The 288358-nt window shown below is 36.9% G+C and overlaps 1 protein-coding gene and 1 long non-coding RNA gene across 3 annotated transcripts; one reads left to right on the top strand and one right to left on the bottom strand.

Moving 5' to 3' along the window:
- The first annotated feature begins 125029 nt into the window (after positions 1-125029).
- LOC124528125 (uncharacterized) lies at positions 125030-223834 on the top strand. The gene is made up of 3 exons (XR_006966097.1): positions 125030-125161; positions 187516-187605; positions 223646-223834. It is a non-coding gene; the product is annotated as an uncharacterized LOC124528125 (long non-coding RNA).
- On the bottom strand, positions 195508-287833 carry IBTK (inhibitor of Bruton tyrosine kinase). Of its 2 annotated transcripts, none has more exons than XM_047101499.1 (28): positions 287706-287833; positions 277669-278368; positions 272120-272216; positions 270670-270794; positions 263943-264053; positions 262661-262831; positions 258838-258955; positions 258574-258754; positions 256235-256358; positions 253809-253986; positions 250622-250799; positions 248795-249394; positions 247520-247606; positions 246388-246470; positions 246265-246302; positions 245710-245806; positions 237622-237723; positions 234455-234572; positions 231699-231759; positions 231017-231138; positions 229599-229711; positions 225193-225341; positions 223671-223834; positions 222192-222284; positions 221526-221669; positions 208623-208772; positions 197805-197937; positions 195508-196994 (listed from the first exon to the last, which is right to left on the bottom strand). In XM_047101499.1, the coding sequence occupies exons 2-28, from the start codon at positions 277987-277989 to the stop codon at positions 196863-196865; spliced, it is 3990 nt and encodes a 1329-aa protein (XP_046957455.1). In that variant the 5' UTR covers positions 277990-278368; positions 287706-287833; the 3' UTR covers positions 195508-196862. The 2 variants fall into 2 exon arrangements, with proteins under 2 accessions (XP_046957455.1, XP_046957456.1); XM_047101500.1 differs by having other exon boundaries at positions 250622-250796.
- Between the last annotated feature and the right edge of the window lie 525 nt (positions 287834-288358).

Raw genomic sequence — 288358 nt, 5'->3', positions numbered from 1 at the left:
AAGCGAGCTAAGCCTGCCCCCCCTGCCGCCGTGCACCTTGCCTTCCCACCCCAACTAATACGCCAGATCCCCAGCATCACAAGCCTGGCAGTGTGCAAGTAGCCCAGACGGGCCACGCCACCCCACAGTGAATCCCGCCCCTAGGAGAGGGGAAGAGAAGGCACACACCAGTCTGACTGTGGCCCCAGCGGTGGGCTGGGGGCAGACATCAGGTCGGACTGCGGCCCCGCCCACCAACTCCAGTTATACACCACAGCACAGGGGAAGTGCCCTGCAGGCCCTCACCACACCAGGGACTATCCAAAATGACCAAGCGGAAGAATTCCCCTCAGAAGAATCTCCAGGAAATAACAACAGCTAATGAGCTGATCAAAAAGGATTTAAATAATATAACAGAAAGTGAATTTAGAATAATAGTCATAAAATTAATCGCTGGGCTGGAAAACAGCATACAGGACAGCAGAGAATCTCTTGCTACAGACATCAGGGGACTAAGGAACAGTCACGAGGAGCTGAAAAACGCTTTAAAGGAAATGGAAAACAAAATGCAAACCACCACGGCTCGGATGGAAGAGGCAGAGGAGAGAATAGGTGAACTAGAAGATAAAGTTATGGAAAAAGAGGAAGCTGAGAAAAAGAGAGATAAAAAAATCCAGGAGTATGAGGGGAAAATTAGAGAACTAAGTGATACACTAAAAAGAAATAATCTACGCATAACTGGTATCCCAGAGGAGGAAGAGAGAGGGAAAGGTGCTGAAGGGGTACTTGAAGAAATCATAGCTGAGAACTTCCCTGAACTGGGGAAGGAAAAAGGCATTGAAATCCAAGAGGCACAGAGAACTCCCTTCAGACGTAACTTGAATCGATCTTCTGCACGACATATCATAGTGAAACTGGCAAAATACAAGGATAAAGAGAAAATTCTGAAAGCAGCAAGGGGTAAACGTGCCCTCACATATAAAGGGAGACCTATAAGACTCGTGACTGATCTCTCTTTTGAAACTTGGCAGGCCAGAAAGAATTGGCACGAGATTTTCAGGGTGCTAGACAGCAAAAATATGCAGCCGAGAATCCTTTATCCAGCAAGTCTGTCATTTAGAATAGAAGGAGAGATAAAGGTCTTCCCAAACAAACAAAAACTGAAGGAATTTGTCACCACTAAACCAGCCCTACAAGAGATCCTAAGGGGGACCCTGTGAGACAAAGTACCAGAGACATCACTACAAGCATAAAACATACAGACATCACAATGACTCTAAACCCGTATCTTTCTATAATAACACTGAATGTAAATGGATTAAATGCGCCAACCAAAAGACATAGGGTATCAGAATGGATAAAAAAACAAGACCCATCTATTTGCTGTCTACAAGAGACTCATTTTAGACCTGAGGACACCTTTAGATTCAGAGTGAGGGGATGGAGAACTATTTATCATGCTACTGGAAGCCAGAAGAAAGCTGGAGTAGCCATACTTATATCAGACAAACTAGACTTTAAATTAAAGGCTGTAACAAGAGATGAAGAAGGACATTATATAATAGTTACAGGGTCTATCCATCAGGAAGAGCTAACAATTATAAATGTCTATGCACCGAATACCGGAGCCCCCAAATATATAAAACAATTACTCATAAACAGAAGCAACCTTATTGATAAGAATGTGGTAATTGCTGGGGACTTTAACACCCCACTTACAGAAATGGATAGATCATCTAGACACACGGTCAATAAAGAAACAAGGGCCCTGAATGAGACACTGGATCAGATGGACTTGACAGATATATTTAGAACTCTGCATCCCAAAGCAACAGAATATACTTTCTTCTCGAGTGCACATGGAACATTCTCCAAGATAGATCATATACTGGGTCACAAAACAGCCCTTCATAAGTTTACAAGAATTGAAATTATACCATGCATACTTTCAGACCACAATGCTATGAAGCTTGAAATCAACCACAGGAAAAAGTCTGGAAAACCTCCAAAAGCGTGGAGGTTAAAGAACACCCTACTAACGAATGAGTGGGTCAACCAGGCAATTAGAGAAGAAATCAAAAAATATATGGAAACAAACGAAAATGAAAATACAACAATCCAAACGCTTTGGGACGCAGCGAAGGCAGTCCTGAGAGGAAAATACATTGCAATCCAGGCCTATCTCAAGAAACAAGAAAAATCCCAAATACAAAATCTAACAGCACACCTAAAGGAAATAGAAGCAGAACAGCAAAGGCAGCCTAAACCCAGCAGAAGAAGAGAAATAATAAAGATCAGAGCAGAAATAAACAATATAGAATCTAAAAAAACTGTAGAGCAGATCAACGAAACCAAAAGTTGGTTTTTTGAAAAAATAAACAAAATTGACAAACCTCTAGCCAGGCTTCTCAAAAAGAAAAGGGAGATGACCCAAATAGATAAAATCATGAATGAAAATGGAATGATTACAACCAATCCCTCAGAGATACAAACAATTATCAGGGAATACTATGAAAAATTATATGCCAACAAATTGGACAACCTGGAAGAAATGGACAAATTCCTGAACACCCACACTCTTCCAAAACTCAATCAGGAGGAAAGAGAAAGCTTGAACAGACCCATAACCAGCGAAGAAATTGAATCGGTTATCAAAAATCTCCCAACAAATAAGAGTCCAGGACCAGATGGCTTCCCAGGGGAGTTCTACCAGACGTTTAAAGCAGAGATAATACCTATCCTTCTCAAGCTATTCCAAGAAATAGAAAGGGAAGGAAAACTTCCAGACTCATTCTATGAAGCCAGTATTACTTTGATTCCTAAACCAGACAGAGACCCAGTAAAAAAAGAGAACTACAGGCCAATATCCCTGATGAATATGGATGCCAAAATTCTCAATAAGATACTAGCAAATCGAATTCAACAGCATATAAAAAGAATTATTCACCATGATCAAGTGGGATTCATTCCTGGGATGCAGGGCTGGTTCAACATTCGCAAATCAATCAACGTGATACATCACATTAACAAAAAAAAAGAGAAGAACCATATGATCCTATCAATCGATGCAGAAAAGACCTTTGACAAAATCCAGCACCCTTTCTTAATAAAAACCCTTGAGAAAGTCGGGATAGAAGGAACATACTTAAAGATCATAAAAGCCATTTATGAAAAGCCCACAGCTAACATCATCCTCAACAGGGAAAAACTGAGAGCTTTTTCCCTGAGATCAGGAACACGACAGGGATGCCCACTCTCACCGTTGCTGTTTAACATAGTGCTGGAAGTTCTAGCATCAGCAATCAGACAACAAAAGGAAATCAAAGGCATCCAAATTGGCAAAGATGAAGTCAAGCTTTCGCTTTTTGCAGATGACATGATATTATACATGGAAAATCCGATAGACTCCACCAAAAGTCTGCTAGAACTGATACATGAATTCAGCAAAGTTGCAGGATACAAAATCAATGTACAGAAATCAGTTGCATTCTTATACACTAACAATGAAGCAACAGAAAGACAAATAAAGAAACTGATCCCATTCACAATTGCACCAAGAAGCATAAAATACCTAGGAATAAATCTAACCAAAGATGTAAAGGATCTATATGCTGAAAACTATAGAAAGCTTATGAAGGTAATTGAAGAAGATTTAAAGAAATGGAAAGACATTCCCTGCTCATGGATTGGAAAAATAAATATTGTCAAAATGTCAATACTACCCAAAGCTATCTACACATTCAATGCAATCCCAATCAAAATTGCACCAGCATTCTTCTCGAAACTAGAACAAGCAATCCTAAAATTCATATGGAACCACAAAAGGCCCCGAATAGCCAAAGGAATTTTGAAGAAGAAGACCAAAGCAGGAGGCATCACAATCCCAGACTTCAGCCTCTACTACAAAGCTGTCATCATCAAGACAGCATGGTATTGGCACAAAAACAGACACACAGACCAATGGAATAGAATAGAAACCCCAGAACTAGACCCACAAACATATGGCCAACTCATCTTTGACAAAGCAGGAAAGAACATCCAATGGAAAAAAGACAGCCTCTTTAACAAATGGTGCTGGGAGAACTGGACAGCAACATGCAGAAGGTTGAAACTAGACCACTTTCTCACACCATTTACAAAAATAAACTCAAAATGGATAAAGGACCTAAATGTGAGACAGGAAACCATCAGAACCTTAGAGGAGAAAGCAGGAAAAGACCTCTCTGACCTCAGCCGTAGCAATCTCTTACTCGACACATCCCCAAAGGCAAGGGAATTAAAAGCAAAAGTGAATTACTGGGACCTTATGAAGATAAAAAGCTTCTGCACAGCAAAGGAAACAACCAACAAAACTAAAAGGCAACCAACGGAATGGGAAAAGATATTTGCAAATGACATATCGGACAAAGGGCTAGTATCTAAAATCTATAAAGAGCTCACCAAACTCCACACCCGAGAAACAAATAACCCAGTGAAGAAATGGGCAGAAAACATGAATAGACACTTCTCTAAAGAAGACATCCAGATGGCCAACAGGCACATGAAAAGATGTTCAGCGTCGCTCCTTATCAGGGAAATACAAATCAAAACCACACTCAGGTATCACCTCACGCCAGTCAGAGTGGCCAAAATGAACAAATCAGGAGACTCTAGATGCTGGAGAGGATGTGGAGAAACGGGAACCCTCTTGCACTGTTGGTGGGAATGCAAATTGGTGCAGCCGCTCTGGAAAGCAGTGTGGAGGTTCCTCAGAAAATTAAAAATAGACCTACCCTATGACCCAGCAATAGCACTGCTAGGAATTTACCCAAGGGATACAGGAGTACTGATGCATAGGGGCACTTGTACCCCAATGTTTATAGCAGCACTCTCAACAATAGCCAAATTATGGAAAGAGCCTAAATGTCCATCAACTGATGAATGGATAAAGAAATTGTGGTTTATATACACAATGGAATACTACGTGGCAATGAGAAAAAATGAAATATGGCCTTTTGTAGCAACGTGGATGGAACTGGAGAGTGTGATGCTAAGTGAAATAAGCCATACAGAGAAAGACAGATACCATATGGTTTCACTCTTATGTGGATCCTGAGAAACTTAACAGGAACCCATGGGGGAGGGGAAGGAAAAAAAAAAAAAAAAAAGGACGTTAGAGTGGGAGAGAGCCAAAGCATAAGAGACTGTTAAAAACTGAGAACAAACTGAGGGTTGATGGGGGGTGGGAGGGAGGGGCGGGTGGGTGATGGGTATTGAGGAGGGCACCTTTTGGGATGAGCACTGGGTGTTGTATGGAAACCAATTTGTCAATAAACTTCATATAAAAAAAAATAAAAATAAATAAAATAAAAAAAAAGAAAACTACTTTCAAGAGCACAGAGTTTTTTTAAATGTTTTTCTTTATTTTTTTTTAGAGAGAGAGAGAGAGAGAGAGAGAGAGAGAGAGAGCTCACTTGCACATGTGAGCCAGGGAGGAGCGGAGAGACAGGGAGAGAAAATCCCAAGCAGACTCCGTTCTGTCAGTGCAGAGCTTGAACCAAACTATGAGATCATGTCCTGAGCCAAATCAAGAGTCAGATGCTTAACTGATTTAGCCACCCAGGTGCCCCATGAGAACAAAGTTGTTTGTTGTTTTTTTGGTTTTTTTTTTTTTTAAGTTTTATGTTTTGGGAGAGAGAGCATGAGCGGGGGAGGAGCAGAGAGAGAGGAGACAGAGGATCTGAAGTGGTCTCTGTGCTGACAGCAGACAGTAGCAAGCCCAATCAATACAGGGCTCGAACCCATGAACTGTGAGATCATGACCTGAGCCAAAGTCAGATGCTCAACCGACTGAGCCACACAGGAGCCCCTGAGCACAAAGTTTTTATGTAGTCCTACAATATTATTTTTTGGTTTGGCTTTAACCAAATTGTGGAAGGAGTCCAAATGTCCATCAATAGATGAATAGATAAAGAAGATGTGGTATGTATACACAATAGAATATTACTCAGAAAATAGAATGAAATTTTGCCATTTGTAACAACATGGATGGATCTAGAGAGTATAATGCTAAGCAAAATAAGTCAGTCAAAACCCTATGATTTCACTCATATGTGGAATTTAAGAAACCAAAGGAAGAAAAAAAGACAAACCAAAAAACGAACTCTTAACTGTAAAGAACAAATTGATGATTACCAGAGCGGGGAGGGCGGAGTGGGGTATGGGTGAAATAGGTGAGGGAGATAAGTACACTTAACTGACGAGCCCTGAGTAACATATAGAATTGTTGAATCACTATATTGTATGTCTGAAACTAATATAACACTGTATGTTAACTACACTGGATTTAAAATTATTTGGCTTTAAAAACACCATTATTTGATTTTTCTAAAATGTAAAGACATTAGTAAATGTAAATGTCCATCAAGAGCTCTTAAATAAACCCTTCTGTCAGAGAATAGGAACTATCTCTTTAAAAATCTCTGAAAGGATTCTTGGCTGCCACTGCCATGTGCTCTGCCAAAGTTTGACCTTTCTAAAGTAGTAATTGGATATGTATATGTGCAATTTTTATATATGTGCATAAGTGTGTGTGTGTGTGTGTGTGTGTGTATGTTTGTACCTACTTGGATGTATATGTTATAAATATATGTATCACAGAATGCTTGTATCACAAAATACCATTTCCTGTTTTCCAATCTGACCTGTGCAGTCTGGCAAATCATTTGAATGTTTATTTTGCCTCAAAATTTTCTCTCAGTGCCTTCATTACTTTTCTTTTTCTTTTAACTGTACAGCCATATTTCCTAAGAGACCTACTACTTCTGAGTTTCCTAGTTACAGCTTTATAGATTGCTAGGAGTTCTATAGCCTTTTATTACTATGAGATTGAGTTCTGACTTTATGACTCACTTTCTGGAAGTCAATTTTCTCAACCCAGAGTCCATTTAATTTCACTGGCCATGATAATTTTGAAATAAAGTCATATATGTCCATAGATAATACTTTAGAAACTATTATCAGCTTGGTTTTACATTGAATTCCATTTTACTGTTCATATTGGGCTTTATAATATTTACTTTCTTTAAATGCAATATTAGCGGGAAAATAAAATTTTATTTTTTGTAGTAAACTTTTCATAGAGGGTGCGGGAATATGTGTAAATAAACACTGCTACTGTTAAGCCTTATAGGTTTTAGTCTGCCTTATTTCTATAAGTCATTGAGTAACTATGTGTGGTTGAAAAACAGGAACTAGACTACGTGATTCCCCTCTGAAGCAACCATTTAGAGATGTGCATTATGATAGTGCTCTGTGACTGCCTACTCTTGACCTTAACTTCTAACTGCCCTCCCACTCCTAATACTTTCATTATGCTTCCTGAAGCCCTCAGCCCCTGGCCCTGCTACTAAACTCACTCCACCTTCTTGCCTTAATTGAAGCCTCACTCTACCCTGAGACACTCACTACTTCGCCATAAGTCTCCCCAAATGGAGAATGTGGTGGTCTACACCCACAGTGTCTCAGAATGAGGAAGTAGAGCTCAGGTTCTCTGCATCTAGTGGTGCTTCACACCAATCATGTAAAATCCCCTTCTCCTTAAAGGTCCATGTTTTCCAGCCACACCATATTCCACCCTTCCTTGTAATCAGAGTACCTGTGGATTCCCCAGACAATTCCCCGATATTTACTAAACCACTTTAGCACCCAACTATGGTCTTCCCTTTCATGCCACTTTCACGGTCATTCTGGGTGATATCCTGTCCATGCAGTGTCCAAGTTTCATAATTTCCTGACCTCATCTTCATTACCACCTTCTCCACTTCAGCCATTCTCTGTTATGACAGACCTGTATTGTGGCATCACTGCTTCACCTCTGAAAACCTGAATTCAGCTATCTCATTTTTTATCATAACCTCACTTAGCAATACTTCAATACCATGTTCTTCATATTCATTAAGTTTTCCAAACACCTGATGGCTTCACTTTTTCTCTATGTGCACTTTTCTGTCTTCCCTTCTTTCCCTATCCATCTAGGAATCCAAAGTTTATTAAATCAACATATTCTTGCCAATATTCTCAATAACATTAACGTACTGTTTTTCCAATTGTTCTGAACTAGCAAAACCCCAATCCTGGACCAATCCATGTGTCTACCACATCTATATTTAAAGCTGAATAAAATCATAAAAACACATCCATTGATGCCAATGGAAAGTAATGTCTTCATCTCCAACAAGATCCTCAGTGCTGCCTGGCAATCCTTTCATGCTATTTCAATCAAGTCTGTCTATCTCATTCTCCATAGTGGATTGCAAATCTCTGCTCTCCTAGAACCACCTATACTACCACATCAACCCTCACTGTCAGCACATACCCTTATCTCCTGCTTCACAGAGAAAATAGAAGCTATCATTCAAGAGATTTTTGAGCTTCCTGCCCCAAACCGTGTACATTTATTTGAATTTGTCCCTGTCCTTCTACTTTCCCTACTGCCTCAGTAGATGAGATATCCATTCGCCCACTTAAGTCTGATGCTTCTACCTAAATACAGGATCCCATTCTTCTCACACACTCAGAAACTTGCTACTTTAATCTTTTACTTAATCTTTCCCTATTATTAGTTCTTTCCCACCAGCATTAAATATTTTCAAGGTTTTCAAAATTAATATTTTTTCTTCATTGACCTCACACTCTTCTCCAATTTAATGCAATATCAGAGGGTTCTTTGCCTTTCTCCATTCCATATTTGTACAGAGAATTCTAATTTCTAACTATAGTAGCAGTATACTTAATAGTGTGCTCTATCTTACAATATATAAAATTGATTCAAATTACTACAACCTCATTACCAAAAAGAAAATTACCATGTGAAGTTCAATATTTCTTTGCAACTATTCTTTTTTTTTTTAATTTTTTTTTTAACATTTATTCATCTTTGAGAGACAGAGAGTGAGACAGAGCATGAGCGGGGAAGGGGTAGAGAGAAGGAGACACGGAATCCGAAACAGGCTCCAGGCTCTGAGCTGTCAGCACAGAGCCCGACGCGGGGCTTGAACTCACCAACTGCGAGATCATGACCCAAGCTGAAGTCGGACGCTCAACCGACTGAGCCACCCAAGCGCCCCGACAACTATTCTTTTTTATTCTCAAATTAGCATACAGTGTAGTCTTGTCTTCAGAAGTAGAACCCAATGATTCATCACTTACATGAAGTGCCCTCCTTAATGCTCATAACCCATTAATCCACCTCCCATCCATTTACCCCCATCAACCCTCAGTTTGTTCTCTGTATTTAAGAGTCTCTTTTTGTCTTTAGAATATAATTACAAGTGTACAGTCAGAGTACTAGGTTCAAAGTTATTTTAATCAATTCTTTTTATGTGTATGGTTATCATTTTGACAAAAAAACTAATTTATTTCTGTTTGTCTTTAGTTTTAGGGTTTATTTTCTTCATTTTTTAAAAAGTTTATTTTACTCTTTGTGTATACACAAACTTCTACATAGTTCAAATTAAAAAGTAAATTCAAAGAAGTCTCATTTGCACCCTATCCATTCCATCCCATTCCCACCCACCCCTGATGGGTAATCATTTTCACTAAGTTCTGGTACATCAATACTGCATTTCTTTTTTTTTAATTATGTATCTTTATTCTTTTCTCACCCATTTTTCTTCACAAATGCTACCATGTCATTATGCACACTTCTTGTGCTTACTTTTTTTACTTAACAATACATCCTGGCTCAGGTCTGTAACGTTATTTTATGTTATATTTACTCTGTGTATTAATTATATTTACTATGTTTCTCTATGTGATATTTCTTCATTTTTTACTACTTCTTTTGGTATTTTAGAAGGATTTTTCTTTTCTTATAACTAATGCTTATAACTTTTTTAAAAAAATTTTTTAATATTTATTTATTTTTTAATGTTTATTTATTTTTTGAGAGAGAGAGAGAAAGAGAGACAGAGCACAAGTGGGGGAAGAGTAGAGAGAGAGAGGGAGATGCAGAATCTGAAACAGGCTCCAGGCTCTGAGCTGTCAGCACAGCGCCCGAGCGGGGCTTGAACTCATGGACCGTGAGATCATGACCTGAGCTGAAGCCAGACGCTCAACCGACTGAGCCACCCAGGTGCCCCAATAACTTTTCTAATGTCTTTTGTAAAAAATAGTCCACTTTTCCCTGAGGCTTCTATTTGGTTTGTCAACTTTAAATGACATATTTTGACTGCACATATTATCTGTACAGCAGTGAGTTTATTTTACTCTCTAACTTTTCTCCCCACTTCCCCTATCATTTTTATGAGGAGTTGGTTTATTTCTATTTTGTTAGAACATGTCATTCTTACATAATTTTCCTCTACCCTTTGTTTTAATCATAGATCCACATTGAAATATAGTCAATATATACTGTCAATCCAGGTCAATATTCTTGATCAACATAGATACAAAAATTCTCAACAAGATAATACCAAAGTGAATTCAAGAGTACATTAAAAGGATCAAGTGGGATTTACTCCAGGGATACAAAATTGGTTCAACATTCACCAATTTATTAATGTGATATACCATGTTAATGAAGTGAAGGATAAAAACCATGTCATCATCTCAACAGATTCAGAAAGACTTTTGACAAAATCCAAGAACATTCATGATGAAAACTCTTAACAAAGTGAGCATAGAGGCAATGTACCTCGACATAATACAGTTCATATTTGACTAGCCCATATATAACATACTTAATAGTGAAAAGCTGAAAACTTTCTCTAAGATCAGGAACAAGACAAGGATTCCCTCTCTTGTTACTTTTATTCAACATAGTATTGTAAATCCTAGCTAGAGCAGTGAGGCAATAAAAAGAAATAAAAAGCAACCAAATAGGAAAGGGAAAGAAATAAAACTGCTCTATTTGTAGATGATATGATATTACATATAGAAAACCCTAAAAACTCCACCAAAAAACTGTTAGAACTAATAAACAAATTCTATAGAGATACAAGATACAAAATCAATATACAAAAATCAGTTGTGTTTCTATACACTAATAATTAACTATCAGAAATAAGTATAAAAATAATCCCATTTACAATTGCATCAAAAAGAATAAAATACCTAGGAATAAATTTAACCAAGGAGTAAAAGACTTGTACACTGAAAACTATACAATATGATGAAATAAATAAAGCCAAAGAAATGGAAAATACTCTGTGCTTATGGACTGATAGAATTAATATTGTTGTAATGTCCATATTAATGCAAAGCAACCTACAAATTGAATGCAATCTCTATCAAAATACCACTGGCATTTTTTACAGAAATAGAAAAAACAACCTTAAGATGTGTATGGAACCAAAAAAGACCCTGAATAGTCAAGGCAATCTTGAGAAGGAACAAAGCTTGAGGCATCATATTGCCTGATTTCAAACTATATTACAAAACCATAGTAATCAAAACAGTATGATATTGGCATAAAAACAGTAACACAGATCAGTGGAACAGAAAGCCCATAAAAAACTCATGCATATATGGTCAATTAATTTATGAAAAAAGAGACAAGAATTTACAATCAAGAAGGGACAGTCTCTTCAGTAAATGGTATTAGGAAAACCGAAAAGCCACATGCAATGATTGAAGTAAAAATGAGTGAATGGTAGCCACAGAAAGAAACTGGACCCCTACTTTATGCCATACATAAAAATCTATTCAAAATGATTAAACACTTGTATGTAAGACTTAAAACCATTAAAACTCCTAGGAGAAAATGTAGGGGATAGGTTCCTTGATATGTCTTTACAGTGACTTTTTGGATTTGATACCAAGAGCAAAGGTAAAAAAAATAAGAATAACAATCAACAAGTAGCACTACGTCAAACTAAGAACTTCCTGCACAGCAAAGTAAACCATCAACAAAATGAAAAGGTAACCTATGGAATGGGAGAAAATATTTTTAAATCATATATCTGATAAGGGGTTAATATCCAAAATATATAAAGAATTCATACAACACAATAGCAAAAAACAATCAAACAAACAAAACCAATTAAAAAAAAAAAAGGCAGAGGAACTGAATAGACATTTTCCCAAAGAGCACATACAAATGGCCAACAGCTATATGAAAAAGTGTCCAACATCACTAATCATCAGGAAAAGGCAAATCAAAACCACAGTAAGATTTCATCTCACAACTGTTAGAATGACTGTCATCAAAAGACAAGAGTTGTTGGTGATGATATGGAGAAAAGGGAACCCTTGTACACTTGGAAATGTTGCTTGGGGCAACAATTAAAAAATAGGCAGAAAAAGAAATTGAAGTTTCTTCAAAAATTAAAGAATGAACTGCCATGGGGGTGCCTGGGTAGCTCAGTCAATTGACTATTAATTGATTGCGGCTCAGGTCATGATCCCAGTGTCATGGGATCGAGCACCGTGTGGGACTCTGCACTGACCATGGAGCCTGCTTGGGATTTTCTCTTTCTCCCTCTGCCCTTCTCCCTGCCTCTCATGCACTCTCCCTCTCTAACATAAATTAAAAAAAAAAAAAATGGAACTACCATGTGATCTAGCAATTCTGGATATATATTCAAAGGAAATGAAATCACTATATCAAAGAGATACCTGTACCCCCAGGCTCATTGCAGCATTATTTACAACAGCCAAGGTATGGAAACCACCTAGGTATCCATCAAAAGATTAATGGATTAAGAGAATGTGATATCTGTGTGCATGTGTACAATAATATGTAATGTTATTCACCCATAAAAAATAAAGAAATATTATTTGCACCAATGTAGATATACCTAAAAGGTATTATGCTAAGTGAAATAAACCAAACAGAGAAAGACATAGTGAATCATCTCACTTATATGTGGAATTTAAAACAAACAAAAAACTCATAGAGACAGAGAACAGATTGGTGGTTGCCAAGGGCAGAAGGTTGGGGAGGACAAAAATAGGTAAAGGTGGTCAAAAGGTAAGAACAGTTATAAAATAAATATTGGGGCACCTAGGTGGCTCAGTTATAAAATAAATATTAAGCATCCGACCTGGTTCAGGTGGTTCAGTTTCATAATCTTGCGGTTCATGGGTTCGAGCCCCATGTCGGGCTCTGTGCTGACAGTGCAGAACCTGGAGTCTGCTTCAGATTCTGTGTCTCCCTCTCTGTCTGACCCTCCCCCACTCACACTCTGTCTCTCTTTCGCTCTCTTTCTCTCTCTCTCTCAAAAATAAACATTAAAAAATAAAATAGGGGCATCTGAGTGGCTCAATCAGTTAAGCATCCGACTTCAGCTCAGGTCATGATCTCGCGGTCCATGAGTTCGAGCCCCGCGTCGGGTTCTGTGCGGACAGCTCAGAGCCTGGAGCCTGTTTCAGATTCTGTGTCTCCCTCTCTCTCTCTGCCCCTCCCCCACTCACACTCTGTCTCTCTGTCTCTGAGAAATGAATAAACCTTAAAAAAATTAAAATAAAATAAAATAAATAAAAATAAAACAAATAAGTCCTGGGTATACAGTGTATAGCATGGTGACTATATTTAACAATACTATATTGTATATTTGAAAGTTGCAAAGAGAGTAGATCTTAAAAGTTCTTATTACAAGGAAAGAAGTGACTATGTGAGATGATGAATATTAACTAAACTTATTGTAGTGATCATTAACAACATATACATATATCCAAACAGTATGTTGTATACCTTAAGTGAATATAATGATATATGTCAATTATATCTCAGTAAAACTAGAAAAAAATCAATCCAATTAGAAAATAAGAATAAGAAATAAAAGCTAAGGATAGATGAAATTCTTGAAGGTTTGTGCCTGTGGGTAAAAGGACTTAAGGGTAGAAGAGAGGAGAAGTAAAGAACTAATATTTCCATTATAAACTTTTAGGAAATATTTGACTTCATAAAAAATGAGTATGTGTTTGATTTAAAATAATTAAAATAGATTTTTCTCCATCTGGTATTTATATTAGTGAGTGGAGTAAGATAGAGATCTAACAGCATAGTTTTCCAACTGCCTGTCCAGTTGTGACTAGGCCAATTTTAATTACAGAGAAAAGAGTTTTTTCTTTCTTTCTCCCTTTCTCACGTTATTATTATTTCACGGAGCACCAAGAAACAAAAAAATATAGACTTCTACACATACTCAGTTCTTCTTTTTCTTCAAGGTCAATGCCATACCCTTAGATAATTTATACCTGCTTTTATTCAGGTCATATATGGGATGATCAGATAGGTCAGAAACATCAGGTGCAATATCAGAACTGACTGTTTAGAGGATGGACACATTAAGAACATTTGTTTCAGATAGGTGTTTCCTAAAAGTCTCCAGTACTCTCTATTAAATGTATATTAAAATAGTCTAGCACGGAAATAGCCAATAAGCACATGCAAAAATATTCTACATCACTAGAGGGAAATGGAATTAAAACCACAATGAGATACACTACACATCCACCTGAATGACTAAAATTTAAAAAGCTGATAACACCAAATGTTAACAAGGATTTGGAGCAACTGGAGTTCTCATAAATTGATGGTAGGAATGTAAAATCATACACCCTCTTTGGAAAGTTTTCTGGGAGTTTCCAGTGAAATTAAACCTTCATCCACTTCCTATGACCAACAATTCCACTTCTAGATATTGAGCCAAGATAAACGAAAACATAAGTTTGCTCAAGTTGTTTCATTCATAAAACCAAAAACTGGAAGCATCTTTGGTGTCCATTAATGAAATAAATAAACTGTAGTATATTCACATAATGAAACGCTACTTAGGAATATAAAAGATCAAACTACTGATACAAACAACATGAATAAATCTCAGAAACATTTTTATAGTTAAAAAACTATTATGGGCTAAACTATATTTCTCCAAATTTAGATATTGAAGGCCTAACCCTTGGTACCTCTGTATGTGACTATATTTGGAAGTAAGGCTTTTCAAGTGGTAATTAGGGTAAAATGGGGTTGTATGGGTGGGCCCTAATACAATACGCTGGTGTCCTGACAAGAAAAGGAATTTAGGACACAAACAACACAGAAATAGAGGGCTAACCTTGGAGGACACAGCAAGAATGTGGTCATTTGCAAACCAAGAGAAAGAAAAAAACAAATCTGCTAATACTTGCATCTTGGATGTCTAGCCTCAGAACTGTGTTCAATACATTTCTGTTGTTTACACTATCAGTCTGTGGTATTGTTTATAGTAGCCCTAGCAGACTAATACAGAAGCCTTACCCAAAAGAGTACATATGACTCCAATTTTATGGAATTCTAGAATAGGCAAAAATACTCTGTAGTGAAAAAAAAAATTATGACAATTGTTGCCTCTGAGGAGGTCATTAACTGATTGCAAAGGGACATGACAGAAGTTTCTGGGGTGATGATAATCCTATTAATAAAGGATTTTAGAGAGTTAGTTACCTTTCTGAAGCATGACTGACTAATGTGGTGTTATTAATGTGTCTAATGTGTAAGTACTAAACCAAGGGCATTTTCCCTTTCTCTAATGCTGATGAATATTTCTAAAACCTCTCATTCTTTGTCAGCAAATTGAATAGTATATTGGTGGTGCATTTGTCAAAACTCACAAATGTTCACTTAAGATTTGTGCATTTCACTACACATAAATGCTACATCAAAAGCAAAAAAAAAGACTATAAGCAGTCATTGAGCCCACTTCTGACATTAGAAGCCATTCTCTTCCCATTTCTTTTATTGCTGCTGTTGTATACCCAAGCACTAGTGGTACTATTGTATTTTGCATTTTTTGACATCTTTGCATTATTTGCATATTTGCTAAAACCTATGGAGGTGAAATTCCCTGGTCAACATGCCTCTACTATGTTCATTTAGCCAAGAGAGGTTAGATGAAGAATGAAGCTGAGTTGAGAAGATACTTAAATTTTTATTCCCTGAATAAGAAGAAGAAGGAAAAAAAAAAAAAAAGCTCAGTTGTACCACTGGCCAAAAGATTTTTTGATCCTTAGCCAAAGTGAATTTTATGAAATGAAAAAAAATACATTTAGAATATTCAGGGTCCTGAGTTGAATTAGTGGACTGAGAGAAGCTAATTCTCAAAAATATTTGAGGAATAAGGAAATAGAATTTGCAAGAAACTAGGTGATAGCAGCTGGACCTGTTCATAGTAAGTGGTTCTGATTTTTTTAAGGTGTAAAATGAGGAAGCCTCTAGACTGGTTCAAAGTTCAGGTATGTTTTGTACAAAGGAGAAGAAAAACTCCACTGTTCTACCTATTTTCTCCTGTCTATGGGTTGTCTAATCTGTAATCCAGATATTAATATTCTGCTTGTTGAAAATTCTACCCTTATGTCTTTTAGATTCATATAATTTCTCAAATTGCCTCAGGGAATCAGCTACATAATCTCCATGGCATTTTGATTCTTTCTGACCTAGATATCAAGTTCCTTTGTATCTCAGGGAGTCAAATCTTTTTTATATCACTAAACCTTCTCATTCAACAGTTAGAAAGTGGGTAGGAAGCCATGGTTAAGGGCAGTCCACAGAATTATGGCGCCACACATCTGATCTTAGAAGAGGGAAACAAACAGTGGTCCTAAATCTATAATATTTGGGTTGAGGCACAATAGAGGATCTTTATTTATATTACTAGAGCTCTTCTCACAATTGTGAGCTTTTGGAATATGCCTGAAAAAACTTATCTAGCTTTCAGCATAAAACACCTCTGAGGAAATCTTTTACTGTCTGAACTCCTCACTTTTCTCCTATGTAGTCTCTTGTAAATGAAAGGATATTGACTAGAATTGGCCAGAACTTCAGAAGGATCTGGCTGAGGGCTGCTGTTGGTCTGTTGAGTTACCCTAATCTCATACCATTTAGCAGTGAGAACCAACACCTGGTTATAATTCCAAAGACTCTTTATGAGTTTTTCCTGAAATACAAATCCTTATTTTTTAGGGCCTATATTTCTATAAAAAATATTACAGAGAAGTATATTTTGGATCCCATTTATGTCTTTCTAAGAATAATAATTCATAAATACATAAATCCTTAAATGAGTAAAACCTTAAATAAAAGCCTTAAAAAACTGAACAGAATGTAAGATCTAAATAAGAAAAGTGATGTGAGTAATATTATTATTATCCCTGAAGTTTCTGAACACTATGTTATCCTGTTCAATTTGACTCTGAGTACACATTGGATTAGGAATTTTGCTCCACTTGTGAATTCTTTTGTGACAGTCCTTCAAAGACAATCTACTCCTCCAGATGTTTTTTGAGTTTCTTTGTGGTTGGTCATTCTCTACTTCACATAGACTCTTATTCAAGTATAGATCATAATCAATTGAGGCCTCAGCTAACTCCTTTTCAAATCCTCCTACTGCTTAGGAGGCCTCAGCTAACTCCTTTTCAAATCCTCCTACTGCTCCATAACTTGGGGCTTATAATCCAAACCCCAAGAAGTAAATAAATAGATATTTGTTGAGCCTGATTGCACTTTTGATCACATTTTTACTTACTAAATATTGTTTCTCAGGATATGACAAGATGGAAAGTAAATGAAAATATATTAATCTCTAAAGCATCCATAAAAGCAGTTCTATGTTCAGTCTCTCAGGCTTCTTTAGAATCCAGGCTAATAGAAAAATAATAATTTGATACACACCCATTTTTAGCTAACCTCACAAAAGGAGCTTTTGAGCTATTGAATCTATATAAGACAACTGTACATTTCTCAATTCAGTTTCCAGAAGATGTTAATGTAGTAAGTCTCAATTGTATGCAATGATTGACAAGATTCAATTACTTTTTGTATGGAATCAATTTAATAGATAATTGAAGATTATATTAGCCATTCATTAGGTATCATTAGATAATACCATAGTGCTAGAAGGGAATATAAGTTATGTCAATGGTTCACTTAAATTTTCATCCATAGGAAATATGAATGTATTAGATCACTTTACACATACTCTCTCCAGGCCTTTCTGTGAAGTGTTGGATGAAAAAGAAACTTAGGTTGTTAAACTCATTCGTCATATTATTTTACAGTATTAAATGCAATCTCTATGATAATCTAAATGTAATTTCACATATATTTTTAAGAGGTCAGCATTACTAAATATTCTAAATCAATTCATTGCAGTATCCTCACCTGGATGTGCTAAATTGTGAAATGGTTTCATTCTAAAACTTAATCTGAGCTTCATCATCACTGCTAAATTGCATCATCACATATTTATTAGAGTGAACAGTATAACAGACATAAACTAACAAGTATGGAATGACAATTTCTGTCACTACCACTAAAAATTAATAGTAAAACAATTAATAGCACTTTTTTTTCTGTAAGGGGAGAATGTTTCTTTTAATGATACTTTTTTTTAAAGTTAATTTATTTGGGGCGCCTGGGTGGCGCAGTCGGTTAAGCGCCCGACTTCAGCCAGGTCACGATCTCGCGGTCCGTGAGTTCGAGCCCCGCGTCAGGCTCTGGGCTGATGGCTCGGAGCCTGGAGCCTGTTTCCGATTCTGTGTCTCCCTCTCTCTCTGCCCCTCCCCCGTTCATGCTCTGTCTCTCTCTGTCCCAAAAATAAATAAACGTTGAAAAAAAAAAAATTAAAAAAAAAAAAAAGTTAATTTATTTATTTTGAGAGAGAGAACATGTGTGGGAAGGGCAGAGAAAGGGGAAAGAGAATCCCAAGCAGGCTCTGCACTGCCAGCATGGAACCCAATGTGGGGCTCAAACTCATGAACTGTGACATCATGACCTGAGCCGAAACCAAGAGTTGGAGGCTTAACTGACTGAGTCACCCAGGCTCTCTGAAAATGTTTCCTTTAAATACATAGATAGAAGATAAGCTGAAACCACTGTTGACCATACATATTCTAAGGAAATAAAATTAGCTATCTTATATCTTGATATAACAATGCCTGTAGGGAAAAACATGATCTTTCCTTTTCCTTTGAGCTTCTTCCCTAAAGCTATTAAATTCACTTTTACTTAAATCACTCACTCAATGACTCATAAAGTTCATATCTGTTTCTAAAAGATAGATCTAAACAGAAGGTTCAATAACTAGTAACAACAATAAGTAAAAATATTTTGGGAAACTGTCACTCATGATAAGATTTTTTAAAAAGAAATGATAGAAGTATAAATATCCATTGGAAACTAGACAACTCTGGGATATTAAAGCCTGGGAATCAGGATGACAAACATAGCAAGCAATAAGAAAAACCAAACAGAAAAGTTCTCATATACCCAATCATTATTAACTAGATGATGAATCTATATAGCTTATGTATAAAAAATACACAACAACAAAAATCTCTGATTATTTCATATATTCCAAAGACTATTAGGAGAAAAATGTCAATTTGGCAATTTAATTTATTTCTAACAGCTTTATTGAGGTATAACTGATATACTAAAAACTATGAATATTTAACATGTATAATTTGATTGGTTTGAAATATGCATACATCTGTGAAGCTATCACCACAATCCAAGGTAATAGACATAATAACCACCACCTCTGAAAGTTTCCTTCTGCCAACATGGTAACTTTAAACACCAAAAATTTTATTATCTAGGGGAATTCAGATAAAGGTACAAAGGAGATTACTAGCATTTCTATGGCTTCACAGTACAAAACAAGTTCTTTATATTTTGTAAATTCCGTAAGCCCCCTCAGCTGAAGGGAGTGGAGACTGTACAACTACAATGTATCATCAATCTCATAAAATAAAAATATTTTCAAGAAAATATATTTTGATACAGACTTGGTTAACATCTACCCCAAATGGGATAATGAAGCATTCCCAAACTGGTTTAAATAACTAATCTTAAAGAGATTATAATTTCCTGCCTGATATTGAAATTGAATTCCTTTATCTTCTCAGATTAAAAATATTCAATCTGTAAACCTCCTACAAAAGAGTAATTGATCTGTGAAAAGTCAATGTCACAATTTTAATTTCATTGTATAATATAAATTGAAATGTAAAATAGAGAAAACAAACGGAATAAAAACTAAGATTGCTAGTTAACCTGTTGCATTCATATATGAGAAATTTTAACTAATTACAAAGACAATGAACTGATTTCAAAAACACTCACCTATCTATGTTTTACTTCATTAAACATAATGAACCTCCCAACTTCAGAATAGGCAGAAAAGAAACTTTGACACACCCCATTGTCTATTCACCAGCCTACAGAGTCACTCTATTCATTAATCTGAAGGTTTCACTATCAATGTTAGTCAAATTTCTGAATCAGCCAAAATATGAATTTCCAATCCTCTCTGCACTCTTATCCAGTAAATCTATAAAAATACGGAGAAATTATAATGTGCATTAGAGAAATAGACTGTGAATTGTGCATTAGAGAAATAGACTGTGAAATGGAAGAGTTTCCATCTGATGCCAATACAACCTTGTTTGCGGGCTAGGCATTTTATGTATCATACTGTCCTACAGCTAGAGATATAAAAGTCTACAACTCCCAAGTGTGCAGTGAGTAGCACACACACTATGTAGCAAAAAAAAAAAAAAAAAAAAGATTTTCAAAGCTCAAATGAATACAATCCCATCCTCCTTAGTCCAAAAGGAATAAACTTTAAGGACTAAGTTATGATAAAAACCAGAAGAAATTTTTAGAAAAATGCTTGGTATCCTCAGTAAGGTAAAAGAATACATGGTTTATATGATGAAACAGAAGGTGCTAAGAAGTGAACAGACTGAGATTTAAAGATAAGAGAGTGAGGGGTGGGGCATCTGAGTGGCTCAGTCAGTTAAGTGTCCAACTCTTGATTTTGGCTCAGGTCATGATCTCATGGTTTGTGAGTTTGAGCCCTGCATCAGGCTCTGTGCTGACTGCACGGAGCCTGCTTGGGATTCTCTCTCTCCCTCTCTCTCTGCCCCTTCCCTGCTCGCTTGCTCTCTCTCAAAAAATAAATAAACTAAAAAAAAAAAAAGAATAATTTTTAAAAAAGAGAGTGAGGGGCGCTTGGGTGGCTCAGTCAGTTAAGTGTCTAACTTTTGATTTCGGTTCAGGTCATGATCTCACAATTAGTGAGTTTGAGCCTCGCCTATTTGGGATTCTCTGTCTCCCTCTCTCTCTGACCCTGCTACATTCACACTGTCTGTCTCTTTCAAAATACATAAATAAACGTAAAAAAATAAACATGAGGTATTATAGAAAGTTCAAGTAAGAAATTTAAATATGCAATAAATAAAAAGTAGAGACAGCAAAAAAATTGCACAATTTAAATCCATTACTCATTGATAAGAATCAATGATAGGGTATTTCAGAATGCAAATAGTAAATATTAAAATATTGAGTCAAAATGGAAGGAATGTGTCCATCGTAAGAAGTCTACATGTTCTTAAGAAAGTTACAAGAGTAGAAAGAAGCAAGAAGTTAGAAACAAAGCAGTAACCAAAAATACAGTGAAAAACAATCTTCCCAAACTAAAACAAAACAGTGTGTGAATATACATTCATTTATTACTTACATAATTATTGGGGGTCACACTCTACAAAATATATTGAGGATAAATAAAACAAAAAGGAACATATGCCACATTCTTGCCTTTGTGGGTAATTGGAGGGGCAGATAGATAATTCTATGAATAAATATAAAACTACAACCAAGTCAAAAGTATATGGTGTATAAGAGCATGTGGTGAGGGATTTGGCCTAGTCAGGAGGTCAGAGATTTCCCTGAAGAAGTGAAATTTTATACAAGGTCTGGGAGGCATTGAGAAATAACCAGGGCACTGTCCCAGGCAGACAAATAGCATATGTAAAACCTTTTAGTAAAAATGAGCATAGCATGGTTTAGGAACCATAAGAAGGCCAATGGAGCCAAGATACTCAAGAGGAACATGTGTAAGATGACAATGCAGAAGTGGGTAGGGGACAGACCATTTAGGGTACTGCAGGTCAAGGACTTTAAGCATTTTTCTAGCATAGCCTTCAGTAAGAAATACTTTTTATACCATAGTCCAGTACACATACCAATATATACATATATAGAAATCAATTTGCTAGTTCATGAATGCATTTTAAAAAAACACTATGAGGGGCACCTGGGTGGCTCAGTATGTTAAGCATCTGACTTCAGTTCAGGTCATGATCTCATGGTTCGTAGGTTTGAGCCCCGCAGTGGGCTCTGTGTGGACAACTCAGAACCTGAAGCCTGCTTCAGATTCTATGTCTCCCTCTCTCTCTCTGCACCTCCCTTCCTCCCCAGGTTCTCTCTCTCTCTGTCTCTCAAAAATAAATAAATGTTAAAAAAAATTTAAAAACACTATGAAATAAAACAATACAATAGGACATATAGAGTAGGCAACAGGTGATGAAATCTTTTTAGATTTATGTACATTATGTATGTTTTACATGTGTGTATATAGATACATTCACATATGTGTATTTCATGTATATAACAATTTTTTTAATTATCTTATTATCTAACAAATTGATTTTATACCTCATCAGTGGATCCTAACCTGCAGTTTGAAAAATTCTGTGGCAAATACAAGTTAGAGATTTTGCTGTTTCTTCAAAAGCCATTGAGGTCATTTAAGCAGATATGTAAGATGAATAGATATGAATTTGGGGGGGAGAATAATTTCTCTGGCTACAGTGTGGAGGTTTTTTTTAAAGAAGCAAGTCAGAGGTTCTTAACAGTGAGAGTCCAGGTAAGAGATAACGGTGGCTTTTTTGTTTTGTTTTGTTTTTGTTTTTGTTTACCTTGAAGGGTAGCAGAGGAGAGTGAGAAAGATTCCAGAGATGATTAGGAGTAAAAAATCAACAGGACTTTGTGATAAAATAAATGTGGACACAACTGTCAAAGATGACTGTTTGGTTGAAAGGGGCCTAGAGTATTATTGAAAAGAGATCCAAGAGTAATAAAATATTGGACTTACAAGAATAAACAAAACCATCTAACAAGAAATCCTCCAGAAAACACATGTTACTAACAGAGAAATTGAAATTGGGTTGGCTTCAGACTATTCTTTTGCAATGTGAAATGCCAAGAGGCAATGAAAAAATAAACCACATAATTTTGAAGGAAAAAAGTTGGTGAGCTAAAGATGTTATGCTAAGCCAACTTGTCATTCAGGCATGAAGGAAATAGAAAGTTATTACAAAATACAGACATCTTGAGAAAAATATATCATCCAAAATCTTGAAAAGAAATTGCTTGAAAATATGCTTCTACCAAGAGATAAATCCAAATTTAAAAATAAAGAATAAGGAGGTTGTAGTAATACAAAAAAAGGAAAGAAAAGATTAACAGTGGATAATTAAACCAATTTAAAATAGAATTGATTTTAAGTGATTATCAAAAATAAAGTAAAACTGAGCACAAAGTAAGAAAAAACTTCCTGAAAGAAAAGATGGATATGATAAAAGATAGTTAAATTGCAACATTAGAGTCAAGCATAAAATATATTAAAAGATATTAAAAGGTGTAAATTCTTTACCTAATACAGGAAAATAATAACTCAAAAGATGTAATCGCCCTAGATTTTGATGATTAGAAAAGAAAATTCAGGGTATAGTTTTGAATAAATGAAAGAATAGCTACTAGTCAAATCTAAAACATAGTGGAAATCTTTAAAATATCTGAATTTGAAGTTTATAATAATATAAAAAATCATTTAAAGTAGCAAAAACCCCATAAAAGAGAATGGGTGCATTAAAAAAGCAAATAAGGGAACAACAAAACAAAAATAAACACTTAACACAAGACAGGAAACATTAAACATATCACTTACAGAAATAAAAAGTAGAAACCCCCATTTTATTTATTTGTTTCCTTGTTTGTTTATTTATGTACACTCCACACCCAGCATGGAGCCTACTTAATGTGGGGCTTGACCTCATGACCCCAAGATCAAGACATGACCTGAGATCAAGAGTCAGACACTCAACTGACTGAGCCACCCAGGTGCCCTGAAACTCCCACTTTAACGACAAGACTCTTAGATTGTTTAATTCAACTATAAACTCTTTACACACTAACATAAATTAAAGTTTACAAAAATTACCTTTTAAAAATTACTTAGGTCCAGATAATTTACCAGTAAGATCTTTCAAGTATCTAAGTTATAAAGATTACCTAATTACCATTCTACATACATTACTTGACTGCATAAAAAAAAGGAAAAAACTTTCAGTAAATTTTCTGAAAATTGTGACACAATTTAATGCATCAGCACCTTCAATCACTTGAGGAACTGATTTATACATAATGAGGATGAAAATAAAAATAGAAACTTTAGATATATGACCAAATTTATTTATGAAGGCAGTATTCAAGGTTGTATTCAAATTCAAAAAAGTTAGAAGAAAAACAAAACAGAACCTAAGGAAATTTGAAGAAGGAAAATTTGGAATAATTAAAATACGTGCATACATTTGAAAATAATAGTTTTTTTTTTATTTCAAAAGTTGGTTCTTTGTAAAAACTAATACTCTTTGGGCGCCTGGGTGGCGCAGTCGGTTAAGCGTCCGACTTCAGCCAGGTCACGATCTTGCGGTCCGTGAGTTCGAGCCCCGCGTCGGGCTCTGGGCTGATGGCTCAGAGCCTGGAGCCTGTTTCCGAGTCTGTGTCTCCCTCTCTCTCTGCCCCTCCCCTGTTCATGCTCTGTCTCTCTCTGTCCCGAAAATAAATAAACATTGAAAAAAAAATTAAAAAAAAAAAAAAAAAAAACTAATACTCTTTGATAAATTTACCAGAAGAGGAAAAACACAAAGATAATTAGTAATGGAGAAGCATATATTGGAGAAGATGGCAGAGTGGGAGGATCCTGAGATCATTTTATTCCACAGACACATGGAGGCAACAACCAACTCCAAAAATGACCTGAAGGAGGGACATCACAACCATAGAGAAGCAAGGAGATCAGACCCCATATTGAGCACTTTTATCCTGGGGACTTACACTGGGAAGAAAAATCCTATAATGTCTGGCTTTGAAAATTAATGTGTCTTAACTCCAGGAGAACTGGAAGCAACAGGAAACTGAGTCCCCACTCTTAAAGAGCCAGAAAACTAAATAACTTGGGTCTGAGACAGCACAGAAGCAGCAGTTTGAGAAGTTCCCCAGGTACACATAAAGGAGATTTGTTGACTAATCTTAATCTTAGAATGTGTGCCAGAGGGGTAGGATCTGTAAGAGATTTCTCAGAACACAAGTGCTGACAGGTGCTTACCCTCCCCCAGCCTAGAAAGTAGGATGCTTGCAGAAGCCAATTCTAACACTCTCCATCTACCCTGTCAGTACTGTGTGCCATTCCCCATCAGACCCACTCACCCACCCCATGGGTCCAGACAGGCATCTCTCCAAAGCAGCTCCTGCCCCACCATACCCAGCAGGCAGCCAAAGCTGGGATCAAAGTGACTCTCACTCTGGGAAGGGAAGAGAAAACCTTATACAATAGTGTACCCATAGTTCCTAATGGCAGGTGGGCCTAATAGCTGACTGTATGGTGGCAGGCCCTGCCCTTTAGTATGCCTCCAGATGTAGCAGAAGCTAATTGCAGACAGGCTGAATGCTGGCCCCTCCCACCAAGGAGCTCACAGTGGTTACAGCCAAGCCTCTCAACAGTGCATAAATAAACCCTTTCCAGTATGCCCACAGCAGGCAGATTGGGTCATTATAGCCATCTGGGCTAAAGGCAGTTATGGTCCAATCATAATAGTAGAGCACACACAGCCCACACAGGGGACACTCCTGGAGCACCTGGTTCTGATGACCAGGAGGTATTGTGCCACAGGACCTTTCTACATAGGGCCACTACTTCAAGACTAGAAAACATAGCTGACATACCTAACAGAGTATAGAAAATATAAAAAGTCAGAGCTGAAAGATGCAATAATTAAAATGGAAACTACACAAGAGGGAATCAGATTAGAGGATACAGAACAGATCTATGATCTGGGAAAAGGGTAATGGAAAGCAACCAGCCTGAATAGTTAAAAGAAAAACAGAGTAATAAAAAATGAGAATAGATAAGGGAACTCTGTGATGTCATCAAGCATAATAACATTTTCATTATAGGGATCCCAGAAGGAGAAGAGACAGAGAAGGGGGCAGAAAACTTATTTGAAGAAATAATAGCTGAAAACTTTCCTAATCTGGAAAAGGAAACAAACATCCAGGTCCAGGGAGCACAAAAAGCCCCTAACAAAATGAATCCTAGGAGTTCCACACCAAGACAAATAATAATTAAAATAGCATAAAATAATGATAAAGAGAGAATCTTAAAATCAGCAAGAGAAAACAGTTACATACAAGGGAAATCCGATAAAGATGTCAGCTAATTTTTTAGCAGAAACTTCGCAGGCCAGAAGAAAGTAACATGATTATTCAAAGTGCTAAAAAAGAGAAAACTGGGGTGCCTGGGTGACTAAGCCAGTTAAGTGTCTGACTCTTAATTTTGGCTCGGGTCATGATCTAATCGTTCATGAGATTGAGCCCTGTGTCAGGCTCCATGCTGACAGCAGGGAGCCTGCTTGGGATTCTCTCTCTCTCCCTCTCTCTCTCTCTGCCCTTCCCCACTCATGCTTTCTCTCTCTTTCTCTCTCTGTCTGTCTCTCTCCCTTTCCCTCTCCCTCTCAAAATAAATTTTAAAATAAACTTAAAAAAGTAAAAGGAGAAAACCTACAATTAAGAATACTCTATTAGTAAGACTATCATTCAGTATTTAAGGAGATTAAGAGTTTTCCAGACAAGCAAAAGTTAAAGGAGTTCATCACCACTGAGCCAGCCTTACAAAAAAAAAAAAAATGTTAAAGGAAATTCTTTAAGTGGAAAGAAAAGGCCATAACTAAAAAGAAAGTTATGAAAAGGAAAAAATCTACAGGTAAAAGCAAACATAGTAAAGGTAATAGATTAATTATGTATAAGCTAGTATGGACGTTAAAAAACAAAAGTAGTAAAATCAATTATATCTACAAAAAAATTAATCTAAGAATACACAAAATAAAAAAGAATAAAATATGTTATCAAATACATAAAACATGGAGGGAGGAGTAAAATTTTAGTCCTTTTAGATTCTATTTGAACTTAAGCAACCATCAACTTAATATAGACTACTATATACATAGGTGTTACTTATGAGCCCAACAGTAACCACAAATAAAATCTGTAATGGATATACACACACACACACGCACACACACACACACGCACACACACACACACACACAAACAAGAATCCAAAGATAATATTTTAAAAAGCCATCAAACTGTAAAGAGAGCAAGAGAAGAAAAAAAGAAAACAGAGAACTACAAAATAATTAACAAAATGGAATAAGTACATACCTATTGATAATTAAATATAAATGGACTAAATGCTCCAATCAAAAGACACAGGATAGCATAATGGATAAAAAAAAAGGGGTTGGGGGGATACATCTATGTGCTGTCTACAAGAGACTCACTTTAGACCTAAAGACACCTAAAGACAAAAAGTGAAAGGATGGAAAAAGATATTCCATGTAAATGCAAACAAACAAACAAATAAAAAAGCCAGGGCAGCAACACTTATATCAGACAAAATAGACTTTATAACAAAGACTACAGCAAGAAACAAAAGACATTACACTATGATAAAAGGACCAATTCAACAAGTGGCTATAACAGTTGTAAATATCTATGCACCCAAAATAGGAGCATCTAAATACATAAAGCAAATACTAACAGACAGATAGGGAGAAATTGATGGTAATACAATAACAGTTGGGGATTTTAACACCCCATTTACAACAATGGATAAATCATCCAGACAAAAGCAACAAGGAAACAATGGCTTTGAATGACACATTAGACCAGGAGGGTTTAACAGTTATTTACAAATTATTCCATCCAGCAGAATACACATTCTTTTCAAATGCACATGGAACATTTTCCAGAATAGATCACATTAGGCCACAAAACAATCTCAATAAAATTTAAGAAAATTGAAATCATATCGAGCAATGGTATAAACTTAGAAATCAATTATAAGAAAAAACTGGAAAATGCAAACACATAGAAGCCAAATAATGTTCAACTAAACATCCAAGAGATCAAATGAATAAATAAAAGAGGAAATTAAAAAGTACATGGAAACAAATGAAAATGGTAACACAATGGTCCAAAATCTTTGGAATGGGGCCAGAGCAGTTCTAAGAGGAAAGTTTATTACAGTACAGGCCTACCTCAAGAAACAAGAAAAATTTCAAATAAACAATTTAAACTTCACATAAAGGAACTAGAAAAAGAAACACAAACAAGCCCAAAATTAGTTGAAGAATGGAAATAGTAAAGATAAGTGCAGAAATAAATGAAATAGAGACAAAAATAAAAACAAAAAACAAAACAAACAAAAAAACAATAGAAAAGATCAGTGAAACCAAGAGCTAGTTCTTTGAAAAGATAAACAAAATTGATAAACCTTTCACTCGACTCATCAGGAAAGAGAGAACTCAAATAAAATCAGAAATGAGCAAGGAGAAAAAATAAACCACAGAAATACAAAGAATTATAAGAGAATACTATGAAAAAATACTATAAAAAAGTATGAATACAAATTGGAAAACCTAGAAGAAATGTATAAATTCCTAGAAACATATAATCTTCCAAGACTGAATCAATAAGAAGTAGAAAATTTGAATAGGCCAATTACTAATAATGAAATTGAATCAGTAATCAAAAAACTCCCAACAAACAAAAGTCCAGGACCAGATGGATTCACCTGGACCAGGTGAATTCTACCAAATATGGAAGAGTTTATACCTGTTCTTGTCAAACTATTACCAAAAATAGAAGAGAAAGAAATGTTCCAAACTCATTCTATAAGACCAGAATTACTCTGATACCAGGACCAAAGGCACAACAACAACAACAACAACAACAGCAACAAAACTACAGGCCATTATCTCTGATGAATACAGATACAAAAATACTCAACAAAATAGTAGCAAACCAAATTCAACAATACATTAAAAGATTTTCCACCATGATCAAGTGGGATTTATTCCAGAGATGAAAGCGTAGTTCAGTATTCACAAATCAATGAATGTGATGCAGCACATTAACAAGAGAAAGGATAAAAACTATATGATCATTTCTAGATGCAAAAAAGCATTTGACAAGTAGTACAACATCTATTCGTGATAAAAACTCTCAACAAAGTAGGTTTAGAGGGAACATACCACAACATAATAAAGGCCATATATGAAAACCCGACAGCTAACATACTCAATGGTCAAAAACTGTAAGCTTTTCCTTTAAAACCAGGAACAAGATGAGGATGTCCACTCTTTCTACTTTAATTCAATGTAGTACTGAAATCAATCTTATCTGCAGCAATCAGATAAGAAAAAGAAATAAAAGGCAGCCAAATTGGTAAGGAAGAAGTAAAACTGTCACTGTTTGCAAACGACATGATACTATATTTAGGAAACCCTAAATACTCCAGCAAAACACTGTTAGCACTCATAAATAAATTTAGTAAAGTTGCAGGATATAAAATCAATATGCATAAATCTGTTACATTTCTATACACTCATAACAAAATAGCAGAAAGAGAAAATGAGAAAACAATCCCACTTACAATTGTACCAAAAAGAATAAAATGCATAGGAATAAATTTAACCAAGGAAGTGAAAGACCTATACTCTGAAAACTGTAAGATACTGATAAAAGTAATTGAAGGCAACACAAACACATGGAAAGATATACCATGCTTATGAATTAGAAGAATTAATGTTAAAATGTCCCTTTTACCCAAAACAATCTATGGATTTAATGCAATCCTGATAAAACACCCATAGCATTTTTCACAGAACTAGAACAAATAATCCTAAAATTTGTATGGAACCACCAAAGACCTCAAATAGACAAAACAGTCTTGAGAAGAAGAACAAAGCTGGGATGTGTCACAATTCCAGACTTCAAAATATAATACAAAGCTATAATAATCAAAACAGTATGGTACTGGCACAAACATAGACACATAGATCAGTAGAATAGGCTAGACAGTCCAGAAGTAAACCCACACTTAGATGGCTAATCTACATACTACAAAGGAAGCAAGAATATACAATTTGGAAAAGACAGTCTTTTCAATAAATGATCATGGGAAAAGTGGACATGCAAAAGAATAAAACTGGATCACTTTCTTTCACCATACACAAAAATAAACTCAAAATGGATTCAAGACCTAAATGTGAGACCTAAAATCATAAAACTACTAAAGGAAAACATAGGCAGTAATCTCTTGGAAATTAGCCTGAGCGACATCTTTATGGATGTATCTCCTCAGACCAGGGAAACAAAAGCAAAAATAAACTATTGGGATTACACCAAACTGAAAAACTTCTGCATGGTAAGGAAAACTATCAACAAAGCAGAAAAGCAACTACTGAATGGGAAAAGATATTTGCAAATGATATATCCAATAAAGGGTTAATATCCAAAATGTATATTTAGATATAATAATGTCCAAAATATATAGAACTCTTATACCTCAATACCAAAAAAAAAAAATCAATTTTTATAAAAGGATTTGAATAGATGTATTTCAAAAGAATATACATGGGAGGCTAACAGACACATGGAAAGATGCTCAACAACACTAGTCATCAGGGAATTATAAATCAAAATCACAATGAGATATTACCTCACAACAATTAGAATGGCTAGTATCAAAAAGACAAGAAATAATAAGCATTGGTAAGGATATGGAGAAAAAGAAACCACTATTGGTGGGAATGTAAACTGGTGCAACCACTGCAGAAAACAGTATAGATTTCCTCAAAAATTAAAAATAAAAATACCATGTGATCTAGTAATTCCACTGGGTACTGAGTATTTACCCAAAGAAAATGAAAACACTAATTTGAAAATATATGTGTAGCCCTGTTTAATGCAGCATTATTTACAATAGCCAAGATATGGAAACAACCCAAGTGTCCATTAATAGATGAATGAATAAAGAATATATGTTACATATAAATAGACAACGGAATATCACTCAGTCATAAAAAAAGAATGAGATCTTGTTATTTGCAACAACATGGATGGGCCCAGAAGGGATTATGATAAATGAAGTAAGCAGAAAAAGACAAATGCCATATGACTTACTTATATGTGGAATCTAAAAAAATGAAGCAAATGAACAACAACAACAAAAAAAAAAAAAACAGATGCTTAAGTACATAGAATAAACTGGTTGTTGCTAGAGGGCAGGTAGGTTGGAGGAATGGGTGAAATAGGTAAAGGATATTAAGAGGCACAAACTTCCAGTTATAAAATAAATAATTCAAAGGGATTAAAAGTACAGCATGGAGATATAGTCTATTATATGATAATAACATACAGTGACAAATGGTGACTACATTTATTGTGATGAATACTATACTTCAATAATATTTTTTTAAAAAGAAAGCCTAGGGGCGCCTGGGTGGCGCAGTCGGTTGAGCGTCCGACTTCAGCCAGGTCACGATCTCGCGGTCCGTGAGTTCGAGCCCCGCGTCAGGCTCTGGGCTGATGGCTCGGAGCCTGGAGCCTGTTTCCGATTCTGTGTCTCCCTCTCTCTCTGCCCCTCCCCCGTTCATGCTCTGTCTCTCTCTGTCCCAAAAATAAATAAAAAAAAAAAAAAAACAAAGCCTATATAATTAAGAAACATGGGAACATTTTAAATTATAAAAGAATACTTTATACAAATATGGCATACAAATTTTATACAAATATTTTAATATGAAAATTATAAATACTTTAATAGACAGTTTATAATAAAATATAAATGATCAAGACAACTCAACAGGAATAAAATGTCTTAATATGTCCATAGCTATGGACATTATTTTTCAGATTTCAAGGAAGGTCTAGAATCTAACAGTTGTATAAGTAAGATCCTTCAAGTGTCAAGGAACAGTTATTTATCATGGTCTAGATAGAACTTTAGAATATTAAAAAATGTGGAATGCTATTTTTTAAATTTTTTTTAAGGTTTATTTACTTTTGAGACAGAAAGAGACAGAGCATGAGCGGGGGAGGGTCAGAGTCAGAGAGGGAGACACAGAATCTGAAACAGGCTCCAGGCTCTGAGCTGTCAGCACAGAGCCCGACGCGGGGCTCAAACTCACTAATTGTGAGATCATGACCTGAACCGAAGTCAGATGCTTAACCGACTGAGCCACCCAGGAGCCCCTGTGGAATGCTGTTTTTAAAGCATTTAATAAATAAGCACATTCTCATAAAAAATTTTGGCGAAATATAAGAGACAACAGTATAAAAAGAAAGCTACACAATTTTGGTTATAAATACTGGGTGGGGGTGAGGAGGGAATTCTAACCAACTGAATGTTAACAGGAATTAGCAAATACCACTTCAGGCCATTGGAAAAAGGATAATTTCTTAATAAATAGTGTTGAGGCTCAGGCTCATATTGAAACAAAATAAATTAGATCTCAGCATATAGCAAGTTGAACAATCCAAGTGGATAAAATTTAAGTGTAAGAGATGAAACTATAAAAGAACCAGAAGAAAATTTAGAAATACATTCACAGAAATTTGGAGTAGAGAAGACATTTATAAGTATGTTACAAATAAGGGTTATAAATTTCTATTGTTTTCATTTTTCACTACCTGCCCATCTCTTACATAATCTGGCTCAACTCCCATTGCTTCACTGAGCCTACATCCTTTAGAACCATAAATCAGCTCCTCATGCTATCCTCAAAGGCCCCTTGTTTCAACCCTTCTTGTTCTTGCATTCTCTGTGGCTTTTGACATGTTTCTTCCTGAAGTAAGTCTATCAATCCCTGGGATGAAGCAGGATTACCTTTACCCTTTGTACTCTTTGTCTCTGGTGACTGCTCTTGTCAATCCTTTACCCCCAACATAAGCTTTTTACAAGGTTGCAATCTTTGTGCCTTCTCTCAACTATTAATACTTTCTCTTCTGTAAAACTTATCAATTCTTAGTAATACCTGAACTATCTATCATTTCTAGAAGGATGACTCCCACATTTTTAGCTGTCATTGACTCCTCTCTTAAGATGCAAGCCCCCATCTCCAAAGGCTCAGTTGATGGTTCATAGGGACATCCCTTCAAACATCTTGTTTCAAACTCAAGAGACTTAAAAATAAAACCCCCTATCGACCCTAAGCATTTGCTTACTCACCCAACTTTCAGTTCATAGGTCTCTCAAATTCCTAGACCTGATATCTCTGAAACCTGCCCTTCAGACCTTTAGGTCTGGCTCTACTCCTCATTTAGATTAGTTAGCTTGTTTTTTGGGGGGTATTCTTAGTCTTGATTTCTCCACCTGTAAAACAGAGTTAAGGTGAAGCTCAAAAGAGAAGGTGAGGTTATGGGTGTTATTATGATCTGTAAATTTAGACTGCTATGTTCATATTATGTACAATTTTTTCTCACTCAGCCTAGAACATGGCATAAAATAGACACTCTGAAAATATTTCCTGACTTACTGAAATAGTGAATGAACCAATGGTTGAACTAATGCAACCTATATTTCTTTTGAATGCTTATGGCATTGACTATATGCTATATTGTCCTTTTGGCTCAGGTTATGTATTACCCAGTCTTTTTCTAGGTACATTTTCACTATAAGTGTCCTGACATAACAGACATTCAGATTCTTGGGACTAGATACCTTTCTAATCCTACCTTGTGTTACTCCCAGGGCCCAATAAAGTCCTTTTAATAGCAGGTATGCACTAGTAGTATTTGACTTTAAATCTCATTCATAAGTCTAAAGTATATATCAGCTAAATTTTTCCATTAAAGGGAACTGATGCATGTTATTTTGCAAGCCCATATTCTTTAGGCTTCATTTATGCATATTTTAAATCATGACTCATATCTTGTGGTTCAGAAACTAACACCAAACAGTGATTTTAATGGCATGGTGAAAGAGGGTTTAGTCAGGCCTCCTCACTTTTTGGATTTGCTTCAATCCAGTCATAAAATTCCTTCCCTGTTGAATCCCAATGGCCAAGGGCATCTTTACTTTGATAAGTGTAATTTAATGAAGCTTCCCCGGCTATATTAAACTAAGCTATGCTGTGGAATTGCAACTACCGATAGTACCAGAAGTCAGAGCATTTTTTTTTTCCTTTCTGTATTCACAATGGCATTTCCACACTCAAACAAACAACAACTTTGCAGTCTTTTCTCCACCTTTCTTAGGAAAACTTGCTCCCAGAGGGAAAAACAAAGCAAAGAAACAGTCCCCACACACCGGCCAGTAGCACAATTATGACAGAAGGGGAAATATGTACGTGTCAAACTGCACAGGCTTTGGGTTATCTAGTCTCTATGAAGAGGACTTTTCAGTTGGATTTGAGTGGGTGAAATTGCTGTTTCACTCACAAAAGTATTTTTATTACCAATTTCCCAGAAGACTTTTACTCATAGCTCTATCTTTATTACTCTGAATATTGGCACATTAAATATACTAAGGTTTAACAAAATAGAAGTGAATGAATGATGGACACTTCCCTGTCATGTCTGAGCCCAACAGGGTTTTACATCTCATAAGTTATAGGTGACTGCCACAGGCCAGACTCATCAAATCCACATGAGACACATTGAATACAGATGTCATAGGCCAAAGGCTCAGTATATTTATTAGTCTGAATGACTCTTTAATTTCCCTTTCTGGAATAAATTCCTCCAGGGATGTGGCTTAGACAATTTTTGGTCCCTCATAACTTATTTTTAAAATCGTCCAATATAGAACTTATAATACAGAATGCTCAAGAGTTTCACTATGAAAAATGTACATTCCTAAGTTGTAATCCTGCACTGCTCTTCTAGGGCTGCTGTAGCAAAGCATCACAAAGTATCACAAAAGTATCTGGAGGCCATAAATCCAAAATTAAGTTGTCAGCAGAGCCATGCTCCTTCTGACGGCTTTAGAGAAGATCAGTTCTAGGCCTCACTATAGTTCCCAGTAGTTCCCTGGCTCAGTGGCAGCAAAACTGCAATCTTTACAAGCCCTGGGTGGTTGTGTCCAAATATCCCCTTTTTATAAGGACACTGATGACCTCATCTTAATTTGATCATCTGCAAAGACCCTATTTCCAAATCAGGTCACATACATGGGTCCTGGTAATTAGGACTTCAACATCTTTTTCAGGGACACAATTCAACCCATAACAGCTCCATGCAGTCCTGCTGTACATGCCCTTTTACAGGGGAGAGCAACGAAAGTCAGCTTGAGCATCGCAGAGATCAGATAGCAACCTTGCTATCTGAAGCCACAGAAATGGCAATGACTTCCACTCTTCCAAATCATAATTCATCGTTTTTAAAATATTTTAATGTTTGTTTATTTATTTTTTTATGGAGAGCACCAGCAGAAGAGGGGCAAAGACAGAGAGGGAGACTGAGGATATGAAGCAGGCTCTGTGCCGACAGTAGTGAGCCCAATGCAGTGCTCGAACTCACAAACTGCAAGATCTTGAACAGAGCTGAAGTCAGATGCTCAACTAACTGAGCCAAAAAGATGCCCCATATAATTCATAGTCTTAAGTAAGATCACATTTGGGTTTTTTTCTGAAAAGTAAGAAAAACTGTCCAGAATGGAGAAATATTGATCCACAAATAACCATCAGACTAGCCTTTTCCATATGCATCACCAATGAGAAGCAAGATTTGGGCAATGCCCAGCTACCCCAGTTATAATAAGCAGAAAAGATGCAAGCACTACCTGACATTATTTCTCAGGGGAAGGGAACAAAACCCTTTAAGTTGATAAGATACACACAAAAGTAATAAAGGACAACATTTTGGCAAATGGGCTTTTGATGTTTTTACAAGCTTAACACTTAGCATTGTGTAAGCTTTCTCCTTTGAAATATGCAGGTAGAACAATTTATTTTCTTTTTCATTTGGATGTTCTCTAGAACATTATATTCAACTCTAACAGCATGTTGTGATTCAAGTGGTTTCTCAAGCTAAGTACATTTATGATAATAAACACAATAATACAAAATAATAACTAACATTTCGTTCTTCCCATGTGCCATACTTTGTCATAAGACCTTTTCTTATTTTAACTCACTTAATCTTTACTGTAACCCCGTAGATGAAACACCGTTGTTTATCACCATTTTATAGAAGAGGCACAGAGAGCTAACTTGCCTAGGGCCACAATGCTACTAAAAAATGGAACTGAAATGTGAACCCAGAAAGTTTGGCTCTGGAGCCTGTGTTTTATAATATTAACTTCCAGGGCACCTTGGTGGCTCAGTTGGTTAAGCGTCCAACTTCGGCTCAGGTCATGCTTTTGCAGTTCATGGGTCAAGCCCTGCGTTGGGCTCTGTGCTGACAGCTCGGAGCCTGGAGCCTGTTTCAGATTCTGTGTCTCCCTCTGTCTGCCCCTCTCCTGCTCTTGCTCTCTCTCTCTCTCTCTGTCTCTCAACAATAAATAAATGTAAAAAAAATTAATATTAACTTCCAAATCTATAGTTTTTAAATGTTCCAGTAAGCCAAACTATAAAAACTGAAGTTCTTTTAACTACCCTTTTGAAGTTATGTTAGATATTGCTGCCACCTAGATGAAATTGTTTACTGAAACCAACATTATAATTTTTTACTCACCACAAGTATAAGCTATTTGTTTATCTTCACTGATTTTTGGTTTGTTTTTTTTTTTTTTTTTTTTTTTTTTGGCTTTGTGATACTCTTTCCCGGGTAGGCCCAACTAAAGGAAGGTTGGTTTGGTGAATAAGCCTGGTTACTCATACAATCCTCTGGGGGGTGTGTGTGTGTGTGTGTGTGTGTGTATGTATAATATATATATGTATATATATATATGTATATACACATATATATCAGAGAAGTAGAAACACACACACACACACACAGATTTAATACAAAGAATTCACTTGTGTGATGGTGGTGGTTGGCTGAGTAAATATGTAGGACTGACCGTCAGGAAAGGTGGTCACAGAGGCTGGAACTCACAGGCTCAAGCTGAAGCAGCTGTCACGGACAGAATCCTTTTTCTCAGGAAACCCTTAGCCCTGCTATAAAGCTTTTCAGGCATATTGTCCAGGATAATCTCTCTGAGTTAAAGTCAACTGATTATAGATATTAATTACATCTACAAATTCCCTTCATAGTAACACCTAGATTAGTGTTTAGTTAAATAGCTGAGGACTTTAGCCCAAAGTTAACATATCAACACACATTTTTTACATATTTATATACACATATATAATATATATTTGTATGTACATGTTTGCAGAGAGGGAGAAATTATATCTTCCATTTGGAATTAGGTTCTTGGACAGTACAATTAATAATACAAAAACACAGCTTTGGGCATTATCTTGTGGAACTACTTCTTAATGAGAAAAGGGCTTTTTTTTTCTTTGAAAGTTTCTGAAGAATAACTTTTATTCAGAACTTTGTTTTGAAATAAAAGTATTCAGATGAAGAGGACTTAGTTGTAAATTCTTCTAAGAGAATTGTAAAGTTACTAAGTTTCTCATATAATTTTACTTACAAAATCTTTCCAGGAAAATATCCTATAATGCAAACAAATTTAAGTATTACCAGTTTATGGAATAGTCTGGACTTGGTGGGGCTCTGACAGAAGACAACTTTTCTTTCACATGGCTTTCCAAACCATTTCTTTTGGACCTCCCATCTACACCCATGGGTGATATCTCAGGCAGATCTCAGCTTTTCCAGTCACTTCAAATCCCATTTTCTGGTATTAAGAAAACCACTCCAACCTCATGTTCTCTCACCCACTAGCTGCCTCCAACAACTCCTGGATGATGGGAAATTGGAGAAAGAGAAGTCTGAGCTGTCCAGATGCTAGCTCTTTCTGCCATGAGATTCTTAAGTAAGTCCTTCAGAGACCTCCTACCTTCGAGGGACATCTGATGCTGAACTCTTCCAGGTCACAGGCTGCACTTTCAATATGGCCTATTTGACTCTCCCTCACTTATGCTCTAAATAGTGCAAACTCTTATAGCTGGGGTTGCCTCCCCTCATCTGGCAGTGCTCTAAGAAAGTGTCCTTTCAGGATGGCTCTAGTCCAGCCACTTTCATAACATCTACCTACCTCTTGGGAAACTCAGCATCTAGGGTAACATACCATCTCCAAGGTAGCCTTTCATCCTTGCTTTGCCATTAGGGGAAGCTACATACAGCCCCTTGATGCTATGCTACTGCAGACAAGTGACAAGCACCAGACACTCCAAATTCTAAGATATAAGATTAGGCCCTCCCAAAACTTTCCAAGAGCATTCTCTTTCCACTTGCTCTTAAGCTCAGAAAAAGGCTTGCCTAGATGTGATTTAATCCAGGTGGAAACTGTTGGCTCCTTTCTCGTAGACAATCTCCATACATGGTGCTACTGAAGCATCAACTGTTTGGCTTGAGTGAAGGTGATAAGCACAGACCTTCCTACCAAGCCTTCACCTTTCTTCCAAGAAATCCTCCCCTAGTCCCGAACTTCCTTCTCATCACTTTTCTTATCATTAAACCGATGGTAAATGATAGATTGCAGAACCACTCTTATCATCTCTTAGCAAGTCCTGCATGGATAGCCTAGCATCACTCTTTAGAATGCATGGATGTTTGACAGTACTGACTTCTGCTTGGAGCCTCAGCCAGGACTTTTGACTAGGGTACATTCTCCTTTAACATCTTTCTACAATTTAAGGAAACAATTATAGTTTAAGTAATAAAAATATGTCTTTACCAATTAGTCTTTGATTTATCAATATATGTTGCATCCACAAGTATAGTTCTGAAGTAGAAGCTCTTTTCATGACATTATGAGGAGGAACTTCTGCCTGTTCTTTAGGAGTAAAATCTGTTCATGCTTTGGGAATTTATCATAGCACTTCTGGGCTTGTTATGGAGTGAATGTTTGTGTCCCCTAAAATCCCTGTTGAATCCTAACCCATACTGTGGCTGTAATTGGAAATTAGATCTCTAAAGAGGTAAGGTTAAATGAGGTCATAAGTGTGGGGCCCTGGTCTGATTAGATTAGTAGCCTTATAAGACCAGAGAGCTTGCTTGTTCTCCCCCTCCCTGTGGGTACACAAGAAGAGGTCATGTGAGTGCATAGTGAGATGATGACCACTTACAAGCCAAGAGAAGAAGGTTCAGAATGAAACCTACCTTGCTGGTACCTTAATCTTGGATTTCCCAGCCTCCAAAACTATGAGAAATAAATTTCCATTATTTAAGGCACTCAGTCTGTGGTATTTTGATATGGTAGTCTTTGAAGACTAAGAGAGGGCAATTCACAGCTCCACTTGCCCATTCATATTTTCTCTCAACAATTGTGTTTCCTGGATCACTAGATTAAGAGATCTCCATCACCATACTAGATCTAATCCTAAATGTTTATCCTATAAATACAGTCTTGATGACACATTGTCTATAAGAAAAAAATACACGTTACAGGAAGAGGATCAAATACCAAAGAGTCACATTAGCACATAACCCACTTGTCATTTAATCCAAATTGCCAGTAGCATATGACAAAGATTTAATTTGGAAGTAGAGAAATAGAAGCACTAGGAAGGATAGAATCAGGGCCTCCATTAGGTACTGTTCATAAAATATTTGTGTGAATCGAAAAAGGCAACCATTCTGTGAGTTTTTTTAAGTTAATTTATTATTACATGACCAAACCCGTGGCACATAGTCTAGAGAAATAGGAATGTAGGCAGCTTCCTCCACTGGCATCACTAGGTGACCGCAACCAAGGAGGGTGATGAATGGCTCTCTCCTGTTGTTATTTCTCCCATCAAAATTAGTCCCACTTATGGTTCATCATGCTGGATGATGATTCTAAAAGATTCTGTCAAAAGAGAATCTCTTCGACCACTCATTGAAAATACTATTCATCCTTTCTAGTTACTCGATGCCAAATCAATTCTGGTTCAAGACCAAAGCTAATATTAGAAGAAAAAGAGTTTTCAAGTGTTTGTTTATTTTAAAAGAACAAAATCTACCCTAGGGAATAGTGGAAAGTATAATCCTTCTCTCCACAAGGGTGTGGTAGTAGGTGTTATGTGAGGCCAGGCCTGAGAGAAAAGACAAGAAAAGTTTTTTTTTCCCATTTTCAGACTAGCCATCTGTGACTTAGAAATAAAAGTAAAAAAAAAAAAAAAAGAGAGAGAGAACAGTCTTTAGGAATCTTTGCCTTTCCTTTTGCCAATATCTTTGAGAGTTCACTTTCTGTTCAAAATGTGAAAGGGACATAATTATTTCCATGTCTGACTAATATGTGCTTGTTTGTGAAGGGCTATAATTCTGTAACCCATGTGGATCATGGTCTTGGTGTGTATTGAAAGTAAAAAATGAGAGCTGTTTTCATCCTGGCCCCTCTGCTGACTGAGTCACCATGTCCTTGGGCAAGTTATTTCCTCTCTGTGTACTCACTTTTAAAAACAGAGAGATAATAGTGTTCCTGACCTCCTTCCCTCACTGAGATGTTGTCAGCATTAACAAGCAAGAGACCCATATTTTTAGAATAGGAAGAAAATTGCTTAAATTTTTAAATATTTTCCTTCCCATGGATTTATTTTTTACATCTTAAAATTCCTAAGTGCATCACAGTGCAGATTTTGTGAGACAAAGGACATCACAAAGGCAGAGTTATAGTTGACTTTAGGGGACAAATCATTGGAGTCTTTTTATTTTCCTTATGAAAAGGACAAAGACCAATGACATTTATTTATTTTGGAGACATTTTGCAGAATGTAAGTTACCAAACAAATTTTAAAAATTATAGAATGAGCTAATAAGAAAAATATATATATTATAGTAAAAATAATGATAAACTGAGAGTTGAGGTGAAAATCTAGATTCTAGATATCTTGATTACTAACTTACTTAAGTCAACTTAGCTTCTCTAAGCCTTTTTATTAATGTGAGACATGAGAGCAGATGATAATAGTTATCAGGTCTAGAGTACTAAATTGAACAAGATTCAAATGAAATAATATATGTAAATTTTCCTTAAAATGATAAAACACTGTGCAAACACTAGGTTTTGTTGCTACTGCTGAGCCAACACCAGTCCCTCTTTCTGGTCACCACAGCATCACCTCATCTGCTTCAAGGACAGTGGTTACACCAATTTTCTTGGGCATGAAAACGGTGCCAGCATGTTCCACATAATTAGAGCTCCCACCCAGCCATTTTTCACTTTGACAGGAAAAAAAAAAAAAAAAGGAAGGGAAGGGCTGTGTTCCATGGTTAGGCCAACCTTTGATTCAGATGTTAAATGAAAGCTTTGAAGCAGAGGTGATGGGTCTGTGCTGGCTAGGGAAATGAACTGTCTCCTTCCAAAGAGCCTTAAGTTTCCCCTACTTCAGGGTGTGTCAGCAGAGACACAAACAGAGGGTCAATTTTCCATACAATAAGGTTTGGAGTGTTGCCAACCTAGTCAAGAGCTGAGGGAAAGGTTTGTGGAAGAAGGCTTTCAACATTTTCAAATATTGGATGGCAAGAAAACATTTTTTTCTAGATGACATCTAAGGTCTCCTCCAACTCTGAAGCTCAATTAGTCTCTGAATCAGCAAACTAGAAAAAATTAAGGAAGCACATGGAATTTCCTTGACTCCTTTGTCTCCTGTTTGAGATCCAAACATTCTGAGTCATCTCAGAAAATAACCTGTATTTTCAACTCACCAGAGTTTGTTAGCCTTCTCTAGCCACTCCAGGCCATCCTTGCAATTCTTTGTTCTTTGTAGTGAATTCTTCTCAATTGTACACCAGATTGTAAAGTCTGTGGGTATACGAATCATGCTTCTGGCTTTTTATTTCACTTTGTAACTCTGATTCCCTGAGACTCACACTTGGTTGAGTCAGCCATTCAAGGGTAGCTCTTTGTGTGTTTTTGCCTTTCTTTTACTGGTCCTTGGACATCACTCCTCATGACTGGTAGCCACACATTTCCTCCTGATGCTCTGCTCTACATTTCTCCTCCTTCTGACTATTCTTTATGTTTCCAGACACCTAAGTGACATCCACAGACCATGTACAGAAAGGCCCTCTGGGAAGTGAGCCCTGAGGTGCTGGCCACGGTGGGCCTACATGCTGCAGAAAGACAAAATATACTCAGTGTAAAAAAATCTCAACCATCATTCCATGGTGAAAAATAAATATTAGCAATAGACAGGGAAGGGAAAAAGAGAGGCGTGCCTGAGTGGCTGAGTCGGTTGGGTATCCAACTTCGGCTCAGGTCATGATCTCACAGTTTGTGAGTTCAAGCCCCACATCGGGCTCTGTGCTGATGGCTCAGAGCCTGGAGCCCACTTCAGATCCTGTGCCTCCCTCTCTCTCTGCCCCTACCCTGCTCACACTCTGTCTCTGTCTCTCTCAAAAATAAATAGACATTTAAAAAAAGAAGAAGGAAAAAAGAGAGACTTATTTCTCAAAACTGAGTATCAAGTGATAACTGTGCATTATTTTAACTATGAGGTGATTCTAAGAGCAAACAGAACAGAGAACTTTTAGAAGTTGGAGTTTTACCCCCCTATTTTTGCCCTACCACTTTCTACGTTTGCTTTACACTCTTCAGAGTAGATCACCCAGTTCAAAGAACATTCAGTAGGGAGTAGGAGTAGAGTGAGACAGAAGAAGAAACAGAAAAGAAGGAAAGATCAGTCATTCTGATCTGCTCAAAACACTATGTATATCTTCATTGCCACTGGTGCCATGAAAGTGGTTGTTACAATACTATAAAATGATAATAATTTTAGCCCCTTGGATGGAACACAGTAGATTAATAGTTCAGCTTTATGTACCAGTTACTGAGACAAGGATGCAAGTGCCCAGGGCTAAGGACTAATTTAGCATGAGAATGTGATAGACTAATGGTCCCAAATGTTTACAACTTCTTGTTATCCATGCCCTTTGCAATGTACCTTTGCACATCTTCCCTTTATTAGGTGAGATCTGTTTTTTCACCTCTTGAATCTGTGACTTGCTTTGGCCAATAAAATGCCATAGAAGTGATAGCATGCTAGTTCTAAGCTTAGGCCATGGGAGACCTTGAATGCTTTACCTCTCCCTCTTGGAATTGGCCTACCAGCATAAGGAAAAGACTGGGTTGACCTGCTGGATGAGAAAAAACACATAGCCCAGTCTTCCACATCACCCAAACTATTGGCTAGCCACCTGAGTGAGATCCTGCTAAAACATTCTATTCCTAACCAACCCAACAATGCACAGAAGATGCATTAGTGAACTTAGCAGAACTAAGCAGTGATCAGTTAAGCAGGGCCCAGAACTACCTAGCTAGCCCATAGACTCATGAGCAATAATAAATGAAGCAAAAGAGAATACAGAGTCATTCAGTCAATAGTTTGGCCAGACATTTTGCCTACAAAGAAAAGCCCATACATAAATCTGAAGCTAGCCAGAAGCCTAAGCAAGTAACTTTCAGAGTTCACATTTTTACCAGGGCTATTTGGAATCCAGAGTGGGTTGTTCCAAAATCAGATTCAAAGGCCTAGAGAAAATTTTTAATAATAATAATCTTAGAAGCTAACAAATGTGAAATGCTTATTTCAAAGCCACCATCTTCTCTGATTTCCATAAACATGGGATGCTATTACCCGGGTTTTATGGAGCAGAGGTTGAGGGTAAGAGAAGCTAGGTAGGTATCAAGAACTAAGATGGAAACCATGGTTGTCTAATACCAAAGCTCAGTTTATGAACACTGCACAGTAGTGGCAACCAAGGACCAAGGTGTGAGGCAACTGTCCTATTCACAGGGGAAACGGGGTTGGGGGCAACTAAGCTTATTCAGAATAAAAGGAGACAAGGGGGCAGCTGGAAAGAAGGCAGCTGCTTAACACCTGTCAGATGTTATTGCAGCAATAAACAAGCCCAACAAATCTTGCTTCCCTCCAGAGAATATTTATCTCCATGGTGAAATAATGCAAAACTGAGCAAGAGTCAGTCATAACCCGGGAGGAGGGAGGGGGGACTCAGGGTCACAGAAGCTTAGCAGATTGCTCTTTACTCTCTGCCTCTGACTCATCAATCCCGTAGGAGTAGCACTTGCTTGCTATCAGCTCTCCCAGTCATCTCAATAGGCAACAGGAAAGGGGGACAAAGCCAGCAAAAATCTTATTCCATTGTAAGGCTCTTAGACTTGATTGGTGACGTCTCAGTGTCCCCTGTGAGCACCACAAAATATTGTTACCGACTCTCTATATGTTTAACCTACCCAATCCTCATGAAAATTACCATATTGAGTGCTCTTTGAAAATATCCTGTTTTTAAGAATCAAATTATAAACTTAACCCTTTGTATAGAATTAATAATTATTTTCACTCTCAACAGCAACTATGAGATATGTATTAGTATTCCCATTTTACAGATGAAGAAATTGAATTTTGGACAGGGGTAAGCAACTTGCCAAAACTCACAAAGCTGAGCCCCAGTCAAACCTAGGTTGGCAACTGTCAGAACTCATGCTTTCAACTCTTATCTATCGTCTACTATGACTAATATGCCAATAGAACATTTTTTAGTATGCCAATAAATATTCTGGATGTCAGAGTCAAGGATAAGACTCATTTTGAACTCTTGTCTATTTCTCTTTAACAATTTGGAAATGGTACTGAAGATAGAATTCCAGAGTTGTCAGCACTCTGACAGGTAAATTCTGTGCATCTTAAGAATTATTTCCCTTCCAATATTATCATACTTCCAGATTCCTTACAGCAAATTTCAACTCCGCTGACATGCAATGGCAAAACCATTAGACTTCTCTATGGTATTTACAGCTTATTTTTCAAAATTTGCCCTTGGGACACAGCTCCCATTTATGAATCAATCCCACTAGTATTTTTCTGAGCTATATTGCAAGGTCTGGAATATGTTTTCACCCAACCAATCTGCTGTTGTTTGGGACGCAGGCACAAGGTAGGGTGCACTCAACCGAAGGATGCACCTGGGGACATGCTCTGTGGATTATTTTCTTACACTCAATTCTGTTATGGTGAGTTTTTATATGTTGGATGCCTGGATGGCAGGTGGAGGAATATGAATGCCAGATATCCAGAAAAATCATGGTTTTCTTATCATTTCCCTGTTCCTATGCCTTTGTACTTTCAGGGAGAGTATGTTTAAAGTTCAAGTTTCTATCTATCACAATTCTCATTGTGTATGACCACAGCATAGTGGACTAGGAGGGCATCCAGGTCCTCTATATCAATCTTCTCCAGTGCATGGAGTCCACCTGCTGCATTCTTTTTAAGAGATATACAACTTTTGCTTGAATATTTTCAGTGACAGACAATTCATTAATTCATGGGATAGTCCAATTAATTATTTGAATCATTCAATTTACCAGTGTGACAGATATTAAAAGTGTCCTCTATATGTCAGGCACTGCCCAGAGACAATATAATACCCTATACTTAGGACACTAATATTCCAAAATTAGAACCATAATCAGCCTTCCTTTAGCAGCTAAACGTTGTTTTACTGGCTCTCTTTTTTAAGAATTCACAGGGCAAATTCAGCTTTAGACACCCAACCCTGCAAAGTAATGATCCTTATGCCCATGGGAGAAACAATGTGACGTTGCTATCAGTCAGATACATCTTCCTGACAGTGAGTGGTAAGACCTTTCCTTTTGACAAGAGAGAATAGGAGAGTAGTTTCCGACCAAGAAAAAATAGGAAGGAAGATCTACTAGTGCTGAAAATGTTTATCTGTGGTTAGACTTCATTGTTTTAGCATCAGAGTTGACAGTGCTAAAGAATGTGAAAACAATGCAGGATTTGTTATTAGCACACCCCTTGGTGCCATGACCAACACTGAATCTTCCATGGCTTCTACTGACCACTTTATACTTCTTCAAATTTCTTTTTCCTTTGCCTGTTTGCTCCTTCTCAACTGCCTTCATTGGCTTCTTCTGTTGTTTAGATCCCATAAAAGTTAGCATTCTCCGGTGTATGAATTTCTTCCCCATCTTTTCTTATACTACAGATTCTCTCATGTGGCTCCCATGGCTTCCACCAAATCTAGAAGTTGACAACTCTACTCCTCAAGGCAGATCAAGTTATCCCCTTTTCCTGCCCCCTTTGCAATCTGGCAAGCTCATATTCATCTTTCAAAAGTCAATCCAAATGTTATCTCTTCTGGAAGACGTTTTCTGACTCATCTAAGCAGTTATTAATGTCTTCCTATGCATTGGTGAATGGTCAAAAATATTGTGCATCAGACACCAGACATACTAAATGCTGTGCTGGATGATGAATGTATCGCATTTAGGAAGATAGAAAGTCTGTACTCCACGGGGCATATAATCCAAGAAAGAAGACAGAGGTTGTACATGTAATTTAGGTACATTGACTATTATGAAAGAAGCTATGTGTTATAGGTATCTATAGTGTAGTTAAGGCTGTCCAATAGAACATTCTGTACCTGTGAAATGTCCTATATCTGCACAGTCCAATATGATAGCCACTAGCCACGTGTGACTGATGAATGCATGACATGACCATTACAAGTAAGAAATTAAATTTTTCAATTTATTTCATTTTAATTGATTTAAATTTAAATATTCAGCTAGTGGCATCTATATTGAACAGTGTAGTTTTAGATGTTAAGGAAGTTTTCCCTAAAAGAATGAGATTTATTGCTCTTGGAACTGAAGGATGAATAGATCTGAAAGGCAGGTGAGAGGTAGAGAGAATATTAGTATATAGCATTGTAAGGCCCCAGACTCACAAGTTCATATGCCCTGTTAATCCCACGCCCACCCCTTAGCTTTTGTAAACTTAAAATAGCACCTGACACATAGTAAGTGCTCAACATATATTTTCTTCTTATTATTATATTATTATTATTATTATTGAGTTCTGGTTTGTAGACTTATTCATAAGTTTTATTAAGTAATTTCTCCATTTATGCACTGTTAGCCTCCATTAATTTCATAAAAGTGGGATCTGTCTCAAATTCTTTTCTATTGTGCCATAGTATTCTAAAGAGTTCTGTGCAGGCAAATTTCCTCTTCATATGAAACATTCTACATTTAGGGGAATTAAATTTCATTGAGGACATAAATAGTCAAGTGATGATCATTTCCACACACTGTGGTTCTGAGCCTTACAGCATCCAGGGTCAGAGCATGGAGTTAAGCTAATCTATTCTAAGAACTTTCAGTTAGTCCTTAAACTAAATCTTATACCTCATGTCCTCCATAGATTTGGATTCATTTGCAAGCCACTTTCCAGTGATAATTTTGCCTCTTACATGAAGTGTAATCCCACCTCACACCCTGCTTCACATTGCAATCAACAAGAAAGCATTCCCATCCCTTTTCTACAGGTACAATTTTAACGTTGTTGCAGTATGCTTTTATATATGACATGGGAAAGATGTGGGCAAAAGAAAGTGCTATTTTGGAATGCATGCTTGTCAACACTTAACAGGTGTACTATAAATACTGAAAGAGCTGTTTTTAACATAGCAAATTCCTGAGCATACCTGCCAAAGCCATTAATGCAGGTGGCTTGGCAATCTGAGCAGCTGACGCCACAACCTCACCCCCAAAGCTAAAAAGGGGCTTCAGCTTATTTTTAAACAGCAAAAGCCACCCAGATATCTCTATAAGGTATGAAGAGCTATGGACAGATGAGAAGAAATTGGATACAGAGAACTGAAAAAAGGAACTGTCAATGAATTTCAGGTGAGAGAGAGAAGCAGAAACTAACAAGAGCACAGCAAGTTCCTTCTCACTACCAAGCCTAATTCTGCCAATTTATGGTCAAGAGAGCCTTCCAGATTTTATCCAATGTTCAAGACCTAATTCAAACTCCACTTGCCCCACAGATCTATGATGACCTGTTACTGCTGAAACCCCAGTATATTTGTCTTTAATTGATAGGTTGGCATTAATTATATATTGCCTTACGTTATTCATTAAGATTTTACATGCTTGGTTATTATCTCCCCACCCAGAATATAAATTTCACAGAGCAAAACAGCTGTGACTTGATTACCCTGAATTCCCAATGTTTTAACATGGATCAGGGCACCTCATGGAGCCCTTGATAAGTATCTTCTGATTTATTCAATAACATGCTAGAAGATAGACCAAATAGTGAGATTAAAAAAAAAAAAAGGCAAGGGAAGGGGTGCCTGGGTGGCTCAGTCGGTTAAGTGTCCAACTCTTGATCTCAAGAGTCATCATCAAGTCATGATCTCACAGTTGTGAAATGGAGCCCCACTTCAGGCTCTGTGTTGACAGCACGGAGCTTACTTGGGATTCTCTCTCCCTCTCTCTCTCTCTGCCCCTCCTCTGCTCGTGCCTGCTCTCTCTCTCTCTCTCTTTCTCTCTCTCTCTCTCTCTCAAAATAAATGAATAAACTTTTAAAAAAAAGAAGCAAGGGAAAAAGAAGAGAAGGGTGCAGGGCTGTGCCCTAATAACAGCAGCTAAGCTTTCCTGAGATGACTCAGGACAATAGGAACATCAACAATGATGAGCAGACATGGAATAAATGGTTTGGACACTTGAATTCTGATGTTCTCTTATTATTGGCTAACAAATAGATTACATCTTCCTCTGACAGTGTATAAGGGACCAAGTTCTTTAGAAAAGAGACACCTATTCCAGTGTTAAGAAAAGGTCTATATAAAAGGGTTTCCCACTCCAGAGACTTGTGAAAATTCCTAATCAGACAAAATCGTCTGACCTGTGGTCCCAGAATATTAGAAATGGAAGGAGATTCAGATTTAATCTGACCCCAGTACCATTTCACCATTAAGAAAACTGAGGCCCTGTGATACGAAACGACTTGTTCAATGCAATATATCTGGTTAGTGGCAGAACTGAATCTAGAACCCAGGATTTCTAGTTTCAAAAGCCAATGATCTTGCCACGTCAGTTTCATAAGAAGTAACAATTCTACTGGCCTAGCCAATGAAAACTAGCAATGACTCATCTGTTTTCCTCCTCATTTGATTCCTTTCTTTAATCATCATGGACCCCAATCACTTAAACTATCCTCCCACCAAAATTGGATTTTAATTTCCTCATCTATATGTCCTGTTGCCCCTGCTCTAAAAACCCCACACAAAATGAACCCAATCATCTTCCTGTTCCAGTACTCCCCAAGGCTGCTGAAAATAAATGGAGAAAAATTGTACAATCACATAAAAAATTATAATTCTCACTTACTGTACACTTACCACCGACAACATTCCTTTTGCTTATTATTGATCAGCTCCCTCTCCAGCTCTCAGCAGCTGTTCCAAACTATCACCTCTCTCCTTTGTTGCACGTGCCTCACTCTTATTAGCAGCCTCACCTGCTACTTCCCAGAAGAAATGAATGCTTATGGTATAAGCTACCTCAACCTTCCACCCAATGTACAAAGTTACATTCATTCCCACTAAACTTTACTTCCTTCCCTCCATTTTCCTGTTTACTTCTTCAGGACCTGGTTCTATCAACACTCTCTTTCTGCTGTGTAACCAACCTCCCGCTCTTTTCTGGCTTCTCTTCAGCACATAAATATTTATTTAAAATATATCCAAATATTTCATATCTCTTCAAGAAACCCTATCTTGACTCTGCATAAGCCCTGTGGCCATCACCCTACCTATCCTCTTCAGAGCCCAACTTCTATGCAGGATGCTATTTTTTTTCAAGTTTATTTATTTTTGACAAAGAGAGTGTGTTTGTGAGTGTGAGCTAGGAAGGGACAGAGAGAGAGGGAGACACAGAATCCAAAGCAGGCTCCAGGCTCTGAGCTGTCAGCACAGAGCCTGACTCAGGGCTCGAATTCACAAGCCGTGAGATCATGACCTGGGACGAAGTAGACGCTTAACCGACTGAGCCACCCAGGCACCCCGGGGACTCTATTCTTGATGACTCTAATTCCTTGCTTCCCATTTTCCCAACAGTACACTGTAAACTGGTGATTCTTGCCCTTAATTCTGAAAATGACTGGAAAAGTCACCTATAACATCTTAATGCACAGAGATCATTTTTGTGTATATTTTTTATTATGGCAAATATATGTAACATAAAATTTCCCATTTTAATCATGTTTAAGTACATAATTCAGTGACAGTAAGTACATTCACAGTATCATGCAAGCATCACCACTATCCATTTCCAGAAGTTTTCATCAGCACAAATTCTGAATCCATTATACAATAACTTCTTTTCTCCTCTACTCTCAGCCGCTGGTAAGTCCTCTTCTATTTTCTGTCACTATGAATTTGCCTATTCTAGATACCTCATGTAAGTAGAATCATACAATATTTGTTCTCTTGTGTCTGGTTTATTTCACTTTGCATATTTTCAAGGTACACCCATGTTGTAGTACGTTACCAGAATGTCATTCCTTTTCAAAGCTGGATAATATTTTATGTGTATATGCCATATTTTGTTTATCCAATCATCAGTTGACAGACATTTGAGTTGTTTCTACCTTTTGGCTATTGTGAATAATACTGCTATGAATATTGCCATATAAGTATCTGTTCTGCTTTCAATTCTTTTGTGTACCTAGCCAAAAGTGTGATTTCTAGATCATAAGATAATAATTCTATGTGTAACTTTTTAGAATCTACCAAATTGCTTTCCACAGCAGCTGCACTATTTTAATTCTAACCACGAATGCACACAAGTTCCAATTTCTCCACATCCTTGCCAACATTTGTCATTTTCCTTTTTTTTTTTTTTTTTAAGAGTAGCCATCCTAGTACATGTGAAGGGTTCTTATTGTGGTTTTGATTTGCATTTCCCTAATGACAGTGACGTGGCACATCCTTTCTTGTGCTTAATGGCCATTTGTATATCTTCTTTGGAGGAATGTCTATTCAAGTCCTTTACCCATTTCTGAATGGCCTTTTTCAGGTTTTTTTGTTGCCAGAAATTGTCACTTTTAGCCCTTTTCTTATTTGATCTCTCTATAGCATTTGCCTAAATTCTAACTAGAATGATCTCTCCCTCTAACTATATGACATCCCTCTTTCTTATCTCTTCTCTCCCTACTCTCATTGTTCCATACCAATATCCTCACTAACTCTTACAGCATTTAATCCCTCCCCACTCTAAAATTTATTGAACGCTTTTTATGTGCCACTTTGCTAATTGTGTTACATGTATTCTCTCCCTTTATGTTTAAAACCATACGTTAGGTAGTTGGGATTATTAGAAATGCCATTCTATAGATATGAAAACTGAGGCTTAAAGAAATAAAGTACTTTGCTTGAAAATCTATTTTATAACATAATAAGACCTCTATGACTGGAAATACTCAGACAAAAATTATGTTAACAAGCCTCAAGGTATTGTTTAAGTGATAACTTCATTGCTTAGTACATTGATTAGATATCACAAACTCAAATGTTCTTAGAAATAAGACAGCAGTTAGTCTGCACAAATGAAGTAAGTTGAGTATCAGACAGTAGAAGATGGTGGAGACTGTCTTGGGGACTAGAGAATATGTGCCTACCTGCATGTATTTGAATTTATACATTTTCATAGCATGATGAAGGTCAAATATAACAAATGTGAGAGCTAAATTCTATACTTAAACTGCCAATTGTACTCCATGGACTAAAGTTTTAAGATAATTTCCAGCTTGAAGACACAATCTGAAATGGATAACATAATTCTCAAACAGACTATTATTGATGTTTATATGTGCAAAGAACTGTGAGGAAGATAACACCATTAAGAAATTTAGTGGTGATGGGGCGCCTGGGTGGCTCAGTCGGCTGAGCGTCTGGCTTCAGCTCAGGTCATGATCTCACGGTTTGTGAGTTCGAGCCCCACGTCAGGCTCTGTGCTGACAGCTCGGAGCCTGGAGCCTGTTTCGGATTCTGTGTCTCTCTCTCTGCTCCTCCCCTGCTCATGCTCTGTCTCTGTCTCTCAAAAATAAATAAATAAACATTTAAAAAAAAAAGAAATTTAGTGGTGAAAAAGAGAAGTTATTAGGATCACTATGGATTCTAATGAAATTAGTAAGAGTTTGGTAGATATAAGATGCTGTGGTAGGAAGAAAAAATGGTAGAATCTGTGAATATGGTACTTTAGAGATGTGAATACTTTGCAGTTGATTCATTCAAGTGGCTGGACCTTGAAGTAGAGAGATTATCTTGGACTATCCAAGTGAGCCCAGCTAATCACATGAGTTCTTAAATGTAGAGAAACTCCTGGCTGTGATCAACAAGAGGGAGATGTGACTTAGAGAATAAGGATCATAGAGAATAAAGATCAGCAACATTGCTGGCTTTGAGAGGGAGCTACAAGTGAAAGAAGATAGGGAACCCCTAGAAGCTGGGAAAGACAATTAAGAAGATTTTTCATAGAATCTCTGAAATGAATACCTCCCTGGTTGGAGTTTTTATTAGGGTAACAGTGAATTTGAACAAAATGGAAGCACAAAGATGTGCATTTGTAATGGGTGAAACCAGTCTTTATTATACATTGTAGGTTTCCCAAAGAGGAGCTTCCCTGGTTCAAGTTTCCCAGGTAAGACAAAAAAAAAAAAAAAAAAAAAAAAAGGAAAGTAGCCCACAGCTATGGGAAGGACCACAATGACAGAGCTGATGCTGCTTTGAAGAAAGCAGAGAATATACACTAAGGAGAACATAAGGACCCAAATTTTGGAAAGTAAATGCCATTTAGGAGCCTTGTAGATGAGAGAGTTCAGTCAAATCAAGGCTGTTAACATGGACAAAGTAGCAAAGGATGTTTTCATTCACTTTAAGCTAGAGACTGTGCAAGTACTGGAAATGATTTTGAAATTGTCTCCTCTTTAGTTCAGTGATACTTTGTGTCTGTTTAATGCCAATTAAAGATTGTAGCATTGGCCATCTGGAAGGCTCAGTCAGTTAAGCTTCCGACTTCAGCTAAGGTCATGATCTCGAGGTTCCTGAGTTTGAGACTCGTGTCAGACTCTGTGCTGACAGCTCAGAACCTGGAGCCTGCTTATGATTCTGTGTCTCCCTCTCTGTCTCTGCTCCTCCCCTGCTCTCTCTCTCTCTCTTTCTCTCTCTCTTTCTCTCTCTCTCCCTTCCTCCCTCTCTCTCTCTCTCTCTCTCAAAAATAAATATTAAAAAAAAGATTGTAGCATGATACACTAATTTTTATTGAATAATTAGCCAAGAACTATTTACCTCGGCGTTCCACTGTATTTCCCACTCTTATATTTATACTGTCCAGTAATGATAATTCAGCCTTGGTGGTCAACTAGACATCCCTGAATCAATAAATCTAATTTTGGGGGTACCTGGGTAGCTCAGCTAGTTGAGCATCCAGCTCCTGATCTCAGCTCAGGTTATGATCTCATGGTTCGTGGATTGAGCCCCACATGGGGCTCTGTACTGACAGCATGGAGCCTGCTTGGGATTCTCTCTCCCTTGCTCTCTGCCCCTCTCCTGCTCACTCCCTATCTGTCAAAGTAAATAAACCTTAAAAAATAAAAATAAATAAATAAATCTAATTTTTTTGTGTTGCTATTGATCTCCTCCTCTTCCTTCATCAACTGTAACTGGTATTCACCCAGGCCCCCCATACTGAGTTATTCTTCCTCCAAAACTATGCAGGGGCACCTGGGGGGCTCAGTTAGTTAAGCATCCAACTTCGGCTCAGGTCATGATTTCATGGTTTGTGAGTTCGAGCCCCACATCGGGCTCTGTGCTGACAGCTCAGAGCCTGGAGCCTGCTTCGGATTCTGTGTCTCTTTCTCTCTCTGCCCCTCCTCCACTTGTGCTCTCTCTCTATCAAAAATAAATAAATGTAAAAAAAAATTAAAAAAAAAAAGACTATGGATATGCCACTGCCTGCACACACTGACCTCTGCCCCTCTATCCATCTCAAAAGCCTTGGTCTGGGTGAATCCTCTCCCCTAAAATTAGTTTTTAGAGATCACAGGACTGGTGAAAGAAAAGCTTAAAGTAAATGAAAATGCTCCATCCAGTAGACACAAAATGAAAAGAGCATGGGCTCAGAATCAGAGAATTTCCTTAAACTGATCTAAACTTATGCAGTTAGAAATCTTTTTCAAAAATATCATCCTACTAAACCTTCCAAATGTATGATTTTTTCATTTTAATTGGAAATTTATATTTGATTGAAAAGATGGAACGTAACATTTTCAGTTTAATGCTTCCCAGAGACACTTGTCATTCACTGGATCATATGCTTAAGATAGGTTCAAAGCATAGGATTTAGATAATTTATTTCCAGGTAGGAGGATGAATGTATATGAATCAAAGAACAAACTAATAATAACTTTCCTTTGAAGCACACTTATAAGGGATTATTCAATAAACATTTACAGAGTACTTTCAATGTGCAAAACACTATCCTGGGAACTGATATACAAATATTTTTATGACATGGCTTCTTCAAGAAATTCACTGCTTAGTAAGAGATGAATACAGAAATATCATGGTTTTTTATTGTTACACATGTCAAAAAAATAAGAGTTAGCATTGGGAATTTGAAGAATGCTGCAATCTTTCCTGGATGATAAAATCAAGAGAATGTTGGAAGAACCTCTATTTGGCTATTTTTGTAAAGGATTAAATAGATGCAGAGATAAAAAGGTGGGCTACGTAGTCATAGGGAAAAGAGCCACTGGAAAAGCAAAGACAAAGAGGAAAACACTATGGAATGTGTTCATGAGCTATCAAGTAGAACAGTTTAGTTAAAACATAGTACCTAAGTGGAAAGAAATGAAGAAATGAGGCTTAAAACCAAATCATTGGATTTTGAAGGCTAGGAGTTATCAATGGTGTTTTTATTTTTTTTTTATTTTTTTTTTTTAAATTTTTTTTTTCAACGTTTATTTATTTTTGGGACAGAGAGAGACAGAGCATGAACGGGGGAGGGGCAGAGAGAGAGGGAGACACAGAATCGGAAACAGGCTCCAGGCTCCGAGCCATCAGCCCAGAGCCCGATGCGGGGCTCGAACTCCCAGACCGCGAGATCGTGACCTGGCTGAAGTCGGACGCTTAACCGACTGCGCCACCCAGGCGCCCCTCAATGGTGTTTTTAAAAGACATGATTCATCAAGACACATCTGGAGATAGCATATAGAAGATGGAGGCAAGGTAAATAGGAGGCAACTGAGATAGTTCTAGAGAGCTATCAAGGATATTAATTCTCAAGATCTTCATGTCCTCCATGTATGACTTTTTATTAATGCTATGTTTTGACTAAGAATCTGCCCTCTCTCTGTATACCATGCTACCCTGCCTGGCTAGACTTTTTACCACAATTTACTGCTAGATATGTCCTTCTGAGTCGGGTACTCAGTGAGAATGCACACCTCAAGGTCTCAGTTCTTCCTACTCTTCATCTTTCTGCTGAAGTTAACAGAGCCATGGCTGGCAATGTATCAAAAGGATCACTTACAGAAATGTAGGCTGTGTCTATAATATAAAAGGCAAAAACTAAAGGTAGGTCTAACAGCCAGTGAAAAAGGAAGAGAAGGAGTGCCTCCAAGAGGTAAATATAAACCTAGATAGTCAATGGCATGGTATTATAAGGCAGTGTTTTAATAAGAACAAAGTACTGAAAACCTTCTGTTTCTGTAGACATGAATAAAAAGGCTATGGTGTTTGGCAGTTACCATATTTTATACATACCACATCTGTTCTAATAGTTATACTTCAGTGAAAATGTTCCCCAAAGATGTGGATTAAGGTCTCACTCCACACCTACCATAGTGGCTGACATATAAAAGTAACCAAGTAACTGTTTCTTCAGTAAGTGAATGAAATAATGGGTAATCATTCAATATCACCTTCAAAAGAAAATATTGCTAATTACAAGGTAAGGAAGGTGGGTAAAAAGTGAATGGTAAGGAATGAGAAGCAAACAATGCAGACTGAAATATTCAGAAAGGAAATAGTGAGATAAACTAATGAATAGCATAAGAAGTTAGCAGGGGTTTGTGTTAGTGGTGGCTGATGTTGGTATTGTTTGCTTTTGTCTTTTGTTTTTAAGTATGAAGAATATTTGGGACCTTGTATAGGTTGTGGAAAAAGGACAGTTTAAAGTATGACAAAAATGAGAGGTAGGTAAGAGTAGGGGGAAAAAGAATATGACTTATGGAAAAATAAATGGCCAAAGATCAGAAAACATGAGATAGAGCAAGTCCTCAGAAAAGAAAAGTGATACTTATCCTAAGAAAGGAGACATTGTTAAGTAAGAATAAACAGATCTTTGAAACATAAATCTGGAGCTAGATACAGAGACATTCTGAACTGAATAATAATGTTGGCCTTGACTTCCCATGAAAGAAGAGAATGGGAGATTGTACAGAGTTGAGGTTTTGTGATTAAGAAGAATGGGAAAGATTAAGAAGAGCTACCTTGGAAATACATTTAAGATATATAATACAGAGTTATTAGCCTTAAGGCCCCAGATGATGGCAGAGGGCTTTGTGAATTATAGGAGGTTCAATCAATGTGGTTCGTGACTTCCTCCATGAAACATCTTAAGGAATTGTTAGATAGGTACATGCAAAAGTCAGAGGATGAGGGGCTTTGGATTACAAGGGAGAGAAACCCAGTTGCTAATATTCAAGAGCTAGAATTTCTCAAAAATTACTTTTAATAATTAGTTGTTTAGCAATTATATCTCCCACTTAAGTGCAAGCCTCAGGAGGGCAAGGTACAGAGCCAACCCAGTCAGAGTAGGCTCTCAAAAAATAGTTGCTGAAGCAAAGGAGAGAGAAGAGAGGACAGAGAGAGAAGGAGGGAGGAAATAAGGAAATAGTATGACTTTTAGAGTTTTTGTTTAGAACTAATGGTCATGCTGTTCTTCATGTTATTTGAAAGGGTGTTCCCCTTTGTCAAAAGAAACACCCACTTTGCATTTACAGTACAAAATCATGTGCGGTGGACTATTTTACATTCTCTCACTTACTTTAGAAAAAGAAGCTAAAAGCATGTTGATTGTATATTAACTAGAGAAAAGTCACAAAAGGTAGTCAATAAAGTGCCCATAAAGTTTTCATTCTTAAGAGAATGTGAAGTCTGTTTCTGACAGCGCTATCAGATTAATCAAGAAGTCTGTTAGTGAAAATGATAAGAAAAATGGCACAATTTACTATCATTACCAAGGACATGTTCAAAAATAAACCTATCTCACCAGATCTTTGAGAAATATCTGGTATCTACTAAAGCAATCTCAAGTACTGGATAAAATGTATTTCTGCCTATCAACTATGTTCTCAGATAACTTTTTAGTGGAAAATGGTGTTAATCAAATGATAGACCATCTGCATCAGGGGACAGTTCAGTGAGTGATTTTTTACAAATGCTTTTTAGCCAAGTCTGTGACAATAAAAGAGAAATTTAAAAGTAGTCAAATGTTATATCCATAATCAAAACTTTGTCCAGACCAGAAGGGGTTTCTGGGTTTTTTTTTTTAAATTTTAATGTTTTTATTTATTTCTGAGACAGAGAGAGACAGAGCATAAGCAGGGGAGGAGCAGAGAAAGAGGATGACACAGAATCCAAAGCAGGCTCCAGGCTCCGAGCTGTCAGCACAGAGCCCGACACGGGGCTCAAACCCACGGACTGTGAGCTCATGACCTGGGCCGAAGTCAGACGTTCAACCGACTGAGCCACCCAGGCCCCCCATGGGGTTTCTGTTAATAAGAAAGGGGTATAGGAGTAACTATGACTGTAGGATCAGGGACATCATGGGAGGACCTTAGGGTTCATTGGGTGCTTACACTTCCCAAGGTTGACATCTTCCAAAAGTTCTTTTTTAATAATGTTTTATTTACTTTTGAGAGAGAGAGCATGAGCAGGGGAGGGTCAGAGAGAACAGGGGACAGAGAATCCAAAGTGGGCTTTGTGCTGACAGCAGTGAGCCTGATGCAGGGCTTAAACTCACAAACCATGAGATCAGGACCTGAGCTGAAGTCAGATGCTCACCTGACTGAGCCATCCAGGTGCCCTGACATCTTCCAGAAGTTTCTGAGGAGCATGTTATTTCTTTTGACTCATTCTCTAGTCCCAGAATCTCCCTGGAAGAATCTATTGAATATACAACTTTTATGGGTAGGTCTGAGTCATCTAGCCACAATTCAATGCTAACAGATGCAGAGAAATAATGCAAATAATCAATGGTGACTTAGAAAACATAAACAGGTGCAATTCTACCCCAGTTCCAGATTAAGGGATATAGAAACAACCTTGGCATCACCCATCATCTTGTCCCTCCCACCACACCACACCACACCTTGATCCATTCTGGCTATTCTAAATGGCCTTAAATGGACTTAAAATGTAGATGCTTTGCTTAGCACTCTAATCATAGTCGAACTTGGACTATGGTAATAGAAGGCTGACCCCTAAGTGTCTAAATGCTCCTTCTGCTGCTTAGTCACATCTCTGCACACCTAACAGAGATCTCATTCTGATGACCACTTCAATATTTATCTTGGGTTCTAGCTTCCCTGAGAGTCCTGTGGTCCTGCCTTTATCTTACTAAGATTGCTTTCTCAGGGGGTAAAGATCTGACTCTACATACAACCCAAGTGTTTGTGTTGTTTATTGCCTACCTGAATTGCCAACACTTAGCACAATGGCACATATCAGCCATTTAGTATTTGTTGGACTGAATTGAAGCACAACCTGTTCTGGGTTCCCTGGCTCCAGTGCCAACCATTTGTTTGAAGAGTATCTGAGGACTACCACTTCCCACCTGCCCTGTGTGCTGTTTCTTGCTTGGCCAGCTGCAGGTCTGCTGCCAGTCAGGTTCTCATCTAGTATGGAAGGCCTAATGTCAGGTTTTAATCGTCTGACTGACACATCCAACTTTAGGTAACAGGCAGTCCTAGCCAATAATTTCCAAAATATGACAAGAACAATCTACTCCTGGGTCCAGTGCCTCTTACAGTTACCTTCCCATTAACAAAGCACCTATTTTGAACTTGTTTTCCTAAGTCAAGTAAAATTTTATGTGATGCTCCTTAAATAGCTAAGCCACAGGTATTTTCCTGTATTATATAAGGAATTTACTTCCTCTAGTATGGTACATCAGTCTCACAAGCAATGCATATGACAGCGTGTATAACTTATATTTTGGTATTGACCCACATTCTGTTGTCTTCTAAAATTATCTACTTAAAATGTACTAGACTGTTCCAGGACATTCTGAAATTTTATCAAATACACAAAAATCTTTCTTGGCAAGGAAAACTGTAGTCAACTTTGAGAAAAGGATATTTAGAGAAACTATTAAGTTACTGATTCTTGTGTCAGGTAAAATTTAAGCAAGAAAACATGTGATAACAGTAGCTGCCCATCTATACAATGGAGTATGTATCAAAAGCTTATATTATTTCACAATGTAAGAAATTTAAGATATAATTATTATCACATGTTTACATATGCATAGGACTTTAGTTTGAACTCATGCTTTCATCTTCTCTGTCCAGAAGAATCTTCAGTTTGAAAAGCTCAGAAGAAATGATAAGAGAGAACCAAAACCAAGATAAGTATACAGAGTATAAGAGTATAATTGTAAAAGAACTTAAGTTTCATAGTCTGGAAAAAATACATATGGATATTTCAGGGGGAGGGAGACTGGGGGATGCAAACAAATTCTCAGAATTGAATCTTTGAGGAATCAGAGGAATCAGAAGATGAACCACTGTGATTCTTATTTCCAAAGAGGAGAGATAGATTTTACAAAACACAAACCAAAAGATTTGATATATGTTTTAGAAAAAATTCTTGACTGAACTATTAAAAGCTGGGCTTGTAATACATGAAAACAAAGTGGGGATAATGAAGAATAAGTCATCCCAGATTAAACTAATTGTTGGTAGAGTTACTAAATTGGCGAGAAGGAATGATATAAACTTGGCATGTCATGATTGCAGCAAGATGTTAGACAATGTCTTTTATAATATTTTTCTTGCATTTCAAGACAAATTATAAATTGGATTAAAGGAGTTAGTTGAGTTTAAAATGGGCTGAACAACTGCAGTAAGAAAAAAAGTCAGTGTTGAACTAAAGGTAGTTCCAAGAAGGTCTTCTGTATCTCATTCAATGATTTACTAGTGGTTTGAGTAAAAATTCTCAGCAACTCTGAAAATACTTAAGTTGGGACAGATAACAATTACCAACATGATAGAAACAGGACATAAAAGAGCTTAATCGCTGAGAACAAACTGAGGGTTGATGGGGGGTGGGGGAGAGGGGAAAGTGGGTGATGGGCATTGAGGAGGGCACCTGTTGGGATGAGCACTGGGTATTGTATGGAAACCAATTTGACAATAAATTTCATTTAAAAAAAAAAAGCTCAATCGGCTTATGTAATGAGCCAAATCAAATAAAAATGAAACTTAGAAGAAAGAAATAAAGAGCTTTTCACATGGATTAGAAGGGCCAGAACATTATTATGAGAGAAGGGGACAAGAGAGACAGAGTAGGGAATAAAAAAGCAGAGAGCTTTGGTGAAAGGATGTGTATTAGGCTTCCTAGGACCTTCATAACAAAGTACCAAAAACTGGGTAACTTGAAACAACAGAAATGTGTTGTCTCACAGTCCTGGAAGCCAGAAGTCCAAAATCAAGGTGTCAGCAGGGCCAAGCTCTCACTGATGACTCTGAGGAAGAAGTCTTCCTTGCCTCTTCTAGCTTCTGGTGTTTGCCAAAAATCCTTGGCATTCCTTGGCTTGCAGACGTATCACTCCAGTCACATGACCATCTTCTCCTTGGTTCTTCACATCATCTTCCTTCTGTGCGTGTCTGTCTCCGTGTCCTAATTTTCCCTTTTCATAAGGACACCAGTCGCATTGGATTAGGGCCCACCCTAATGACCTCATTTTATTTAATTACCTCTGTAAAACCCCAATTCCAAACAAGGTCACATTCTGAGATACTGGGAGTTGGGACTTCTTTTTTTTTTTTTTTCAACGTTTATTTATTTTTTTTGGGACAGAGAGAGACAGAGCATGAACGGGGGAGGGGCAGAGAGAGAGGGAGACACAGAATCGGAAACAGGCTCCAGGCTCCGAGCCATCAGCCCAGAGCCCGACGCGGGGCTCGAACTCACGGACCGGGAGATCGTGACCTGGCTGAAGTCGGACGCTTAACCGACTGCGCCACCCAGGCGCCCCGGGAGTTGGGACTTCAACATACCTTTTGTAGGGGGACACAATTCAGTCCATAACAAGCCACTCAGTGTGAATGAACAGTAATGTGCCCAACACGAAAGCACAACTGCAAAGATCAGGATGAAAGAGAGAGCTCTGCCTCCCTGGTCAGGGCTCACCTGCAGAACTGCAGTCAGTTCTGGGCCTTTAACAGATGGTCAGGATGATGAGAGAACTTAAAACCAAATTACTGGACCATAGTTTGGAGGAAATGGGAATGTCTAGCCTGAGGAAGATCAGGCACAGGGGGAAATGAAAGCTGCTTTCAAATACATGATCAGCTGGCTGAAAGTAGAACTGGAGTTGTTTTTTATGGCTCTGAAGTCAGAATTATATTACTGAGAGAGATTGATTCAACTGAATGAAAAGAAGATTCTAAAAGGTAGTATGTCCAGAGGCAGTTAGGATTTCATAGAAATACTGAATTCCCTATCTTTGGATGTCTTCAAGCAAAGGCTTAACATGGAAGGAGGGTGGTTTAAAAGGAATGATGGCACTGGAAATTAGCTAGGATCACGAGTCTTCTAACTTTGACATGCAAGAATTCTACGAAAGAAGTTATTCTTTTAACTAAAGAATATTAATACTCAAGTTGCCCATAATATCCCAAAAAGAAATAGAATGTGCTAACCAAAATTTCGGATTATCTTCTATTAAATAAAATGTGGAGGAAAGAAAAATGAGAGGGATAACCTATTTTATCTGTACAAATAAAAAATAGTTGATCTAAGTAAACAAAATAGGCTCAAAAAGAATATAGAAAAAGTTGGGGTTCCTGGGTGGCTCAGTTGGTTGGGCGACTGACTTCGGCTCAGGTCATGATCTCAGTTTGTGAGTTAGAGTCCTGCATCAGTCTCTGTGCTAACAGCTCGAAGCCTGGAGCCTGCTTCAGATTCTGTGTCTCCCCCTCTCTCTACCCCTCCCCTGCTCACGCTGTATGTCTTCTCTCAATAATGAATAAACGTTAAAAAAATTAAAAAAAAAAAAGAATGTAGAAAAAGCACAAAATCAAATAAGCAAAAGCAGAACCTTACCCAAGTCACAGGAATTTTAAAATAAAAGTAGTATGTCAATTTTTATGGAAGTAATATGAAAGATGAAATCTAAAATAGGAAATAGAAAATTCAATAAGGACCAACAATTTTCTTCTCCCAATACCCAGGAGCATAGACAAAACAGGAAGAATAGATACTATCTGGTGAAGTGAATTGGTTTATGTGAAGAGGTTTGGAAGGAGGAAGAGATCAGTGAAGATGAGCTAATAGAAGGACGTCACGTGGGCAGTGGAAAGGGCACCAGGTTTGAAAATAAGTCTGAAGACCAGCTGGTCTTGGCTCAGCCACCAACCAGCTGCACAAAGTCACACAAAACAGTTCTCTGCTTCTCAGTTTGTTCTGTTATTAAAAAACAAGCAAAAAAAGAATCAGATGATGTTTTAACAATTCCATCCAGCTGTAAAATTGTGACTCTGATAAATATACACAGGTAGGGAGTGAGGAAATATTTTAACACAATAAAAGCATAGGAACATACAACTTGAAGAGACCATTAAGTAAGAAACAGCCAATGTAACTGCATAAAGGATTGTAATTAAAAGCAATGGATTGAAACAATAATAATAGATACTGTAAATGGGGATGTGCTAATAAGCCAAATGTCTACATACAAAGACTGTTTGAGTTTTAAGAAAAATAAAAGGGAAATCATTAAGTTAAGTAATTAGCACATTAATTATTACACATGAAGTGTTAGCTTTGTATTACCAATGAACTGAGTACCTTATATATAATTAACAAATATTTCTGTAAACTCACTCATTCCCAGTACTTTGTTTTGTATGATCCAAGATATAATATACCCATAAACTGGAGGCTAGGTGTTCAGCTTCCAAGTCTAATAATGTCAATTCTAGGCAACATAATTTAGAATTAAGTTCTCAGGTACTTTTTATGCAGTGGCATTTTCATAAAAATTCTCCACCACATTTAGCAAAATTTAATGATTACTATAAACCTTGCAGATGATTTTTAAATCTGAAGAAAGACATAAATTAACTAACGTTTTTTTGTAATACAGGATAATACATGCAATAAAACAAGAAGACTCAACATACAAAGAAGGTTTAAGTTGGCAGTGATGCCTTGGGATTTTGAAGGATAAGTAGGAGTTTTTTCAAAGCTAAAATGGAGAAGCATTCCAAACAATGTTTAAAGGCATGGAAGCAAGAAACGAAATGAAATATTTGGGAAATTATAATTGGTTACGTATTTCTGAAACAAAGTGCTAGGAGTAGACAATAGCAAGAGGTGAAACAGAACGAGAAAATTAGGTCACAAAGGCCTTCCTGGGTCACTGTAGTAGCAAATGCCTTTCTTAAGGGCAACAAAAGGCCACTGAAAGGTTTTGAGCATATAGTCATAGATGCAATTGGTATTACAAGAAGATGATTCTGGCTGCAGAGTGGAGAGGGAGATATGAGCTGAAGAAGAAGTGAGAGAGGCAGGGAGAGGAACTAACTTAAAGCCATAGCAAAGAGTTGGGGAAAAGAGGTTTTCGAAGTGAAATTGGTGTGATTTGGGAAACCAATGAGACATTTCAGAACTGTTACAGAGCTAGTCACAGAGAGGGTCCACAGAAGGAAAACCAGGTTTGGGGGTGGGAGGTCCAGTTTGGACCATATCAAGTTTGAGATGCTCAAAAGACAAGTACATGCTCCTCTCTATCACCTTTTTCTTTTCTAACCCCTGCACATTGACAAAGTCTGTTTTTAGAGAATATGGAAACCTAATTATCTGATTTATTTTATTAATGAAATCTCTTTCAGAAAATAAAAGAGAACTATGTTGGGGCACCTGGGTGGCTCAGTCAGTTAAGTGTCCAACTTCAGTTCAGGTCATGGTCTCACGGTTTGTGAGTTTGAGCCCTGTATCAAGATCTCTGCTGTCAGTACAGAGCCTGCTTCAGATCCTCTGTCCCTGTGTCTCTCTGCCCCCCTCTCAAAAATAAAATAAACATTAAAAAAATCCTTAAAGAAAAGAGAGAATTATGTTTTCCCCCAGAGTAAAATGAAGTGCCACATAATGTTCTAAGGAATGACAGTGTCTAAAAAATCTGTGCTAATGCTATCAAAGACCAGCTAATCAAATGCTCTGTCAATAAAAAGTAATTGTATATGCCATATCTAGATCATCAAAATTTAAAGAATAGGAATGCAAAAGATATGCTTAAGAGCAAAACTGAACAGAACCTCATCTTCCAGGTTTCAAAGACTCTTCAAGTAAATGTGCTCTTCTGCACCTTACTTAAAACTGTGCTTAATGTGTGGAAATGTTTTTTGCCTTTGCTGGAGAGCCAAGTCAACTATCCCGCTCTGTGTAATGGTCTGCACTTGGTTTGGATAGAAGAATCTGAGGGGTGACAGCATCTGTAAAAAGGAAGGGGACAGTGGGCCAAGTTTGCATTCTCCTTTGGCAACGTAGGGCCAGACTCATAAGAATGTGGTCAAGACATAATGTTACATTTAACTGATATTTAACATGCTGTAGTTGGGAAGGCCACAGAGTTGCTGCAGTGTGTGTCAATAAGCCCTATGAGAAAAACAGACTGTGCAAATGTTATTTCCAAAAGTCACACACTGGCAGGCTGACAGACACTAACACATTTGGGTAGCAATAGCCAATCCAAAGTTTCCTTGCATAATTAGTAGATTTGGTACTCTTGAAAAAGGACATTTTCCATGAAGAACTTGCTTTGAAGGCAGACTTTCACTGCCAGGTCCCCTGGGAGAATCATTTTTTCCAGCTCTCACTTTTGCTATCTCTGACTCATCTCTCAAAGTTTAAGGGAAAACATTCTTATGGGGGGAACATGTGGGGGTCAAGATAGAACTTTTTGAGTATCTGCAAATGTCCACTATTACCAGAGCTTCACATAAGTTTGCTCCAGTGTGGTGACCCCAGCTCTGGGCTCCATCTTGGAGATGGAGAGAACAGGTGAGCCATGGGGACAGCTTGACATGCAGCACCAATGGTACACCAATGTTGCTTCATATGTTGTGCCAATGGTCCCTAAGATCCACAAATCCTGTCGTTCTTGGGAGCAAGTAATGATTTACTCTTGAAAGAGGAAGTAGGGATACAGGCTGGACAATGTGGGGTGGCCAGTCAAGAGGAAGAGGAAGAAGGGACAATTATCCATACACTTCAAGAAATGACTAGAAAACACCAGGGCGCCTGAGTGGCTCGGTCGGTTAAGGATCTGATTTCAGCTCAGGTCATGATCTCACAGTTTGTGAGTTCAAGCCCCGCATTGGGTTCTGTGCTGACAGCTTGGAGCAGGCCTGGAGCCTGCTTCTGATTCTGTGACTCCCTCTCTCTCTGCCCCTCCATTGCTCGTGCTCTCTCTCTCTCTCTCTCTCTCTCTCTCAAAAATAAATAAACATTTAAAAAATTAAAAAAAAAAAAAAAAGAAATGACTAGAAAACACCAAACAAGCTAAGGTGGCCTTCCTAAGCCCCTGCAAAAATAACCCCCACTAAATTGGCTAATGATAGAAACAAATATGGTCCAGAAGAACAGACTTTGGCTATCTTGGCCTCATGGATTTTAAAAGCATTTGGGGGCAACAAATTGACCCTCTGATGCTACAGTGATTAAATACGGCATTATTGTTGACTTCTTGTTGCAACTGGTTAAAATTTCAAATTCTTTTTCATTCTGTATCAGTAACTCAGGATTAAATTGATCAACTTATGTGGAGGGGGATGGGGCTGCAGATAATGGCAACTAGTTCTTGTCTGGTTTGTTAAATATGACCCACACTTGTAACCAGTGGACTCTACTTCATACCACTGAGCAGCAAACACTCAAGAGCTTGGTTCAATCTGTCATTGGCCTCAGCTAAGAATTCCTTTTACCAAAGTGCGGGGAGAGAATTAGAGCTGTCCATGGCAGGTGAGCTTGGCAGAGACTGGCCATATGTCTTGACACTGGCAGTGCAGCCTGCCTCTGACTCTGGAGGCCCCATTACCAGGGTTCACACAGCTTTGGTACTGCATAAGTTATACAGAAGAAAAATAAATACCTTCTCCTTTGGGTGGGGGCAGGGAGGACTGTTTCTGATTTTTTTTTTTTTTTTTTGTAAAAACATTTCAGTGTTCTATAAACAGGCTCCTATGGCCCTGGTTTTATCTTAATTACATGTATCCATCTTCATTTCACTTCTTCTCCCAAACCTGGGCAGGCAGTAAAGTATTGCACATTTAAAAGAAACCACATACAGAAAGAAACCACATTCTTGGAATGAAACACCCTGAAATAGCATCTACATGTTTCTTTTGACTGATGTTGACGGCTTCCACATACACAGGTTTAAAATTACACTCAGCATTTGGGGCAGCTTTGAGGGGATTGGGGGGGTGCCTACCCTTCTTCAGGGTCTGATACACTTCTAACCTACCATCTGTGAGCAAGGCAGTCTCCAGGAAAATTTTCTTGGAGTTCTGGTTTACTTCCTACCAAAATATTAAAGATTCTGATATCAAGTTGTAAGTCATAAGAAAATGCTTTTTTTTTTATTGGAGGCCAAGGATTGGAATGAAAGTCTGTGTCCTCTCAAGTATGATTTTACATAAGAAAATTTATAAAATCAAATTCATATGTGCACATATGTACACACACATACACACGCACATATATATACTCTCATGCTAACTTTTTGTTAAGACTTCAACTTCTTCACTCCTCAAAGGCAGCTATAAGAAATATCTGATGAACACATTATTCTTGTTTAAATAAAAAATATAAATTTGAAGTCAGAAGAGTCTCTCATTGTACCTCATTTGGAGCAGAATAGTGAGTGCACAGAAAAGACCTTTAACGGTAGCACTTTATTGGGGCAAAAATCCTTGGAGAGTGATATCATGGAGGTTTGCAGCAAACAACTACAGGAACCCCAAAGGAATAAAATCTCCATATGAAACACAGCACCTATGGCATGGGTTCGAGTAACCCTTTATATTCCCAATGGCTCTGGAAGAATGTCCAACTTCGAGTATGACATTGTTGCGCTTCTGGAGAGATGCCATTTCTAAGTGATGGCCATGGCCCTTCCACAAGAGACAGCCTGTGTCTCCCAGACCACCGCAATTATGCCTCTCCTCTCCTGGCCTCTGCCCGCAGCATGGGTCAAGATGCCACTACCCACTTAGAGCACTCTCGTTTAAAGTCCCAAGGGGATGGTCAATACCACATATGCGAATTTTGGGGAAATGCACTAGGGGAAAAACCCAGCATGATTCAGAAATAGTACAGCAGTAAAACCCAACGTATAGTCAGTATTTTTCAGGGGTTCTGTATATGTGAATGTTGCAGAAAAACAAAACTAATTTTTATAAATCTCAAATGCTTTTAAATAAGATCGATTTGGTGAAACAAAATCTAAAGGACTATTACGCTCTTCCTGGCCGTCTCAATTTCTGAATATAACCTTACCATTATTAATAAATTGGCATCAGAATTTTCTACTGTTGATTAAGAACATACCTGATCATTCCCTTTTGATCTCTTACCCCAATCCTCATATACCTTGAGCTTTAGGCAAAACGGACTGCTCCATAGTTCCCTCTATATCCCTCACTTTTGGCACTTGCAGCCTTTATTCACGCGTGTTTGTTGAGAATGACTGTAGCTCTTCTCTGGTCCCCGTTTCCACTCTTCCCATGTTTCTTGATCCACTGCACTAGGAGGTCCCCTCTGACGCACTTTTTCACCCAAGTACTGAAATAGTATTTCCCTCCTTGGATGTCATTTTTTTTAATTTTTGTTTTGACATTTGCCACTCTCTTTCATCATGATTATTTATACACTTATTTATGTGCATATAAGTGGTTGAGAGCAATAGCCATGTTTTCTATACCTTAGTGTACCCTGTTGTGCTTTAAAACAGTATGTCCCGTGAATAGATATTTTATAAAACACTAGTAAGACATTTGTTGAATGAGTTTATAGTAAAGGTCCTGGCTGGCCAAAAATGAAATTCAATATATCTGGCAAGTGAAGCTAAGTGAACCTCCCCCCATTCCCAAACCAAACTCCTTTGTTTATTCTACAATCATTGATGTAAGTAGAGACTGGGAGTCTCCCTGGAAAAAAAAAACAAAAACAAAAACAAAAAACACCGTAACCATGTCCAGAATTAGAATCCATGCATTACTTCACATAGAATAAAACCTGGCTCATAGTAGGTGTTCAATAAATAAATAAAACAAATATTGTGACATAGGCAGGCTTAATTTAACTTTTTCTTGGCTTGTTTTAACAAAGCCATGTTCACCTCATCTTATAGCAGCATTTTGTCCTCAGCCTCAGGACAAGTAAGGATATTGGAGAGATCATGGCCACTGTAGTCACCTTGGCTCTCAGTGATGGCCATTGAGTCTTGACTCCTCAAGCTTCAGCCCAGGGGAGATACAGGCACTTTTGGAAAAGAATTTCCAGCTTTTTAGCGACAAGGGCAGCAATAAGGAGAAAGTCAGGCTCACTCTATGCCTGGAATAGCAGTGGGAACCAGGAATGATTCACATGTATCATGGACTCACAAAAGAAACCTCTCAGTGAAATATATGAGTGTGATTTACGAGGGAATGGAGTTCTTACCTAAAAAGATTGCTCTCATTAGCTGGTAAAATTTGGTTTTACTATTTAGGTGACTTTTTTTTTTTTTTTTTTTTTTTTGCCCAAGGGTAGGTATGGAACCACTTGGGAAGTGACTGACTCAATGAATGAATGAATGATTACACCTGGTAAAACTGAATTCTTAGAAAAGTTTTTTCCCCCCAAAGATGTTAAATATTTTAGCAAATACTAGTAGGAAACTATTTAAAATCAAAGAATGTCAGAACTAATGGGGAGATTAGCAACAAACCAGTATGAAGCTCTTGCTTTGCTGATGAGGCTCCAGTCCTATGGTGAGTTGTTGACCAAATTGAGAGCAGCAGCCAGGTTTGCTAAGGCCCAGGACTGCAGCCTTGTCTGTACCAGAATAGACACTCGCTCCCTAAATCATGATGTGGAAGTCAGTTTTGCATGGAACCAAACTGGGAGAAGGAAAGACGTGTATACTAAGGAGAATCAGGCTCTGAGCCCTAATGTTCAGATCACACCAGTCAGCATTACTGGCTTTTACTAATGAACAAGCCAACTATTTTCCATTCCCATTAAAAGAAAGTGAGAACTATATAGTGTATAAATATTTTGATCTTTTCTTTAATAAAAGCTACCACAAAGAGCATACTTCCCTTGAACTATCACATCTCTAAGCAAAATGACTCTGAATTGCATGGACTCTCAGAGGCATTTAGTTCCTTGGTTGTTTTTAATTCGGGGGTTGGGGAGGAGGAGAGAAAAAAAATCATGGATAGCAATAGAATAAGGATAAGTATATTTGGAAAGTTTTGTTTGGCAGCTGAAATCCTGCTTAGAAACCAGTGGGGTGTGTGTGTGTGTGTGTGTGTGTGTAGTTTTTTTTCAATTACAAAGTCTTTTTAGTTGTAATGATATTCAGCCTTTCATCCATTCAGCAAATATTTATTAAGGGCCAACATCTTGTCAAGAATTATACTGGAGATAGAAAAATCACAAAGACCTAAAAGCTAAGTGCAGACCACATGGAGGACTCCGCTGAGGGGCTGAGTCCTAACAGACAATATTTTTTAACCACATGAGGCCTGGGATGAAGGACACTGCAGACAGAGGCAAAAGACAACATAGTGTTCTTGGGACGGAAAGCAGTTCAGTGAGCCTGGAGTGCCGGGTGGAGAAAAGGAGGCTGGAGGGGAGGGAAAGCCATCTCAGGGGTTTGAGCTGTGTTTCACAGGTGATGGGGAGCTATCAGAAATATCGAGAAAGTATTACATGATCTGATTCATATTTTAAAATAAGCCAATCTTAAATGGCCCTTAAACATAAGAAAAGATGCTCAGTCAAATTTAGAGATACTGCTTATTACCCATGAGATTAGCAAAAAAAAAAAAAAAAAAAAAAAAAAAGTTTGAATAGGGTAGAGAAACAGGCATTTGCTCATATTTCTGGCAAGACTAATAACAACTTGGCAACACATACTAAAATTACAAAGACACATACCTTTGAGGAGCAATTCCAATTTTCAGAATCTATCCTGCAATTACTTTCACACTAGTATGGAGTGACATATGTACATCTTCGCTCATTGCAACCCTGTTTGTAAGAGCAAAATGTCAAAAACTATTAAATGTCCATTAAAAGTATACTGACTAAATACATTTTATTAGGTTCACATTATGGACACTTTGCATTAAAATAAAAAAAAAACAAATAACTTCCTTAAATGGGAAGATTACCAAGATACATTGTATACTTAAAAAGTAAGCACAAAACAGAGTGTACAGCATGGTATCTATATGTAAAGAGGGAAGATATATGTATATGTATGGGCTATCTCTGGAATAACACAAAACATTCCTCTCTATGATTGTCTCTGTGGAAGGGAACTGAATGGCTAAGAGGTAGGAGGGATGCCATCTTTTGTGGCCTTTGCCCTAAGAGTTTCATGGAGTGACATGGCCAGAACCCAAAGTACATTTGAGGACTGGATGGATGAGAAGTGACAAACATAAGACCACTTACAAGAAGTCTGGTTGTGGAAGGGGGAGAGCATCAGGGCAAGGTTCAGGGTGGGGTAGAAGAGCAATGTCAGATCAGGAAAAGTCTCGTTTGGACTGGAAAACAGACCTGAGGTTGTTTTCAGATATAGACACAGAGACAAAAAGATGAAAAATATAGGATAAGGAAGGGGATATTGATGAAATGAGGCAAAGGAGGAATTAAAAATATTACAAATTTCCAAACAAGATTTGAAACTGCCAAGTCCAAGGATTATGCCTTTTTTTTCCCTTTTTCTTTCTTTTCTTTTACTGTCTGCCCTCCATTGTCTTTAGAATAGTTGTTTGTGCCAAGAAGGACTCACTAAATGTTTCTTTACTATCCAATGTCATGGTGCCCAAACTCATGTTTTGTAGTATTTCTCTTCACTGAACATAACTGCCATATGGCACATCCAAAAAAGATATGTTCTGGCAGACAGTATATGCATGTACCAAAGCAAGATCAAAATGGCATGCACCTAGTTTAGAAAGAATAGGCAGGAATCCTACCAACCCTATCTCCCCACCTGTCCCTGGAAGAATGAAGAATGTTGTTCTTCCCTCAGTCTCTCTGGCCTCCACTGTCAGTCCTCCCTAGAGTTCCTAGCTGCGTGTGGATCCTCCACTGTGGGCTATACTTCCAGCACGTCCAGATCGACACTCAGTGTGCAAGTCAGAACACGGCCCCACAAATTCCTTGCTAAGTATTTAGTGTTTTCTTTGTGCCAGAATTCCAACCCCCCTCTCTGATATTTTCCAAGTGAAAAATTTGACTCACACTCCCCCTAGTGACAGCCCCAGGAATGCCTTTCAGTGACCTCCTTGATAGCAAGAAGAAAAACAGCCGGCCCTGAAGGTGCACCTTCACTTCCTTCATTTGTGCTTGACAAGTTTGCTGACGTTGCTTTCTGGATTAGAAAGAAACATTTGGCAAACTGAATATCTAGAAGCTAATAGATGGGAGGGAATAAGTTTCAGTCACAGCGTAATGAAGACATAACCGAATATTCCTTGTTTTGTGAGGAGGAAAGTGTTAGAAGTAGGAAGATTCTGGATATGTACTAAGGAGAGGAGGGACACGTGGAATATGCTGGATGTGCCCCAGTCTGCACTGGTGATACAAAGCTGAGGAAATGCAATCATTGCCACACTTAGGCTCAACTGAAGAAGATAAAAACCACAAGGATTAGTACACTGAGGAAATTTAACCTGTAGGAAAGACAACTTTAGGGGACAGTGATAGCAGTGATTAAATATTTGGAGGCTGACGTGTGAAAAATTAAACTTTCTTGTTTATAACAACTCCAGATCCGTGGCTCTGAAACATTTGAGGGTCAGCTTAAGAACTGGTGAACCTATGGGCTTTCTCTCCAGAAAAGTGTACTTTCACAATTCACAAAGAATCATAGAAAAAAATTAATACCTATTAAACATAGAAAAATGTTCAATCTCACTTAAAGATTCAGGCCAAGGTATCAGGGATATACTATTTTTTACCTGTCAATTTGGAAAAGATCAAATAATTTAAGGTTACAAAATATTGTCCAAAGTGTTGAGAAACAGGCACTATTGCACTATCGATTCATTATAACTGGTGCCATCTTTTTGTAAAGATGCTTCCTATGTTAAACATCTCCTCATGCTATAGCTTCAGTTACCCTTTCTAGGCCTGTGGTTCTCCAATTTGTGCCACCTATCCAGTTCAGACTTCTCTCTCTTTTTTTTTTAACATTTTATTTATTTTTAAGACAGGGAGAGACAGAGCATGAACAGGGGAGGGTCAGAGAGAGGGAGACACAGAATCTGAAACAAGCTCCAGGCTCTGAACTGTCAGCACAGAGCCTGGCGCGGGGTTCGAACTCACGGACCAAGAGATCATGACCTGAGCCGAAGTCGGTTGCTTAACCGACTGAGCCACCCAGGCGCCCTCAGACTTCTCTTTGAGCTTTAAATATGAATATTGGTTTCACTTGGTTTCCAGTCAGTTGGTTTCACTTGACTGTCTCAAAGGTTCTGCAAATCTAACATGTGCAAGGCAGAACTAAAAGCTCGCATAAACATGGTCCCCTGCTAGTGCTCCCTGCTGAACCTCCATCCATTTAGTTGTGTTAGTCAGAAACCTCAGGAGCATCATTAGCATTTCCCTACAACTACATCTCCCTACGTCCCATGTCACCCACACCACTTTCAGCCATCATCATGACTCACCTGGACTGACTATAATAATCTAACTTGTGTCCTGAGACCTACTCTGTTCCTCTGATGGCTTACTTTCACTGAAGTCAGAGTAACTTAAATCTTAATCTTTCAAAACTTGAATCTAATTGTTATAATCTCCCCTGCTTAAAGTCCTCCAATTGCTTTTAAGATAAAGACAAAATCCTAAATGTAGCCTGTAGACTCAATAGCATCTCACTTCTACCTTTCTAGGTCCCTCTGCCCCATACTCTCCTGAACTTCCACACTCCAGCACTCTGGCTTCTTTCTCTTTAAAGCTACATTTCTCTCCTGCCACAGGACTTTTTTTTATATGTGTTTCTTTTGTCTCAAACTATCTCCTCCTTCTCTTCACCTAGTTAAGTTCTACTCAGGACATAATCTCAATTCCGTAAGGAAAGCATCCCTAGCACCCCAGCTCAGCTCAGTTTTCTTTTGTTAGTTTATATGTGAGAGCTAGAACTATGCCTTTTTTTTTCTTTATGGCACTTATAACAATTTGTAATTATGCCCTAATCTATGTGATTATTTTAGTTCTATCTTTTCCTGCTACTAGAGTTTAATCTTCATGATAGTAGAGACCTTATTTTTCTCAAAGTGTCTTAGTGTGTCTTGAAATAGCAAGAGATAGGCACTGTGTGTGTGCTGTGTATGTGTGCGTTTGAAAATGTGAGGAAGAAAATACACTAACATGTTAACAGTGGTTAGTGATGGGCTTATGCATGATGTTTTCCTTCTTTTATTTTTTCTGTTTTTCTGATATACTTTATACAATGGGTATGCATTTATTTATAAACCAGTAAAAATCAGTAAGTATTATGTTATTAAATGCTTAATCAACTGAATTTCAGAGGAAATGCCAAATACCTGAAAAAGTAAGGAAAACTAACAACATAAAAGAGAAAGTCTAAAATGAAATTGTTTTAGAAATAAAACTGCTCTTGGGGTAAACAACAGAACAAAAGAGGTTGTTTTTTTATCTCAATTAACATCCTCAGAGACATTTGAAGAATGCTATTTTTATCATAACAAACTGCTATGAAAAAGAGGGTAATCAGAGAACGAGATTTATATAATTAAAAATATATTTACAAAAAGGAGGTGAATGAGCTGCATAATAAAATATACACATTTGAAGTTAAGTGAGCTGCATTATAAATCAAGTCAGTCTCCCAAAATAGGAACTTTAAAGCAATGGAGAGTATAAGAGAATAGTTAAAAGACATGGCAGGTAATCTAGGTGATCCAACCTATGTCCCAACAGTGGTTGAGAAAGAGATTGCAGGGACTATATAGAAGAAAGGGGTGGGGGGGGGGAAGGAAAGAAAGATGGTAGAAGAAATTTTATCTGAGCTGGAGACAAAAACAGGTCTTCACATAGTAAGGACCCACCAGTAGCCAAGTGGCGTGGGGGAGAGATCAAGACATAAGCCTAGACACATACTCTAGAAAATCAATTAACCAAAGATATAAAGAAAATCCTAATGCTCCTGGTTAGGAATAAAAATTATCTAAAAGTATCAACATCTTCTGTAGTTTGAAAGAATAATCATGAACAATAAAGCAGCATCTTCAAATTCTTGAAGGGAAGTTTACTTGAATCTAAAGTTCTCTAGTCAGCCAAAGCATAAGAGACTCTTAAAAACTGAGAACAAACTGAGGGTTGATGGAGGGTGGGAGGCAGGGGAGGGTGGGTGATGGGTATTGAGGAGGGCACCTTTTGGGATGAGCACTGGGTGTTGTATGGAAACCAATCTGACAATAAATTTCATATATTGAAAAAAAAATAAAGTTCTCTAGTCAAATCATCAATCTATTTTTCCAAACAAATAGATATTTTAAAACATCACTACCCATGTATCTTATATGGAAAAAATTCCAGCATGTGTTTTAACAAAATTAAAAAGAAATATACGAAAGTAGACAACATAGTTCGCTTGAAAACCTTTTTGTTGAACCAATCACAACTCCAGGTGCTGAGGCTACAGTGATAAACAAAAAAGACAAAACCCTTTCCCATATGGAGCCTACAGTTTAGAAGAGTGAAACAGATGATAAACAAGATAAGTAAAACACTCAGACTGTTACATAGTAATCCAGCAGAGATGGAGAATGTTGCAAGGATGCAATTTTCAGTGGTGTTATCACAGCAGCCTTACTAGGAATCTAACATCTGAGTCAAGAGCTGGAAGAGGTGAGGAGTTAGTCTTCAAATGTCTAAGGCAGAGCATCCCCAGATGGGGATGATGGTGGAGGTTTCATTAAGTGCAAAGGCCCGAGACAAGAGCAAGCTTGTTGCGCTTTAGGAACCCCAAAGACACCATGGTCGCTAGAGTAAATAGGAGGAAAGGTAATAGGAGATAACTTACATGAGACCTCTTAGGCCACTGATAAATGTTAGTTTTTACTCAGAGTGGAATAAGAAATTACTGAAAAGTTTCAAATAGAGAGATGGCATGATCTGTCTCTTGATCTGATATACTAGAAATAAATTGAAGGGGGTCTCAGGGAAACTGGGTAGGAATTTATTACAATAATTCAGGCAAGAGATGTGTAAGAGAGGGTCAGACAAGAATGGTAGCCGAGTAGGGGATGAGAAGGGTTTGTACTCTAGGTACATTCTAGAGGCAAAGCTAACAGGAACCAACTGTGAGTCCAATGTTTTTGACCTGAGAAACTGCAAGATGGAATTGCCATTGCCTAAGATGAAGAAGCCAAAAGAAGAGCAGACATGGTGGGGGAAGACCGGGATTTAAATTTTGAACTTGTTAAGTTTGAAATGCCTATTCAATATCCAAGGGGAGTTACAGAGAAGGAAGTTGGATAAATAAGTGGTTTCAAGAAAGGATATAAGACATATAAAAATAGGTATTTATATTTACATATTATGTATCCATAATGTGTATATATATGTGTATACACACACACACACACACACACACACACACACACACACACACACATATACATATGTGAATCATCAGGGTAGAGATGATTAAAACTGTGAGACTGGATAGGTTCCAAAGAAGTGGATAGAGATGGAAAAGGGGATGAGATTTTAAAATTGAGTTCTAGGGCATACCTTTAGAAATCGGAGAGATGAGAAGAAAAGAGCAAAGAAAACTGAGAAGCAGTAACCATAGAAATGGGGGAAGAGTCAAGGGAGTATCACGTCCTGTAAGCCAAGGGAAAAACATGCTTCAAGGAGGAGAGAGTGATCAAAACTGCTAACAGGCCATGTAGGATGACCACTGGGTTTAGCAAAATGAATGTAAATAGTGACCTGGATGTGAGTGGCTTCTGTGGAACCACGGGAAGAAATTGGAGACAGTGAGTGTAGGTAAGTCTTTAGATTTTTCTTACTATAAAAGGAAGGAAGAACTGAAAGTTAACTTGAGGGGAAAGTGGAGTCAAAAAAGAATTTGTTACATTATGAAAAATAACAGCATTTTTGAAGGTTAATGGAAAACCCAGTAGCAAGTGGGAACTTAAGATTGATGAAGCAGGAATGGAAAGGAGAATAACCAGAGCAATGTCTTTCATAGGCAAAAGGAGATGGGATGGGAGGCAGAGTGACAGAAGATGGGCTTGGTGAGCAGTATGGAGCAAGGAGCAAAGGCTAGTTTGGGAAATGCAGGGGTGAGGAATGAGGTACTGGGAGCTTATGGAAGTCTTCTGCTATTTTCTCAGTGCTTTTTACTTGACAATAAGGATGGAAAAGGGGCATCTATGTATGACTCAGAGAAGACCAAAGACAGAAAGAAAATCCATTTACCCTTGATGCTTAATTTCTTTTAATGAACTCAGTTGGGAGAGAAGTTGTTTGCTTGTTTGTGTACAAACTCACATTTCCTTTTCTGTGGGTTTAACCACATGACTGGCTTCCATAGTGACTCATGTATATCACTACATATATATATATATATATATATATATATATATATATATATATAAATTTCATTCATTAGTTTCAACATTTAGAAACCATATATAAAAAGCTGAAGACAAATATAAAGAACATAATGAAACTACTATAAACCTTCACAATAAAAACAATATGAAAAATAGAATCAGGGGCAAGAGAATGAGGAAGAAGTAGAGATGTGCTATAACCCTCATCTGTGTGCAGAGTTAATAGATGCTGTGTAGAATTTACATATCAGAATACAGCCCTAAAGGCAACTACCAAAAAAAAAAAAAAAAAACTAAACTAAAAATAATAATATAACTAACACCTTTAGGAAACAGAGAAGGAAAGATAGAAGTTGTTTAAAGTTCTTTTAATTCTTCATCTTGTAAATCACTAGGTTAATATATCTATATAGTCTAACTTCATAAATCAAGAAATTAAAGTGTAATTTAAAATTATATTGGTCAGGGCACCTGGGTGGTTCAGTCAGTTAAGCGTCCAAATCTTGGTTTCTGCTCAGGTTATGATCTCACAATTCGTGAGTTTGAGCCCCACATTGTCAGGCTCTGCACGGACAGTGCAGAGCCTGTTTGGGATTCTCTCTCTCCCTCTCTCTTTCTGCCCCTCCCCCCTCTCAAAATAAGCAAACAAACAAACTTTTAAAAAATAAGAAATAAAATTATATTGGCCAATTCCAAAAGAAGTAAAGTAAAAAAAAATACTACTTCTACAGTAGTATTAACTGGAGAGGAGATGGTGAGGGGGAGATCTTTACCTCTCATCTTATACACTTCAATATCATCTGATATGTGTGTTAGTATACATGGATTATTTTCAAAATGTTAAAAAAAATTAAGTAACTTAAGGAGCCCTGAATACTATTTTTGAATCAAGTAGGACCTCCAAAAGATTATGTAATTAAGCACTTGGTGAAATCTAGCTCCTTTCAAAATTGACTCCACCAAGTGCTAACATTGACGTGCTAGCTTTCATTAAAATGTTGCTTTCAGAAGTAACCATAAAAATAATATTTCTTTGTTTATTGTAAAACTGTTGTCAGGGACGTTGTTTATTACATGAGTCAGCATTCACTATGGAGAGTCCTCAAGTGAGTGTCTTTTAATCTCAGTGCTAAAAAAAACTTTGCTTCTAAGTAAAGCCTGTCATACTTTCTGCTAGGTAAGAGAACTGTTCATTGTGTTTTGTCCACCTTTTTGACCAACATTCAGATTGGAGGTCCCATCCCAGCAGTTGGTGTCACCCTGCATGGGTGGCATATTTGTAATTCCCTTCTCCTTGGTCCTGGTTTTTTATTTATCTTTTATCTTTTAATTTTACCTACTTGGGATGTAAAACATCATTTGTAAATTGAGGTAGGGCAAAATAATAAGGTTTGCTGCATAATAAAATTTACTATTTATGACCGTTAATAAAATGCCATAGTCCTTCTACTTTCCCAAGCTGCCAAATCTTACTCAAGATCTTTTCCCATCACCTTAGAGGTTTTATCTGCTAAATTTAGGTACAGTTATACAAAATAGAGACCAGAATGTCCTCAAAGTTTTTCAAGTAACCTGAACAAAAGTTTCAAGCACAAATACAGAAGGAAAGCTTGAATACAATAAATACAAATACCAAATATAAAAGAACATTTCCAAGTTGTTAGAGCAGCCCAAAGATGGGAATGGACTGCCTTATCCTCAGCAACTTGTCCTCCCCTGGGACTCCATCCTGCTTTCCAATGGAATAAGGGAGACACCTTTACTCTAGGTTCCCTGCACCAGGAACACTGCCCAATATCCTTGCCTCTGACCATTTCAGTGTTAGAAAACATTACTGGATTATATTTCAAATGCTCAGGGTAGGAGACTTGATGTCTAAATCTCTGCCTCATCCCTTCCCTATCTCCAAGTTGAAGATAAGCATTAGTCTTATTGGCCATTGACTCAGTCATTTTCAGTCACTGTGGAGGAATGTCTACTCCACCTATAGTCTTGGTCTCTTTGGAGACAGTTATTTTTTGGCCTTCGCCCATTACATGAGTTAGTAAGATGTATGCAAATGACAAAAAGTGCTAACTCAGCAGCCCTATATGTAAAGAAAGCATGGGAAGCTACCAAGAAAGTATGTATAATATCAAAATTGGCACATGGTTCTCCATGAGCTCACCTCAATGGTAGATTCAGCTGCAGCTGATTCCAGCTACTTTGTAAGCAAGTTATGGTAACCATCTAATACTTATAACCATTGGAAGAATCCGCAATCTTCTATTTTCATAAATTGCTGAATCACATAAGGTACCCATTTTTCTATTATTTTATGGGTTATACTTAGTTAAGCAGACATGGTTACTCAACATTACCAACCAGAATCTTTTCTGAGGTTTTGATGAATTGGGAAATACTCAGGGAAAAAATGTCAGAGGATTTGAATCATTTAAAGAATTATGCAGAGCAATAACCATATAAGGTCATAGAACAGTGAGTGCCTAGACCACCAGTAACTTTAATACTCTCAATCAAGAAACTGTAATGACTCATTCAGACCAAAAGGGGCTCCACTGTCTGATATCCAAATATCTACTCTGAGCTCAAATTGCATCCCTGTCCTTGGGGAGGAGTTGGAAGCCAAAGGAAGAAGAGAGATGAACTCTAGATTGATACTGAAATGAGGGAGGGAAATTGAGGACTTAACCCATAAACTGTACTACTCAAACCAGACACATCTAGACCTGTGTTCAGACTGTATCAGAAAACTGTCTGCAAAACGTCATCCTGTTCCTTGATTATGCTTTTTTTTTTTTTTAATTTGTTCTTAGTTCTATGTAGAATTGTCATGGTTAAAAACTAAAAAAGTATAGGTGTTACATAAATGATAAATTAGAGCGTGAGTCTCCACTTTACCTAAGGATTATTGGCTTCACAAAAGAAAAAGTCATAGTATTTTTAAAATGACTACATCCCATTTTATGCCTAAGTATATAATTTTGTGTTAGTCAAGATCCCAACAGAAAATGCCACACTGAAACCAGGATAATTTATTATGTAAAATCTCTGTAGCTCAAAGTTAGTTCTTTATTACCTTAAGTCTTGACCTAAAATATGCTCAGTGTTATGCTAGGTGCTGGAGGAGATTCAAAAGTATAAAATATCCCTTTCTTCAAGCCCCTTAAAGTTTAACAAAGCTTACAGTTTTGTTAGAAGGACAAGACATATGAAGTAGCAACAACCACTACAGAATTTATTTTCGACTTTGTGGTGGATTCTGCAGAAGCTTTAGGAGACTGCAGGAGCAATGATGGTTAAAATGAACTAGGGAGATTTCATGGGAAAAATACAAAGTGTATAAGCAGGGTGGGACAGTTTCTCCAGATAGAGAAAAGAAATGGAAGGAACACAAATTGGAAACAGGTATAGAAGCTAACAGGATAGGCTGCAGACTGAGAAAGTAAATTCCAGAATACCAGGCAGATCATCTTAACACTGGTGCCCCTTTTAAATGATGAGTCATATTTTAGATCTAAGCCATGTTTTAGGTCTAAGCAATAGATCTAAGCAATCAGAGATGATAATTCCTCCCACCTCTACCCACTCACATAGACCTCTCTCCAATAGTTCTGAAGACAGATGGATGAATATAGAAAGTTAGAAGGAAGTTAATTGATAGCACCTAGTAGTGAATAGGACAAGACTTCAGCAGCTGACTAGACAGATGGAAAAAGCAGCCGCCCTTTTCACCAATTACATTATTGTCTTCCTTTTCTCCGCTATCAACCCTGATGGCAGCTCACAGCAAGTTTCCTGGTGACAGTTCACAAGATTAACTTTTGATTGTGTGTGGGTTGAAGACATACCATGTTTGAAAATGAAGAAATGTTTTTCCATTACCTATGACATCAATTTAATACTTTATGTTTTTCCAAAATACTATTCCTTACTAGCTGAAGTGAATCCTTATTGACCTTATTAAAAGCAGGAAACTTCACATTATCAAAGCTGTTCCATTAAAAAACCCTCTGATGCTCCCCTGACCTGTAGATAAAGATGTAAAGAGAACATTTTGACCTGGAAATCAGGAATATGCAAGCCAAAACCACATGCGGACAAATAGTAGGTTGACAATGTAACTAAGCACTGTCTTTCCTTTCTTCTTCCTTGCCTCACTCAAACACCTTTTTTTTTTTTTAAGTGGTTGTGCTATTGCCAGTGAAATCAAGGAGGATGTAGAAATCTCTTTGGGGTATTCCCAATTACTGACCTCATTGAAAGGGAGTGGGTGGGAGTACCACAATATCCTAATCCTAAAGGAATTTAGTTCTCCCAAAGCAAAAGTTTGCATGACTCATCAGAATAAAGATGAAACCTCCATATTTCTTTCCTTAGTTGATGTAGTCACATAGGAAACTAAGCACCCAGATAGGATAGAGTTGTTGATGTTTAATGTACCAAGATAAGATCCTGAAAATTGATGAATTCTTTTGCTTTTCCTTCTATCCTGAGATCTCTACTGTTTTTGATTCCTGTAGTTCTCAACCTGGCTATACCAAACAGTCATCTGGGAAGCTTTTCAAAAATGCTAACCTCTACACACACACACACACACACACACACACACACCTCAAACTTTCAAGTTTTGTTTGTCTTTGATTTTCTATGGTTTAAAAATGATATGCCTAGGTGTAGTTTTTTGGCGTTATCCTGCTTGGTGTTCTCTATGCTTCTTAAATCTGTGGTTTGGTGTCTGACCTTAACTTAGGGAATTTCACTCATTATTATTTGAAATATTTCATCTGCTCCTTTCTCTCTTCTCTTTCTAGTATCGCCATTACATATATGTTATACCTTTGTAGTTGTCCCATAGTCTTGAGATATCCTGTTCTGGTTTTTTTCCCCCAATTTTTGTTCTCTGCTTTTCAGTTTTTGTGGATTTTATTAATATATCTTCTGGCTCAGATAATGTCCAGCCTACTAAGCCCATCAAAGGCATTCTTTATTTCTGTTACAGTGTTTTGTTTTTTGGGCTTTTTATCTCTAGCATTTTAGGGGGTTCTTTCCTAGAATTTCCATCTCTCTGTTTACATTGCTCATCTGTTCATGCATGGTATCTATCCGTTAGAGACCTTAGCATATTAATCATAGCTATTTTAAATTCCTGGTCTGACAATTCCAACATCCCTGCCGTCTGGTTCTGATACTTCCTGTCTCTTCAAATTGTGTTTTTGACCTTTTGGTGTCCCTTGTAATTTTCTCTTGATAGCTGTGGAGTATATACCAGGTAAGGGAACCACTTTAAATAAACCTTTAGCCATGCGGTGGTGAGATGTATGGGAAAGGGAAGTATTCTGTAGTCCTATGATTAGGACATAGTCTTTTAGTGAACCTAGGCCTCCAGACTGTGAACTTGACAAGAATTTCTTAGTTGTTTTTTTTTTCTTCTTTTTCTTTTTCTCTCCCTTCGGTGGGACAGAATGAGTAGAACTTGCTGGAATTGGGTATTTCCCTTCCTCCAGAAGGGAATAATATCCAGCAGGTTACACTCTGTTTAATCAGTTTTCACCTAAGAGCAGACCTTGTTAAGACCTGAGGGCCCTGGTATATTTCAAAATGATTTCTCCTCCCCCCCACCTCCACTCTATGCGTGAAGTCCAAGGGGATTTTTCCTCTAATATTTGCTATGGTAAACTGGTCAGGCTCCTGGATGTAAATCTCACAATATTGTGGGAGTCCTACTCTGACTGAGTCCCCTTGTTTTTAACTCTCAACGTTGTTCACACTTAACCTCCAGCAAGGGGTTCAGTTTTCCTACCTGCACTGATTACACTCATGAATGTCCACCCTGGGAAGCTGTGGTGACTTATATTTACCTGTCTCTCCACTCTTGGAGGCAGCAGTTTGCCCTGTGTCCTCACCTCTCATTGATCCAAAATGAATTCTTGTGTTTCAGTCAGCTTGGCCTTTTATTTGTTGTTAGGAAGGACTAAGGACTTCTAAGCTCTTTGCATGCAGAACCTGAAACCAAAAGTTATTTTGTACTCATTTTGGTGAAACAGTGTATCCTAGAAATCATTTCTAACATAGAAATCTTTGTTGCTCTTTCTTAAATCTGCCTAATATTTCTGTATATGAACCCTAGTTTATTTAGCCAGTTCCCTATGTTTATGCATTTAGGTCATTTTCAGTATTGTGCAACTGTCAGTAATACAACAATGAGTAACCTATTGCAGGTGTATTTTTGTATTATTGGAGGTGTGTCTCATGGGTATAACTATGATCTCAATTTTTGTCTCCTCCCAAAACTTACATGTACTCCTAGTACTTCTAATCCCCAATGTGATACTGTTAGGAGGTGGGGGTCTTTGGGAGGTGATTAGATCATGAAGGCAGAGCCTTCATGAATGAGATTAGTGCTCTCATAAAAAATACCCCACAGAGCTCCACTGTGTGAGGATACAAGAAGTCTGCCCTCAACAAACCATGTTGCAAACTCACCTCAGACTTTCAGTCTCCAGAACTGTGACAAATAAATTTCAACTGTTTATAAGTCACCCAATCTGTGGTATTTTGTTATAGCAGTCTGAATAGACTGATTGATACATCCCTAGAAGTGACAGTGCTAGATTAAAGGGTAATGCATATATAGTTTTAACAATGTATAAGACTGACGGTTTTTCCACACACTTATTTTGTTTAATTGAGGTAAAATTTACATATACTTAAATGCAGTTAAATGGACTTGAGTACATACTTCAGTGAGTTTTCACAAATATATACATCTTTATTATCATAACCCCAGTCAAAATACAGAACATTTATATCACCTCAGAGTTTTTTTTCACGTTCCCTTCCAGTCAATCCCCACATTACATAAGCAACCAGTTTTGACTTAAATCATATGGCATATACTCTTGGATCTAATTGCTCAAAATAATGTTTTGAGATCCACTCATGTTGGTGCATATAGAAGTCATTCATTCCCTTTATTTTTTAGTGTACAATTCACTGACAGTCATTGCATCCACGTTGTTATCCAACCACCACCTCCGGGTAGCCCCCAAAGAAATTTTATTACCCCAAAAGAAAGTTCCGTATCCATTAAACATTCACACCCTATTCTGTCCTTCCTCCATCCCATGGCAATCACCACTCTGCATTCTATCAGTATGGATTTACTTATTCTGAACATTTCATACAAAATGGAACCATACTGGGGCGCCTGGGTGGCGCAGTCGGTTAAGCGTCCGACTTCAGCCAGGTCACGATCTCGCGGTCCGTGAGTTCGAGCCCCGCGTCAGGCTCTGGGCTGATGGCTCGGAGCCTGGAGCCTGTTTCTGATTCTGTGTCTCCCTCTCTCTCTGCCCCTCCCCCGTTCATGCTCTGTCTCTCTCTGTCCCAAAAATAAATAAACGTTGAAAAAAAAAATTTTTTTTTAAATAAAAAAAAACAAAATGGAACCATACGATTCATGACGTTTTATGTCTGCCTTATTTCCCTTAGCATAATGTTTTCCAGATTCATCTGCATTACAGTTGACTAATATTCCATTGTATGCATATACCACATTTTATTTATCCATCCAGTCCTCGATGGACATTGTTTCCACCTTTTGGCTATTGTGAAGAGTGTTGCTATGAACATTCCTGTACAAGTATTTGAGTATCTGTATTCAGTTCTGTTGGATATATATCTAGGGGTGGAATTGTTATGGTAATTCTATATTCAACTTTTTGAGGAATCAACAAACTGCTTTCCACAGAGGCTGTATACCATTCTACATCCCAGTGCTTTATATCATGGCCAACATTTAGTGTTGTCAGTCTTTTTAATTTTGGCCGTTCTTGAGATATGGCCCTTTGTAGCAACGTGGATGGAACTGGAGAGTGTGATGCTAAGTGAAATAAGCCATACAGAGAAAGACAGATACCATATGTCTTCACTCTTATGTGGATCCTGAGAAACTTAACAGAAACCCATGGGGGAGGGGAAGAAAAAAAAAAGAGGTTAGAGTGGGAGAGAGCCAAAGCATAAGAGACTCTTAAAAACTGAGAACAAACTGAGGGTTGATGGGGGGTGGGAGGGAGGGGAGGGTGGGTCATGGGTATTGAGGAGGGCACCTTTTGGGATGAGCACTGGGTGTTGTATGGAAACCAATGTGACAATAAATTTCATATATTAAAAAAAATTTTTTTGGCCATTCTAGTTGGTGTGGAATGTTATCTATGGTATCTCATTGTGCCTTTAAAATTCATTTCCCCAAAGATAAACAATGTTGAGCACCTATTTTTCTGCATATTGGTCATTTGTACATCTTCTTTTGTAAAGTATGAGTTCAAGTTTTGTCCATTTTTAATGAGTTGTTTGGCTTTTTGTTATTGATTTGTAAGAGTTCTTTATTTTTAAATATTCCTGAATAGACATTTTGTAAATGTGTTTTTCAAGTCTGTAGATTGCCTTTGCATTTTCTTAATGGTGCCTTCTGACATTCAGAAGCTTTCTATTTTGATGTTTAAATTTTCATTTTTTTCTTTACCATTAGTGCTTTTTCTGTTCTATTTAAGTAACACTGCACTACAACAAACATCAGCATCTAATTTGCCTTGTTTGGTGACCCTCTGGAAGTCAGCTTCCAGGTCTACAGTGGCTATGTAGTGGTGACAGAATAGGAAGTGTTAGAAAGACTTGAGCTTTATCCAACAGGTTAATATCTGTTTTTCTAAGAAGCATCCCTTCAGTCAAAAGTAGGAGTTTTCCTCTTATCTTCCTAGAATGTGGTTGAAATACATATTTACCTTTGGTCAAACTTAGAAAGAGAAAAAGTCAATCCCCAAGGTCTGTAAGAGAGAAATAAGAACTCAGAAATAATCAACAACAGGTCTGGAGTTAGAAAGGTGTGCTTTTCAATGGAATCCCCTCTCTGAATCATCCACTGCCTGTTTCCAGTTTCCTCATCAGTCTTTCCCCATTGGAAAAAGAAAGGGGAAGGATGTAGTATAGTAGTAAGAGAAGTAGAGAAATATCCTCAACTGAGATCTAATACCTCTCTACTAGTGGAAGATTTTGTTGATTCTGATATTTCCTTCCAACACCATGTACTAATTGAACTGCCCACTCCTAAAAAGACATCCTGTTTCCACTCCCAGATCATTTCAGAGTTGGCAAGTTAAAGTCGATATGTTTGTGAAGGTAGAGGGCATACTATGGAGATTACTAAATCTAACCCATTTTTACATATTAAGACACTGATGCCAAGAGATTGGACATCTCACCTAAAGTTATTACTTCATCAAAAGTACAAGATGGATTTCTCTCCCTTTGAAAAAGCTAACCATGTAAACCATCTACCACCCAGTCTCTAGTCTCTTCACATAAACTGAATGACGGAAATAAATGGTAATAGGCAGCCTTGACAATGAGCTATGATATGACAATGATACTGAGATACTGAGCTTTGCTAACAATATCTGAAATCATTCATTGCATATGAGAAGCACTAAGTTATTTCAACTGCAGTAGGGGTGGCAATACTTTAATTACTTACATAACAATGTTATTTCAAAGCAATGAAAATTTACTTTTGCACCCACCCTTTCCTCTGGATGGCTCAATACCCCTTGACATGAATTAACTCTTACATTATAGCCTTTCCATCCTTGTCAGCAGTAACAGCAGGAAGGAAAAAGAAAAGAATGGAAGAATAACCACAAGAGATTTATTCACATAATGTGCTCTCCTTTCAGGGTGGAGAGGATAAGGTGAGTGCTACCCTTTCATCCACTGATTGTCAAGATGTCTGCCTTTTTTCATTTGATCTAAACAAGAGTCAGGGGCTACATCTTGTTGCTCTCATTTATCAGACAACAGCCCCTCTATGGTAACAGGGTGAGGAACCCTAGGGTGCTATTTTGCCCAAAGTGACATATATGGGAGATTATTTTAAAAGCAAAAGGTCATACTTGCCTAGTAGACAAACTTGGGCAAGCTCAAGTGGCAGACTTGTCTTTCAAAGAAGGAAAATCATCAGGAAGATGTTTTATGACATGCTGAGCCATTATTACCTAATGTCACATTTTTTTCTCAAAGAGAAATAATAGTATTTTTAAGACTGTTTAGCTAATGAGCACATTGTATTGAAGGGCAGTGAAGGAATTTCACACCTTGTCTCCATCCAAGTTGCCAGCTCCCAGTTGGAAGGAAGCCATCTACTAAGCTAAAAACAAAACACCTCTCATAGGCTTGGGATGGAGACTTGGATCCAAAGTAGGAGAAGAAACGGAACCCTAATCATCTTGGGCTTTGCTTTTATACATAATAATCAAGGTAGAAGAATAAAATTCAGAAGACATAATGGTTACATGACAAGTAAATTTTAATTACTGATCAGTCAGAGCTAAGTATTTGTTAAAAGTGTATACTCCCATTTTCTGAATTATCACGTTCTTATTTATATACAAGCCAGACCCTACATGTAAAAAGAGTGTGTGGCTAATCAATCAGTTGAATTGAACACGATTATCTATTCCTGTCTTTCCAGCAGTATCAAATTCCTACCACAGGAGAAGGGACAGAAGGGCAAACCAAGCAGGGGGCTGTAAACCCAACCCCTCCGGGGCCAGGCGGGTAGGTGAGGTGAGCCCAGTGGGGATGCTGGTAACCAGGAGGGCACAGTCCTCATCCACCACCTGACAGGCCAGCTGCTGCTCAGCCCCAGCCTAGCAAGGCCATGTGAGAATGCCAGCCCAGTGTTGACAGATACTCTGAGACTTTGCAAGAGAAGTCGGAAATCTGGATATTTATGAGAATTCTCTAGATTTTTAAATGTTGGCAAATGACTTAAAGAATTTTCAAACCCCCGGCAAGCTCAACAATAAACATGTGCAAGCCAGATGCTACTTTCAGACTTCTAGTTTGTGAGCTGTCTTCTAGAGCATAGGAAGGAGGGAGGAGGGGGGGGCTCATATGGCAGGCTGGGTGAGGCCCTGCAGAGGTGAGATGAGCACAGCCCTTTACATATAGATAGATAGATACAGATACAGATATATAGATATATAGATACAGAGGATATAAATGATATAGATACACACATATATATTTATAACATATATATACATATATAACATATATATGTAAATATAACATATATATGTCATATGACTAACAGACACATGAGAAGATGCTCAACCCAACATCACTAATCACAAGGGAAATGCAATTCAAAACAACACTGAGATATCACTTGACATCTGTCAGAATAGGATATTCTGTGTATATATACAACATATAACATATATATAATAAAATCATACATATTTAATAATTTAAATGTAATATATTTTACATATATAAATGTCTGTCTTTTGTATCAATGAATACCCATATCATATATATTCATTGAAATGGTCTTTCATTCATTATTTATCTATATATACAACGTCACTTGCATTGCCTTGCATATTGAAAGATGCCATTAAATGTTTGTTCAAAATATATTTATTGAACACTAATACATCCCTGGAACTGTTCTAGGATCCTGAGACAAATTAGCAAACACAGCAGGCAAAGATTCTGGTCCTCAGGGGGGGTAGATTTCCAGTGGTGGGCAGTCACATTATCAAAGAACATAATAAGTAAATTATATTTATATTTAAATTTATATTTATATTCAAATTATATTTACTTATTATGTAGTAATAATGTAGGAGGTAGGAAGTGCTATGAAAATAAAAGTAAGGTAGGTGAAGGGGACTGTGATTACTGGGAGTGGTACTGCTTGCAATATTAAATTGGTTAAATATTTTTATTTTTAAACACCTAAACATTTTTTCTATTAAAGGTTTGAATTTTAATTCCAGTATAATTAACATATAGTGTTCTATTCATTTCAGGTATACAATATTGTGATTCAACAATTCTATATATTACTCAATGCTCATCAAGATAAGTGTACTCTTTAACCCCCATCACCTATTTCACCCATCCCCCCACCCATTGACCCCTCTGGTAACCATCAATTTTTCTCTATAGTTAAGAGTCTGTTTCTTGGTTGCTCTCACTCTTGCTCTCTCTCTCTCTCTCTCTCTCTCCCTCCCTCCCTCCCTTCCTTTGCTCATTTGTTTTGTTTCTTATATTCCACATATGGGTGACATCTTACGGTATTTATCTTTCTCTGAATGACTTATTTCACTTAGCATTATACTCTAGCTCCCTCTGTGTTGTTGCAAATGGCAAGATTTCATCTTTTTATGACTGAATACTGTTCCATAGTCTGTATGTCACCACATTTATCCATTCATCAGTTGAGGGACACTTGGGCTACTTCTGTATCTTGGCTGTTGTAAATAATGCTGCAATAAACATAGGCATGGATGCATCCCTTTGAATTAGTGTTTTTGTATTTTGGGGGGAAATACCCAATAGTGCCATTACTGAATCATAGAGTAGTTGTATTTTTAATTTTTTGAGGAAACGCCGTGCTGGTTTCCAGAGTGGCTGCACCAGTCTGCATTCCCACCAATAGTGCATGAAGGTTCCTATTTCTCCATATCTTCACCAACACTTGTTTTTTTCTTGTGTTTTTTATTTTAGCCATTTTGACAGGTGTGAGGTGATATCTCATTGTAGTTTTGATTTACATTTCCCTAGTGATGAGTGATGTTGAGCACCTTTTCATGTGTCTGTTGGCCCTATGTATGTCTTCTCTGAAGAAATGTCTGTTCATATCTTCTGCTCATTTTTTAATTGAATTATTTTTGGGGGGGGATATTGAGTTGTATCAGTTTTGGTATATTTTGTATACTTTTTATTGGACATGTCATTTGCAAATATCTTCTCCCATTCATTAAGTTGCCTTTCAGTTTTGCTGATTATTTCCTTCACAAAAGAAACGTTTTATTTTGGTGTAGTCCTGATAGTTTATTTTTGCTTTTATTTCTCTTGCCTCAGGAGACATATCTCAAAAATGTTGCTATAGCCTATGTCAGAGAAACTATTGCCTGTGCTCTGTTCTAGGTTTTTTATGGTTTCATATCTCACATTTATGTCTTTAAATAGATTATTTTTATGTTAGTATAATAATGAAGTAGGATAGGAGACATCCATTATATCCACTGGTAATTCCAAAGGCTTATTTTAGTGATTATGCCTAATTTTTCCTCCATTTTTTTAACAAAGATTATGCGAAAGTGTAAAATGAATTTCTAGTTTCAAATTTTTTATTACTTTCATACTCATATACATGGTAGTCATTTGTTTATTTGTTCAGCTATTATTTAATGAAAACCTACTATAAAGCCCCAGGTCAGGCATCGGGCAGAGAAAGGAGGACATGACAAAGACATTAAGAGAAGACTTTGGTAACACAGCCTCAGGGACAAAAAACTATATAGAAATGTTGGCCTTGTTTCTGTCCAGTGCCCCAAGAATGAGATGCCTTTAAGGACAAAATTGTTTTTTCATCGTTGCTGAGAATAGTTCCATCTCTGAGGGAACCACAGCCATGTCTATCCACCTGTAGAGATGTATGTGTTTCTCACCATTTCTGCTGCTTCCCCTCTCTAGTCAGACATGTGACCATGGTAAAAGTTAAGTCAACGTGGGCTAGAAGTGTGGTCTCAGGGCCAATGCTCCTGCATCTCTGTAATTCTCTCTTGTAACATTATAAATTAATGGTCATGCATTTTTAGACCATCTCTGGGATGATAGAGTATGCATAATGGTTAAGACATGGCAATGATGAGACCACTGGTTTGGGATGCTGCATTTATGTGCATTCTACCTGTAACCTGGAAGATCTAGGCCTTCAAACCGCAGAATGAAGTAAACATGTATGTCCTTCACATTTCACAGGATTCTAGGGAGAATCAAGTGAGTCACTGTATGGAAGAACCCTCTGTAAACTGTTATTAATAATAATAAACAGTTCATGCTTATCAAACTCTTATCACATGTCAAGCATGGTTTTACCTTAAATACACTAACTCAGTTAATGCTGACAACAGTCTATGAAATACATGGTATCATCTTCATTTTCCAGATGAGGGTACCCAGGCACAGGGAGGTTTGGTGGCTCACACAAGGTTACACAGTTGTCAAATGGCACAGCCAGGAATCCATCCAGCCTATCTGACTCCAGAAACAAAGTCTTTAACCACACTTGTAAACACTGCTCTACAACCTACAGAAACATGATCCATTCCATAATATTCACTATCTTCAATATGCAAACCACAATACTAAGTGGGATGAGGAATATATAGATTAAAAGACATCTTCCTATCTTTAAGAAGCTAACAAATTAGTTAGAAATTAGGAAAATCAAAGCAGTATAGTTCATGCTGACGTCCTTAAAATCACATGTTCTTGTGCTCATAGACATCACATACCCATTCCTGTGTTATGTCTTGATTCAAACTCCTGAACATCAGTAAAACTCACATGTGCATTCTTATATCAAAGGAAAATATCTGCCCCCACCCAAGAGAATAGAACTAAGTTTAGTGGTTATAGGAGTTCTTGGAAACAGAGTAGGTGGGGTGGATGTTAGATGACTAGGACCTAAATTCTCTACCACCAATAGCTACTCCAGGGATGTTCTTTGAATTGGAGGCATAAGTGGACAGCCCATTTTCTTGGTGTCATGTTTTAAAAGTGGATCAATATCACAACCTCCCAAGTGATGTCAAGGAATAGCACATGCTCAAGAGAGATGGTTTCCCGTGGAGAGGACTGAGGGAAGGCTGTAGAAGGATCCTTATGAAAATGTGTTACATCATAACTCAGCAATGCCTACCTTCACTCCCCATACACTCCACTCCAACCTGTCCTGGAGCCTTTCCTGTCCTTTGTGAGGTGGAACCAGGTGCTGACTGGAAGTCGTCAAGGATTCATTTAGAATTCATTCCCCATAAAATAATCAAGAACTCATTTTTTTAAACACTAATGTGTGTTCATTACTTTGTTCTATTTTGTTTCTCAACACCCGAATGAAAGTTCTATTCTGGTTGATCTCCTTCATGACCCACTGCTTAACTCTTTCCACAATCTGAATTTCACAAAAATGTAAATCCTAATGTTTATTCATTATTATCTACATATAGCAATAAGGAATGATCTGCTTTAATTTCATAGACCTTTGAGGACACACACATTAGGAAGTGGTTAGAAAGGTAGCTGTAATATGATTGTGGAACTCAAGTTTGGATCTTGAGATGACACAACCAAAATAATCCAGAGGAACAGGGGGCTGTCCCAAGAGACAGGTATCATGTTCTAGAGAAGCTGAATTTATCCCTGGAGGCATTTCGTTCCCACTGGGTCTATTCCCATGGGATCAGAGAAAGCAACCAAGTAGCTGAGGATTTCTGTTCAACCAGGGTAGTTCAAACATTTCATTAAAAAATCTTAATAAGATCTTCCTCCATTCTTTCTGTGTAGGTCCCTCAGACATTTTATGCCCAATGCTTACCCTTGAAAAATCCCTAAGTTCCAAAAGCGTATTTCAGCTTCTAAGGGCTCTCACAAATATCACAAAGGATTTTTTTTTCTCCCATCTAAACCCAAATCGTTACTCAAAGAAACCCTTACTCCCAAGTTTTTTTTTTTTTTTTTTTTGGTTTGTGGCAAATAGTTCCAAATCAACTGTAGGTATTACAGTTGCTTGCTTTGTTTGCCTAACATCAGAAGCAAAAAATAGAATTGACCAAATCTGTTAAGTCTATTCATGTATCAAAACACTAGCTTTATTGGGCCAAGGGAGAATAATGAGGAGAGTTGTTTCAGTCTGGTGTCCAAGAATATTTGACATGCAAAGAAAGAACCCTTATACACCAAAAGGCAGTAGTTTGGACTTCAGTATTTACCAGGAATGTCAACAGATGAAAACAGAGGAGTATTTTATATTGACTTTTGCCAATATTTGTACACCTGAAGATTTTTAGGTTACAAACCACAGTTTACATTTCCTCTTTATCTCTTAATTCCTATCTTGAAATCATTGACACTATCCTGTTTGCAAGATGTTTCCTCTATAATCATTTAAAGAGTTACGTTTTTGTTTTTTGGTTTTTGGTTTTTTTTTTTTTTTGGTGGCATGAAGGAAAGGATGAAGCATGTCATTGCAGGTAATCTGATAAATTTCTGAAATTAGATATACAAGAAAGGAAAAACAGGACTATTGTTTACCCTAAAAAATTGACATGATTTAAAGTGACTGATTATGAAGCTAAAAGATTCATCTCTACATGTTCATTGCTTAGTCAGTCATTTGCTTAATTGCATTTGATTAATCAAGCTGAATGTGTTTTTTCCTCTGTATAGCTTTATTGTTGGTACTGATTTCCAATTATTAAATAACACTGTGGATAGGAAAATATCTTCATTATTAAAAACTAGTCAAATGGTTATTAATCAGAAAAAATAACTATAAAAATCATAAATTGGAATATATTAAAATAACAGAGAGGTTGGTAAAAAGCATGAACTCACAGTTATAAGATAAATCAGGTCTGAATATCAAAATGTATGACAGGCCGATTATAGTTCATAACACCATATTGTATCATTGAAATTTGCTAAAAGAGTAGAACCTCAATGTTTTTACCAAAAAGGGGATGGAATGTGTGAAGTGATACATGTGTTAAATAACTTCATAGGGGAATCCTTTTACACAATGTATCCCCCACCAAAAAAAAAAAAAAAAAGAAAAGAAAAGAAAAAAGAAATTTCTGTTCATCAAAAGGAATGATAGGAGAGTGAAGAGGAAAACTGCAAGTTGAAGAAGATACTAGCCAGTCATGAATAATTTCTACAAATCATTACAAAAAAAAAAACCACAACCTAATAGAAGAATGATGAAAAGCTTGAAAAGATATGCAAAAACAGAATATCCAAATGGTCAGCTAATAAGTGCAAAGTGCTCAATCTCATTTATCATTAGGGAAATATAAACAAAACTACTATGAGATAGATGTGACTAGACATAAACAAGAATGACTAAAATAATTGAGAAGGGAAATAGCAAATTTTGGTGAAAGAGTAGAGTGCAGGACTTAACATATCCTCTTGGTGGGAAAGTTAACTGCTGGGAAACTTGAACACAAACTACCTCACAGTCACCAGAAATGTGTGCATATGTTCACCAAAGACAGTACTAACTAGAGAATATTCCTAGAAACCCTATCGATAATAGCCCCAAACTGGAAGCTACCTAAATGCCCATTGATACTATGAATAAACAAACTGGTTTATTCGCAAAACAAAATCTGACACAGCCCTGAGAACAATCACACTGTAACCGTGTATAACAAACAGTGTGGATGACTCTCATGACCACGTCAAAAGAAGCTAGAGACAAAAGAGTATATACAATATTTTCCAGTTATATAAAGTATAAAAATTGTCAAAATTACTATAAACTGTTAGAAGTAGTTACTCTTGGGAATGAGGCCCCAGGCACATAAGAGGGCTGCTGAGTGATGGTAATATCCTGATATTTTTTATCTCGGTGCCACTTATAAGAGGTGATCATTTTGTAGGAGAAACTAGTGAGTTACATACTTATAACTAGAGCACTCTTCTGTTTTACAGTACTCTTCAAAATGGTAATAAATGACAAGCAAACTGGATATGACTAACTTGCATTTTCATGAAAACACTGTCTATCCACAAAGAATGCAGTACATGTTTATAGATGAAGATTGCATTCCTGTCTTAAATTGACCTCTGTAACCAAGGAAATATATTCTTTGAAACATTTTATTCTACCACAAAAAGGCAACAAGTACCAAACATGTACAAACAGTATGCATTTTTCTTGAAGAGATACAGTAATTCCTTTCACTAAGCTAAATAAATAAGATACACTGAGAAGTTTTTGCACTGATGATGATAATAATGTTTTGGTGTACCTAATGCTTTATGTTCAGTAAAATACTTTCTACTTTCACACATAGCATCTCTCCCCCAAGCGGTGTTTGTTAAGGAAAGCCATTATTATTATTATTTCCATTTTATGGATAAAGAAAACAAAGCTCAGAGAAGCACCATGTGTCCAAGATCCCCCAAAATAAGAACTTATCACCTGAATTCAAACTTGATGGAGGATTAATGCAATATACTACAGCTCAGCAGATAGTCTTATTTTAATTTTTCTGTACTCCTAGTAATCTGCCTGAAGTGAAACGATCCCCCTGATAATTCTAGTTTCATCATTGCTCCATTTACCAAAAGCTAAAGTGTTCCTTAGCCCAGACTTGCATAAGGGATAAATTGGAATTTTTTCTTTTTTCAATGTTTTTATAATTGGTGTCAATTTCTCTTTGTTTTTAACCTACAATGAGGAGCTGAAACTACTCAGTGTGTTTAAAATGGGTCCACTTCTGGTTGCTTATCTTTGCTCCCAAGTAATTAAAACACCACCACAATACCTGGATCACTTTTGCTTGGTACCTGGTGCCTCGTCTTGAAAGTCAGAGAGGTAAGTTAGATGATAGAGGTGAGTCTTCAATGACATTTTGTGACTTTTCTATGTAGCATAAAACTGAAAAAGTGCAACAACCTGAACTTTAAATCTGCTTAGTGCCTACCGTGAAGATTAAATTTACAACCAAATATCTTGCATAGACATAGACTAAGAAAAATGAAAATTCAAAAGCACACTACCTCCTAGTTAGGTGGACTAACAGAAAACAGAATGTGTGAGAAAAAAAACTAAATAAATAAGGGGTGTGTGTCATAAAGCAGGAAACCTCAGGTGGCAACCTATTAGTTTTTCAAGATTGTACATCTCCTTAGTCACACAAGACAGAAGAGAGGAAAAGGAGATGATGTAAATATATAAGAAGGTGTGGCTTTACTTGTGGGATTTGTGGGTATGGATTGACTTATGAGCCACTGAAAGCATCTCTTCCCAAGGAGGATCTCCAAATTCACACATTTGTCCTTACTCAGGAGATTAAGACTCAGCAGTCATTAAAGTTCCTAGCATAATAAGAATCTTCTCCTTTTACAAAAAATTTTATTTATTTATTGTGAAAGAAAGAGAGCACAGTGGGGGAGGAGCAGAGAGAAGGAGAGAGAGAATCCCAAGCAGGCTTCATGCTATCAGCACAGAGCCCAATGCAGGGCTTGAATTCGTGAACTGTGAGATCATGACCTGAGCCAAGATCAGGGGTCAGACACTTAACCTACTGAGCCACCCAGGTGCCGCAGTATCCCTTCCTTTTTAAAAATAGTACTTTAGAAAAAAACCACATCATCATTATTTATTATTATTATGAGGGATTACTTTTAAATATATTTCAATGTATTTTAATAATTATCATGCTTTATTTGTATCCTTGGCCTTTTAGTTATAGATTCATGTCAGCCTTATCTGCTGAAAAATGTTAACAAACAAATAAGGCTACCATGAGAAAAGTATATTTTATGGATAAGTGGCTAGTATAATAAATAGATGGTTCCTTTGGTAAAATTACTTGAAATTCCTATAAGCTTTTGTCTTTTCTTATCCATTCTTCAGTATATTGGATAATAATATTCATAAATTTTAATACCTTAATTTTAAATAAAGAAATTTTATTATGTTTCAATGTTACCACTGAGACTACTAATTTAGTCATTGTCAAGGCTGATTACTAAATGGACAGGCAGGATGCCTAAACAGCATTGCCTCTACAGCACACTCATGACAATCCATTTTATAGGAATGTGAGACTTCAAGGTTCCTTCTTCCACTGACCAAAAACAGCACAGCATTTCAGATGTCTCTCAGCTCTGCAGGCAAGCATATGGCATGATGGAAATTGAAAACAAGGTTATGAGCCTCTTTTTGTTCTAAACAAGTTGGTTCTAAAACCAAGGTGCCACTTTCCTTAATAAGGAATATTATAGCAGAACTATGGAATTGAGCCTCTGTTCAACTTCTGAATCTGCCAGATACTCCCACCAACTCCTATACCTGTTGTTGTACATTACCTATTTACTATACCAATCCAGTCATTTTGTCCATCAGAGTTTCTCCTGATTCACATAGAAATATGGCAAAAGCCATAGTTTACCAACACAATATAGCTGCTTTCAAAAAACAGAGTGCTACAGTGATTCTTAAAATGTCTCTGATGGTTCTAAAATAGTTGCTAAAACAGAGGTCATCCATTTGATTAAAAGTAAAGAATTCTTCCATCTTTGACATTTAGAATTTGGAGACTGAGGACTTCAATTCATAACCAGATATTAGTTTTCTAATTACAATAACAAATTACAACATAATAAATTACCACAAATTTAGTGGCTTCAAACCATACAAACCCTGGGGCGCCTGGCTGGCTTAGTTGGAAGAGTATGTGACTCTTGATCTTGGGGTTTAAGTTCAAGCCCCACGTTGAGTGTAGAGATTGCTTAAATAAGTAAAAACTTAAGAAAACAAACAAACAAACAAAAACAACACAAATCCTAAATTTCTGTAGGTCAGAAGTCCAGTACAGGTCTCACTGGACTAAAATGGAGGTATTGGCAAGCTATATACATTTTTAGAATCTCTAGGGGAGAATGTTTCCTGCTCATTTAGGAGAGAATGTTTCCTAATAATTTGAGTTGATGACAGAATTCAGTTGTACTTACAGGCTGTAGGCTGAGGTTCTTGTTTCTTAGCTGGGTATCAGCTAAGGGGCATTCCTGGCTTCTAGAGACCCCCTTCTTGCATCTCCAAAGGCAGAAATGGCAGGTTGAGTTCTTTTAATAATGCATCTCTCTGACCCACTCTTTTTCCAGCCTCTTCCACTTTTAAGAACTCATATGATTAGATTGAGTCCACCTGAATAACCTATGATAATTTCTCCGTCTCAAAGTCTGTAACTTTAATCACATCTATAAAATGCCTTGTGTGATTATAAGAAAACATACTCACCAATTCCAGGCATTTAAGACATGAATATCTTTGGGGGGGGGTGCCTTATTCTGCTTTCTATGCCAATCTTATATATTCCTGGCTGAATATTTTTCTCTTTTGAAAAGAATAAGATTACCAAAGAATTTCAAATAAATAAAATTTGCTGACAAATTGATTTTATAGAACTTAAATTGGAAGGTGTTCTTTGCTTCTCATTTGTTCTATTCTCATATGTTACCAATAGACTCTACATGGAGAAATGAAAGGAATGAGTCAGTGCTATGGACTGAATTATGTCCCCCCAGATTCATAAGTTGAAGCCCTAACACACAGTGTGATGGTATTGGAGATGGAGCCTTTGAGAGTATGTTTGAATGAGGTCATGAAGGCTCATGATGTGATTAGTGCACTTATAAAAAGAGATACCAGAAAGCTTTCCTTCTCTTTCTCTCTGCCTTGTGAGAACACAATGAGAAGGCAGGCATCTATAAGCCAGAAAGAGGGTTCTCATCAGAATCTAATCATGTTGGTACCCTAATATCAGACGTCCAGACTCCAGAACTGTGAGAAATAAGTTTCTGTTGTTTAAGCTACCCAGTATATGGTAGTTTATGTATGGCAGTCCAAGCTAAGGCAGCCAGAAAGTGGATATAAGCAAAAGAGACTAATCTCCATATTTTTAACCTTAGGAAATGTAGTATAATGGAGGTGGAAAGACCTCTTCAGAAATTAGTAAACTTTAGACTCCATTAGATATGCTCTTATTTAATCACTGATTTTATCAGCTAAGAGCAGGAAGTCTTACTCAAATATATTGGGATTTTCTAAAATCATCAACCATCATTGGAAGGTTTGGGACCTTTACAATATTACATACACTAATGATTTCCTCTTCTATATGATTATAGATTGGATCTCTATTACCTAACAATAATAATGTAAAACAGTAATTTCTCAGAGTATGAAACTATATAAAATTCAAACCATTTAGATCTAACAATGGATTTTCCTTCCCCCACTCTAGATATAGCAGTTTGCATAAGCTTAATGCAAAAACATTGAAGATTGCTAGTGAACTGATTTATCTGTGTGTTTCTCATTTTAAAATCTCAAAATATTTCTTATATATATATTTTAAGATCAGAAAAACTCCTCAATAACACAGTGGCAGGATGAAAAAAGAATCAACTCAAAGATAAAGCTATCCATTTTGATGGGCAACCATACCATGATATGATATCAAGAATCCTGGAAGATCCTCTTGATAGACAGTCTCCAAAGATGGTTACCATAACTTTCTTCTCTCCCTGTACAAATATTCCACCCTCTCCTCAAGTGAGAGGTGGAATTTATTCTCCCTCCTCTTTAATCTAGACTGCCCTTGAAACTTTGACTAAAAGATTACAGTAGAAGTAATATTCTCATACTTCTGAGCCCGGACCTGAAGAAGACTGAGAGCTTCTACTTTCTTTCTCTTACAATTCTCCTTCTTGGAACTCAGCCACCAACCAGTAAGGAAGCCCAAGAAGCTAAATAGAGAGGCCACATGGAAGAGAATAAAGCCTCTTGCCAACAGTTCCAACTAAACTCCCATCTGGCAGCCAGAAATTACTCCCAGCCATATGTCTGAAGCCATTTGGACCTTCAAGCCATCCTAGTACCCCAGCCAACACCACATGAAGCAGAAGAATGTCCCACTCAACCAGAATGGAAGAAAAAAAAAATGGAAAATAAGAGCAGCATGAAAAGGAAGATGAACATTACAATTTTAAATAGAGTAGGGGAAACTTCATGAGATTGTAACATGAGGGAGTGAGCCATGTTGATATCTGGAGGTAGAGTGTCCCAGGCAGTGAGAATGCCCAGTGAAAAGACTCTAATCCATAAGTGCTTGGCATGTTTGAAAAAATCAAGGAGTCCAGTATGGTTTGCAACAAGGTGATCATGGGGGAGAGTGATAGAGAGGTCCAAGATAATAGAGGTCCAGAGTAGGTGGGGCTCTATAGTGGGTTAAATGGTAGCTCCCAAAAATATATGCCCATATCTTAACACCTGGATCTGTAAATGTGATCTTATTTGAAAAAACTCTTTGCCAATGCAAATAAATTAATAATCTCATTATGAGATCACCATGGTTTATCTGAGTGGACTTAAATATGATAACAAGTGTTCTTATTAGAGAAAGGAGGAAAGTCTATTTGAAGATGGAGGCACAGATTGGAGCAGTACAGCCAGGGAACACTTAGAGCTACCAGAAGCTGGAAAAGACAAGGAAGATTCTTCCTTAGAGCCTTCAGAGACAGCATGCTAATACCTTGATTTCATACTTCTGGCTCCCAGAACCATGAAAGAATAAACTTCTGTTGTTTTAACTCACCAAGTTTGTGGTACAGCACTAGAATACTAATATAGTCTTCTTAGGACAGTGTAAAGGTTTTATTTTTTAATTAGGGAATATGGGAGCCATTACAAGGTTAGAGCAGAGAAGCAACATGATCTAAATTACCTTTTTTAAAGATAATGGACTGCTAGGTTGAAAATAAAAAGTATTAGGGACCAGAGTAGAAGCCAGGAGACCAGTTGGGAGTCTGATACAAGCAAGAGGAAAAAGCATAAGCAAATATTGCCACAGTCTTGGGAACAAAGAGTGGTTAGATTCTGGTTATATTTTCAAGGTAGAGAGAACAGAATGTCTTGATGTGTTGGACCTAGAATATGAAAGAAAGGGAAGATTCAAGGATGATTCCAAGGTTTTGGATGTAAGCAAATGGAGAAATGGAATTGTCATTGACTGATATGGAAAATGTTGAAGGTAGGACAGATTTGGGGGGAAGGATCAAGGGAAATCAATTTGAGCATGTGGAATTTGACGTTTTTATTAAATATCTAACTAGAGATGTCAGGCAACCAGTTGTATATAAAAATCGAAATTTCATGGGTGTCTGGGTGGCTCGGTGGGTTGAGCATCCAACTTCAGCTCAGGTCATGATGTCACGGTTCGTGGGTTCGAGCCCTGCATCGGGCTCTGTGCTGACAGCTCAGAACCTGGACCCTGCTTTGGATTCTGTCTCTCCCTCTCTGCCCTACCCCACTCATGCTGTGTCTATCTCTCAAAAATAAGTAAATATTAAAAAAATGTTTTTTAATCTGAATTTCAGAAGATAATATGGGCTGGAAATATTAATTAGGGACATCAGCATGCAGATGGTATTTAAAACCATGGAACTGGGTGAAAGCAACAAGAGATATAATAATATAAAAAGGGGAAGAGGACTAAGAACAGAACCCAGAGTACTCTAGCATTAGAAGGAAAAGGAGCAAAGGACAAGAAAGGAGACCAAGAAGGAGTAATTGATAAGATTGGAAGAAATTTTTAAAATGTGATATGCTGGAAGTTAAAGTATGTCAACGAAGAAGGGGTGATAAAGCTCTGTCAAACAAGAAAGGAGACCAAGAAGGATTAATTGATAAGATCGGAAGAAATTTTTAAAATGTGATATGCTGGAAGTTAAAGTATGTCAAAGAAGAAGGGGTGATAAAGCTCTGTCAAACATACGGTTGGGACACAAGATGAGGACTGAATATTACTCAGTGGCTTTAGCAACTTGGAGATCCCTGTAACTTTGACAAGAGCCATCCTGGTGACATATTAGGGGCATAAACCTGGCTAAAGTGGGCTTAAGAGGGAATGGAGACAATGAGCATGGAAAAAATCATTAGAGGAGTTCTAACACAAAGAGAAGCAAAGAAACAAGATGGCAGCTGGCAAGGGGAAGAGGGAAAAATGAAAAATTTTTTAAATTGAAAGAAGAAGTGTCATGTATATATGCTGATGGTGCCACTGAAAGAACAAAAAAGACAAAAGACAAAGGGACGAAACTTGCTGGAGCAATGTCCAATGGGATGGGATCTAGTGTGCAAGACTGAGAGGATTGGCACAGCGAGTTCTTCTACAGTGTGGACCAGAGGAAGAGGATGTGGTTGCTAGTGAGGTAGGGTGATAGTAATCTGGGGCTGTTCTCTTCTGTTTGCCTCAATATGATCCATGAAGCAGGAAGTGAGGCACCAGCTGAGAGTCAAGATGAGAGAGAAAGTGTTGGAAGTTGGAGCAGAGAGGAGAATATATGAAATCAATGTCGTCCAGGAGAGTGGTAGAGTAAAGAGCTGGGATGTTAGAATCATTGTCCAGCAGCATATTGAAGGCCCATTTGATGTTTGTGGTGATAAGTTTAAGGTGATACCAGTCAGCAGTCAAGCATTTTCTCCAGCTGAGTTGAGCTGTACCGAGGCAGGCACAGAGCAACCAACTCTTGGATTTAACCAAGCCTTTGAGTTTGCTAAGAGATTTCTACAACATGAGAGAGGCAAAAGGTAGCCCAGCATGTGCTCAGGGAGTGACCTGATGGTTGGCTTTGGAACTTAGGCTGGTAAGGAAGGGAGAGAGGCCAGCAACAGGATGAAGGACAGTGAAGAGTGCTGATACCCATGGGTAGAAGGCCAGGGAGTTGGGGGATCAAAGGACTATTGGAGTACTGGAGAAAATAAGCTGTAAATGAGAAGAAACTCAAAAGAATCTAATGTTATAAATACTGAAAACCAGAACAGACCAGAGGGCAGAAGCCCTCTCACTGGTCTTTGAATCACCCTAGGAGAGAAGAGAACCTTTGAGATGGACCCAAAACAACTTCTTTGTCCATTATTCCTGTGATAAAAATGCCTTTTACCTTAAAAAAAAAAAAAGCTCTATATTTGTTCAAGTTTACAGAAAAGCAAAAGGGCTATATTTTTTTCCAAGCTAATTTCCAACTGTCCAATCCTAAGAGGTGATTCTCACTGGATTCATAACATACTTTCACTGTAAGTTAAATGTTGTATTTGTAGATGCCTCTTCCCCACACCAGTGACTGTGATCTCTAACCCTCCTTCCTATCCCATTTTATAATCTTTAGTTTTTCATTCTTTTATTCTCCTTATCACTCATCTCTCTTAAAATTAGTATAGAATGCTTAAGACTGAATACATCAGAGTAGCCTCACCAATACCAAGAATAATGGGAAGACTATCTTGCCATCCTTATATCATTTACTTTCCCACTGTCATGTCCATGTTCAGTGTTTTTCAGGAAGAAGACGCCCATCTTCTCATTGAGTAAGTGCAAAGAGTAAAACACATCTCACTGAGCCACACTGCACCTGGAGATGTATCCAGGGGGAGATATGCAAAAATACACAGCAGCCCCAGGCAAGTAGGTCTCATTATATTTTTATTAACACAGTAACTCTTTTACCCAAGCAATATCCCAAATTGGATAATTACCTCCCACATTGCTTTCCCCTTGGCTTTGGAGCTAAACACTAGGCTCTTTCTTAATTAGCGTTCTGAGCTTTGAGTCAAGCTCCTTATGTGCTGTTACCCAGCTGCTACACAACTACCCAGATGTTGCATGAGGCCCTTCCTAAATATAGCTCTTTAAGCACATTCAGAATCCTCCAGGAAAAAATAAAGAACATTAATATAAGATCTTATTGACAAGAATCCATGTCCACCACTTAAAAGTGGTTTTTTAAATTAGAAATAAATCAGCAAAATTTTATACTGACCATTAAATTTCAAACTGATCAGATAAAAAGATCATCAGGTAATAAAATCTGATCCAAGTTCCTTAAGCAGCCCTTTCATCCAGTAATACGTTATTACTGAGTAAAAGTAATTAAGCAGTAAAATGGGAAGTATGAAATAAGGTATGTTGGGAAAAAATCTACTTGTGTTTTGCATTTAAATGTTTTAGTATTTAAATGGAAACCAAAAAGACAAAAATCTTCTGAAGTAAAAACAGAACTGGAATTTCCATTTCCCATCCACATCATAAATGAGATCATTCCACAGCAGTGACTCCTTGCACACCACTTTGAAATGAGTGCACTCAGACAGAATCTGTGGCCTGGGTCCAAGGCACTGAAAATCTATCCTATTCTGGCTTCTGAAGGATGCATCACATGCGTGCACACACACACATGTACACACACAGTTGATTTACAGTTCTACCAACACTCACATAATCTATGGCTGTGTCTGTAAACTTTATGAATAAACTACTAAAGTAGCCTAAACTACTAAAGTGGCAGAAAATATTGCTCCTTTTATATCATTCTGGGAATAAACTCCATTAATTTGGCAAAGTAACAACATATGATGCTTTGACAACATTAAAAGTAATATTTATGAATATAGCAATCCCCCAGAGCATGGTTTTATGTCTCCAAAAGGCTTGACATCTGAGTCCAGTTCTTTAAATCTGAATTTAGAGGGCCACTCATGCTGCCCGTGTGGCTTCTGTCCAAGCATGGAGTTCACATTTGTGCAGCTTTGCCTGAGCAAGTCACCAACTTGCTGTAACTGTTCTTCATTGACCTTTTACTTATAAGAGATGTGTTATTGACACACCAGATCAAGTGCATTCTGTAGCACTTTCCTTCCTTCAGGACAGTAGCCAACTCACTGAGGAATTAGCAGCTGGAGAGATGGGTTGGGGTACAGAGGTGGACGGCACTGCTGTGCAAGGGAAAATATTTAAGGGAACTCACAGCTGAAAGGAGAAATAAAGTAGAGCTAATTATTTTAGCACAGTGAGTAAGGGGCATTGTTTGCAGTAACAACTGGCCCAGTGGGCCAGCCCTGCCTGCCCTGTGGTCATCGGTGCCTATCAGAAAAGCTTGAGCCTCTGGATTCCCAGGTAATGACTACCTTGCATTCCCTTGACCTCAGCACATCTTGGACTACTAATATGTACCTATATCCCATAGTTCATTCACTCATGTCCAAAATTTGAAAGAGGAGAAATATTGCCATGATATTTATACCACAGAGAGCTCATTTTTGTTTCCTTCAGAATAATATACAAATAAGACATTTAGAATAAACTAAGGGGATGGGTCTGAGGGAGACTAAAGAAGTAGAAGGAGGAATCCCCATTGTATGTCCTAAATTGAGGGGGAAAGGGGTGAGGGCAAGGAGAGAAGGAAAATAGCTGTACAGAGGGGGGAAAAAAGTGAATTAAATGAAAGGAATGCTAGGTGACTTTGGAAATAACTTCTTCAAATTCTTAGGTTTCCTCCTAGCATTTCCTGTCAGCTGTCTGGCTATCTACCAGGGAAAAAGAAAAACCTCCTAATATGGTTCCTGTGGGAATTTGAATTGTAAGTATGAAAAATAACAATGGCCCACAGGCCAGAGAAGGAAATGGTAAAATTCCTAAATGACTTGAGTTGAAAGATCAAGAAGAGTGTAAAATTTTGTGTTTTTCCACTTTTCTGTGTGGTAATGCACAAGATAAATCTCTCTTCCATGAAGACTAGTGATGAACTGACATGAAGTAGCTTCACACTCTGGAAGAATTACACATCTATTAAATATTTTGCTAAATCACTAACACTGAGCATTCAGGGAAGTGTGGGAGTTAAGGATTTGGTTTCGGCAGACAGACAGATGATACTTAAATCCCAGCTCCTTTCTATCTTTGTGACACTGGCAAGTGATTTAAACACCCTGAACTTCTGTTTTCGCATCTAGAAAATAGGAACAATAACAGTATGTCTCTCACAAAATTGTGAGTTTGAGACTATTAATATACTTAAAGTATTTGGCATACCTGGTACATAGTAAGTACATAATATATGTTAGCTATTATTATTATTACTATCGCTGCATCAATAATGGCTATGTGACTCCCAGATGTAATGGAAAATATTTTGCATTTTTAAATAAATTTTTCATAAGTCCTGGAGAAATTAATCATCCAGATACTTATGATATGACAGAAATTTCATGAAAATAATGATATTTTACTTTTCTTTGTATTCCTCAATACATACATATAAATTTAATTATATACTGGTAATTACATGTGTATTTACTATAAATACATAGAATATGCTATATATTTTTAATATTTTTAATTATACATGTAAGTTAATTTTATATTGCCAGCCTGTATATCCTAGTGAAGTTGACTAAAAGAAGGAATGTAACCTGGTTGAGAAATGGCAATAAACTAGTTGTTGCAGAACTGAGGTTAAGGATAGCTCTGGTTTCTTGTCATTCCATTAAGAAATCGGGAACAGAGGCCAGTGGGATCTACTAGCTTGTCTGGCAAACATTAAGCAATGTCATGGGTGAATGAATGAATGAATGAATTGCCCCAGTATGTTTTCAGGTTGTCCTTCTATGGATATCATGTCCCTCTGCTTTATTCTTTAAATTTCCCTTTCAAATATTGATTCATGTGTGAATAGCCTTTGAATCGATCACAAGACAAATGTAAAAAGAAAATATATTCACATGCCATCCACTATGCTTCTCATAATTCTGTCCCGTGCCTCTTTTCTCCAAAAGCCGCCTCAATTCTCTCATGCAATTTACCTGGAATAAATTGAAAACAAAAGTATTTTCCCACCTACCATAACCATAACCAGTTATGCTTTCCCCACCCCGAAATAGAGAATGAAATCAATGTGAAAATCTATCATGTAATAGTCACTCTATCCATCTGTTTTCTTAGAATTTAGGCTCCAACAGAACTGAGACCATGTCTTCCAAAAACTGTGGATGTCCAATAAAGATGATTTGAAACAGCCTTGCTGGGAGGATTAAGGTTCTCTATGTGATTATCCTTACTGCAGCTTACCACTGTCTGGATGATGTTTATTCCTCATTCTATTTCCACTTGCTTCTGTGTCCCTGTTTTCTTCCAGACTACAGACAAGGCCAGAAATCTCCTCAGTCTACCCTTTGCTCATAGAGGTGTCTCCTCCTTCTTCAACTTGCCTGCTATTAAACAGAGCTTTTTATAGTACCCAGACTATGTCAGCCCTCTCAGATGAATTACTTTTTCTGAAGGAAAAAAAAAAGGAAAATAAAATGATTCATGATCTTGACCCTTGGGGCTGGAAAGTAATGTCTCATTGAGTGAAAAGGCAGCATAAAACCTTAGAGAAACTGTAAGTTTATATTTCAACTCATACCTGTTAACTTTCCAGCAGTTGGTGGAAATTATTGTGAAGAATACAAGAAAGAATTTGGCCATGTTGTATGGAAATAGCAATAAAAAACTCTTCTGTATGTAAAAAATTAAGGAAAGCAATTATTACTAGCCCAGTTACTAGTAGGGTTCAGTCATTGGTTCATTTATGATTCAGGATATAATAATCTCTTTGGGAAAAGTTTATTCCAAAATATTACTACTAATAACTCTTTTGTCTTCTTATTTACATGAGGTAGACTTACTGATCCTAGCACCAAAAGACAAAAATGTGAAAGCAAAATATATTAGATTAAATCAGTGTTAAATTACCAGTTTGCATATCAAATTCTAAAAGATTAATTAAATAGGGAATAAGAGGAACCAAAAAGATTAAGTTCAGTTCTTCTCTTCTTTTTTTTTTTTTGCATTTTTAAAAAAAAGTATGTCATACACTATCTCAATAAGAAAAAATAATTTTATTTTTTATTTTAAATGTAGCTGAACTCTCTCCATTTTGTATCTTTAGAATTCTACTCCTTTGTCCATTTACAAATAAATATTTATTAAATATCTACTTTGTTCAATGCAACAATATAAATAAAACACAATTCCTGACCAGAATGAACTCACATTTTAAAAAGCAAACAAGTAAACAAAAATGCCAATAAAATATAGCAAGTATAATAGTAGAGATTTCATAAGGTCAGAGACGGCTCAAGGAAGGAGTGGGTAATTCTCTCAGGAGAGTAAATAGGTAAAAATATACACAAAATATCAGACGGACTAGGTAGTAAAGAACATTCTTGGAAGAAAATGAACCATGCACATGAAGACATGAATACACGAACCAGCACAAAGTGTCTCAGGAACTGCAAGCCAAGTGTCCTGGCTGGAAGATGAGGGGAGAAGATAGATGACCAGGTGGCAGTTTGCCAGGGGTAGCTCAAGTGGTTTGAATGTCGTGATAAGAAGAGCCAGCTCTGTGTGCACACAACTCGTGCAGCTACCTAGTGCCCCATGCCTGGTTTAATGCTCTGCCACCATTATGTTGAAGTTTTTAATTTTGGAGAAGTCCTGCATTTTCATTTTGTACCGGGCCCCACAAACTATGGCCATACTTATGTGAAGGATTTAAATGATAAGTATTTCTAGAAAAAAAAAAAAAAGACGGAACTAAATTCTCCTTAGATTATTTGTGGTTCTCTGTCTTTAACAAGCATCAATCAGTACACACAAATGCCAACGATTCTCAAAAGAAGGAGGAGAAATTTCTAAAACATTGCTCCTGACCAAAGCTATTCGCTGAAGAAACCAGTTAGAGGATTGTGATCGTTAGCCTTTTCTGCTGATTCTGGCTTATACTCAGGTTTTAAAATATCCTCCAGTTCATTACTCTACAAACTTCTAAATATTCTCAGAGATTATCTTTATAAAAACAAATCCTGTAAGCAGCACACATAAAATCATTTAACATTCTCTTTGCCAGAACATACAGTGTTTAATTCTCAGCCTCCTAATTCAACCTACTTTCCGCTTATAATCTTAAGCAATGGTATATAAGGTTATAGATGAGTTTTTGTTTACATTCTAGTTATACAATGATTTATGTTATTGCTTATCTAGGGAACAACAAATTAAGTTATGATTGACAAAATTATTCATAATTCATTCACCTATCTTTAAAATGGAGTCCTTGGCCCAATAAACAATGTTTAATTCATCTCCAGAAGTTATATTGAAATGAATCTATTTCCAATATCTTTCTTTTATTTGAAGCATCACATTTATTCAATTTACCATCTGGTTAAGTAAGAATGATTTCTCCATATGTATTACTCTCAGCATTTTTTCCACCACAACCCTAAATCAACACAGACAATATGTTTTAGTTTTTCACTCTGTTCTGTCTTTATTGAAATACAAAATTTAGGAAGCACACAAATCTTAAGAAATCAACAAATATATATACACATGTATACACATACAAATATACACACGGACACATACACACACATGAAGGTAATCACCATCCAGATCCAAATATAGAATATTTCCAACACTCAGATATGTTGTGGTCTTCTTAGTTATTATTCCCCCAGAGTTAACCATTAATCGGGCTTCTATCACCATAGATTAATCTTTCCTACATTTTTAAATTCCAATATAGTTAACATACAGTGTTATATTTGTTTCAGGTGTACAATACAGTGATTCAGCACTTCCATACATCACCAGTGCTCCTCATAACAAGTGCACTCCTTAATCCCCATCACCTGTTTCACCCTTCTCCCCCACCCACCTCCCCTCTGGTAAGCATCACTTTATTCTCTATGGTTAAGAGTCTGTTTCTTGATTTGTCTCTCCCTCTTTTTGTCCTTTGTTCATTTTGTTTGTTTGTTTGTGTCTCAAATTCCACATATGAGTGAAATCATATGGTATTTATCGTTCCCCGACTGAATTATTTCCCTTAGCATTATCCTTTTTAGTTCCATCCATGTCTTTAAAAATGGCAAGATTTCAGGGGCGCCTGAGTGGCTCAGTCGGTTGAGCAGCCCACTTCGGCTCGGGTCATGATCTCGCGGTCCGTGAGTTCGAGCCCCGCGTTGGGCTCTGTGCTGACAGCTCAGAGCCTGGAGCCTGTTTCAGATTCTGTGTCTCCCTCTCTCTGACCCTCCCCCATTCATGCTCTGTCTCTCTCTGTCTCAAAAATAAATAAATGTTAAAAAAAAAATGGCAAGATTTCATTCCTTTTTATGGCTGAAAAAAAATGTAGTGCATATACACAATGGAATATTATTAGACCATAAAAAATAATCTTTGCCTGTTCTTGACCTTCATATAAATGTAAATTTTGGTGTATTTTACTCATTATGTCTGTGCAGTTCATTTCTATTGTTGTGTATAACAATATCTTGTTTTTTATTACTATGTGAATATACCACAATTAATTTATCCATTCCACTGTTAATAAACATTTATTACTGAGTCTCACTGATGAGTCTTTCATTAGTTTTGAAAAGTTTTTGGTCATTATCTCTTCAAGCATTGCTTCTTTTCCAATCTGTCTTCCCTGTTCTGGGATTCCAATTACATGCTTATTAATTTTTGAATGGGACCCACATGTCTCTACTTTGTTCTGAGGATTTTGTTATTACTTCTCTCTGTGCTTCAGTTGGATATTTTCTATGAACGTCCACTTCACTCATTCTTTCTTCTGTGCCTGATCTGTTCTTAATCCCATCCAATGAGTTATTAATTCTGAAATTAACACTGTATAAATTACATTTTCCTGCATCTTCATAGTCTAGTTATTTTATATTGTCTGTGATACATTGGATATAAAGTTACTGCAGAAGCTATAGATGATATTTTACCCTGTAAGGATTTATTCTTTGCTCTGTTGGGGTGTTTTAAAACATGGGTTTTATTACTATTTTAAGTAGGGCAAGAAAAACAGATCAGGAGATGACTGACATTGAAAAGATAGTTTGTTATATTCACAGATCCTAAGAGAAGGGGCATGCCATACCACAGGAGGCCACATGAGGAATTTCCAGATTGGTCAGGAGGCTGAGGGAGGGGGAAACCATAGGCAAGGGACTTCATTGTGGTTCCTGTGGAAAGGAAATGACAAGGAAAGGTAAACAGGTTTAGGGTTGGCTAGTTTGAATACCAGCAGGTTCTGGGGCATAAGGACTGTTGTTAGTACCAAGCCCTGAGGTGATCAGGACAGGCTTGTGGCCTAGAGTAGGAGGGCCCATTAAAGAATGGTTGAGAGTATGGGCTCTGGAGTGGTTGGTTTGCATTTGAAAGGTGTGCTCCTGGGCGGGTTGTTTACTGTCTCAATGAACCAGCTAACCCTGGCAGGGGCAGTCACTCCAGGGTCAGGAAGGCTCCAAGATATCAAAGCATCAGAAAACAGAAGACAAGGTTAATACAATATGGGACTGATAACTTCAATAAAAAATTGTACTATTTTGAGGGTAGGTTGAAGAATTAGTAAGAAGGCTCAGTTCAGCTCTGGTTTGTTCTTATTCATCAAGCATTGCTCTTTGAGGCTTCCTTTGGTGGTTTTAAGATTAACTGGATGGCCTCCTGTCCCACAAAGGTTCATGATTTGGGAAATGTCTTAAGGAAGAGAACTTTCATATTTGTTTTGCAGGCTATTTCCATCTAGCAGGACTTTGTTTCCTCAGTACCCTAGGATGACAGGAGACTTCCTTCTGCCTTCATGGAAAGCAACACATGCTCCTACACCACCGCCAGATCTTAGTAAATGGTGTATAGGGAAAACGAAGCTGTGTTCTGACCTCCCCTTCTTTCTATTTTTTACGCCAGGCCCATGTTACCTTGCTAGCTTCTCCTTTTCCCAGTAAAGTTCCTCTGCTTAGGAAAAGCTTGATCTTTAGTCTACATTGCAAATTGTCAATGTTCCGGGAACAAAACTGCTAGTAGACATCAATTCATCTCAGAAGAGCTTTTTGCTCTCTGGAATATCATTTATCTAATCCTCATTATTTTTGCAGCGTTTCAGTGCCATTTAAAGTATCATTTTTGCAACGTACTCAATTTTATTAGTTTCAGTATGGGAGTAGCCTGCTACAACCTACTATATCCTACCCAGAAATAAAAATAAGTATAGATCTTGTGTTTCTAAAGCTTATCTTCTATTTCAAAGAAAGAATAAAAGCAAACAAATATAACATAAAAGATAGATGAAAAATATATAATGCATTAGAAGGTACATGAATCACTATTCAAAATATTGAGAAAAAATGCACATTAACTGATTTTTTATCTTAATCAAATAGATGTATGGCTTTTCCAAATAAGTATTCCTAGGTGTCTTACTTTGGTGGTTGAGACATTGTTCATGACTCAAAGAGAACAAGTGAACACAAAGAAATTGAACCCATAGGCAGGTGGACCTACAAAGGATTAGAGGTGAAGAGATGCCAGTAATTATCATTCTTACTGTACACATGAGGGATAAAGAACTTAAAATTGTTCAAAGTAAGTTGGGTATATACTAGCAAAAACAGTACCAAACCTCAAGAGATTTTGAAGAAAATATAGCAAATATTCCTAAACATATATAGTACCACGTCTGCTATAGTGTAGACATTCAATAATTGTTTACTTAAAGTTCAACCTTTGAGCAGAATGAAAAATGAATGAATGTTCTCAAATCCGTTGATCGCCCTTTTTTTTTGTTCATTGTTTGCTTTGCTGTGCAGAAGCTTTTCATCTTAATGAAGTCCCAATAGTTCATTTTTGCTTTTGTTTCCCTTGCCTTAGGAGACATGTCTAGTAACAAGTTACTGCGGCAGAGGTCAAAGAGATTCTTGCCTCTAGGATTTTATGGTTTCCTGTCTTACATTTAGGTCTTTCATCCATTTTGAGTTTATTTTTGTGTATGGTGTAAGAAAGTGGTCCAGATTCATTCTTCTACATGCCACTGTCCAGTTTTCCCAGCACCATTTGCTGGAGGGACTGTCTTTTTTCCATTGGATATTCTATCCTGCTTTGTGAAGGATTAGTTGGCCATACATTTGTGGGTCCATTTTTGGGTTCTCTATTCTGTTCCATTGATCTATATGTCATTTTTGTGCCAGTACCAGACTTTCTTAATAATCACAGCTTTTCAATACAGCTTAAAATCTGGAATTGTGATGCCTCCAGCTTTAGTTTTCTTTTTCAACATTACTTTGGCTGTTCAGGGTCTTTTCTGGTTCCATACAAATTTGAGAATTGTTCTAGCTCTGTGAAGAATGCTGGTGCTATTTTGGTAGGGATTACATTGAATGTGTAGATTGCTTTGGGTATTATAGACATTTTAATAATATTTGTTCTTCCAATCCATCAGCAGGGAATGTTTTTCCATTTATTTCTGTATTCTTCAATTTCTTTCTTTCTTTTTAATTTTATTTTTTTAAATTTACATCCAAATTAGTTAGCATATAGTATAACAATGATTTCAGGAGTAGATTCCTTAATGTCCCTTACCCGTTTAGCCCATCCCCCCCTCACGACCCCTCCAGTAACCCTCAGTTTGGTCTCCATATTTAAGAGTCTATTCTGTTTTGTCCCCCTCCCTGTTTTTATATTATTTTTGTTTCCCTTCCCTTATGTTCATCTGTTTTGCCTCTTAAAGTCCTCATATGAGTGAAGTCATATGATTTTTGTCTTTCTCTGACTGACTAATTTTGTTTAGCATAATACCCTCCAGTTCCACCCACATAGTTGCAAATGGCAAGATTTCATTCTTTCTGATTGCCGAGTACTACTCCATTGTGTGTGTATATATATATATATATATATATATATATACCACATCTTCTTTATCCATTCATCCACTGATGGACATTTGAGCTCTTTCCATACTTTGGCTGTTGTTGATGGTGCTGCTATAAACATTGGGATGCATGTGTCCCTTCAAAACAGCACACCTGTATCCCTTGGATAAATACCTAGCAGTGCAATTGCTGGGCTGTAGAGTAGTTCTATTTTTAGTTTTTTGAGGAACCTCCATACTGTTTTCCAGAGTGGCTGCACCAGCTTGCATTCCCACCAACAATGCAAAAGAGATCCTCTTTCTCCGCATCCTCGCCAACATCTGTTGTTGACTGAGTTGTTAATATTAGCCATTCTGACAGGTGAAAGGTGGTATCTCATTGTGGTTTTGATTTGTATTTCCCTGATGATGAGTGATGTGTAGCATTTTTTCATGTGTCAGTTGGCCATCTGGATGTCATCTTTGGAGAAGTGACTATTCATGTCTTTTGCCCATTTCTTCACTGGATTATTTGTTTTTTGGGTGTTGAGTTTGATAAGTTCTTTATAGATTTTTGATACTAACCCTTTATCTGATATGTCATTTGCAAATATCTTCTCCCATTCCACTGGTTGCCTTTTAGTTTTGCTGATTATTTCCTTCACTGTGCAGAAGCTTTATATTTTGATGAGGTCCCAGTAGTTCATTTTTGCTTTTGTTTCCCTTGCCTCTGGAGATGTGTTGCATAAGAACTTGCTGCAGCCAAGATCAAAGAGGTTTTTTCCTGCTTTCTCCTTGAGGATTTTGATGGTTTCCTGTCTTACGTTGAGGTCTTTCATCCATTTTGAGTTTATTTTTGTGTATGGTGTAAGAAAGTGGTCCAGGTTCATTCTTCTGCATGTTGCTGTCCAGTTTTCCGAGCACACTTACTGAAGAGACTGTCTTTATTCCATTGCATATTCTTTCCTGCTTTGTCAAAGATTAGTTGGCCATACGTTTGTGGGTCTATTTCTGGGTTCTCTATTCTATTCCATTGATCTGAGTGTCTGTTTTTGTGCCAGTACCATACTGTCTTGATGATTACAGCCTTGTAGTATAGCTTGAAGTCTGGGATTGTGATGCCTCCTGCTTTGGTTTTCTTTTTCAAGATTGCTTTGGCTACTCAGGGATTGCATTGAATATGTAGATTACTTTGGGTACTATCGACATTTTAACAATGTTTCTTCTTCTTATCCAGGAGCATGGAATCTTTTTCCATTTTTTTTTTTTTGGTGTGTTTTCAGTGTTTCCATTTTTTTCCTATAGTTTTCGGTGTATAGATTTTTCACCTCTTTGGTTAGATTTATTCCTAGGTATTTTATGGTTTTTTGTGCAACTGTAAATGGGATCAATTCCTTGATTTTATTTCTGTCACTTCATTGTTGATGTATAGGAGGAATGCAACCAATTTCTGTGTGTTGATTTCATATCCTGCAACTTTGCTGAATTCATGGATGAATCCTAGAAGTTTTTTGGTGGAATCTTCAGGGTTTTCCATATAGAGTATCATGTCATCTGCAAAGAGTGAAAGTTTGACCTCCTCCTGGCTGATTTGGATGCCTTTTATTTCTTTGTGTTGTCTGATTGCAGAGGCTAACTGATTGCAGAAGCTAAGACTTCCAATACTATGTTGAATAACAGTGGTGAGAGTGGACATCTCTGTCTTGTTCCTGACCTTAGGAGGAAAGCTCTCAGTTTTTCCCCATTGAGGATGATATTAGTGTTGGGACGTTCATATATGGCTTTTATGATTTTGAGGTATGCTCCTTCTATCCCTACTTTCTTGAGGGTTTTTATCAAGAAAGGGTGCTGTATTTTGTCAAATGCTTTCTCTGCATCTATTGAGAGGATCATATGGTTCTTGCCTTTCTTTTATTGATGTGATGAATCACGTTAATTGTTTTGTGGATGTTGAACCAGCCCTGCATCCCAGGTATAAATCCCACTTGGTCGTGGTGAATAATTTTTTTAATGTATTGTTGGATCTGTTGGCTAACACCTTGTTGAGGATTTTTGCATCCATGTTCATCAGGGAAATTGGTCTATAGTTCTCCTTTTTAGTGTGGTCTCTTGTCTGGTTTTGGAATCAAGGTAATGCTGGCTTCACAGAAAGAGTTAGGAAGTTTTCCTTCCATTTCTATTTTTTGAAACAGCCTCAAGAGAGTAAGTGTTAACTCTTCCTTAAATCTTTGGTAGAATTCCCCTGGAAAGCCATCTGGCCCTGGACTCTTGTTTTTTGGGAGATTTTTGATTACTTCTTTGATTTCCTTACTAGTTATGGGTCTGTTCAAATTTTCTATTTCTTCCTGTTTCAGTTTTGGTAGTGTATATGTTTCTAGGAATTTGTCCATTTCTTCCAGGTTGCCCATTTTATTGGCATGTAATTGCTCATAATATTCTCTTATTGTTTTTATTTCTGCTGTGTTGGTTGTGATCTCTCTTCTTTCATTCTTGATTTTATTTATTTGGGTCCTTTCCTTTTTCTTTTTGATCAAACTGGCTAGTGGTTTATCAATTTTGTTAATTCTTTCAAAGAACCAGCTTCTGGTTCCATTGATCTGTTCTACTGTTTTGTTGTTGTTGTTGTTGTTGTTGTTTAGTTCTTTGTTTTTGGTTTCGATAGCATTAATTTCTGCTATAATCTTTATTATTTCCTGTCTTCAGCTTGTTTGGGGTTTTACTTGCTGTTTTTTTTTTTTTCCAGCCCCTTTAGGAGTAAGGTTAGGTTGTGTATCTGAGATCTTTCTTCCTTCTTTAGAAAGATCTGGATTGCTATATACTTTCCTGTTATGACCACCTTTGCTGCATCCCAGAGGTTTTGGGTTGTGGTGTTATCATTTTTATTGGCTTCCATATACTTTTTAATTTCCTCTTTAACTTCTTGGTAGGCCCATTCATTCTTTAGTAGGATGTTCTTTAGTCTCCAAGTATTTGTTACCTTTCCAAATTTTTTCTTGTGGTTGATTTAGAATTTCATAGCGTTGTGGTCTGAAAATATGCACAGTATGATCTTGATCTTTTTGTACTTGTTGAGGGCTGATTTGTGTCCCTGTATGTGGTCTATTCTGGAGTACGTTCCATGTGCACTGGAAAAGAATGTATATTCCATTGCTTTAGGATGAAATGTTCTGAATATATCTGTTATGTCCATCTGGTCCAGTGTGTCATTCAAAGCCATTGTTTCCTTGTTGTTTTTTTGATTGGATGATCTGTCCATTGCGGTGAGTGGGGTGTTGAAATCTCCTACTATTATGATATTACTATCAATGAGTTTATGTTTGTGATTAATTGATTTATATGTTTGGGTTCTTCCACCTTTGGTGCATAAATGTTTACACTTGTTAGGTCTTCTTGGTGGATAGACCCCTTGATTATGATATAATGCCCTTCTGCATCTCTTGATACAGTCTTTATTTTAAAGTCTAGATTGTCTCGTATAAGTATGGTTACTTCGGCTTTCTTTTGTTGACCATTAGCATGATAAATGGTTCTCCATCCCCTTATTTTCAATCTGAAGGTGTGTTTAGGTCTAAAGTGGGTCTCTTGTAAACAGCATATCGATGGATCTTGTTTTCTTATCCATTCTGTTACCCTATGTCTTTTAATTGGAGCACTGAGTCCATTAATGTTTAGAGTGATACTGAAAGATATGAGTTTATTGCCATTATGATGTCTGTAGAGTTGGAGTTTCTGGTGGTGGTCTCTGGTCCTTTCTAATCTTTGTTGATTTTGATATATATATATATATATATATATATATATATATATATTCATATATTCATCCTTTCTCCCCTCAGAGAGTCCCCCTTAAAACTTCTTGCAGGGCTGGTTTAGTGGTCACAAACTCATTTAATTTTTGTTTGTCTGGGAAACTTTTTATCTCTCCTTCTATTTTGAATGACAGCCTTGCTGGATAAAGAATTCTTGGCTGCATATTTTTCTAATTCAGCACATTGAATATATCCTGCCACTTCTTTCTGGCCTGCCAAGTTTCTGTGGATAGGTCTGCTGCAAACCTGATCTGTGTTCCCTTGTATGTTAGGGACTTTTTTTCCCTTGCTGCTTTCATGATTCTCTTCTTGCCTGAGTATTTTGTGAATTTGACTATGATATGCCTTGTTGATGGTTAGTTTTTGTTGAATGAGTCACTGATTAACTCTTAAATCATGCTCTTTTGCCTTAATCTCCCTCTTTTTTTCTGCTTCGTTATTCTCCTTAAGTTTGTCCTCTATATTGCTGATTCTCTGCTCTGCTTCATCCATACTTGCCGCTGCGGCATCCATCCGTGATTGCAGCTCAGTTATAGCATTTTTTATTTCATTCTGACTAGCTTTTACTTCTTTTATCTCCGCAGAAAGGGATTCTAATCTATTTTTGACTCTGGCTAGTATTCTTATTATTGTGATTCTAAATTCTGTTTCACATCTTGCTCATATCTGTGTTGGTTAAGTCCCTGGCTGTCGTTTCTTCCTGTTCTTTCTTTTGGGGTGAATTCCTTTATTTCATCATTTTGAAGGGAGAAAATAATTAATAAGGTAGAAAAAATTAAAATTAAAAAAATTTAAATAAAAAAAATTAAAATTAAATTAAAAACAAACACTCACAAAAAAATCAGATAAATGATGCTAGATGCTAGGTGTGTTTTGGTCTGGGTGTTGAAAGTGGCTTGATAGATTAGAGAAAAAAGAGGGAGAGGAAAGGAAACAGTTTGAAAATTTGAAAAAATGAATACACTAAAGTAGATGAAAATGAAATGATGGAAGTAAAATAGAATTTGAAAAAATTTACACAAAAGTAAAAAATATAGTGGAAAAAAATTAAAGAAGAATATTTTTAATAAAAATTGAAAATAAAATGAATGTTTTCTTTCTGTATTCAAGAAAAAGAAACGAAACGAAAAAGAGGAGGAAAAAAAAGAAAGAAAAAATAATTGAATAGATGGACTGGCTAACAGACTGACATATGACTGAAATTATTTCATTTTCCCCTAGAAATCAAACCACGAAGAGCTTTATAGTCCATAAATTAAGCGGGCAGTGAGACTTGTGTTCTTGAAGAGCGAGGTTGGCCCAGTTGGGTGGGGCTTAGTGTAACAGCTCCATTCTCCACTAGATGGCACTGCTAGCCTACTGGGGTGGATTGTTGTGGCGCTTGTAGGTGCGTATGTGCATGTGAGGGAGCAGTGAAAATGGCATCGCCCAGCTACCCAGTCTCTAGTATCAGAACTCTGTTCTCCCTGATCAGCAATGGTGCACTCGTCCTTTGTCTTCATCTTCCGTCCACTCCCCGCTTCCACACGGTCCATGAGCAAGCCCCAGGCAGCACCTCCCTCCCAAATTTTGTCTCAGATGCAGCTGCCTTCCCCAGCCCCCCCCCCCCACTTCTGAGGGACTGTAGCTTTGGCCTGCTCTGCCCCTCTGCAGAGGGTCTCACTGAGTAATGGCTGGGTGCCGGTCACACCCAGGAATGCTTGTGGGACCGTGCTGCTGCTGATGCCCAGACACTACAGCCAGGTGCCAGCCTGCCCCAGAAAAAGTTCATGAGACATTGTGGCAGCAGTGCCTCAGGGATTATGGAAAGTCACAACACATATCTGGCACGAGGCTTTACCCCCCAACGACCTTGTTCCAGCACCAGCAAATGTGGCCATTCTCTGGGGTCTGCTGGGCCCAGGTGGCCTCACAGCCTCTACCAAATATCCTTCCAGCAGTGGAACTGCTTCTCTCCGTGTGGCCCAAGAACCTCCTGGACCCTACTCTGCTCCTGGGGATTCACCTTTCCCACCAGAGCACCGCCAGGTATCGAGCTGCAGAGTTTCAGATTCTGTGCTTCCCCTGTTTATAGTCTTAATGGAATTTAAACCCTCTCCTTTCTCCTTTCTCCCTTTTTAGTTCAGTCTCTGCAGATGTTTCCAATTTTCCACTTTCTCTCCAGCTGCTTTTGGGGAGGGGTGCTTTTCCCGTATTCTTCTGCCCCCCTCCCCCATCCCTGTCCTGTCTCCACATGCAAAAGCAGCACCCTGCCCTCTGCACCTTCTCTCTCTCCAAGTTTACTTCTCCATGCCACATACCTGCTGAGTTCTGTGGTTCAGGTTGTGCAGATTGTTGTGTTAATCCTCAGATTAGTTTTCTAGGTGTGCAGTATGGTTTAGTGTTGAACTGGCTGTATTTCATGGATGTGAGACACACAAAAAACTTCCATGCTGTTCCACCATCTTGGGTCCTCCCCTCTTCAATTTATTTCTTAAGTTTTTTATAGTTTTCAGCATACAGATCTAAAAGACAACCAACAGAATGGGAGAAGATATTTGCAAATGGCATATCAGATAAAAGGTTAGTATCCAACATCTACAAAGAACTTATCAAACTCAACACAAATAATCCAATGAAGAAATGGGCAAAAACACACAGTCACTTTTCCAAAGAAGACATCCAGATGGCTGACAAATACATGAAAAGATTCTCAATATCACTCATCATCAGTGAAATACAAATTAAAACCACAGTGAGATACCACCTCACACCTGTCAAAATGCATAAAATTAACAACTCAGGAAACAAAAGATGTTGGCAAGGATGTGGAGAAAGGGGAACACTTGTACATTGTTGGTGGGAGTGCAAACTGGTGTAAGCACCCTGGAAAACAGTATGGAGTTTCCTCAAAATATTAAAAATAGACCTACCCTATGACCTACAAATTGTACTGCTAAGTATTTATCCAAACAATATAAAAATGCTGATTTGAAGGGGCACACACACACCCCAATGTTTATAGTAGTGCTATCAACAATAGCCAAATTATGGGAAGAGCCCAAATGTCCATTCACTAATGAATGGATAAAGAAGATATGATATATATACAGTGGAATATTACTCAGTGGTCAAAATGAATGAAATTTTTCCATTTACAACATAGATGGAACTAGAATGTATTATGCTAAGTGAAACAAGTCAGAGACAGTAAATATATGATTTCACTCATATGTGGGATTTATGAAACACAATGGATGAACATAGGGGAAGAGAAGGAAAAATAAGATAAAAACAGAGAGTGAGGCAAACTGTAAGAGACTCTTAAATGCAGAGAACAAACTGAGAGTTGTGGGAGGGGAAGTGGGTGGGGGGATGGGCTAAATGGGTGATGGGCATTAAGGAGGGTACTTGTTAGTATGAGCACTGAGTGTTATATATGAATGTTGAATCACTAAATTCTACTCCTGCAACCATTATTACACTATATGATGACTTGGATTTAAATAAAATTAAATAAACAAACAAACAAATAAATAATAAAATCCATTGAAAACACACACAGATTCTGAATAGTGGCAACATAAATTATAATCCAATAATTAATCTAGCACAATGTTGGTAAAAGCTACTCTTCCTTGAAAGAAACATGAATTACACAATAACCTTTAAAGTTGACACAACAGACTTTAGTCTCAAGTTAACATTAATTTTGGAATCCATAATGTCTATCACAGAATGACAAATAAAATAGACTTTGTCTCTCTAAAGGGCAACAATTTATTTGTAGTTATTAAAAGTGTCTGCTGTCCCCACCCTGCCTACATTTATTTAGCAATAACAAGTCAGTGTAGCATGGTGGTTAAGAGATCTGAAGTCAGTCTCCAGGGATTTGAATACTAGAAAGTCATTTGACCTACTTAAGTCATAGTTTCCTCATCTATCTAATAGGAACAATCATAGGAACAGTCTCATAGGGATTAAATGAAATAATCCAAATTACTTGTTTAGGATGGTGTCTAACCATGGTAGACACTTAAGAATTGCCAAATATTATTTTGTCAATCTCATATATATGTATATATATACTCTTATATGTATATGAGAAAAACATATGGCATATATATATAGTGTATTTATATGTATGTATTTATCATTTCTACCACCAACACCTTGATTTACATCCTTATCACCATAACTCTAAAGCATTTTCATAACTGTTTACAATGATGACTATGTATATGACTTATGCCTACTAGTAGATCAAAAGAACATGTAAGGTTAGTACAGTGGACTTTGTAGTTAAAGCTCCAACTTCCATTCCCCGCCCTCCCCCCCCCCCCGCCCCCGCCAAATAATTCACTGAAGCCACTCATGGCAATTCCATTCCCCTTGCCAGTAATTAGTTCCAGAGTGGGCATATGACTCAGTTCCCAACAATGAGAGAAGAACAGATGACTGTGAAGGGCTCTTGGCTTACTCCTAAGAGAGAACCACAGAATGATATGATCCATCTCCCCTTGGATATCATGTCTGGAATGTGTAAACCAACTAGCTATCAGCCAGAGGAAGATGCCTTTACCAGCATGGCAAAGAGATATACAAAGAAACCTGAGTCTGTGATGAAACTGTTGAGTCACTGAGCCAAACTTGGTGTCTAACATACTTCAAAGCTTTCTGCTATATTAGGCATTAAGTGCACTTATTAAGTCATTGTGAGGCCCTACACTAACTATAGGGACTTTCAGTTAGTGGGTGCTCAGCAAATATTTATTAAAGGGATAAAAAAAACATCAGAAGGATATTATCCAAAGTGAGATGATTCATGCAATACATATCCATTGAATAAATTAGTTTTTTAATGTTTATTTTTGAGAGAGGGGGGCAGGCAGAGAGAGAGGGAGACACAGAATCTGAAGCAGGCTCCAGGCTCTGAGGCATCAGCACAGAGCCTGATACGGGGCTCGAACTCACGAACTGTGAGATCATGACCGGAGCCGAGGTCAGACACTTAACTTACTGAGCCACCCAGGTGCCCTAAATAAATTATTTTTAAGACAACACTAAGAGGAATAATTACCCAGTGTTACCATCAGGTCCACGTCACAATCTATATTGTAATCAATACTTAAGTGATTAAAGCATTGACACTCTGTTGCTTTACCAAGGAATCTTGGACTTGAAATCAGAAAACTTGGACCCAAAAAATCAGTTGTGTATGACTCTGGATAAATAAAGTAGATGAGAAGAATAATATTAAACAATAACTCATCACATTTATCAAATGTTTACAATGTAACAGATACTGTGCTAAGCTCAGTATAACAATATGTCATTTAATTCTTATAACAACCCTATAAATAGATTTTATATGATGCTCATTTTTATTTCTCTTTATTTTTTTATGTTTATTTTTGAGAGAGAGACAAGCAGGGGAGGAACAGAGAAAGAGGGAGACACAGAATCTGAAGCATGTTTCCTGGATTCTGTCTCCCTGTCTCTCTGTCCCTCCTCCACTCATGTTCTGTCTCTGTTTCTCAAAATTAAATAAAATGTTAAAAAAAGTGAAGAAACTGGCCATTAAGAAGTTAGATTTCAAGTAATGAAGGTACAAACAATTTAAGCAATTCCTCCTGAAGGTAAAGTTATTTAAACTGGAAAGAGTTATTACAAACAACTGTTTGAAGATACTGGAAAATGACCAAAGGCAGGCAGACACTTGGAAATAATTTCCTCTTGAAGAGTGTTACTGAACTCGGTAATAACTGAATTTGTGGCATTCATATCTGGTGGGTGCTTCCCAATGATTTCTCCCCAACCCTGGACACGGACAAGTAGACCTTGGCTAGAGGTGGCAGATGACAGAGTTAAGAGCAACAGAGCAGCTATACATTTAAGGGGAATATTTTGAAAACATAAGGACTATAGAAAGGCTGACATCTAAAATCTGAATTGAAAATCTAAATAGCAGATAAACACAAAAACCAATACATGTTGTATTTCCTTTTAATTTATAATTTATTCCTTTAATCATTTCATGATACAATTTACCATGAAAATGTCACAGAATAACTCAGATATATTACTTCTTTCTTTCCCACTCTAGAACTCCAAAACAGCCCTTATAGAACTTAAAACATCCATCCAAAAACCTCTAAAGGAATATATACATTACAATATGGTACCATATAAATTTTCTTATAATTTTAATTTTAATTTTTTTATTTGAGAGAGAGAAAAAGCATGAGTGGGGGAGGGGCAGAGAGAAAGGGAGAGAGAGAGAATCCCAAGCAGGCTATGCACTATCAACACATAGCCTGATGTTGGGCTCGAACACACGAACCATGAGATCATGACCTGAGCCAAAGTCAGACGCTTAACCAACTCAGCCACCCAGGGGCCCCCTATATAACTTTTCAAATCTAAACATAATAATTGTTCTTAGTTAATGATAGAATGAATATGTTTTTGCCTTTCTAATATGAAAGATTGAGAAAGGACAGAAGGAAGGAAATGAAAGAAAAAAGAAAGGGAAAAAAAACCTTGTTAGTTCTGTGGCAAGTTTATCAAAAGACTATTTCTTAATTATCTGCAGGAATATAAACAAAGGTCCATGACCTTAAGAGCTTTTTATTAAGAAAACAGCTTAATGTTTGATTAAGGAATAATTAGGCTGGAGCTAAGGTTTAAGATCTATGGCAAAGCTTTTTTATTACTGTTTTAATTGTTTAATTTTAATAACACTATTTCCTGATTGTTTAATTAATCAACGTGAAAATAAATATTGGTCCCTGCTCCTACCTCTCTCCAAATTCAAAGTGTGGTCATAGTATAGTTTCCAAGATAGCAAAGTATATTATTATGCATTTTATTTGTGCTCACTGTTGAAAATTTTTGAAAATATTTTGCACAAAAAAATTCTCTTTCTATCCCAGAAACCATAATTATTTTATGAGGCATTGTAAGTTGGCTTCTAAAATAAACGTGTAAGACTTTATTGACAACAACCATCCGTTCCTCTTGAGTCTGTGGTGTATTTTAATAATAACAAAACTACAACCCCACCCTCAGAAAAAGTTAAAGAAAACGGCCTCTCCATGGATCACCACTCCTGTGAATGCTGTAAGTACCCTCTTCTCAAAATCTTTTTACTTTTAAGTTTTTAAAGTCTTTATTGATTTATTTTGAGAGAGCGCGCAGGGGCATGGCAGAGAGAGAAGTAGAAAGAGAATCCCAAGCAGGCTCTGCACTGTCAGCGTGGTGCTGGAGCCGGATGTGGGGCTGGACCTCACTAACCCTGAGATTTTGAGTTGAGCGGAAATCGAGAGCTCCAGACTTAATTGAATGAACCACCCAGGTGCCCCTCAAAATCTCTTTTTAAAAATATAGTTTAGTTTGAGCTTCAGAAAACTAAGCGCTGTGAGTCAAGGTTCAAAGAGAAAGCAGGCAGACAGTGCCTCTGTGAATGTCCTAATCAGTATCCCTGGGACCTAGTGCCCAACTTCCCACCGCCTACCCTGCGGGTCAGCACCGGAGCCTCATGGGCCTGTGCCTGAGCGAGAGCCCAGAGGGCGCCCCTGCAGCTCGGGACAGAAGCTCTGGGTCAGGCCTTGCACACTGCACTCTTTGCTACCTTTTTTATTTGTCATGGTTAGACTCTTAGAAACCACATCGAGAAAGCTATTGTGGAAAAATGTCTGGTTCTCTAGAGATTTGAAGCCTGTCACATGAAGGAGTGCCAGGTGCCCTGGCCTGTAATGGGCCTGTTTCCCTCCCGCCCGCTCCCAGGTGCACAGAGTTCCGCCGGGGTGCGCTTCCATCCCCATGGGAAGGAGCTGAAGGTCAATTAGCTTCCATGATTAGCACGTGGTCATCACCTGTCCCGCTGCCTGGCGTCCAGCTCCCTAACCTCAGCTGTTTGCCTGCGGACGAGCTGCAGCTCCCGCCCTCCCCGTGGGACCCGTGCTTGGCTAACCGACCAGAGCCTAGGGGATGGTTCCGGCCAGTCTGCACCACCCCACCGCACACGAGAAACAATTGTCCCCGGCAGCTGGGAGAATCTGCCAGGTTTTACCCATTTAACCAGTGCGCTCTTGGGAGGATTTGCGCTCCGCACCCAGCGGCTGGCTGGCCCCGGGGCAGCCCTCGGGGAGCAGCCCGGCTCTCCAGGGGAAGGGCCCCAGCCGGCAGCTGCACCCGGTCACTGTGACAGCGCCATCAGCGTCCGTCCTTGTCGGAGCACATCACCCCTGGTAGGTGTCTTTTTGTTCTCCAGTGTCGCGGCCAAACCTGAGGGCCCTAAGGCTGGCGCGTTGCCTTCCAGGAGAGCCTGTCTGCTTTCCTTCAGAGGGTGGCTGCGGCCTGGCAAGGCAAGCCCTAGGTTGTGGGGACCCTACGCAGCTGGAGGCAGCCACTAATTTGTATTCCTTCCTGTCTTCAGCAGGCATTTGAAGGAAACCCTGCTGGGTGTGTGTCCCCAATGAAGGGTTGTCAATTCCGTGCTCTGCTTTTCCACTTAACCTCCTTCCCAGCACAGAGGTTCTCCTTTAAAAATCTGTTTTTGGTTAGAGATTTTTGTCTTGCGTACATCATCGTAAGTTTGGTCCACTGACGTACATACCAGAACCATCCCTTTCACTGAGAGAGCAGCTCTTGCTTCCACAGCCTCAGATAACCTGCCCCAGGGCGCAGACGCCTTCACCAAACTCTTTGGAGAGAACACATTGTAGAAACGGAAAATTGTTTGTTTCTGATCCTTATTAGTGAAGTACATGTTGGAGCCCATCTGCCCTGTAACTTGGTGTCAGAAACCTTCCATAGACCAGTCTCGGGAAGCTCAGCTGGGAGATGAGGGGCGTGGCTTTTAATCATTTGATCCATTTAATTAAAATGCAATAGAATATAATGGAATTATTGACACAAACAGGTTCTTACCGGTTGGAGCTCAGAGGAACAATGGAAGAGCCTTGAATTATTTAGTTCAGGTCAGCCCCAGTTATGTGAAGATGTTTGGGGACCACCTTCTCTTTCTCCCAACCTCACCTTCTTAGGCACCCAACATGGCTTTGCTTTCTCCTCCTCAGAGACTGCTTTTTAAGTATTCCCAGTTTCCTTTGCCTGAGATTCTCCCATTAGCCCTGCCTTATCCCTCAGACCTTTCCTAGTATCTCTGCCTCTCAGGGAAGCACCGTTTTCCTTGGAGCCCGTGGCATTTCCTTGGCCTTGCACTCCAGTACCCCAAGAATTGAGAGCTGCTGGCCAGAGTTGGCAGGGAGCAAGACAGCTTTGTTCATGGCTTTCAACTGTTCCTGCAGGGGCAAGACATCCATGCTCATTGTATGGAAAAGTAGTCCTTTCTCAGATGAGGAAAACTCTGTCACTGCTCAAGTGCCACAGCAGTCAGCTTGCCTGAGGTTTTCTTAGAATGGCGTGTTTGGGGCCTCCATCCCGGTGGCATATTAGAGACGAGATGTTGTTTGTTCCGTTGGTGTTTTTGGTGAGCTGTGACTGCAGCTGGGAGGTGAACAGGTAGGCCTGCCCTATGCTGGGAGAGGCTGGTTTGCCCAGGCTGGGCGGTCCTGTGCTTCAGCATCACTGTGAGAAACAAAATATAATTGACCTGTCTCTCTTGACCCAACTCTGGCACCAGCAACACCTGGGATTTCTGTTCACCATGATGCAGGATGGCAGCTGAGGCACACTGTCAAGTAATAGCATAGGGGACATGCTAGAGCCTTGCAGGGAAGCAGGAGTTTGTGGTCCTGATCCTCCTGTCCTCTTGCTCTACAACCTACACATCCAATTAGGGCCAGAGTGTAGACAGATCAGGCAGAATGCAGAGCAGGATGCTCACAGTGTTGCTTGATTGTAGTCTGTTGTCTTCCTGGGCAGCTCAAGAGAGCCGTCCTTCTCCTAGAGGGTGGGCAGTGCCTATCTGAAGGAATCCTGCCCTGCTCCAGTCTACTATTTTTGATGTCACTTTTTGGTGCAGACTAATGTTAACTTGTGACTAGAAAAGCCGTGACTTGTGGTAAACGTGACCAATCACACAATAAACTCACGGAGTCCCCACGACCCAGCATTTATTGGACCGAAAGTGCTGCCTTGAGAGTGGTGTGAGGGCGAGAGATGAAGAGAGGTGTCCATTTCTCCTGTCTTCTGTTATGCTTTACTAACAGACCTAATTTTAAATAAAGCAGCAGCTTTGGAATTCACGATGGGGTTCCCAGAGGGCCCCAGGCTGTGGGATTTAGACGACAGCAAAAAGGGAAGGGCTTCGTGAAAGCTGGGACCAGGTGAAGCACACATCAGTAGTATAGTCCGAGGACAGAAGGGGCCACAGCAAGATGCTCAGACATGCCAGAGACCCAGTGGGAACCCCAGGGCCTCTGCCTCCCACTCTGCACACCTACTTGCCTCCTGCCTCTGCCCTCCCCTGACAAGCACTGTGGCGGTCTGGGTGCCCAGACCTGGCCAGAGGGAGCCAGAGGTGAGAAAACACGGTCAGTAGGTATGGCCAGGACCCACCCAGAAGCACCTGGTGTTTAGGAAGAGAAATGAGCTCTGAATGGTACCGTTAAAGAGTTTAAAAGGCTTTGCGTGTTTAGATCCCCATTTTCTCCTCTTGGCTTAAAGTTCCATTTATGTGAAACCAACGAGAAGTTCATGGGTATTTTTTTTCTGGCTAAAATGAGCCCTGCTTGCCTGAGGCCTGCCTGTGGGCCCATATCCCACGGTCTGGTCAGGTCCTAGGGCCCCCCTCAGACAGTCAGTGTGGGAGATGGTGGCCACCTCCCTATCTGTCATGTCTTACTCTGGGGACCAGGAGTCTTGTATTTTAGGACAAGACACTGACTCAATTGTACTAACATGAATCTTTCTCTCAGGAAAGTCCATGGTGCCCTTTGGGGTGCTGACACTAATAGTGTTGGGAGAGTCTGGGGACATCTCTGTATATGTAGTTCTGTAAACAGGATGAGTTCACACAGAAAGAAATGATTTTGACTTGGGGACAGTACTAGTTTACTACACGTGAAATGGGAGTTTATAAAAAAAATCTAAAGACTCTAATGAATTGTAAAGATGTAATGCCTTGTATTGTATGATGAACTAAACCACTGAAACTTTATGCCATATGTGTCTGTCCATCATCTGGCCAGCAGCTCCTACATAAACTAGGTGATATCTTGCCTATGGTGACAGTGTGCAATAGTTCTGAGAATTACAAGTAAACCATCTTTCTGTACAGTCAGTGTGAAAGCTGTCAACAGCAGTGCTAGCTGAGCATGACAGATGAGCTGAGCACTGTTCTAGACACTGCAGAGAAGGCAAAGTTCTTAGTCTCAGGAACTCACAATCTGGGTGAGGCATAATAAAGAGGTACACATTAAAATCTTATGGCAACAAAAAGGTCTACATACTATGCTATCTTCAGTATCTTATAATCTTTACATCTAATGTATGTGTATATTTTGTCAAAAACATTCCATTTTATTAAAAAAAAAATTTGTCAGTTTCTACACCAATGAAATATCTCAACTTTCTCTCCTCCCCCCTCCTGTTCCTGCAAAGTTACTTTCTAACTCACAGAATTTTAACTGCCTCACTTCTTGACCAGAACTTTCCCTCTTGCCTTTCTTCCTCCATCCCAGAACCCCCTTCACAGCACACCTTCCCACACTCACACTTTGGAAGATTAAATATACTTGGAAATAATAACAGATCCTCTTCAGAAAAGCGCATAGTATGTCCTTTAAAATATACTCTATGTCCCAAGTTTGGTGCAGTGCCTTTAATATGTATTGACTTTTAAATATAGAATCAGCCAACTTTTAAGAGACTATTCAATACTTTCTTGCTTTTATTTTTAAATAAAACATAAATATCATGAATTAATAAATATAAGAACTATACATAAAAATTAGCAGAAATCTAGAAGCTTGCAAACTTAGATTCAAACCACACAGAGCAAATATTTTCTAAATAGGCTATTTTCAATATCTATAGTTTAAACACTTGTGCATATACAGTGTAACATACAGTGTATTACTTAGGCTAGACCATAACCCACATGCTAATCTAGATTGGATGATGCACTGGTGTTCTAGCCATGAGGCCCCTAATCCAAAGGTGGTGCTATAAGACATCTCTGTATCCTGACCGACAGCCAATGCTTTGTAAATTCACATATGCAACACCAGAAATGGGTTTCTATAAGTGAAAATAATAATCTATTCACCAGCATGATGACATATTAGAAATGGACTCCTTTCATGAAACTTTGAAAATGTGAATTGGCTAAAATTATTTGAGGCATTCTCTGCCCTTAAATGAATCAGGTGAGAGAACCCAAGGAGGCCTGTATGCTTTATCCTTAGGGATAAGACTTAAATACTGCTGTGTCCAGATTTGACCTCTGGAGAATTATGTTTCCTGCTAGGTTACAAAGGACACAAAGATCATGGCTCAAATTTTGAAGAAACAGGTTATCTATACATATGGCAGAATCTTGCGTTTAAAATCTGGGCGTTAATCTTGAATGAACCTCCCTAAGTTGTAGTGTCAGAACACATTTAAAAGGACTGAGAACTGGGACGCTTACAGTACAGAACAGGCTGTATGAAGTATTCCACTGACACTTAGGTCATTTTTCTTGGTTATACCAATTACTTCAGAGAGCATGAGAGTATAGTTTGGTATGGTATAATATAGTGTAGTAAATAATACTGTTAATTATAGCTTATGATTTGAAAGCAGTCACCGTGTATCAGGCGCTGTGCTTTGCTAGGGGTCAGCAAACTTTTTCTTAAAAGGTCAAGTGTAAACGTTTTAGACTTTGGGGCCAGGAGGCAAATTGAGGGTAATGTGTAGGTACGTAAGTAACCATTTTCAAATGCAGCCGTTAAAAAAAAAAAATCCTTAGGTCACCATACAAAGAGCTAAAGTCAAACACTTGGTAACAGCTGAGCCAGAGAAAGCAAAGAGTAAAGAGGACCCTATTCCCTGTCACTGGCAGGCAGGAACTCTTGTTCCTTCTGTAAAATAATGAAGCTTTTATCAAGGGCCTCCCAACGCAAATAACATTTATGGTTCCAGATGGCACACTGCAGTTGTTCATCTTTATGTAACCGGATGATTAGTACAGAGCAGCAATTGTAGCCAAATCATCTGTCAGTTTGTCTTTAGACCTTTATGATAGTATCAGCCCAATATTTGGGATAACTAATGACCTGTATTTATGCATGAATTGATAATCAAGCTTTGCTGCCTCTAAAAGGAAACATAAGAGACAGTAAACACAAAGAGTGCTTTCGGTCCCAAGCCTCTGGCACCAATGAAATGTCCTTTCTGGCCAACATCCTGAAAACGGTAGATGCTTTTTCTGGCTAGTGGTGCTGTGATTCTCTGATATGGATGTCCTTTTTCCTGGCTCTTTAAGCAGCAGCAAAATCAAGTGGAAATAGTTTTGTTATGTGTAGCCTCGAATCAGATGGCCCTTGGCTGAGTAATCATCATTCTGGGAACATTTCAAAACATTCAGGACTTGGAACTTTCCAGTTCTCTGAACATCCCTTACTTGGCAAGGTGGGGGTAATGAAGGCTCTGGTAAAATTATAGACCGTATTCTGCATATAATAGCGAGTTGCCACATATTCCATATGAGGATTTCAAGTTGTAAACTATTTCAGTTCATCAACGACTGGTACGACTTGAATGCCTCCCCAGAGCAAAAACCACTAGGCATCCTAGTGCGGCACAAAACTCGATGACATGCTTGCTGTCCAAAGATAAAATTAATTCTAAAATTGTACTAAAGTCACAAATACTTTTAGCGTTCAGCTGATACACAGGATTAACAAAATGAATGGTTAGATGGTGTGTGTGAGTGTTATAATCAGAGTCATCTGAATCTATTTTTTTAGGTCAGAAACAGTTGAATATTGTTCAGCTTACTATAAACGAATAGATTTCTAACTGAACATGTGAAATGTTTTCTATATTATTATTAAGTTAATTTGTTATAGGAAGCTTTCTTTACATGGATACTTTGATTATACACAGCCCTTTGGCACCTAAACTACTTAAGATCTGGAACCTCTAACACCTCCCCTAAAAGAAGCTGTGTTTGTTTTCTGAGTCAGTTTTGTGATTTCCTGCTGCTCAGTGGCAGCTTGCACTCTGAGTTTACACGTCTCTGCTTGTGGTTACATGATAGGGGACAAATTGTGCCTGGTGAGGAGGCCTGTGAACTTCCTTGATGAACACCCCTAGGAGCCACAGACAACCCACAGTCACATGGCTTCTGGAGAGACAAACTCCCAGACACACACCAGACTGGCAGTTACTTGTGGGAAGCCCTAGTCTCCATTGTTGCTGCCTGGGAAGTTTGTGCAGAGAATGGCAAAATGGGAACCTAATATCCCACAGTTACACATCCAAGTTAAATGAACTTGAATAAATTAGTATCCTAAATTTGGTATTAATCAAATTATAAAGTTGCAATTTACTTCTCACATTCTGGTAGATAACAAGAATGTAAGACATTTTTAAAGCCCACAAAATAAATGCTATTTTAATACTCTAATAATAAATATTTACCAGATACCTACTCTGTCCCAGAGTCTGCCAGTCTCTTTCTCATATGTCATCTCTTTTCCTTTCCACAACTCATAAATAACAGGGCAGGGGTTTAGCACCCAGCATTTCTGAACCAACACGGGGTACCAAGGTGCCACATTGGCTTTGTAACCTTATTTGGAAGTCTCTCTCAGGGGTGTTTAGTAGACATTATGTAATATGTTTTATAAGAGGAACCACTTTGGTAAAACTGAGAATGAGAACAGTTTGCTTTTGATTTCTTTTGGAGGGATTGTGTTAAATTAAAAGCTCCTACACTGAACACAATGGGACTTTTCACTTGGGCAGTGAGGATAAGCACCTTCGATCTGGACTGTCCAAAGCAACTGTTTTCTTAAGAAGGAGAAACAAGACAAAGTTCAAGATAACACCCTCCTAATGGAACCAAACTGAACCACCCAGCTTCACTTCCCCAGGGAGAATCTGCGTCAAGTTGAACACAAATATTTACCTAGATGTACTTGAAGAGGAACCCGAGACTCCTTCCGTGTGTGGACTGCCAACCTGCTGTGAAGAGCCAAGCAGTCATTAGATGTTCTGATTTAGTACTAAGTTATGGTTTCTATAAATACATTGTGATACATACATTATATAAATAAATACACTATATATTATATAATAAATATATAAATACATTAGTTTATATAAATGCATTATATAACTACATATAAAATATGTAGAAAATATATCAAAATATATCTAGAAACATGCCAGCAAGAATTTCACTGATTTTTTTTTTCCACTTCACTATTATAATATTTGGTATTCTCTTAGATTTCTACTTTTCCCAGAAACTCTGCAAAGACTTGATTGCACTTTCCCTTCATTCAATCTGAGGGGCAGTGACAGAAACGGTGCTCATACCAAATAACAGTTTCATAAGGCTGGTGGGAGTGGAGGAAAGGCCTGGTCAACATGCCTTAAAGTGCTTAAACATGGATAAGCTGTGAACGTACAGAGGCCCTAGGACCCCTGACCAGCTCTCAAGTTGTACACTCAGTGTTACACATCCAGCAAGGTGGTATAAAACCCTGCATCCCCTTCAAGTACCCGCAGGGTCAGCTATATAATTTGCAGGGTCCAGTGAACGATGGAAAGGTGCAGCTGCTTGTTCACAAAACAAGAAAATAGCTTTTACCTTTTTACTGAAGTCTCTTTCTCAAGCTGTCATGGTGCTTTTTATTTGCATTTAACGTAGCACTCTGTTGGGCAAGGAAATACTTGCTGGGCAGGTTCAGGCCTTCATCGCCCGTGGGGCTCCCCCCTACCAACTCAGCACATGGGGTTGCCTCCAACTGTCCTTGTACCTGCACCCAGCCCCACTGTGGGGCAGAGGAGGACAGCAGTCTCTGGAACAAGGCAGGGGAGTAGCAGCCAAGAACCTGAGCCATGGAAGCAGCAGTATGGCAAGAAGAGGGACCATATGTAAAGCAGGCTCCAAGCCTATGTCACATACTCGGTGGTCGTATTAGATGTTACAAAACACAAATTCAAGCATAGAAATTTTGAGAATTTCAGAAACAGTGACCACCAGAACATGGATCCCCACCGTGTGGAGCACTTCTGAGCATGGAGCTGGTACAGTCACACTGATAATCCCCATGAAGTCGGTCCTGGCTAACCCTGAAGTGTTTCCAGAGCACCTCCTTGCTAAAAGTAGACTCTTCAGTCCAGAAATTCGTCATGTGACAGTGATCTACCTAAACAGTCAGCAAAGAGACATTGTCCAAGAAGAGACTCCTAAAGCAGAGATGCTAGCCAAGAAGCCCTTGCCAAGAGGCAGCTCTCCCAATTTTGAATTTAGCAATAGATAAAAATGAGTTCAGGATCTAAAACCTTTGCTTCAGTTTCAAGAATTTCTGACTAATCACTAGGATGAACTTGTAAGTAGAAAACCTTCCTGAGTTTCTTGGTGACAGGCTTAAGGGAAGGTAGATCATGAGAGAGTCGTAATCACATAATCGGCACAGAAGCCACCAAGCCATGAAAATCCAAACAAACAAACAAACAAAGTGTTATCTTATTAGCTGGGCCAAAAACAAAACAAAACAAAACAAAACAAAACAAAACAGATGGCCAGAAAAGCGGCTCTGGGAGCCTGGAAAATAAGATCTTAGGAAGAGAAAAATAAGAAAAAGAAAAGCACCATGATAGCCATGAACTCTGAGCTAGTAATGGAACAAAATCCAGATAAGCTTAAAAAAAGAACCATCATGGGTCTTGCATTTTCCCAGAGTTCAAAATTATCCTCAATGGGTTGTAAATCTCAAATATAACTCAGAACTATTTTGACACAGAAACTACATAACTGGGGCATTGGGTTCAGTGCTTTACATTGGCTACCATGCTAAATTGTCGAACCACCCTTCATTGGCCTCATTTTGCAGGTGGGAAGCCAGCACTGAGAGAGGTACGTTGTCCACAGCCACCCAGGTGGTGCACGGTGACAGAGCTGAGGTGTCTGAGCAGCCGGCCTCCATGCATGTGCTCTGAGCCTTGACTTCATGCTCACAGCAATAGCTGCCTTGTATTCCGTCAAGGGGCACAAAAAGCACTTGTTAAAGCCCTATGCCCTGGGGTTTTTTGTTGTTTGTTTGTTTGTTTGTTTGTTTGTTTTTTGGAAATTGTAATCTCTAGAGCAAAAGAACTCAGGCAATGCAGGTAATGAAAAACAGCTCAAGGATATAAATGAAATCTTCGAGTTCCTTCTCTTTTCTCTCTTCCTTTCAGTATTAATCATCCCTTCTAGCCTTTCTATGCCCTCATGTCCTACTTATAAAATAACAATGATGCCTTCATCATAGTATTGTTGTAAGGGTTAAAACTGGTAATCTATGTAGATCACTTAGCATATCCTTCCATAAAATTTGCCATTATCAATATAAGTGTTCATGTTAGTGTTCATGTCAATTTTGGAATGGGAAAGAATGTTGAATGTGTATGGGCAGACACTGTTAGTCTCTTAGACTAAAAGTATGAAACAGCAGAGCAGAGTGTATAAGGTGGGTTAGGGAGAATTACGAATTTAGACCCTAATGCTGATTAAAACCTGTGTTGTGTTATAACTATCAAGCCACACACCTAATATGATTTATTTTCCAGTCGATGTTCCTGAAAATTCTTTCAGAGGCCCTTCATATCCTATATACGGCCAACTTCTTAGTCAAACAGGAAAAAATCTAAGGGAAAAACTAAATCTCAATGGACTAGAATCCAAATGTTGCCAATTTATCCACTCTAAAGTTTGTTTCTGAAAAAATTCACAACAGTGCCAATTACTTGGCTTATTTATTTTATATTTTACCATTTTACTACTTATAAATGGCTTAGGGAATCACAATTTCTTATTTATACATTTCTCTTATTATCTCACATAGAGTAAAAGTTCTATTTTTTTTCCAATTACTAGTACAGTGAGACACAACATAAGATATAAATAAGTTGTTATAAGTAACTTACTTGTTATAAGGCTAAATAACACTTCCTAACATTCTCTTAGGGAATTCATTCTCTGGTTCCCACAAATGTGACCTCTGTACATTTAGAGTTTGGGATCCTAAAGGGGAAGCACATACACCAGGAGACCTAGCAAAAGACTCCCATTGCACCTTAAGCCACCCCTGCGGCCCAACCACCTGGGGCAACTCAGGCCAAACTATTAGCAAGTAAAAAGAGGAATCACCATCTTGGCAGGGGTAATCTACCCTGATCACTGGTCAGGAGGAGGAAGGACTGCTGTTATCCAGAGGGCAGAGAGGAATGCGTTTGGCACGCAGGTGATTGACTTGGGCTTCTCTCAGAATTCCCTTGCCCAATAACGAGACCCCTTAATATTTATCCATTATAAACCCAGCAGCCACAGCCTGAGAAAGGGGGTGGAACCCCTCTAGATTTCCAACCAAGTCCATGCCAAAGACCAGAAGAGAAGCTAGCCAAGGGTGAAGGGAATTTTGAATGGTTAGCAAAGGAAGGAGAGAAGGAGTATCATTTGTGACCTTGAGGCTAATAACTGCAGTAGTGAGGGCAGTAGTTTGCCTCACTAATTACCCTTCTGTGAGTTTCCCTCAGGGAAAAAAGGCTCACCAGAATCCTGAAGGGGGTGCCCCCCGAATTTATACATAATAAGTAGATCCAAGCAGCATAAGGAAAGGGTCCTCATGGGTGCCGTGCCATAGTCATATCCTCGCTTCAGGACACAGATGTATCTTCCCATAGGTAGGAAGGTGGTGGCCTATTAGTCCTCTTTGGGAATCGCCTCAGTGGAAGAAGACCCCCTGCTGAAGGTCATGTGCCCTTTGATGACCACATAACATGATGACTGATCAGTGCAAGTCAGGACAAGTCTGGAGGACTGTTCCAGCTTCGGCGCCCCCACACGTAGGGAGAGGCTTTGTTAGATGGCATGTCAGCCCGACGTCTTCTTCTGCCCAAGTTTTCTTCCTCTCTTGCCTTTACCTTAATAAATTTCCTCTACACTAAGCTCCATCTCAGAAACTGCTTCTTGGAGAAGCCAACTCAGGGCAGTCACTGTTACTTAGATTAACTGTGAACTTTTTATCCAGATCACCATGTTGCTTCATCTTCAGGCCCTACTTTATCTGGTGGGTCAGAGGGGCATCAAGGAAGATGGCAGGCTTGATCTCCTTTGCTAATGGTATACACATGAGGGCTATCCACTGGCAAAGGACATTGTCGCAAGAGGCTCAGAGGCTAAAATGAGGAGGCATATCGGGAGCTTCCCACATGAGGAAATTTGGCAATAGGTTTCACAGAATACCTACAAAATGCTCGTAAATGCCCCCCTTCAGAAGGGCCTACCACAGAGAAGGCACTACCCACTAGCCAGGATGGCCCAAAGGTGATACACATATATCCAACAGAAGATTGGAGGCAGTGGTGTTCTGGCAAAGGTTTAACAAACAGCAATCAATCCACAGGTAGGGGGAAGCACTGATTTGTGTTTGCTTATTTCTGTGGTGTAAAGACTCCCACCATGGCTGATTTTAAGTTACCAATATGACATCACTGATTGTGAAGTCAGAAAGAGGAGTGTGGCAGCATCCCATTACAGAATATTTCGACCACACAGGTGCAATCCATATAAATAACCTTAAGGGGGTAAATAATGGTGAAAGTATATAGAACAATTAGGAAGTGACAAGTTTTGAGTAGTACCTCTGTTTTTAGTATAATGTATTTCATTGTAATTTTATGTAATTGATAATAATGGCATATTTAACAACTGGCCCATAAAATTTCTAAAAATTTAACCATCAGCTCTAATAAGCAGGTAAAGGACAGTTCCAACACATCATCTGATACAGGAGCAGGTAAGAAAAAGAGAGGCCCCTATTCTCACTCCTTTTACCAGTCCCCCACACAAAAAGCTAGAAGCAGAGGAGGAAGGGGGAGGAAAGAAAGAAAAAGGCATTCCCCCTCTCTCCTGGCCAGAGATGAGAGTAGGAAATGTTCCAATTTTCTTTGCCGCATAATAAACCCCAGAATATAATCTCTCTCTCATGGTTCTGAGGGCCAATGGGGCTCGTCTGGGTGGTTCTTCTCCCTGAGAAGTTAGCTGAAGCTGCAGTCATCTGGTGTCTTGACTGTCATGCCCGAGATGGCCCATTGACATGTCTGGCCCCTTGTCAGAGGTAGCTGGAAGCCTGGGCTCAGCTGGGACTGTGGCATGACTGAGCCTCCCTCTCTCTCCACGTGAGCTCAGTGCTTTTCCTTCTCCAGGTGGTCTCTCTACATATTATTGTTGGCATGCCAGATTTCTTACATGATAGCACTGGGCTTCCAAAAGCACAAAATAAGAAGATACACAGCTTTCTTATGACTCAGGTTTAAAATGGGTGCAGCATCCTTTCCACCGGTTAATATGAGTCATAGGTATAGCTTAGACTCAGTATTGGAGGGGACAAAAAAAGTGCATGGCTGGTGGAGGGCCATCTTTGGAGACCAGCTACCATGGGGCAGGGATGCCTGAGAGGTAATAAGGAGATAAGGTTTAAATTGGATTTGCAACTAGAGGTTACGTTTGAGATTGGAAAAGCTTACGAATTATTAAGAAAATTTATGTTTTTCAACTATCTTATCAAAATTAAGGTAAATATTTAGAAGTGTTTTCTTCATCTCAGTCAGGGTTCACTCTTGTTTTTAAGAATTAGCATCTTAATTTCTGTCTGAACAATGCACCCTGACAACTGTTTTACATTTATCTCATTTTTGTCATACATTTTAACACTCAGCATGTAAGCCCCTCCCATTTTCCAAAATCTTCACAATTTTTCCAAATGTGGAAATTATGGAAAAATAAGTCTTCTCTGGGACACACCCACATCCTGCTCAATTTTGAACAGATTAAGAAACAATTGGTTGGAATTCCCAATATCTATTCAGTCCTTTCCTAGCACTAAACAGTATATTGGAGGTCATTTGTAAATTATCACTGGGAATAATACACTGATAAAACTTATCTGTAGTGGTAACGTATTTGCTTCTTGACAGTTAGAAAAACATTTTTGGATGTATTATTGTATCCTAGCCTTGAACCACATGTAGAGGTAGACATTACTGCCTCTATATTGCAGAAAAGAAAAGACCTAGAGAAATTAAGCAATTTGTGTTAGGTCTATAGTTATGAGTACCTAAACCCAGGTCTTCAGGTGTCAAATTAAGTAGGTTAATTTTCCTGATTTAATGACCTACTAGAATCTTCCTTCCGAAAAGCTAAATCTTCCTTTCTCCAGACAGATCTAGTATGAAAAGAACATTTTTATAGAATATAGGAAGAATATTAGGTCCTAATTCCTATAGAAGGGTTATCCCAACATGGGCAGTATTTCTCTTCTGACGTTATTGTCAAAGCCTTGTATTTTCTATTGTTTCTGTAGGACAATATTTTTTTTTTTTCTTTCCACAGCCAAGTTGGTTAAGACTGAGTGTCCCTTACTGGAAGGCAGGTCATACAAAGCAGGCAGGACTCTGACAAAGAGGGTACTTCTAACAAGATCCAGAGGGTGGTGTCTAATTCAAGCATAGCTTCTTGAGCTGAGGCATGGCTTGTAGGCGTACATTTCTGCATGAAATAATCATTCCAGAAAAGTTTGCTGTCAAATACAGCCAATTGTAAGAATTGGCTTTTTGTCCATGTTTTTAATTAGCATCAAAGTTTTTTAATGGAAGATTGCATAGTAATTAAAACCATGAGTTTTGAAGTGAGACTTGAGCTAAAACAGATTCTTCTACATATTGTATGTGTGGCCATTCAATAGCACCCAATTCTAAGTTCTAATTTCTTCTTCATAAGACAAAATAATAATGGGTCACTGGTAGGATTCAGAAAATTGTGTATGTTAAAGTGGATAATACAATACAGTTTATTATAAATATAAATGATACATTGCAATATATATGATATACATTACAGAGTAATCACCATGATAAATCTAGCATACCATCTGTCATCATACAAAGTTGTTACATATATTAACTATATTTCCTATGGTATACATTGTATCCTCATATCTTACTTATTTTAAAACTGGAAGTTTGGATCTTTTAATCTCCTTCCCCATTTTACCCATTCCCATGCCCCACCCCCTCTGGCAACCGTCAGAGTGTTCTCTGTATCTATGAGTCTGTTTCTGTTTTGTTTTGCTTGTTTGATTTTGTTTTTTTAGATTCCACATGTAAGTGAAATCATACAGTATTTGTCTTTCATCATTTGACTTATTTCACTTAGCATAATACCTTTTAGGTCCATGCATGTTGCCACAAATGGCAGGATTTTATTCTTTTTTATGGCTGAGTAATATTCCTTTGTGTGTATACCACATCTTCTTTACTTTCTGTATTAGTGTTTTCATTTTCTTCAAATAAATACCTCAAAATAGAATTTCTGGGTCATATGGTAGTTCTGTTTTTAATTTTTTGAGGACCTTCCTACCATTTTCTATAGTGGCTGCACCAATTTACATTCCTTGCAACAGTGTTCGAGCATTCACTTTTCTCCACACCCTTGTGAAAACTTGTTATTTCTTGTCCTTTTGAAACTAGCCATTCTGATTTGTGTGAGGTGATATCTCATTGTGGTTTTTATTTGTATTTCCCTGATGATTAGTTATGTTAAGCATCTTTTCATGCGTCTGTTGGTCATCTGTATGTCTTTGGAGAAATGTCTAATCTGGTCTTCTGCCTATTTTTTAATTGGATTCTTTTTTTTTTTTTTTTTTGATACTGAGTTGTAGGAGTTCTTTACATGTTTTGGATATTAGCCCCTTATCAATTATATCATTTGCAAATATCTTCCATTTAGCAGGTTGCTTTTTTATTTGTTGATGGTTTTCTTAGCTTTGCAAGAGGTTTTAGTTTGATGTAGTCCCATTAAAATTTTTTTCCTTTTGTTTCCCTTGCTTCAGGAGATAGACACACAAAAAATAAAAAACAATTCCTCAGGCCAATGTCCAAGAACTTACTGCCTGTGTTTTTTTTTCTAGGAGTTTTATGGTTTCAGATCTTACATTTAAGTCTTTAATTCATTTTGAGTTTATTTTTGTATATGGTGTAAGAAAGTGGTCCAGTTTCATTATTTTGCATGTAGCTGTCTAGTTTTCCCAACACCATTTATTAAAGAGTCTTTTCCCTATTATATGTTCTTGCCTCCTTTGTTGACAATTAATTGACCATACAAGTATGGATTTATTTCTGGACCCTCTATTGTGTTCCATTGGTCTATGGGTCCATTTTTTGTGCTGGTGACATACTGTTTTGATTACCACAGCTTTGTAGTATAGTTTTAAATCAGGGAATGTGATACCTCCAACTGTGTTCTTCTTTCTCAAGATTGGTTTGGCTATTTGGGGGGTTTGGGGTTCCATAAAAATATCAGATTCTTTTGTCTAGTTCTGTGAAAAATGCCATTGGGATTTTGGTAGGGATTACACTGAGGTTATAGACTGCTTTAGACAGTATGGACATTTTAACATCATTAATCCTTCTATTCAGTGAACTCAGGATGTCTTTCCACTTATTTGTGTTGTCTTCCATTTCTTTCATGAATGTCTTATAGTTTTCAGAGCATAGGTCTTATGTCCTTGGTTAAATCAGTTCCTAGGTACTTTAGTCTTTTTGATGAAATTATAATGGGACTTCTTAAACTTCTCTTTCTGATAGTTCATTATTTGTGTACAGAAATGCAACCGACTTCTGTATATTAATTTAGTGTCCTGCAAGTTTTAATTCAGTTATTAGTTCTAACAGTTATTTGGTGAAGTCTTTAGGGATATATATATATATATATATATATATATATATATATGTCATGTTGTCTGCAAGTAGTGACAATTTACTTCTTCCCTGCCAATTTGGATGCCTTTTACTTCTTTTTCTTGTCTGAATGCTGTATCTGGGGCTTCTAGAACTTTGCTGAATAAAAGTGGTGAGAGTGAACACTCTAGTCTTGTTCCCGTTCTGAGAGAAAAAGAGCTTTCGGTTTTTCACTATTGAGTATAATATTAGCTGTGGGTTTATCATCTATGGCCTTTTTATGTTGAGGTATGTTCCCTGTAAACCCACTTTGTTGAGAATCTTCATCAGAAATGGATGTTGAATTTTATCAAATGCTTGTTCTGTGTCTATTTTGATCATATTTTTATCCTTCATTTTGTGAATGTGATGTCTCACATTGATTTGCAAATATTGAACCATCCTTGTATCCCTAGAATAAACCCCACTTAATCATGGGAATGATACTTTGGATGTATTGCTGAATTTGGTTTGTTAATATTTTGTCAAAGGTTTTACATCAGTGTTCATCAGGGATTCTTGTTTGTATTTTTTATGAAAAAGAACTTTATTTTATGATTAGCAAAAAGATTTAGAGTAAAAATATTTCCTCCTCTTACCTAGGCTCAGAAGGCCAGAAAACTGATTAACAGATACAATTTATTGATATAAATATTTTTCAGGACAAGTTTTGATAAGGTCTTGAGGACCAAAGTGAAACACAATCTATAAAACTTGAAATAATGGACTCATTATATAGGAAGAGAAGAATAACTTTTACTATATTTGCTTCCATGTTTTAATGTGAAATTAATCTATCAAAATTGTTCAAATAAAAATCTTAGTTTGAGACCCATATGTTCTGATAGAAATATATAGTCACAGAGTTCCTTCACTTACTTATTAACCCTGGGTACCAGGAACTGCTCTTGTAGAAGGGAAAACAACAATACAGAAGACTGTACAGCCACTTACTTCAGGAAATTTTGCTCTGATTGTGAGGATAAATTATTCAGCAAATAATTACTCTAAATAGAGGAAAGCACTAGAAGAAGTATTATTTTGTGTGCTTTGAGGCATTAACTTTAAACTTACTTTTGACTTACTTTGCCTATTTTTAAATTAGAAAAAATAATTATTTTTTCTAAGTACTTTTATTGCATTTTATTTGCGTTTGAAACAGTTTTGTTATTTTAATTATAATTTATCTGAATTCAAGCACTAAACTTGCTAATTTTTCCTAAAGGTCTGCTTCATTTCCCTTTTGTTTCCCTCAAGGTTTTTACATCATTGCAAGAGGAATAATTTACTGAGGATCCATAAATATGAATTTCTTAAAATCAGCCCTCTTTTTTTAATCTTCTCATCTGTGCAGATGCAATAATTTCTCATGCAAAAACCTACTCAATTGATCAGAAACTACTCTAAGAATACTAGATTTTAAATACTAAAGAATAAATAGAAACAAGCACTATAGTATACATTGTCTGAACAAAACTTATATTGACATCTATGTTCCAATAAGGGGATGCTCTAGACTTTAAAAAAGATAAAAGGATTCAAGGAACCAGTAACAATAATAATAATACCAATAGCAAAAATAACGATACTAATGATAACACTAGTATCTAGGTGTTTTTGAGGAATGTTTGTTACCACGATCTCCGGTCTACTTTATGGATCACTCTCTTTATTTTTTTTTTTTTCCTTTTAATTATTTATTTATTTATTTATTTATTTTTTATATATATATGAAATTTATTGACAAATTGGTTTCCATACAACACCCAGTGCTCATCCCAAAAGGTGCCCTCCTCAATACCCATCACCCACCCGCCCCTCCCTCCCACCCCCCATCAACCCTCAGTTTGTTCTCAGTTTTTAACAGTCTCTTATGCTTTGGCTCTCTCCCACTCTAACGTCCTTTTTTTTTTTTTTACCTTCCCCTCCCCCATGGGTTCCTGTTAAGTTTCTCAGGATCCACATAAGAGTGAAACCATATGGTATCTGTCTTTCTCTGTATGGCTTATTTCACTTAGCATCACACTCTCCAGTTCCATCCACGTTGCTACAAAAGGCCATATTTCATTTTTTCTCATTGCCACGTAGTATTCCATTGTGTATATATACCACAATTTCTTTATCCATTCATCAGTTGATGGACATTTAGGCTCTTTCCATAATTTGGCTATTGTTGAGAGTGCTGCTATGAACATTGGGGTACAAGTGCCCCTATGCATCAGTACTCCTGTATCCCTTGGATAAATTCCTAGCAGGGATCACTCTCTTTAAAGTCAGGTGAGCCACTCATCTTACTGTGTGTCAGATTTGTTGTACTGGTTCAATACTTATGACTGCTTATGACATACAAAGCACAATCCCCGAAGGTGAGAGAACACAGCTGCTTCACAGTTTGTTCCCTTTCTACCTTGGCAAACTTGCACACAAATTCCAAGAGGGTAAGAGATGATGTCAGTCAGCCCAGTATTTGTATGCAAGTAACCTTGATCTTGACCACTTCCTGGATGAAGTAAACTCTGAAGTTACTTATGTAGAGAGGAAAAGGTGCCTGCAAATAAGAAAGGATCCCTGTCCTACCACAAGATTTTTAGGATAGAAGCCAGAGGATCAAACAGATTTAGTGTTAAAGAGAAGAAAAGGTCATCAGCTTTAAGAGGGAGTTCAGGACTTCCCCTTCTTTGCTACTATGTTACATAGCCCACTGGGTTACAGGGTCAGGCATGAACAACTTTGGCTGAAGGTGGAATACTTGATGGGATCAGGGGGCCATATGTAGCCTTACACTCTGCCCTCTGAGGGTCTGTTCTCTTTTTGATTCTTCCACTCTTGAGATTGACAATCTCTTTTTATGTTTTCTTCACTCTTGGAAGGTCCTTACCCTGAGCAGGCCTGGACTGAGTAGCTTAGATTCAACTCTAGCTACCAGAGAGAAATGTCCTTCCCTTCACTTCATAGGTGCTTTCTTCCTTGGGGCCTTCTGTCTATACTGCCCCATGTCATGAAACCAGGGAACCACAGAGCAGAACTAAAAAAAAAAAAAAAGGGACCAGAAGTGTGCTGGGCTTGCTCTTAAGGAAAACCATAGACCAGTCTGGAGCCTTCAGGAGAGAAGGATTTGTACTCCTAGGTGCTGAGAATGTTAACAGAAGGTGTTCTTCAGTTGTCAACCCTCCTTGAAGGGGATTGCCTTAATGAAGAAAGCTGTCTCACTCAAAGTTCTACCTTCTTCCAGCACAGCTCACATTCACAATTAATTCCTACTTGAGAAAACTCTGAAAGGCCATCCCAACTCCAGAGCTCCCCTGAGGTCAGCAAAGGCCTTTATGGAGACTACATTATTGCTCAACTTCTCCATCCGCCCAATCCTGCTTCCTACTCATCCCTTTGACAGCCCAATAGCAAAACCGAATCAGTGTCCTGCTTATTAAAAATAATAATTAAAAAATAGTAGAAACTATTCATAGCCTGCAAGCGATACAAAAACAGGTGATATTCGGCACATGGGCTATAGTTTGCCATTCCTTGCTCTATAACCATTTTCCTAAATTAAGTCAGCTTTGGGAGTCATAGTATATAGCATTTGTCATGTGATGCCCATTTCCAAAGTTAAAATGATTAAGATGGAAATGCTAACATATTAGTTATTGGTCGGCAAATCAATAATGCCACCAACTCAGAAAAACCATTCACATGAACAAAAACCTTTCCACTCTCCATTCTGTATATGCTCATGAAACAAAAAGACTTTGTTTCATTGGTTTGAGGACCAAACGTTCTTGAAGTGATGTATACAAGTCACTTGGCAAAGAAAAACGTTAACAATTAGACGTAAAATTCTGGAGCTGTGATAAAGAATGGTTTTCTATAGTTTTCTTACTTGGGATTTCATGGAATCTGATGGCAGTCCTTAGAAAGGCACAATATCACATTCATTTGTAATTTACATTGAAAAGAAGCTACAGAGAAATGACTCAGAACCTACTCTTCAAGAGACGTAGTATCTGCTCAGCAGCTATGGTGACCTCAGGCCAGTTATGCCACTGCCTTATTCTTCAGCCACTCTAGAAATTAAAACAGACAACACACCCCTGAAACCCTCTACCTTCCATCTTGGAGTTCTAGAAGAACCAGCAACAGGGATCGTCACTCTAAGGCTGAGTACTTGAGAATGTTCATGTGATGAGTTATTGTGAGTGAATGAATAAATGAGGAGCTCAAAAAAGATACTCAAGTGGAATTATCCTCCACTTTGATTTTGTTGTTCATTTCCTGCTCAGGCTTCATTGTAAAAGGGGGATAGAAAAAAATTTCAATGCTTTATGTGACGTTAATACCTAGTCAAAGTCGAACTTGTATGAAAATAGACTATTTTCAGTTTTGAAATCCTAATTAACTTCCTATCAGGTCATTTTTTTTTCATAAAATACAAGAGTCAGACTATTGTATTCTAAGTTAAAATTAAAATTTCCCAGAAGACAATGTGTAGAATAGGTATCTGATATGATTTATGCTTTCCTTTCCCCCTCTTCTCTGTTCTAGGTGTAATCTTTTTAGAGGAATTCACTGTTAATCCTATAATGATATCTGAAGGAAAATCAGTGTGGATAGAGTAGGCCTGATTTTTCTAACCATAAACACTATCAATTAGAGCTAGAAATAACTTTGGGAAACCGTGGCCACAAAGACTATGGTTAAACTAAAAATAACATGATACAATTTCAAGGGGGTGGATGACGGTGGTTCAGACAAGAGTGTTTCCTTTATTGCAGGTTTTCAGGCAGAGGTCACTATGAAGTCAACCATTATGGTTTCTGACATAGATCTTTAATGTAATTCTCTTCCCTTATTGGACTTCCCATCCCCCTAAAGCTCCCTCAGACTTGCTTTTTTCTGGGATATCTGATCTGGCACCTTCTTTATTTGAGACTAAGAGCTAGAACACCAGGGCAGAGAGGAAACAGAAAGGTGAAGGAGAAAGAGTTGAGCATCAAATAGGATATTCTGTTAATAATGGCGCCTAAACTTTTTTTTTTTTTTTTTCCACCAAGGCCCATTGGCCTCCCACATCTAGCTAAGAAATGGTGGGATTTATCTGCTTTTGAGCAAACTTCACTCCAGCTTGCACTGGCACTTAAGCCTTACAATTTAGCAGTGTTTTGTACTGCCTGACAAATCAACTGTTTTCTCATTAGTTAACACCAACTTACTTTATTGAAGAGAAAAACAAATCTCTTTGATTTGTTTTTTGCCATTTGTGCTACATGACGGCACTTGGTACTGCTCTATCACACTTTGGAAACTTCAAACCTGTATTGAGTAACCATCCTTTAAGGGAAAGGGGACATGATGTGAAACAATGATATTGCCTGGTCATTCAAATTACAAGGTCAGGATATAAAAGAAATGGTGAAATACAGGAGAAAATTGAGTTACCATGTAACCCATAGGTTGAAGGACAAAAGTTCGAGGCTTCTGGGTCCACTATTATCTTGTTTCCAGATCCTTAAGGGAGCACATTACTCTCACTGTGGCAAGACACTACTCTATGGTACCTATCTCTTTGTTACTAACAGAAACTTAGTTTTGTTTAGGGGAAACAGCGTGTCCAAGCTAAACACACACATACACAATATTCTCCAACTTCCGGTGTAGCCCAAGGTGTCCATGTGACATGGTTCTTTCCAATGAGATGTAAGTGTGTTGTTGATAGTGGGTTCCTGGGAAATTTTGCTTATTCAAACTCTGGGTCCTGTGCCTGTTTCCCTTTGCCTGTCCCCTTCTATCTTAAAGGGACTATGTTTGGAAGTGAGGAGCCAAGTTACAATCGTGAGGAAGAGATGCCAAGCTAAGGGGACAGGGCAGAAAGACAGAACAGCTATGTCAGCCCTGGACTGCCTCCTCTGGGCTTTTTTGTTCATGAGAAAAATATAAAACCACTGTCATTTTGATAATTTGAGCCAAACACAATCCCTGACTCATCTCAACACTTAAAAAACTGGAGGCCCCTTTCACTGACCAGTCATAAGGCTGATATGTAGCAAAGCCATGGTTCAAATCCACAACTGTTTCCCTGGAGCCCATTCTCTGTCCACATCTTTATCTTTGCTCCTTGTCTCTGCTCCCTCAAATGAGTCCCAACCTAGGGTATTTAACTGTGGCTCAAGTTCCCAAAACTGATTCCCTTCGGACTTCTGTCTGACCTTCTCATGCCAGAAATGAGTTCACAGGTATTCTGTCATTGTTCTTTGGAAAACCAAAGGAAGTTCAGTGCAAGTTTTGTAAGGAAGAGGGCATTGGGAACTGGGCCACGCAGGATGTCAGGGATCTTGCTGACTGAGGTCATGGAAGGAAAGTCATCTCAAGTAAAATGAACCCTTTGAGCAAAAGCATGGAGAGAGGATTGACTGCAGTTTGTCAAGAGCAAAGAGTATGTGAAGGTTATATTTACTTTTTAGGTTTTTTTTTTAAGTTTATTTTGAGAAAAAGAGTGCGTGCATGCGAGTGTAAGTGGGGGAGGGGCGCAGAGAGAGAGAGAGAGAGAGAGAGAGAGAGAGAGAATCCAAACAGGTTCTGCGCTGTCAGCCTGTCTGTCCTGGGGCTCGAATTCATAAACGGTGAGATGATGACCTGAGCCAAAATCAAGAATTGGATGCTTAACCGACTAAGCCACCCAGGCACCCTTGAAGCAAAGAAAATTAAATACAAAAATAAGCAATATCAGCCACTACTAGCCATGGTGGAATTATATTTCCCTACTTTCTCCCTTAATTAATGGAAAAGGAATATTAGTCTGTCACAAAGTCTCTTTGCATGACACCATAATACATATTTGTAGATTTCACTGCATTGGTGCTAAGAATATTTACATATTGTGTTCCTAAACAGTCTTGAACATGAGGTAGATACGCATTTAACACCTATTCTTTTTTATTATAACCAGTCATAATAAGTGGACATGGTTAATTTTTTAATGATTTTATATCAGTTGGACTCTATACAGCTTGTATTTTTACTTTCCTGTGATATAACACAGAAACATGTCTTTGATGTGAAATTTTTAGAAAGGTATAATATCTTAAGAATAGCAAAACGTGATTTTCAGGTGATCATACGTTACTTCAGCACCATTAGCTAATAGGAAGTAGTGACAGTTGAAACTCAGCCATTAATAATTTTTTAAAGATATTAGTTATAAGTTCCTTTATCAGCTGTGCTGCTGTGTTAAAAAGCTTATTTATGGTATCTATCTAATGCCATAATGTTTTTGCAAACAGATGTAGCAAACAACCACTGAGGCCCTATGAATACTGAATGTAGTTGCCTGGGCTTTGGCACAACTTTTTTAAAACTTTTTTTTTTAACTCTAGATAGTGCTTCTTTTCATCGATCATCCACTTCTCTAATAATAGCTTTGTACACATTCTGGCAATCTCTTGTCATCCCAGAATATGCCTTAACATGCTTACACATGACTCTTTTTTTAAATATGATTTATTCTTCAAAGGAAAAAGTGGAAACGTACATTGACAGGTTAGGAAGGCATGTCTTTATTTATGATGCCTGTTTCCAAGAAATGTATTGAGATTCACAGCTAACTACTTAGGGACTAATCTTTAAAAATTTGCACATATTCGGGCCTATCACTCTGAAGTGAGATGTTGACATGTTTTCAATCAGAGGTGCTTCTGCGTTGCTGCACATTTTAAGATATTTTTTTTACTTTTTTAAAATGTTTATTTTTGAAAGAGAGAGAGTGCAAGTGGGAGGGGGTAGAGGGAGGGAGGACAGAGGATCTGAAGCAGGCTCTGCTCTGACAGAGAGCCTGATGCCATGTTTGAACTCACCAACGTGAGGTCGTGACCTGAGCTGAAGTCAGACACCTAACTGACTGAGCCACCCAGGCACCCCCTTAAGATTTTTTATTATGAAAAAGATTTAGTGTGCATAGCTATATTTACTTTTTAAAAATTATTTATGCCCTAAATATTTCTAAAATTATTTTGGAGGTAGCATACAGTGAAAAATAGAGATACAATAAAACCACAAACAAAACTGAGTTGTATAAAATGCTGAATAATGAATCAGTAGGAGATACCGATACCAGATAACCAAGCCTAAGGAAACCTACAGCAGTTGAATGGATAATTGACCTCTGAACTTGAGGGCAGCAAAAGCATAAAACAAAACCAAAAGTGTGATGTGTTACATTGTGCTCACTGTAAATAAATGGAAGCAAATGGTTTGCCAAAAGTTGTTGGAAAGCATTTATTGCATATCAGTTATATGGTAGATTGTTCTTAAGATATGTGCAGAAGCCTGAGAATTTTGTTCAGTGCAGGTGGGCCCTGGGCTCTACTGGGGAAACTAAATGGACACCAAAGGTTGAGAACCAAACTGTGTCATGATTATTTTTGTTTATTATTAAAAAATTTATTTTTATCATTAAAAAAATTATTTTTTCTTAAAAAATTATTTTTTATTTAAAAGTTTATTTTTTTATTATTAAAAAATTTATTTTTTTATAAAGCTTATTTATTTTGAGAGAGAGAGAACCAGTTGGGGAGGGACAGGGAGAGGGGGAGGCAGAGGATCCAAAGCAGGCTCTGTGCTGACAGTGGAGAGCCTGATGTGGGGCTCAAGCTCATAAACCATGGGATCATGACCTGAGCCAAAGATGGATGCTTAACTGACTGAGCCACCCAGGCACCCCAAAAACAATTATTTAAAAAAATTTTTTTATGTTTATTTTTGAGAGGGAGAGAGAGCACAAGTGGGGAAGGGACAGAGAGAAAGGGAGTCACAGAATCCGAAGCAGGCTCCAGGCTCTGAACTGTCAGCATGGAACTTGATGTGGGGCTCGAACACATGAACTGCGAGATCATGACCTGAGCTGAATCAAGTCAGACACTTAACCAACAGGACCACCCAGGCACCCCCCAAAAATATTTTTAATTGAAGTATAGTTGACATACAACATTATATTAGTTTGTTGTGTAATATTTGTTGACTTTTCATAATGTATATATTATGAAATGCTCACCAAAATAAGTATAGTCACCATCTGTCACTATACAATGTTACTACAATATTATTGCCTATATTCCCTATGCTGTACTTTTAATCCCCATGACATAATTTATTAAGTGGAAATTTGTTCCTCTTAATTTTTTTCACCTAATTCACCCACCCATCCCCCACCAACCTCCCCTCTGACAACCACCAGCTTATGCTCTGTATTTATGAGTCTATTCCTGTTTTGCTCCTCCAGGGAGAGGGGGAGAGGGAGGGAAAGAGAGAATCTTAAACAGGCTCCACACTCAGCACAGAACCCAACATAAGGCTTGATCCCATGACCCTGGGATCATGACCTCAGCTGAAATCAAGAGTTGGACACTCAACCCACCACACCAACCAGGCACCCCTATTTTGCTTTTTGTTTGTTGATTTTTAGAGTCCACATATAAGTGAAATCATATGGTATTTGTCTTTCTCTGTCTGACTTATTTCACTTAGCATAGTGCCCTGTAGGTCCATCCATGTTGTTGTAAAAGGCAAGATGTCATCCCTTTTAAAGGCTGAATACTATTCGGGGGTGTGTGTGTGTGTGTGTGTATGTGTGTGTGCGTGCATGCGCACATGCACCCTACATCTTCTTCATCCAATCATCTATTGATGAACACTTAAGTTGCTTCCACAGCTTAACTATTGTAAATAATGCTACATTAAACATAGGGGTGCATATGTCTTTTCAAATTACTGTTTTTGTTTTTTAGGGAGGAAATACACAGAAGTGGAATTACTGGATCATATGGTATTTCTATTTTTAATTTTTTGAGGAAACTCCATACTGTTTTCCTCCATACTGTTTTAAATAGTGGCTGTACTCTTTTTAAATCCCACCAGTAGTATACCAGGATTCCCTTCTCTCCACATCCTTGTCAGTATGTGTTCTATCTTTTTGATACTAGCCATTCCGACTCGTGTGAGGTGATATCTCATTGTGGTTTTGATTTGCATTTCCTCCCATTAGCGATGTTGAGCAACTTTTTGTGTGTCTCTTGGCCATCTGTATATCTTCTTTGGAAAAATACTTGTTCAGGTCCTCTGCCCATTTTTTAATCAGATGGTTTTGTTTGTGTTGAGTTGTATGAGTTCTTTATATATTTTGAATGTTTACCCTTATCAGATCATTCACAAATATCTTCTCTCATTCAGTAGGTTGACTTTTTGTTTGGTTGATGGTTTCTTTAGCTATGTAGAAGCTTATTAGTTTAAGTCACATTTGTTTATGTTTGCTTTTGTTTCCATTCCCCGAGAAGACAGATCAAGAAAAATTGCTAAGGCCACATGTCCAGGGGATTATTGCCTCTGTTTTCTTTCAGGATTTTTATGGTTTCAGGTCTTACATTTAGGTTCTTAACCATTTTGAGTTTGTGTGTGTGTGGTGTAAGAACATGGTACTGTTTCATTCTTTTGCATGTAGTTGTCCAGTGTACTCAACACTATTGAAAAGACCATCTTTTCCCCATTTGTATATTCTTGCCTCCTTTGTTGTGTACAGATTAACCATCTAAGAGTAGGTTTCTTTCTGGACTCTATTTTGTTTTATTGATCTATGTGTCTATTTTTGTGCCACTATCACACTCTTTTGATTACTATATAGCTCTGGGATATAGTTTGAGATCTGAGATTATGATACCTCCACCTTTTTTCTTTCTTGTCAAGATTGCTTCGGCTGTTCAAAGTCTTTTATGGTTCCATACACATTAGGACTGTTTGTTCTACTTCTGTGAAAAATGCCATTGGGACTTAGGTAGGCATTACATTGAAGCTGTAAGTTGCTTTGGGGAATATGGACATTTTAATAATATGAATTCTCCCAATTCATGTGCATGGTATATCTTTCCATTTATTTGTGTTGTTTTCAATTTTGTCCATCAATGTTTTACAGTTTTCAGAGTATAGATCTTTCCCTTCCTTGGTTAAATTTATTCCTAGGTATTTCATTCTTGTTGATGCAATTGTAATGTGCTTTTTTTCTTAATTTCTCTTTCTGCTGCTTCATTATTAGTGTATAAGAATGCAACAGATTTCTGTATATTAATTTAGTGTCCTGCAACTTTACTGAATTCATTTATTCTAATAGTTTTTTGGTTGTCTTTAGGGTTTTCTATATATAGTATTATGTTGTCTATAAATAGTGATAGTTTTACTTCCTTACCAACTCAGATATCTTTTATTTCTTTTTCTTGTATGATTGTTGCAGCTAAGTCTTCCAGTAATATGTTAAGTAAAAGTGGTGGTTGTGGACATCCTGGTCTTGTTCCTGATCTTAGAGGAACAGCTTTCAGCTTTACACCATTGAGTATGATGTTATCTGTGGCTTTATCATACATAGACTTTATTATATTGAAGTATGTTCCCCCTAAACCCACTTTGTTCACAGTTTTCATCATGAATCGATGTTGAATTTTGTTAAATACTTTTTCTACATCTACTGAAATGATCATATATTCTTAATGTTTATTTTTTTGAGACAGAGAGAGAGAGCACTAGCAGGGGAGGGGCAGAGAAGAGATTGAGACACAGAATCTGAAGCAGGCTCCAGGCTCTCTCATCACAAAGCCAGACATGGGGCTCGAACTCACAAACTGTGAGATCATAACTTGAGCCAAAGTCAGATGCCTAACCGACCAAGCCACTCAGGCACCCTGATCATATATTCTTATCCTTCATCTTGTTAATGTGGTGTCTCATGTTAAATGATTTGTGAATATTAAAACATCCTTGCATCCCTGGAATAAATCTCTCTATATCTTGGTGAATGATCCAATTAATATGCTGTTAAATTCAGTCTGTTAATATTTTGTTGAGGATTTTTACATCTATGTTCATCAGGGATACTGGTCTGAAATTATTATTATTATTATTATTTTTTTTTTTTTTGGTAGCATCTTTGTGTTTGGTATCAGGGTAATGCTGACCTCATAGAATGAGTTTGGAAGCCTCCTTTTATTTTTTGAAATAGTTTGAGAAAGATAGATATTAACTCTTCTTTACATGCTTGGTAGAATCACCTGTGAATCCACCTGGTCCTGAGCTTCTGTTTGTTGGGAGTTTTTTTGATTACTGATTTAATTTTGTCACTAGTAATTGGTCTGTTTAAGATTACCTGTTACCAATTCAGACTTGGAAGATTGTATGTTTCTAGGAATTTTCTCATTTCTCCTATGTTGTCCAATTTGTTGGCATGTAAATTCTTCATACTAGCCTCTTACAATCCTTTGTATTTCTGTGGTGTCAGTTGTAGCTTCTCTTTCATTTCTGATTTTATTCATCTGAGTTCTGTTTCTTGATGAATCTAGCTATAGGTTTTTCAAATTCCTTTATCTTTATCTTCCTTATCTCTCTTTGAGAGAACTAGCTCTGAGTTACCCTGATGTTTTCTATTTTTTTTTTTGTCTCTATTTCATTTATTTCTGTGATCTTTATTATTTCCTTCCTTATACTAACTTTGGGCTTTTTTTTTTTTTCTAGTTCCTCTAGGTGTAAGGTTACATTTTTTATTTGGACTTTTCTTGTTTCTTAAAATGGGCCTGTATCACTATAAACTTCCCTCTTCAATCTGCTTTTACTACATCCCATAGATTTTAAACTGTTGTGTTTTCATTTTCATTTGTGTCCATATTTTTTTTAATTTCCTCTTTGATTTCTTCATTGACCCATTGGTGGTTTAGTAGCATGTTGTGTAGTCTCCAGAAACACCTGTTTGTGGGTTTTTTTCCCTTGTGCTTTTTTTCCCTTGTAATTGGTTTCTAGCTTCATACCTTTGTGGTCAAAAAAGATGCTTGATATGATTTCAGGCTTCCTAAATTTATTGAGATTCGTTTTATGGCCTAACATGTGATCTTTCCTGGGGAATGTTCTGTGTGCACTTGAAAAGAATGTATGTTCTTTTGTTTTGGGGTGGAATGTTGATAGATAGATAGATAGATAGATAGATACAGATATAGATAGATATAGTCCATCTGGTCCAATGTTTTCTTTAAAACCACTGTTTGCTTATTGATTTTCTGTCTGGATGACATATATATTGATTTAAGTGGGTTGTTAAGGTTTCCTACTCTTATTGTACTACTGTCAATTTCTCCATTTATGTCTGTTAGTATTTGCACTATATATTTAGGTTCTCCTATGTTGGGTGCATAGATATTTACAATTGTTATACCATCTTATTTAATTTATCATTATGTAATGTCCTTGTTTGTTTCTTGTTATAGTCTTTGTTTTAAAGTCTATTTTTTCTGATATAAATATTGCTACCTCAGCATTTTTTCCACCTCCATTTGCATGGAAATCTTTTTCCTAAGTGATGGACATTCTTATCTTATTAAATCTTACTAAATCCTCTCTACACACCCCCCCCCAGGAGCAGGTATTTTTCATATTCCCATTTTACAAATAGTAAAACTAAGATGTTGAGACAGTTGTGTTGCCAATGACAGAAAAACTGATAAGTGAGAGAGTTGAAAATTAATCTCAGAAATTTTTGATGCTATAACCACTACACCAAAGATTTCCAAGTGTAAGAGTAACCAGTTTCCTAAACAAAAGCATTGAAAGAGCCACAATCCACAGAATATAAAGAAGCAGAGTTGCTTTGACTGAAGTGGAGGTGGGCTCCACACTCATGTTCACCTGGTTTATTTCCCCACACCCCTTTTCATGAGTGTCAGTTTCCCAGAGACCCCAGCTGGAAGGCCCCAGGGATGCTTGAAGCTCATTTTGCAGCCATGGTGTTAAGTGAAGTCTCTCTCCAATACTAGGCTCTCCTGAGTCTGAGAGCCAAGGTGATGCAGAGCAGATCTTCACAGAAGAAAGGACTACAGATAAAGTTATGGGTTACTCCTCAGAGCTAATTTAATCAACAGTGAAGATTCCTTTTTCACATGGCTGTTCTTCACTGACACTCACAAAAGCCAAGGGCAGGGGCGCCTGGGTGCCCAGTTGGTTAAGTGGCCAACTTTGGCTCAGGTCATGATCTCGTGGTTTGTGAGTTTGAGCCCCCATCGGCTCCGTGCTGACAGCTGAGAGCTGGAACCTGCTTCAGATTCTCTGTCTCCCTCTCTGCCCCTCTCCAACTCGTTCTCTCTCTCTCTCTCTCTCTCTCTCTCTCAAAACTAAATATACATTTAAAAAAGTTTTTTAAGCCAAGGGCATAATACTAAATTATAGATTTCTGAAAGCATTTATTTGGAGAGCTAAAGTCACATAATAACACTCAAGTAATCTGACTCAATATGGGGTGATGCTAAGTACATGATGGTCATGTTCTAGAATCTATATCAATTTTCTCTGTTGAGTATGGATTTTTTCAAAATATACAGAGGAAAAATTCCAAATTAGAATTACTAGGAAGAGGATGCAGAAAAAGAGATTCTGTAGTTGATTTAGGGTAATTTCATAGGTTAAAGATTTTAGGCTTATAGAAAGCAAGGTTGACATTTTGACGTAAAAATCAGTGTGACTTGTCTTCTAACTATATCACACGTCCAAATGCTTGAGCATGATTCAGTTGGTTTTCCAAAGTTCTGAGTCACAATACATGGAAAAGATGAACTGGGCCTGGACATTTTGAGGCTAGGAGCTATCAGTTATGATCCTCCACCATGAAAGACTCCTGGAGTACATTTAGTTTTTGGCTGGATTCATGCCTTCCCAGATAAATGAGGTTATACTCAGTCTCTGGCTCATAGATGATTCCATGAACTGCATTTGTCCTCACAGAGGATGGAAGTCAGGTTTCTTATTTTAAAATCTCTTCAGGGCTTTACATAGCCTTAGGCAGAAGTTGGAAGTTTAAATGACCTACCCCAAAGGGGCATTCTTTTTAATCCCATTCTGGTAGAATACTTTTAATCAGATATGTCCAGGAGTTTAATTGCAAAAATAAAAATAAGAAATCAGAAGTACTTGAATATTCTTGCTTTCAAGCCTGTGCATTGTCCAGAAGAGCAACCTCTGGGAATACCCTCCCCCCACCACCCCCCAGCTATTTGCTGTTTGTAAAGAACAGCCAATTACACAGTGACTGTGTTTATCAGAGACTATGGACTTTAATCTAGACACTGGTGTTTTAGCTTATGGATTTCCTGAATTACCAAGACTGGTCATTTTTGATGCGGGGATTCTCAGGTCTTTTTAGACTTTAGGTACCTCTGTGAGACAAAATGGCCATACTAGTATGATAGTGTATATGGAAGACTATTTGAGTGTGAGACCTAAGACAGTCTATTAGGGAGCTATTACCATAGTTCAAAGGAAAATAATAAGGAATTGAATTATGGTCATGAATAAAAAAAGAGAGAAAATAGAAATATTAGTGGATTTGGCACTAGAAAGGATCTTAGGGGAGAGGAATCAGAAGAATTCACAGGACTCCTGATACTTATGCCAATTGAGGTAAATTAGTCATAATAATTAAACAGAATAAAAGGCTTTATGAACACATGTACTGTTATTTATATACACAAAATTCTAAATAACCAAAATGTTCAGTGATAGGGAAATGGGTAAGTAAACTATGGTGAGAATGAAGAGTATCATTCAGTGATCAGACTACGTACCTGGAATTAGGAAAACAAAAATTTTGCACAGAACCTGAGGTCCACTGTGTCTCTGAGTTCATGTGATTGTCTTTACCCCTTTATCATTGAAGTCAAGGTTGCTGGACCTGGCAGGGTTTATAGAAATCTGGGAAGGATGTAAGGTGGGGCATGATTTGCCTATGGCTAGAGAGTTTAGGCCGTAAGTGATCTGAAAGACTGGCTCAGTACAGTATCCAACCCAATACCTCACTCCAGGGAGGCCAGGCATAGAGAGAGAGCCTGGGCTTACAGGATGACAGATCAACTTAGCTCAGAGGAAGTATAGGAAGCAGACTTAAAGAGAGTCCCTTGGGAGTTTTTGTAGAAGGTCTCCTCATTCATGGGTGAGGAGATCAGAGTTAAACACTCAGAACTGATATGAACAATCACAGTTTCCCAACCTATGAAATGAGAGGAAATTGACTCACATGGTTTTCTCATACTTCTGTACAATCCATTGCAGTGGGCACAAATATACCAGCAGGAATTGTGGGAGAGGCATTATGCTGAAGACAGCATAGCTTTATCTTAACATTGTACCAACCCCAGAGACCCTACTTTTCATGACACTGAAGGAAATACATTAGCAAGAACCCAGATAAACTCAAGTTCCTTATGCGACCATACTTTTTTTTTATACCATATTCCAGACAATAAGCATGTACAAAGAATACATTTAGCAACAAAATAAGGACTTCTAGGTTGGTGCTGTGCATGCCAAGAGTGCTGTGGTATAATTTTTGTGTGGGTATTGTAACTTTGCTCCTTAAAACTCTTAAGGGATCCACATTTGCCTGTGACAGAAAGGAGGATTTGGTTAGTTATACAGTTGTTCACTGTAATATAAGAGGCCCCTTGGTGTGCAGGAGAGTTTAGGATTTGAAGACAGAAGACCAGTGCAACTTTACTAGCTGTATGACCTCAGGGAAGTCATTCAATCTGAACCTCAGTTTCTTTTTCTATAAAAGGAGACTAGTGGTTCCTTTCTCATCATTCAAAATTGTGGCAACCAAGAGTAGTAAAAATGAAAAACTTTAATTCTCTATAAAAATGTGTATAAGTATCTATAGAGCACTTCCAATACACTATTCCAATAATTGTTCCAAGAGAATATTCCAATAATGTACTGAAACCTGTTGCTACCCATTTATAGAGACTCCCAAATACCATAGGTAGGTCCTAGAGTCAATATGACATTTAAATACTGATGATTCTCAAACCTATAAATCTGGCCAATCTCCTCTAGTTGCTTACCCATGCTATTGCAAACAACATCTTTCTGAAGGGTAAGTTCCATTATAAGAGTCTTCTAAAATTCTCCAGTGTCATCATGGTTCTCTCAGAGTCCTGTTCACATATCTCTCCTTCTGCTCCAGAATCCAGACACACTGGCCTGCAGTTCCCTGAGTGTGTAGCCATCTTCCCATTTGTATGTATTGTTAATGCTGTTTTCGGAATAATTTTCCTATTTAGCTTACCTCCTACAATTCTTCAAGGCTCAATTTAAATACCACTTCTTTCAAGAAAACTTTAGTAGTCTCTGCTCATATCACTCTTAACACACACACACACCCACACACACCCACCCACACACACACACCAGCCCTTCCATTTCCATGGCCATAAATTTTCCATAACACTTCTCATATTATAATTGATTCCTTTCTGTTTTCTCCACCAGATGAGCTTCTTGAGGCCAATTACACTTTCAGTGTTTTCTCTCCAGCACTGTGCCTGTGCCTGGCACACTTCTGATTCTGGCCAAGTGTGAAGAGTTGAGTAGATCTACCCAGAAGGAATCTTCTTGCAAATCCCTGCCCAGACAGGAGAAGCTTCTCTTTAATTAGGCATGACCTTGAGGTTGTCCAGCAGATGAAAAAAAAAAAAAAAAGAAAGAAAAGAAAGAACAGTTCAGTTGTTTAATCATAGGCCCTCTCTTATACGAAAGACATTTTAAAGGAAGATTTACAACCATCTGGTTATTCTTCAGAGCAGCCACAGCAAACAGGAGAGGGCTCCTTTTATTAGGCTAGAGGCCAGAGGAGAAGTCGGTGGGAGTGTTCCCAAAGCCCAGAGCACAGCTGGCACTTCAAGTAGGCATGGAGTCCGTGGGAGTCAGAAGGGCAGAAGAGAGTCACTCTCATGTGAGCACAGCCCCTGAGTCCCTCTGCTTCTCCTAAGGAGAGAAATTCCTCCTGGCAGCATGAGCTTGTCCTTGACCCACCCCTGGGCAGAGGCAGAGGAAAAGAAAAGCTTTGAACACTTACCTAGAAACTTCACTTTACAAATTCTAGAAACCTACCTGACCACTATTTCTTCTCAAAAACAACTGCACTCTTCATTATAATAGTGATTAGTGTTGATATTGTAGCATACTTAGGCACTACAGAGTAAGCCCAGAAGATGTACTCCTTCTACATTAGAGCATGCTATAGGGTAAAGAAGGCCCCTTTAAGTTGTTCTCTGCCCTCCACCACATGTGCTTGCACACACATCCACACACACAGTCCACCACTGAGTATCCTGCTTTCCAAAACAGCACAAAAATCTCTTGGAAAGCTAATGCCCATTCTCCTGTTTTACCTTAGCAGAGTGGAGGGATAACCTGCTTAGATCAATCAAAACATGGGAAGTGAGGGATATTTGCATAACTGTTTGAGCTGCAGTGCGCTTTTCCTTGTCTGCTGTCAGCTATATTTCAGGCATGGAAGAACGGAGACGCACGCACACACACACATGCCCCTCATCAGGCAAATGCTTCCCTTGCTGCTCTCCTGACTGCCGAAGAGGAGAGTAATGTTAGCAGTCTTAGCCTGAAAACCTTTCATTCTGGTGGTATCTCTGGCTTTCTTTACTCTGGCCTTCATCCATATTCATTCTTCTTATAAGAGGACCCCAGAAAAAGAAGGAAAAACCAAAGGAGGTCAATATGATGATATTATGTATTGAAAATACATCATTCGAAAATCATTTTCATTTACAATTAAATGGGTTAAATGGGAAACACCCAAATTACTTCCAATTATATGAAGGGACTAGGGAAAGAATTGAGGGTGATGAGAATGTGAGAATCCTGGTGATTTATGTTTCATTCTTTTTGCATTTATGCACGGAGAATGATTACAGGTGCCAGATTTAGCAAATAAAAATAGAGGCTGTCCAGTTAAATTTGAATTTCAGATAAACGAGTGATATTTTTTTAGTGTAAATATGTCCCAAAGATTGCATAGGACATACTTATACCAAGACATGTATCATTGTTTATTTAACTGGACATCTTCTATGTTATCTGGCAACCCTACAAGTATGATTTGTGGTAATAAATAGTTAAAAAAAAAGTAAATAACATATGCGACGCATGATATGTTAGCAGCAGTTCTCCCCAAATGGTGGAATTTCTGCTGATTTCTAAAAATTTTCATTAAACCTCTCTGAAATTTCTAAATTTTAAACATAATTTTTATAATTCAGAACTAAAAAAAAATATGGTATTAGAAAAAGACTCTGTATCAAGATAGTTGGTATCCAAAGAAAAGGTAGTTATTCAGGAAACAAAATCCATGTTCCTCTCCTGGATAGTGGGTGGAAGAACTAGCTCGGTATGAGGACCCAAAATCATTACCCATGGACTAGCTGGAGAGCTAATACTTGATTTAAACCCAGGAATTCAAAATGTAAAGGAACTTTTCTCTCAGTAAGAAAAAAAAATACATTTATACACATACACGTATATACATGTATATATATACATATATATAATCCATTATAATATATCCATTATATAAAAAAAATTTTTAAGTGAAAAAGAGAATGACAAGGGTTTTCTTTAATTGTCAAAGTGTACGGGGGCGCCTGGGTGGCTCAGTCGGTTAAGCATCCGACTTCAGCCAGGTCACGATCTCGCGGTCCGTGAGTTCGAGCCCCGAGTCGGGCTCTGGCCTGATGGCTCAGAGCCTGGAGCCTGCTTCTGGTTCTGTGTCTCCCTCTCTCTCTGCCCCTGCCCCGTTCATGCTCTGTCTCTCTCTGTCTCAAAAATAAATAAAAAACGTTAAAAAAAATTTAATTGTCAAAGTGTACAAATTAGAAAACGTGTGAATTCAAATCTTGTAATGTATGATCCAACACTTCTTGTGTTTGGGCTTTTACCCTACCTCTTCTTCTTTTTTTTTAATTAATGTCTATTTACTTTTGAAAGAGGGAGAGAAAGAGAGACATACAGAGAGAGCACAGCTGGGGAGGGGCAGAGAGAAAGGGAGACACAGAATGTGAAGCAGACTCCAGGCTCTGAGCTGTCAGCACAGAGCCAGACGCAGGGCTAGAACTCATAAACCAAGAGATCATGATCTGAGCCGAAGTCTGATGCTCAACCAACTGAGCCACCCAGGCGCCCATACCCTACCTCTTCTCAATGCATCACTGTCCTACTGAGTAAGTAGACAGCAAAAAACAAAACAAAATTCACACCCACCACCAATGTTCTTGTAACTCAAGCATCACAGACCACAGATCCATTGAGGCTTTGCAATCCTTTCAGAATCATGAACATTTGCTCAAAGTTGCTTTGTTGTTAGTAAGAAAAACCTAAAGTTGTTTTTTTCCTGTGGCTTAACAAATAGCATCAAAGAACTTGCGTTAATAGTTCACTTAAGTCACAATCAGACACCAAATTTGTTTTGATTTTTATTCATTTTTAAGTTATCTTCACTTCCAGGGTGATTTGTTGAAATTTGATAGTCTCTGTGGTTTTATAAATCACCCTAGGAAATGGTTCCTCACGAATTTGCTGGGGTTTTTAATAAGTTTACATGAGTAATGACTATTAAAGTTTATTAAGAACTTAATAAATATTAACTATCCATTGTGGTTAATTACTGGCTCTTATTCAGAGTTGCTTTTGCAATGAGAGATGCTGTGAAAGGTCTCAAGGGAAATAAAAATGTCAAAGACAAGCCTGCCGCTTAGTAGAAGCCTTGAACTTCAACTTCTGAGTTTCTCCCGCAGTTTTCCAACCCCCAGTCCTGCCAGTAAGAGGGTATGCATGGGGCAGAGCTTAGCAGAGGGTCACAAGATAGCCTCTCAGGTTTTTGACTTGGTGGTTTTTGTTTGGTTTTTATTTCCTCTGTGTTGTAGGTTCATTATTCCAAAACAGGTAGGGTCCATGTGACATGAGAGGGAGAGATACTCTCTGCCTGTAAGTTTTCTTGGATGATGAAAAGCTCACCTTTTATTTCAAAGATACAAGAGAAACAAGGCTGCCTTGTTGATAAAATAACAGGCAGTCCTGCTCTTGCTCCTTTGCATTTCAAAACCCTTGTCCTTCTGAAGTTCAGAGTGCTAACCACACGGCCAATTCACCTCAGGATACTGCCAACAAACTGTGGACTTGCTCAGGCTGCTTTCCATGTCAGCAAGCTGGAGGAAACCAAAGAACAGGAGAGGAAAGACAGTGATTATGTTTGCCACTCGTTTAATAACATTTCAAGGGGTGATGTGGACAAGAGTGGGGAGCATGTTGTAAGATAATATGAACTGGATCTTATCATTCCTCAGAACTTACCCAACCTCTTCAGCCAGGGTTGATTGAGTCAATTTAAAGAAACTGATGATCACATCTCTTTCACTCAGAAAAGAATGATACAACTTAGATCCAACTAGGAAGATACAACCAGGAACTTAGATACAACCAGGAAGAATTAAAGACCAAAGCTTCAATAAGCAGATATTTTCAAAATCTTTGTCCCTAAGATCATATTTGACATGTCTTCTAATAATATCCTGAAAAGAACATAAAAAGAAAGGGCAGATGTCTGAGGAGGAAGTAACTTCATTGAAACCTGGGATCTGGGTGCAAGGCCACCGTAGCTGGGCACCCCTTTACCAGCTATCTTCCTTCCTTCCTCGAGAATATTCAAAACAGGAATCAAATCCAAGGGCAGAATGTTCTGAGTTTTGTTCAGAATGAGGAGTCCAGCTTCTGTGTCGCTTTCTGGGAAGGTGTTTTCAGGAAAACTTATTCTCTTAGCATATTCACTTCTAAGAGCGTAAGATTTGACCCTGATTTATACTGATCATGAAACCAGAACTACCTCAGAATCATGACACAGAAAAATCATAAGTTCCTTGGGGTAAATTTGAGAAACAGGCAGTTCCTAACCAGTTGTAGAATCAAAGTTCATCTCCAAGACATTCTTGGGAACTCAGAATATATTTACCCATAGAGCTATGCCAGACCACCCAACCACGGCCAGTGGCACTCATCGCCTAGCCAAAACAGTGTGATACCAACAACATTCTAGAACCTCATTATCATCACTTCTGAGAAAACACATCACAAGTTCCAAACAGCATTATCAGAACCACATCCCTCTCACTCTCCTCAGTCCGTGGCAAGATCTTTCCCCGTCTTGCAATTCCCATCCCTCTGAGCCAACAGGAGGATTCCTCCCGGCAGCGGCCAGTGACAAGCCAGACCCAATACAGCTTGGTGTGGGGATCGAGGGCAAGGGCGGGGAGACTTAGCTTCCACAAGGCACACGGCATATACAGGGTGGGGGTTGGCTGAGGAGAAGCATTAGCAGAAGAACAGGAGTACACGAGAATCTCCAGATGTGAGAATTATAGAGCTAAGCCCCAGTGAGGGCTTCAAGTAGAATTCTACAGGAACAGCCCCTACTGGGTCTGGTGGAGGCATGAGGAGGGCTCAGGCAGAGAGTGGTGGAAAGGACCAGATGAGGAAGGGCAGCAGTGCCAGCTAGTGGAACAGAGGATTAAGGGCAGTTACTTTCTTGGGTAATGGTTTCAGCAGGGGCTCCTTTGGAAGCCAAGAACAGTAGCATTTGAGATTTTCTGCTGTCTTCACTGGTGGAGACCTCTTGAAATGAAGCTTGCTTATCTGTGGTTCAGATCCACAACTCACTGGGCCCAGGTATCCCCTCAGCCCCTGCTCTGATAACCATGTCCTTGTCCTTCACCTTGACTAGGACCTCCCGTCTCAACACAGTCTTAGTGTTTATCCTTTGGCTCAAGCACCAGAGGGGCAGATCAGTGATGCTTCTGATTTCAGAGCTGACTAGACCTTGGCCAATTTATAAGAACATATTCTAGAACCAAATCATTTGTCACCATATCTGTGGCCAGGAGAAGGCAAAGATTTCTGTTTTTTTCTCTCAAATACTGAAGACCCACTATGTGCTGGACTTACTTTGGTCTTGAGGAAACAAGAATCAATAGTAATGGTGGTAGGGTGGAACCTTTGGTGACAACACACCTGTAATACGATGTGGTAACTACCGTAGAAGCCGTTGGAATCAAATGCTATTGGATCAATAGAAGGGAGTCATTCTTCACAATAAGGTGTTAAAGAGACCGAAAGCAGTAGTGAGCTAGATTTGAAGTCTGTCAGGCCGCCATACTGAGTACAAATAGAACCACATCTGGAGGCACAAAGGGAGTGTGTCTGGGTGTAGCCGCCAAGATCAAAGTGATCACAGTTCCTCTTCCAAACTGGATTCTTTGACAACGAATTTAAACAGTTTTACCTAGATGCCAGTTCATGCTGTCCCAGAGCCACGCGATCTTTCCTTCTCACCTTCATCCCACAGATGATCTTGTTTAGGGGTCTCCGTGTAACAGGCAACCTGTTTTGAGAGTGAAGGACAAGAGCCAAGGTCTGTTGGACTGAACCCTGACAACTCTATCCCCTGACTTTCAACCTCTTTGTGGCTTAACTTCCTCATCTTTAAAACGGGGATTCACCAACCCTGCAGATTTGTTATAAGGGCTAAACGATAAAATGCATGGAAACTGTGGTACACTGCCTGACAGAAAGTGGGCACTGGATACATGGAAATGGCTCGTTCTATTTGCGTCTTCTCCCTGGAGGCTGTCCTGGGGAAAGAAAGGAGAAGGTTGCTTCCCCTGTGATTCTTAGAAGTTCTGTACCTCACAGCCTATGTTCCCGTGCCGGCAGCTTCCCCCTCTTCGGGCCCCAGAGAAACGTGCTTACGAAATTACCGATCAGGACTTGGGCCACATCGTCCAGAGCCTGATACCAGGAGGCACCACCAGATGGTTTCTCCCTTCACCCGAGAGACTCTAGGATTTCTACCATGTAAATACGCCTCACTGCCACATGTTGCCACCCTCGGGGAAGTGCTCCCTGTGGGGGCTGTGCCCTCTGGCCAGAGCCTGGGGAACAATTTCCTTTCTGTTTCCCATGGGCTGATTTGGTGCCATCCTGCAGCACGTAAGGAATGTAGCCAGGGCAGGGCCGGCAGTCGTGTACAGGGCCCCACTGTCTCTCGGTCACATGCTGCCTCTGGTGTCCCTTCCGGGAGCCTTTCCTCTGCCATGTCTAAATTCACACAGCTGTGGGATGAAGCTGTTGGGATGGAACAGGATGTACAGATACCAGTTTGTGGAGTGTTTACCCCTCCCTGTATTATTCTCTTTCCTCTCCCCACTTTCAACCAGGTAATAGGCTCCGATTGTTGTCTAGGGGTAGCGGGTGGTGGCTCTGAGTGTTTTGAGGGACGGAGGAGTGGGGGAGGGGTGCAGCAGCCTGCCAAGTCTCTGGCTTTCACTTTCTGAACATCAAAACTTTAAGAAAAATGGACAGCATTTGAAACAAATGAAAGGTTATAAAGAGAGTGTCTTGAGGAAATGGCTGCACAGACTTCCCTCTCGCTTTCTGACTTTCCTTCCAAACTGGAAACAGAGACCCCAGATGGGAGAAAAGGAGCATGAGCAAACCCTTCGGGGCCTGTATTCATCTTCTATTGCTGCAGAATACATTACCACAAACCTAGCAGCTTAAAACCCTATTCATTATTAGCTCACAGTTCCACGGGGGCCGTGCCTTCCATGGTCCTACAGCTCACGGTTCTGTAGGTCCAGTACAGTGTGTGCTAGAATATCACAGGCTGAAACTGAGGTGTCAGCGAGGCCGAGCCTTGTCTGGAGACTCTGGGAGAAATCACTTCCAGGTTGGCAGAACCCAGTGTCTTGTGGTCTTAGGGCTGAGGCCCATGTTTCCCACTGGCTGTCAGTCAGGGCCGCTCTCCATTTTACCTTCAAGCCTGTGATGGTGTGTTGAATCCTTCTCATGCTTTGAATCTTTGATTTCCTCTCCTGCAACCAGCAGGAAAAAACACTCTGCTCTTAAAGGGCTTACATTATTAGGTCAGGCCCACCTGAATATTCTCTCTAATTTAAGGCCAACTGATTTGGGACTTGAGTTACACCTGAAAAATCCATTCACACCAGTCCCTAGATTATTGTTTTCTGAATAAGAAGAGGTATGTGTATTCCTAGGACCAGGAATCTTGGAGGCCATCATAGAATTCTGCCTACTGCAGTCCCAGAGCAAAGAACTGGACCCTGATGCTTGGCAGCACCGTTAAGGCTATGAAGGGACTGGCTGGGTGATGTGGCCAAGAACACAGGATCATAGGAAGCCCTGCAAAGGTTCTCATGTGTTCTAGGCTTGGTTGTGAAACTAGTATGATAATATCCTCTCCCCAGTCCTGAAGCTACCATGTGGAACTAGACAGTGGACACCTGAGAAGTGACCGGTAGTAATCATACTCTTGAAACTAGGTACTGTGTCAAAGCTTAGACATGCAGTCAGAAATTAAATCGAGTTATGTACGTTAATGACAGTGATATTTCTTGCACATCCACAAGACAGCAGTTGGAGACCTGATATATTTTTTCATTATTTAATGAATGAATGAACAAAGGAATAAAGGTAGTAATTAATAGTTTGCAGACGTTCACAAGAGCCACTGGCTCCTTGAATCAATCTCTTTCAGTAACAAAAAAAATGCATTAGGGCAGCTCTTCTTAAAATTGTGTTTGGAGAAAGGCTATTAAGTATTATATAAAAAATAATTCTTGGGGTGCCTGGGTGGCTCATTGGTTAAGCATTTGTCTCTTGCTTTTGGATGAGGTCAGGATCTCATGGCTCATGAGATCAAGTCCTTTATCCAGCTCTGTGCTGACATTGCAGAGCCTGCTTGGGATTTTTTTCTCTCTCCTCCTCTTCCTCCCCCTCCTCTGTTCACACATGTGCGCATGCTCTCTCTCTCTCTCAAAATCAATAAATAAACATTAAAAAATAATATTCTTTAATCAAGATAATTGGGAAAATGCTAGATCACAGTAGTAAACCGGTTTATTTCCTGAAGGATTTTTTTTTTTAACATCCTTTAAAATGCCAATGTGCATTATTTTGAGTGGGATAGCATATGCATCATTTCCAGAATTTCTTCAATAACCCTTTTGATGCTGGGAATGCATCAGGAGGGATGGGTTGGAATGCTGCAGTAACAAAATTCAGTGGTTTGCAACAGCGTGCTTTATTTCTTACTCACTTTACATGACAGCTGCTTGGTGGCTGTAGCTCTTTTCAACATCTTTACTCTTGGATCAAGGCTAAAAGAGCAACTCCCACTCGGGCTATTGTAGGTCTCATGGAGGAGATAAAAGGAAAACTGCAGAACCTCATGAAGGTCTTGGGCTTTTTCTGTGAGTGGCACACGGCACTCCTGTGCCATTTCATTGGCTGAAGCAAGTCACGTGATATCAGTAGGAAGAAGATATATAATCCCCCTACAGGGAACATGTGGTAATACTGGTTCTGTATGGAATATGGTTTGAAAACTCCACATTAGGAACACAGGACTTGAAAATCACTCTGGGTTTCGGGGAGCCTGTATTACATATGACAGAGGAAGAATCAGAACCACAGGGCAGGGCAAAAATTCACGTATAAATCTTGGATTGTATTCTAAATCTGTTTATGCTTTTCTTTCAATTTAAGAAAAAGTAGAAACAAGAGAAAATGGTATAATTATCCAAAATTTCACTCCTTCAGTTTAATTGGACTCTCACCTGTCACTGCCCTACCATCCACTAAAGCCCCTTCATTAAAGGAACTTTTAATATACATGCACACAACTTAGGCACTTATATGTCTAAGTTAAAACTCACACATGTATATATGTAACTCATATATATGCCTGATTGGCTAGTTATGTATCAATTATATAAAATCTCTGTAGTTTTAAATTCAAATAGTTATACACTGACAGCTAAAGAGTCCATGATCGAAATCTAACAAAATACCTTTATGGTGGTTTTAACTGATGCCCTTTCCAAAAGCCTGGAACTGACCCAGTGACTGCGTTTTGTGATATGTGTGGGTTTACTCTCTCCTGGGCCATAAGTTTTGAACAACTTAACTAGTAACACTTGCATTTTCATCTCTGCCCCAAATGTCTTTGATTCATAGACAGTGAGACTGACCTGGATTTGACTTTGCCTGAATGAAACTCGTCCTTGTTCTCAGCCATGTGTCATCAGAAGTAGAAATCTGGAGGTGGATGTGATCGATGTGCTGGCTCTTCGGAAATAATGCAGCTAGAGAGGCTACATACAAAAGATGTTGTATTTCAAGTCCCTTAAGTGGCTTTATGCAAACCAAGTCATGTTACACTGCCTAAAAGAAGACAAACCCAGCAGCAGAGTGTTCACAAAACAATAATCCATGCTCTTTCCTCCTCTACATGGTCTTTATAATAGTCGAATTAGCTTACATTATTTTGTTAGCTAAAACCTATAATAAAGATGTAGTAAGAACCTCTCACTAACTTATAACTAGAAATCATAGCTAATCACCTTGAAACATCAGTGTTTCAAATTGATCTTATTATAAAACTGACCAGAAAAATGGAATATGATACTTTCTTCTTCATCTAGGCTATTAAGAATATGCATTTTAGTTATAGCTTTGGATAAGTGTTATAAATTTCATTTCCAACTTTTCAAAACACCAGAGAACTAGAGGAAATTTAAAGAAAAAAGAAAAGGCCAGGGCTGTGTCAACAAAGACCACAAATTCGAGCTAATGTGACTATAGCAAATAGGTACTCCATGTTGGAGAGGAAATAGTATATATGTCATTGGCTTGTAAATATTTTGAATGGCAAGTTTTAAATTTCCTTTTATAAAACCAGCTTTAAGAGAATCTGAATATAGTTGCCTAAACCTTAAACTGATAGTAAAAGAAATGCCTACCTCCATCATCACCTCCAACCCCATTTATGCACAACAAATTTACAAAACAGTTATAAAGCATCCCTTTAACTTAACAGATAAAAAATTCACTATGAAGAGTTTTTGCAACTTCCAGACTATAAAAGGTCATTTTCCAAGAGCCTAAAAAAATTTCTGCCTGCTGAGAAGTAATGACCACATGTTTGGCCGCACTCTTTCCCTGTGTCCTGACAGATGATGCTCTGATGCTCACTTATACTCAGCTCAGAAAATCGAACAGGGGCTTCTCCATCTTCTGATCACAAATCCACACATCTGCTTTTGTCCGTGCTTATGTCCTGTGCTCTCCGCTTTGATAAGAAAAGGAATGTTGCTGCCCCTGTGAAGCATCTCCCCTCACTCTCTGGCACCCAGCGCCTTCACCTGTACAAGGAATTGCTTTTGCCATTTTTCTTCTTTCCTGCAGCCTCTATGTATTCTTCTCTGAATGGTTCCATCCAAACATGGACAAGCTCGTGGTTTTCAAGCTCAAACAAATGAATGGCAGTAGCAACTAAGACAAACTCTCTTAATCCCACAGCACCCCCTGTTTCTGACTCCCTGTTCTCCTCTTCACAGCAAAACTTGAAACATGAATCCGTTCACCATCTTCACACCCTCACTCCCTTTTCCTCTGGTCTGTTCTGTCTTTCTCCCTCCCCTCCACTGGCTGATCTTGCTAGGCCACTGACAAGCTGTGTGGTGCCATTTCCAAGGGTCACATATCTGCCCTCATGTTACCTGGACTCCCAGGAACTCTCAAAGGGGGGAGCTCTCAAAACTCTCACTTTCTTTTGTCAGTGACCCCACACTTTAGTCATTCTCTTTCTACCTTCTGTCAGTTTCTCCTCTCTCTTTTATGTTCCTCTTCTTGGCCCAATCTCTAAGGTTTGAATGCCCCAGGATTCAGTCTTTCCTCTCTACATTTTCTACCTGGGCTTACATACTAGTTATGTGCTAATGACTCAGGAGTCACCAGTTAGGACTCAAACTGCAAATAACCAAAAATCAAACTATCCTAAGTAATAAAGGGGGGAGGGGCTCATTGGCTGACATGATTGAAAAGTCCAGAGGCAAGGTAGGCTTCATGGTTCAATGATGTCATCAGCGAACCAGTTTCTTTCTAATTCTCTGTCCTGCCTTCCATGTTATTAGCTTTATCCTCAAGCCAGTGTGTCCCTTATGTTGACAAAATAGCTATGGCAGTTCCAGACTTTACATCCACAAATCATGCTGTCCAAAATGAGAAACAGGATCGTTTCATAGTAGGTTTCTCAGTGCTCTCAGAAAGAGAAGAAACATTATTTCTTAAAAGATCCCCCAAAATGTGGGGTGCCTGGGTGGCTCTGTCGGTTAAGCATCTGACTCTTGATTTTGACTAAGGTCATGATCTCACAGTCATGGGATCAAGCCCACTCTTCTTCTACCTTTCCCTCCCTGCTTCCATTCATGCTCATGCTTGCTTGCTCTCTCTCTCTCTCTCTTTCTCTCTCTCAAAAAAAAAAAAAAAAAAAAAAAAAAGATTCTCCCAAAATGAAACCCTGCATTTGCCCAAATTTTTCACAGACCTACTTCAGATCTGATTCTTTTCCATAGGGTAATGCCATGTACAGGATGGCTTAAATCCAAGTTTCCTGAATCAGTTGCAATGTGAGAGAGGTATGTAAAAGGCCTCTATAAGCTAATTAATCCATTTCTTCTCCATCTATGTTGAACTTAGGCCAATTACATTAAGATATATGTCCCTTATTCTTAATTCTTTGTATAGCCTTGCAACTTTCCTGTACAAAATTTTCATATTCTACATATTTGAAACCTCTATCCTGAAGGGGCTGCTGATTCTCTATTATTGTGCCTTGATTTTTTTTTTTTAATTTTTTTTTATTTTTTCAACGTTTATTTATTTTTGGGACAGAGAGAGACAGAGCATGAACGGGGGAGGGGCAGAGAGAGAGGGAGACACAGAATCGGAAACAGGCTCCAGGCTCTGAGCCATCAGCCCAGAGCCCGATGCGGGGCTCGAACTCACGGACCGCGAGATCGTGACCTGGCTGAAGTCGGACGCTTAACCGACTGCGCCACCCAGGCGCCCCTGTGCCTTGATTTTTATAACAATGTATCAATTGGAGAGGCTTGGAAAGAAATAGGATTTAACTCTATTTGGTTATGTTTTGTTTGAGATGTCAGAGTAAGATTGGACCAAATGGCCTTTGGATATAGGTCTGGAACTTAATTTTACCAGTGTTTGTTGCTATCTATAGTAAGTGATATGAATGACTGGATTTAGGAAGGTTTGTGGTTCTATCATGTAGAACTTTCTCTGTTTCTTTGCATCCTAGAAAGAATTTTTGGCTGAATAAGTTTTATAACTAAAATTAGAATCTTTTTGTGTATAAGCATTAATAGTGACTCCAAGAAATAATTGCCTATAAGGAGATGAATAGATTTTTTAAACATAATTTTCCTCAAAAAGTATACATCAGAAATTATAGTTCTTAAATTTAGACTTAAATAAATACAGAACAAGTGTCTTCAAATTATCTTCAACTCAGAAAGAATGGAAGTATGAATGTATTATTGGAGTGAATAAAGAACAAGAGTTGAGGGGCGCCTGGGTGTCTCAGTCGGTTCAGTGTCTGACTTCGGCTCAGGTCATGATCTCTCAGTCCGAGAGTTCGAGCCCCGCGTCGGGCTCTGTGCTGACAGCTCAGAGCCTGGAGCCTGTTTCCGATTCTGTGTCTCCCTCTCTCTCTGACCCTCCCCTGTTCATGCTCTGTCTCTCCCTGTCTCAAAAATAAATAAACGTTAAAAAAAAAAAAAATAAAAGAACAAAAAAGAACAAGAGTTGAATCCTGGGCATTTACATGGAAACTAGGTTAATTTTGTAAAGCTGAATTATGTTTTAATACTTCACATATTTGCCTTTTAAGAAATATGTACATAAATTCAGAAATCCCTTGAGACATCTTGGACTGTTCAGAAACGGAGTAATTTACAGTCATATTACTTAAAACTTCTTGATTGCTAATCTACTTGGTGAAAAGTTAATCACATGACTGACTAGAAATCATTGTGGCTTACTGTATTTGAGGTAGGGTCACCTTAGAAAACAATCTTTATATTAGTTAGAATTGAAATTACAACTAAACAGATGAAATGTGTTTTGAGTTCTTATCCAGAGAGTTTATAGATACTTTGAAGTAAACAAAACATTAACAAAATTTTATAGTCAAGAAAGGAATAAGAAAAAAATGTGGCTCTAACCCTTTGTGTTGTCTCTATGCTGAATTCTGAGTTGGGAGATTTATTCAGTCTTTCTTGTCTTTCTGGCAGAACTATCCCCAGATGGATATCCTCCTATGGCAAATAGAGGTACCATAGGATTTGCACATTGAGGGTCTCCTAATTGATGGCTAAAGAGGGATTCATGGGAAGAATTTGGGCTGAGGGGAAATGGGAGTGGAGAGAGGAAAAGAGAGAAGGAGAGAAGCTCATAAAATGTAGACATAAACCACACTAGATGGGAAAAAATTATACCCTGTCCAAAGTTACATGATATCATTTTGTCTTCTTTTTCCCTGCCAAGGAGAGATCTCACGTACATAATATAGGCCACTGGTGACTGTACAAGGGTGTGGAATTGGAAAAGAAGAGGGTACCAGATATTGTGATGTGCCGGGAGCCCCAAGGCCTCATAATCCACACTTTGATGTTAGTTTCCTATTTTTGTTTTAAAAGGAGAAAAGAACGGTGATTATTCCATTAAAACATGAGTGGAGTTCATCTTTTATTTTGTGTGGAGATACAGAGAAAGGAATGTCTTTGGGTTATTTTGGAAGTAGATTGACAGTTGGGGTAACAGCAAAAAAACAAAAACAAAAAAAACACAAGAAGTTCTCTGAAGTTTTTTCTTTTGAGTAACTGAATGGATGTTGGATGCTACTGACTTAGAAAAACGGTTAAGAAATAGGATTGGGGATGCGGATTGAAAATGAAGAGTTCTAATTTGGCCATGTTGACTTTGCAGTGTCTTCAGTAGTCCAAGTGAATTGCAGACATCACAAGTTCCATTGCTGCACTTAGAATGACCTATTCCTCTTTCACTGGGATGACACCCCCATCCACCCTGTCTCCCTCCCGAGGGTAAAGCCTGAATGTCATCAGAGACCAGGCCTTCCCTTCCCCTGCCAGCCATCACTAAGCTCTGCATTTCACCACCTTATTATATCTGAACTTCATGTCCAGCCCCACCTCTATGATCCAGTTCCCACTACTCTGTGCCTCTTCCAGTCATTAGGACCAAAAGAGTATTGTGTGTAACTGTAGCTGGGTGGTACCCATCATCACTTAAGACACAACTCAACAGATGATACAGATTTGGTGATCTGGAGTATTGTGCACTTTGTAAGTTTCTTTTAAGTCTTTCCTTTTTGTATCTTCCTCAGGCACCCTAGTGCCAGCACTGCTCTCTGTATATTACAGTAATAATTAGGTGTTATCTGCCTTGCTGACATTTAGTTTCCTTGACCAGGAAAATGGGAAATGACAATAGGTAATGTTACCAGGGTGCCCGCCACATTCTGGTTGACCAGAGCTCCAGTTAAGGCATCCAGACTGGTTCCAAAGTCTGAAAAATTCTAGCATCACCCCGTTCAGCCCAGAGTTTCCAGGTGTGTCCAGCTCAAGAGCTCCAGCTGAACCTAGTATTTCCTTGTCTCTTTCAAGTTATAAAGCAAGAAGGAGGGAAGGAAAAGAGGAAGAGAGAGGAGAAGAAAAAAAGCTGTGTGTCTGTCATCTCGTGTCCACCCTCTCAAACATTATCATCATTCTAATATAGTATGATATTTGGATCATTTTCCTGTTTCAAGGAATGGATCTCCAGTGAATGCCAGAGTCTGCTGTATATATAACCAGTGTTGCTTATGGAATACAAAGAGAAGAGGTGATCATAAGTGATTAAAAATTGTTTCAATTTCTTCAGAAAAAGTTCTTGGGATGGGAGGGTCTGCCTTGGTATTGACGGGAGAAACAGAGATACCAGGCATGGCGGAAAGGAAGACAGAAATTATTCTAATTAGGGAAAATGGGGTAAAACCCGTCAGTTTAGAGGCAGCTCGTGAGGAGGTATGCATCAAGAGATGGGGACATACACATGAGACTGGTGTCGGCATTTAGCGGAGGTTAGTAGAGCCCATGTGCAGGAATCCGAATTTCATGCCTGAGGTAACAGAGAAATTCTCAGAGCAAATTTGACCAATTATCTGCAACCCCACTGCAGCAGCCATGGTTAGAAGCACACTTCCCTTCTGTTTTCCAGACCCCACCTCCATAAGAAGTTAATTTGTGTTGCACAACCCAGTCTTCTGGCTTAGACAGAAACATTTCAGTTTTTTTAGAAATTACCAAAAATATTTATAGCTTGACTAAGCTAATTTAAAACACATAGCAGAAGCATGCCGTGCCTTACGCTCTCTGGGCTGCAGCTGTGGGAGCGGCCCCGCGCCTCTCGGCCAGGGGTGGCTCCATCAGTGGGGACGCCGTTAGCAGCACTCTGCATTCCTCAGGAACACTGCATAGATTACATAGGACCTCTTTGCTCACTAGGTAACTAACTGTTTGGCATGGATGCAACCGTTTCCTGTCACATCTCCTTCAGAACCTAAACTTTCGAGGCATTGGAGACTTGAGTCAAGACTCTGCGCTGGTCTCAGGGTGAGGTATTTTGTGTCCTGACCCAGCAAGATATTTTACAATCTGTTTCCTAATCCTGGAAAAGCTGAGTCTTACCCTTGTATAAGTCTAAAATGTGCCCTAAAAAATGAAAGCAATTAAATAAAACAATGGGGAAAAGATTTCCTTTGTTCTGCTGAGAAGATTCAACATTTGCCCCAGGGCCACACCCAGCCCCGCTATCAGGAGTCTCCACTGAGTAAAGGCGGCCAAGCGTGCCCCAAGCACCTGAACCAGACACCAGACATTCTGCACCTTCCCCCTCGTCCTTAAGTGGAAGCACTGATTATTCTTAGCTTCTGTAATATTAAGAGACACACCAAAAGTTCTCCAATCTCCATAAAACATAAAGTTGATCAGTTATAAGTATACCGGACAGACTCTTATTTTTCTGATTAAACTAGTAACGCTTCCTCTGGAAAAACTGTTTTGTCCTATATTAGGGCACAGAAGGAGAAATAATTTTTTTTTTATTTTTGCTCCAAAATGTACATGGAGAAAAGGAAAATGGAAGAAGGGACAGGAGGGGAGGGCACTAGGAAGTGGGAATGACCACCAGCCCCTTTTGTGCTGAAAACGAAGCTGATACTGGTTTCAACAGTGCATTCGATACATATATGCCTCCTGATAAAAGCAAAGGGAACAAAATTGCGAAGGCCAACATTATCATTGCTGTAAAGCGATATGCAAATTGTGGTCTTAAAATAACCCCGGGGAGAGGCCTGGGCTTCACCCACAGGAAGGCGACCTCTTTGCTAGGCTGCTCTTATTGTTTATACTAATCTCTGGTAAAGTGAGCGCGGAGTTTCTATGAAGCACAGTGTTGTGATTCATGACATTAAACAGATGAGAAAGGGCCCTCTCCAGAAATGAGCCTCTCGGCTGAGGCTGGGCAGAAAATAGCCTGAAATGAGTCACACCACATAAGACGGTACAAAAGATGATTCACTGGGTCCCAAGGAAAATAAATAGGAGTGAATGGCTAGTGTACCCAGGGAAACCCAGTCTCAGCGGGCAGAATTTATTGGTCTGCCTCACATTGAGCCCAGTCACTGAGGCTGGTGGGATGAGGTGCTGGCACTGAAAACGTGAAGGGTGGCAGTGAGGGGACAGCTGTTTTTGAGGTGGCAGCGCCACAGCGGCCACTTGCTTTCAGTTAAGGATCTTTGTGGCTGAGCGATACATCTGCCCTAAATGCTGTGAAGTATATGACGTGAAATGGTTTATCCAGAAGGCTGCACAGCTGGCATCGGATAAAACATTTGGAATCATTTTAGATGTACATTACCTAGAGGCAGCATTCCCTCCCCAGTGCTAAATTTAAACCATTCCTGTCATTTCAGACTCTCTAATGAAATCTATTTCTCATACGATGTCTGTCTTGGAAATAGCATGCAACTCCGCACCATAAAATGGAAGAGAATTTGAAACCTACAAATCACCCATTCTTCTACCTTCCTCTCCCATGCGCATGCTTGTGCACACACACACACACACACACACACACACCTACCTCTCTCTTTTAATAATTTCACAACAGTAAAAGGGATGCATGGAAGTGATAAAGATGAGCTCCCCAGGATGGCGGAAGGAGAAGGAGGAGGTGACTGATGCCTGCCAATAACTCTAAAACAGCGGCACTGAATGACTCATGCAAAGGCCCAGAGGGATCATCGGTTCCCTCAGTCGCCCTTTAGAAGAGAGACAGAAAACGTGATATTATAAATGTTCCCACAGAATCACAGCTTTACTGCATCCAAGAGAACCACAGGCTTACGCTGCTGCTCACTATGCTGGGGGGTAAATAAGCTGATGTGCCCTACATAACTAGAAACCCAGCAGAAAACATTCAACACACACACGGTTCAATATCCAGTGGGAAAGTTTATGTAATCCAATTGAGTCTATCCTATTCTATTCTTAAATATTAAAGTAAGTTTTAAAACTTTCCAATATTTCCTCAATTTAAAGGCAAAATCAATATGTGAATGTTAATGTCCTTATCTCAACTGTAGATTCCAAAACTATTTTAAGAAAATTAAAAACCAACTTTAAGCAGAACACAGAAAGAATTCCACTTTGAAGCCCAAACACAAATGCCCTTTGCTATTCATGAAGAGGGGACTTGCTCACATCACTGATGATTAAAACACACAGTCATAGGAACACCACATCTTTAACTTTTCCCATATGTCTTGGTTTTGCATGATGATGATGCTACTGCTTACCATAGTTCTTCACCTCATCTGGAATTAGTTAGCCAAGGAATTGGATGCTATTGCAAGGGGGCCAGGAAAGATGCCTAGGATCCTGTCCAATGTGTAGCAGTGCTCATAAATGTCTATAAGTGTAAAAAAAAGGGGTTGGCAAGCCTTGTTTTGTCTGAATAACCTCCCTCCCTTCAGTGTGGCTCAGAGAGAGGTTTCTATGGCCCTCTCTCAAGCTGAGCAGACAGGCAAGATACCAGCAGCCCTTATCAACAACGGTTCATGAAGAACTGGAAAAAGTCTTTGTAGGATGCCAAGGCAGTAGATCCTCTGAACACTACCTTAGAGTCCAAACAATCTGGGTTTCTGGATCTCTTGAATTTTCAGGTTTTTCTATCAAAGCAGTTGGCCAAACCTGTTGTGGCCACCATGCATTGTGACATTACATTGCTCAAATAGTTAATGTAGCTGAAAGCGTCCACTCGACATTTCAAGGAATGTGCATAAAGCCACTGGGGAAGAAAGTGGTTCTCCATAGGAAGTCCTTAAGTCTGACGTCAAACATCACTTCAGGTGTGAGAATGTCCTCTTTTTAAGCCATATCATCAATACTTCTAGCCTTAATTAATGCAAGGAAAACCACCTGCCGTCTTCACTACCGCAGCTAAGAGCTTTAGCCTTCCTGAGGTTCTACCATGTTTTTTCATCCATATTAAGTATTGCTGAAACACCCAGTCCCCTCACACATTTCTTGATGTGGGACTTGCCATCAAAAGTATAAAAGTCAATCCATTATTGACAAGTAGTGTATATCAGTATATACTGATGAATGCAAATTACTTTTGTATCACTTATCATATTACCTTGTGATGAAAGATCTGTGAACTCACAAGATCAATTGCAAAGTCATCTACAGAAAATATCTGCCTCTATTGTGACCAGATGATATTGCTATATTATCAAGCCAAAATATCCTATACTGGCTCTGTCCTACAAATTGGACTGCTAATTATAAATACCTTCTGGATGGAGTCAGCCCAAAGTAAAAGTTACCTCAGTGAAGGTATGTTAATGAAGGTCAGTTCATTCCCACTTGTTACTAAAATCTTTACTCAGTGCTCAGAACAAAGTTTGATCAATTGTCTATTGACTTTCAGAATGCACACAGAATCCATATTTTCTCTTTGATTAAAACATGCAGTGATTAGCAGAGCAATATATACATACTCAGTCACTTAAATCTTTTTTGAAAGTATCACAAGATGCTTCAGAGCCAAGAGTCATGAAACCAAGACAAATTGTCAAACATAAACCAAGGCACAATTCTTAGGCATGTTCCTTTTCTAAGGAATTCCTTTTCTAATAGCAGTTTATAATACTGGCTGTCCCTTCAGGGTTTCCAGTGTTCCTGGTCAAGGCTGGGCTGTGCTTTCTACAGAGTAATCAGGGTAACCTAACGGCCACTGCCAATGTGTAAGGGGGACTCTGAGCTATTCCCTAGGGCATAGGTCCAGAATTCCACGTTCTGTTTTCCCAAGCAGCGAATAGCCTATTTTAGAACAGAAAATGAAAGGTGATTCCTACTTATGTCAGAGAAGCTCAAAGAGCTTTGTGTTTTTTGAAAAATTAACTTTGATGGCAACCCACTGAGATAAGGATCAGGTGTCAACCAGATTCTCATTGGGAGATAGCAGTCGTAGGCAGGGAAGGGCATGGTATGCCAACAAGCAGGCTAGAGTACAGCCAAACATTGGGGGTTAAAAGTCTGTACTTGGCTTCCTGCCGAAGTATCACTTCATGCTTTCATGCCACACATTTTATTCAATATGTGAAGCTAAATTCAGAATCATCATCTTGTTAGTGTACAAAACTTCTGATAATTGAAGCCCTGACCATTAGAGCCAGTACTGTCTTTGTTAAAATATAGCCATTGTTATGTTTGGTACTACTTGGAATTATATTCTGATGGAAAAATCTGTATGAAATAAGTACCAAATTTAAGTCATTAGGGCTACTAAGCAAGTTATTTTATCACCAAAACTATTCACAATTTCTTCAGTTTTTTTTTTTAATTCTGTATGTTCTGTTAAATTGAGAGCATGCATTTAAATAGTATCCTGCACTAATCAGAGGTTTTGAAGCCCTTATTCAGTAGCCAGTGTAAAATAATTGACTATCGAATTGATTTTTTAAAATGTGTTCTGTGCAGATCCAGGCATCCTTAATACCTTTAGAAACCAAATTAGGTCCTAAGAAAGCATTTGAAGTGTGTGCCGGTACTCAACATTTCTAACATTAAAATAGGATTAAGTTACATCTGTATATGGGCATAAAGAGCATGGAGGTAGTTCTATATAAAACATTCTTCTCAAGAATGGGGTGGAAAGGCAGGGGCTCTGAATAAGACATCAGCATTTACTCACATGACCATTCACAATGGGAACAAGAACTCAGCCTATTGGTGTAGTCCCATTATACTGGGGTGTAGGGATAGAAGAAAAAAACAGAAAATAACTTGCCTTTTGCCTATCTTGGAAAGTGAATAGGAGTGCTGTTCAGTCAGGGAATTTTAAGCCTCAATACTTAAATGTATTGACATAGCTTTGGGGGTGGGGAAAGGGGATTACATTGAGGTTATTTTAAAAGTTCTTCCTTCTGTTCAAAGAAAAAAGCAGGGACAGTGTCCATAAAGTACATTGCCATTCAGAACCACCACCACAACCACCCCACCACCCCCGCAAAGAAACAGAATGACTTCAGTCACCATATGTGGTTTGATTCCATCTAAGTATAACCTTAACAATTCTTGCTAATCAGTGTTCTAGTTCTATAAAAAGAAGTATAGTACTTTGCAGTCATTTCCTAATTAAAACCATGTGCAAGAAATGCAATGGTAAAGGAAAGGAGGTCAAATGTAGAATTCCTTGGAAGAGGAAAGTGCCTATTTTCTCTTTATGCTTTGACCTTTGCTTGATTTCCACTGTCTACATTCTCTAGCTCCTCACCATGATGTCCCTTGAGAGCTCAGGCCTGTCCTAGTTCCAGAAGTCTTTCAACAGTCTGTGCACTTTACCTGCCTCTGAATCCAACACTGTCGGATTTGGTGATGAGTCATACCGCCAGCACAAGACCCACTGGCTCAGATTCCTCCGTTGCCAAAACTCCCAAGGTTTGTCTAAACCCCACTTTGCCCATTCCCTTCTCCAGTTTGGCCTCATTTTCAGGATTGTGTCTCTGCCCAGGTTTCCCTCTATTTTTTGGCAGTTAGTTGCCCTGTCTAGTAGACTCTTTACCCTCAGAGACAAGCACTACATCCTGAGCCTGAGTTAATGGAAATTGAGCCCTGATGGTTCTCACCAACCCATAGCTCTTGCCTCCTGTCCTCTTAACCAAATAGGGGAAGATCATCTGGGATCATGACTTTTGTTTGCTGACTCCTAGATCCCAAGTTCTCAGTTTCTGTGTCACTATTTACTCACTTAGCTGGAGGATTGTGCAACTTTTCTCCAAGATGGTGAAGATAATCCCTCCTATCCTGCGTGCACTTTTTTTTTTAACTTGCATTTTGAAATAATTATAGGCTGACAGCAAGTTGCAAAAATGGTACAGAGTCCCATGTAGGCTTCAACCAACTTCCTAAAATGGTGGTATCAAATATATAGCTAGGGGTGCCTTGGTGGCTTAGTTGGTTAAGCGCCAGACTTCGGCTCAGGGCATGACCTAGCGGTTCGTGGGTTCGAGCCCCACGTCAGGTTCTGTGCTGACAGCTAGAGCCTGGAGCCTGCTTCAGATTCTGTGTCTCCCTCCCTCTCTGTCTCTCTCTGCCCCTTCTTGGCTCTCTCTCTCTCTCTCTCTCTCTCAAAAATAAACATTAAGAAAATTAAAAAATACATGGCTATGGCTTATTGGACAATATATAGTGATCTAGCACACTATCAAAACCAGGAAATTGACATTAGTATATTGCTAACTAAAGACCTTTACATCATTTTTATTTTTTTAATTTGTTTTTTTAACGTTTATTTATTTTTGAGACAGAGCATGAACAGGGGAGGGGCAGAGAGAGAGGGAGACGCAGAATCCGAAACAGGCTCCAGGCTCTGAGCTGTCAGCACAGAGCCCGATGCGGGGCTCAAACTCACGGACCGTGAGATCATGACCTGAGCCGAAGTCGGACGCTCAACCGACTGAGCCACCCAGGCACCCCAAGACCTTTACATCATTTTTAAACCTTTATTTATTTATGTGTGCATACAGTTCTATGCAATGTTATACCATGTATAGATTTGTGTAACAACCACCACAATCAAGATACAGAACTATTCTAGCACCACAAAAGAACTCCTTCAGGCTGTCTCATTGTATCTGTGCTCATCCTCTCCCAGTCACACCATCAACTCTAGTCTCTGTTCTTTGCCAACCACTAATTTGTTCTCCATCTATATACTTTTCTCATTTGAGAATGTTATATAAATGAAATCTTACAGTATGTAATCTTTCAAGATTACATACTTTTTTCACTAAGCATAAGATCCTTGTCTATCCTGGCTGTTGCTTATATCAACAGTTCATTCCTTTTATTGTAGTATAGCATTGTTTGGATGTACAAGTTTGTTCAATTGAATGTGGGATAAGGAGGGATTATGGCTGCCATCTTGGAGACAGGTTACATAATTCTGCAGCTAACTGCATAAATACTGGCACAAAGACTGAGAACTTTTCACACACATGTAGGAGACTGGGTTTAAAGATTTAAGTTGCTTCCAGTATTTTGCTATTGTAATTAAAGTTACTATGAATATTTGTATACAGGTTTTGTGTGAACATAAGTTTTCATTTCTCTAGGATAAATGCCCAAAAGCGCAACTGGTGGGTCATATCTTAAGTGCATGTTTAGTTTTACAAGAAACTGCTAAACTATCTTCCAGAGTGGCTGAACCATTTTTACATGTACAACCAGCAAATGAGACCCAGTTTCTTCATATCCTCCCAGACTAGTAATTGGCATTATCACTAGTTTTCATTTTAGCTGTTGTAGTAGGCGTATAATGATCTCTCACTGTGGGTTTAATTGGCACTTTTCTAATGGTTGATGCTGTTGAATGTAGTTTCATGTGCTTATTTGCCATTTGCATCTTCTGTATGGTGAAAAATCTGTTTATATCTTTTGCATATTTTATAATTCTTTTTTTAGATGTGGTTCCTTATTTTAGATATAGTCTGTAGCTTGTTTTTCATCCTCTTAACAAGGTCTTTCATAGCACAGAAGTTTTAAAATATGTGAATTTTTTTTTAATGAATCATGCTTTTGATGTCCTAGAACTTTACACTTACAGGAGAAACTAAGAACATATATTTGTATGTGCTTGAATCTGCGTAAAGGGGCTGAAAAAACACCTAATCTAATGAAAATGTGGGGCATCTGAAAGCAGGAACCAGAGGATGGGGGAGAGGTAGATGTGACTTTTCATCTTTTTATATTCAAGTTTTTAACAATATAAATATATTAATTTTAAAAATGGAGCATGGGGGTGCCTGGGTGGTTCAGTCAGTTAAGCATCCCACTTCAACTCAGGTAATGATCTTGTGGTTTGTGAGTTTGAGCCCCATATTGAGCTCCTCGCTGGCAGTGCAAAGCCTACTTTGGATCCTCACTCTCTCCTCTTCCTTTGCCCCTCCCCTGCTCACACTTTCTCTAACTGGAGTTAGATCAGATTTTTTTTAATGTTTATTTTTGAGAGAGAGAGAAAAGGGGGAGGGGCTTAGAGAGAGGGAGACACAGAATCTGAAGCAGGCTCTAGGCTCTGAGCTGTCAGTACAGAGCCAGACAGGGGGCTGGAACTCATGAGCCACCAGATCATTACCTGAGCTGAAGTCGGACACTTAATTGACTGAGCCACCCAGTCACCCCTTCTTTCTTTCCTTTCTTTTTCTTTCTTTCTTTCCTCTTTTCTTTCCCTTTCCCCCTTCCTCTCCCCCTCCCTCCCTCTCTTTCTTTCCTTTTCCTTTCCTTTCGTTCTTTCCAATCAGTTTCAATACTGGCTCCACAGATTAGTTAGAGCTTGGGAAGGTTATTTTAGGTTTGTCATTTATAAAATTAAATGTAAAAATAGACAATAGTATCAGCCGTTTTTATGAAGATTAAAGAAGATTATGTGAAAATTAATAGTGAACTAATTATGGATTGAATTATGAATCATAAACCAAAGTAAACTTTATATTTTAATATAAAATAGTTCAAATTTTTTTCTGTTGCTTCGTAGTTATCTTTGGTGACATACTGCTCAGTTTTTCTAGGCTTTGTACTTTGAGAAATTACAGTGGCTGTTTGTGGATTCTGCTCCTCTAATGTTGTTTTGATATGTAAGAATTTTTTATTTGTGCTTATAAGATATATTCTTTGTGCTTATAATAAGCTATATTCTTTACATGAACTAGCAATCTCTAGTAGCAATTATTCTTAATGTATCAGTGAAAACCCAGGGCTCAGAGAGTAAAGTGCCTTGGTAGTTTGTCTAATTCCAGAGCTTTGTATTTAATTTTGATGCCAGTGTAATCCAGAATATTCTCCATAGAACTCCAATTCCTTAGGGGTATTGCTCAAAATAATAATAATAATAATAATAATAACAATAATAATAATGAAGTTCACTGGTTAAATGAATTTAGTATAAATTTTAAAATAAAGCATGTTGGAAAGGGCCCTTCTTGCGAGTCTGCAATGCAGAATCTGAGGAATACTATAGTCTTGAACCCCGCATTTCCCAAATTAAGTTTACCACAGGGGTTTTAAGAAATACATAGCACTATTAGAATCACTCAGAATTAGCATTCTATTGAAACATTTTAGGGAGCCCTGCATTTAGCATATATTCTGCCCTATTTTCAAATACTTGATATTTCTGTAAACTAATTCTAATATAGCTTCACAAGAACTCCAGATAGTTCATTTACATGGCATTATAGCATCTTACTGATGAAAGTAATCCTGTGGCAAACTTAATAAATATGCTTTAGATTTATATAAACCCCAGAGGAGTAGCAAGTTTTACACCAACAACTCTGAGAACAAATGGTGTTAAAGAGAACATAAATCTCCTTTCTGATAAACCTGCAACTTTTCACCTTGAATCGTGTACTATCCTGAAAAGTTGAAGATAAGGTTGTGTTGTGGGGGCTGTATCTAACTAATGCAAAATAATTGTTTAACATACATACAAAGAATCAAATCTCAGTCACAACCTTTAATTCTAGTACTTTTTACCTATCTCTTCTTATATAAAGCTCTTAGAAACATAAAACATTACATTATTTTCTGCCACCTTCAGCTCAAATGTCACTCCCTATATAGAAGAGAATGTACTTGCTAGTCCGTGTCCTTGAATTTTACCTTCTATGCAGTAGCTATTAAATAAATGCTCGGTGATGAGTATGATGTTGATGGTGAAGGCTTTAGATACATAGTTATGGACATGTATCTAACATAAAATAATACTAAATGGCTCTTTTTCTAAAAGTTTTCACGTCTAATGATTGCAAAATGAGTCAAACACACTATTCTATTTTATTGCTTATTAGACTAGTCACTGCTACGTTATTCTTCTTAAAAGGTAAAAGAAAATTCATCTTTTCATTTCAGCCTACTGTTATTTCCATTTCACTGGGATTGGAAATAAAAGGAATACTAGAGTTCTAAAACTTGCATGTTTTTCTATTTTTATTGATAAATGCAGTTAGTAATTTGTTTCAAAAACTTTAGATTTTTTAAAAGAAACGTTAGATGGGGCGCCTGGGTGGCGCAGTCGGTTAAGCGTCCGACTTCAGCCAGGTCACGATCTCGCGGTCCATGAGTTCGAGCCCCGCGTCAGGCTCTGGGCTGATGGCTCAGAGCCTGGAGCCTGTTTCCGATTCTGTGTCTCCCTCTCTCTCTGCCCCTCCCCCGTTCATGCTCTGTCTCTCTCTGTCCCAAAAATAAATAAACGTTGGAAAAAAAAAAAAATTAAAAAAAAAAAAAAGAAACGTTAGAAACAATAGAGGATTTAAATGAAACCAGTGACATAGGTAACAAATAGAACTTTAGAGATAAATAGCTATAAACTAATTTTCTCTAAAAAATTAATTGAAATTAAAATAACAGTAAGTTTTAGGGGCTCCTGGATGGCTCAGTCGGTTAAGAGGCCAACTCTTGATTTCGGCTGAAGTCATGATCTCATGGTTCATGGGATTGGGCCCCACGTCAGGCTCTATGCTGTCAGCACAGAGCCTTCTTGGAATTCTCTCCCTCTCTTTCTTGTCCCTCCCTCACTCGTGCTCTCTCTTTCTCCAAATAAACTTTAAAAATAAAATGACAATGTTTTATATCCTCTCAATATTATGGAAGGAATGAAGAATTGAGTTACAATGACACAATAATTATTTTTAATAGAACCATCTGTAATTTCTACCAATAGAATACTTCAAAAGCGTTTAAAAATAAGACATTCAATAGTGTCAGGCATAAGTTGTTATGAATTGAACTTAATTATGCTTTTATTTTCTATCTTATTAAATGACTTTTTTCAGTGAGGGTGGATATTACTACTTCCTCTGTCATAAAGTATACAAAATATACTTTTGTAATATTCCAGAACATGTTCCACAGAATTTTAAGACTTACTCATTAAAGTTATACACTATATTGGAGCAAAATTTAGCTTGATTTGATGTTTATGACTTGATGTAAAAAATTTTTTTATTTTGCCTTCTAATTTTAAACTTGCTTATTTGGCACACAATAAAATGAAAACAGAAAAATAAAACTGATGAATGTACTTTGTGTAATTCTGTTTAAACATTTATCTATGTTTAAACATTATCGACCTACCAACTGTAGGTATGTTCATACAGAATGCAAAAAACCCTCACCCTTCCAATTCTTAAGCTAAAAATTTTGATACAATTCACAACTAAAAATTCTAAACTAATACGCCATCTGTTTCTATGAATCTGAAAGATAGTGCTTCATTTGGAGACTTTTATTAAACATTAAAATTTGGACTTTTGAACTCCTGGTCACCTGCAAAAAAGCTCTAATTTCTAATTTTAGAACACTTTTAAGATTCACATGTTCTTAAATCTTAGCCTGAAATGGTACACAAAACTGAAACCAATTTTTAAAATGCTTAGCTTTAATAGAAACCAACCCCAGGTACTGATAAACTTTACCTGATTTTGTTAACTTCCTGCTTTATTTAGAGTTACTTTCTTTATCGACTCATATACCATATAGGAACACCCAGCAATTAATATGTTTATTAGAAAAGGGTCTAATAAACCGACTGGGTGGGCCAGTCGGTTAAGCGTCTGACTCTTGAACTCAGGTCATGATCTCGCAGTTTGTGGGTTCGAGTCCCATGCTGGGCACTGTGCCGGCAGCGAGGAGCCTGCTTGGGATTCTCTCTCCCTCCTCTCTCTCTGCCCCTCCACCGCTATCTCTCCTTCAAAATAAATAAACTTAAAAAAAAAAGAGAAAAGGGTCTATTCAAATATGCTTATCTACTGCTGTAACTTTATGGTATATTTTGGTAATTTATCAGAATACACAGTTGTCTCTATATCATTTACACATCACAGCAGGATTCAAAAGTCTTTAACAAGTCTAAAAAATAGGGCTATGAAACAATTTTTAATATATGCAAATAATCTAAATGCTTATGTTATATTCCATCACAGATTTTTGTCTTAAAATATTTGATAGCTATAGCAAATGAAGATGGAGGCTTTATACTTGTGCATCTTTGGAGACTGGGGCTTATTTTATGAAGGAAACTTGGCTGAATAATTAGAGCTTTCATATTAACCAGGTTCAGTGTACTTGTTTTACAGTCTCAGATTTTAAGATCAAACACAAGTTAAATCAGTATTTATACTGAGCAAGAATTGTCTTTCTTTTCTATAAAGCTATCTATTTACTGTAGTTTTTAGTTTATAGTTAATTTTACAATTTTTAAATTATTGTAAAATAATTAGAAAAGCTTATAAGTCAATCCCTGCTAAAAAAGACTTGTACCAAAATAGTTTCTCTCTGACCCCAGCTCAAAGGCGATCATGTTCAGCTCTTTCAACCTATTTCTTCTTTATTTCAATGAGTTTTTAAACCACTTTATTGAGATGACTAACATGTAAAAAGCTTTACGTATTTAATGTATACAACTTGATAAGTCTGGTAATAAGTGTATACCTGTGAAACCATCACCACCTTTACCACCTTCAAGGTCATAGACATATCCATCACCTCCCAAAGTTTCCTCCTTCCCTCTTTAGCAGCAGCAGCAGTAGTCATTGTCATCGTTGTAGTGTGTGTGTGTGTGGGGGGGGGACGCGGTAACAGAAGATCTACTGTCTTGGCAAATTTTAAGTATAAGATCACTACTGTTTGCTATAGGTGGTATGCAGTAAAGTAGGTCTCCAGAACTTATGTATACAAAATGTTCTGGGCTAACTAGGTAAGGTACTCACACACAAAATCAGGAAGTGAGACCATGCTTTGTGGACTGCAACATAGGGGTGACTAGTAGGACTGATGAGCTGATGAGATGCTATTGTGAGGTAAGCCTGATGATACTGAATTGGCTTGGGCCACAAGAACAAAGCACTGTGCTGAAGTCTGCTAAAAGCTGAAGTTGTCAGTTAATCCATGGTTCCTGAAACTCCTCAGTATAGGTAACCAAATCTACTCTGAGAAATGAGAAAATTCTAAAAAACTCAGGATACGTGTGTTGGACCCAAAAGAGGTCAAACCGGAACCAGGCAAAGAGGAAAATCTGCAAGAACTAGAGCTTTTCTGTAGTTCCAGTCAAGTAATAAGTGGAGGCCATTCTGCTTTAAGTTTGATGGGATTCATACACATTTTGTCATCTTATACTGAGATTCAGTCTTAAGGAGAACCCCTGGTTTGATCAAAGGTGAAGCTTGTATTTGCTTCTTTTTCTTGTTATTCAGAGGTGATTTTGAAGAGGAGGCTGAAGATGTCTTTTCTCTGTCATCTTAAAACTGGAAGTCCTACTGCACACTAAATTGTGCCTTGAAAGTGTAAGTAAAAACAACTTACACCGCTTCCAAATCTTTCTTTTATCATTTCATATGCACATGAAAGGATTGCAGGTTCCCTTAATATTTTAGCCTAACTTTAAAAGAATACTATATATATATTTGCCATCTATTTCAAATGCCGTCTATTTTAAAAGGAGTGTATTTATAGGATCTTATTTAGGAGCTCCAAATGCATCCTAAACCAAGCTCCATATCTAAAGAAGTTTGTAAATATTTTGAAAGATACTTGTATTATATAAACTCATATTCACAACTTAAAAATGTATCCAGTTCTGGGGCACCAGGGTGGCTCAGTCTGTTAAGTATCTGACTCTTTGGGCTCAGGTCATGATCTCATGGTGGTGAGATTGAGTCCCATGTGGCACTCTGCACTGGGTGTGGAGCCTGCTTAAGATTCTCTCTCTTAAAAAAAAAAAAAATGTATCCAGTTCATATGCACATAGTGTATAAAAGACACATAAAGGGAGAGCTTATAGCACAAAATACCTGATTACTTAGGAAATGATCTGTCTTGGAGATCTGAAAATGAGTTTGGCCTTGTAATTTTTCCCCACACAGTTTCAGTATATACCATTTAACTTTTATTTTCTAACAGAGAATGTTACTAGGAAAAATTTTGAGGTATAATTGACTTATGTTAGTTTCAGGTGTACAACATAATAATTCATTATTTGCATATGTTGCAAAATTATCACTGCAGTAGGTCTAGTTAATATCCATCACCATGTTATCATTGCAAACTTTTTTTCTACATACAATATGTGTGTGTGAACCACAATTTTTTAGTCATTCATCTATCAATGGACATGGGCTAGTTCCATATTTTGGCTACTATAAAAATTCTATAAAAGATTTTTATTTTTCATTTTGTTAATGTGATATATCACATTGTTTTACAGATATTGAACCATCCCTGTAATAAGTCCCACATGATCATGGCACATGATCCTTTTAATGTATTGTCAAATATGACTTGCTAGTATTTTGTTGAAGGTTTTGTATCAATGTTCACTGGGGATACAGGCCTGTAATTTTAGTTTTTTTGTGTGTGGTGTCCTTGCTGGTTTTGGTATTAGGGTGATGCTGACCTTGTAAAATGAGTTTGGAAGTGGTCCCTCTTATTTTTCAGAAGAGTTTGATAAGGACTACTATTAATTCTCCCTTAAATGTTTGGTAGAATTCACCAGTAAAGCTGTCTGGTCCTGGAGTTTTGTTTGTTGGGAGGTTTTTTGTTTTGTTTTTTTTTTAATTTTTGAAAAAGACAGAGTGTGAGCAGGGGAGGGCCACAGAGAGGGCGACACAATATCTGAAGCAGGCTCCAGGCTCTGAACTGTCAGCACAGAGCCCAACGTGGGCTGGAACTCACCAACCTCGAGATCATAACCTGAGCTGAAGTCGGACGCTTACCCAACTGAGACACCCAGGCTCCCCTGTTGGGAGGTTTTTGATTGCCAATTCAATCTCCTGAATAATCAGTTTGTTCAGATTATCTATTTATGATTCAGTCTTACATGTTTCTAGGTATTTATCCATGTCTTACAGGCTTTCCAAATTGTTGGTATGTGTAACTTAGGTTATCCTTTGTATTTTTGTGGTATTAGTTATAATGTCTCCTCTAATTTTGTGTGCTTTTTCCCTTGCGAAGTCTTGCTAAAGGTTTGTCATATTTATCTTTTCAAAAATCAGCTTACTCTCATTGATATTTTCAATGGTCTTTTTAGTTTCTATTTCATTTATTTCCATTCCGATCTTTCTTTGCTGCTACTAATTTTGGACTTCATTTGTTCTTTCTCTAGGTGTTGAGGGGTAAAGTTAGGTTGTTTGGAATTTTTTCCTTGTTTCTTGATATAGGCATTTATTGCTATGAAGTTTAATCTGAGAACTGCTTTCGCTGCATCCTCTAAGTTTTATTATGTTGTATTATTATCATTTTCCCCAAGGTATTTTTTGATTTCTCTTTTGACTTTGACCCATTGGTTGTTCAGTAGCATATTGTTTAATCTCCACATATTTCTGAATTTTCTAACTTTCTTTCTGTGATTGACTTCTAGTTTATACCATTTTGGTCAGAAACGATGCTTGATATGATTTCAATCTTCTTAAATTTATTAAGACTTGCTTAGTGGCCTAACATGATCTATCCTGGAAAATGTTCCATGTACACTTGAGAAAAATGTATATTCTGTTGTTTCTGGATGGAATGCTCAGTATATCTTATTTTTTTAACGGTTATTCATTTTTGAGAGACAGACTGCATGAGCGGGGGAGGGGCTGAGGGGGAAAGAGGGAGAGAATCTGAAGGAGGCTTCAGGCTCTGAGCTGTCAGCACAGAACCCGACACGGGGCTTGAACCCATGAACTGTGAGATCGTGACCTGAGCCGAAGTTGGGTGCTTAACCAACTAAGCCACCCCTGGAATGTTTAGTATATTAACTGTTAAGTCCATTGGTTTAACATGCCATTTAAGGCCATTATTTCTTTGGTTTCCTGTCTGGATGATCTTTGGAAAAACTTTTATTTTCTTTATGGCAAGTTATAATTAGGACTAGTAAGTGGATTTTAGGGCACTTAAGAAAATTCAAAATCTTTTTTTAAAGTATACTAAATATTTGAAATTAAAAGAGAATTGTAAGCAATTTATACATATTCCCCTCTTGCTATCAATTAGTAAAAAGCCCTCCATTTGGTGATAAACAAAATTTAAGCTTTTAAGTTTCTATAGCAAGTATGTTTGCCACTCTCTTCCAGTTACCAGCCTTCTTTGTACTATGAAAAATAACTCTATAGATTATCAAGCCAAGCATATCTTCCCTTTTCTTTCACCTCCAAATGGCCCCTATACTGTGGTTTTTTTAAACTTTAGCATGCATCAGCATCCCCTGGAAAGCCTGTTAAAACACAGATTGCAGGGTTCCACTCCAAGTTTCAGATTCAGTAGAACTGGAGTAGAGCTCAATAATTTGCATTTCTTGCAAGTTCCCAGTAGTTTTGATACTGCCGATCTGGAGATCAAACTGAGAACCACTGCCCTATGATTATACTAAAATTTCCCCCTCAGTTTAAGAGAAAAATAAATAACATTTCTCTCCAATAAATTTTACTTTGTACTCAATTCCCTCTTCATCTCCATTCTGCAATTATTTCCTCTACGCCCAGCATCTCCAATCTCTGTATGCACTGCTTCCTTTTGCCTTCTTGATGAGTAGAGCTCTGTTTTTAAAAACACAAAACAAGTGCGCCAACTACCATTTTTCTCATGCATTTACTTATTCACTGCCAAATTTCTAGATAATATATCCTTGCACCAAAACCTCTACATGCTTTTCATTACTGAATCATCTCTAAATTAAGAGTCCCAACAGGGAACAGGTAGCATTCTCAACTTGGGCAAATTAATAAACTATAAAAGTATGGGCAGGATGTAGAAAAACTACAATGCACGCTGTAGTAACGTGAGCTATAATCAATCAGAGATGGTCCTTTGGAGTTCCTAAATCTGAATCAGTAACAGGAAACAACACCTCCCAGAATTTGGAGAGAGACTGCCCCATTGGAGCAAGCTGCCTCATGGCAGCTATGACATTCTGGTGAGGAGCGTAACCCGTAGCAACACCATGGAGGTGGAGACAGGAAAAAAAAATAAAGGTTCATTCTCTTTCCTCTTGTCAATATGCCAATATTATATTGGTGCTCCAAACTGCCTAAAGTTATCAAAATCCAGAAGGAAAATGAGCTGGTTGATAAAGTTCTAGACTTCAACCTCGTAAGACAGAATAGTAGAGAGAAGAACAGAGAATGGATCTGAGGTGCAAAGAGATAATATCCAGCACGGTCCAAACCTTTTGATCTTCACCTATTCTTGTCCTTTATTTAGGTAACAATTTCATTCTTCAACATAGAAAACAAAGTTCTGTAAACTGCCATTTCATAAGATGTTGGTATCAATTCAGTCATATTCTTCTCATTAACACATGGAATAATCTCCAAGATTCTACATGTGTTAGATGATAAAATACATTTCAACAAATTTAAAAGGTTTGAAACAATACAAAATAGGTTCTCCAAATTTAACAAAACTAAAGGATAGAGAAATTCTCAAATATTTTGAAATTAATATACTTTTAAATAATCCATGGTTCAAAAAAATCAAAAGGAAATTAGAAAATACTTTGAACTGAATGAAAATGAAAATACAACATATAAAAATCTGTGGAATGTAGGTTAAACAGTGCTAAATGGTAAATTTATAGCTCTAAATGCCTATATTTGGAAAAAAGATATTAAATCAATAAGCTAGGCTTAAACATCTAGAAAAATAGCAGTGAATTAAAGCTAAAGCAAGCAGAAAAAGTGAAAAAATGAAGACCAAGATTAAAACCAATGGAAAAAAACACAGGAAAAGATCAATGAATCCCAAAGTTGATTCTTTGAATAGATTGACAAAATTAGTATGATCAAGGAAAAAAAGAAAACAAAGACTACCAAAATTGAGAATGAAAATGGAGACCTCACCAGCAACCTTACAGAAATTAAAAGGATTAAAATACTGTGAAGAACTTTGTGCCAACAAACTAGATTTAGATAAAGTCCTAGAGACATAAATTATTGAAACCTACTCAAGATTTAAATAAAAATCTCAGTAGGCCTGTAACATGTAGAGAAATAGAAAACTCAATAATTAAAGATCTTCCCACAAAGAAAAGCCTACATCCAGTTAACTTCACTTGTTAATTCTAGCAAAGATTTAAGTAAGAAATACCAATCATTTGTAAACAGTTCCAGAAAACAGAGGAAGGAATACTTCTCAACTCATTTTATGAGGCCATTATTACATGGATTCTAAAGCCAGAATAAGATAACAAAAGAAATGAAAACCACAGACCAATATCCCTCATGAATTATAGAAGCAAAAAACCTCAATCAAGTATTAGTAAACCAAATCCAATGCCTCTTTTGAGGTGCTGTTAATGGTGCATTTCTTGACTACTGGTAAATCACTGAGCTGAATATTTTTGTGTTGTGCACTTATCTGTGTTACGGTTCAAGATTTTAAATAAAATACAAGAAAGAATAGAATGCCTAGTCTGTGCCTTCAAAGTATAAGTAGTTTAGTGAAAGATAAAGACTAATAGAAAGACAAAAATAATGGCAAAATATGGCAAATACCCTAAAAAGTATAAAGTGTTAAAAGGAAATGGGAACACAGTTAATCCATGTATATACTATCTTTTGTTTTTCTTTTGGTGGAGTATGGGGAGGAAAAAAAAACAGGAAAGAGTTTATAAAGAAGCAGAATCTGGGTTGTGTTAATCATGGATAAAGAGAATTTCAACAGGTGAAGAGAAAGAAAAATTTAGGCAGAGATCTGCATGAACAAAGCAAAATCTATTTGGGAGAAATATCAGGTCAAGTTTGGCTCTACCACCACATGTAGAGATTGGGGAAAAAAAACATCATTGGAAGGCCAAACCGAGGAAATATGCACTTACTTGAAGTGTAAAGGGAGTGACTTAAGTTTTCAAAGCAGAAACAAGACCTATGCTCTGGGGCTATTAGTTTGGGAATTAATAAGTGTATTGGGTTGGACAAGGCAGATGGAGAAAGGGGTAGCAGCTAAAGACTAAAGCAGTGGTTCTTAACCACATTCTTAACCTTTCAGGAGGAGTTAGATCAAAACGATTTTCATAACATGTCATTTGCCTTTTTCTGTCTCGATCTCTCAAGTTTCCAGATGCTATATGACAAGTGACATTGCAACAGATTGAATGCAGAAGCAGATCAAACCAGGCAACAAAGACCTAAACCTGAAATACTGAGTCATATATTTTTATATGTAAAAACAGAAAATGATTCCAATGTCCTTACTAATTTTGTTTTATAAAAATATTCTCATTAAAAATGTTATTTATGTTTACATAGGATGGTTTCTGGTTTTTAAAGGAACTGAATTTTTACAGTTTTGACTTTGAATGCATTAAATACAAATAGATGTAACACATAAACAAAAGCTCTTTGGAATTCTCAATAATTTTTATCAGTATAAACCTTTGGTCCTGAGACCAAAAGGTTTGAGAATTTTTGTAAAGAAAAAAGGACATAAAATGCAGTAGTAGTAAAGAATGAAATGGAAAAGATTAAATAAAAGATATTGCAGAGACAGAATCAATAGGAATTGGACAACTGATAAATGTAGGGGTCAAATGGGGAAATAGAGAAAGTAGAATCCAAGAGTTCAGCCCAAATGACTTAGAAGAACGACAAATTGAGAGATAAGGAAATAGAAAAGATCAGGAAGTTGGGGGTGTCAAGAATTCAGTTCTGACACAAATGAAATGCCAGCCAAGTAGAGAGATGACATGTAAGAAAATACAATACATAAGGTCTTAAAGATCTAGTTTGATGGTCATGTGGATAGGAAAAACCAGCTTGTTCTGGTATCTTACATAACTGAGCATCATCACTTCAGGCAAAAAAGATACACATAAGCATTACCGTAAATCTTGGATCACTGGTCCCAATTCCTTGGTAGAAGGTTGTTGTAGTTTGTTCTGAAAACCTCTCTTAAATTGAGAATTCTGGAAAGCTTCTTTCTGGATTACATTTATCTTTACTAAGTGCTTTTTTATATTTTCTCAGTCTTGGTTAAATTGTTACAGACAATTAGCAATTTCTAAGAGGCACAGCTGTAGGGGAATCGGACTGAAAGAAGACCTCATTCTCATTAGTCACTTTCTCTGGAATTCATTTTCTTCAGTTTATCAAATAGAATCTGCAGGGTTAGTCTATTAGGCTTCTTCAGATCTAAAATTTTACGAAACAGCTATTAACACCCTTATGAGCAAACACATATACCCCAACCTCCAAAAGAGTTACAGAACCAACTTAGATATTAACTAGCAATATTTCTCAACTGTCTCTGTCATTTCTATATAGTAGAGAAGTCTTAAATTTGTTTTAAAAGCTATCTCTTCTGAACTTTGAGAGGTCCCAAATCCTAGTATTTTGTCAAAATATTTGACTTTACTTGACTGCTAGAGTTGTCAACTCTGCAAGTTTTCAGGATATTCTTTTTTTTTTAATTTTTTTTTTTTCAACGTTTATTTATTTTTGGGACAGAGAGAGACAGAGCATGAACGGGGGAGGGGCAGAGAGAGAGGGAGACACAGAATCGGAAACAGGCTCCAGGCTCCGAGCCATCAGCCCAGAGCCTGACGCGGGGCTCGAACTCACGGACCGCGAGATCGTGACCTGGCTGAAGTCGGACGCTTAACCGACTGCGCCACCCAGGCACCCCAAGGATATTCTTATTTTATACCCCCACCTCCACATAACCATCACCTTTCCAGGCTAAAGAGTTCTAGGATTGTTTTGGTCCACCTTAAAAACCTCTCCATCCCCTGATCCTTTAAATTGTCAATTTCTAGATTTTCTTCACTATTAGGTCTTAAAGTCAAGGGATTAAAGATGAATTATTATAGGCAGAATATTATTTTAGGGGAAAAAAAAAGCCTTTCACTTTCCTGGGCTTTTTGGTGGTAAAGTATTAGGTTACTATTTTCACGGAATTGTTTACAGAGTTATAGTGCATAGTAGTGCTTCTCTTTCATTTTATTAGCAAAAGAACTCTTTTTCCCAATGAAATTTCATATAATACCTTATAATACCAAATGGGCCATACAGTCCAGTGCTCTGATGGAGGTTCGTAAAGGTCTGAAGCTCCACAGACTCAGTCAGCCTTTGTCCTTCCTTCACATCCCATCCAACAAAGATCCTTTATGGTGCTTCCTATAGGCAACGTGGAGTACACCACGAAAACCATCCCTTTATAGCATCTTTAAATGTTAAAGATGCCAATAAAGAGCTTCGAATGAAATAAATCCATTACTTCAGAAGGCCTCTTTACTGCAGCTTCAATATAAAATCCATTTTTTTCAATGTAGTCAAACATAAAACTGTTCACAGATGCATCTTAGGAAAACCGCCTTATTTTAAGCAATCAAGGAGTGAATATACAACATCAACTTATTACATCTATTGTATATCAGGTAGAATAATTAATAATTCCTCCTATGGTAGATGTCAATATAGTATATCAAAGACACATTAGCAGTAAAATAGATCGATTATTTTTTATTGCACATTTGCTTACAAATTTACTGTTTTCGGTGAGCTAAATCTCAAGTATTAAGTTAATTTCGGCCATATTTCTATCAACTGAATTACAGCAGTGACTTGCCTCTATGTCCCCCTACGATTATGTTTCAGAAACTAGAAGATTAACCTTCCCAATCTGTCTAGTTTACTAGAGCACACATTTAACATTTGTTTTTAAAAATTTTAACCACTCAAAAACAAATAGCATACTGTAAAGAAACAATGTTTATGTCTATTTATATAACTCAGGCTCAGAGAACTTCTGATTATATAATATTGTAAAGGGTCTTCAAAACTGTTCAATTCTTATATGTATAATTAAGCATTTATTTTGGAAAATTTTAACATTTTGAGAAACTGATTCTCTCACAATCAGGCTTTTATAAGGTTTCCCCTCCCCACCAAAAAACAACCCACAATGGCTCCAAATTTTATAAAGGAACCATTATCTTGGACTACATTTCAGAATAGTAATCATATTCTTTTCTCACTGGACTCTGTAGTTTAATGCAGAATGTGCTGTACAAATTGAAAAACTATGGCATTCGAGCAGTCTAAGCTTTAAATAGACCTAGAACATGATGGCCTGATCAAAAAAGACCCAAGAATGGAAACAACTACTGTAGCGAATACAAATTTTGGCCATTAATGGATTAGAAATAATGGCTGATGCTCCTACTTTAAGCTCATCAATATCACATAAAAAAAGAAGAGTGACAACAGACATTTGGCAAAATCTACTTATTTATCTCAAATTCTCATGGAAACTTATTTTTAATGCCTCACTCTTAAATTTTACACTTCAATCACTCGTATTTTTTAAGATTGTTCAGAAGAAATAATTCTACTTAATCTTAACCAGTAAGTTTTTCCTCTCACACATTTTTACATAAAGTTACTAAAATCACAATTCTGTGGCATTTGTTTTTAATCATACAAACATTAAATACCTAAACTTCAGTAATTATATCCTTTCTTATTCTATCTAGAATGATGTTACCAAATTGTAAGAACTCTTTTCCACAGCTTTTCTTTATAACAATCATGATTTCTGAAAAAATGCATTTCAACTCCACAGCAAATTAGCATCCATGCTTATTCCACATAGGTACTGCTAATGGTCCCTGTGGTGTCCTTTCAATAATGACAAACTCATCAGGGTTTCCAAATGCCTCATAGAAAACCAACAGATCTTGTATCGCATGCTCCTCGATCTGAAAGAAGGGTGGAAAAAAAAAAAAAAACAACAAGACTTGCTTTACTATTTTAGAAGGATTATATTAGCTTCCCAATTTCCTTTTGTGGAAGTACCACTTTTTGTGAATACAATGCAGCAAAACTAGGTATCCTGCTATCCCCTTGGCAAGAAGGATTAAGGCCTAAATTAGAATAATCAGATACCTACCCAGCCTTGAATTTTAATCTTGAGCAGAAAGGAAAAAAACAAAAAAACAACAAAAAAAAAAAAAAAAAAAAAAAACCACCTGAAAATAGTTGTTGGAATCCATTCATTCCAGTAACTTCAGTGAGATACTGTACAAGTCTTCTAATTCTTGCTTCTAAGCTCTCTGGGGCAACTGTGGGTCTTACCTGTTTCTAAGCCTGGTTCTCAAGTCTTTCAACTAAGTCTGAGGAATTCTAATAACCCTCTAATAGTTTCCCTTTCCCTTAAGTTTGCCAAAGTTGATATCTGTGGCTTACAACCTAAGAACACTTACTGACACAGAAGCTGGGTGTAGAACTAGATATTGCTAAGTTCGTTATCGATCACTTTTAAAAACTAAAATGGTCTAAAGTATCACCAGTGCTAAAAAAAAATGAGCTTATGATAATTGGTTCTAAGTTAATTATCCTGAATACTTCAACTGATACCTATTGAGTGCCTCAGTTTAATTTTATGTTTACATTTTAATGTAATAAATATATGCCCCTTTGCAATGAAAACAAACATAATTTTAAGACATGTGGATGATATGTAATGTAGTTCTTCCCTAAATTAAGTCCATTATAGGCAACTTACTTACCTGAATCAAAGCCAAGGGTTTTTCTCGACTTCTGATAAGAGCTGCTTCCTGCTGTAATTCTTCTTCTACAATAGATGCAAAAGTGACGGGGGCTACCATGGAAGGAGCAGTCAATGAAGAAGACAGCCAGGGACTGAAAGAATAGTAACAATGAGTTTTCATTCATCTCCCCAAATTTTGGCATATAAAATCTCCTCTCAAATACTCTTCCACATTTTTTCCCAATGACCTACAATTTAAGGGGACTTGGAAGCTTTTGCATTCTCTTTATAGAATGGTAAGGTGAGAAATAGAAGAAAGGAGAGCTAATACTTTATTTGGATCAGTGCTGCAGAGATCAGTGCTGTAGAGATAACTTTAGAAAACACCAATAGGTGAGATGGAGCAGAAACAATATAACTAAACAGAAAGGTAACTAAAACTGTGGAGCAGACAGTAGTTAGATAATACATTCTATTCAATATCATACTATTCCCAATGTCTTAATATTATCTTTCAGTGCTAAGCAACAGCGTAGCTTTGAAGGCTCCAAAACTAATCAGTTAGCCTTGGGACTATCCAGAAGTGGTAAATCTGAAATATGGTTGCCTTCTAGTCCTGGAGTACCATGAGTGGAACATCTGCAAAACAAATGCCAAAACTGGAGATTAAGACCTCTAGTAATATTAGCAAAACTATTAATAGAAATAAGGAGGAAGAATTACGAATCCCTGAGTCAGGTCAGATTTCCCTTTAAAATTATAAGTAAAAAACAAAACACAAAAAAACTATACTCATAAAATCATGTGTATAAAATACCACAGAGGATGATCTTGCAAGAAATGGTCTATTTTTATAATAATATTCATATAAGCATTTACTATTATCAAACATACATTAGGAAATACAGAAAACTTTGTAAATAAAGTTCCACATTAATAGTTTATGAATAAAAGTGAAAAATTAGCACTGTTTCAAAATACATATAAACAAGATAATTAGCAGCCAAATTCTGTGAGCAACTATTATAGTAAATACTTTGATAAGCCAGGAATTAGAATATAGAGATCATATCTTATATTTCTATCCTATAAGAACTCACAAACTAAATGAGGAAAAAAACATAAAATGACATAGTATAGCAGAAAATAATTTAGTATCTAACAAGGACTATAAAAATCAAAAAAGATTTGGTTAGGGGCACCTGTGTGGCTCAGTCGGTTAAGTGTCCGACTTCGGCTCAGATCATAATCTCACAGTTGGTAAGTTTGAGCCCCACGTTGGGCTCTGTGCTGACAGCTCAGAGCCTGGAGCCTGCTTTAGATTCTGTGTCTCCACCTCTCTCTTCCCCTCTCCCCACATTGTGCTCTCTCTCAAAAATAAACATTAAGGGGCGCCTGGGTGGCTCAGTCGGTTGAGCGTCCGACTTCGGCTCAGGTCATGATCTCGCCGTCCGTGAGTTCGAGCCCCACATCAGGCTCTGTGCTGACAGCTAGAGCCTGGAGCTGCTTCGGATTCTGTCTCCCTCTCTCTGACCCTCCCCTGTTCACGCTCTCTCAATAATAAATAAACGTTTAAAAAAAATTAAAAAAAAAATAAAATAAAAAAAAAACATTAAAAACATATATTTTTTTTAAAGATTTGGTTACTTGAGAGGGCTTCATGGAAAAGACAGTAACGGGGTACAGGATAAGGGGGGTAGGAAGTATTCCTGTAAGGGAAAAACTTAACAAAGGTACTACAGAGACTGGCCTAATTGTAGAATTTTACGGCTAGAAAGGTACCCTAGAGATTATCTGGATTTATCCAATGCTCTCTTTCAGGAATGAGCAAATGTAGGCCTAGACAGATTTAAAAGAAAGTCAGAGAATGAACAAACAGGGCCTAAAATATTGACATCCTGATTTGTTTATGCAGTTACTGGGTATGTGTAGCACTATGGTGCTGAAAATCTGATTAAAACTCAGTCTCTCCCCTCAAAAGATTCTGGAGGAGAGATTTAAAAATCTATGTAAACAATGATGAAAGAACATGAGATAAAACAATTGATACCTGTACCAATATGTACTAAGTAGTATGGATTCACAGGAGAAACTGGTATACTATGGATGAGGGTATATGCTGCTGTCTTCACTGAGGAAACTGCATTAAAGCTCAGGAAGGTGGCACTGACCAGGGTTTTTGGTAGTACAGATACATGAATAGTAAAAGATTCTGGTGGCTTAAGTAAAGGTAAGTTGTTCTTTTCAATAAACAGAATGATAGGCTTAAGAGTTTGGATGCGATTAAAAGGGATATAAAGTTAATAAAATGAACTAGTAGGGCCAGAGTACAAAATGCGCTGAAAGCTAAAATGTTCAGACCTGAAGTGTGGGCAAATAAATTTACTAAGAGTATTTTCATACACATTATCTCATTTAATCTTCGTAATACTCTGTAAAGAAAGCAGCATGTATTATTCCATTACACTGATTAGGAAACTTAGACTCAAAGAATATTACATAATTGCCTTATTCACAGGTTGGGTAAGTAGCAGGGACAGCTGAAAGCTGGTCTTTTTTACTCAGAGTACAGTATGTTTTCCATTATCACAAATGCCTTTTTTCTATTATTCCCCTTAGTTTAGAATACATTCCACTACAAATATCTTCTTATTCTTTAAGGATTGGCTCAAATATCACCTCCTCTCTACTCCTAAAGCACTTCAACTACTATTACAGAACTTTACACACTGTGTTATTATTATTTACACACCTGCCTTAACTGCTCGACTAGTCTCTCAAGGTACACACTGTGCCTCATTCATGTTTGTCTCTCAGTGTCCAGCAGGACATGTGGAACACAGTCATTTGTAAAAATATAATTAGGAATAATGAACTGAATCAGAAAGCCAAAGGATTTTAAGTATGAGATAAAAACTACAAAATAAATAGAAAAAATTCTACATTCTGATGGAATAAAGAGGTACCTTAAAGACTAAATGCAAGTTCCCATGGTTAAGTTCCTGGAAAGGTTCTTAGGAAAAAAAAACAGTCCTAAAGTCAATAAAGTCAGTCCAAGACTGGAGATTAGAGGCCTTCTAGGGGCACTGAAGCATAGCATGGAATAAACACAGATAATGACTTAAGTGGTGCTCAAAACTCCCTCTGGGGGCGCCTGGGTGGCGCAGTCGGTTAAGCGTCCGACTTCAGCCAGGTCACGATCTCGCGGTCTGGGAGTTCGAGCCCCGCGTCAGGCTCTGGGCTGATGGCTCAGAGCCTGGAGCCTGTTTCCGATTCTGTGTCTCCCTCTCTCTCTGCCCCTCCCCTGTTCATGCTCTGTCTCTCTCTGTCCCAGAAATAAATAAAAACGTTGGAAAAAAAAAAAAAAAAAAACTCCCTCTGGTATCTGGGGATCAGCTAAAAGTGTTAGACACTTGCAAAGAAATGGAAAAATATTGTGTAATCAATTATTATTCAATTAAGTAAGAAGCAACAGCTACAAACTGTCTGTGAAAATGCTATGATACTGGCTAAAACAAATTGAGTATCAGGACTACACTATCTTATACAGGCCTTATTAAATCAAAGTTAGGCAAATCAGAGCTTAAGTATAACAACTCACCTGTATAACAGATTTTATAATACATAAAGTACTTTCATATACATCATCAGATATAAGCCCTATAATAAACCTGTATGACAGGCATTGTTGTTCTCATTTCATGTGATAAAACTGGTTCAGGAGAGGTTCACAGAGGGCTACTATGTTAGACTGAAACTCAAATCTGTTTTATAAGATGGTAATCCCAGAAGTCTTTCCATTAATGGTTTTTCAATGGATAATCTCATTAGTTATAAATTTACCCAAACAACTGCAAGTCCATGAAAATTTCATCTTAGAATGAAGCAAAACTGTTAAACAGAACTCTGATTAAACAAATATCAAAACATGCTAAGTTTCCAGATAATAAACACAACATTATTAAGCTTTAGGTATTTGCAAAACAGACATCTCAGTAGACAATCTATAAAATTTAGCCTTTTGAAAATAAAAGCAACATTGAAAGGCTGGCTAAAATAAAATCTTCTTTCAGAGATTTTTGTTCAAAGAACGTTAATCTTGCCAAATTTAGACTTTGAGAATAAATTACTTCTTACTCATACAGTTAAAAAAATTCTGTATTAGCTTAATTATAAAGATTTTTACGTAAGTTTAGAGCTGATGTAACAGTTTTTATCTCACAACTAGTTTTCCTAACCAATAAGAAACACGAGATCAGTTTCTGCCCAGAATTACGTAAGGGGGTGTTTAAGTGAAAGGAATATGAAAGAACACACAAGTAACAATAAACATAAATTACACAAACCCCTTTTCTACATTTTAAAATCCCCAAATAACATTGCCATTCCTAGATTTCTCTAGCCTCGGGGGGAAAAAAATCACAGTTTCTACAATTAAAACAAGATGTAGGATTTGAGGAATTTCCTAAGATGAGTTCCATCATCCCTGCCATGAAAATTCCCTAAAGAATCATAGCATTTCTGCTTCTTGCCATAACACTGTTTCCTCTATTTACAGTACCCCCTCTCCTCTCTTCTTTTAAAAACCCCATCCTATGTTCAAAAGCTTGTGGCAATGCAAATAGATCAATATTTTTCTAATACTATTCATATGGCCATACATATAATGGTCAAATATTTGGCACTGAATAAGAAAAGTGTTTATGAACTAAACACATCTCCAGCCCATGGCCATTTTTTCCCCTTCTCTGAACCACTCATCTATCACTTAAATCATATATTGCCTTGTGACTTCATATTATTATACTGTACTCCAATTTCATTCCTGACCTTTAATTTAACTTCCATGTAGTGCCTATATAGACTTACCAAGTAGATTTCAAATACATTTAAGGGACTAGGCCTGTATATAACACTTTTATATATACACATAATAGAGGCTAGCAGAATGTTGTTCATATATAATTTGGTGAATTAATATTTTACTTCACCTGTTTTATTATTTCCTTTTTAAAAAGCTCACTTATGGTTACACATTTTCTGTGATGAAATTAAAAAATGAAAGTCAAGCTATTTTACTTGTTAGTGATCAGATAAAACACAGTGCTCAGTGATAACTTATAGCTATTTAAAACATTAACTTCCACTTACCAAACAGTCAAGCTATGGATGGCATGACACTATTATACACTCCTTTACAATTTCCAAACCAGTGTAACAGCAGATGCCATTTTTCACAATTAAGAGCCTTGATGTTATAGCACACTCTAGTGATCAACTATGAAACCACAGATTCTCCATATTTTGAGTTCTATGACAAATAAAGACTTACCGAAAGAAAATAAAATTTCAATCTACAGCATTAATATTCAAAATGTAAAATTATTACAAAAATGAACTTAATGTTCGTATCTTACAATTTATACACCTAAGGCACATAACTCATTTATTAGAAACAAATGTTACTTGAAACAGCTACAATTTTACCTCATTTATTCATCTTATTCTCACTGAGCACCTACTACATGCTAGAAAATAAGCGTTGGTAATTCAGTAAGGAGCAGCGATCAAACTTCTCTCATTGAGATGACTCTCCTCTCCTATGCTTTCATTGAATATATAGTTGGATATAAAAACATTAAAGTATTTGTAGGTGAAAACACTAAACAATGAATCACACTAATAACAACTGTGGAAAGTGTGATGAATAAGAAATGCTATGGGAACACATAGAAAACTGACGCAGGAAGGGAAGTCTGACTTCTCCGTAGAATATGACTGAATAGAGACTGAAAGAAGAATCAGAGTCAACTAGTCAAAGGGTAGGCAGGTGGCCAGAAATAAATGGCATTTGAGAAGAGAACTAGAATACAGAGATGTTAAAAGAGAAAGATAAGAGGCTGGCAGGAGCCAGACTATGTAGGCCTTAAAGGCCATATACAGATTCTAGCTTTCACCCTGCATTTCAGTAAAGAATATACTGGCTCAATATACTGGAGGAACGTAAGAAAAGCCATGGCAAGTACCAGTTAGGCTACTCAGGTGGCCCAAGTGAATGATCACAGTAATATGAACGAGGGAGAAAACAGTGAAGACAAAGTTTACTATATGATCTGATAAATTTTCAAGATCTAAAAATGACATGTCCTAATGGTAGACTAGATATTGGTCAGGAAAACAGAATGTTAAAGACTTGCAAATGCCATTTACCAAGGAAGAAAACTCAGGAAGAATGGGCTTTTTAAAAGAGAACTTTTGTCTTAATTTTAAGCTAAGTATTATGATATACCTTTTTGTTTCCAACTAACCATAAAATATTCCATTCTTCTCATTAAGAACTGGACTTTATATATGCATTTTTTATTTGAAATAGAATTGACAATGTCATCTTAGCTTTAGGTGTACAACTGTAATTCAACAGTTCTACACATTATGCTATGCTTAACCACAGTAAGTGTAGTCACCATCTGTCACCATACAACATTATTACATATTATTGGCTATATTCCCTATGCTGTACTTTTCATCCCCATGACTTACTTATTTTATAACCCCAAGTTTATACCTCTTAGTCTCCTTCACTTATTTTGCCCATCCTCCCAACCCTCTCCCCTCTGGCAACCACCAATCCATTCTTTGTATTTATGTCTCTGTTTTTGCTTGTTTCTTTTGCTTTTTTAGATTCTGCTTATAAATGAAATGATATGGTATTTGTCTTTCTCTGATTTCTTTCACTTAGCATAGTACTCTCTAGGTCCATCCATATTGTCACAAATGGCAAGATCTCATTTTTCTTTATGGCTAAGTAATATTCCATCACACACACACACACACACACACACACATCTTCTTTATCTATTAATCTATCTATGGACATTTATGCTGCTTCTATACCTGGCTATTGTAAAAAATGCTACAATAAATATAGGGGTGCATATATCTTTTTGAAATAATATTCCTGTTATCTTTGGGTAAATCAAGAAGAAAAAATCTGGAAAATTTTTGGAAGAAAAATCAGGGAAGGGGATGTTTTTTGTATATATTTAAAAAAATTTTTTTAACATTTTATTTATTTTTGAGACACAGAGAGACAGAGCATGAGCAGGGGAGGGGCAGAGAGAGAAGCAGACAGAATCCAAAGCAGGCTCCAGGCTCCAAGCTGTCAGCACAGAGCCTGAGGCGGGGCTTGAACTCACAGTTTGTGAGATCATGACCCGAGCCAAAGTCGGACGCTTAACCGGCTGAGCCACCCAGGCGCCCCATGTTTTTTCTATATTTTTGTTTGATTTTATGAAAGGGGCATGAGAAAAAACATTTGGTTTTGGACATAAAGTTTACAGTATTTCAGAACATCTAAGTGGGATGAAGATATCAAGAAGACAGTTAAGTAAGTCTGAAGCTCAGATGATAGTTGTGGGCAGGTGATAAAATTTTTGAATCTTTATAGCTAATAACTGAAGATAGAAGCTCATGAAATAGTGTAGAAAGAATATAAAGTGAAATGAGAAGATGACCTGTAATTGAACTTCAAGTAGAATGAGTCACAAAAAAAAAGTTCATGGTTTTGGCAATATGGAGGTCACTGCTGAACTTCACCTCAACTGTTTCAGTTTAGTAATGGGACTGGAAGCCAGACTGGATTAAGAAGTGATTGGGAGCTGACAGCCCTTTTGAGAAATCTGGCTGTGAAGGGAGTAAGGGATTGGTAATGATAGGACAACTGTTAGAAGAAAGCGTGGGAGATGACTGAGGGATTGATTACCTCACCCAGACCACAAGAGAGAGATTTGAGCATATTCAAAACCAGATGGGAGGTATCTACCTAAAAGGAAAAAGGCTGAATATCCACAAGAAAAGAAAGGGATAATTAGCAGCTTAAGGCTTTTGAAGTGGAAAGGAGTTAAGATGCCAGCACAGGTACAAATACTAACCTTAGATAGGAAAAATAACTCTTCCAGTGCAAAACAAGAAAGGAGGAAAAAAAAAAAGAATACATGCAGATGCAGATTTGTGTTTCATATTAAGAAAATAAGGAAGTTACATGTCTTTCTATTTAAAAGTGGGTCTACATCACTCATCACACAATTTACAAAAACCAATGGTATTCTTATTTCTTTTTATTATTGAAAAAGACTATATTCAGTTTTTAAAAGTATTATGATACAGGATCATTACTGAGTATAACAAAAGCCAACTTAAAATTTTTAAAAACCTGGGATTGAAAAACATGAGAGATAATGATTTAAAACATCTGTTTAGAATCTGTAAACATACACATTTATGAAATATATAAACAAATGCATGTGTATGTGTACAATGGCATTCAAATGAAGTTGAAAATAAACACTTTTACTGTGAGAACTTAAGAGACTGTTACTTATGAATGGAATAAAATGTCCTTCCCTCAACATTGTTAAGAAAACACCTTATAAATACTGAATAGTTTGTCATTTTCAGTGTACAATAAAATGTTCACCAAACATTTGTTGGTATTTTTTTTCTGAAATACATTTTTTAAAACTAAAAATATACAAATACTTTTAATACACTGAAGGTCATTGGCATGTTAACTTCTATTGCCAGGTTCATTCATTCTTACATCAATTCAAGAATAAAATTTCTTCTGTCATCTTTAAGTGAACTGTGCTCTTAAAGAATCTGTGAGTTGATTTTTATATCATTTATAACTACTTCAGTCAAGATTTTCTTAATATTAGAGACTTAAAATATGCTTTGTACACTGAATTGTGTAAGGTTTTTCTTCTCTTTTGGACTGTGTTCTAAATAGGCAGGGGCTATGGTAATTTTATCACTGTAACTCTAGTACCTAGCATCATGTCTGATAGAGAGCAGATAAGTCATTAAATATTTGCCAATTTTAAGACTACATATGTCTTACATCACACCCAATTCTGTATTTATGACCCTAACAAACCAGCCTTAATATTCTTTTTCCTAAGTAAGCATATAAAACGTTTATCTGTTTCATATGTTAGAGTTACATTTAAGATTTTTATTTTAAAATCATGTTCTACTAATAAAAGTTTTCATAAAGATAGGAAGAGAGAGCAAATGATTTTTTCAGATTCTTTCTGATCCCTGATTTTCCATATTGTAAGTAAATGGCTCAAGATCTTTGGTCCCAAATATACATTATCTATAATAAGGCAGTCAGTCACGACATAAACTACAAAAATAGTTTAAAGAGTTCATCTAAACCAGTAGTTTCCAATGTTGTTAGAAGACTTTGACAGTTCTTCAGGAGCTGCTTGTAAGGTAGATATGATAAGGTTAAACTAGTAATGGTTCCCACATCCCTCTTCTTGATTCAATCGGCAAAACATATTTGATAACATTGGAATTGGACATAAGATTTCATTTAAAAAAAAGGATTTAGGGGGAAAAAGGCTTATTAACAAATAGTGAAAAAAGGTTTATCATTACCTAAAACAATATTAATCTGGTCACAGCTGACATTTTTAATTATGTTTTTGTTTTGTCTAAAATACTTTAGGGATTAATATCTTTGGGAGATGTCATATTAGCAAAAATAAGAAAAAAAAATTCCATTTAGTCAACCAACTTGAAACACAGTTCTTTCTTCCAACACAGGACTATCTAATGCTCTAAGAATGTTCCTTTTTGTACAGTGATTAAGAGAATTTACATACCATGGCAAAGAAGCTATTTTTATTAGAAAATTGCTTTTAAATTATGCTTAGATTTTCATGTTCCATGTAAGCATTTAAAATACGAAACCTCTTTTAAAATACATTGGACCTTTCAACAATAGCCAAATTATGGAAAGAACCTAAATGTCCATCAACTGATGAATGGATAAAGAAGTTGTGGTTTATATATACAATGGAATACTACTTGGCAATGAGAAAGAATGAAATGTGGCCTTTTGTAGCAACATGGATGGAACTGGAGAGTGTGATGCTAAGTGAAATAAGCCATACAGAGAAAGACAGATACCATATGTTTTCACTCTTATGTGGATCCTGAGAAACTTAACAGAAGACTATGGAGGAGGGGAAGGGGAAAAAAAAAGTTACAGAGAGGTAAGGAGGCAAAACATAAGAGACTCTTAAAAACTGAGAATAAACTGAGGGTTGATGGGGGTGGGAGGGAGGAGAAAGTGGGTGATGGGAATTGAGGAGGGCACCTGTTGGGATGAGCACTGGGTGTTGTATGGAAACCAATTTGGCAATAAATTCCATATTAAAAAATTAAATAAGATGTATATACAAAAATAAATAAATAAAATAAAATACAATGGACTTTAAAAACTTGTATCAAAAATAGCTAGAGAAAAAACTGGAAACACCCAAAGGTCCATCATCTGTTTTATATCTACATAATGAACTACTACTCAGCAATAAAATGGAATGAACTATTGATACACACAGCAACATGGATGAATCAAAAACTACATACTGAATGGTCCTACAGGTATAAAACTAGAATATACAAGGTGGTCTATACTGACACAAGCAGGTTAGTAGCTGCCTAGAGAGCAAAATGGGGTAGGGAGGAAGAAATTACAAAGGGGCATGAGGAAACTTCTAAGAATGATGGTTATATTCACTGTTTTGAGTGTAGCTAGTGATGGTTTCACAGGTACATATGCCAAAACATCAAATTAAATACTTTAAATATATACAAGCTTACTATAAGACAATTCTACCAAAATAAAGCCTCAAAAAAAAAGACATGTTAATTTTCAGTGTAAAAGAATGTGTAAAAATCCGCCTGATAAATTTTTAAAGATTTCAGAACGTGAAACTACCATAGAATTTTTTAAGGTAGAAAATGTATAAGTTTAACTTATTACCTTTCAACTTTTGGAGACTGGGAATTTTCTATTCCTTTAAAACAAACTTTTTTGACATGATCTCCTGAACTGTGACCAGTAACAGATTTTTTTTCTTCTACTAAGAAATCCCGGAATGACTTAGATGAAACTGAATGTAGAGAAGATGCCCTGCAAAAGACAAAAGATCATGTTAAGACATCCATTTTTTAAAAGGTCAGTGCTAGAAATCACAATGGGAGAATGGGGAAAATGTACACCAAAAATTTTACAATATTATGTAATTAGTTTTTAAGGCGATGCTGGGTTCTTGCTGTCAGTTGTGAACTAATCAAAATGATGTGATTTAAAAAAAAAAAAAAAAACGATGGAGACCAACACTGAAGATAACCCAGATGTTGAAATTAACAATGATATTAAAAACAAGTATTATAACTATGCCTAAGGCAACAATAAAAAAATGTGCAGAATAAATTAAAGAATAAGCCCAGCGAAAAATAAAGAATAAGCCCAGAGAAAAACTATGAAAAAGAATAAAACAGAAATTCAAGAACTTTTAATTCAATATTTAAAAAACAAAATTCACCGATGAAGGTAACAGACAATTAGAAAAGAGTCAGTAAAACTGAAGATAAAGCAATACAAAATTTTGAATCTAAACAGAGGGAAGACTGAAAAAATTTCCACCATGGTGACTTAGATAATATCAAAAGGTCTACCATAAATATAACTGGGAGTCCCAGAAGGAGAGGTGAGAAATATGGCTGACAAAAATATTCAAAGAAACAATGCCCAAGCATTCCCCAAATCTGGTAGAAGATACAAATTTAAAGATTGAAGAATTTTAGCAAACCCCAAAGATCAATCTAAAGAAAACCATACTTAGGCACATGAGCAAACTGCTGAGAACCAAAGATCAAAAGAAAATCTTGAAAGCATCCACAGAAATACAACACAGTATGAAAACACTTATATTATTAGAAACAAGGATAGCCAAAAGACAGTAGAACAACATCTTTAATATGAGGAAAGTAAGGAAGAAAACTATCCATCCAGTTCTCTATATGAGTGAACCTGGACAAGGATCCTTTCCCAAGTCAGGCTCTGAAATGATTACAGTCCTCGTTGAACTCTGATTGCAGCAATGTAAGACTTGAGCCAGGGGCACCCATAAGCAATAACTCTGTGAAGCCATATCCAGAGGATATGAGACAATAGGACCCAAAGGAACTATGAGACAATAAACACTGGTTGTTTTAAGTCATTATTTAGGGATAATTTGTTACAAAGCAATAGATAATACAAGATACTACTGGAATTAAAAAGATAATAAAGATTATGATAACTTTGTGCAAATAAATTTGACAACTTACATAAAATGGACAAATATCTTGAAAATACAATTTATCAAAGATAACAAAAATAGAAATAAAAAAATATATAGACCTAGCTCTATTTAAAAAATTGAATCCTGCAGTTTTTTTATTGTAGAAAATGACAAATTGATTTTAAAATTTATATGAGAATACAAAAAAAAATTAGATTTGTCAAAGTATTCTTAAAGAAATACAAAGCTGGAAGAAGATAAAACAAGTCACAGGAATCAAGACAGAGTGGTACTGACATAAGGATTAACAGATCAATGGAAAAGAACAGAGAGCTTACATATAGAACCTCATATATACAGTCCTTCTACTTTCAATAATTAAATTACCAAAGCAATTCAGTGGTGAAAGTAATTATCTATAATAAACAAATGGTTTATAAAAGAAACCTTTACCTTTATCTCACACCATATCCCCAAATTAATTCAAGATGGGTCATATATCTAATATAAAAGCTAAGTATCCTAGAAGAAAACAGACGACTATAACTTGGTGGTAGGCAAAGGTTTCTTAGGACTTATATAAGAATAAACATCAACTACAGAAATGATGAATTACACTTAATGAAAATTAAAACTTCTCATCAGAAGATATTAAGAAAACAGAAAACATTTGCAAAACACATATGTGACAAATGACTTGTATCCAGACCATAAAAAGAACTCCTGGAACTCAAAACTTAAAAACACAAATAATAAAAGTCAAGGGAATTTCTTTTTTTTTTTTTTTTTTTAAATTTTTCAACGTTTATTTATTTTTGGGACAGAGACAGACAGAGCATGAACGGGGGAGGGGCAGAGAGAGAGGGAGACACAGAATCGGAAACAGGCTCCAGGCTCTGAGCCATCAGCCCAGAGCCCGACGCGGGGCTCGAACTCACGGACCGCGAGATCGTGACCTGGCTGAAGTCGGACGCTTAACCGACTGCGCCACCCAGGCACCCCAAGTCAAGGGAATTTCAAAAAGCAAAAAGGATTTGAATGTACACTTCACAAAGAAAGTATGCTAAAGATGAATAAACACATAAAAAGTACTCAGTATTCACCAGGGAAACACAAAACCTCAATGACAGGCTGCTACACACCTACCAGAATGGGTCAAATTAGTTGACAATACCAGTGCTGGCAAGAATATGAAATAACCAATACTCTCATACATTGTTGCTGGGAGGATAAAATGGTACCACAGTGCTGTGGGGAAAGGACTGGCAATTTTGTAATAAGTAAACATGTATCTTCTGTATAATCCAGCAATTCTCCCTGGTATTTATACAAAAGAAATTAAAATATATGTCTATTAAAAGGCCTACACAAGAATGTTCAAACAGCAGCTTTATTCACAATAGCCAAAAACTGGAAATAGTCCAGGTGTCCATCAACAGGAATAAATACAAACTGTGGTATATTCATACCTTGGAATACTACCGAGTAATAAAAGGGAATAAACTATTGGTTCACACAGCCCAGATAAATGTGAAAAACAGGCTGAATGAAAGAAAAAATATGCTGAATGAAAACAGAAAAAAGTATATAATGTTTTGTTCTCACATAAACTTCTAGAATGGGCAAAACTAATCTGAGGTCAAAAAAGAAAAATCACCACAGTGGTTGACATTGATACGGAGAAGGGACCAGGATGAAAAAGAACTTTTTGAAGAAAACTTTCAGCGATAATGGTAATGCCCAGCAATTTATTAAATAAAGATAATAAACAATGACCAAGTGAGGTTTCTTTCTCCTGGAATGCAAGGGTGATCTAACACTCACAGGATAAAAGAGAAAAATCCTATAGAAAAGTCCTATGATCTGAAATATGACATATATTTAGGGATAAAATTAACAAAACACAGATAGGCATGATCTATACACTGAAGACTATAAAAAATTGCTAAGAGAAACTAAGGAAGATCTAAAAGATATTACATGGTTCATGATTGGGAGACTCAATATTGTAAATTGTCAATCCAATTCATCTACAAACCCAAAACAATACCTAAAATTTTCTAGTAGGCATTTTTGATAAACTAATCTAAGATTTATACAAACATGGAAAAATTTAAATTAGAAAAAATAATTTTGTATAAAAAGAACAAAGCCAAAGAAATTATACTATCTGATTTCAATATTTACAAAAGCTATCATTATTAAGTCAGTATGATATGGGCTTAAGGATATATACATGTAGATCAAATGGAACTCAATAGGAGTCCAGAATTAGACTGACACATATATGGTCAACTGATTTCCAGCAAAAGTGCCAAGTAATAAAATGAGGAGAGGACAATCTTTTCAACAAATTGTGCTGGAACAACTAGATACCTGATAAGGAAAAAAAAAAAAAAAAAAAAAGGGTGGGGGGGGGAAGGGGAAACAAAAACCTTGGGCTCTATCTTACCCTATATATAAAAATAAATTTGAATCATAAACCCAATCGTAAAAGCTAAACTTATAAAACATCTAGATCAAAACAAAAACAAAATTTTTGTAACCTTAGTCAAAGACACAAAAAGCCCTAACATCAAATAACAACAAAAAACTGATGCAATGCATTTTATCAAAATGCAGAACTTCTGCTCCTCAAAAGATAATGTTAAGAAAATGAAAAGCGGGGCGCCTGGGTGGCGCAGTCGGTTAAGCGTCCGACTTCAGCCAGGTCACGATCTCGCGGTCCGTGAGTTCGAGCCCCGCGTCGGGCTCTGGGCTGATGGCTCAGAGCCTGGAGCCTGTTTCCGATTCTGTGTCTCCCTCTCTCTCTGCCCCTCCCCCATTCATGCTCTGTCTGTCTCTGTCCCAAAAATAAATAAACGTTGAAAAAAAATTAAAAAAAAAAAGAAAAAGAAAATGAAAAGCTAAACTACAGAGTGGAAGAAAATATTCACAAAACATCTATATCTAACAAAGGTCTTACTTCCAGAATATAAAACTCTAACAGTACTATATTAAGAAAATAAACTGCCCAATTTATAAGGCAAAAATCTGAAAATGCATCCCAAAGATATGAAAATGGCCAGTAAGCCCCTGAGAAATGTAAAATAAACCACACCTACCAGAATAGCCAAAATTAAAAAGATTAAGTGTACCAAGTGTTGGATAGGGTATGGAACAACAGGAATTATCACATACTACTGGCAGAAATGTAAAATATGACCATTCTGGAACACCTGGTGATTTTCTGATAAAGTCTAACATTCACTTAATATATGACCCAGCAATTTCAACCCTAAGTAAATAAAAATACAGGTCTATTAAGACTTGGATATAACTTTTTTTTTTTTCATAAAAACAAACTGGAAACCCAGTATTTCTCAACAAGAAAGGAAGAAATTACAGATACATGCAACAACATGGATGAATCTCCAAAACTTTAAGTTGAATGAAGGAAACAGAATATACTGGACTTTATAAAGTTCGAGAGCAGGCGAAAACTAAGTTATAGTGACAGAAATTTCATCAGTGGTGGCATGGGAGGAGGGTAGAGAGTGACTAAGAAAGGTATTTGGATGATGGACATATTTTTAAAATTTTCATTGGGGTGGTGAATATACAGATGTAAATACATTTGCCAAAACTTCTATATACAAAGTTAGTTCGTTTACTGTATTTAAATTATACCTTGATAACGTTATTAAAAAAAGAACAGAATAGAAAAGGAAATCTGCACTCCTTCCCAAAAGACTAAAATAAAGTTAAAAAATTCCAAGTTTTGGTAAAGAGGTGGAGAAAGAACAACTCATAGACCACTGATGAGAATGTTTTGTCTAAAATGAATCTAAAAATGAACACATGCATATCCTATGACCCAGTTATTCCTAGTTATATACCCAAGAGAAATGCAACTGTATGTATACCAAAGACATGAACTAGAATATCTATAGTAGAACCAATCCTAATAGTAAAAAAAGGAGGATACTCAAATGCTAACAAAAATTGAATGAATATTTACACAATGGATATTAGTACTCATCAAAATATGAATGAGTTTAATAAATATAACATTGAACAAAGGAACACAATTCTATTTATATATATTAAAAGAAAATCTATGGAAAGAAAAGTCAGAGGAGAGTGGATGATAAAAAAGATAGTGGGGTTGGTGGCTGGGGAGGGGGCATGGCAGGGTGGCAGGAGGGGCCTAGATACTGGTAATGTTACTTCTTGATTTGAATTCTGAGTGTGCAAGATGTGTTCAGTTTGTGAAAATTCAACCTATACACTTGTGATAACTGCACTTTTAAGTGTATATAATGTTTTAATAAAAAGTTACTTAAAATGTAAACCTAATTTTACATGGATAAAATAGAAATAAAAATTAAGTTGACCCTAAATACACAAAATTAATCATACTCACTATAGGTATAATACTTTGATAATTAAAAGTAGAATGTATTTTAGAATAATATTCACCAAAAACAGGCAAAAATTTAATCATCTATACAGACCAACTGAGCTTTCAAAGATCTCATACTCAGATTTTTATGATATCAGAATCTCTTAATAATCAATGCTTTATTTTACTATCAGTACAAAAGCAATTTGCAGGATAACAGTCAGGATTAGGCACACAGCCTCTGTTGCTAGACTTCCTGGGTTCAAATTTTGGCTCTGACCTTCATAAGTTAACCTTTGTGCTTCAGTTTCCTCATCAATAATATGAGGATAATGTTTGAGAATCAAATGTTAATTTATGGAAAAATACTTAAAATAGTACCTGTTACAGAGAAATGCTATGTAAGTCTTACTATCCATAATTTTCATAGCATTTAACAAAACTGTGATTTAAGAGAAAAAGAAGACAATGAGAACAAGGAAGTTCTGACATGAAGAAATATAATCAGTTATAATAGGCTTAGTATTTTTCTAAAGTCTGAGAAAAATTAAAAAGATAACCCTTATTATTTTGTACACTAGATCTACACCATATTCTTGGCATCATTTTCAGAATCCTTAACATTAGATAGTCAAAATTCTCAGCAATAATAATGTAAACAACTTCCAGGCCTAAGTTATTTTTTTTTTTCTATTTTCTTTACTCAGAACACAAAGTGGCCATGTCAATAAGTGAATACAAATGCTAACTGGATAATTCTCCAAAAAGTTAAACTCATACTTGGAAGAAACCTTAAAATCCATACCTAGATTAAGTTCATAAACTATTTGAGGTAGTCCATAAAAAAGTGAGGACTTCTAAAATCCTATATCTTGTCTGAATAACTCATTTGTACCTGAATCTGACCTAATTACCAAATTATATTTGTAAAACACTTTAACGTGCATCCTGTCATTTAATTCTTACAATAACAATCCTGAAAGATAAGCATTTTTATCATTTCCTATGTTTAAAAGAAGAGTATAACCAAAGTGCGGGGATCACGAGAGATAAGGCAGAACCAGTTCTTAATGATGGAACCCATCCTTGCCATCTAGTCTACTGTTGCCTTCTGTAAGAAATCAAGACAATACTTCCTATAAAGTGCCAAAGATAACACAGATACTGATGATCCACACTTTGTTTTGCTATCGTATGAGATAAGCATCAATTCATACAAAACTAAAAATTTTCACCAAATTTCTATTTGCTCAATAAAGATTAGATCAATACAAAATGTCTCACATAAGATTTTTCTAAGAAAAAAGTTCACCAAAATTTAATACATATTATAACCATATTACAAATTAAGTTATAACTTATTAAAATATTAATGGCTAAAATTTACATATTTGATTAGACATTGTTGAATATACTAAAATGTTTCATGCTTTGACTCAGTTTCAGCTTCATAATACTCCTGTGAAATGGGTACTATTTTTAACTTTATTTATAGACAAGGAAAGTAAGACCAAGAAAGATTAAAAAACTGATCTAAGTTTACATTATTCCCAAGTAACAGATACAGGATTTAAACTCAAGCAAGACTCACTCCAGAACCTAAGCTTAATCACTATACTGCTGTGCCCATATTTAAAAGTTCTTTACTCTAAGTAAAACCTTAAATCACATCAGAGAAATTTTCCTTAGAGATTTGTACTAGAAACATGATCTACTAAGGTATTCATGCTAAAAATATTTCTTCAAAAGAAACTTACCTATAACTTGACGAAAAATTTTCCCCAAACACGTACATACACAAAACATAATAAAAAGTTAAACATATATACAAAAGAAATCACTCCCCATTTCTTTAACAACTCTTTCCTCCTCCCCAAAGCACACATACCTAACAGTTTCCATTGACAAGGTAACTATGGTGTAAAGTACAGTGTAACATTAGCAATTTGCGAACACTGCTGGCAAAAATTCTTGCTGGAGAATCTATTGAATGTCCCCTGTAAGTAATTCATATTTCTAAATACAGAAATTTCATAATGATCTGAAAAGCACAAGTTGTCAGATTTATCCTAGCAGTAATTTAGGGACTCCTAGATATAAATGACATATATACTTCTTAAAAACTCTGAATTTTTTTTTTTAAAACTACTGATAATATCTCCTTTGGAACAAATATAAGTAACAGCGCTTACAAAATATCTTAAACTCACATGTTCATTAATCATGCTTACTGGTTACCTATAAAAATGACTTACCCAGATTTCTTTAAATGAGTTCTACTATTCTTTCCACTGATGATGCCATAATTTGGAACAGTGTCTGATTTCCCATGATTTTGCTTTCCTAACCCAGGCTCTGGCTACTTGCCATCTTAGCAGCCACAGTAACTTTATGAAGAAGCATTTGTAGACACTTACAGCCACACTAAAACTTAATCAAGATTTTGTTTCTCAGCTACAGCAGCCCTGAAATTTTTGCCTTAAGAAATAAAATTTTCAGCTCTAAAGAGTTAAACATTGAAATTAGTTTATAATTTATGGGTTACCTGTATATGGAATTTGGAAGAATTTATATTTATACATCAAGCCAGGCCACAAAGCTTGCGCATTCTTCCACTCAAGATGGTGAGAAATGTATTATTTCTCCAAGTAAAACTGTTGATAATGAAAACTGGCCAACTCTCAAATACACTTGGTGTTTGCACACTAGATTTAAATTCAGCCAATCAGAACTTATTCTAATGCAAGAAAACAGTTGTCTTTAATACATATTGCCACACCTAACTGTAGACAGCAGGAGCACAACTATGTACTACGAGTTATATAAACTAGGTGAACGAATCTGCCAACAAACTAGTGAAAATCCTTCCCATAATCAGAAGCAGACTCACAGCGCTAATTTGTGATGTGCTAAGAAGTTGCACCTTAACCTCAAGATAAAAACATAGCATAAAAAATCTTGTAAGGAAAAAAAATCTTGTTAGAGGATTCTTCAGGATGAGGAAGATACACTTTTAAGAAATATCTTTAAAAACTTAAATCACTACAATACTGAATATACTTTATAAATACAATCTGTAAATCAGATTAAAATGCTAATTTAAGCTTTTCTAATTTATTCATAGCACAGTAAAATTTAAATCTGACCAAGTTTCATTAGATGAACACTTACATGGGATACTCTCAGTAAAACAAATCTATTTCATTTTTAGTTTCTTCAAACATATACTACCATATATTTGCACCCTATGTGTAAAAAGTATTCAACAATCAAATAATGATTATTTCCATTTATACTAAATATGGATCAAAATTCATGAATACCAACCATTTTATAAATAGGTTCTTAAAATCTCTAACAAATATTTTATTAGTTCCATTAACTTATAAAATTTCCATAACAAAACAAAGCATATGTATATATTTTATATGTTTATTTGATTTTTAGATACATATTGACAAATTAATACCTATATTTTGCTAAGTTCCATCAGCCCACTGTACAATGAGTACAAATAAAAGTACATATATTCAGGGGCGCCAGGGTGGCGCAGTTGGTTAAGCGTCCGACTTCAGCCAGGTCACGATCTCGCGGTCCATGAGTTCGAGCCCCGCGTCAGGCTCTGGGCTGATGGCTCAGAGCCTGGAGCCTGTTTCCGATTCTGTGTCTCCCTCTCTCTCTGCCCCTCCCCCGTTCATGCTCTGTCTCTCTCTGTCCCAAAAATAAATAAACGTTGAAAACAAACAAAAAAAAAAAATTTAAAAAAAAATACATATATTCAGAAGAATTTAGCAGAAAGAAACTTTAAAAGATCCTTCAGATACCAAAAATATAGTCTCAAGAAGCCAAAAATGCACAAAAAGTGCATAAATAATTTTATAATTCACTTTGATAATAATTCAGAATAAAATTATAATTAAACTTACTTGGTATCCTAAGATACATAAAATTATTGATTAGTTTGTACTTTTTAATTTTATTAAAGTATGGTTGACATACATTATATTAGTTTCAGGTGATTCAACATTTATATACACTGAAATGATCACCCACCATAATCTAGCTACCATCTGGCAGTAACATTGTTACACATTATTAACTATATTTCCTACTCTGCATTGTATCTATGTGTCTTATTTATTTTATGACTGGAAGTGTGTTACTTTGACTTTTTAATCCCCTTCCCCTTCTCCCATCTGGCAACCACCAGACTGTTCTTTGTATGAATGAGTCTGTTTCTGTTTTGTTCATTTGTTTTTTAGATTTTATATATAAGGAAAATCATAGAGTATTTCTTTCTCCTCCTTATCTCACCTAGCATAATATCTTCTAGGTCCATCCACTTTGTTGCAAATGCCAAGATTTCATTGTTTTTTATGGCTCATATACCACTGTGTGTGTATATATACACACACATACATAACACATCTTTATCCATTTATCCATCAATGGTACTTACTTGTATCATATCATGGCTATTATAAATATTGCTGCAAAGAACACAGGATTCTATATTTATCTTTTCCAATGAGTGTTTTCATCTTCTTCAGATAAGTACCCAGAAGGAGAACTGCAGGATCATACGGAAGCTCTATTTTTAATTTTGTGGGAAACCTTCATATGGTTTTCGATAGTTGCTGTACCATTTTGCATTCCAATAGTGCATGAGAGTTCCATTTTCAACACATCCTCACCAACACTTATTATTGTCTTTTGACAATCATCATTCTGACAGAAGTGTGGTATCTCAATGTGGTTTTGATTTGCATTTTTCAGATGATTAGTGATGCTGAACATCTTTTCACATGTCTATTAGTTACCTCTTTGTATGTCTTCTTTGGAAAAATGCCTATTCAGGTCCTCAGCCCATTTTTTACTTGAGTTGGGTTTTGTTTTTTTTTTTTTGGATATTGAGTTGTAGGAATTCTTTATGTATTTTTGATATTAATCCCTGATCAGTCATATCATTTGCAATTATCTTCTCCAAATTAGTAGGCTGCCTTTTCATTTTGTTGTTCACACTGATGTCTAAGAGCTTACCACCTCCATTTCCTTCTAGTAGTTTTATGGTTTCTGTCCTTAAGTCTTTAATGGATTCTGAGTTTATTTTTGGATATGGTATAAGGAAATGGCCCAGTTTTCCCAACACCATTTGTTGAAGAGATGTGTTCTTTTCTCCTTATATGTTCTTGCTTCTTTTGTCAAAGATTAATTGACCATATAAGCATGAGTTTATTTATAGACTCTGTATTCCACACCATTGATCTATGTGTCTGTTTTTGTGCCAGTACCATACCTGTTTTGATTATTACAGCTTTGTTCTTTCTCAAGATTACTTGGGCTGTTCAGGTTATTTTGTGATTTCATACAAATTTTAGGATTATTTCTTCTAGTCCTATGAAAAATGCCCTTGTTATTTTGATAGGGACAGCACTGAATCTATAGATTGCTCTTGGTAGTATGGATCATTTTCTGGGTTATTTAAAATGATGTGTGTGTTATCTGTTGTATTATGGGACAAAGTGAGCTTACGGTCCTCCTAATCTGCCATCTTCCCTGGGATCCTCCCCTACTTTTTGTTTTTAAATAATAAAAGTGAATAATGGCATAGCTAAAACTATATTACTAAGCCCAAAGCTTCCTCATGTGCTTTGTTAATTCTCTCAAGTTACAGATATTTAGTATCTTGAGAGCTGATCCAAGAACTTTCTTTTTATCTTTTCTATACTTTTCTTAATATTTATTTTTTGAGAGAGAAAGAGAGAGAACAAGTTGGGTAGGGACAGAGAGAGGGAGACACAGAATCCAAAGCAGGCTCCAGGATCTGAGCTGTCAGCACAGGCCTGACATGGGGCTCCAACTGACAAGCCATGAGATCATGACCTGAGCTAAGTTGGACGTTAAGTGAATGAGCCACCCAGCTGCCCCTCCATACTTTTCTTTAGGGAAAACACAACTCAATGTTCTAACAGCTATCCCACAAACCCTACAGAGGGTGACCAAATCAGTCTACCATAGTCCATATATAGAAGGTGTGCACAAATACTGATGAATTTAAACATTCTACTAAACCCATTCTCTCAAGTTTTACTCTCTTTTATTCTTTACCTGGGTTTTCCCACATCTTCCTTTACTTTCTTTTCTGTGATCATGCTTTAGATCTGTAGTAAGTGGTTCTGACAGGCTACAAAGAAAAGGGAGGATGGAAGGGGGGCAGGAAGTACAACCTATTTTATACACCTCAAAACTGCTATCTGACCTCTTTGGAGATTACTCCTATTAATCTCCAAATTACAGGTAAACGGTAATGGAGAAAATCTCTATAATAGCAAGTAAATACTCCTGCTTACAGAAGTGACAATGAGGGGTGCCTGGGTGGCTCAGTTGGTTAAGCGTCTCACTCTTTTTTCTTTTAATTTTTTTTTTTTTAACATTTATTTATTTTTGAGACAGAGAGAGACAGAGCATGAACGGGGGAGGGTCAGAGAGAGAGAGGGAGACACAGAATCTGAAACAGGCTCCAGGCTCTGAGCTGTCAGCACAGAGCCTGACGCAGGGCTTGAACTCACGAACCGCGAGATCATGACCTGAGCCAAAGTCGGAGGCTTAACCGACTGAGCCACCCAGGCGCCCCAAGCGTCTGACTCTTGATTTCGGCTCAGGTCGCAATCTCAGTTTGTGAGATCGAGCCCCACATCAGGCTCTGCACTGACAGCGTGGAGCCTCCTCAGGATTCTTTCTCTCTATTCTCTTTCAAAATAAATAAACACTTAAAAAATAAACAAGTGATAACGAAAACCAAGATTATTAACACTGCAAAGATATTCATGATGTATACAGAAGGACAAAGAAATTAAGGTGGTAAAAAATTGTTTATCCAATTTTTCTATGCTATATATTGTTTCTTACAACAAATGAAAAAAATGTAAGGCTCCTTCCTTAAATTACTTTAGTAATACATGCTAATTAGAATACCAAGAAGAAACTGTATCTATACAAAACATTTTGAAATCTATAATAGAAAGAATGACGAACAAATGAACAAACCATGGTGCATATGTCAAAACAAAAAAATTATTTTCCAAGGTCTAATTTTTAAGTTAAAGAGAGGAGTGAAATACTTGAAAAGTTAGGAGGGAAACCCAGAAGCCAAGAACTACCTTAAAAGGTAACACACAGATCTCTGCCTATTTTAATAAAACTTAAAGCATACCATGCATTCACTGGTTTCGGAGTTTTTGAAGGAGCAGTTAAAGCTGTTTCCATGCTACTTGTTCCTGAATTATTTTCTTTGGTAGTCATTGCAATCATTTTTCGTTGCTTCTGAGAAAGTTTAACTCCATGAGAAATCATTTTGCTAGAAATTAAATGAATTAGCATTAATTTCTGCTTAATGGAGGTTACAGGTAATTATACTGCTTTCTGTTTATTTGATGTGATTTTACTATTACTGGATCAAAATGGCCATAAGATTCAAGAGTGACAATATCAGTTTATACTATCGACGATCAAATAACAGTTACTAAATGAGCCTTCCTACTAATACATTTACATCACACTTGCACCAGAAATAGTCCACAATGATACTTTAGAGGCAAATTTCTGACAACACCATATTCTACATGAGTTGGACTACCAACCAACTCAATCTTTGGCATGTATTTAAGAAATGTTACGAAGGCTATAAGCCTAAATAAAAAAGAGTTTATAACTTAGTTTGACATCAAAAGCAGAAAAACAAAACAAAAAAAGTCCAGTAGGTCTTTCTAATTGAGTTTAACATCAAATGCAGAAAAAGAGTATAGTAGGTCTTTCTAATTCTTTAGGACAGAACTATAAAACAACATGGTCTTTCCTTTTTTATGAGTTTTTAACCAACCCCAAATTTGTCTTTGGTGTAGCTCCACATTTTTGTCTATTTTCTTCAATTTGCATGATGGTTCGGAGATCCATGACAGGAGGGCTGACAGGACTAAAATACATATAAAATTTACTTTACAATACAGTTATTTATCCATAAAGTCCAATACCCAAACTTCACTGAAACTATAAATTATATGTAAGATTGATAATGAAAGGATAATTTAGGTTTATTTTGTCAGCTGTGGCCAACTTCAAAAAGGATACTTTGAATGAAAGCTACTTTTATATATATATAAATAACTAAAATGCATCCAAAGTAATAACATAAAACTGAAACTCTTAAAGAAAAAAACAAAACCAAAAAAAAAAAAAAAAAGCCAAACAACAGAATAATTCTTATCTAACTTAGGCATAAGAAACTGAAGTTCTGTTTAAATTCTTAACCTTTAAGATGAACAGAATTTGAAAATTATATTCTGTTTTTAACAAAATTCTTACTACTGTCTAATGATACCAACCACAAAAATTTTAAAGTAAAATTTGGGGATGTTCAATAATATTAGAAACCCACCAGAGGAAGTTGTACTATAATGAGAAAAAACAAATTCTACCATCCTTAGAAACAGCCGATCTATTTTGCTGACTTTACATCAAGCCAATTATCTTAAAACACATTCAATAAAATAGTCTAGTGATTAGAAGATGCTTCTTGGGGTTCCCACAAATATGTTTACTTAAAAGGCAAAAAAATTGAGACTGATTTCTAAACTACTTTTAGACTATGAAACAACATAAACTGGCACATCATAATCTGGTCTTCCAACTTTGCAAAATACAGCATATTTCAAAATAATTATGTAAATATAATTGGTAAGTCAATTAACAGTTTTAGCCTATTATAAACCATAGTAGGTGTATAAATATGAAGCACAAGCTCAATAATTACTCTGAAAGAGTGCATTCTAATTATATCGACTCCTTCAATTAAAAAAATTGACTTTTCTAAATAAAAGAAAACTATGGATGCAATATAGGCAAGTTAAAAGCAGTGTGACATTGTTCTGAAAATTAACTGTGAATAACAATGTATTTTGTGAGATCTTAAATACCCCTTAATGTGCTAAAAAGAAAAAAGAAAAAAAAAGATACAATAAACCTACAAATGACAAAATGGTCTTCCTGAATGGGAGTTTTAATATATACTATCAAAAAAATAGCTTATTATTAAGTCACTATATATCTAGATATAGATATCTGTGGGTTATATAGTATTTACTGGCATTCACAAATGACAGTACAAAGGGAACTAAATTCTGTCTGGGGAAAAAAGTGCCTATTTTAGCTAGCTAGTAATCTGTATGCATCTAGGTAATTTTCTGTGTATTAGAAATTTACATTAATACTTTTTAAATGTGCTTTATTAAAAATTTCCATTTGACTAAAAATAAATAGTATTTCTCCAACTAACAGGTACAGAACAAGATGAAAATCCTACCTGAAAGAGCCAGCAACCCAACTGGAAGAGCTTGTAGTATCAATTTTGTTACTGGGAATGGTCTGTGGAGCAGATATGTTAAGTATTGGTGATTTTTCCCATGGTTTTAAATCTTCCCTAGAATATGCAGAAGGTGTACCATTAAGATATGGTTTAATTTTCCCCTGGAGGTAAAAAAAAAAAAAAAAAAAAAAAACCCAAACATTAAAAAATAAATAGTAGACACCTATTGGTACTTAATAAATATTGGTTAAATTATATTAAAGCATAAAATCTTATAACAATAATCATCTAGCATTCTTCTACTTTAGCATCTTAACCAATTCTCAAAACTTCTAAGTCACTATAACCCAGTTACCATGAGCTTTGAGAATAATTTTTAGGAAAGTAAGTTTGCACATTGAATTCCCATTAATATGAGCATTAAGTAAAAATGTTAATAAACGTTGCTGAAATAAGATATGAAGCAGTAACTTTAAAATTAATGTCCATGACTTTATACCAAACTTTCATTTTGTTTCATATTAATGTCATATAATTCATTCTGAATAAAATTAAAGGTAAATAATACTGACAGCTGAAAAGGAACCTTAAAACAATTGCCATTATAATAGGTCAAGGAAGTTATTAAAATGGTTATTTCCATTGCTAGGACAGATTCTTATTGCCAAACATTCACAGCATGCCTTTAATTTTCCTTTTAAACCTCAACTGTCCTCCACACCAACCTTGGTGTTAATATGAATTGCCCCAAAACCTCTATCTAGCTATATTAAAAAAAAAACAAAAAAAAAATCAATTCTTGAGGCCTAGAAGACTAAGAAGAACAGATAAATTTTCCACTGTCTCATGAATTTCTCGAAGTGCTAATAGTTTTGTGGAGGACTACGGATTAGAGAAAAATGACCTATATCTAATAAGTTAGACATTTTCCTTTCCTGTACATTAACAATTATGGAACAAAATGTTAAGAGATGTCTAAAAAATGGACTCTCCGGCATTAAACTGGACTAGAAATTCTGCATTTTATGTCAATTGTGCTGGACCAGGAGAACTCCATTCCAGCCTGTATTGCTCCCATTAACATGATAGAGGGAAGAGACTATGCAGAATTTGAAGTTAGGCTTCCTTTCAAAATCATTTTCCTTTGACAGTTCTTTGGTGTTAACTGACATTTCACAAAGTAAATTTCAAGTAATTTAGCTATAAATATATTTTTCCAGATGTCTATACAGTGTTGCTATCTTCTGCATCAACATTATATTTTAATTTACAGAAAGAGGATTAGAAATGTAATGTCATAGAGGGCTGAAACTGCCATTAAAATCTTTAAAACTAGAAACATAATGCAAATTTGAGAAAACTAATATTACATATATTACTAATCATATGTATTTTTTTATAAACCAGCCAGGAGAGTATTTTAAAGTTAGAGCAAAAAATAATAAAAACTAACAATAAATTATATAAAGATCTAAAATCTGAAGTTAAGAAAACAGTGCATTAATAAATAAAAACAAACCTCAATTTTATCTGACTGAAATCCTGCTGTGAAATCTGGGGAATGTAAATCTCTAGGACTACCCACTCCTGCATAGCTTCCTTCAGAATCTGATGTCAGCAGTTCTGGAAGAGATTCCACAGAATTGGTCTTACCAGATTTTAATAATCCTAAAAGGTAAAAATTTTAAAACACTTAAAATACAGTAAACATGTGTATATTACATTCAGTGAATTAAATAGAGCTAAAAGCTTCCATTTATCCAGATTTAATAACATTTAAATTCTATTCACTGTATCAAATCTTGACAATTCAAGCTAACTGAAGAAAAAAGTTAAAGTAAAAAACTAAAACAGGGGACTTTAATAAAACAGCAGTTTTATCCATTTCAATTATATAGCAATTATGCAATAAACATTAAGGAAGACACTTCTTTGGGATCTGCTTTGAGAAGTGATTCAGAACTTCTTTCTCCCCATTAAAAAAAAAAAAAAGACAAAATTAATAAACTTCAGACCATCCCCTTTCTCATCTGTCTCTCTGTACCAAGTTCTCTGCACGCATGCAGACGGGGATTGGCCTCATTCTGTGTGGGAGGAACACTGTGGCCTTTCTACCTCTCATCTAGTCAAAGACTGGATGACTTTGGCCCTATAGCAGAGGTTATGCTGAAGCCAACCGTGGCCTGATTGACAGTTTTTACTTCTGGAGAGGGGGATGGAATCTGTGGATTGACAGCTACTTTAATTAGCCTATTGCCTAAAGCAAAGGGCTGTTATGAAATGTACATACCATTTCTTCTCCCAGACAAGCTAAATACCTGTTTCCCTGCCATATTTGGTATCCAGATTCATTAGTAGATCAAAGTCATTTCAAATATAAACAGAGAAAACAAACTTTTGCTTAAGTTCATGTGTTTACTTTCACATATTTCAAATTTAGTAGAATCTAAATGAGGTAGCAAAAAAACACATGACATGAGCTATAACTAAAAATTTGACTTAAAAATAAATAAAACAGGGGCGCCTGGGTGGCGCAGTCGGTTAAGCGTCCGGCTTCAGCCAGGTCACGATCTCGCGGTCCGTGAGTTCGAGCCCCGCGTCAGGCTCTGGGCGGATGGCTCAGAGCCTGGAGCCTGGTTCCGATTCTGTGTCTCCCTCTCTCTCTGCCCCTCCCCCGTTCATGCTCTGTCTCTCTCTGTCCCAAAAATAAATAAACGATGAAAAAAAAATTAAAAAAAAAAAAATAAAAAAATAAATAAATAAATAAATAAAACACATTTTGCAACAATGTGGATGAACCAGAGTGTATTATGCTAAGTGAAATAAGTCAGAGAAAGACAAATATATGACTGCACTCATTTGTGGAATTTAAGAAATAAAACAGATAAATACAGGGGAAGGAAAGCAAAAAAGATAAAAAACAGAGAGGTAGACAAACCATAAGAGTCTCTTAAATACAGAGTACAAATGGAGGGTTGCTGGTGGGGTGCTGGGTGGGGGGATGGGCTAAATGGTAGTAGGCATTAAGGAGAACACTTGTTGGGATGAGCATTGGGTGTTATATGTAAGTGATGAATCACTAAATTCTATTCCTGAAATCATTATTACACTGTATGTTAAATTGGACTTAAATTTTTAAAAAGGAAAATAAATAAAACATACTGTCTCTTATATATTTAAATAAGTGGGTTTTCCTTAAAGTAAATCACTCTGACAAGATATATGCCTCTTTTGTTGCTGTCACTGCTCAAATAGTTTGGAAATAACATTCAGCACTCCCCCCATCTTTTAAATATTTTTAAGAGCAGCAAATTTTTAAGAGAGTATATTTAATGCCAGAATGCTACCAAAAGTCAATTAGAAATAAATCTAATGAATAAAGAGGATGTTTAAACTGGCCAACAATTATTTTTAGTATAAACATTTTCACAGATGGTCTTCTAACATAAAGGATCACACAACGAAGTTTACTTCCAGAACAGGCTTTTTGGCCCCAATTAAATTTGACCTTTCAATCATTATCTGCTTTGGCCACAGAAAGAGTAGTAAAGCAGGAAGAATAAGAACTGGAATCAAAAAAAATAAATTCTATTTCTGTCTGTCACTACCTCAAATCACTGAAGTTTTCTGCGCTTTTGTTTCCTCAGGTTTAAAGGAAGGGACAAAAATTTAGTTCATTACTAATGTCTCTTCCATCTCTGAAATATAAAGATTCTAACACGTGTGCTAATAATACCATTATTTAAAACAAACTAAATATCTGCTTTTTCCCTAAGTCTTTTAGGCAACTGAAAAACAACTAGTTTCATAACTTCCTGTCTGTCCATTTATTCATCTTTCCATCAATCCACCTACACGTCCTTCTATGGACTAGAGGTAATTCGTGTAACAGAGAGAACACAAAATTACAGAATTTTACATATTAAAAGGTCCTAAGTAGGAATCAGGAGATGTAGTAAACGTGAAAGACCTAGCTTCAGTGCTTCATCAATCAATCCAGGTATATTGTCTTTTTTATATCTTTCTGTGTTATCTAAAACAACTATTCTTGACATCGTTTATTCCTTTGAACATTATCAAACACATCAAGTACCTCATTTATAGATCATGTTAAATATAAAGACATTCTTTCTTTGCCCTGAGTGACAGCTTTTCTTTTTTTTTCCACAGGGACAAAATGTGTACTTGTATTTTTCAAAGTTACCTCATCAGGCTGACTAAGAAAATACTGCTGACAGAAGTTATACCTGTTTATGTCTTCCTACAGACACACATACTATTTCTTAGAGCCATACTGTAGTCTCATTGTGGTCACACTTCCGTATTTTCATCTAAAGAAAGTATTACAATTTCGATAGTTTAGATCTAGATCTAATCAGAGGAATCTAGAATGTGAGATAGTCTATACCACTGGCCTGAACTTTTGAAATCAAAACAAAAAGGTGTGAGAGGTGCTGTTCTAGTTAAGAGACTAAAGAGACATTAATAAGCAAAGGCAGTATCTATCTTCACAGGATACCAGGTGTTTTTTAAGGTTAAAACACAAAAGGCTATAAAAACATTCCTGGACAACTGGAGAAATCTGAATAGAGACTGTAATACTAGGTAATATTCATGAATTGATGTTAATGGTCTTCGATGTGCTAATGATACTATGGTTGTGTAGAAGAATATCCTTATTCTTAGGAAATTCGTATTAATTTATATTAAAATGCCATGCCTACAACTTCCAAGTGGATCTGTAAAAAATGATAGACTGTCTGGAGAATGAAGGAAGTGAGCATGCAACAGAAAGTCTATAAAAAATAGCAAATGTGGTAACAGGTTAACAATAAATTTGGAGGAAGGGTATCCAGATTTTCATTCTTTCATCTCTTCAGTAAAAGATTTTCAAACTAAACTGCGAAACCATTTTAGAAAAACTACATGACCTTTACTTTCAAACAGCTCACATAATGCATAGATATAAAATATTTTGTATTCTATTACTAGATTATAACCTTCTAATGCACATGAATGGCATCTAACTCAGAGTACTGATGTAAATGAAATGAATCCATGTGATAATAGTGTCTCTGTCCTGTTTTGCCCATCACTAACAGTCTATGCCACTGGACAGAGTGGTCTTTCTAAAAAAAAATTATCCACTCACATTATGTGCCTTAAAAATCCATCAATCGATTACTCATAGCCCTCAGAATAACATTTAAATTCCTTAGTTTAGCATAAAATCCCTCCAAAATCTGACCATTGCCAATTACCACTTATCTACACATGCCCTATATGGCTGAAGCATGCTGACCAAAGCACAAGAAATATGCAGTTCTTTCCAGTGCCTCTAGCCTTGGGAGTATATTGCCCCCTTTGCTTCATATGTCTATCAGTGTGCCTCCTTTTCTTGGCCAATTTCTCTTCATTCTTCAAGATCCAACTCATGTATCATTTTCCTCAAGAGGTCGTTCTTGATCTCCTCAGATTAATATGGGCTTTTCTTTTTTTTTTTTTTATACATTTATTTATTTTTGATAGAGAGACAGAGCACAAGTAGGGGAGGGGCAGAGAGAGAAGGAGACACAGACTCCGAAGCAGGCTCCAGGCTCCAAGCTGTCAGCACAGAGCCTGATGCAGGGCTCGAACTCACAAACAACAAAATCATGACCTGAGCTGAAGTCAGACGCTTAACCAACTTAGCCACCCAGGTGCCCCTAATATGGGCTTTTCTTTTGTGCTCTCAAAGCAAACCTCAGTCAGAATATTTATTACAATATACGATCATTTTCCGTAGCCTCCCTAAGACAAAGGCTATTTTCTTTCAGTAGGCCTGGCAAATGGCATACAATAGTATTTGATACATGTTAAATTAATTAGATAATAGAGACATGAAAGATTAGATCAGGAAATATATCCTAAGACACTTTCACTAACCTGTAGATGGTGGACTCTGAATAACGTCTGAAAGGTTATAACCTCCAGAACTATCTGAACGCTTACGTGTCTTCTTTTTTGCTCTTGTTTTTGCCTTCTTGAACATACTTTCCCTATGAAAAAAGCAAATACAAAATTCATTTTTTAGAAATAAGTTAGAGATTAACAGCAAAAGAACTGTGCATTTTGAGCAAGAGAATAAATATACATATGTGTGTGTGTGTGTGTGTGTGTGTATAGCATTTTAGTCAAACAGAGAACACAAAAAATAGGCATGCTCTAGTTGCATTTATCTATGTTGCTCAGAGCAAATTACTCAGTTTTACTGAACCTCAGTGTGTACTCTTACTAGATGTAACTCTACTATTTCTGTGAAAGTTAGAAATAGGGAAATACTTTTAAAAGTAAATAATCAAACATCATAAACTTCAAGTAACCCAAATGCTAACAAACACTAGAAAAGGGGTTAGAAACAAATCTGGAACCTAACAGCAGTTTCTCAGTGGGCTACACAGTTAGTTACTATTATATATATAGTAAATGACTTGAATGCCCAAAGATTTTAACAAGTCATTTACTAAGTAGAAGGAAAGTAATTCTATAACCAGTTGATAACTGAGCCTAACACACAGTCTGGAAATACTAAACAGGGCTTGTCATATGTTTGGCCACACTACAGGGAGATTATGTAGAACCTGGGATATTTTGTTAGAGGATTCCCAAACGTCAGTCACTATAGGTCATATCTCTTAAACCAGTCAGGTTCTCTATAGAGAAAAATCCATAATGGCTGATGTAGTCTTGGTTCAATCTCTCCAGAGGGCAAATCTTTCAGCCAAGATGGAGGAGGAACAATCACTTGGTTGAACTGAGTTCAGAAAAAGGTCAATTTTCTTTGAAAGAAGCTAAAAAAAAGATCTTTTTCAAATCTAACCACTCACCCTGGTCTTCATAAGCCTGCTACCTCTAATTCTTAAGACTTTCTGGAATTCTGTTTTAGTTTTTTTTCCTAAGTCATTACTGCTCAGCAACCACTTTCCAACTTCCAAAACTATTAACACCTCCTAACTGCTGTTTCTCCTTTCCTGTTCTCTCTGCTCTAGTGCAATATGCCTTTTTTATTTATTGTAATTTTAGCAGGGTTTGGGAAGGTAGCTAAGATAAATGCATTTATTCAACCTAACATGTTAACTTAAAGGTTGTATTCCTTTTATATTTATAGTTAATTTTGTTACATCTGCAAATAATTATGCATGTACTTTCTTATAGCAAGACTAAGAATAAACATAAATACATACTTCCTATATCAGGATTCTCCAATTTTCTCTTTCAGTATAAACGTGTTAATAGTGTCAAAGATCAGGGAGAAGAGTGGAAGAAGAGGAGGGAAGAAGAAAAGAAAGAGAAACAGAGCTTACGAATAATTCTGTTCCGTATTTATGTCTTCTTTCAAAAAGATATCTCCATCTTCTACTTCCAAATAGCTAATATCTGGTCCATCCTGATATGGTGTAATGACTCTTCTATCCATTGCTGGAATCTATTTTTTTTTTTAAAAGTCACTTTTTAAATATAAAATGTGTAAAGATTTTTTCAAAATAGGTATAATATCCCACTTGTTTTGATATGTGGGGACATTAACAAGGAAAAGTCTAGAATGCCTAATGACTTCCTATGTTTACAACAAAGGGAAAAATGATTAGATTCATTAAACAGATTATTCCAAAAAATATCAAAAAACACTTTCCATAAAAACTCATTATTAAATACAAATTAATCCAATTTTGGGGAAAATATGAAACCATGTTTTTGTACTGTCCTGATGTTTAGTAAATTAACAAGTAATGAAAGACTTGAAAAGTCTTCAATAATTTTCATTTATAAAGGAATTAAAAATTATTAGTTTTATCATTAAATACTTTCAATTATGATTATCATACTAACCTGTGGGATCTATAAAAAAAACAAACAAAAACCCTATGTCTTCATTTTTAAAATATCTTAATGTGTTACAATTTATTAGGAAATTATTTCAGTGAGAAGTCTGATCTAATATACTACTTTAATTTGATTATATTATTGAAAAAACATAAACCTTACCATTTTTCTATAAAACACAGAAAGATCCTTCAAAACACCATCACTTAAAACATCAAGAGACCTAAAAAATAAGATACAAAATTCTATTTTAAGACTTAAGTAACTTAATACTTACCAAGATTTTCAAATCTGTTGAGACACTTTACACTGCTGAATAAGTACATTATTTTTAAAATCATCAATATGCCATCAATATGCTACAAATTCTTTTTGAAAGTATGTATAGTTATATATTTCAAATAAACAGGAAGATACATACACAAACATCTTCAGTAAAATCAAACCCTTAGAAAAGATTTTTATATCACTTATATCATAGCAAAATTGTAAATACAGTTCTTCCTCAACATCCCAATAAATCTCTTAAGTTGAAAATCTCTTAAGTCAAAAATACATTTAATACACCTATTTACTGAACAGCTTAGCCTAAACTACCTTAAACGTGCTCAGAACACTTATATTAGCCTTGAGTGAGCAAAATCATCTAATACAAAGCCTATTTTAAAACAAAGTGTTAACTACCTCATGTAATTTATTACTATATTGAAAGTAAAAAATAAGTGTGTCAGTTGTTTACACCCTTGAAAACCCTGTGTATCACTGGGAGCTGCGGCTCACTGCCACTGCCCAGGATCACCATAAGTGATCACCAGGATCACTTACACTTTTCACTAGTATGCGGAAAAGATCAAAGTTCAAAGTACAGTTTCTACTGAATGTGTATCACTTTCACACTACTGTAAAGTCAGAAAATCCTAAGTCAAACCATGGTAAGTCAGGCACCACCTGTATTCATTTTCCACATCTGTAATCTTTAGTTCCTAAAGTATTATAGTGATAGAACAATGGCCTGTCATGATACCTGAATTCTATCTACAGCTATCACTGCTAGCAATTACCTGCATGACTTTGAGCAACTAACTTTATCTCTCTGGACTTTAGTATGTTCATGATGTATAAAATGTTTGGACTACATCAGTTGTATTCAAAGTAGATTTCAGGGAACTCTCCAGTTCCAAAGAGATACTTTTAAGGCCTCAGTAAAAACTTCAAGTTTACATTCTAAAATATGTTAAACTATTTTTCCGAGTGCAAAACAATTTGGATATTTAAATCTGTACCATACCAGTTTTTAACATTTTGAGGATAATTAACCTGTGATGTTATATCCATTTTGGTGCAGCTCTCCTTTTTTAATATCTTTATACATATTTATTTATACTCCCAGCAAACAAATAGTTGTCTAGGAATGCTTAAATTTGTACAAATCTTTGTTTTAATTCAAGTTATGCATGTCTATTCATGTAAAATTATACAAGTAGAGACATCACCACAGCACACGTCCCATTCTTAATGGTTCATCTGACACCTGTCACAACGTAACTATTGAACAATGGTAGTGACACACATCATTTTCCAGTATCATATTTTTTTTATTTAAAAAAAAAATTTTTTAATGTTTATTTATTTTTGAGACAGAGAGAGACAGAGCATGAACAGGGGAGGGGCAGAGAGAGAGGGAGACACAGAATCTGAAACAGGCTCCAGGCTCTGAGCTGTCAGCACAGAGCCCGAGCGGGGCTCGAACTCACGGACCGTGAGATCATGACCTGAGCCGAAGTCGGACGCTTAACCGACCAAGCCACCCAGGCGCCCCCCCAAGTATCATATTTTAAGTAGATTCAGTGCCTGTTTTGCATTTTGGTTGATTCTTATCTGACAAATGAATGAACTTAGTTTGGCAAAGCAAAGTAAAAAAAAAATTGCTTTGATTAAAATCATTAATGTGATGTCAGCAAAGAAATTTATTCTGAAACCCTAGCGAGATTCTGATACCAAAATACCAGAGGCATTTTAAAATCATACTAATATCCCATAACATTAATATGCACTTGAAAAGCATTTTCACAAAATAACAAAGCATTATACTGCCAAAAGAATTTCCTGTGAATTGAATCCTACATAGCAATTATTAAGAATCAGTGATTCACCTCTAAAAAGTAGAGCACTTTTATTTCATATTTTAGAGTTAGTTTCATTTAAGACCATCCTGACTTTGAAAGCTGAGATGTGAAAAACCTATTACCATATATAATAAATTATGTAGATCAAAATTTTGATTCTTTGAAAAAAAAGTGTCCCTGGGTTTTCTCGTCTATAATATGAGGATATAAACAGAATCTATGTCATCATAAGGTTTACATGAAAATCAACTGAGATCTATATAACACTTTGAGAATGCTGCCTGGCACATAGTATTAGTTACCATTATTATATCCAAAACAAAATACTGAAGCTTCAAAAGTGCAAACTGACATGCGGAACTCTAATCTAAAACTTCTATGTTCACCAAAACACTCATTTTCTCACCACCAACTTTATAGTAATAAAAATTAGACCTTATATTAAAAAATAAATCTGCAAATTTATTTCACCAAATAATTCCACTACTAAAAACAGTGGAATGCATAGATATAAAGAACATACTTATAATTTTTTTCCCCACAAATTTCCAACAAAAATGTATGCTTTCCATTGAGGGCAAGAATTTTACCTATTGTGTTCACTGCTGTAGCTTAGTTGTGGCTGGCATATATCAAGCAAGCACTCAAATATTGATGGAATGATTGAATCCCCTTACATTTTTTTCTACAAAGCTGTAATTTGTCACTATTCTTTTAAATTGCTAACATGTCTGCTATTATGTATAAATAATTGCTTTTGCAACAGTCATACAATGTATGCACCCAACCTACCTTGCTTCAAGTAAAGCGGCCATATTCAGTCCTATAAACTGTAAACAAGACAGTTTCAATTGTTCAGCATTGTACATTGCTGCAAATTCCAGTAACATAGCAGCATTCTTAAGGGTAACTACAAAGAAAAGACAAAGTGAGACAAAAGCCATGTTACTACAGCAAATAATACATACTTATTTTTAAAGTTGTCAGGTTTGAACAAGGAAAACTGAAAGTACTTTCTTGCCAAAATAACTATAGTAGGGCAAATATAGAATGCACTTTTCATCCCAATGTGCCAAAGTATTTTAAATGATTGGTTATGAGGCAAAATAAACACACCAAAAGAAAATAGAGATGATATGTGTCACCTAAAAATTGACAATTTTCTATCTAAGGATTTTAGAATAGTTTTAACTTTCACAAATAAACCTTCCTTTTCATTTATATAGACAGAATAGTCTCTTTTCTATAAAACTAAGAAGATCTTAAGATTAAGAGAAACCAGGGGTGCCTGGGTAGCTCAGTTGGTAGAACCTGCAACTCTTGATCCTGGGGTGGTGAGTTCGAGCCCTATGTTGGGCACAGAGATTACTTAAAATTAAAAAATAAACTATTTTAAAAAATAAAAAATAAAAACGTCAAGAGTAACGTTAAGGGTAATTTAAAAAAAGACTAAGAGAAACTGACAAAATCATTCTATAAAATATATTTACATTGAGTAATCCATCAAAATTTATGTGGGTATATTTACATAAACACATATACACACTATATATTTGGAAAATATTCACATTTAAATATTACTATATCATTATTCATGGCCAGTACAGAATCTGGTATAACTGTACAAAAGATTCTGGATTTTATTACAATCCTAGTAACTTTATGCATGAAGTGTCCTATTTTGCTAGAGACTATCTCAGAATATTCTACTCACCTAGTAAATGACTTTGGCTTTCCAAACCCCTTCATTCTTTATTTACTATGAGTCCAAACCAAGAGAGGAACATAACTATTTTCTACACCTGGCTTACCCTATGTTTTTTTTCTTCCTTCTAACTGTCAAAAGGTGTAATTGCAGTCAATAATGGTTTTTGCTTCGCTCCTAACCAAACCTAATATGAACCCAAACTCTCCCATTTCACACACAAAAAAATGGATCATATAAAAACTTTACAGTTGTTCAGTTGAGAACAAGGATTACCCAATAATAGAGATCAAACTTCTGTTGAACTCTTCTCTTGCTAAGTTCTAGGAAGATCAAGGTATTCATTAATAAGGAAGCTGTGTAGCATGGACCGAAAAAGAATATCCAAGGAATGCCAGGAAAGTCAACTGAACAACTAAAAATATCTCCAATATGTATACTTTTTTTTTTAATGTTTATTTATTTTTGAGAGAGAGAGAGAGAGAGAGAGAAAGAGAGAGACAGAGACAGAGAGCGTGAGCAGGGGAACCACGAATCTGAAGCAGGCTCCAGGCTCTCAGCTGCCAGCACAGCACAGAGCCTGATGCAGGGCTCAAATTCAAAAACCATGAGATCATGACCTGAGCCAAAGTCAGCCATTTAACCGACTAAGCCACCCAGGAGCCCCTCCAATACATATACTTTATTCCTGTAGTATGTTGTATCCTTTATTTTAATATATTTCCATTTTGTAGCTTAAAAGATTAGAGATGTTGGGTTTTTTTGTTTTTTTTTTTTTGATAACCAAGGAGAAGTCTCTCCACAAAGCTCAAGAAAAGTAACTATATAAGACACCAGAACTAAGACAAACTATCAGCAAGAAAAGATTAGAAAATTCTGACAGGAAATCCTTTCACACTTCCTAAAGTATGACAATGTGACAATGAAGATGAACAAAGATGAACAAAGATTAACAAAGATAAAATTAGAAACTTTTATATCAGGCTAAGAAAATCTAACCTTTATCCTAGAGTAAGCAATTAAAAATACCTAAAACAGGAAGACACAATTACTCCCAACAGAAAAATTAAAGTAGACAGAAAGAGGACTTAAAACATTACAGTAACACTACACAGAAGGGATGGATAACAGTTACCTGAACTAGCATAGACACAGAATAAAAAGGTAGGGGGAAATATGATTAATAAATATAGTTAAGATGCATCAGTTCTGACAACTGAAAAAATTTGGACGTAAAGAACAAAAACAATATAAAAAATAGCTTTGGGTTTCAAAATTTCAATGTTCAAAAAGACAGCCATGCAATGAACTGAAATAATGAACTATTTATTAAATGAAGTAACGAACAGAGACAGAAATAAGAGTTTAAGAGAAAAGAGATAAATTTTGATCAAATATATAAATAAGATGATTATATAAAAATTCTAGCAAGGGGGCGCCTGGGTGGCTTGGTCAGTTGAGCGTCTGGCTTTGGCTCAGGTCACGATCTCATGGTTCGTGGGTTCAAGCCCCACGTCGGGCTCTGTGCTGACAGCTCAGAGCCTGGAGCTTGCTTCGGATTCTGTGTCTCCCTCTCTCTCTGCCCCTAACCCACTTGCATTCTGTCTCTGTCTCTCTCAAAAATAAATAAACATTAAAAAAAAATTAAAACAAAAATTCTAGCAAATAGTAACAGATAGCTAAACACAGGCTTACAGCCAAGACCAGGACAAGAGTGAATAATTTCTTTGAGGGGCACCTGGGTGGCTCAGTCGGTTAAGTGTCTGACTTTGGCTCAGATTATAATCTCCGTGAGTTTGAGCCCCATGTCAGGCTCTGTGCTGACAGCTCAGAGCCTGCTTCGTATTTTGTGTCTCCCTCTCTCTGTGTCCTTCCCCCACTCCTGCTCTCTCTCGCTCTCGAAAATAAATAAACATTAAAAAAAATGTTTTTAAAATTCTTTCAAACTTTCATCTTTGTAATTTCAAAATAAATTTCATACCATCTTCATTATTCAAGGTTTCATGACATTTCAAAAAATTTACATATTTCAATTATCAGATGTACATATTTTCACATATTAACATGTCTGGAAAATGGATGTGCTTATTGTTGCACAAAATAGCTTAAATGTTTTGACATTGTTCATAATTCAAAAACATAATGGTGCACTTTACCATATATGGTAAAATGGTAAATTTATGGCATCAAAAGTCAATGAATAATCCTGTATCAACCTGCAAACATAGTAATATTCAAATTCAAAAATACTTACGTTTCTCAGTTAATGCAACTTCACAAATCCCTTTCAATCGAGTTATGAGAAGCTGATCAGCCACCACAAGAACACTACAAATAAAATCCACATTTTGAGATTCTAAAAAAAGAAAGAAAACAAGCAAAACTATTACTTTGTACATTATACCTATGACAAAAGTTCAAGTAATTAAGACACAAAGAAGGAGAATTATAATGACTATTTTCTAAAGAGTGGCAACTATGATAAATAGTAATAATGTGAGACTTTTCTACCTTTTAAGTGGAAAGCTGTAAAGAAACACACCAAAATGCCTTGGTTCACACTAGGACCATAAAATGGGTACCTTGAATTGATCTTTTTAGTCTAGAAAGCATTTAGTCTAAAAATGCCTGATTTATTAAAATCTCCCATATTGTTAAACATTTCTCAATCTAATAAATAGAGGGGAAATTTAAATCTCAGCATCAAAATTATTATGTAGATATGTGTTAAATACATATAACATATACGTTAAGAACAAATGTATATACAGGGAGTAGGGTGAATAATGCTTTTAGATGCTCATATTTGTTTTAAATAAAGAAGCCTAAGGAGCTGGGAGGCTCAGTTGGTTAAGCAACCGACTCTTGATTTCAGCTCAGGTCACGATCTCAGTTAGTGAGTTTGAGCCCCACACCGGGCTCTGCGCTTACAGTGCAGACCTGCTTGAGGTTCTCTCTCTTTCTTCCTCTCTCTCTACCCTTCCCCTGCTTGTGCTCTCTCTCTCAAAATAAATATTCTAAATAAATAAATAAATGAGCAAAATAAACAAGCAAGCAAGCCTAAGAGTACATTTTCTTTTTAAATTATAGGGGTTCCTTATTTAAAATAATCTTTCTCGTCCTGAGTACTATTAACGCCTAAAGCAGTAACCCTGAGCCACTGCCAGAATAACATAAATACAAAAACAAAACAAAACAAAACCACAATAGGAAGAAAAAAAGATTAAGAAGAAAAAATGTCGAAAAACTATTTTTGACAAAGAGGAAGAGGTGAACTCACTATGAATAGCAAACTAAGGACTACTTCCAGAATTCCTCTTCTCCACAAAAGCAATGAAGATACTAGGAAAATTGTCAACTTTTTCAAAATTCTAGAAGTTAGCCAAAGGCTTACAGTAATCTAGGGAGTATTGACTCAAGAAAAATGGCTGAATCTTGGTAAGAACAGTGAGCAATGGAGCACTGTAGTTTTTTCTATTTAAATCTTCCCCTCCCCTCCTCCAGTCTTAAAAACCAACAAGCCTGCAATCACAGTGAAAACGAACAACCAAAGCCACTGAAGACAACAGAAGAGTTATAAAGCAACATTATTAAAGATAAGTCATTATTTGACATGTGCGGCAGGGCTTGTCTTTATTTTGACCTGACTCAAAGCTTTTACTGGTGTGAACAGCCTCTTCCCCCAGGGTGTTTATTAAAAACAATCAGTTGCAATTAATGTTGAAGCTGACTGAGACAATGATAATAGATGGAGCAAACAAGAAGCAGATAAAAAACATTTTTTTTTAAATAAAAGCTAGGGAAAAAGGATGTTAATGATTAGATGTTTGTATCCCCTGAAAATTCACATGTTGAAGCCCTAACTTCCAGTGTGGCAATATTTGGAGATGGGGCCTCTAAGAAAGTAATTAAAAGTAAGTGAAGTTATAAAGGGTAGGGCCCTGATTCAATAGGATTAGTGTCCCTCTAAGAAAAGAGATATCAAAGAGATAACTGTCTGTCTCCCTCCCTCCCTCTCTCCACGACACACACACAGAAAGACCATGTGAGGACATAATAAGAAGGCATTCATGTATAATAAGCCAAGAAGAAAGTCCTCACCAGAAACCAACCTTACCAGACTCTAATCTGGGACTTCTAGCCTCCAGAATTATGAAAAAATGAATTTCTGTTGTTCAAGCCACCAGTCTATCATATTTTGTTATGGCTGTCCCAGTTGACTAATACAAATGTCCATGGGGGCTTTGAAAAGTCCCAAAATATTGCTGTGAAACCAGAAGCCCACATGTATGTGGATGACTATATACATGCCAAGGAAAAACTTAAGGTCCTAAATTTTTACCTCTGGCTGAACTTGAGGCTCTGCTAAAACAGAAAATAAGAGCTAAAGCAGAGTCATGAACTGCCTGCCTGAAAAACGAAGGCATGCCCCAACACACACACAAAGAACTCCGTGGCAAAGGCTGGGCATTTATTGGTTTTAGGCATTTAAAGAAATTTCTAACTTATCAGCTGACCACTAAGCTAACCCAGTAGACACTTCAGTGGTCACACAAGACAAAGAAACGAGATTTTACAGTATTAATTAGTTCAGAAAAGTCAAAAAGCAAACAGCAAAAACTTTTTAACAAACCCCAGGGAGGGAAGAGAATCTGACTTCAAAAGTTACCACATCATATTACTTAAAATGTCCAGTTTTCAGTTTGTGAGCTCAAGTCCCACATTGGGCTTGCTGCTGTCATCCTGTCATCACAGAGCCCAGCCCACTTCAGATCCTCCCCCCTCTCTCTCTGCCCCTCCCCCACTTGCACTCTCCCAAAACATAAATAGATATAAAATAAAATGTCCAGTTTTCTATGAAAATTATGCAAGATGCAAAATACATGTTAAGTATGGCCCATCCACAGGAAAAAAAAGCAACCAAGAGAAGCTCTCCCTGAGGAAATGAAGATGCTGCATTATTAAAGTTTAAATCAGCTATTTTAAATATGTACAAAGAATTAAAGGAAATGTCTAAAAAATTAAAAGGAAGTATGAAGATAATGTCTCTTGAAATCAAGAATATCAATGAAGAGACACAAATCACAGGTCAACTGAAATAAGCAATCTGAAGAACAGAAAGAAAAAACAATGAATAAAAATTAATAAGGCATAAGAGACCTATGGGGATGCCTGAATGGCTCAGTCAGCTAAGCATCTGACTTCAGCTCAGGTCATGACCTCATTACTCTTGAGTTCAAGTCCCACATCGGGCTCTATGCTGTCAGCACAGAGCCCACTTTGGTTCCTGTCTCCCTCTCTCTCTGCCCCTTCCCAGTTCATGCTTTCTCTCTGACTCAAAAATAAACAAAACATCAACAAATTTTTTTGAAACAAAAAAAGAGACCTATGAAACACCAGCCAGCATATCAAGATACATACAGGAGTTGCAAGATAAAAGTATGACCTAAAGAATATTTTAAGAAATAATGGCAGAATGGGGAAAAGTAAAATGTAGAGGTTTTGTATGCAATGGAAGTTAAGTTGTGATTAGTTTAAAATAGACTGTTTTATGTATACTGTTACATATATGTAAGCCTCATGGTAACCACAAAGGAAAAACGTAGAGCAGATACACAAAAAATGCAGAGAAAGGAATCAAAGCATACCACTACCGAAACATCATTCAATCACAAAGGAAGACAAGAGAGAAAAAGGAAACAAAGGAACTACAAAACAGAAAACTGACAAAATGGCCTAATTAAATCTTTACCTATCAATAATTATTTTAAATGTAAATGGATTAAATTCTCTAATCAGAAGACAAAGTGGCTGAATGGATAAAGAAACAAGATTCAACATCATGCTGCCTATAAGAGACTCAATTTACCTGTAAGAACACACATAGGCTGAAAGTGAAATGATGGAAAAAAATACCCCATGCAAATGGTAACTAAAGGAGAGCTGGAGTGGCTATTCTTCTATCCGACAAAATAGGCTTCAAGTCAGAAACAGAAGAGACAAGAGGTTATTATATAATAATAAAGAGATCAATAAATCAATAGAACTATAAATACACATACGAGTATACAATGAAGCACCTAAATTTATAAAACACATAAAATGAAGGCAGAAATAGTCAACAATACAGTAATAAAAGGACTTCAATATGGATATTCATATTCAAATACAGATAGATCATGGAGACAGAAAATCAACAAGAAAACATCAGACTTGACCAAAACTACAGACCAAATGAAACTAACACATACATATGGAACATTCCACTCACAACAGCAAAATACACATTCTTCTCAGTGCACATAAACCATTCTTCAGGGCAGATCATACATTAGGCCATGAAACAAGTCTTAACAACTTAAGAAATTGAAATGATACCAAGTATCTTCTCCAACTACAGTGGTATAAACTAGAACAGGAGGAAAATAGGGAAATGTGTAAATATGTGGAAATTAACACAGTAATTCAAAGAAGAAATCAAAGAGAAGTACAAAATATCTTGACACAAATGAAAATGAAAATACAACATACCAAAACTTATGGGATACAGCAAAAGAAGTTCTAATTTTGATAAATGCCTTAACAAAAAAAGAAGATCTTGAAAGAACCTTAAGGGTTTTATATAACAAGGAACTAGAAAAAGAAGTCAGCCCAAAGTCAGAAGGAAAAAATAATAAAGACTGAGCAGAAATAAATGAATTAGACATTAGAAAAACAAAAAAGATCAATGAAACTAAGAACTGGTTGTTTGAAAAGATAAAATTAACAAACCCTTAAGTAAACTGAGAAAATGATCCCTCCAAAAATTAAATCATAAATGAAAGAGAAGATATTACAACTGATATCACAGAAATGTAAATCATTAGAGATTACTGTCAATAATTATAAGCTAACAAACGGATAACCTAGAAGAAATAGATGAGCTCCTAGAAACATACAAGCTACCAAGACTAAATCATGAGGAAACAGAAAATCTGAATAGTCAATAACTGAGTAAGGAGACTGAATCCATAAATCAAAAATCTCCCAAAAGTAAAGCTCTAGACCAGATGGCTTCATGGGTGAAGTCTACCAAGTATTTAAAGAAAAATTAACACCAATCTTTCTCAAACTTGTCCAAAAAAAACTGAAGGAGAGGGAACACTTCCAAACTTATTTTATGAGGCCTGGATTATCCTGATACCAAAAGGAGTCGAGGACACTACAAGAAAAGAAAATCACAGTACGACACCCCTGATGAACATAGCTGCAAAAATCCTTAATAAGAAACTAATCAAATTCAATAGCATGTTAAAAAGATCATATACCACAATCAAGTGGGATTAATGCTTGGTGCAAGGATGGTTCAATACATGCAAATCAACAAATGTGATACTATCGTAACAAGAGAGGAATAAAAATCAGGGCAAACTGATTTTCAGTCAGTTAAGCATCTAACTCTTGATTTCCGCTCAGGTCAGGATTTCACAATTCATGAGTTCAAGCCCCTCATCAGGCTCTGCACTGAAAGCACAGAGCCTGCTTGAGATTTTCTCTCTCCCTCTCTCTCTGTCCCCATCCCCCATCATTCTTGTTCTCTCAAATACATAAACTTAAACAAAAGAATAAAAATATGATCATTGCAGTACATGCAGTAAGTGCAGAAGACAAAATTCAACACCCATTCATGATAAAAACTCTCAACAAATTAGGTAGAGAAGGAAGATACCTCAACATAATAAAGACCATCTGTGACAAATCCACAGTTGAATATCATACTCAACAGTAAAAATCTGAAAGCTGTTTGTCTAAGATCAGGAACAAGACAAGGACCCCCATTCTTGCCACTCCTATTCAACATAGTACTGGAATTCTTAGCAAGAGTAATGAAGCAAGAAAATGAAATAAACATCATCCAAATTGAAAAGGAAGAAGTAAACTGTCTCTGCAGATAACAAGATCTTGTATCTGGAGAACCCTAAATACACCATCAAAAATCTATTAGAAGTAACAAATAGGGGCACCTGGGTGGCTCAGTTGGCTAAGCATTCCACTTGGTTCCAGCTCTGGTCATGATCTCACAGTTTGTGAGTTCAAGCCCCAAGTCAAGCTCTGCACTGACAATGTGGAGCCTGCTTGGGATTCCCTCCCCCACAGCCAACTCTCTCCCTCCCTGCATCTCTCAAAATAAATACAGAAACTTTAAAAAAAAAGAATGAACAAATTGAGTGAAAATTGCAACATAAAAATCAGTTGCTTTTCTATGTACAATGAACTATCCAAAAAAGTAATTAATAAACCCTTTCACAATTATATCAAAAAGAATAAAACACTTAGGAATAAACTTAACCAAGGAGATAAAAGATCTGTATTCTGGGGCACCTGGGTGACTTAATCATTTAAACATCCAACTCTTAATTTCGGCTTAGGTCATGATCCCACAGTTTGTGAGTTTGAGCCCTAAGTCAGACTCTGCAATGGCAATGGAGAGCATCTGCTTGGGATTCTCTCTCCTTCCACCACTTGTGCACATTCTCCTTCTCAAAATAAATAAATAAACTTAAAAAAAAGAAAAAGATCTGTACTCTGAAAACTATAAAACATTGATGAAAGGAATTAAAGATAACAATAAATGGAAAGATATCCCATGTTCATGGATTGAAAGAATACTGTTAAAATGTCCACTCAACCCAAAACAATCTACAGATTCAATAAAATCCTATCAAGATTCCAATGGCATTTTGCACAAAACAGAAAAAGCAATCCTAAAATTTATATGGAACCACAAAAACCCTGAATGACAGAGTAATCTTGAGAAAGATGAACAAGGCTGGAGGCATCACACTTCCTAACTTCAAATTATGTTGCAAAGCTACAGTAATCAAATACAGTGGAACACAACACGGAGCCCAGAAATAAACACTCATTTTATCAATTAATCCTAAACAAGAGTATCAAGAATACAAAATGGGAAAAGGGTAGTCTTTTCAATAAAGGGTGCTAGGAAAACTGAATGAGCAAATGCAAGAGAATTAAGCTGGATCCGTACCATATAAAAAAATTAACTCAAAATGGATTAAAGATTAAACCTAACACCTGAAACTGTAAAACTCATAGGAGAAAACAGGGAAAAATATCCTAGTCTTGTAAATGATTTTTTGGATATGACATCAAAACCACACACAACAAAAGCAAAAATAAGCAAGTGAAATTACATGAAACTGCAAAGCTTCTACAAAGCAATGTTGAAAACAATCAACAAAATGAAAGGCAACCTTCAGAAAGGGGAGAAAATATTTGCAAACCATATCTGATAAGGGATCAATATCCAATATATATATATATATATATATATAAGAAACTCCTACAACTCAATAGCAAAAAAAAAAAAAAACAACAAAAAAAAACCCACAAATAAACTCAGCTAAAAAATGGACAAAAGAGCTAAATAGATATTTCTCCAAAAAACACATACAAATGGCCAGCAAGTACATGAAAGGTGCTCAATGTGAATAATTATCAGAAAAATGCAAATAAAAAGTGAGAGGTGCCCTTACACCTGTTAGAATGGCCATTATCAATAAAACAAAAGATAACAAGTGCTGGCAAGGATGTAGAGAAAAGGGAACACTTGTGTGCACTACTAGCAGGAATGTAAAATGTATAGCCACTATGGAAAACAGTATGGAGGTTCCTCAAAAAATTAAAATATAACCACCGTATGATACAGCAATCCCACTTCTGGGTATTTAGCCAAAAGAATTGAAATCAGAATCTTGAAGACATTATCATGTTCACTGCAGCATAAATAATAACAGTAAGGATATAGAAATAGCCTAAATGTTCACTGATGGATGAATGAATTTAAAAAAATGTGGTATATACATACAGTTGAACACTCCATCACACCTATGACCAAAAATACTTTGTAACTAAAACATCAGTGTATTGCTTGACAAAGTATATAAACACAATCTCTTCATAATTTTGATTCAATTCTTCGTCTAGTTCTTTTCCCTCAGATATATTATCACAAGGGGGAAAACAAACAAGAAAAAACTTTGTAAAGTGTTTGTCAAAACCATACTCCATATCAGCAGTTCCTCATCTCAATCACATAAGTAGTAGTGTATGAAACTGTTCAATCTAATCTCAACCATTATATATAATTCTTGTAGAACTCATTTTCACAGAGGTAATGAAAATTTTCTTTATCCACTCCTTTACTATTAGTAATCATCCCTATTGCTTATTCTAAATTAAGCCTCTGTTGATGGCTTATTTCAATTAGATTAAAGATTCATGTTGATTTTGCCATTATTCAATTATATCTTAAACATCTAAAATGTCCTCTTATGAATACCTTTTATCACCACAGCTTCATCAGTATAGAGGTAGTCCAAAATAACTTTCAGTATGTCAGAATGTATTGGCATTTCCAGAGCTGTACAAGTGGAAGCCTAAATAAAGTAAAATAATTAATTTTAAACTACAAAAAACTACATTCTGACTGGTACAGAAAATTCTGAACAGGAATCACATCAAATGCAAAAAGAAAAAACAAAAAAAACATTTATAAAACACAAAGCTAAAATGACAGACGTTTAATTTTAAAATGCCTTATAACATGGAGTAGCAAGAAAAATTGAAACAAAAACCAAATACACTGGTATTCCAAATACACATCTAAATAATAAAGGGGAAATTTTGATTTAAGAAGCCTTTCTGCAATAAGTTTTAATTCTAAATGCTGCTATTTTCCAGCAGGCTTCAGCATAAATCAAGTTTAATACAAAAATAAAATTAAGTTAAAATATCAGGCTCCCATTTTAAATTTCTTTAGTATATTATACTAAATATATAGGATATATTTTAAAAAGTGTGATTACCAGCCATGTGTTTTCAACTTAAATCTTACCTCAATCCATGAACTACTCAGCATACTATGAAAATATTCTGAGAAAAGAAAAAGTACAAGCTATTAGAACAGTAAAACAATACTAAAACCAACAAATCAGGAACTAATAAAAAGTATATTTACCAAGTCTGGCACAAAGAACACACTTATGACAAGGAAATTCCTTTCCATCCACTGATTTCATGGTCACATCACATAGAAACGAACTGAAAAAAAATTTTTTTTAATAGAAGCAAGAGTGATTTCTTTACATATTTAGCAAGTAGAAAATTTATTATAGTATTTGGCTTGATTTTGTCTTAATTAAAGATAGCAGACAACAAACAACTTGAGGGCATACATAAAAATAAAGTACTTCATCTCCTTCCACTGGAGGAAAGATAATAAGGGCCTTATAATAAAGAATATTTAAAGGGAACTGAATACAGATAAATATTCAAGAACAGACTTCTAATTTTCCTTTTTCGGTACAGGCCAGACCAAATTTTAATAATATAATAGTAAGTGACATCATGATCAAAGGTCTTTAAGTCAGTTCCTTTTACAACCTATTCTTTGCTAAGCACAATCTAGATATCTCCATAGTTTCTTTCTCCAGAACTTATCACCTACAAAGTAAAAATACCTAAAAACAAAAACTTTTTTTTTTAGTATGTATGTATGTATTTTGGGGAGAGCGCAGGTGGGGGAGGGGTGCGGGGGGGAAACAGAGGATCCAAAGTGAGCTGACAGACTGACAGGAGCGAGCCTGATGGGGGGCTCAAACTTAGGAACCACAAGATCACGACCTGAGCGGAAGTCGGACGCTTAACCAAGCAAGCCACCCACATGCCTCACAAAAACTTTTTAATAAATTATATTCTAAATATTTTTGTTATTATTAAAAAACTTATACTAAAGGAAATAATCATAATGATGCAGAGGCATAATTAGTTTGGTTTTAGGGTAACACTATTTCCTACCTATTGAAAAATACAAAACTTGGGCAAGAAAAAATAAAAATTTTTTTCATTTATAATGAAAAAACTGTTAAAAAACTGTTAAAAAAAACTGTTTAAATGTCTTACTGAGAAGTTAATATTTTATCCACTTACCTTAACAGTTCTCCAATATTTCTAGAAATGAAGACTAGTAAAGGTAAAAGGGTATCTATTCACATATTTTGTTTCATATGTCAGTAAGAAGGGCTCTGTTTTCATACTTAGTTAGGTTCAAAATCTAGAGATGAAAAGTTTGTCTTCATTTCCTAACTTACCATTTCTTCTGATTTAGCTTTGATTTGTTACCAGTTTTCTTCTCAATAACATTAATTTTTCCATTTTCAAATCTGACTCCATCTAACCTGTCAAAGAGTAGATAAAAATTAAGTTGATGGACCAAAACGAAAATCTAGCAAATTACAGTACCTTACATCTGAACCTGATTATATAATTTATATCACCTAGAAAAGTATCTCAACAAACCCTACTCTGTGATAAAAAAAAAAAGTACCATATATTCTCCTTCAATTTTAGTTCAATTCAAAGTACAGTTGACTCGTAAACAATGCTGGGGTTAGAGTCACCACCAGCACTCCCTCCAAGGAGGTGAAATCTGCATATAACTTTGACTCCCCAGAAATTTAACGACTAAGAGCCTACTGTTGACTGGAAGTGTTCCCAGTATCAAAGAGTAGATCTGTTTGTATGTCTGTGGTTTGTATGTTATATTCATTTACATATTATATTCTTGCAATAATGTGGAAAAAAGAAAATGTTAAGAAAAACATAAGAGAAAATACATTTACAGTACTATACTGCATTTATCACAAAAAATCTGAATACAAGTGGATCTGCACAGGTCAAACCCATGTTTCTCAAGGGTCAACTGTATATTAAATATCATCACTGACAAAAAATATATCAAAATCATACCACAAAGCCCATTAGTGTTTTTATATAGGAAACAAGATATACACTCTTCCTCTGCTCCTACCCCACACATAAGATTATACTTTCACAAGCAATATACATACTTTAAGAAAAACAAGAATTCCAAAGAATCTGGCTTATATGACAAATACTGCCTTAGGCATTTTACACACGCTATATAACAAAACTACATGAGATCACAATTATCCACCCCCCCCCCACCATTTTCTTTACTGAGAAACTGAAGTTCAAAGAAACTAAGAAATCTTGGCTCCAGGCAGTCATAGTAAAGAGGCACATATAGGTATTTCTAATTCAAAAGATAGTTCTCTTTCCAGCATACCACACTGCCTACCATTCCAGATCCCTGTTATACAAACACCATAGAGAGTTCAAACCGACTAACAGCCTCCTCATCCTTTAATGTTTTAATCCAGTGAGTCCTGCAGAGATAGCTTTAGAAGAAAGGAAAGAAAGAACATATCCATGTACCTCCCTCTAAAAAGGAGGGTTGGGGAGAGAGTTGGGGGAGGGGAAAAGAGGAGTAGACAAGAAAAAGAAGAATTTCTAAAAGAAGGACATAATGAGGTTCAAGAATAGATATTAAGGAGAGGCCATACCTACTACTCAAATTACTGAAACCAAATTTCTTTGCAACATTTTGCAACATTCTTACAGGATCATCTTCCCCAATACTTTTCCCTTTATTGGAAGATTTAGGTTTGCTTTTCTGCTTTTCATTAACTGTGTGAGCTTGATTACTTCTGTAAACTTCAAATGCTGACTTCTGATTATCTTCATGGCAATTCATTTTATTTGAATGAGAATTCAGAGCGCCCTGATATTCTTCTGGTTTTTTGTTTAAGTTCATTCTTGGTGTGAAGCCATGAAGTAAAAAGTCACAAGTATCTGTGTATATAAATTGTAAAAGGTACTCAAACAAGTCAGGATGAACCTTCTCTATCACAAAGAGATGGCATCCTGCAGAATCTTCATCTTTCCGGTAAACATCTGCAAAGTCTAAAGTAGTCCCATCTGAAAGAAACAATTTTTGAAAAAAGTCAGAATGCACTGCCAAAATATATTTATGTGCAGGGAAGATTCTATTGCCAACTTGAAATGTCACATCATGTATGTTGTCCGTTTCATCTGTTTCCCTTAACAGTTTGCCAAACTCTTCAAAAAAGGATGATGAAGATACAGCTGGAATTTCATAAAGGCTAGAAATGAAACAAAAAATCATTTTTACTTTCAAGAAAATGAAAAAAAAAAAAAGCATCCCTAACCTCTTCTCCTTTTAAAGTACAATTTCTTTTTTAGTTACAAACTTACGAGACTTTATATCTGGTATTTCCTAAAATATAAGCATACTGCACAGTCTTAGATACTATATTACTCTTTAAAATGTTTCTATTCCTTTTTCTATTTTTCTCCTAAACTAAAATGACAAGATTTAAATTTTCCTTTAGAAGCAGTGTTTTCTATTTCTATAGGGAAACACTAGGCTATAAATCCAAATGACCACTTCATAGAAATTTTCTAAATGACTGTAACTAAACACAAAGAACTATAAAACTAAAAACATCCAAAAAAGGGTACAGTTCTCAACCTTTTCTTTTGTATCCTTTTATTCTTTATCCTTTTAAGTGAAGAAAACCAAATATACAAAGAAATGAGCAAATACTTCAGGTATGATCCCAGAATAGTTCAGAAACTCAGGAAGTAAAGATAAACACACACAAAGACATATAATCAGTCCACAACACTGATTGTTTCAATACTGTAAGAATGTTATCACACCTTCCCAATCCACATTCCACCCTTCCAGGTAGGGGAACCATCCTCCCAGTTTGTCCTGGATTGAGGGGTTTTCCAGGAGATGAGACTTTTGGTGCTTTAAATGGGACAGACCTGGGCAAACCAGGTTGGATGGTCACCCTGCTTCTAGGATTTCTTCCCAACAGTACCCTATAAATATTTATTAAATATTTAATATTTATCTTAACCTGTCATCTCTCTACTAATGTGACTTAGGAAAGATTTGCACTGAGAGTCACACTACCCTACAGATGACTATATACTACCTCTTCTTTTATTAATTTTCATATTCAAGGGTTAGATATTTTTTCAAACTACATAACAAATATTTATATTTCTCAGAATCTGAGAACCTAGAGTACATCTTAAGTACTACAATATAAATATTGTGCATGTACATATGTATCTTCAGTATTTTCAATAAGTATCAGTTTACAAACGAAAAGAAACTCTCATCATTTCCTATAACAAATTCCACCTTTGAGTTATCCAGCTAATATGATTTTATGTCTAAAGTCTCTTCAAGTCTTGGCAAAAGCAGTTCAATTAAATTTGTTCCAGCAGCTACTGAAAACAAAAGAAAGGGATTATTTCTTCTAAAAAATGAAATTTAATATATACAAGTGTACCTTGTTTTAGGATCTGACTGCAGGATTGCAAAGTTGCATCCACTTGGATCTGTGCTGACACTAACAGCTCTATGGGCAAAAGTAAGTTTCTCAAGTCGAATTCTTTCATACACACTATTTATATCAGAGACACAAGACACATCTGATGAGGAATTATGAAGATTTGATAAAATCTCTGCTAAAAAGAAAAATAAATAAACTTTCATTAATGGAGGCTTTATTGAAGCTATTAAAATGGTTTAAGAGTAAAGAAAATAGAAAAACAACTAGAATATGGAAATATCTTTCATATAGAAGTCAGTCCTCTTGAAGAACTATATCCTCCCTCTCTTCAACACAATTTGTACCCTATGTACAGGTATGAAACAGGAAATTTTGGTGAGTCGATTCTCAATTATCCACAATTTCATCCCTTTCAGCAAAAACATCCTCCACACTGCAACCAAAGTTATCTTTCTAAAAAACAAATCTAGTGCTATACTGGCTTCTAAAATTCCTCAGCTTGCATTAAAAATATGTAAATTTAGCATCCTCATAATTTGTATGCTTGTTTGTTCCCCCACTTCCTTCTCCATTCTTCCATTTATTCAGCAAATATCTGAGTGACTACACTGTGCTCCTGTGATACAGTGATCATCAGTCTATCCCTTGTGATACAGTAGTGATGTTAGGCATGTCCCTACCATCTTGGGAGTACACAATGTAGCAGAGAAGACAGATGTTTAAACAAATGATTGTATCATTACAAGTCAGATCAAGGCTATGAAAGAAAAGTATGAAATCTGCATGCAAAGAAATGACTCCAGCTGCAATATGAAGAATGTTGGAAGTGATTAAAAATAAAAACAAAGAGATCATTTAGGAAATGACTTTAATAAGAATCCAGAAAAAAATAAATGATAACACTGAAGTTACTGTAGCAATGAAACTCAAGCAAGTGGAAAGATTTCAGAAATACTTGAGACTTAAGTGAAAAAACTTGGTGACAGATTGGATACAGGGATGGGCGGGGGGGGGGGGGAGGGGGATGTGAGGTGTCAAAGGTAACCATTTAGTTGGAAAGAAAACATTGCAAAACAGATGTGGGAGCAGAGATCATGAATTCAATTCCAAGGACTTCCAACATTTACAAGTCAAAACCTGCATTTTGGTTACTCTCTCAAATTCACCCTATTTCAGTCTTAGAGGGCTTTCCTAACCTTACTCTGATACTCAAGTTATTTCAGTTTCTGTGCTCTCAAAAAACCTAACATAAATATATTAGTATTTTTAAACTGTAAATATTTATATACATGTCTACTATCCCTACAAACTTATGAGTGTCTGAAAACAGGGGCCCATCTTACATATATTTTGTATCATTAAAGCATAGTCCTATATCTGGCATGTAATAAATATACTTTAAATGTTTACAGACTTGCATAATCTATAAAGAAATAAAATACAACAAATCATTAATCACTCCACTGTGGCTTTATGATTTTGAAGAATGTTTGTAATTGTCTGAGTATAAATGTGCTTTATATATGTTTTAGCATACAATAACTGATTTATTTATTCAACGGATAGTTTAATAAGGGACTACTATCTGTCAGAAAATATGCTGAATGCTAAGGATACAGTAAAGCAGTTAAGGTCCTTGCCATCTTAACAGTCTGATAGGAAAAAAGCATTAAAAAAATTAGTCACAAAGATAAATACATGAAAACAAATAAAAATGAACTGCATAATGAAAATACAAAGGGAATATGAGAAGTGAAATTGGGTACTCTCAATTTAGATTATGGGATCTGTGAAAACATTTCTGACATACAAATTAAGCTGAGATGTGAAAAATTAGAAAAAGCCCTGGGACTACTGAACAAAATTGAAAATCTGAAGGTCAATGTGACTGGAGAGTGGTAAATGAAAGGGAGAGAAATCAAGATGATTTCAGAGACATAGACAAGGGTCAGAGCAAGGGCTGTAGAGGCCATGTTTAGCAAGTGCAGAAATCATTAAAGAGTTTTTAAAAACACAGGAATATTAGAATCAGATCTTAAAAGATCCCTCTGATAATCAGTTAAGAACAGATAAAAAGAAACAAGAGTACAAATAAGGCAACATATTTTTTTGCAGTTGTCCATGTGACATGGGCTATGGTGGGGCCAATGAACTGTGAAGAAGTAAATGTATTCTAGTTTCTCCAGAAGAAAAATCAACAGAGAATAATTATGAATGAAAGAAAAAAGTTGCTAACCTAAGTTAAAAAACAATGCAAGTAATCCAAACATTTATAAATTTATAATCAGAAAAAATTAAGAATGAACTATATAATGAAAAGCTTCTATTTTCAATGGTGGCATCTTAAAGCTATCCTTTATATTCATCAAGGAATGAAATAAAACATCTCTATTTAGCAGCTGTTTAATACAACTACCTTTTCTTTTTAAAATTCTCAATAAATATGAAAACTTTATTCTTTCCATAATTTTCCCTTAAGTCATGAAATGTACTGTTTAAAAACTTTAACTGTATATATACATGTAAAAAAAAAAAGTACAAGCCACTCAATTCTCAACATAGGGAGGAAGAGTAAAATTGGAGCTTGGAAGATGGTTCAAATGCATCTGAGGGGCACCTGGGTGGCTCTGTCGGTTAAGCATCTGACTTTAACTCAGGTCATGATCTCACGGTTCATGGGTTGGAGCCCCACATTGGGCTCTGTGCTGACTGCTCAGAGCCTGGAGCCTGCTTCAGATTCTGTGTCTCCCTCTCTCTCTACCCCTCCCCAACTAATGTTTTGTCTCTTGCTCTCTCTCAAAAATAAACAAACATTAAAAATTTTTTAAAAAAAGAAAAAAAAAAAGCATCTGGGAAGCTGTTTTTTTTTTTTTTAAACTTTACACTTCCCCGCCCCTTGAGCCAAGGCTAGCAACAGTGTAATGTTCTATTAACAGTAGTGATCTTCTATTACCGATAGGAAGGAGCCGTGACCTCAAGATCTACTGAGACAGATGAAAGGTTGAAAACTCGATTTAAGTGGACTGAATTCACTCTGCTTACCTGCACACACACAAACCGCAACCAAAAGAGGAGACCTAAGGGTAAAACCTAATAATACTTGTCAAACCTAATGATAAATACTTGCAAAATTAAAAAGTTAACTGAAAGGTACTTTATGTACTACTCATGTATATGAACTGACCTTTCTTTTCAGAATTCTTTCTTTTTTCTTCAAACCACTTCCCTTTAAATCCTTCTCCATCCTGTGTGACAAATAAAATGTCTTTTCTGTTTAAAGCAATATCAGAAATGAACACCTGGCGTGGATAGGCCCATCGACACTGCTTCAGGGAACTGCTGACTGATCTCCAGCAAAATACCTAAAACCAAATTACATTGGAATATAAATATATTCCCATACAGCATTTGAACAACCAAAAACTGAAATCAGGAAAGAGTATCTATAAAATAAAAGTTCTAATTAATGTTTCAATGTTCATTCTTCTATGGAAAAAAGATACTATAAAAATCTATTTTTAAAGAACTGTGTCTTCCAGAAAAAAGTATATCAAACAAATACGAAGCATTAAAAATATTTCAAAGACACTCCTCTTAAGAAGAAGTAATTTTCAGTATTACTTGTTTTTGGCAAACAGATTTGCTACAATGATAAAAAATTATGAAAGCTATATCTTAGATATCAGACTTGTGCAGTACCATCTATTTGCAAGAATGAAAATCACCCTATGAAAACCCAAACTTTAACTCTCAAAAAAAAGGAGATGTATGAATAACCCAATTATAAAACTAAAACAAAATCTTAGAGATAGAAAACTCATAATACAGTTATGGCTTCCAAGTGGTTCTGCAAATCTTAGTGTTCCTGAGAAATGGCTTAGACGCTGATGCTCAGGGATGGAGAAAATAATGAGAGGTGGGGTGCTGAGTTTCACAATCCAGCTTTATCCAGAGCAGCAACTCTTGTCTGCTTTACATATTTGCATTCCAAGAAAGATCTCATTTGAAAAATTAATACTGCTTAGTTTTAGAAGTTCAATCCCCTCATAATTAAAAAAACTAAAACAAAATGGTTATTTTCCAAGATCACTCAAAAGTTACATAAAAAAGACTATACTGATTGATTCCTTCAGAGCTTGGTTTTTCATAGTAAGATTCTAATTTTGCAGAAAGTAAAAATCCAGAGGTATAAACTAGATCCATATTAATATAAATGAAACATATCCTAGAGTCAAATGTTTTTTGTACTACTTGTGTAATCGCATGCCTCTGCTTCCATTAGTACAAATTAGAACTCTAATTCTAATATACTTCCCTATGTTAAAATGATCAACTATAGGTTTATATCTGTTCAGTACCAGTAGGTGGAGCTTTATGATTAATTCTTCAATTTCAAAAATGTCAAATTTTATAGCACTATGTAAACCTCAGAAAATATTCTCATTGTATGTTTCTACTTCATAAACAAATAACAATCTGTGTTTTTCTAGCCACAGTGTAAAATTCTTTATGTTACTAATGTATACTTTTAATTTAACAATTTCATTAGAGAAATGTACTGACATATTTGAACAGGGAACTAAAATTAGAACTCTACTTAAATGGAGAGAGATTAGAGAATCATCATATAGTGATCTAGAAATACATTATCTTTTATATATGACAGTTACAGCCTCTGAAAATATACATACATTTAAAACTAAATCTGGGGGCGCCTGGGTGGCGCAGTCGGTTAAGCGTCCGACTTCAGCCAGGTCACGATCTCGCGGTCCGTGAGTTCGAGCCCCGCGTCGGGCTCTGGGCTGATGGCTCAGAGCTTGGAGCCTGTTTCCGACTCTGTGTCTCCCTCTCTCTCTGCCCCTCCCCCGTTCATGCTCTGTCTCTCTCTGTCCCAAAAATAAATAAACGTTGAAAAAAAAAAATTTAAAAAAAAAAAATAATAAAATAAAAAAAAAAAAAAAAAAAAAATAAAACTAAATCTGGAGAAGGGCAACTGGGCGACTCAGTCGGTTAAGTGTCTGACTCTCGGTTTCAGCTCAGGTTATGATCTCACGGTTTGTGAGTTCGAGCCCAACATCAGGCTCTCCACTGATGGTATGGAGCCTGCTTGGAATTCTCTTTCCCCCCTTCTCTCTCTGCCCCTCCTCTGCTCACTCTCTCTCAAATAAACTTAAAAAAAAAAAAAACAAAAAAAAAACACTAAATAGGGGGAAAACTTTCTAATTATGCACCAAATTTTTATTACTACCTGTTTAGCTATTACTTTTTTAAAAGAGTAGTTACATATATCGTATCTATTCAACTTGATATCTTTATCAGTACTCAGTATACATATCAAATAATCCATCAAAATCCCGTATTTCCATTTTAAGCACAGTAAATGAAATCTGGAGCTACAGTTTTAACTAATGTTTCACAGGGCAGCTTTGTTAATGTCACCAAACTTTCCCTGAAGTACCAGCTCCATACTAATTAGTACTAGATGTCAAAAAGAGAGAAATAAAGTCAATAGAAATCATTATCATGGTAATTCATGTTCGCATTATCAGGTCCTCTACAGCTATCAACTGAGAACAAAATTACTACATTTTTGCATAAATATACACTCACCCTTCCAGCTCCATCCATTGCAAGAATGCAGATTTTCTGACCTCCATTTTCCTTCAAATTTTCAGGATCAACCTTGTATTCCATACGCCCCCCAGAAACAAGAACTTTTTTCAAGTTTAGTTGCCTAGGTGAAAAAAAAATTCTACATTAATATGTTCTCTAAAATACACATGCTTGATTTTAAAGAAATTACTATTCAAACAATAATCTAGGGTGATTATTGTGAAAGGTAAAGGAAGATGATTTGGACTTTGGTATCCTTAGTCCCTTCTTTTCATAAGTTTCCCCTACATAATGGCCATTTCTTTTTATAGCAAGTCCTTCCCTCCCAAATGCCTCTACCCACACATATACACACATTTGACACTTAAAGCCCCACTTGCTAATGCACACGTTCACTCTATTTTAAGTAACTGATAAAACTAAAAGCTCCTAAGTATATTTGCAATTTAACAGAAATGAAAAACTTTAAATTCAAAATGAAACAAATTCTTAATTTCAAATATGGACAACCCTAAATAGCTACAGCTACCAGGAAAATCATTACTAATTTAATAACACATCCACTAGCCATTCCATTATATCTGCACATGTGATATGCCCATAGCATTGTGTGAAACCTACTGCTAGTCCAGTCATTGTACTCCCTTTTAGATACTTTGCTTGCATTAAGATTTTTTTTTTATTTTTTACTTTTCAAAATTACTATGTGGTGACAATTTGTAACAAAAGAATTTTCTTAGTTAGAAACTTGGCTATAACATATTTACACAATTTAATGTTATTAATCAATAACAAAATCTAATATCCAAAAAAAACTACCTCATGATCAGAAAAAAAGCTAGTCAATTCCAAGAAACATTTATGTTCACTTTCATGTTTCTAAAACTGAAATATGACCTACAATTAATACCCTTCCAATTGTTACACATAGAAGCTAAATTGTGGCAAACTGATGGTTGACATTCTCTGCTCGTAAGCTAATTTCATGGATGGAATCTGTTTATGAAGTACCATCTCATTTACAATAGCAAAGGCACATTTTGTTGCATTTCAAATTAAATGCCTGATTGCTTATTTAAAAGTTAGATGGCGAATCTTTAGAAATCCTGCACACTATTGCTTCCACTAATTGAGCTATACTCTTCCAGGTAGTTGAATTTCATCTTACTTGTTCCAAGATGTATTTCTCTACTTGTATTTATTACTGTAATTATTGAATAAGATAACATATAAGCCAATAAAATATTACTCTTAAAAGAATGTTTTTTCTGAAAGTTGAATACTTTGGAATGACACATGAAATATGTAAAGCAAAAAACTGCTGTCAAACCAGAAATGGATTAATCGACTATATAAGATTGAAAATGTATGAAAAGTAAAGGACTCTTACCATATTAATTTATCTCACAATTGTTTTAATCACTTGCTCCTTACACTGTTCAAGATGAAATCAGAGATGACACCTTCTGGGTATGGCTTATGCATGAAAGATAGGGAGGGAACTCCAACTGGTGGACCTATTGATATTTACACCTTAGTTCTAGGATTCCCTGCTTTACCTGGCTTTTTGATGAGCCAACCAACTGCTGCTAAATTAACTGCATTCTACTAGACTTACTTTCAGTAACAATAGGCTACACAAATATAAAGATAAAAAATATACCACTTAGTTATAAATACATGGACTGAATCCATGGTATATGATTATTTTTTTTTAAATAAAGAAGTACATAACAAAAAAAAAAGGGGGTACACATGAACCAATGATGATTGTGTCACAAACCAAGAATTATGATTAATCTAGTTTTGTGTACCTGAAGCATTAAAAAAATGAAATTTATAGGTCACCCTTAACCATATGTTAAACATAATTCAGAAATACTGCTTTATAATTTACAGAGAATTTTAATTTTTTAATGTTTGTTTATTTTTGAGACAGAGAAAGAGTGTGAGCAGGAGAGGTGCAGAGAGAGAGAAAGAGACACAGAATCTGAAACAGGCTCCAGGCTCTGAGCTATCAGCACAGAGCTGGACATGGGGCTTGAACCCACGAACCATGAGATCATGACCTGAGCCGAAGTCAGATGCTTAACCGATTGAGCCAGAGCCACCCAGGTGTCCCTACAGAGAACGTCTACTACATACATTCCCTGGATGCTTGCCAAAAGACTAAGGTCATCAAATGCAAAAACTCTTTCCTTTCAGTTTTAAATTTTCTCCATTCCACTTTCTCAATCCGACACTTCAGATCATATAGCATAAAGCTGATAATCAGAGTTTTGCTGGAAGAGTTGAGTTATTATTAAAGTGAGATTTCTTTACAGAAATACACTTACTTAGAAGCCATCTTTTTGCACTGATAGTCTGTAAGTAAGTAAATATCTCCCCTCGTGGTAACACAGACTGTGGCCCCATCACTTGCAGCAACCAAAGACAAAGTGATATCCTTATGATGAAGGGCAGAGACCTGACGAGGAGCAGTTACATACTTTTCTCCATTGGGATCTGGCAAATAACCTAAAAAATTGCACAAATAAATCACAAAATATCCACTTTAAGAATTCAATTTTTTTTCAGACATTGTCATCAAGACTTCTTACCCAGTTGTCCACCATTTAGTCCCATAGTGTAAACAGCTTCTCTAGTCCATAGCACTGTATGAAACCTGCCTGCTGCTACTCCAATGACTGTCCTTCCTTTCAGATATTTTGCCTGCATCTATTCAAAAAGACAAGACAGCAGTTTACTATGTATCTATGAACTAGTACAATTTTTACAAGATCCAGTTGATGAAGGTATCAATATATGGCATACTCACCATCAGTACCCCCTCAAGTTCTAATGACAGAATTCACTAACAGATCTCAGCACTAACACTGAGACTCCAACTCTTCTCAGAACACAAGACATTTTGATATAGCCATTTTAAGTCAGCAATTTTAACATATAAAAAATTGGCATGGTATACAACCAAATCATTCAAACTATCAACCAGCAATATGCAAAACAGGCATTTTCATTTCATCAGAAAATGTAGTACTTTTAAATTTGACACATTTAGGGTCTTTCAATGGCACTACTGACATTTTTAGCCAGATGACTTATTGACATAACATATCATACTGATTGTTGTGCAAATATTGGCACATTCAGGGTCTCTCAATGGCACAACTGACATTTTTAACCAGATGACTTATTGATATAACATATCACACTAGTTGCTGTGCAAATACTGAACCACCCTTGCATCCCAGGAATAGCCAAAGCAATCCTGAAAAAGAAACACAAAACTGAAGGTATCACAATTCCAGATTTCAAGTATATTACAAAGTAGTAATAATTAAAACCGTATGGTATTAGCATAAAAATACTCATGTATCAATGGAACAAAACAGAAAACCCAGAAATAAATCCACAATTATATGGTCAATTAATCTTTGATTAAGTAGGAATGAAAAAACAATGGGAAAAAGACAGTCTCTTCAAAAAATGGTGCTGGGAAAAATAGACAGCTCCATGCCAAAGAATGAAACTGGATGACTTTCTTACACCATAAACAAAAATAAACTCAAAAATGGATAAAAGACCTAAATGCGAGACCTGAAGCCATAAAGATCCTTGAAGAGAATACAAGCAGTAATCTCTCTGAAACTGGCCATAGCAACTTTTTTCTAGATAGGTCTCCTGAGGCAAGAGGAATAAAAGCAGAAATGAACTACTGAGACTGTATTAAAATAAGTTTCTGCACAGCAAAGGAAACAATCAACAAAACCAAAAGGGAACCTACTGAATGGGAGGAGATACTTGCAAATGACATATCTGATGAAGGGTTAGTATCTAAAATATATAAAGAATTGACACAATTCAATTCCCAAAAAACAAATGATCCACTCAAAATGGGCAGAAGACATGAACAGACATTTCTCCAAAGAAGACATACAGATGGCCACAGACACATACATAAAAAGATGCTCATCATCAGGGAAATACATCAACACTACAATGAGATATCACCTCATACCTGGAAGAATGGCTAAAAACAAAAACACAAACAATTGTTGGCAAAGATGTGGAGAAAGGGGAACAACCCTCTTGCACTGGTGTGAATACAAACTGGGGCAGCCACTGTGGAAAACAGTATGGAGTTTCCTCAAAATATTACAAATAGAACTATCCTATGATCCAAGAATCACACTACTGGGTATTTACTCAAAATTTAAAGGAATACATGTATACCCATGTTTATTGCAGCATTATTTACAATAACCAAATCATGGAAGCAGCCCAAGCATCCATCAATAGATGATTATTCAGCCACCAAAAAAAAAAAAAAAGAAAGAAATCTTTCCATTTGCAACAACACAGAGCTACAGAGAATAATGCTGAGCAAAATTAGAGAATGATAAATACCATATGATCTCATTCACATGTGGAATTTAAGAAAAAAAATGAGCAAAGGAGAAAAAGACAGAAATCAAGAAAGAGGTTTTTAACTATAAAGAACTGAAAGTCACCAGAGAGGTGGTGGGTGGGTGGGTGGGGAGAAGGGTGAAAGAGCGGATGGAAATTAAACAGTACACTTACCAGATTAAAAAAAAAAAAAAGGAAAATGAAGAAAATGAAAAAAAAAATTTGACATATTCAGGGCAGCACTATTGACATTTTCAGCCTGATGATTCTTTGTTGTAGGGGACTATCTTGTAAATTACAGGTTTAGCAGTGTCCCTGGACTCTACATACTAGATGTCAGTAGCACCACTCCCGCCCCTACCCACAGTGCAACAACTAAAAATGTCTCTGCACATTGCCAAATGGCTCCTGGAGATGCAAAAGTAACCCCAGTTGAGAATACTGGGTATGTCCATATCAACCCAAAGCTCCAAGACAGCCACAAAATGGGAATAAAAACAGAAATAAAATCTACCATTTCTAAAGAAATCTACAAAATGATGAAATATCCACAAATTCCACACTATAGAAAATGGATCTTCCAACCAAAAAGTACCACAGATTGGAGAGTACCTCTATTTCTGAGTAATACTTCCTTTTGATCCATTATTCATCCACAATGGAAAAGCATTAGATTTAATAATTTAGTAAATAAAAAATGTATATCTAATAGTTTTATTTTTTAAGTTTATGCATTCATTTTGAGAGAGTGCCACACGTGCGTGAGGGGGAGGGGCAGAGAGAGAATCCCAAGCAGGCTCTGCACAGCATGGAGCCTGATGTGGGGCTCAAATCCACAAACAGTGATATCATGACCTGAGCTAAAATCAAGTCAGACGCTTAACCAACTGAGCCACCAAGGCACCCCATATACCTAAAAAATTTAAATCCAGAGGATTAAACCAGTAAAGAAATTTAACCTCTGAAATACAAAATTTTATGAGCTGAAAACACGTTTGTTATTAAGTGATGATTCTAGTAATATATTAATTTAGAGCACCACTCCTAGTTCTGTGAACTAGGTCTGTGAAATTGAGCAGTGGTGGCTGTGCAAATGGGAGCTGGAAATTAGAACAAATAACAGTGGCTTTTGAACCTACGTCCCCTCAAATAATCTTGCCAGGTAGGATTTCTGTGCAGAGGCAGATTTTCCATGAGGCCAATAAGCTCAGGCTTCTGGGTAACTCATTTGGATAGCCCATTTTGCATTTATAAATTTCATGTCTTTTCTTAAGGACGCCCTCAAAATTATTTGTTTCAAACCCCAAAAATGTGGATCCCCCTCTGTTTGTGAATACTTAAAAAGATGAGCAGTGTCTGGGTGGCTCAGTCAGTTGAGCATCTGACTTTAGCTCAGGTCATGATCTTGTGCTTCACAGGTCCCAGCCCTGCATCCGGCTCTCTACTGACAGCTCAAGGCCTGGAGCCTGCTTTGGATTCTGTGTCTCCAATCTCTCTGCCCCTCCCCTGCTCACATTCTGTCTCCCTCTCAAAAAAAAATAAACATTAAGAAAAATTAAAAAAAAAAAAAAAAAAAGCTGAATCAAAGGCAGTTTGGGGCCTAATTTTCCAAGTGCCTTCTTTCTTACTCCAAACAAATGCTAATTTATACTATGCTTAATGACTCCTGTGAAAAATAAAGTATATACCATGGAATATAAGTAAAATAAGTTGCATATCAATATCTTCCATCTTTTTATCCACACAGGTTTTATAACAAACAGTCATCTTGTTGTTTTAAAAAAAAGAAGTTTTGGGGCGCCTGGGTGGCGCAGTCGGTTAGGCGTCCGACTTCAGCCAGGTCACGATCTCGCGGTCCGTGAGTTCGAGCCCCGCGTCAGGCTCCGGGCTGATGGCTCGGAGCCTGGAGCCTGTTTCCGATTCTGTGTCTCCCTCTCTCTCTGCCCCTCCCCCGTTCATGCTCTGTCTCTCTCTGTCCCAAAAATAAATAAACATTAAAAAAAAGAAGTTTACCTGTCTGGGTACATTGCAACTGGAAGGTGGAGGAATAATTCCTAATTGATGAAAAATATTTAGTCCAAATGTATAAACACATCCATCTTCAGTCAGTACAACAGTATGATCCTTTGCAGCTGCCACCTGGGAACAATTATGACCACTCAGTCCTTCCACAAGCCTAGGGATCTACAAAATAAAATTAGCTTAGTATAATATATTAGTCATTTATACAAAAATGCAAATAGAATTTGGTGATACTGTATCCAAAATGACAACACTGATAAATGGCTGTATCTATCATAGGTAAACCCTACAATTCAGCAAGGGACAGGTGAGTTTAATAGGATATGGACATTGGCTTATGAGTAAAATACAAAATCCCAGCAAGACATTTCAATAAAATAATTCAGTCCAACAAATGATTTTTGAGCCCTTATCATACACCCAGTGCAAATTTGTTTGGTATAAATAAAGGCAGCTCTTCAGCCAAAGTATTCAAGTATGGAAAAAATAAATAAAAATACAGGAAAATACAGGTGTAAGGAGTAAATGAGTTTTTAAGTATAAAAAAAAAACAGTCTCTGACACAACATAAATGAGATGATAATGCCTATAATCTCACAGGACTGCTGTGAGGCTTAAGTTAAGGTAATAATACTGCATGAAAAGTATGACTGATGCCTAGAACATATAAACCCTCAAAAAATGGAAGGTGTTGTCATACCTCTCTATTCTTTGTAAAGCACCCTGTAATAGATGACAAATATACCAGTAATCCCTTCAAAAAAAGTTACCTTAAAAATACCTACTGAGGCAATTTTATTGAATGTAATGATTAGCAGGTTTCTTCTAATTAGCACTAAGTTTTAGTAGCTTGAGAGTCAATTTTGTGATTATACAATGAGAATAAGGGCTCAACTTTTAGACCACAAATACTCTGATGAGAAGTTAAAAAAAAAAACAAAACAAATCCAACTACTTTAAGAAAAGCATTTTACAATTAGTCTGGCTTTTAAAATCTCAACTATGGAATTATTTTAAAGCTTATTTATACACTCTCGTCTAAGTATTTGCAAAATATAATTTTTCTATGATGCTTTAGAATTGTGCATATCAAAATCCTATAATTTGAACATGACATATACCAGGAAACTGATTTTTTAAACTATATTATCAATTGGTATATAACTCTGCTTATAGTAGGTTAAAAATAATGTTTTTTTTTAGTTAACAGAAGCTTCCAGTTTATGGAAATTTTCCTGAAGTTACCTAAAATGAGTAATGACATTTCAATTACCAAGCATGTCTGTTCATCTCCATGGCCTAAACGTCCTCCAGGACCATGACCACAGGTATAAACCTGCCCTTTCTGAGACAGAAATACTGAGTGAAATTTACAAAGCACCACCTAAGAGAAAACAAGAGAATATTATTGAATTTCTCTGAATAAAATAGGTTTTATTTTATATAAAAACACAAACTACAGAATATTGCTAACTTTACGCTGGATGATAGGTATGTGTGGATTTATTGTAACTTTTCTCTACTTTGTACATGTTCTGTAATAAAAATTAAAAATATATATGCTTTATTTTAAAACTATCCCTAAAAACACTGATAAATAGGAAAAAGAACAAAGAAATTAAGCATATGTTTCCCACAGAAGAGACTAAACAAAGGGAAATATAAATATCAAGTGTTCAACCACAAAAAGTAGTAGCCAGCTGTTTCCCAGCTTTATAAAATCCCAAACAAGAACTGGGCAATGCAACATGAAACACAAAGATTAACAACTAGCAATATATGTTATTAAAGCAAACAGTGAAAATGCCTTAAGCATATTTTTTAAAAAACATCCTATGTTAGACTGGTGGTTAGTATGTCCTTTTAATATCTCTGACTTTGTCTAAAATGTCTTTAATATCACTACATGGATTTAAATAATTTTATATTTATTTTCAAGTTTTACTCTTACTCTTTTCCCCACTTCCTTTTTTACCTGCCATGTTTCCAACATCCCCCTTACCTTCTTGGTCCACACACTTATATACTCACAAACTCTTACCAGAAGATAAGGGTACTTAAATGACTGAACTTCATCAAAAGGCAATTAACAGGAAACCAAAAGCAGTTTTAAATACAGGCATATCTTGGAAATATTGTGGGTTTGGCTCCAGATCACCACAATAGGGAGAATTTCTCAGCAATGTGAGTTAAATTAATTTTTGGTTTCTAAGAGTACATAAAGTTATGTTTACACTATACTATAGTCTGTTAAGTATGTAATAGCATTGTGGCTAAAAAAAGAATAATGTATATACCTTAATTTTAAGAATACTGGGGCCCCTGGGTGGCTCAGTTGGTTAAGCGACCGACTTCGGCTCAGGTCATGATCTCGCAGTTTGTGACTTCGAGCCCCGCGTCGGGCTCTGTCCTGACAGCTCAGAGCCTGGAGGCTACCTCAGATTCTATGTCTCCCCCTCTCTCTACCCCTCCCCTGCTCACGCTCTGTGTCTCTCTCTCAATAATAAATAAACGTTAAAAAAATTAAAAAAAAAAAAAGAATACTATATTGCTACAAAGTGCTAACCATCATCAGATCTTTCAGCAAGTCGTAATCTTTTTGCTGGTGGAGGCTCTTGCCTCATTGTTGATGGCTACTGACTGATCAGGGTGGTGGCGGCTAAAAGTGAGGATGGCTATGGCAATTTCTTGAAACAATTCAACAGTGAAGTTTGCCAAATCAACTGACTCTTCCTTTCATGAATGATTTTTTTCGGTAGCGTGTGATGCTGTTTGATAGCATGTTACCCACAGTAGAATTTCTTCCAAAACTGAAGTCGGTCCTCTCAACCCTGCCACTGCTTTAGCCAACTAAGTTTATGTAATATATTCTGAATCCTTTGCTGTCATTTCAACAGTCTTCAGCATCTTCACCAAGAGGAGATTCCATCTCAAGATACCACTGTCTTTGCTCATCCATGAAAAGCAACTCCTCATCCCTGTAAGACTGATCAGGAGATTGCAGCAATTTGGTCACATCTTCAGGCTCCACTTCTTGTTTTAGTTCTCTTGCTACTTCCACCACATCTACACTTACTTAACTCTCTCAAACTCATCCACCAAGGCTGGAATCAATTTCTAACCTCCTGTTCATGTTACTATTTTGACCTATTTCTATGAATCATGCAGGTTCTTCACGGCATCTAGAATGGTGAATCCTTTCCAGAAGATTTTCAATTTACTTTGCCCAGATCCACCAGAGGAATCACTGTCTATGGCAACTATACTTGCATGAAGTGTATTTCTTAAATCATAAGACTTGGATGTCAAAATGATTACCTTGGTCCATGGGCTACAGAATGGATGCTGTGTTGGCAGACATAAAAACAACATGACAACAAGAATCTCGTGGTGGCACATCTCCATCAGAGCTCTTGGGTGACCTGATGCGTTATCAATGAGCAGTCATATTTGAAAGAATCTTTTTTTCTGAGCGCTGGTCTCCACAGGTGGGCAGCACAGATGTGCTGTCATTCAGGCTCTGTTGTTCCAGTTGTAGAGCACAGGCAGAGTAGATTTAGCATAATTCCTAGGGGTCCTAGGGTTTTAAGAATGGTAAATGAGCACTGGCTTCAGCTTAGTCATCAGCCCCTAACAAGACAGTTGGCCAGTCCTTTGAAGCCTGGAAGGCAAGCATTGACTTCTCTCTAGCTATAAAAGTCCTAGACGGCATCTTCTTCCAAAAGAAAGCTGTTTTGTCTACGTGGAAAATCTGTTGTTTTGTGGAGCCACCTTCATTAATCCTCTTAGCTAGAACTTTGGGATAACTTGCTGCAGCTTCTACATCAGCACCTGCTACTTCACCTTGCACTCTGATGTTATGGGTACGGCTTCTTTCCTTAAACTTCATAAACCAAACCCTGCCAACTTCAAATGTTTCTTCTGCAACTTCCTCACCTCTCTCAGCCCTCACAGAATTGAAGAGAGTTGGGGCCTTGCTCTGGATTAGGCTTTGGCTGAAGCAAATATTATGGCCAGCGTTTGATCTTCTATCCAGGTGATTAAAACTTTCTCCATTTTGGCAATAAGGCCGTTTCACTTTCTTATCATTCACGTGTTCACTGTAGTAAGCACTTTGAACTTCCTTCAAGAACCTTTTCTTTCAATTCATAACCTGGTTCACTCTTTGGTTCATAAGGTCTAGCTTCCAGCCTATCTCAGCTTTTGACACACTTTCCTCACTAAGCTGAATCATTTTTAGCTTCTGAATCAAAGCGAGAGACATGCAACTCTTCCTTTCACTTGAACACTCAGAGGCCACTGCAGAGTTCTTTTTTTTGTTATTAAAAACAATTTTTTTTCAGTGTTTATGTATTTTTGAGACAGAGACAAATGAGCGGAGGAGGGGCAGAGAAAGAGAGAGACACAGAATCCAAGGCAGGCTCCAGGCTCTGAGCTGTTAGCAGAGAGCCCAACGTGGGGCTTGAACCCATCAACCACAAGATGATTACCTGAGCCGAAGTTGGGACACTCAACCACTGAGCCACCCAGGCACCCCCGTTGCAGAGTTCTTAATTGGACTGATTATAATAATTTGTGTCTCAGGGAATAGGGAGGCTCCAAAAGAGGTAGAGACACAGGGAACAATGGACAGTGCAGTACACATTTATCAAGTAAGTTCACCATCTTATATGGATGCAGTTTGTGTTACCCAAAAACAATTACAATGGTAATATCAAAGATAACTTATCACAGCTCACCCAGAAGAAATACAGTTGACCCCTGAATAACATGGGTTTGAATTTCAGTGCACATCCACTTATATGCAGATGTTTTCCAGTACATACAGTACAGTACTTTAAAGGTATTTTCCAGGGGACCTGGGTGGCACAATCAGTTACATGTCTGACTCCAGAGCTCAGCTCAGGTCATGATCTCACAGTTTGAGTTCAAGCCCCACCTTGGGCTCTATGCTTATGGCATGGAACCTGCTTGGGTTTCTGTCTCTCCCTCTCTCTGCCCCTCCTAGCTTGTGCTATCTCTCTCTCAAAATAAACAAATAAACTTTAAAAAATAAATAAATGTATTTTCCTTTCCTATGACTTTGTTAATAACATTTTCTTTTCTCTAGCTTACTTTATTGTAAGGATATAGAGTATAATGTATGTAACATACAAATAGTGCTATGTTCTCAGTAAGACTCCAAGTCAACAGCAGCTAAGCTTTTGGGAAGTTAGAAGTTATGCACAGATTTTTGATTGCATTAGGGGTCAAGTGCCCCAACCCCCAAGTTTTTCAATGGTCTGTGTAATACTAAGGAAAAAGTTTGAAATACTGAGAGAATTACCAAAATGTGACACAGAGACATTAAGTAAAGAAACGCTATTGAAAAAAAATGGCAACGAAAGACTTAATGCAGGGTTGCCACAAACCTTCAATTTGTAAAAAAAGCAGTATCTGTTAAGTGCAATAAAGCGAAGTGCAATAAAACAAAGTATACCTGTTTGGGTACCTACATACTTAACCCTTCTGCCACACTTTACTATTTTTCAATGTATCTAACATACAGTGTATTTATTTTACCTTATATAGTATTTAAAAATTCTGTTTGCTTACTTTTAAAAATCATTTGCATTTACATTTCTTAGGCCATCTATAAATATTTCTAACTTTGGATATAAAAAATGATTAAGAAATAAAGAAATCTTAGGGGCGACTAAGTGGCTCAGTTGGTTAAGCATCCCACTTCGGCTCAGGTGATGATCTTGCAGTTTTTGAGTCTGAGCCCCGCGTCGGGCTCTGTGCTGACAGCTCAGAGCCTGGAGTCTGCTTCAGATTCTGTCTCCCTCTCTCTCTGCCCCTCCCCTGTTCATGCGCTGTCTCTCTCACTCTCAAAAATAAACATTAAAAAAAATTTTTTAAAGAATTAAAGAAATGTTAGGATTATTAGAAATTGACTTAGAAAAAAGTCAAGCTCTTATGGAAAGTAAGAAAATTAGAAGCTGAATTGCAAGCTCTACTTACACATATCCTTTAACTACTTAGTAAATTCTGTGAATATGTACACTTATGGTAAGTTATGTATAAAGTCATTATCTCATTTAGCTGTATCACAAATACCCAGAAAGTCTAAAAACCCAAAATTGTATTCAAATTTGTAATACAAATTTAGCATTTGTAAAGGAAAAATTTTTGAAGCCAGAAATAATACATTTTGTTCAATTTTATCTCCAATCTTAGAATGTCACTCTATATTTCTGACTTCTATTCAACAACCAATACCAGAGTTTAATAAGTCTTCCAACTTTAAAACCTCCGAATTTCTTTTTAAATCTTTATTTTTGAAAGAGTGAGAGACAGAGAGAGAGAGAGAGAGTGTGACCATGAGAGGAACAGAGAGACAGAGAGAGAGGAAGACACAGAATCCAAAGCAGACTCCAGGGTCCAAGCTGTCAGCACAGAGCCTGACACAGGGCTTGAACTCATGAACCACGAGTCCATGACCTGAGCCTAAGTCAGATGCTCAATCGATTGAGCCACCCAGGTGCCTCAAAACCTTGAGTTTTGTTTTGTTTCGTTTTTTATTTTTTGTTAACATTTATTTGTTATTGAAAGACAGACTGTGAGTAGGGGAGGGGCAGAGAGAAGAAGGAGACACAGAATCTGAAGCAGGCTCCAGGCTCTGAGCTGTCAGCACAGAGTCCGATGCAGGGCTCAAACTCACGGACTGCAAGATCATGACCTGAGCTGACGTTGGATGCTTAGCCAACTGAGTCACCCAGGTGCCCCAAACCTCTTGAGTTTTTTTTTTAAGGAGATAACTAATTACAGCTTTTCACCTTAATTCTCTAGAATATACTGTGCTAAAATTAATAATCTCAGCTAATTCACTTGGTTCTATAGTACAATATCAGCCCCTTTCAGTGGCTAATGGGATTCTCTATATAACTGGTGCTCAGTAAATATCCTGTAAAACTTGTCTTCTCTTTTCTGATTGTACTTTACACTGTTTTTCTTCCTCTCTAACCTATCCATAATGCTTGCTTCAATCCTCATTCTGTGGTAAATAAAATTCCTTAATCCTTAATCTCTTCACAAAATATTCTCACTTTCTTGCCTTACGTGTTGCTTTCTCCTTAAGTGTACTGTTTCATGTATAAGCCTAACCAAGTGGAATATGCTCATTTCCTCTGTAACATATATATCTTAGGATCAGAAGGTAGTCAGTCTCTGGTTTCCTAATGCCACCATTTCTTCCTTCACCAGCTTAAAAATTCTTGTTCCTGAAAACTCTCAGCTCATGAAAACTACATATATTAATTCATAAAAGGAAAAGAGGTACCTTTTGTAACTGCCCTAATTGTGATCAATCATCAGTGGCTGCTAATGGGTGGAATAGCATTTTAAGAATTCTGAGGACCTAGTCAACCTAAGGTGAACACACACACACACACACACACACACACACACACACTGCATTATAGAAAAAGAGGATTATGTCAACAGTAGCAAAATCCATGGAAGTGGAAGATATCCTTCAGCATAATGAAATAAGCTCAAAGACCAAACCTTCACAATTATATTAACTAAAATTTTATAATTACTTATATTTAGGAACTCAGGTTCCCTCCCGTAAAACTAATAACAATGAGTTTCAATAACAAATTCACTTGAGAAACAATGTAAAGAACTCTTAATTTTTGTGAAATGGAAACAAATGCTAGAAAGTCAACAGAAGCTCTACCTTTTTAAAGTTAAAGTAATATCTCTATAGTGCCTTCTAATTTCGAACCCTGCTTGCACAAACATCTCATAGTTTTATGGTATTTATCACAGTCTAGGTAGGATTAAAGCTAACAAAATCTAAAACAGAATTAGTGAAGTTCTATTGATCAATTTGTTTATTAAAATGTTATCATCCTTTCAACAAAGTTAACACAATCTAAATGAAAAAAAATAAACTATCAAACACAATAGTTCTTTTTAATCTCTGAAAGTACTCAAATTATACTTCAAACTACCTGCTTGATATAAACCCCACTCCTGGAGAACAGATCCACCAATTCTGGATGGTGTTTGCTATTCTGGCTTCCATGACCCAGGGTGAAATTTGTATTATCTCCCCAAGTGTAGACATCTGTAGGATCTAAAATGTAAAACAAATACCAGTTTTAGTTCAATCTATAGATACACTCTACTAATCAGTTTTCCTCAACAGAGACTCTTTACAGGAACTAATTTAACCATCATATTTAGAAAGATGCTGCCAACATTATCACTTACATTATGAAACTATCAACACATTATCTAATTCTAGGAATAGAAACAGAAAATCCAAATCAGCACAGTCCTGTATCAATGTTAGGAATCTAACATTTGTTCCTTGTTTCATTAGCAGTTAGTTTAACTGCCAAATGAGTAAAATATCACCTGCCATATCCATTTAGTTGCCATGAAAATAATACCTATAGTTATTTAAATATAGGATGTTTATTACATTATATATAATATATAATATAAAGGTTCTAGATGAAGCAAATGTGATATTAGTTACTGTTCCTACAGAAACATTAACTTTTAATAGTTTACTCTTGATAGATGCAAAATCACACTAGTGATCAGGGTAATACCCATTAAACTGGGATAAAAATCACAGCTAAGTTTTAAGTCTTCATTTTTATTTTGGAAGGCGTATAAATTTTTCGACTAGATCTATAACTGTAACCTGCAATATAGTACCCAAGGTAGAAATAAAAATGAAGAATGTGTCCTTGCTTGTTCACTAAATGCAAATTATGGAGCAGTTCCATTTAAAACTCTTCTCCTTTTCCACCAATTTCCATTTCCAAAGTTGAAAAGCAAACAAATTGGAGAAATAAGTGAAATCAGAAGGATGTGAGGGTAGAAGAATCACATCCTTTCCCTCTCTACCTCCAGTACTTATGTTACTTTCTGGATGCACATTAATTACAGTAGTTACAATTCCAACCGTCTTCCTACTTAGGCTGTGTTCTTACTCTAACATAGTATAAACTGAAATTGAAAATGCAAAATCAATCAGTGTTCTGAATAAAACCCTAAAATTATCAACCAATATACACCAAAAGTATTTTTACCAAAGTAAAAATTCCTTGCAGATATCCACACACAAATTTTCTCAGGTATTTTTTTTTTTTAACGTTTATTTATTCTTGAAAGAGAGAGAGAGAGAGAGAGAGAGAATGAGCTGGGGAGGGGCAGAGAGAGAGGGAGACACAGAATCCGAAGCAGGCTCCAGGCTCCGAGCTGTCAGCACAGAGCCGACACAGGGCTCGAACCCACGAACCGTGAGATCATGACCTGAGCCGAAGCCCGAAGCTTAACCGACTGAGCCACCCAGGTGCCCCTTCTCAGGTATTTTAATAAGAACAAAGTTTCATTAAAATTTTCTAAGCTATACCTTAATGGGATATATTTGCGGAATTTTCTTACCAGTAGTTTTGAATACTACATGAGTTGGTCTATCCTTCATTACAAGATCCAAAGCTGACAAGCCTTCTTTGTCTTGAATATACAGACTAACACCATGCTAAAAAAAAAAAAAAGAAAGAAAAATAGAAAACAAATATATATAAATACGTTACCTCCTATGCCCACCCACATTTTTCGCACACACAGAAAGAGAACTAAGAAACATAAGATATCTAATTCTTAGAATATAAAAGAACCAGAAAACATTAAGAAATAAAATAAGTAACATTTAAAATCAAAATGAACTAGATGTGAAAGTTTAACACAGTAAGGCAAGTCTGGTTGCCTAGAATGCCCTAGCTCTGGTCTCTCTGTCTGTGCCTGTCCATGTACACATACACATTATGTATTTAAAGAGCCATGTTCCATGTCTAGTCCAGTTAAGGGCTATAAAGATTTCAAGGCAATGACAGAACAATCATTCTGTTAGAATTTACTATTTATATAATGTGATCACCTTGGCCCCATCTCTTTTTGCCTTGAATGTTATTATACCAAGTATTTACATTTAAGACAACTATATTCCTTTATTTTTATATTTCTATTTATATTCCTCTATTTATATTTCTATTTGTGTGATAAAGGTTTTCATCTTATTATCATTTAATTGTGGCTTCTCTAAATCACATATAATTAATGGTATCTTAAAAAAAATCTGAGGATGTGTGTGTATATATTTTAAGGATGAATTTAAACTAATCTTTAATTTGTATCTTCACAGTTCAAAATCCAACACGAAATAGAACATTTAAAGCAGTTAGCACACCCCTACCCCTATCACCATACTTTTGTCTCTTCTAAAATATGGTGCAAGGGGGCAGGAGGGATAGAAAGCAAGGTTCGATTCATATTATTGTTATTTAACTGTAGTTTTTAAAATATAAAACATTATTTTCAAAAACAACTATTACTATTTGTTGATAGTTTAATAAGACATTCAACTATTAGACTTATCCTTATTTTAACTGGTGCAAGCCATCACAGCCCATCTGTACACACAGTTCACCTGGGTAGTTACAGGCAGAGATGAACTATGAAGTTATTAAACTCTAAGTGTAATATGTTGGAACACTCTGTTTTAGGTTACTTAAGAAAGAGGAATCTCCTCTTACCTTGAAACAATGGATTCCTAATACACTAAAACCAATTCTAAATTCATTGTGTTCTAGATGGTTATAATACTTGATTACATAAGGACTGTCAATGAGCAAAAAAGACTAAAATGAGCTATGAGCTAACCAGTAAAAAAAAAAAAAAAAAAAAAAAAAGAAATTTAAATCAGAAATCATCTAAGATCTTAATAAATTTAAAGTTATATGTTACCTAGTATTTTTTTTAAATTAGATATAATTAATCCATATGAGAAGACCTGAGCTTGACCTTTTAAGAGTAACAAAGGTAAGTTCCAAGATAGGGTACTCCAAGCTAAGAATTTAACAAATGGGATCCCAGAAACTGAGATCCCTAGAAAGTTTATTTTGCCAGTTTTATAAATTTTCCTAAACATTATACATACCAACTAGATCTTAGTAAGACTACATACATTTGTATCATTCTAAGTAGCTCCAATTGCAAAAGACTACATTTATTTATTTATTTATTTATTTATTTACTTACTTACTTATTAGAGCTCCCTAGATATGGGACTCATATTTTCTAATATGCTCATCTTAAATTCTAAAGGTTGTAGGGCCAGTGTGTAGTCTATCCTACTTATTTAAAGATCAACTCTTGGGCTCCTGGTGGCTCAGTTGATTAAGCATCCAATTCTTGATTTTGGTTCTGGTCATGATCTCACCATAGCAAGATCAAGCTCCACACTGGGCTCCACGCTGGGCATGGAGCCTACTTAAGATTCTCTCTCTCTCTTCCCCTGCCCCTCCCCAGGTCACATACATATACACACTCTATCTGTCTCTCAAAAAAAAAATTGTTTAAAAATAAAATACAGATCATGCCTCCAAAAGAATAGGTAGATTCATTAGTTTGTTAAATATCATCTAAGTATATACCAGGCTTATAAGCCTGAGCATTTGTTGAGAATATCTACAACAAGGAGCAGATGTGCTTTATATAGCTATTCCACTAGAAACCATTGGTAACACTACTGAGATACCTGTCTGTAAATACAGAGAACTGTTTTGACTGTCTTCCTCAAAAACAAAGCATATGATAAAGACTGGCATGCAGATAATTTCCTTGGGAAAAGATCCTAGAAACTGAGGGGCTAGGAAAGTAGATAAAAGGAGGAAAAACCAATACAAAAATGTGTTATCAAGTAGGCCACTGCTAAGGAGCCTTGTGAATGATCCTACCAGGGCATTCCGGAAACCTTATACAATATATCACTGAATAATTCTCCAGTCAAAGAATAAAAGGGCTAAGTGTTTGCCTTCATTAGCAAACAGTTGCTCTAAAGGGGATTTAACTCTCCTGTATTTTTGGTCGGTTATGCATGAATGCCAAGCTCTGGGGCATAAAATAAGGGGCATGCATTAGATGCTAGAAACAAGGTGCAGATTTACACCTACACAAAGCTGCTAGAAGCCTATACACAAAGGTGAGGCCAAAATGACATGAAGTGGTTCAGCAAAAGTATCTGATACACCAATTTTTCCAAACTTAGTTTTCCAACTTAGTTATGAGCTAAGTTAAATGAGTTTAATATGGCTCTCTCACTATTGCTGCCCATATACTGCCAAAAAAGGGAGGATCAAAAGACTATCTTGAGATTATAATTTCCAGTGGGGTAAATTGAGATATACTCTTCTCTCCTTCTTTCAAGCCTATTCTTTAAAGCTTTGGAAGTACGTTTGGATACACTGGCTAGATGTCCTCATACTAGACAAAACAGAAAAATAAGCATTCTCTTATATTCAAAGGACATGGTTTTAACATCAGAAACTAGAATAATTTTAATAAACTGGTCCTGCTACCTAATTATCCTGGAGGAGGGAGGTGGAAGGTACTTCATATCAGTTCTATTTAGTTTATAACCATTCTATTTGAGTTTAAGGAGATTTGTCTTGCTTATAATTTGAGAGTGAATTTTATTGTTCTGGTTCATGACTGGTCTATTCTGTGAGGTATCTGATATCCCTTCTAATAAAATATCTTTTACTTAGGTAACCGTAGTTGGTTTCTGTTTCCATGAAATAAGATATCTAATACACCAACACTTATTGTCCCATTTGTTTATTTAATTATTTGGTTTTGGTCTATCTCCTTCTACTAAAATAAAAACTCAAACAAAAAAAAAAGGATTCTGTCTGTTGTGTTCATTACACATCCCTAGGACCTAGATTAATGCCTGGCACTCATCAGGCACTCAAAAAAAAAAAAAATTGTTCCAAATACTCTATAAATAGTATAGCATTTAATCCACTAAATCCTATGATTTAGTTCTTCTATTTACAAATAGAAAAAATTAAAGTTTTTCCAGAGAAGTACCATAAATAAACCACCAGTATGAAAGAATGGTATAGCAACAACAGATACAGCAAGACCCTACAAGCATAAACAATCTTTGCCAGGCACACATCTTGTCATAGAATCAAGGAACCAAAGAAGATATGCATAAAATTCGCTGTCTCTACTCCAGCTTTTGATAGACAAGAGGTTTCTACTGAGGTGGTTGTTGTTGTTGTTGGCAAACAGGAACTGAAAGTATGGGTTTATATTTACTGTACAATTTATTTTGGCAATTAAAAAATCTTACAACTATAAAGTTTTTAATCAATGCAATTTATTTTAAATGTATATTTGTGTATGGTCTCTTTCTGACAACCATAATATCCTAAGGGCTATAGCTGACCAGAAGTAGAACTGACATGAACACTCCTATAACTGCAGCTCTTCCAATTAAACAACACTGAAAGGTCAAAGGACAGAAGAATATGCAAAAAATCAAAATGCAGATAGCATGATATGTTGAGACCTGAATACTAAAAGGATAGGAAAGATTTCTGTGGGAAAATTTTATCAGTGGAACACATCCACTGTTAGATACCTATCATTGATCAATAGGGCTCTGATGATAACAAAAGACAGTCAAGCCAAGGGCAAGGAGGCCCAAGGCACAATTTCCTGGCTTCTCTTAGCCAAGGAGAAAAGAATGATTAAGGATTTCTAAACGAAAATGAAGCCCCAAAGAGAAGGAAGGCCCAAAATTCAAACCAGACGCTATTTCAAACTGAAGCCCCAAATCCTGACACCTGAATAACAACCCCTATGATAACAGAAAATCCAAGGACCCCCTCAACCTTGATGAGACTAGCGGTAATCCAGCTTTCTAGCAGATACTTGAAAACAGCTGAGGTTTTAGAGGTGGGAAAGGGTAAAAGTAGAGCTGATAAAATGCTTTAACTCATACCAACTAGCTTCCTATATAAAATAAGATTAAAGTAAGGGAATTAAACCAATATTCAAACATTTTACATAGTAAGAGGAATTAAATTAGCAAACATTTTTAAAAATCAAAAATAGATGAAGACCCTTAAGCTAAGCTCCCTAATGTGACCAAAAGTTCCCTGAGGATAGGAAGTGTTTTGTTTTTCTCTGTGTCCTCTACAAACATGACAAAATGCCTATACAAAAGAAATTTTTCAATTTTAGTATCATGATGTCTGATTTTGAGTTTTTCATATGCATTCATTAGTGAAATGACATTGAGGTATATCTCAAAACACTTCATTGTTTGGCTATGGAGTACAACACACCTAAATTTAATCTACTTGATGGGAAATTTCAAATAAATTAAGCTGATTCTAATCATTAATGTTTTCACAACTAATTTTATCTTAGCCAAACAAGAAATAAACATACTACCCAAAAACAGTCCCTAAATGTTATATTTCAATAACTAGTACCCTTTTAAAGTAGCTAATAATAGTTACATAAAAAGCGAATTTCTTAAGAATACTAAAAGATACATAATACTGATTAAATGATAAAATGTGTGGGATTTACTTCAAAATAGTATGAGATAAACAAAGTCAGTGGGGACATATAGAACACAAAACTAGCCAACAGTCTATTATATATTGTAAACTTTGGTATATATTTAAAATTCTACATCACAAAAAGTTTAAGTAAAAATATATATGGGATTTGAATTCTAAAGAAGAGTAGTTACAATAGAAAAAAATACCAAACAATTGATAAGAACAAACTCAAATCTTTGGAAAGTAAGTGGAGTCTTTGAAAAAGACTAAGAAAAACATATGCTGGATGAAATAGTTTTTTGTTTTTTTTTTTTTTAATTTTTTTTTTAACGTTTTATTTATTTTTGAGACAGGGAGAGACAGAGCATGAACAGGGGAGGGTCAGAGAGAGGGAGACACAGAATCTGAAACAGGCTCCAGGCTCTGAGCTGTCAGCACAGAGCCCGACGCGGGGCTCGAACTCACGGACCGTGAGATCATGACCTGAGCCGAAGTCGGACGCTTACCCGACTGAGCCACCCAGGCGCCCCTGAATGAAATAGTTTTAAATAAACAAAGGACACTTACCTTCAACAGAGACCAAACACAATCAATATGTCCATAAAAAATGCTTCTGTGCAAAGCTGTCCATCCTGATTCCTTGTCTTTCACCAGCAGATCCACTCCTTTTTCAATAAGCCAATCTAATACTCCTTTCTTTCCACAGGAGGAAACAAGGTGGAGAGCATTTCTGCCAAAGGCATCTTTGATAGTTGCAGCATTGTAACAATAACTGGAGAGAAAGGCCTTTATCTGGTTTTCATTCCCCTTTGTTACCACAGAAAGGACATCCAAAGCATGTTTCAGGGATCGACACTTTGATGTACAGTCAGGGATGGAAGAATTCATCCTAATTGTTTTTAGACTGCTTAATTTTAGTTCAAGATAGTCCGTTAAGACTAATTTTTAAAAATGAAAAAGCCAAGACAAAACGGTGCTATTCAGAAAGATTTATAGAGAATAAATGACCTTTTAGGATTATAATTTAAACCCTCACGGTGGTAGTATAAAACTATATACCTTTATACAATTTATTTTGGCACTTTAATCAAAAAATTATAAATAGCTCTATAAAGTTTATATCAAATACAAGTTCTTTATTAAAAAAAAAAAACTTTCCACAGTTTATAAATTATTCCTGGAGTCAAGCACCAAGGGGGAGTGAGGAGGGGAACTCCCCCCTCCACACTGTCTGGTCCTTTTAAATATCCATAATTGCAAGGGTGACCTATAAAAAAAAAGGGAAAGAAAAAGTAAAAAATACAAAATCTACCTCTTGCTCTCCTCAAGTACTTTACAGCCACCTCCATATTTAAGTGCCCCTAATTCCTATTTCAAAAAAATAAAAGTCTATCAACTTTTCACCTTCACATCCACAGTATTCTAGAACTATACTAATCATTCTCTCCTCCTTTAATCCAGTCTCCTGTTTAAGGTTAACCTCTGTATCTGTATTCTGGAGTCCACCTCTTTTTGCTTCCAAAAGCTTCATTCCTTCTCCCTTATATTTTTACACTCTTATTAGCTATGTCCCCACAAGCTATAAACACACTTAAATTTACCCTCTTTATAGCAATCCCATCTCAACCTTTACCCCCTAAAATTATTTCATTACTACCACCAGCACAACTCTCGTCATTTGGTTTTTACTAAGAGCCAGGCACTGTGATAATGTTCTCTCTGCCTAGAAAGTCTCTACTATAAGAGGAGATAATAATTAAACATCAGGTATCAAAACAACTAGGTATCAACCTGGAAAAAAAAAAAAAACTTTACATACTTACTTTATACCTTACACCAATATAAATTCCAGATGAGTCAAAGACAAACATATAAATACTATAAAAGCACTAGAAGAGCATGGGTGACTCTTTTTTATAATTTCAAACAACAAAAAGTCCTTTCTACCTATGATCTGAAATTCAAAAGGTATAAAAGATTAATACATTTAATCAGTTTAAAACCTACATTAAAATAAGGAGAAAAAAAACCTCAAAGAATATAACATTACTCCAAAAAAAGAAAAAACAGGAAATTTATTTTATTTAAAAAAAAATTTTTTTTAATGTTTATTTACTTTTGACAGAGAGAGAGAGAGACAAAGCATGAGCAGAGGAGGGGCACAGAGAGAGGGAGACACAGAATCTGAAACAGGATCCAGGCTCTGAGCTGTCAGCACAGAGGCTGATGCAGGGCTCAAACTCACAGACCGTGAGATCATGACCCGAGCCGAAGTTGGACGCTCAACCAACTGAGCCATCCAGGTGCCCCAAAAACCAGGAAATTTAGACAGATTTTAAAAATGAGACTCATCTCACTAAAAAAAAAAAAAAAAAAAGAAAAATGCAAATTGAAACTAAACTGAGATACCATGCAACAACATGGATGGATCTACATAGTATAATACTACGTGAAATAAGTAAGTCAGAAAAAGACAAATACTATATGATTTCCCTCATATGTGGAATTTAAGAAACAAAACAAATGAACAAAGGTGGGGAGAGAGACAAATCAAGATAACAGAGTTAATCACGGAGAATAAATTGATGGTAATGGGGGATGGGTTAAACAGGTGATGGGATTAAGGAGTGCATTTGTCAGTGATGAGCACGGGGTGAGTCACAGAATTGTTGAATAACTATTTGTATACCTGAAACTAATATACCAGTGTATGTTAACTAACTGGAATTAAAATAAAAACTTAAAAAAAAAAAAAAACTATGAGATACCATTTTTTATCTATCAGAATAGCAAAGGTTGGTATTACTATGTACTGACAGGATTGTAAGAAAATAGGTTCCCTACCCCATTACCAGTGAGTATATAAACTTATACAATCTCTTTGGAGAGCAATTTACCAGTATTTATGAAAATGTAAAGTGTACACTTTTTTCTAACCCAAGGAATTTTACTTCTAGGAATTTATCTTAGAAAAATATATCCATGTGTGAAATGGCATAAGTATAGGATTATTCACTGAGTCACTGTTTGAAATAGTAAAGTGTGGAAAAAAACCTAGTTAGAAGTAATTATGTTATGTCCATGCAACAGAATAGTATTCATGTATGAAAAAAAACAAAGTAGCTATATATTTACTGATATGAAATAATCTGCAATATATACTTCAAAATGTTTTTTAAAATGTGAAGTATATGTAATATCATTTGTGGAAAAGATGTATATGTATTTACATGTTCATGCTTGAAAATGCATGGAAGAAGTCTAGAAGAATACACAAAAGAATGGTTCCTCTGCAGAAGGGCACCAATGGTTGGAGTCAGAAATGGAAGGCAGACTTTACCTGCATTTTACTAGGAACCACTTTTAAACGCTTCACCATGTGCATGAAAAGCTATTCAAAAATAAACATCTAAAAATATACATAAATGCTAATATATTGATTAGAGAGGATATAGAAAATACAAAAAAAAAAAAAAAAAAACAAAAAACTCAGCCACCATATAAGAGCCTCTAGCTTCCTTTTTTTCCAATATGCCACCCTGTCTGCTTTGCCCCATTCAGATCTGGAGAAATGAAATACTATTTGTAAACTATCTGACAAACTACTATTCTTCAGTTTCTTTACTTCATGTTAGAAAACTACTGATATATTAGAAATTTTATACCTAGAGTGGACTACTTTACAATCAACATTTCTCCATCATCTTTTTATCATCTCCTAATTTTTTTTTCAGTATTTTTGTCCTCTGGATTTTTTTTTAATCTCTGGATTATAAGTAACTAATCAATCCATTTCATAATGGCTATATTTTAAAGATTTTATAATAGAAATTCTATGTACATTCTCTTCTCCAAGGTATCAAACTATCAAAAATACTTAATAGAACAAACAATCCTAAAATTTGTATGGAATCACAAAAGACCCCAAATAGCCAAAGCAAGAGAGAAAGAACAAACCTGAAAGCATCATGTCCCCTGATTTCAAACTATATTACAAAACTGTAGTAATTAAAGCAGCATGACACTGGCATACAAAGAAACACATGCATCAGTGGAACAAAGTAGGCCAGAAATAAGCCCACGCATAAATGGTCAATTAACTTACAACAAGGAACCAAGAATATACGATGGCAAGAGGAGTCTCTTCAACAAATGGTGCTGGGAACTGGACCCCTATCTTAAACCATACCCCAAAATTAACTCAAATGCATTAAAGACTTAAATGTAAGAGCTGAAACCATAAAACGCCTAGAAGAAAACACAGGCAATACACTCTCTGACATAGGTCTTGGAGAGGATTATTTTAATCTGACACCAAAAGCAACAAAAGCAAAAAAATCAACAAGTGGGACCACATCAAATCAAAAAGCTTCTGCACGGCAAAACCATAAACAAAACCATAAACAAAATGAAAAAGCAACCTACTTTATGGGAGAAAAATTTTTGGAAATCATACATCCGAGGGGCATCTGGGTGGCTCAGCTGGTTAACTGTCTGTCTCTTGGGTTCAGCTCAGGTCATGATCTCAAAGTTCGTGAGTTCAAGCCCCACATCTCTGTTAGTGCAGAGCCTGCTTGGGATTCTCTGTCTCCCTCTTTCTCTCTGCCCCTACACTGTTCACTCTCTCAAAAAAACTAAATAAACTTAAAAAAAATCAGATATCTGATAAAGAGCTATAATTTATATAAATATCCAAAGAATTCATACAATTCAAGAGCAAAAAACCAAACCATCGGATTTAAAAAATGAGCAAAAGATCTAAACAGACAATTTTCCAAAGAAGACATACAGATGCCCAACAGGTACATGAAAAATTGCTCAATATTGCTAATCATCAGGGAAATGCAAATCAAAACCATAATAAAATATCACTTCACTCCTGCTAGAATGGCTACTATCAAAAAGATAAGAAATAACCAGTATTGCCAAGGATGTGGAGAAAAAGGAACCCCTGTACACTATAGATAGAAATATAAATTGATACAACCACTATGGAAAATAGTATGGAGGTTCCCCCCAAAATTAAAAATAGAACTACCATATGATCCAGCAAATCCACTTCTGGCTATTTATGCAAAGAAAACAAAAACACGAACTTGAAAAGATATACGTACCCCTATGTTCACTGCATAGTCAAGATAAGGAAACAACCTAAGCATCCATCAATGGATAAATGGATAAAGAAGTTATACACACACACACACACACACACACACACACACACAATGAAATATTACTGAGTCATTCATTAAAAAGGATGAAATCTTGCCATTTGCAACAACATGAATGGACCTCAAAGGCATTATGCTAAGTGAAATAAGTCAGAGAAAAGTAAATAGCATGACTCTTTCATGTGTGGTTATCTTAAAACAAAAACAAGCTCACAGATAGAGAACAAATTGGTAGTTACGGAATTTGGGGGGGTGGGGGGGCAGGGACAGAAATGGATGAACCAGTTGTTTGCTTTTTCTTGTTTTAAATAAACTGAATAAATTTTAAAAATAAAACAAATTCTCCAAAATACTTTTTTTCATTTTAATTTTTTAAATATACACTTTGAATGACAAAGAAAAACAGTTATAAGAAAGTTATTTAGAGAGACACATATGAGTTTACTATACGTGTAGGGAAAACTGTGCACCATAGACAGGTACGAAACATCGCCAATCTGCACTTTCCACTCCCATTTCAAACCACACACTAAGAATAAGAAGTCCTAAATCTAACTGGTTCTTCGCTATTCTGACTTCCCCATCTGGAGATGACAGTAAAGAATTAGAGTACTTCTAGTCCCTTCTAGTTCCAGTTCTGTTTCTACTGGTCTGCATGTTTTATAATTTGATATAGGCTTTCTAACATCCCACCTTAAAGTGTTCGTGTCAAAAGCAAAGCATTTTGTAGTTAGTTAACATAAAGAAAAAGGCGCCAAAGCCTGAAGTGTTTAAAATGTGAAAACTGGAAAATAAGCTATATGGCAAAATAGTCACTTGTAGTTAATTTCATTCTTTTGAGGCTCTAAAATTTTTCCACCTTTGCATTTTCAGTGCATTCATAATACCTGAAAAGAACTACTTACCAGCAAATACCTCACACACTACACAAAAGAATTAAGGTATAACAGAAGAAAATTCCCTAATATGTTACTATATATAAACATTTTAATGGAAAAAAAATACCAAATGCAAAAATGGTAGCATACTAAAATATATGGAGAAACATACAGAATACTAACAACATAAATAAGGAAGTGACTAAGAGCTAATGTTTCTTAGCGTCTTACATATTTGGATTCAAATATAGCAATGCCAGCTGTTACCAGTTATGTAACTCTAAAAATTACATAATCTCTCATTTCTTCATTTGAAAATGTAGACAATGTCACCAACCTCACAAGGTTACTGTAATGATAAATGACTACTACTAAGCACTGTACCTGGCAGTTCAATAAACAGGCGTTCAACAAATAGCAGCTTTCATTACTATTATTTCTTCAGTAACAAAAGGGTAACAAATTTAATCTCAAAATTCATGTTTGAACTTCACTGTCTCTGCTACCTGGTTTCCATGCATACTTCTACAATTAAACCACATATACTAAGGTTACCAAAATGACTTCCAAATTGCTAAATCTTTAAAGATACTTTCTGTTCTTACTTGACTCCCCTGCTTTTGAGTCATTAACACTGCATTCTCCCAAGGTATCTAGAAAGGGATACTGAAAGCATAGGGAATTACTGAAACATTTAAGCATGGGCTCTCTCTCACCACATCTTCCAAAGACTTTGTCACCTCCCCTTACCTTCCCATGTTGGCCTTCAGTCTTCTTTTCCTTTCTACTTCATAGCGTCCGTGGATAATTTCAATTTCTTTCTAGTTTTTAACTGTAACCTACATGCTCATAATTCCCAAATCTGTCTCCTACCCTCACATCTCTCCTAAATTCCAGGCCCGTATTTCCAATTACCAGTGTAAATGTTATTTATGCATTCAACAAATGCTTACTGAAGGCAAAGAAAGCAAGGGAAATATTTATTAAGCATCTAATATGTACTGGACATCTTACATCACAGAGAGGTTAATTAAGTAAGCCATGAGAATCATTGCACCAATAAAAGAGGAGTTAGAACTCAAACACAGATCTGTTTAACAGCAAAGTTCAAGCTATTTCTACTACAGTACACTGCCTCTCCAGTGCATCCACTGTATGTCACATGGTACTAGGAATACAAAATAAATACGGCATGTATATTTCAGATAAAATGATAAAAGTATAGGCTCACGGATAATACTTAAGTGAAACTATAGCTCATTTAACATCTGTATTGAATGAGCAAAATTTATTACCTATCATAGTCTCTACCAAAGGGTCACAGTTTGATAGAGACTGATTTTTTTTAAGGAATAAAAACATATTATTATAAACCTGGTAAAGATAAAAACAAGTGAATCATAGGAATAAGGAGTTGACGAGAGACATAGGGAAAATTTCCCATATTAGGATGAGCACAGGTTTCCCTGATAAATTCAGGGTAGGTGGACATTCAAGGCAGAGGGAACAGTAAATATAAATAAAAGCATTAGAATCATTTTAGTCTATCCTGAAAATTCCAAGTAATTCAGAAAACAGAAAAGAGTGAGGCCTAACATACACACAAGGATGGACCAGATTATGTAGACAGTCCTATGTGCCCTTCTTTGGGATAAAGAAAATGTGCAATTCAGAGACACATTTAGATATTTAAGCTCTTGAATTGACAAGATATGGTGATAACTCCCAGGTTTCTGGCCTGATTATACATAGGGCAGTCAAGCAGAGTTAAGGGGTAAAACTTTGGAAATCAGAAAAACAAAACAAACTTAAAGCAACAAATAAAAATTGAAGGTAGAAAGTTATTTTACATGTGAGTATTATGAAATGCTGATGGAAAACTGAGTTGGAGGAGTGTAGCTAGCTACAGGCAATTGTTCAATCTTAAGAACTGGCCCACCACAAAAGGTGATAGCCAGCAGAGGATGAGCCCTTAACAAAGGTCATAATCGTTCCACTTATCCTTGGTTAGGAGTTTAGGTATCTTCGTAAGACACAAATCTGATCATGCCATTCTCCAAACCCAATAACTCTATTTCACGTAAGGTTAGCCTTGTGATCTCAGGAAGAGGATATCAACTGAGTCTAGAGACCATGTAAAATTCAGACTCTAAATTCAGAACATCTGGCTCAGCTAGTAACCCAGGTACACCACTAACTAAATGATCCTAGGCACGTCACAATTTCCTAAGCTTCAATTCTCTCATTTGGAAAAAGGGGATAACAACTATTTCCCGAGTTGTTCTGAAAAATAAATGAGACAATTCATTCATATGTAAGCACCCAACAAATATTTAAGAGGAAAAAAAAAGGGAGGAAACGGGACATTATTGGTAAGGAGGTCGGAAAATGGCATAACTATATTAGAGTCCTTTCTGCTTGGAATCCTTTTCACCCAAACTTTTACAAGGCTGCTTAACATGCCATGGCTTACAGAGTGTCTACCATCTTTTGAACTTTCATATGGACAACGATGGTGCGTCACATAAATTTCAGCCTCATACTGCCCCTTTATACATGAGCACCTTCATTCTACAATGAGGAAATTTATGTGAAAGTTTAAGTAGCCTATACTCTAGATTCCACCTATTCTACTCTACCCAAACTGCTCTCTCAAAATGCAGTTAGGAAATCTTTAATGAGAAGTAGAATAGTGTAGTAGAAAAAAATTACCCTTATTTGTAGCCATAAGAATTGGGTTCCTGCTATCTAAGACCTTGGCCAAATAACTTAATCTCCCTATTCCAGTATCTCCATCTGCAAAGTAGATGATAATAACTCGCCCTGTTAGTATGTACCTTGCCTACACAAAGATTTTAAGTTCTTTTGGGGTGGGGGGAGAATACTGTATTTCTTTATATTTCTTACTATATATATGTGTGTGCAATATATATATAGTATATATACTTATATATATAAGTATATACACATATATTCAATAAGCAGGTTTATTGGTAAAAACACTAATACTAAAACATCTTCCTTTTAAACTTATATATATTAAATTAACTTACAAAGCTACAAATTATAACTCATAATTGAAGAGTCATAAACATCTTTAATTCCTTGTGTTAAGTCCTGAAAAGAGTTCACATAACAATTTTAAAACACAAGCACTTACTCCTTTAGGAAATTAATAATTTTGCTTTATCAATATTACATTTTAGTCTAACATTTTCTCAAATATTCTCTTGGTACAAAAAATAGGAACTTGAATACTTTATCAGTGTTTCACAACAGAATAATTGCCCAATTTTAGGGGGCAGGCACATCTCTACATGTGGCAAAAAGTCATTGACCTATTAATAATACCAAACTTTGATACCGTTTATAATAATAAGCCAAGTAATACTGAGCTCCTTTATGTAATAGGTAAATCCATTTATGGTCTATGGAACTTTATATGGTCCTAAAGCATAATGAGAGTAAAAGAATGTATTAAGTTCCATCATAGAATTTAGGATACTAAGAGCCCTCAATGCAAGGTTGTTTTTTTTTGTTTGTTTGTTTGTTTGTTTTAATTAAATAACGGAACAGCCATTTTTAAAAATTCCTTGAGGTAAATTCTGCTTTGGCTAAAGTTTCTACAAATATCTGTAATAAGTTCTTTTTAGAAAACAGATCTTTCTGTCTTCATCTAATCTATACCAGTTTCTAAAACCAATTAAAAATCAAGGAATTGAAAACAGAAAAAGGAGTGAGAAGAACAAGTGGCTATACAAGAATGTGAACTGGTACATTATGGGTAAAGAAACACAATCACTCATAAAAGTCACATTCTTTCAGTAATTCTATAAATATCGAATTTCGAACGCTCTACTTCGAAGCATGGAGCGGCGGAAAGGGGCGGGAGTGCTATACCAATTTCTGCTTCCTAAAAAGAAACCCTGAGGTTTTATTAATATGTTGGAAAACAGTAGCCAAGGATGTCTGCTGAACTAAAACTATTTAGAACCGGACAAGACACAAGAATAAAAAGCCTCTATCGTCTCTGTCTCCCCCACCCCCAAAAGAACCGGTCCCTTTTCACCGGTCTTGACTATAGTCAATTCACACAGAACTTCACAGTTAGTATCCCCAAAGTGGACTAAAACTATGTGACCCCCAGGAAGGGATAATGCTTCAAGGAATGGCTTCAAATTCAAGGCTCCAAGGGAAGTGATACCGGCAACTATGTGAAACTAGCAAGGCAGCAACGCTGGAGGGCGTGTCAGGCAGGTCAGCAACGTAGCACTTTGCTGAACAGACCATTCATTAGCAGAGCCACGCTTCGGGGAGGAGGGCGCTCTGACACGGGCCCCAAGGCCCGCTTAGCGCCGTCTTACACGAAGTGCGTCAGTCTCGGGGCCACTGGGTCTCTTCCCCTCGGTCCATCCGCGCCACTGGCGTCCCCAGTACCCCGCACCCTCTGGAAACTGAATACTGTCCCATCGCCCCCCCGCCACCCCCCAGGCTGAAGAGACGCCGTCGCCTAAACCCGCTCCGCACGGGGGAGCCGCGCTGGGCACTCCCTCACCAGTCGCTAGATGAAAGTACGCCGGTGGTCTCCGCGAGACGGACACACAGTAGCGCAGGGACTCATCCTTAGTGAAGACAACAGGAGAAACCGAACGATGCCAGGGGGAGGCTGGTCCCCACGCACGGGAAAGCTGTGGAGGCGACTGCAACCACAGCCGCGACTACAGGCACGGGGAAGGGAGCAGGGGGGAAAAAGGCCGGCGCGGGCGGGACCCAGGAATAAGACGGGCGTTGATTGGCTGGGGCTCGTGTATGTCTCATGAGGATTGGCTAGTGTTTGCTCAGAAGGCCTCGCGTGGCAGCACCTAAACTGTGGCCTTTCCCGGGAATCCGAAGGGAACATGACCCCCCGGCCTTGGGATTATCGGCGCAACCCGGAGGTGGGGAAACATAGCAGTTGGGGACTCTCGGCCAACAGGCCAACAGCGGTGGTGGAAACGTCTCTTGCAGGGTCAGCCATGGCCTAGGCAGAAATGTCAGCTGCAGCCCTGGAATTCAGGATAAACCCCGGTGCGGCGAGGGCCCTGGAGACCTGGCGGAATGCCTTGGGCAGCCGGTCACCACGCAGCAGAAGCCAAAAGCGGGGGCATCTTGCAATGAAGAGCTCTTCCGTCGACCCAACCGTAGGGTCATTGGAAAGCCAAAGTCATT

The sequence above is a fragment of the Lynx rufus genome, unplaced genomic scaffold (assembly GCF_022079265.1).
Source record: "Lynx rufus isolate CCGP_SWC_20201006 ecotype Redwood Valley unplaced genomic scaffold, mLynRuf1.p SCAF_6, whole genome shotgun sequence".
Classification (NCBI taxonomy): domain Eukaryota; kingdom Metazoa; phylum Chordata; class Mammalia; order Carnivora; family Felidae; genus Lynx; species Lynx rufus.
The sequence above is the reverse complement of the archived record's forward strand: the minus strand, read 5'-3'. Positions and strand labels throughout refer to the sequence as shown.

Coding starts and splice junctions, on each gene's coding strand:
- IBTK (XM_047101499.1), bottom strand. CDS start 277,989: ATGAATTCTTCCATCCCTGACTGTACATCAAAGTGTCGATCCCTGAAA. Junction 225,342..229,598: donor TCAGAGTCCACCATCTACAG/GTTAGTGAAAGT, acceptor TTTACCTTTTAG/GATTATTAAAATCTGGTAAG. Junction 196,995..197,804: donor AACCCTTGGCTTTGATTCAG/GTAAGTAAGTTG, acceptor CCCTTCTTTCAG/ATCGAGGAGCATGCGATACA.